At 48.1% G+C, this 288,358-nt stretch overlaps 1 protein-coding gene across 6 annotated transcripts; it reads right to left on the minus strand.

Annotated features, from left to right (window-relative positions):
• Positions 1 to 29,701: 29,701 nt before the first annotated feature.
• Positions 29,702 to 217,892, minus strand: lef1 (lymphoid enhancer-binding factor 1). 6 transcript variants are annotated; one of them, XM_072495387.1, is made up of 11 exons: positions 217,255 to 217,892; positions 216,984 to 217,050; positions 216,681 to 216,817; positions 139,700 to 139,832; positions 133,290 to 133,380; positions 125,255 to 125,368; positions 124,263 to 124,425; positions 121,454 to 121,561; positions 118,527 to 118,578; positions 70,563 to 70,713; positions 51,976 to 52,124 (listed from the first exon to the last, which is right to left on the minus strand). In XM_072495387.1, the coding sequence occupies exons 1-10, from the start codon at positions 217,462 to 217,464 to the stop codon at positions 70,565 to 70,567; spliced, it is 1,224 nt and encodes a 407-aa protein (XP_072351488.1). In that variant the 5' UTR covers positions 217,465 to 217,892; the 3' UTR covers positions 51,976 to 52,124; positions 70,563 to 70,564. The 6 variants fall into 6 exon arrangements, with proteins under 6 accessions (XP_072351490.1, XP_072351491.1, XP_072351486.1 ...); XM_072495388.1 differs by having other exon boundaries at positions 118,527 to 118,575; positions 217,255 to 217,891; XM_072495389.1 differs by lacking the exons at positions 51,976 to 52,124; positions 70,563 to 70,713 and adding an exon at positions 29,702 to 29,936 and having other exon boundaries at positions 217,255 to 217,891.
• Positions 217,893 to 288,358: the final 70,466 nt, after the last annotated feature.

Raw genomic sequence — 288,358 nt, forward strand, 5'->3', positions numbered from 1 at the left:
CCTTTTAAATGAAAGCTGCAACCCATTATTTTCAAACTTAAAGTGCTGTGAAATCTAAATCACTTCAGATCACGATGTTAGAGTTTCCGAGCACTGTTTTCGTCAGTTTTGAATGGATAATAGTGCTTTGCCAATGGGAAAAGTGCTCTAATGCATTGTAAGGTTACACAATTCTCACCAATGTAACAATCAACTTACCTTCTCAGGACAGAGCCCTATGATCAACTACTGCAGTAAAAGCTAATCTAACCTAGAATACACAATCTATTACAATCAACACTTACTGTCAAAATGCTCCCGACTCGGGGCGGCACAGTGGTTAGCACTGCTGCCTATGGCGCTGAGGACCCGGGTTCGAATCCCAGCCGTGGGTCACTGTCCATGTGCAGTTTGCACATTCTCCCCGTGTCTGGGTGGGTTTCAACCCCACAACCCAAGGATGTGCAGGTTAGGTGTATTGGCCACGCTAAAGTGCTCCTTAATTGGGAAAAAAAAATAATTGGGTACTCTAAATTTTTTTTAGAAAACGCTCCCGACTCCTTGGCAGGGTTCACCAAGGTTCCTGAATGCCCAAACAAGATAGGTTCTCAGAAGCTTTCCAAAACCCATTGAACCCATTGAGTGGCATGGTAGCACAGTGGTTAGCACAGTTGCTTCACAGCTCCAGGTTCGATTCCCGGCTTGGGTCACTGGCTGTGTGGAGTCCTCAAGTTTTCCTCATGTCTGCGTGGGTTTCCTTCGGGTGCTCTGGTTTCCTCCCACAGTCCAAAGATGCGCAGGTTAGGTGGATTGGCCATGCTAAATTACCCTTAGTGTCCAAAAAAGGTTAGGTGGGGTTACGGGGATCGGGTGGAAGAGTGGGCTTAGGTAGGGTGTTCTTTCCAAGGGCCGGTGCAGACTGGATGAGCCGAATGATCTCCCTCGGCACTGTAAATTCTATGATTCTATGAACCGTACAAAAATATCTGAGGACTGGAAAAGCAAATATCCCCAGCAACGGCCACAAGTTTACGGAACGTACATATGGGGCTGTAACCCAAACCTAACCCAAGCCTTTTCCCGCTTATGGAAAAATTCTGTGAGGCCGTTTTTACATGGGGGAAAACCAAAATTTTGGTGATTTGCAACCCCATTTCTGACTCCAAGGGGACATGAAAATCCTGCCCAAGGTGTTCAGGAAAGTGAGGAAAGGAAAGAGAGGAGGGGAATTGATAGTAAGGAGGATATTACTGTGCTGGAGAGAGAGGATATTTCAGAGGAGTAGAGGATAGAATCTATTTGGTTAGAGTTAAGAAACAATTCAGCGACCATTATACCATTCAGTGTATTCTGTAGACCACCAACTACTGGGAAAGATACAGAGAAACACATTTGCAAATAAATTACAGAGAGATACAAAAACCATGCAGTAGTTATAATGAGGGGCTTTGATTATCCTAATATAGGATGGGTAATAATAGTGTAAAAGGGAGAGTGGGGCAAGAGCTACTGAAGCATGTTCAGGAGAATTTTTTATGTGCACCACATGAAAATGCAGCAAGACCTGGACAATATCCAGGCTTGGGCTGACAGGTGGCAAGTTACATTCGCGCCACACAAGTGCCAGACAATGACCATCTCCAACAAGAGAGAATCAAACCATCACCCCCTTGACATCCATTGGCATTACCATCGCTGAATCCCCCACAATCAACATCCTGGGGGTCACCATTTATCAAAATCTGGGCTTGCCATATAAATACTGTAGCTACCAGATCAGGTTAGAATCCAGGAATCCTATAGCGAGTAATTCGCCTCCTGACTCCCCAAAGCCTGTTCACCATCTACAAGGCACAAGTCAGGAGTGTGATGGAATGCTCCTCACTTGCCTGGATGAGTGCAGCTCCAACAACACTCAAGATGTTCGACACTAGCCAGGACAAAGCAGCCCGCTTGATTGGCACCCCTTCCACAAACATTCACTCCCTCCACCACCGACGCACAGTGGCAGCCGTGTGTACCATCTAATAGGTGCACTGTCAAAACTTACCCTAGTTTCATGTCCACAGATTACAACTGGGATTACCGGATAATGGATTTGAAAATGCATTCCTGAACATTGTAAATCTGTGCCTGAAATAGATACCTTCTTGGGAAAAATGGTATGAGCCTCTTCCAGAAGGGACATGAGCATGTTATATTTATGGAAATTAACAAACCATGCCCATTATCTTCTGAGGAAGTGGCACCCAAGGTGTAACGGTGAAGCTACCTTTGTCGGAGGACTGGATCTCTGTGGCTTTTGCAGAACCCCAGGTATTTCTTCAATCCCTCCCAAGGTAGGGTGCGTTACAGTGGGGAGGTGAGATTGGGCGGAAATCACTGAGCCACGTTATTCTTCAGTAAGTTATGATCAGATTTGCTTTGTCCAATCGACGGTAAAATTAACTTCATGGGCTCGCAGGAAAATAATGAAAATGCCGTGCTGCCCCACTCGTGTGTGTCATCCTACTTCAGTTAACGACAGCAGCCCTCAACGTCGGTCCAATTCGGCCTCTCCCCGCAGTCTCCGGGTATTGGCAGCTTCTCACTGGCTGACTGCCTGTGCAACAGACTGTTTTCCAAAAACCAGACTTGCCTTCTGGTCACCATGCCTAACCCCTGCTTCACAGACAAATAAAAGATCAAAGATTTTCCAACACAATGGGTGAGGGATTGTTTTCCAATAACCCAGATAAATCGCTGGTTGCCTCGTCCTAACGGAGGACTACCTCTGACTGACAAATTCATCACCTTTCATCTGCCTTCTGATCTGCACCCTGGGGTGGGGGGTGGGATTGGAGAGGGGGGGGGGGCTCCCGAGACACAAATCCCTTTGAAGCTTAAACATAAAAGCGCAGTTTTTATAATTTAACATAACCAATAACTAGTTCCCTCCTATGGAAAAAGATTACTTGAAAAATCCAGAAAATAAACTGGTCAGTTCCCACCCCTGTCCAGCGAGTTATTTTTGCTGGATCTCTGTATTGGTAATGGAAGATTCAGAAGTTCAATTACAAGACAGAACACAGCAAAAAAATCAAACAGTCGTTGTGCTGTCCTGTTGTCATCCAACTGAAGGGAACCCACGATACAAATAATGTAAGGACAGACGAACATAAGAAATAGGAGCGCGAGTAGGCCCCATGGCACCTTGAGCCTCTTCTGCCAGCCAAATAGATTCTGGCTGATATAATTCTTGACTCCCTTGTGGTTTGGGGGCAAATTAAGGACTGGTCCAATTCTGCACCTCAAATGTAAAATCAAGTCTATTTAGTGGCATTTGCGTCCCTGTTAGTTATGTAGTTTAGCGAGATGGTGGTACTGTCATTGAACGTGTAATCTCAGAGGCCTCAGGCTAATGCCCTGGGGTCACAGGTTCAAATCCCACCACCACGGCAGCAGGTGGAAGTTACATTCAATTAATAATTGAAATCACTGATGTCCTTTAGGGAAGGAAATCTGCCGTCCCCACCTGGCCTGGCCTACATGTGACTCCAGACCCACAGCAATGTGGTTGACTCTAACTTCCCTGTGAAACGCCCAGGAAGCCACTCAGTTCAAGGTCAATTAGGACGGACGGCAAATATTGTCCCTGCCAGCGACACCCACACCCCATGAAAGAAAAATAAATCCCAATTTTAAACCCCTCCCCCCCCACCCCCTGGCCCGGTGTGCTATAGAGTGCGCAGGACTGTGGTGTTTAAAATATCGGGTGGAATTTTCTGCCGGAGGGTTTTTCCTTTCCTGCCGAAGTCCAGAGACTTTTGGATGGCTCGCCACATTTTCCAGCCACATCCCTCCGTGACGAGGCCATAAAATTCTGCCCGTAGGTAAAAAAAAGAAACTTCTTTGCCCAGGAAGTGTGAGAATGCAGATCTCACTGCCACATAGAATAGCAAGAGCATAGGTGCATTTAAGGGAAAGCCAGGGAAACACATGAGGAAGAAAGGAATAGGCGGATCGTTGATGGTGTTAGTTGAAGCAGGATGTGAGGATGCTCGAGTGGAGCATAAACTGAAGTGTAGGCCTGTTGAGCTGAATGTCCAGTTTCTGTGCAACTCACTGTGCCAGCACTGACCTTAAGCTGCATGCTATTTTAATAGCTGGTGCTGGCCTACCATTGAGGTTGTCATCTCAGACGGCTAATGGTGTCACTGAGATTCGGAACTTCAGATCTGATTATGCCATTTTAACTTTGTGGCATGGGCTCTGGTGCCAACCTCAGCAGGCAAACCCAACACCAAGGAGCAGCAGCCCCAGAAGAGGGTCAAAAAGGGAAGGACTAACCCTCCAGGTCTGATCAGCAAATCTAGGGTCAGAGCTTCACTCTCCTGGCTGTGATCAATCAGTCTCAACTTCTCGCTGATCCTTGGCTGCAACTCCTGCTGCCCTCGCCCGCCTCCCACCTGATGCCTAGCTATCTGAAGTCCCTGCCCTTTTTCTAATCCCCCAGGTACAAAGTACATGAAAATTGGCCCCATTTTTTAGTACACCGATCCTTGAAAATTACTGAAAAGAGAGACATGTTGCTGAAGCTTTTCATCGCGTACTCATCAGGACAAATGCAAGAACATAGAACATAGAACATTACAGCGCAGTACAGGCCCTTCGGCCCTCGATGTTGCGCCGACCTGTGAAACCACTCTATAGCCCATCTACACTATTCCCTTATCGTCCATATGTCTATCCAATGACCATTTGAATGCCCTTAGTGTTGGCGAGTCCACTACTGTTGCAGGCAGGGCATTCCACGCCCTTACTACTCTCTAAGTAAAGAACCTACCTCTGACATCTGTCCTATATCTATCTCCCCTCAATTTAAAGCTATGTCCCCTCATGCTAGACATCACCATCCGAGGAAAAAGGCTCTCACTGTCCACCCTATCCAATCCTCTGATCATCTTGTATGCCTCAATTAAGTCACCTCTCAACCTTCTTCTCTCTAACGAAAACAGCCTCAAGTCCCTCAGCCTTTCCTCATAAGATCTTCCCTCCATACCAGGCAACATTCTGGTAAATCTCCTCTGCACCCTTTCCAATGCTTCCACATCCTTCCGATAATGCGGCGACCAGAATTGCACGCAATACTCCAAATGCGGCCGCACCAGAGTTTTGTACAGCTGCAACATGACCTCATGGCTCCGAAACTCAATCCCTCTACCAATAACAGCTAACACACTGTACGCCTTCTTAACAACCCTCTCAACCTGGGTGGCAACTTTCAGGGATCTATGTACATGGACACCGAGATCTCTCTGCTCATCCACACTGCCAAGAATCTTACCATTAGCCCAGTACTCTGTCTTCCTGTTATTCCTTCCAAAATGAATCACCTCACACTTTTCTGCATTAAACTCCATTTGCCACCTCTCAGCCCAGCTCTGCAGCTTATCTATGTCCCTCTGTAACTTGTAACATCCTTCCGCACTGTCTACAACTCCACCGACTTTAGTGTAATCTGCAAATTTACTCACCCATCCTTCTACACCTCCTCCAGGTCATTTATAAAAATAACAAACAGCAGTGGCCCCAAAACAGATCCTTGTGGTACACCACTAGTAACTGGACTCTAGTCTGAACATTTCCCATCAACCACCACCCTTTGTCTTCTTCCAGCTAGCCAATTTCTGATCCAAACTGCTAAATCACCCTGAATCCCATGCCTCCGTATTTTCTGCAGTAGCCTACCGTGGGGAATCTTATCAAACGCTTTACTGAAATCCATATACACCACATCAACTGCTTTACCCTCATCCACCTGTTTGGTCACCTTCTCAAAGAACTTAATAAGGTTTGTGAGTCACGACCTACCCTTCACAAAACCGTGTTGACTATGTCTAATCAAATTATTCCTTTCCAGATGATTATACATCCTATCTCTTATAAACCTTTCCAAGATTTTGCCCACAACAGAAGTAAGGCTCACTGGTCTATAGTTACCGGGGTTGTCTCTACTCCCCTTTTTGAACAAGGGGACGACATTTGCTATCCTCCAGTCTTCTGGCACTATTCCTGGAGGCAAAGCTGACTTAAAGATCAAAGCCAAAGGCTCAGCAATCTCCTTCCAAATTTCAAACAACCACAACAATTTATACAACAAGAGAAAAAGGTGCTGATTGGTGGGAATGCCGACTCTGATTGGCTGAGGCATTGCCACGGAAATAGCAACGGGAAACAATAGGCTCCCCAAGCTCTCAGGAGCTCGTTTGAAATTTGTCATTCTGTACATTTGCCCTGATGCGTGCAAGATGAAAAGCTTCGGCAACAAATCTCTCTTTTTCAGCAATATTCATGTTCTGGGCGGCACAGTGGCGCAATGGCTAGCAGGGTAGGTGAATTGGCCACGCTAAATTGCCACTTAATTGGGGAGGAAAAAGAATTGGGTACTTTGAAAATTAAAAAATATATATAAAAGATTCAAGTTCTGCACTATCTTGTGACTGTCCACCTGTCCTTATAAAACTTACAGTGAGCGGTGCCATTGGAAATTAGGGATCAGTAGCTTCTATCGGTCAGTCAGCCAGTTATTGAAGTTCCACTTTCTGCTCTAACCTGTGCACATAGCACGCATTCCTCGTACGAGTTAAATGCGTCACCAACCTTTCCTGTGTCCAATTCAACCTAGTTATCTTTCTTTGTCAGAAGGCAGTTAACAACCTTTAGCCGTGCCTGGAAATAAACACTTCCAATGGTAGCGACTGCGAAGTAAAATCAAATGATTATTTGCGGCTGTTGGGAGTTTTGGCAGGAATCTGTGAGGTGAAAGACTAGATTGTGAGAATTTTTCCAAAGGTTAGCTTCGTGTTTGCTCCTCTGTCTCCCTTATGGAGAGGTGACTGGAGAATTTAAAGTAGCAGTGGTTTAGCGGTGATATGAGTATTCCTCATAAGTACAAGACTTGGGGAAAAAAACAAGTGCAGACTGCATTGGCAAACAGATAACAATCAAAATAAAGGTGCACTGATCTTCGCTTCCTCTGTGATCACCTGTCTTCTGATCCAATGCAGCGCGGCTAGAAACAGTTTTACAAAGGTGAAGACCCTGTGCTTCCTGCTCCCAGTTTAGAAATGTGCGGTTTTTCTGTGAATATAGCTTTCTGGCATCGGAGAGGAGGCTGTGCTCAGATTCATTAAATTGCTTGATATCTTTTGAAAAAATATTATTATTCTTTCATGGCATGTGGGGGTTATTGGCAAGGCATTTTTTGCCCATCCCTAGCTTCAAAAAAAAAGAATGAAAGGGGATTTTATTGAAACTTACAGGATACTGCGAGGCCTGGATAGAGTGGACGTGGAGAGGATGTTTCCACTAGCAGGAAAAACTAGAACCCGAGGCCACAGCCTCAGACTGAAGGGACAATCCTTTAAAACAGAGATGAGGAGCAATTTCTTCAGCCAGAGGTTGGTGAATCTGTGGAACTCTTTGCCGCAGAAGGCTGTGGAGGCCAAATCACTGAGTGCCTTTAAGACAAAGATTGATAGGTTCTTGATTAATATGGGGATCAGGGGTTATGGGGAGGAGGAAGGAGAATGGGGATGAGAAAAATATCAGCCATGATTGAATGGCGAAGAGGACTCGATGGGCTGAATGGCCTAATTCTGCTCCTACGTCTCATGGTCAACACATTGCCTTGGGCCTGGAGTTACATGTAGGCCAGACCACATAAGGATGGCAGATTTCTGTAAGCTAGTTTTCAATTAGAGATTTATCAATTGAATTTAAATTCCACCAGTTGCTGTGGTGGGATTTTCAACCCACGCCCCCAGAGATATTAGCCTGAGCCTCTGGATTGCAAGTCCAGTGACATAACCATTATACTGTCTTCTCCCTATTGGTTGGGCTCTTAACGCTGAGTCAGAAGATTGTGGGTTCAAGACCCACACAACACAAATATTGAACAAAATATTTAAATTGAGGACATGTCTGCCTCCATCGGTGGACGTCAAGGTCCCATGGGATTATTTCAAAGAAGAGTAGGAGAGTTATCTCTGCAATCCTGCCCAATTTTTATGGTGACTACACTCCCAAAAAAATACTTCACTAATTGCAAAGTGCTTTCCTGTGGTTATGAAACTTGCGCTAGAAATGGCAGGTTTTTGTTTTGATTGCCTGCTTCTTCTGGTTGATGTGTGTTTTACTTTCAATTCAGTCAATTAATAAGAGAAGACGGGGGGGGGGGCGGGCGGTGTTATCAAAATCTAGAATGGATCTCCAGGAGCTTGTGCATGTGTGATGCAGGAGTGATCGCTTGAAGCCAACAAGGGACAAAGTATACATTAATGATCCATTCTGGACCAGCTGACATCTTTTCTAGTGTGTTTGGAGGTTTGGAAGGAGAAAAGTCCATCGTGGGAGCTTAAATCTGTTCTTGCCCGAGACTTCCGGTTGCGGCGATGACCAGCTAAGCCGCACGTTTCGGCGGCTCCAGCTCGAACGGACCTTCGGGCTCTTTTAAGAGCCCCAACGGGGAATTTTTTCGGGACGAAACCCGGTGTGGGGTGAGACAACAGGGAGTCCCCCCCAACGAAAAAGAAAAATATCGGCGGCGGCGGCCAGATCGCGAAGAATCCTCGAGGACAGGGGCAGAAGAAAAAAGGAGCAAGATGGTGGCGGAGAGAGCCCAGGTGACATGGGGGCCGGACGAAGACAAATTTTTGAGACGGTGTGTGGAGCTGCTTAAGAAGGAGTTGCTGGCCCCGATGCTACAGGCAATTGAGGGGCTTAAGGAGGCACAACAGACCCAGGAGATGGAGCTCCGCATGGTGGAGCAGAAGGTGACGGACAACGAAGACGAGATCCTGGGCCTGGCTTCAAAACACAGACGCACGAGGCGCTCCACAAAAAGTGCATTGAAAGGATTGAAGTCCTAGAAAACAGATCACGGAGAAAGAACCTTCGGATCCTGGGTCTCCCCGAGGGAGTGGAAGGAGCGGACGGCGGGGCTTACGTGAGCACGATGCTACGCTCGTTAATGGGAGCCGAGGCCCCCTCGGGCCCCTTGGAAGTGGAAGGGGCTCATCGGGTCCCTGCGAGGAGACCAAAGGTGGGAGAACCACCTAGGGCGACGATCGTGCGATTTCATCGCTTCAATGACAGAGAGGTGGTTCTGAGATGGGCCAAAAAGGTACAAAGTAGTAGATGGGAGAATGCAGTGGTACGGGTGTACCAGGATTGGAGTGCGGAGGTGGCGAGAAGGAGGGCGATTTTTAATCGAGCCAAGGAGGTGCTACACAAGAAGAAGGTGAAGTTCGGGATGCTGCAGCCGGCGCGACTGTGGGTCACGCACCAGGAGAGGCATCACTACTTCGAAACGGCGGAAGAAGCATGGACCTTCATTAAAAACAAGAAACTGGATCAGAACTGAGGGACTGATGTTGGAGGGGAATTGACAATGCCGATGTATATAGAGATGTAAATTGGGGAGGGAGGGACACTAAGAAATGTGGGCGGTGGGGGGGAAGAAGAGACATAGGCGGGGGATGGGGAATGGGAGTGGGGCGGCAGAGGGAGCTGCGCCACAAGGGGCGGGACAACTATAGAGAACACGGGGCTTACTGTTCTTGTTCCTGCGCCAGAAGGATGATGGCGGGAAGATAGGCGCAAGGTAGATGGGAGTTCCCCACACGGGGGGGTCAAGGAGAGAGCGGGAGAAGCCGGGGTCAGTTGAAGTCAGCTGACTTTCGGAAGCAATATGGGGGGAGCAATCATGCTAGATGGGGATCTAGCGCGGGGGGGGGGGGGGATAACTGGGTTGCTGCTGCAGAAATCAAAGAGGAACTGGTAAAAGAAAGGGTGGTCGGGGCGGGAATGCGCCGCCTGGGGAACGGGTGGGTGCGCGGAACCGGGACGTGGGACTGGCCTAGAGAGGGTGATGGCTAGTCGACAGGGGAGGGGGGCAGGCAGCCCCCCAGTTCGGCTGATGACGTGGAACGTGAGAGGCCTAAATGGGCCGATTAGAAGGGCCCGAGTGTTCGCGCACTTGAAAGGACTGAGGGCAGACGTGGCCTTGCTTCAGGAGACGCACCTGAAGGTGGCGGACCAAGTTAGGTTAAGGAAAGGGTGGGTGGGACAGGTGTTCCACTCAGGGCTGGATGCAAAGAACAGAGGGGTGGCCATACTGGTGGGGAAACGGGTGTCATTCGAAGCAAGGAACATTGTAGCAGACAGCGGAGGCAGATATGTGATGGTGAGTGGCAGACTGGAGGGAATGGAGGTCGTGTTGGTTAACGTATATGCCCCGAATTGGGATGATGCGGGATTTATGAAGCGGATGCTGGGACGTATACCGGACCTGGAGGTAGGAAACCTGATAATGGGGGGGGACTTCAACACCGTGTTGGACCCAGGGTTAGATAGATCTAGATCTAGGACCGGAAGAAGGCCGGCAGCGGCCAAGGTGCTTAGGGGGTTTATGGACCAAATGGGGTGAGTGGATCCGTGGCGATTTGTTAGGCCGAAGGCCAAAGAGTTCTCCTTCTTCTCCCATATTCACAAGGTGTATTCCCGGATAGATTTCTTTGTTTTGGGAAGGTCACTGATCTCGAGGGTGGAAGGAACTGAGTACTCAGCCATAGCTGTTTCAGATCATGCCCCACACTGGGTGGACCTGGAACTAGGAGAGGAGAGGGAGCAGCGTTCACTCTGGCGACTGGATGTGGGATTACTGGCGGATGAGGGAGTCTGTGGAAGGGTGCGGGGATGTATCAAAAGATACCTGGAAGCCAATGACGACGGGGAGGTCCGAGTGGGAGTAGTATGGGAAGCACTAAAGGCGGTGGTCAGAGGAGAGCTGATCTCCATCAGGGCCCACAAGGGGAAAATAGAGGCCAAGGAAAGGGAAAGACTACTGGGGGAGATTTTGAGGATAGATAAAGAATACGCGGAGGCCCCCGAGGAAGGACTATACAGGGAGAGGCGACGACTCCAGACGGAGTTCGACCTGTTGACCACAAGGAGGGCGGAGGCACAGTGGAGGAAGGAACAGGGGATGAGATATGAATATGGGGAAAAGGCGAGTCGCCTGTTGGCCCATCAGCTGCGAAAGAGGACAGCGGCGAGGGAGATAGGGGGAATTAGGGATAAAAAGGGAGCTACGGTGCGGAGAGCAGGGAAAATAACGAGGTGTTTAAGACCTTTTACGAGAGACTTTATAGGTCCCAACCCCCGGAGGGAAAAGAGGAGATGCGGCAGTTTTTGGACCAATTGAGGTTCCCGAGGGTGGAGGAGCAGGAGGCGGAAGGCCTGGGGGCGCGATTGGGGTGGACGAGGTTACCAAGGGGCTGGGGAACATGCAGGCAGGGAAGGCCCCGGGACCAGATGGGTTCCCGGAGGAATTTTATAGAAAATATGTGGACTTGTTGGCCCCGCTGCTGGTAAGGACCTTTAACGAGGCCAGAGAAGGGGGGACCCTACCCCCGACAATGTCGGAGGCGACGATATCGCTAATCTTGAAGCGGGATAAAGATCCGCTGCAGTACGGGTCCTATAGGCCTATCGTACTGCTAAATGTGGACGCCAAGTTGCTAGCAAAGGTGCTGGCAACGAGGATAGAGGATTGTGTCCCGGGGGTGGTGCACGAAGACCAGACAGGGTTCGTAAAGGGGAGACAACTAAATGTCAACATGCGACGGCTATTAGGGGTGATAATGATGCCCCCAGTAGAGGGGGAGGCAGAGATAGTGGCGGCAATGGATGCAGAGAAGGCATTTGATAGGGTGGAGTAGGAGTATCTATGGGAGGTGCTGAGGAGGTTCGGCTTCGGGGACGGGTTTGTCAGCTGGGTTAAACTCCTCTATGGGGCCCCAACGGCAAGTGTGGTCACAGGTCGGCAAAGGTCGGAGTATTTTCGACTATACAGGGGAACAAGACAGGGATGCCCGTTGTCCCCATTACTGTTCGCGTTGGCAATTGAACACTGGCCATAGCGCTGAGAGACTCTAGAAAATGGAGAGGGGTGATTAGAGGGGGAGAGGAACACCGAGTGTCACTCTACGCGGATGACCTACTGCTGTATGTGACGGACCCAGTGGGGGGGATGACAGAGGTCATGCAGATATTGAGGGAGTTTGGAGATTTCTCGGGATATAGGCTTAACATGGGAAAGAGTGAGCTTTTTGTGATACACCCTGGGGACAGAGTAGAGGGATAGATGGCCTACCGCTAAGGAGAGTGGAAAGAAACTTCCGATACCTGGGGATTCAGATAGCCAGGAGCTGGGGAACCTTACACAGACTTAATCTGACACGACTGGTGGAACAAATGGAAGAGGATTTCAAAAGGTGGGACATGCAGCTGCTGTCACTGGCGGGCAGAGTGCAGGCAATTAAGATGATCCTCCCGAGGTTCCTATTTGTGTTCCAATGTCTCCCTATACTGATCACTAAGGCCTTTTTTTTAAAAATAGATAGGAGCATCACGAGCTTCGTGTGGGCAGGGAAGGTCCCGAGGGTAAGGAGGGGGTTCCTACAACGTAGTAGAGACAGAGGGGGACTGGCGTTGCCGAATTTGGGCGACTACTACTGGGCCGCCAATGTGGCGATGATTCGTAAATGGATGATAGAGGGAGAGGGAGCGGCGTGGAAAAGATTGGAGATGAAGTCCTGTAAGGGGACGAGTTTAAAAGCGCTGGTGACGGCGCCACTACCGCTCTCACCAAAAATATTTACCACAAACCCAGTGGTGGCGGCAACATTAAGTGTCTGGGGGCAATGGAGGCGACAGAGGGGTGTGCTGGGAGCCTCGGTGTGGTCCCCGATCAGGAACAACCATAGGTTTGCCCCAGGGAGGCTGGACGGAGGATTCCAGAGCTGGCACCGGGTAGGAATCAGGAGAGTGGGAGATTTATTTATAGACGGGACGTTTGCGAGTTTGGGAGCGTTTGAGGAAAAGTATAAGCTGCCCCGGGGAAATTTCTTTAGATATATGCAGGTGAGGGCGTTCACGAAACAACTGGTGAGGGAATTTCCGCTGCTCCCGACACAAGGGATCCAGGACAGGGTGCTTTCGGGGGGGTGGGTCGGGGAGGGCAAAGTGTCAGAGATATACCGGGAGATGAGAGAAGAGGTGGGCGAACTGAAGGGAAAATGGGAAGAAGAGCTCGGGGAGGAGATTGAGGAGGGTTTGTGGGCTGATGCCCTAAGCAGGGTAAATTCCTCTTCCTCGTGTGCCAGGCTTAGCCTGATCCAATTTAAGGTGCTGCATAGAGCACACATAGCGGGAGCAAGGTTGAGCAGGTTCTTCGAAGTGGAGGACAAGTGTGGGAGGTGCGGGGGAAGCCCGGCGAACCACACACATATGTTTTGGTTGTGTCCGGCACTGGAGGGGTATTGGAGGGGAGTGACGGGAGTGATCTCGAAGGTGGTGAAGGTCCGGGTCAAGCCAGGCTGGGGGTTAGCTTTATTTGGAGTTGCGGATGAACCGGGAGTGCAGGAGGCGAAAGAGGCCGATGTCGTGGCCTTTGCGTCCCTAGTAGCCCGGCGTAGGATTTTACTCATGTGGAAGGAAGCGAAACCCCCCGGACTGGAGGCCTGGATAAACGATATGGCGGGGTTCATAAAACTGGAGCAGATGAAGTTTGCGCTGAGAGGATCAGCTCAAGGGTTCACCAGGCGGTGGCAACCGTTCCTCGACTACCTAGCGGAACGTTAGAGGGAAGATAGATGACCAGCAGCAGCAACCCAGGGGGAGAGGGAGGGGGGGGGGGGGGGGGGGGGGGGGGAGGAGGGCGGGGGGGGGGGGAGGGAGGGCGGGGGGGGGTAAATTGTTTGGGTTTTTGGAGGGGGAGAGGGGGTGAGGGGGAGTATTACTTCGTGTTATTTGGTTAGTTTACCATGTTAGTTACACAATGTTATATTGCAGTTATCATGTTACTTGTATTTTTATTTCTTTGATTTGTAAGGGAACAAATTGTGTTTGAAAACTTTAATAAAATATATTTTTAAAAATTTTTAAAAATCTGTTCTTGCCCCAGTGACCATAGAGCTCGCCCATATACTGCAGGATAGTCAAACCAGTATTGTATTTCCAATTCCCATACTAGCCGTCCTGGTGCTGCAGGAGGACTGACACTGTCAACATCAAGCCATATTTTGTGCCAGGGGGCTCAATTATGAAAACTAAATTAAGATTAGTCAAACTTTAACTCAGCTTGTTCCACAATTCACATAGATCATGGCTAACCTGTATCAACTCTATTTAGACGCCTTAGCGACATTGGGCGGCACGGTTGCTCAGTGGTTAGTACTGTTGTTTCACAGCGCCAGGGTCCCGGGTTCGATTCCCGCTCGGGTCACTGTCTGTGCGGAGTCTGCACGTTCTCCCCATGTCTGCGTGGGTTTCCTCCGGGTGCTCCGGTTTCCTCCCACAAGTCCCGAAAGGCATGCTTGTTATGTGAATTGGACATTCTGAATTCTCCCTCTGTGTACCCGAACAGGTGCCGGAATGTGGCAACGAGGGGATTTTCACGGCAACTTCATTGCAGTGTTAATGTAAGCCTACTGGTGACAATAATAAAGATTATTATATTATATTATTGAGTCTTGGTACTGCCATTGCTGAGAGGGTGTTTCCCCTCATGAGAGAATCTTGAACGAGGGGGTGCAGTTTAGAAATGAGGAGTCTCCCATTTAAGACGGAGAGGAGGAGGTCTTTCTTCTCTCAGGAGTACAGTACGAAGTCTTACAACACCAGGTTAAAGTCCAACAGGTTTGTTTCGATGTCACTAGCTTTCGGAGCGCTGCTCCTTCCTCAGGTGAATGAAGAGATATGTTCCAGAAACAGATATATAGACAAATTCAAAGATGCCAAACAATGCTTGGAATGCGACCACTAGCAGGTGATTAAACGCTCCTACGCTGCAGGAAAGGATGTCCCGAAGCGTGGTACATTGGCGAGACCATGCAGACGCTGCGACAACGAATGAACGGACATCGCGCAACAATCACCAGGCAGGAATGTTCCCTTCCAGTCGGGGAACACTTCAGCAGTCAAGGGCATTCAGCCTCTGATCTCCGGGTAAGCGTTCTTCAAGGCGGCCTTCAGGACGTGCGACAACGCAGAATCGCCGAGCAGAAACTTATAACCAAGTTCCGCACACATGAGTGCGGCCTCAACCGGGACCTGGGATTCATGTCGCATTACATTCATCCCCCACCATCTGGCCTGTGAAATCCTACCAACTGTCCTGGCTTGACACAATTCACACCTCTTTAACCTGAGGTTACCCCATCTCTGGATCTGTAAAGATTTAATCACCTGCAGTGGAGGCTGGGACATTGAATATATTCAAGGCTGTGTTAGATCTAAAAGGGAGTCAAGAATTAGGGAGGGTAGGCAGGACGGTGGGCTTAAGGCCTCAATTAGATCAGCTATGGTCTTATTTAATGGCAGAATGGGCTGAGAGGGCCGAATGGCCTACTCCTGTCTCTTGATAATTTCAAATGGTACAGCAACCCACAGCCTTTTGGGAGCGAGAGAGAGTGTTACGTTTTCAGGATCCTTTATGTGAAAATGTGCTTCCTGATTGCGCTCCCAAATAGACTCGTTCTCATTTTGAGGTTGCGCCTCCTTAGATTAGATTAAGATTCATCAAAACACATTTCACTCATTACTATGCTGAGATCAAGACCTGGTTGCTAAAATGCAAGATAGGAATTGGCAAACTGAGTGGAGTTTCCGTGGTATAGTACATTCGGCCTTGACAACAGTGATCAGAACCTGAGAATGAATTTTTTAAATGTATCAATTAACTTACTTTTTTTTAAAAACCACCATCAATTCGACTCTTCCCCTCCTCTCACACCAGTTTTCTGAAGGCACTCATCATTCCCGAGTATCTCACACAAATGTCATCTCTACCCATGTGAGTGAAGACAACAGGTGTCTGCCTACTATTCCACCTTGGGGGTTATCAAAGTCAAGTCCCGAGGACATACCGGTCGGCACACACACAGGTGCCCCAGACAAAGACACACACATTAACTGAAGGCTTCAAGTGATTCATTTGACCCAAGGGCAGGTGGGCCTGAAATCCTACCCGAGCGGGAATCGAACCCGGGACCCTGGCGCTGTGCAACAACAGTGCTAACCACTGAGCAACCGTGCCGCCCAATGTCGCAAAGGCGTCTAAATAGAGTTGATACAGGTTAGCCATGATCTATGTGAATTGTGGAACAAGCTGAATTAAAGTTTGACTAATCTTAATCTGGTTTTCATAATTGAGCCCTCTGGCACAAAATATGGCTATAATGTTGACAGTGTCAGTCCTCCTGCAGCACCAGGACGGCTAGTATGGGAATTGGAAATACAATACTGGTTTGACTATCCTGCAGTGTATGGGCGAGCTCTATGGTCACTGGGTGCAAGAACAGATTTAAGCTCCCAGGGTGGATTTCTCTCCTTCCAAACCTCCAAACACACTAGAAAAGATGTCAGATGGTCCAGAATAGATCATTAATGTGTACTTCGTCCCTCCTACCTCCTCCTCTCCCATCTTAAATGGTAGACTTCTCATTTCTAAACTGCACCCCCCTGTTCAAGATTCCCTCATGAGGGGAAACATCCTCTCAGCAATGGCAGTACCAAGACTCAATAATATAATATAACAATCTTGATTATTGTCACCAGTAGGTTTATATTAACACTGCAATGAAGTTACTGTGAAAAAACCCTAGTTGCCACAATCCTACCATATTGTGGCTGGTAAGGTAGTAGACTGGCCACCCGCTTTATGTTAGGAACCCCTCCATGCCTTCAACTACACCGCAGGGAGGGAGAAGGGTAAAATTCAGCCTATGCACGCACTTACAAATGGACATAGACACATAGAAACAGAGACGTGAACGCACTCAAGTTCCAGGCAAGGTTAGTAGATAGCCATATGGAGTAACAACCAAGGTGGATTTACACCTGCCTAGGGTATCGTCACAGCAGACAGTTACAATATTCTCACTGTCCAGTGTACCATCAGCTAACACTGGAGCTTTGGGGCCACGTTTGGAATCAGAGTCTCCCTCTATCCTCCAGCGATCCCGAAATTTCCTGGGTGACGCTAGAAACTGATAAAAACCCATGGTCAATTGAGAAAATAAGCATCATGAAAATTTATCTCCAATTCCACAGTGCGTGGAACACTAATTCAGGACCATGTTTGTACTATCTGGCATTTGAAATGAATGAAATGAAATGAAAGTCGCTTATTGTCACAAATAGGCTTCAATGAAGTTACTATGAGAAGCCCCGAGTCGTCACATTCCGGCGCCTGTTCGGGGAGGCTGTTACGGGAATTGAACCGTGCTGCTGGCCTGCCTTGGTCTGCTTACAAAGCCAGCGATTTAACCCTGTGCTAAACAGTTAACAAGTTGATCTTCAACCCAGTCAGCAACTGCTCGTGCTCCCTACGTTAGAGGCACAATGGGAATGTAAGTTTTTGTTGTTAGGCAACAGAAATTGTTGGAGAGCATATTTTAAATGGCAAATGTGGAGAGAAGAATTTTATAAAAACAGATGCAATGCCGGGGCCATGAGAGGCTGATACAGGACAGTAGGCACCATTTGTCCCATCATGCCTGTGTTGTTTCTGTCAAAGAGCCACAATTAGTCCCATTTTGATCTCTGTGACCCAGTTATCATTTAGCCACTACAAAACTGTAAATGAACTTATTTTAGCATTCAATCGGATTGGAAAGCTCCAAAGATGTGTAGCTGCCCTCGGCTAGACGACTGAAGCCTCATCAAGGTTTTTTTAAAGAATTAGTTTGTTGATATGTTCCATCTTTCATTTCAACATGCATTTTGTAGAAACTGGTTGATCACTCATGGTGTTGCATGGGGTGATTACAGACCAAAGCCCTGAATTCTGCCACAATTCTCCACCACGATGACAATCCCAGAAACAGCTGTATTTTCTAAGTCCAGCCTCATTCGAAATTGACATTTACTATATTCGTGGAAACTGGATTGGAGTCGTGCTGGGGTTCACACGTGTGCAGTTTGCAGAGGCAGCCGGCCATTTAAATCACCAGCTCTCTCCCCTGACTGCCAACCATTGAACCTTGGCTGAGTGAATCCCGGAGTGCGTAGAGCAGACCAGGTAAGAGGAAGTCTGAGCTTGGTGGATTATTCGGATAGCCAGTATACCCCTTTGGAGAGGCAAGGTATCCTTTGGTCCTGCAACATATTTGAGAAAGGTAAGGCACCTTTTGGGCTTGTTAGAATTAAACGCGATTATGAACATTTTAACCACATATTCATTGAGATTGTCCAGCTGTCAAGGAACTGTTGTTGCTAATTTTGGTTGGCTCTTAATTCGTTGCTCGTTGTGTCTTTACTTAATTTGCTCTGTTTCTATAACCTTTGCTCTAGAGTCGCCAGATATCTTTATGATACCATCACGAGGTTCAAGTTCAAGTGCTGATCAATAACTCAATACACCAGTTAGTAAGTTTTAAATCAAAACACATTTATTATACACAATCAATCACTACTCATGCATAAACTCTACTTACTAGACTATCTCTATCACTAAAAGGCCTATACTTAGCTTTGGAACTGGCCCACCAGGTCAGGGAAACAAATGGCCTTTTGTTCGATTCTGAGTCTGCAGGATTCAAAGCTGGTATAGATTGGTAGCTAGGAGCGCCTATCTCGTAGTGTGCATTGACTGGAGACTTACTTGGTTGATGCGGCAGCTAGGCAGGTCACTGTCAAGGGTTGGTTCGAGCTGCTGAGTGACCCTGCCAAGAAGGACAAATTGAACTTGGGGACTCTACTTTATAGTCCCCAGGGGCTTTGCGCCGTTCGGGGCGGACCCCGTGTCTAGTTCCAAGTGATTGGACTACGTTCCGATCACTCGGATCGATTTCTCCAATACTGGAGCTGTTCCCTGATTGCTGGGCGGTCCCTAAGTGTCCATTGGCCTTTCTTTGTCTTGGCTCCTGCTGGTGCCGAGGAGTCTGGCTTGGCCTTATTTACCTTAAATGTTTCAATTGTTCCCGGGGATCACTCATTAATATGCAGATGGCTGTTGGTTTCAGTGCTGTCTGGGTTTCTGCAAGTTCTAACACACAGGAAACTTTGCACCTGTTAGTTTTTCCTGGCTTGACTGAATTTCCCTGCATTCTTTTCGGATCTGCATTTTAAGTCGGGAAGTCGCCAGCCCAGGTGGCTACACTCCCTCCTTGTGATCCCTAACGCGAAGCGTGAAGGATCACATAACTACATCGTCTTCACTTCCTGACCCAGCGAGCACTCTTCCATGGCCTCTACACTGACCATAACTATGTAAGAAATTTTTAACTGACAATTCTAAGTGGCGCTATGTTACAACAGGGACATGCATTACAACATAAAAAACGGAACCTCTAACTATCTTCCATAAACTACACTCACTTAAACATCCAATCATACTAACTTCCTAACAATACAAAAATAATAGCAGCATTCACATTTCCCTCTGGCTTGGCGGTCAAGCACAGAGTTGTACAATCTCTCAGTTGTCTTTATTCACAAAATGACGCCGAACAAATGTCCTTTATTGTAGATCAAGGGGTTCGGGGGCCTGGTGAAAACCGAAAATAGGGGATCTCATCCTATATACCGGGGTGCGAGAGTGGTAGGCTCTCCTTCGCCATTTTCTCATGCGGATAGTCTGCACGATGCTGCAGAATATCGCCAATACTAAAAGGGATTCAATTACGTATGAAAGGGAGTACCACGTTATAAACCTATCACACCATGATGGTGCGTTGTTACCCGTCACTGGTTTCTGGGTGCTATGGCGAAGTGAATCATTGACGGCCGGGGGGTTTGAGGTCAGGGGGTTCGCATTCGCACGTAACCGAATACAGATTACAATAACGAAAAACACGTATGACTCCTTCATTGTTCTCTTCTCTTCCTTTTCATCTCTTCTCTCTTCCTGGAGCTTCTGGAATTCTGTAAATCAAGCTTAGTTTCTGTTACTATCTTGTCTAATATCTTTGTACGTTAGCATGTCTGTCTTTTAGTGCCAATTGCCCTTTATAATTGGTCACCATGTGTGACTCCCTCATTTTTTTTTTCAAACCGAATATTTGGACAAGACATCTAAGAGAATACTGTTGTACTGCGAGTCGTCTCGCAGCCTGTGTGATTTACCATCCTAGTGTTTGAGGATGTAAATAGCATAGGGAAACAATCCTAAGGGTTGCTAAACCAAACAAAAGAATTTTGAACGTAATCGAGCCAGAATGGGGTGCGTATGGGCCGCGGCGGGTAAGATTTGGATGGAATCCCCGGGTAGGACGGTGATCAATGTGCTCTACCTGAGCATAGCTGACCAGAGCGGGGGGGTCCTCAGGCAGGGCGGAGACCAATGCCGTTTCTCCACTGCCTGAGCAACCGGCAAGAACGGGTAAGAATGTGGTCGTCGTGGGGGCTGCCTCTCGTGATTACCTTCGAATCAGGAGAGTAGTTATGATTGTTGTCTACTGACAGACTAGTTCCTCTGAACTGTTGTCTGGGACAAACTAGATCCTCTAACAAGTTTCTGTCAACAGATTAGTTCCTCTGAACTATTGTCTGGGACAAACTTGTACCTTTAACCATTTTCTGTCGACAGACTAGTAGCTCTGGACTATTTTCTGGGACAAACTTGTTCCATTCAAACAACACGTAACGTAAACACTAACGAACAAACATTAAACGGAAATGGTGCAGGTTCCATCAGAAAGGACACCGTTTCTCCCAAGCGGTTCCTTCAAAACATCATCTGGACACCTCAGTTATCAGTTGCGAACTGGGTCGCAAAGGGGTTCTCGTTTTGGGAGTCAGACTCAAAGTCATCACCTTCTCCCGGATGCCATACTCTGGAATGGATGAGGGTTGCTAAAGCTGCATGGTGTGACTTAGGGTCCATCTCGTCATTTCGGAAGAGCCTGTATGAATTGTCACGGTGCCAAATAGTGGTGTCTAATTCTGTGGGGACTGAGTCGGGGTCGTCATCGTAGGGCAGTGGTCTTTGGTGAGGTTTGTCAAGGAATGTGATCAGGAAGTGATCACTCGAATCGTGTTCAGATTCGCTGGGTGTGGGGATAGTAGGGAGGCTTGCTGTGGCTATTGCCTGTGTCACAGTCGCTGTCACTGCTGCTGCTGTCTGTGGGCGCTCCGGGGCGGAGTCTAGAGTGCGGGGGTGGAGTCGAGGTCGAGTCCGTGGATCGGGTGGGCGTGTTGGGGGCGGGTGGGGATACGTGGGCTGAGGGGGGGGCGTGGTCTGCTGCATCGAGCATGACGTGGTGTGTGTGGTTAGACTGCGAGCCATATGCCTTGAGCTGGTTAATATGGAACCACGCGGTCTTCCCGTTGGGGTACTTAATTTTATACACGGAGGGGCTTACTTTGTCCGCAACGGAGTATGGACCCGAATACTTGGGTGACAGGAACGTGCTGGCATTGTAAATGGAGAGCACGACCTGCTGTCCTACTTCAAACTCAGTCGCATGCACTGTCTTGTCGAAACAGGCCTTGCTCGGTTTCTTCCTGGTGCCTAATTTTACTGCGGCTGCTAGCTGAGCTGCATTTACATTCTGAACTAGTTGTTTCACTGCGTTCTCGTGTGTGAGGGCCGTCACTTCAGGGCTGGTCAAGTCAAGTCCTAATAAAAATTCTGTGCCTTTCATGGGGCGTCCGGTCATGAGAGTGTGTGGGGTGTACCCTATGGATGTCGAAACAGTGTTACGCAAAAACATCAGTGCAAAGGGGAGGGCTGAATCCCAAGTGGTGATGTTTTGTTGCACCATTTTCATGAGGATTGTTTTTAGGGTCCGATTCATTCGCTCCACGATACCACTTGACTGGTATGCGATGTGGAATTTTTGGGTAATGCCAAATATCGTGAGGACGTTCTTCATGACACGTCCCGTAAAATGGGAACCTTGGTCGGATTCAATGCTGCGGGGGAGTCCCCATCTCGTAAAGATGTGGTGGGTTCAAATCTTCGCTGTAGTCTTTTCCGTGTTTGTCCTAGGTGGGAATGCTTCTACCCATTTTGTAAATGTGTCTATGACAACTAACACATACTTGTGACCATTCCTGCTAGGGGGCAATAGTCCTATAAAATCAAACTGGAGGTTAGTCCAGGGGCCATTAACGGGGCGGGTGTGGCTAAACTGAGCTTTCTTTGCATATCTGTCTGGATTGTTTTGGGCACAGATAAGGCAATTTTCAACATAGTGCATGACGTCTTCCTTTAAATTCGGCCACCAACAGAGCTGCCTGAGGTGGGCTGTAGTGGGGTCAATTCCCTGATGCCCATGACTATCATGGAACAAACAAATGAGCTGATTCCTGTCTTCGTTCACCCATGCGGGGTTCTGGTGCGCTTTAACTGCTTGGATATCAGCCTCTGCCTGCTGTTCTTCGGGTTTCCTAATCGCGGGTTTGCTTTGGACAGATTGCTCCCAGGTGCGGGACAACCTTTTTAAAACCCACTTTTCATTGTGCGTTTCTTCTGAGGGGTCATAGTTAGTACAAGCTTTTTGTCCTGCCTCTGTGGCATGGGAGATAAGGGTGCGGGTCCATTTGGCCATGTTGTCTGGGGACAGATGGGCACGGGCTAACTCTCTGAAAACTGCTGTAAAATGAATCCACAGGCGTCCAGCAAACACTGTGGGGTGTTCTGTTTCCTTCTGCCTGCACTTATTCAGGCCTTCTACTGGGTCACCTCTGTTATAACCGATTGCGTCTAGGATCGCCGTGTGCATCTCTGCAAAGGTGCCTTCTCCTACATTCTGTGGGTCGGGAAGGGCTGCTACAACCGAAGGGTCTAAGCTTGAAACTGTAAGCTTCACTTGCTCACGCTCATCCAGGCCGTACATGGTCGCCTGCTGCTTCACTCTAGCAAAGAAGTGGTGGGGCTCTGAGGTGGGGAGGAACAGTGTGATCTTTTTGCACGCGTCCCGTAATTGGGTCACGGTTAAGGGCGTGGTGTAAAGGAATTCTGTGTCTCCTTCCGATGTGACTGTGCGGTGGGTGGTTACTGGATTCATGGGTGCCTGATCTATCTGCTCTGTGGGGGGTTGGGGTGCTTTTCTCCTTTGGGGCTTTCCTTGCGCACATGTTCCCTGTACATATCTCTGCGCGGTTTTGTTTAGTTCTTGCCAATCAAGGCCGTCTTCTTCGTCTAATTGGGATCCAAAGGTGCTTTGAAACCCATTTTGAACTGAAAGCAAAGACTGCAGTTCTGCAATCTGTTTCCTGCATTTTGCATGATCCACTGAGCTTTGTCTGTGCTCCGTAGTAGAAGCATGGAGTGCTCTTAATGCTGCTTTTAGATCGCTGCACTGCCTTTGCAATGCCTCTACCTGTTTCTCTGTCCCTTCTCTTACCAGGACTGCACGTTGCGTGTCCTGATAGGCCTTTTCATATTCGGTTTGGAACCTGCTCAGATGCGCTAGACAAGACTGGTGTGCCCACTTGGCATCATCCACCTCTCCGTCCTTTGCTGCCAACTTCCTTCTTAAATCTATATTCTCTCTCTCGATCTCACTAACATCGACCTTGCTCATTCGATGTCTCTCTTCTATCTCTTTACAGAGCATCCGAACGACCTCCTCTGTGCCTCGCAATTGTGCCAGACAGGACACGATTGCCATCGGCTTGCGAGCTTTCCCTAAGCTTTTCTTATGGATCTCTGACAGGTTCTCCCACCAACTATGTCCTATACCACCGGGACCTGTTTCCCCATTATCACAGAATTCACTCCAAAGGGGCCATCCTTTCCCTTTGAGATATTTTCTGATCTCTTCTTCCCAAACGGGTCACTGTCCTACTCTACTGCTGGTACCTGCGACCTCGAATTCCTGGGGGTTCATACGGCGTTCCATTGCCTTCATTGCCATTTTCCTATCGGAATGCTCTTTTAAAATTTGGAACGAGGGGTACTAAGGCGGTGCTGTAAACATGGGTACGACGTTCGCTACTTTCCGGAATACAAACTCCCGACAGTTTTTTGCAACAAAATCTATCAGTTTTACCTTATATCCCTATTAGTTACGCATGCATTAGCATGCTTCCGAATTATGAGGATTGATCAGAACTGCTTGAACACTTGTGGTTTTTCTGTTCCCAATTGGATTCTCAATTCAAATTTTGGGTTCTCCCGGAGTGGTTAGGCCACTTCTAAATCGGGTCCCGTCAGGATGTCGCCAGTAAATGTTACTAACTTTGGTTGGCTCTTAATTCGTTGCTCATTGTGTCTTTACTTAATTTGCTCTGTTTCTATAGCTTTGCTCTAGAGTCGCCAGGTATCTTTATGATACCATCACAAGGTTCAAGTTCAAGTGCTGATCAATAACTCAATACACCAGTTAGTAAGTTTCAAATCAAAACACATTTAATATACACAGTCAATCACTACTCATGCATAAACTCTACTTACTAGACTATCTCTATCACTAAAAGGCCTATACTTAGATTCGGAACTGGCCCACCAGGTCAGGGGAACAAATGGCCTTTCGTTCGATTCTGAGTCTGCAGGATTCAAAGCTGGTATAGACTGGTAGCTAGGAGCGCCTATGTCGTAGCGTGCGCTGACTGCCGCATCAACCAAGACTTACTTCCAAGTGTATCTGGTTCCAAGTGATTGGACTACGTTCCGATCACTCGGATCGATTTCTCCAATACTGGAGCTGTTCCCTGATCGCTGGGCAGTCCCTAAGTGTCCGTTGGCCTTCCTTTGTCTTGGCTCCTGCTGGTGCCGAGGAGTCTGGCTTGGCCTTATTTACCTTAAATGTTACAATTGTTCCCGGGGATCGCTCATTAATATGCAGATGGCTGTTGGTTTCAGTGCTGTCTGGGTTTCTGCAAGTTCTAACACACAGGAAACTTTGCACCTGCTAGTTTTTCCTGGCTTGACTGAATTTCCCTGCATTCTTTGTGGATCTCCATTTTAAGTCGGGAAGTGGCCAACCCAGGTGGCTACACTGTCCAGCTGTCATGCATCCGTCAGCTGTCCAGGAAATGTCATAGGTGTCCAGAAAGTATCTAATGAGACTAGATGCATTGACATGGAAATGTTGAAGGAAAAGGTTGGAGTGTAGGGGCATGGGTTGGCATGGATGGAACATAAGGTATGTGTGGGGATGAGGGCTGGGGGGCTGGTTTTGTTTCATCCTTATTTCTACTTATTTAAATTCAGTGCCAGAGCATGGAAGTAGGCCTTGTGCCCAGTCAGCCTCCACATTCGGCAGCCTCCACACTCGTTCCGGGTTTCCCCGCCTGAACTCCTATTACCGCCTACACCCCCAACGGAAAGTCCGAGCTGTGGCCGAACATTTTTTGAATGTCAGGCTTGCTGAGCAGGGGAAATCTCCTGACCCTGCGTACCCAATTGGGGCCCAGGTGAGGTTTTGCAGATGTAGGTCAGTTAAATAGTGGGAGATGTTTGGCTAAAAGGCAAACGCATTCTGTCACTTTTAAAAATAATACTTTAATTTTATATTAGTATTTAGAGATGAACAGAAAAACCTGTGGCGACTTGGGAACTAGAATTGGTTTTGAATAGAAGAGTTTTTCTGTCACAACGCCGAGGTCCCAGGTTCGCTCTCGGCTCTGGGTCACTGTCCGTGTGGAGTTGGCACATTCTCCCCGTGTTTGCGTGGGTTTCGCCCCCACAACCCAAAGATGTGCAGGGTAGGTGGATTGGCCACACTAAATTGCCCCTTAATTGAAAAAAATGAATTGGGTACTCCAAATTTAAAAAAACGTTTTTCTGCAATACAAAATGTGCAACCCGGAGATTTTAACACTGGCGCAGCAGCACCACCTAAAGTGAGAGGGCGTAATTGCAATGTGACATGTTTGCACGTTTACATTTAGGCAGTATAAATATGGATATAAAATTTAGAATGGAATAAAGTGACTCAAACTTCACAGAGATCTAAGATTTCTAATACACGAATGAATGATATGCATATGTCAACTCAATTGGTGCCAAAGTTTGGAATGTTGAGTTTTAACAAGTGAACATTAACATTGTGGGATTACCATCAGAAAATGGTTTGGCCTCTATGGGGAGTGTTTTGAATGAAGAGTAACCTAAAATTTATCAGCAAAGGCCTATTTCTGCCAGTTTATTAGCTCTACTGACATAGTAACCAAGACTGCAAGAGGCCTGTGTGGCGAAATTAGAACAGACCACCTTGTTCAAATGGGACATATAATGGAGAGGGATCTTACATCCTGTAATATCGATCTGATGAAGGGACTGAACTTACATTGTTAACACCTCAATATTCTCTCCACTGATGCTTGCCAGCCTGCTGAGCGATTCCAGAATTTTCTATTTTCAGCCCAGTCTTTCAGGCCACTTAACAGGAGGTGGGTGTCCCCAGTGAATACAGAAGGCTGGTACAGAAACTAAAGTGGAGCTCAGAGTAAATAATCTTGTGAAAACAAGTGTGGAAAGGGAGGTAAGCTGATCAGAATGTTTCAATTTAAGGCTGTAACGTGTTTCGCAAGCTGATCATAAGCCGGGCAGAGGCAGTGTCGTCATTGGCAACGGATGAATTAAGAGCTGTGGACATAACAGCAGGACAGATGCAGCAACGATAACGGCAGAAATTAGCAGCAATGCAGCAAGGAGGAAATGGAAGGTAACCGCAGTCCACCCTTTGCTCCAGGTAAAAACAAGGTTGTCTAGAATCCCAGGAACGTACAGGGAGAAGCAAAACAGTCCTAATGCCTGATGCATCACAATTAGACTGCCTCTATCCACCAGTCATGTCATCTTCTGGGAGACGCTGGAAAAAGATAAAAACCCATGGCCTATCAAGGAAAATAAACTTGAAAATTCCTCTCCAAACCCATCGTCTGTTGAACTCTAGTTCAGGAGACTACAGCGACCATATTTGTATTTTTTGGTATTTCATTTACCTTTAATAAATTGATCTTCAACCCAGCCCAGCCAACTGCTCAAGCTCCCTGCATCCCTCCATTGGAGGCACCGTGGGAGTGTAAGTTGTTGTTGTCAGGCAATGGAATTTGTGGCAGGGCATATTTGAAACAGCCAATGGGGCGAGACGAATTTATGAAACAGGTTGTGTCGGAGCACAAATGGCGCAGTGGCGGAGCCATGACGTTCCGACACGGCACGGCAGGTGGCCACTTCGTCCATCGTATCTGCATATCAAAGCAAAATACCGCGGATGCTGGAAGTCCGAAACAAAAACGGAAAAACTCAGCAAGCCTGGAAACAACTGTGGAGAGGGAAATAAAGTTGCTGGGCGAGATCTACCGGCTGCGTTGCACTCAAACGGTAGGCCAGCGTGGCCGGTAGATGGCAAGGTGCCCGGGTGGCACTGCCAAGCCGGCAGGAGCACTGCCACGGAAGCAGTGTGCCTGGGTGCCAGTGCCATGGGTCAGGGCCCGAGGGGGACATGCCCATGAAAGGAGGGTGGAGGGGGGGTATGGAAATGGAGGGTGGGGCTTGCAGGGCAGGTAAGAAGGGCCTTTAGGTTGGGGGGGGGGTGCGATGGATGGGAGTCCTGGAAGGGGGAGGCCTGTAAGGGGACTTGGGGGGCCTGAAGAGGGCGGGGCACAGGGACCCCATAGCAGTGTGTCCTCACTGGAGGGGAGGGGAGTAATGCCCATGTGTGTGTGTGGGGGGGAGGGGGGGGGTGACATTGGCAATGGGGTGGGGGTGGGGTTGGGGGGAACCACAAACCCACTTAGAGATTGGGGCACCTTTTCAAAATGGCGGCCTGATCGCTGAGTTCAGCTCCCCAGTGATGAAATGTGGACTAAACCAGTGCCAAACTCCCCAGGGCCCAAAAACGTAACTACAGGTGCGACCATCCCAAAAGGGAACACAGTTCCTGAGCGACTGTGTTTAGCCGCGTGTTTCCCGGCACTCGCAGTGCCAAGGAACACCTGGCTATTCAACACGATTCGCTTTGAATAAGAGACCTAAACAGGGAACGTGCGGCCAAGGCCGCACATAGCTCCGTGTTTTACAACAACTCGTCGGAAACTCCCCGTTGTAGCGAGACAGCGGGACGTCATTTTAAAATGGTGTCCCAGTCTCCAAGCACCAGAAAAAACATCCCCCACCTCCCCCAGCCCGAACGCAACATGGGAGGGTCCCCCGATCCCCCATGCACCCCACCAACACCCACACCAGGCAACCCGATCGTGAGCAAAGAAAAATAGCCAGCTTGGCAGTGCTAACCTAGCACCCAGGCAGTGCCCCTGTCAACTGGCAGTGCCAGGCTGGTACCCAGGTGGCACTGCCAGTGTGCCAGGCTGGCAGTGCCAGGATTCCCAGGTGGCCCCAGCAGTGCCAGAGTGGGATCTCACGGCTTTCACCGGCCACGCTGCGCCGCGGCGAGCTGCTTTCCTGGCGCAGCGTGGCCGGGAAATCGCGCCCTAAGTGTCGTTAGATAGCATTGGGGAACTCGCTGGCAGAGACGGCAGGAATCTCCCAGCAAAACCCGCCACAAATGACACTTAGAAACTTTCCTGTTCGATCGACCCAATGTTTCGAGCCCATACGACCTTTCCACAGAACTTGATTGTAGCAAAGGAAATTATGACCACACAGAGGGATGCAATCAATTTGTTCAGTCAGAAGTGGTGTTCAAATAATATTTAGCTTGTTCCACAAGTTTGAGGTTACTGAAAACGGCAAATTTACTGCACGGTTATCTTTCCACAAAAGAAAACACACAAAGTCGTGACATATTTGAATTTGGTACATTCTGTACATATGAAGTTTTGAACCATTGCAACATTATCTTATTTTCTTTTTTAAAAAGGGCTTGAACCTGTTATAAATTCAATGACATGGCACCAGCTACGTTGACAAAGAAAGTAACAGCGTTACAACATAAACAGACAGGTACATAACACAAAACCATTTCTTTTAAAAATAGACACTACAAGTGCTGAATTTTCTAAAACAACAGTGTGTGACGGCATAGCTTATGTAAGGTTCCACAATTCTGTATTTGAGAATGTATGTAGCAACAGGCCCCCCCCACCTGCTGATTTCTTTCTCATTGTGGGGGGGGGGTTATTTTCTATCGGGATTCTCCCACCATCGCTGTACCACCAACAAAAGAGCCGCCAAACCGTGCGAAGGTTCCCACGGTTTTTTTTTTGCTCATATTGCCGTGGACGAGAAGGAGACTCTCCATGGAAATGCCCCCTCGTGCATTGATCGAGCTCTGTAGGATACCATACAGAAGCTCAGAGATTGGTATAAATCTCACCACGAGGATCACGTCTTCCTTGAAGATTTTCTCTCGCAAAAACAAAAGGGCCTTTTTCTCAGAAACTTTCCTGATCTCTTAATAACCATCACTGAAAATATACACGGAGAGCTGAAAAAATAGTGAGATAATAAATGGGCTAAAAATTATTTCAGTGAGGAAAAAAGTGAAATCATTTACATTTTCCTTAAAGGGCCAAAGAGGTCATTTTCTGTGTCTGATACCTGCAGTATTTTCCAGTGATGTTTGCATCTTTTGCTGGTCGTGAAGAGTGCCTACTGAGTAGCAGTTAACTTGTACAGGATAGGTGGTAATCCAAAATGTGAAAGATAAATACAAATGGCACATTGGTTGGCGAAAGTGGATGGAATTCGGCCAGTAACTGGGTGCAGTGTAGATTTTGGGGGTGGGTGGTGGGGGGGGGGGGGGGGCGTTGTCCTGTTAAACAGCAAGTGTCCCTCTGCGCCAAAGCGGGTCCCAAAGAAATCACTGTGATATCGCAGTGTCCACACATCTGCCTGCGATGCAAGTCATGGCAGACTTGGATTCCGGTGATGGTGAGCGGACGGCAGGCACGTGCGGTGAGGTCAGCTTGTCAGCACGCCTCCATCTCCAGAAGTGGACCTGAGGCCGCTGCTTTTGCTTTGCACGTTGAGAATGTATTTTGTTTCCCTGAAAAAAAAATGGAAAGGTTATTATAAATATAAACAGTTGCTGGTGCAAAACCCTCAGCATAATAATCTATAATTTTTATTGTTGTCACAAGGAGGCTTACATTAACACTGCAAGGAAGTTATTGGGAAAGTCACCTAGCCGCCTGTTCGGGTTCACAGAGGGCGAATTCAGTGGGCGGGATTCTCCCAGCCCGGGGCCGGGCCGGAGAATCCCCGCAACCAGGCCACGCCGCCCTAACGCCGGCCGCGGAGAATCAACGCCATTGACGCCAGCGCGTTCTCGGCCCGGGATGGACCCAGCGGCCACTCTAAAAAGGCAGAGTCCCGCCGGTGCCATCCACACCTGGTCGCAGCCGGCAGGAACTCTGCGCACAGGGTCGGGGGGCGGCCTGTGGGAGGGGGGCGGCTCCGACCCCGGGGGGTGCCTCTTATGGGGCCTGGCCCGCGATCGGGGCCCACCGATCGGCGGGCTGGCCGCTCGCTCCCCGGGCCTATTTTCTTCCGCGCTGGCCCCTGAACTCCCGCGCCATGTTGCGTCGGGGCCAGCGCGTTGAGGGAGGCCACCGCGCATGCGCGGGTTGGCACCGGCGCCACTGCGCATGCGCGGATCCCGCGACGCACAGTTCGCGCAGGGATGGGAGGCTGGAGCGGCGTGAACCGCTCCAGCGCCGTGCTGGCCCCCTATAGGGGCCAGAATCGGTACTCCCAGCAACCCGTTCATGCTGTCGTGAAACGCGACGGCATTTCCGACGGCGTGGGCACTCTGCCGCTGAATGGGAGAATCCGACCCAGAATGTCCAATTCACCTAACAAGCACATCTTTCAGGACTTGCGGGGAGAAACCGGAGCGCCCGGTCGAAGCCCACGCAGACACGGGGAGAACCTGCAGACTCTGCACAGACAGTGGCCCATGCCGGGAATTGAACCTGGGACCCTGGAGCAACAGTGCTAACCACTGTGCGACCGTTTATAAATGGTACCGAGATAAATCACTTGCCAATGCAGCAAATTACTCATTCGGTAATGTGGTAGCTCTTGCCTGCAAGCCAGAAGGTTGTGTTCAAACTGCTGACAATAAGGTTGGACATGTCATTGAACTCGGCGCAGTACTGAAGGGGTGAAATCCATCAGATGAGATGTTAAACCTGCCATCTCAGGTAGGTGTAAATATATCCTACGGCACTATTTGTTGAGCAGGACTGTTCTGAAGTCCTGGCCGGCATTAATCCCTTAACTAGCCATTAAACTAGATACTTATTCCATTGTCGTTTGTGGGATTTTTCTGTATGCAAATTGGCTGCTGTGTCTCCTACTAGGGATGGGCAATAAATGCTGGCCTAACTAGCGACGCCCACATCCCAGAAATGAATTTAAAATCAAATACGTAAAAGCTATTTCAGTGGTTGTAAATTGCTTTGGGCCATCCGAAGGTTGTGGGTGGGGCTTTGTCAATCCAAATTCTTTTTTTCTCGATAATGTTTGTTCAAATAACGGTCAGGCGGGTGATTTGATTTGATCATAAATACAAGCCTTTTTTATTTTATGCAATCCAAAGATGCCATTGGGCAGCACGGTAGCACAAGTGGTTAGCACTGTGGCTTCACAGCTCCAGGATCCCAGGTTCGATTCCCCGCTGGGTCACTGTCTGTGCGGAGTCTGCACGTTCTCCCCGTGTCTGCGTGGGTTTGCTCCGGGTGCTCTGGTTTCCTCCCACAGTCCAAAGACGTGCAGGTTAGGTGGATTGGCCACGATAAATTGCCCTTAGTGTCCAAAAAAGGTTAGGAGGGGTTATTGGGTTACGGGGATAGGGTGGAAGTGAGGGCTTAAGTGGGTCGGTGCAGACTCGATGGGCCGAATGGCCTCCTTCTGCACTGTATGTTCTATGTGCCAACATAGCAGTTCAAGCAGGGAGTCGGGAGTTACACCCATATGTGGGATTGGGAAGTAATGAGGATGGATTCTCACGGAATGGGGCTGAATGGTATAGTTTTTCAGGAGCCTGAAGGTAGAAGCTAATTTCCTGAATATTGAAAAGAATCATTGACCAAGGGCTTCCCCTGCTGCAGTGGTCAGCCTGCGGTTCATGTAAGGAGAAGTCGAGTCCCAGGAGAGCTGAAAATGTGGACGTCCGGCACATTGTCCAATCAATTTAATCACGGTTGGTACTGTTGCCGAGTGATGCTGAGTCAGAGGCAGAACCTTACATGACCGATGGAGATCATTTGACTCTTCGTGTCTGTGTCACTTTAGAAGCGTTGTCCAAATTAATCCCACATCCCAACTTTCTCCCTGTGATGAATGGTTACTGTAACACTGTACCCTTGTCATCATGTAAGGTGATGTCCCCTTTAAGACCGGGCTTGGAACCCTGGGAACTCCGCCTCTGGCTCCGCCCATCTGTGAGCCGTATATAAGGGGTCGCCTTGTGGGCAGTGCAGCAGTTAGCACACGTCTCGGCTCTAGCCTAGTTCTTAGTCTATTAAAGCCTTCTTTACTGTTTACACTCTAAGCGTCGTTATTGAGGGTACCACACTCCCCATTACCTTGCAAATTAGTTCACTTCAGATACATGCCCGACTGTGATTTAGCAGTCCTTATTGAATATTGAGTGCAACACCCTTTCAGAGAATGGGTTCAAGATCTTAAACAATGTGTCTGCGTGTGATTATCCTAATTTCCTTATTGTTCTTTTACATTAGTTTCTTTTTTTTAAATGATATTTTATTACGGTATTTGAAAATTCCCCCCCCCCCCCCCCTTGGAATACTGCATCTGCTGACATTTTTAATTTTCCCCGAGAAAGTCGACGAAAGGCTGCTACCTCCGGGTGAACCCTAACATTGACCCTCTTAAGGCGAACTTTATTTTCTCGAGACTGAGAGACCCAGCCATGTCACTAACCCAGGTCTCTACACTCGGGGGCTTCGAGTCCCTCCACATTAATAAGATCCGTCTCCGGGCTACTAGGGAGGCAAAGGCCAGGACGTCGGCCTCTTTCGACCCCTGAACTCCCGGATCTTCCGACACTCCAAAGATCGCTACCTCCGGACTCGGCACCACCCGTGTTTTTAGCACCGTGGACAATACCTTAACAAAACCCTGCCAAAACCCTCTAAGCTTCGGGCATGCCCAAAACATGTGGACATGATTTGCTGGGCTTCCCGCGCACCTCGCGCACCTATCTTCCACCCTGAACTTTTACATTATTTTCAACCCACAACCTCTGGTTAGACTTTTTCATAGAATCCATCGAATCCCTACAGCGCAGGAGGAAGCCATTCGGCCCATTGAGTCTCAAAAGCAGTCTACCTAGGCCCACTCCTGCACACAATCTCCGTAACCCCATAACCTAACACTGCACATCTTTGGACACTAAGGGACAATTTAGCATGGCCAATCCACCTAGCCAGCACATCTCTGGACTGTGGGAGAAAACCAGAGCACCCGGAGGCACCCCACACAGGCACATGTGCTAACTCCACACGGTCACCCGAGGTCGGAATCAAACCCGGGTACCTGGTGCTGAGAGGCAGCAGTTCTATCCACTGTGCCACCAGAGGAAAGCATTTCTCCTGGCTTGCTAACTCAAAATTCCCCATAATTTTGTATATCAGTGCACCCATCCTGAGTATGTATTATCCAAAATAGGCAAGTTCCTCTCGCAATGTGACTAAGGTTTTGCTTTTGTCCCAGTACAATTATGATTGATTTACATGGGATAATGCTAATTTTATATCAATCTGGACTAATTATTTGCAGCTCTCTGCTGTGGACCTGCATCTTCTAAGGGAACTGGGCCAATGTGAGATCTAACAAACCCTGCTCTAGGTTCACTTTATTTAAATCCGACCCTTTCATCCCATTTGGATGAGCCTGTATTTAGAACCCAACTTCAAAGGTTATGGCACGATGCAAATTTAAGATGGGGGAAATTTTACTCTGGCATTTGATACAATAACTCCCTTGCACCACCCAGTCTCCAGATCCTCAACATTAAATGCTGCCAACCCTCAGCAGGTCAGGCACCAAGTATGCTGAAAGCAGAAGAGAGTGGGCTTGATTCGAACTCTCTTCAACCCTACTCGCTTAATAGAGTTAAAAAGTGGGCCAATGTTTCAAATGTTGACCCCCTATCAAAGCATTGCTTTGACGTCTCCCTGGATCATCGACCGTCTGTTCTCTCCACAGGTGTGGCCTCTCCGTCCATCCGCCTGAGCATTTTCAGAAGTGGCTGCTTTTGTTTGGGATTTGTAGCACCTGACACCTTCTTCCGCCCAGGTCAGATAAATCAAAGTCCCACAACTCGGCACTTATTCATTTACAGGTCATTGGTACTGGAGTTCAATGCTAGACAACGGGCTGCTGTGACGATATTATGAAGCAATCATTGTTAAATAACAGGACATTACAGGTTATACACACAGTTTACATTAGCTTCCTACAGGCTACCTTTTTTCGTGCAATGCATGGACCTCTGTCAATGTCTTGCTTGGACAAGTTTAACAATCAATTCCTCACTCAACATTTGTGTCAATAAACTCCTGAAATGGGAATCAGGGCGTATATTATTTTGCATTATGCATTTGCGGCAAATGTGTCTCTCTATCCATTAATCAACACTTTATTACTGTTAAATATTATTACAGCATAACACTAAAGATTACTGGCAACATATCAAACTCAACTTTTACATTTTTCTTCAAAGTGTTGTCTAAAGCAGACAGCAGCCCGCCCAGATGCCTCGCTGGGTTTCCCTGACGTACTTTTGAACACTAGAGAAAGAAAATGGAAGGTCCCATGATGTCATGCTGGTTGAGCGGGGTCTGAATGTGCCTGGGGGCAGTGCCAAGGTACTGCCGTGTATGATCCCCACCCCAGGGAGTTGGACTTACCTGTGCGCCCTCGGTGATTTTCTCGTCCACCAAAAAACGGGGCAGAAAATCTTGCGCTTGGCTCGCAAGGTTGTGGGTTCACGTCTTAACTCAGGACATGACCGTGGGGTTAAGATTGGCACTCCTAATGCTGCACTGATTACGGAGGCTGTCTGCCGCATGAGGTGTTACTGAGGCCTTCGCTGTCCTTTAATTTTGATATAACAGGTCGGCACCACTTTGAAGAAGAGCAGGGGCATTCTCCTCGGAGTCCTCACCAATATTCACCCCTCAGTCAATATCACAAAAACAAAAGCAGGTTATTTGGTCATTATCATATGGCTGTTTGTGGGACCTTGCTTTGCTGCGTGCAAACTGATTGCTGCTATCCCCAACCAATGGAAATACTTCTCAGAGCATTATCCTTGGTCTCTGGGTTACTAGTCCAGTGAGCGGATCATTGAGCAGAATCTTACTTAGAAAAGACGGGAGATATTCCATATGCACTACTGCCTCCCCATGGACATAAAGTCTTGTGCCTCTGTAGGGAATCCTATGAAAATCTGAGGACTCCATACAACCATTGGATTTGCAAACAGGTTCTACAGAAGCCAAGCCGCATTCACAAAGCCATGTCCTTGGAAATTCCCATTTCTCTGAAAACTCGATTGCCTTTGAACCAGACAGTGACAACAATTTGAAAACATGTCCGGTGCATTGATGCTTCTCTGAGTTTTAATACCCAGTATTTCATTTAAAATTTCCCCCCCCCCCCCCCCCCCCCCCGCAAATTAATCACTATCTCCTAATCTTATCTCTTCTCACTTTGCGCTGACAGATGATCATCATCTCACCACGGCTTGTTCCTCACGACACGTCTCACCCTCATCCTACAGTCTTAGACCTGTCCCAGCACCTTGTTAAAGTCTTCTTGCTCATAGTTTCATTCCCGGCATTGGTTGTTCTCAACTTGTCACTGGGCGGTGATTCACTGATTTATTCTCAACCTCTATTGGTTGTCCCTTGCCTCAGGGTTGCCCTCCTTCCAGTTCCATTTCAATCGCTAATCTACATCAAGATAGAGGTCATTTGGTAATTTGCCTTTCTTAGATGGTATGTTCTCAGCCATCCCTGGCAAGACTGGCATTTATTGCCCGTTTCTAGTTGCCATAAGGCGATGATAGTGGGTTCACTGAGGCCTGATTGGAGAAAGCCAAGGGATGGGAGTGATTGGTTGGCCAGCTGGGACGAGATTTCATTCCCCCTTCGGTGAACCAGTTTGGGTTTCCCCGCAATCCAACAGCTTCTGTTACTTTTCCTGACAGAGCTTTTCATTTCTGAATCAGTTGCAAAGTACACGGTGTTCAGAATGGGTGGGTTTGGATGTTATCTGAATCGTTAGTTCAGGCTTTTGGTCGTCACTACAAAGTTTAAACGAATGACTCTGGACCGTCGCAGTCCAGCTTCTAGGGCCTTCAGCTCTTAACTTTACCAGTCACAGAGACCACACCATGGCACTTGATGGAAAGGGAAAAAATGTTGCACAGTTCCAATAGGGGGATCACCTCTGAGGCTGCAGCATATTGGAAGGCAAATTGCTCGAGTGGCTAGCTGCAGCTCCAATAAACCAGCATGACCAGGAATTTGCAGAAGGGATTCTCCTGTCTCCTCGATGGGATTGACACAAACAGAAGATGGCAACAGAGTTTGCATTTGAACAGCACCTTGAATGTGGGAAGGTGCCCCACGACACTTCACAGCAGTGTTATCGGGTAGTAAAAGTGAGGTAGACTGAATCACATTCCCCTCATATGCTGACCACACCTAACTTCCACTACCATCTGAGGGGTGGTCCGGTCCCCCAAGAGCTGCCAGGGTATCAGATGGACAGCATCTCTCCAGCCCCAGAGCAGGGGACACTACCGGCACTGCAGCCCGTGCTCCATGAAGAGCAGCAATGGAGGCCCAACTCAAAGGTTAGTGGAGGTGGCTTTGACAGAGCCAGTCAGACAGGCCTCAGCGAGGTGTGTGGAGCAGTGTGATCACGCGGCCAGGAGGTGAAAGAGGCAAGGGTGGCGATAATCTTCAAGGGGTGGGGCGCTCCTGTTGGTCACAAGGTGCCTCAACAAGAGGGCCCCTCCTTTCGGAGCCCATAGCCAGGCCACCAGGGTTTACCTGGCAGCCCCACTAAGTGCCATGGACATTTCCACCTGTGTGGAGACACTAGTGACGGCAGGAGACCATTAAGTGGTCACTGATGGGCCAATTGAAACCCTTTTGTAGCCAAAGGGTGGGTAAGCCATCTGACACCTACCCGACACTTGTAAAATACCAGCAGCAGTGGTAGATGATGGACACAGTGCCCTCCTTCCCCCCACCTGATTTTATACCCCCTCCCCATCTGCTCAATGGGTGGGGCGTAAAAGTCCTGTTATTGTGTTCAATTCTGGTGTCCCAATTTAAAATGAATACAATGGCCAAGTGACCTTTATAGGCAAAGGTGTGAGTCAGGACTCTTGCCCCACTCCCGTGCACTGAGGGAGTGCAGCACTGTCTTAGGGATGTGATGTTAAACCAAGGCCCCATTTACCTTCTGAGGCGGATACAAGAGATCCCATTGCACCATTTCAAAAAGGAGCAGGGGGTTCTCCACAGTGCCTTGACCAATATTTAAACCTCAAATAGCATTGCAAGAACAAATTATGTGTTCATTATCACACTGCTGTTTATGGCATCTTGCTGTGTGCAAATTAGTTGCCACGTTTTCTACATTACAACAGTGACTACACTTCAAAAAAGTACTTCATTGATTGTGAAACACTTTGACGCAACAGGGGCAGGGTTCTCCGTCAGCCGATGCCGAAATCAGGAAAGGCAATTGGGCGGAGAATCGGTTTTGACGCCGAAATCGTGGCAGACGCCGGGTTCAAGCCAAATTGCAATTCGCCGGTGCCTCGACAACTGCGTCAATGCATTCCACTCCGCACGTACAGTAAACGACATTGGCATACAATAGCGGGCTTGGCCCATTAATCTCTGGGGTCTCCGCGATCCGCTGCCTCCAGCAGGGGTAACTCCCGATGGCGTGGTTCTCTTGTGCTTTCAAAAACAGGCGCGATGGCTGATGAGGGGAAGAGAGGGGGTACGGAAAGTGTTCAACATTGCCATGGTGTACTGACAGTTGTGCCGCTGGCCGGTGGGGGGGCTTCTGCCAGGGCTGCGGGGAGTAGCAGGGGGTGGCCAGGAGGTGGGTTGTGGGGTTGGCGTGCATTGGGCACAGAACCCCAATACAGCAGCCTGCCGGCAGCCATGCGGCTGCGCACGCCGCTGCCTGCCCACTGTGAACTTAGCGCCACAGGTCGTATGGGTAACCCCCAGGCCACCACCCTAGGTTCCCTCTAGCCCCCGCTGACCCATCAACGGGATGGTGCACTCCTGCGCAATCAGTGCCATCTTGTTGGCTGAAATGCGTGTGCATGGGGAGTGGAGTGTGAATCCGCAACTGCAGCTGACTAGTCTCTCGGGTGCCAACCCCGACCCAGGTGAATCCGACACCGTTTACCATTGAAATCGATCGTGCACCACGTGGCGCCCCTCAACAGTCAATGAATTGATGCAGGTGCGGCGCCTGTTTTGCTGCCGTAGAACTTCACGAATCCTGCCCCGGCGTCGATACTTAGTCTCAGGAATGGAGTCTTTCTGTTAGATAATAGGACAATAACTGGGATGGAAGGACTGAGCAATGAACGGAACTTTGGGATAAGTTCTCTCGAGGCGAGGGAGAGAAGGGGTGTTCTGCTTAAAATACCAAAGGGAGCTGATGGGGTCGATAGGGATTGACCTTAGTTCAGGGGGATCCTGGAGAAGTGTATAGAATTTCAGCTAAACCAGTTCAAAATGAGGACAGAAAAAAAACCGACGCCACACAAACGATTGGCAGATGAAGGCCATAGATGCAAAGTCAAGCCTTGGCTCAGTGGCAGCACTTGAGTGTCTAGACCACATAAGCTAAACTGATACTTCAGTGTTGCATTGTTGGAGGATGTCCTCCTTCTGAACCGTTAAGCAGCGGGCTTTCTCAGGTGGATGGGAAGAATCCTATGGGATTATCTGAATAAGTCTCCCCGTTTAATGGTCAACGTTTATCCCTCAAGACAAAACACAGAAGCCAGATTAATTGGTCATTTGTTTCGCTGTTGTTTGTGGGAGCTTGCTATGCACAACGCGGCTGCTGCGTTTACGTCTGAAAGAGTGGCTACAGTTCAAAAGTAATTAATTCGCTGTGAAACAATTTGGGATGTTCTGAGGATGCAATAAAACACTTTCTGAATCCGAGCTCTCTCAATCTTTTTAAGGGATTTTGATGGTGCCAGAAGAATGGATTAAGCAGCAGCACCTTGGGCTGTCCTGCTCTTCAGTTAGATCATGGCTAATCAGTCCCTCAACTCAATCTGCCCACCTTTGCTTTATACCCCATGATGTCCTGACCCAACAACAAGCCATCGGATTCAGGCCTGAAAATCTCGATTCACCCAGCGTCCACAGCCTTTTGGGAAATCAGGAGCGAGTTCCTGATTTCAACCTTGCTTTACGTGGAAAAAATGCATCAATTTTTAAATGGCCCAGCTCTAAATTTCAGATTATGTATTCTTCATTCTGGATGGTCTTACTGCGTTTACCCTATCAAAGCCCTTTGCCATTTTAGGGACCTCAATCGGATTGCTCTTTGACTTTCTGAGCTCAAAGGTACAGAGGGCAAATCTTTGCAGCCTGTAATCAGAATTCAAACCTTTAATCCCCTGTATTATTCTGAAGAATTCGTGTACCAAAGTGGCTCCTGAGGTGCGGTGCCCAAAACTGCGTACGGTATGCTAACTAGGGTCTTATCAGGGTACGAGACAAGTGAAGCATTCTCACTGTGGAATTCCAATCCCCTGGATAGAGCGGCCAATGTTCCCTTAGCCTTGTCCATACTTTGTGTACCCGTACACTAGCGTTTTGTGATATGTTTCCATGCAGACCCAGAATTATGTCAGGACAGAAAGGGGCCATTCAGCCCGTCCTGTCTGTGCTAGCTCTCTGGGGCAATTCCCACCTGCCTTCTCTCCGTAACCCTGCACGTTCTTTCTTTTCAGGTAATAATCCAATTCTTCCTTGAATGCCTCGACTGAACCTGTTTCCACCACACTCACAGGCCGCGCATTCCAGATCTTAAAACACTCGGTGCATGAAAAATCATTTTCCCCATAGCCCCATTGCTTCTTTGGCCGATTACCTTAAGTCTTAGCCCTCTCGTTCTCGATTGTCCCACGAGTGGGAACAGTTTCTCCCGATCCACTCTGTCTGGACCCCTCATGATCTTGAATGCCTCGATCAAACCTTGTTTTCTCCAAGAAAAACACCCCCAACTTCTCCAATCTATCTACATAACTCCTCGCTGGAACTATTCCCATTCCTTTTTTGCTTTTGTTTTTTGACCTTCACAATTCCTGCTCTCGCACCATTTCCGACTTGTCTTTCTCTGATTTAAAGTGGATGGCCTCAGACTTTCCATCGGTTTCACCCGCCCACCTGACAATCGACTCTGGTCAAGTGCCCGAAGATCGACGAATGGGATCACGGCATTTGGCGACTGTGACACTTGTGGGAGATTGGATGGTCGCCGTTCTCAGTTGACGACTAGCGATGCAGTCACAGAGCCAAATGTGTTGCAAGAGCCCTGATTGGCTGTGTTTTCTTTTAGCCATTCTGCTCGTCGGGTAGTCCAATTCTCTGACGCTTACCTGTGAAAGAGTGCCGATAATCAACTGGGAACCAAGCCATAAATAAATGAAGCTGAAAAGACAGGGGGCTGGATTCTCCATTCTGGAGAATGTTGCCGGTGTAGAATTGCGGGAACTGCACATTCCCGCTAGGAACGCTGGCCAGGAGCGATTCATGTCATACAAATGGGCAAGCGTGCAGACCAAGTGCAGCCCGCCCCATTCCCGACCCTGCTAGCATCTAATTCGCGGGCGTCAGGAGTCGAGTTCAGAGCCTGACAAGCGGGAGCAGCTTTTAAGCGCTCCACTCAGCAAAGACTGTCATTTCAGCCAAGAAGATGGCTGCTAAAAGACCAGCTCCAAGGTTCCTGATGTCAGAGATAGACCGAATGCTGGACACTGTTGAGGAGAGGAGTGACACCCTCTTCCCCAGGGTGGGGCGGATACTCAAGCCCGCCGTTTTGAACAAGGCCTGGGTGGAGGTGGCAGAGCTGGTCTGTGCTGCCATCCTCATCAGGAGGACCGGCATGGAACTGCCATAAGAAGATGAACGACCTCCTTCGAGCAGCTTGGGTGAGTAACCACGCCTGTGACCCTGGCATCATTCCCGTCCTTCACTCCTCACATCTGCCTCCAATCCCCTAGAGGCCAACAATACCCCACCTGCCTGCCTCTCCCTTACATCCCACCCTCCACAAACCGCCAACACCTGTATTGTCCTCTTTGGCCAGGAGCCCTGCAGACACATGTCACCAGATACAAACCCTCCATGAAACTCATGTCCCAGCGTCTCACGATGTCCTTTCTGTGTCCTCAAGGATAAAGTGGCCATTATATGGCAGGAGTGCCAGAGGACAGTGTTATATTACTCTTTAGTAATATGTTGTTACTTTTTGCTTTATCTATCCAGAATGGTCTGATGATGTGATTCTCAAGAAACCACCAATCTTCAACGTAAAACAATATGGGTTTAATAAATAACGCATTGATTAATACTCTCTACAAAACTAAAACTAGTAATCAAGTAATTCAGAATAAAGTATCAACTATTTCAAACTGCACGTGCTAACTATACTGTGCTCTATCTCTCTAACACTCCGCTGTCTAGTCACTCCTGGTTCGAAGAGACCCAAGATCCTTTGAGTTCTCATAGTTATACAGGAATCTAGTGTTGCCATCTAGTGGTTGTGATACACTAAGGTGCAGTCATTAACTCTTTGGATGTCTCTATATATACATATCACTACAGACAGGAGGAGCCATCCTAGGCGTCTGGGTCCAAGATCCCCTGAGGAAAGGATCCTGCAACTCATGGGGAGGCCAAGGAGAGGGCAATGGCTGCAACGGAGTTCAGCATGTGTCAAAAAAGTGAGTCCAAATGCAACGCAGATGTCCCTATAGCAAGTGAGTCACCCCTCTCCCACAGACCAGTCCTTCCCAAGATCTTCCCCCATGTCTTTTGTCTTGCGGGATCCATCCAGACCCTCAGAACATCCCGGAGCACCATCCGGAGAAGACCGATGACTAGGCACTGCTTTCATTTTCACCATCCACTATTGCAGCGACTATCACCTCAGTGGGCAGTGTTAGTGGTCAGACGCCCGGCTCACCCTCTGGTGTGCACCACATCAGGTGGAAGCAGAGAGCCCAAATTTGCAGGAGGGAGTGTCAGCAACCTTCCAGTCCTTTCAAGTCCAGCTGGAGGAACCCAGCCACCTTCAGGCACAGGAGATGGTGCCAATGATGCGTAGTACCCACACTGAAAGGGACGTGTCCATAGTGGGCCTGGGAGGAGATGTCAGAACCATGTGTCAGGAAGTTCAGGGCTTGGGGCACACTGTGCAGTTCTCGGCTGAGGCGCAGGATGGGGGAGCCCAGTCACAGACAGGCATTTCCCAGGCCCACGTGTACATTGCTGCGATGCTCCAGAGCTTGGCCCAGTCACAAAGGGCCATGGGTCAGGGCATCGAGAGCTGACTGACAGTCACAGAGGGACATGACCGAGGCAGTGAGTGACATGGCTCACCTCGCTGAGGGATGTCACCCATTTCTCAGTGCGCCAATGAGGGCATTGAGACCATGGTTCAGATGACGGTGGGCCTCCAGGACTGGCAGCGCCAGATCATGGTGGCACCTCCGGAGCTCACTCCGGCCTCCTCTCTATCCCATGGAGTAGCCCGGGGGCCAGCGAACTCCCTGAGGGAGGAGGGAGTGATGAGGCCTGTGCCAGCGCCTCCTGCAGGGGAAGTGCTGGAACACCTCAGCCCCTCCGAATCCCCCCCACCTAACACTGGTGCACCTCATGGTCAACGGGCAGAACAGACTGGCATGTTGTCACCTGTGACACCCGAAAGCCGGCCGGGCCCATCCAGGCCCAGGCTCCCCAGAGGATACCCGCCAAGGGCATCACAGGGCAGAGGGTAAGACAAGCAGCAGGTTGCCGTCACTTCTGATGTGCTGTCTGGGGTAACACCCAGAAGAAGTGTAGGCCACGAAAGAGTAGAAGGATAGATGACACTTAAGTTGGCACGGGTGTCGTATGGAGTAGATAGTAAGAGGGAAGGACGCACATAGTGTAAATACTCACCATTAAACTCTTTTGCAACACCAGTTCGATCTGCCTCTAACCTTTGTCTCACGGGTGTGAAGGATGGGCGAGGGGGACGAGGTAGGGCGCCCATGACACATGAACGTCCTACATGGTTACACCCTCACCGAGAAATGGCATAGCATGGGGGCAGCGGTGTGAACACACCTTGTATGACAGCATCCCCAGTGAGTGAGCCCTTGCCGTTCTCCAGCTCCAGTAAAGCCCCCGCCCCCATCTTTGCGCCCTTGAGAAGTAATCACCATCAGACCTGCAAGGATCACTCGGGCGGAGAGGGGTTTGTTATCTTATAGACAGCAGTCAGACTTTATCAATGAGGAGCAGCAGACATTTCACAGCAAGTTATCATCATCCTCCTTCCAGTGGATAAGACCCACTGAGACTGCCAACCCAGGGCCAACACCCTGTGGTGATGCTGGTATGATCCTCGGAGGGGTGAGGTGTTGCTGTGGGAGTGGAAAAGCGTGGAAGGACTGAGGGAGAGAGAAGGGATGGATAGACTAAGGGACAGGGAAGGGGTAGAAGGACTAAGCACGAAGGAATGGGTGGATGGGCTAAGCGGGAGGGAAGGGATGGAATGTACTAAGTGAGAGGGACGTGTTAACGGTCTCCGGGGAAGGTGGATTTTGTGTGTGGTGGTGGTGGGGGCTGGGGGAGGGGGGGGGGGGGCGGGGGGGGGGGGGCGGTTTGAAGTAGGGGGAGGGAAGAGAGGTTGGACAGAGCGGTGGAGCTGACACTGGCCAGGCCTCCTAGTTGGTAACACCGGGAGGTGATGAGGTTGCCTCATGCGCGGCAGCCCTGAATCACACGTTGGGTGCCCTGCCGTGCCAGCTCAGGCTCCACATCCAGGTGTTCCTGGAAACCATCCTCATTCTCCTCATTGATGAGGCCTGCCGCACTTCCTTCCTCTTGCAGTCTGTCGCCCCTCTGCTGCTGAAGCACGCAGCAGATAACCACGATGCTCGAGACCCTCTGGGGACTATGGGCGGGGTTCTCCAAAAATGAGACTATGTCCCGACGCCGGCGCAAAAACGGCGGAGTTTTACTCCTGAAATTCCTGGAAAAAAGTTAAACAAATTCTTCGCCCTGCAGGGGGCTAGCAGAGTCCCGGAGTGAATCTGGCAGCTTTTGCTGCAGATACGGGTCCCCGCACTTCAGGGTCAGAGGCTGCGCAAGCGCACGGCGGCGACCTCCAGCGGCCGCGCCGTGCTCCATGGCGGGCTCGGACCGCGGAGCCAGACCAAAGAAAGAGACCCCCCCGATCGGCCACGCGCCCGAGCCTCAGCCCCAGCACATTAAACCCCCGGCCGCCTATAAGGCCCCCCTGGTTTCCGATCCACCCACGCCCGACCAGGGCGGCCACGGACTGAGACCGCTGCCGCCAAGCGAGCATCCCGACCGGCAATAGATGGTTAGTTCCACGCCGCCGGGAACTCGGCCGATTGGGCACGGAGGATTGATGAGCGGGCCTCTGACAATGGGCAGCATATTCCACGGTGACCAGAGAATCGCCAGACTGGGCCCGATTATGGTGTCAAACTGGATTCTCTGGATTTCTCTCCGCCGCCGGCTGCGATTACGGCGGAGGGCTGCCTCAGCCCCCTCCCTATATTGGAGAGTCCCACTAGAGCGGTCCAGGCATCGGAAGTGCATCTTGAGCATGCCGATGCACCGCTTGGTGACATTCCGGGTTGCTGTGCGAGCGTGATTATAACGTTCTCCACTTCCGTCTGGGGTCTCTGCACAGGGGTCATTAGCCATGACCTCAGCGGGTAACATTTGTCACTCACTAACCAACCCCTCGAGGGAGCGCCTCGAAGGTGCCGGGAACCGATGTGAAGCAGGATGAATGCAGCCTGCACGCTGCCTGCATATCGGGAGCAGGAGTCTCCCTGGTGAGGAATCAGTGGTGGCACATGTGGTGTCCGGCGGCTCCTCGAAGGGCAGGCTACGGTATTCATGTGGCCCTCTGTGGTGCCTTGCCTCCTTCGCCCCTCTGCCTCAGCCTGTTGGATGGCCGGCTGGCGAGCCTCACCAGCTGGCGACTGCTCTTCTCGGGCAGGCTCCTCTTGCGCAGGGTCCTCCCTGAGCTGGCGCTCCCACCACCATGCATCTGCGATGGCAGCAGCGGCCAGGTAGATAGCGAATATAGCTAGCTGCAGTCCAAAATCCGTGTCCCCGCGGGACAGAGAATATCAGCAAGAGGAGGATACCTTGACCATCCAGTGCAACCAGGTCACATGGTCACCCTGAGTGGTCCTGCCTCACCACCCTCAACATGTCCCCCACCCACCCCTCCCCCCGGCCTTTTCGAGATGATATAGTTCGCACTGCAGCCCTCTCCCCATCAGTGACTGGCACCGGGCCTGGGATGTGAGGAGCCTCTGTCCTCACCACCCTGCCAGTGGGGGGACCACCGGCATACTGCAACCAATGTTAGCGATGGGTTCTGTTTCACCCAGTGTTGACTACTGTGGGTCTCCCCACTGGGTGTGCCTTCTGCTATCCCGCCATGAGGATGCCAACTGGTTGTGTGATGGGTGATGTTCATACTCTGCAGCTATTCGTCTCCATGCTTAGAGCCTGGTGTGTGGGCAGGCCCTGCATATGGGGGTGAGCAAGGGATGTGCGCATTTACTGGGACCTTAGCTGTTATGTATAATAATCTTTATTGTCTCAAGTAGGCTTACATTAACACTGCAATGAAGTTACTGTGAAAAGCCCCTAGTCGCCTCACTCCGGCACCTGTTCGGGCACACTGAGGGAGAATTCAGAATGTCTAATTCACCTAATAAGCACGTCTTTCGGGACTTGTGAGAGGAAACCGGAGCGCCCGGAGGAAACTCACGCAGACACGGGGGAGAACGTGCAGACTCCACACAGACAGTGACCCGAGCCGGGAATTGAACCTGGGACCCTGGCGCTGTGAAGCGACAGTGCTAGCCACTGTGCTACCGTGCTGCCCCTGGAGCCTGGGTTTAACACACGGGTTGTGACAGGGAGCTGGTCAGGTTTCCTGGCTGGGTGGGATCAGGGGCGTGGTGGACAGGCAGGGTTTAGAGACGTCCCATGACCCCCAGGAGTAGGTTGCTGATAGTGTCACTGGTCAGGCTTTTACTCTGAGAGGGGCTGTGAGCCACGGAGGGTTCCAGCAGCAATGTGTCCTTCGGGGTGAGCTCTGCTAATCCCCTGCTTCCTCTGTGTTGGGCTATGCTTCGAGGAGTGCATTGAGGAGTGCCAGCATCTGATGGGCCAGAGATTATGCAAGGCCACGCCCATCCCCTTGATGATACAACTGAGGTAGGAGGGTTCCCAGAGGGGCGGGCTGGGTGGGGATCCACATGACCTCAGAGCATTTGCAGGATACTGTCAGCACTCAGCAGCCAGGAGCCTGTAAGTTGCAGCTGGGGGGTGGGTTTGAATTATTGTATGCAGCAACGTGGGTCTCAGCCACAACTCACACCAATTCACACCCGGCTGAAAGAACAGGAGCATCGTGGAGGGGGAGAAGTGGGGGTGAGGACCGGAACATGAGAATGGGATTGGTGCCCGGCGCCAATCCCGTTTTTTGGCTGATGCTCTATTCTCCACCAGATTGGGAAACCGCCACTAGCGTCGGGCAATGGAGTTTGCATCCCAGGGTTTGTCATTCCCGTAATGCGCATTTAGTCAGCCAACTTTTCAACTGGAGCCTGACTGCGTGCTTGTAGCACCATCGAACGTGCACCATCGAAAGTCTGAACAAGTCTGCTCGATAAATTGTAGCACCATCGATCACACACGAGGCGAGATGTAAAAAAACTTCAATCGAGGCTTTATTGAGCAGACTTGTTCAGACTTGTTCCCCAGCATCTCAGTCACAGAATGCAGCTGCGGGGAGTAACCCGGGTTCTTATACCCCGCCTATCTGGGTGGAGCCCAGTAGGCGGCAGATCCAATCGGGACCCAGCATCTGTCCTCCAATAGCTCCTCGGCATTCATGGTGTACCGTATTACCCCTAATACATACCACCACGGTGCTCTTTAAGAATAACTCTTTAAGAAGGGCTGTAGGGATAAGCCTGGGAACTACTGAAGCTAACCTTACTTCTGTAGTGGATAAATTGTTAGAAGGTATTCTGAGGGACAGGATCTACAGGCATTTAGACAGGCGAGGGCTAATTAGGGAGAGTCAGCATGGCTTTGTAAGGGGAAAGTCATGTCTCACCAATTTGATTGAGGTTTTTGAAGGGGTAACCAAGAAGATAGATGAGGGCCGGCAGTCAACGTTGTCCACATGGACTTTAGCAAGGTCTTTAACAAGGTACTGCATGGTAGGTTGTTGCAAAAGGTTAAATCTCACGGAATCCAGGGTGAGGTAGCGAATCGGATACAAAATTGGCTTGGCAACCAAAGCCAAAGGGTGGGTGTGGAGGGTGTTTTTTCAAACTGGAGGCCTGTGACCAGCGGTGTGCCTCAGGGATCGGTGCTGGGTCCAATGTTATTTGTTATATATATTAATGATTTGGATGAGAATGTAGGAGGCATGATTAGTAAGTTTCCAGATGACACCAAGATTGGTGGCATAGTGGATAGTGAAGAAGGAATGCAACAGGACCTTGACCAATTGGGCCAGTGGAGCGATGAATGGCAGATGCAGTTTAATTTGGATAAATGTGAGGTGATGCATTTTGGTGGATCAAATCAGGGCAGGGCCTACTCAGGTAATGGTAGGGAGTTGGGGAAAGTTACAGAACAAAGAGTTCTAGGAATACAGATTCATAGCTCCTTAAAGGTGGAGTCACAGGTGGACAGGGTGGGTGAAGAAGACATTCAGCATGCTAGGTTTTATACGGAGGGCAGCACAGTGGCTAGCACTGTTGCCTCACAGTGCTGAGGACCCGGGTTCCATCCCAGCCCCGGGTCACGGTCCGTGTGGAGTTTGCAAATTCTCCCAGTGTCTGCGTGGGTCTTACCCCCACAACCCAAAGGTGTGCAGGGTAGTTGGATTGGCCATGCTAAATTGCCCTTTCATTGGAAAAATAAAAATAATTGGGTACACTAAATATTGAATACAGGAGTTGGGACGTCTTGTTGAAGTTGTACAAGACATTAGTAAGACCACACATGGAATACTGTGTTCAGTTCTGGTCACCCTATTATAGGAAGGATATTGTTAAACTAGAAAGAGTGCAGAAGAGATTTACGAGGATGCTACCGGGACTTGATGGTCTGAGTTATAAGGAGAGGCTGGATAGGCTGGGACTTTTTTCCCTGGAGGGTAGGAGGCTTAGGGGTGATCTTATAGATGTCTATAAAATAATGAGGAGCATAGATAAGGTCGATAGTCAACATCTTTTCCCATAGGTAGAGGAGTCTAGAACTAGAGGGCATAGATTTAAGATGAGAGGAGAGAGATACAAAAGAGACCAGAGGGGAAATTTCTTCATGCAGAGGGTGGTGAGCATCTGGAACGGGCTGCCAGAGGCAGTGGTAGAGGCGGGTACAATTTTTTCCTTTAAGAAACAGTCGGACAGTTACATGGGCAGGGTGGGTATAGAGGGATATGGGCCAAATGCGGGCAAGAGGGACTAGCTTAGTGATAGAAACTGGGCGGCATGGACAAGCTGGGCCGAAGGGCCTGTTTCCATGCTTTAAACATCTATGACACTATGACTCTAACCCATGCTTAAATAAGAAGTTTTAAAACAATAGGGAGAGAAAGCAAGATGTTAAGGTGAATCACAGAGTTTTGAAGCAAGTGCCACTACATTCACGTGTAGAAGAAAGTCGAGGCTCCTGTAATTGTAAGGAGCAATTATTTGTTTGATATGTTGTATTTTATTCCTTAAACAACGTGGACAATTCAGCATGTTACTGTGCTCAACTAACCACCACCAGATTCTCTGCAAGACATCCTGATGAAGACATTTCCTCAATTTGGGCTGGTTGTTGATGGTGGAAGAGTTCACAGACTGAAGAAGAATTTCAAATGTGCATCAAAAAATAATCTACGAGGATGTTCCAACAAATCGTTTATTTTTTTCTTACATAATTTTATTAAATCTTTTGCCAGAAAGCGTACGACTGGATTGTCTTCAAGCAGCAGAAATCCTTTTTCACAAAAAAGCAGCCTCGCTATCGCCAGTGACTGCCATAGAAGCGACAACGATCCCCTGGACGTGTGGGAGCTCTGTTGAAATGCAGCTCCGATGCTGCACCATGCGCTATTGAGTGTGCACAGCTCACAAATTCATAGGGCACTCATGTAGTACTAAAAGCAGGCGGCTGGTGACGGAGCGATTGCACACGCATCCTTGGCTTCGCACCATCTTGTATTGGAGTTCCAACTGGAAGAGAAACCTGGAGAAACCCCCGCCCCCCGACCCTCACACACACACACACAGACAGCGTAAGCTCCCACGGGTGGGCAAAAGCAGCGAGCTTGCAGATGGAATGCGCTGCTGGACAAGTAGGTGAAGCTCTGCTTTCCGATTTCCAAAACCGAGAAGGGACTGGTTTAGCACAGGGCTAAATAGCTGACTTTTAAAGCGGGCCAGCAGCGCGGGTTCAATTCCCGTACCGACCTCCCCGAACAGGCGCCGGAATGTGGCGACTAGGAGCTTTTCACAGTAACTTCATTTGAAGCTTACTTGTGACAATAAGCGATTTTCATTCCATTGGAGGCGAAATTGGCGGGAACAGCTTTAATTTATCGCGGCCCCTTTTTGCATCCCTTCCGATTCCAGAGACGCGCCGTGGGTTACTCATCCCAGCAAGCCTTTCCTGTCAGCTTCACATGAAAACACTTGGCTTCCTGCAGAGGAACAGGCCTTTAGGCTCCCAGCCAGGAGGTTCACTGCAGGAAGGCTATACACACGGCGATGCAAAGCTGCTTCCCATTAGCAGCGAAGAATGCACTTCCTCACCAGAGGAAATGAGGTGCATTTCTGTTGTAATTTCCGCATCTTCTGCACCCAACAGCAACTGTCCTTCAGTGTCAGCAGCTTAATACCGTTCATCCGAGTCCTGAACCCGGGTCTATGCTTCTTAAGCAGGACCCTGACTTCGAGGAGGTTCAAAGTGCAGTTGAGATAATTGCCGTTGCTTCTGGCCAGTTGGGTCACGTGAAAGGGATTTTGTTCGCCTCTTAATCATTCTTAGGACCTGGACCTCGCTGGCAATGCCAGCATTCATTGTCCATCCCGAGTTGCTGGGGGGCCACTTCAGAGCGCAGTCAACCACGTTGGGTGTGGGACAGGAGTCACATATGGGTCAGAGTTGGTAAGGATGGCAGAAAAGTCCTCCCTCTCGGGCATTAGCGATTGGGCTTTAATGACGATCTGAGCTTCCGCCGCTCCCTGTTGCTGGTAGCAGCCTATTATTTTCCTGATACTTTAAAAACATGAACTCATGTTGCCATAGTGGGGTTTCAAACTCTCAGCCTCTGGGATTAAATCGAGGCCTCTCAATGGCTAACCAAGTAACATAACCACTCCACTCCCTTATGTCACAATAGAAGATTTACAGAGCCTCCATGTAAACAATGGATAAATAAACCACGCTGAAAGCTAAAAAAAAAAACAGCTTTTGACTTTATTTTTAAAATTCCAAATCTGCTTTAAAAGGAATAAGTATAATGATACAGCTCACAAGAAAGCTTATTCAAAGATCCCTGCTGTGCCTGCAACGTGAAAGATATTCTTCGCCACAAATCTGTCCCATCAGTTCAATCGAAACACTCATTAATGAAAAGACACCGTTTAATATTTTGTTCCAGTTATTTTTTTTTTCTCTTTTAAATAAAGCAATCCTGCGGCAGCTTTGAAGACGGGAGCCTCGGGTGTCCCAGAGGGGCAGGGCCTGGGCCACCAGCTCTCGTTGATGGGGTTAAAAACTGCGCGAGTTCAGTGGGGCCAATGCACGGATCGGTCCGCCTTCTGGGAGGGTGGGGAGGAGGGAGGGGGGAGTGCAGAAACACTGGCAGGATTGAATCAACCTCCTCTGAAGCACATGTCCCACTCGCCATTAACAAAGTGCCGCTCATGGTGGCATCAGGTGCTGTTGGAGGTGGACAAAGAAGTGCAATAGTGGTAATAAGTGAGTGAGAACCAGACACTGGCTGCGGGGTGGGGTATGGGAGCGGTCAAGCTGGGGATTTGTACAAATTTCCTTTTCGCCAAACAAGGTCATTGGAACCTATACAACACATTTATCTTGGTATCCTCCAATCCCATTTCAGGCATCATTTCTTCCAAGTGCTTAATGCAATGACTATGCATGTGTACCATAGCAGGGAGTTGAGAACCCGTGGAGAATGTGCTTCCAGATTAAAAAGTATTCACAAAAAAAAAGTAGAAAGACCCGACTCTCCTCAAATCCTCACTACAGCACACGTGCAAAAATGACTCCTCGGGCGAAGAAAGGGACCCCGCTCTCTTCGCGCGCGTGTACATGAAGGCCGCTGGCTTCGCTTCAGGCTGGGAACAGGGTGCGGGCGCAAAGCGCAACCTACATGGCAAGAACCTCCTCGGTAAGAGTTGGAAAGAAAAGGGATAGTCAGGAGCCAATTGGGGTTGTCCAGCGACAGTGATCAAATTACAACAATGGTCTTGACAGCATTCCAGTCGCTCAAGTCTGTTGAGTGCCGAAGTCCCAACCGCAAGATCCCCAAGTTCCGAATCCTGGAGCTTCCCGCCACTCAGAACAGTCTGCCTCAGTCAGGTGAGTGTTTTTTTTTTAAATTTTGTGTGTTTTCCAGGTGGCCTGCTAGATGGAGCACCACTTAGAAGTGAGACGTTCCATCTCCGGAGGAGGGAAGAAACTGACATCGTCCGGCTCACCCCACTTGACTTGGGCTTTCTGCTGACTGATGATGGAACAGCGTTGCTGACAGTCTCGGAGAAGTCTGTGGCCTAACCCATCCTGCTCCCCTGGCTGGAGCAGGAGGAGTTTTGGTGAGTGGCCTGTGAGAAGGAAATAAACAAGTGAATATTCGGGGAGGAAAGAGTCAATCCAAGAAAGAAAATACAAACTTTAAGCACTTCTTTTCTTACACCGTAGAAGGAAAAAAATACCCCCCCCCCTCCACTCCCCCGGAAAACTCCTGAAATTATTGTCAAATGCAGAGGGGGGGGGGGGCGATTTCGCCTCGCCACCTCCGCGTTTCCATCGCCCCAGTCTTCTTGCTCCTTTGGATTTTGCTCTCAGTCCGCCTCCTCCTCGATCATTGTCGAGGGCTGAGGAAAGGGGCTGGGATTCTCCGTTTCAGCGGCTAAGTGCCGGCTCGAACGGAGAATTCGCCGCGGGAGGTATACGATGACACAATCGGCGTCGACCCCTCGCTAATTCGGGGACCGGTGAGGGGCTCGCAGTGGCACCAAGTGAAACTCTGGGCTCCCGCGCCGAAAACAGCCGGAGAATGGGCGGGTCCCTGGCCGCACATGCGCATGGCTGACGACCTGCAGCCGTCGCACGGCGCACAACGCGGTTATGGCAGTTCCGAGGGGGCGAAACATGGCTGATCGGCGACAGACTGTCGCTGGCCCCGATTTGGGCGTCGGAGTCGATTCTACACCCGATTGCCGATTACGATAGTGGCGTTGGGCAACTGACTATCCTGCCCAATGTTTCTCAGGTATCTTAGCAGGTGCGCTTGGATTGTGGGTTCGGGGGGGCTGGCTATCCCTCCACTGGAGGCATCATACACTAGTCCAACTCTTCCCGCGCTTTAACAGCTGCGCGCAAGTGCTTCCTATCAGGAGTCACTGGGGAACGTTGTGGAGCAATAACATAGGAGCACGAGAAATTAGGAGCAGGAGTGGCCTACATGTCCAGTCGTGCCTGCTCCGCCATTCAATACGACCATTCCTGTTCACTCTCCATGTCCCTTGATTCCCCAAGAGATCAAAACTCTTTCTATCTCAGTCTTAAAATCGATCCCATGATGAAGCAGTCACAACCCTCTGAGGTGGAGAATTCCAAAGATCCGCAACCTTCAGAGAAAATAGATCTAATTGACTCATTTGCTCAGCTTTGCAACATAAGACCCCAGGGACCAATCTGGTGAACTCTGGCTGATTTTAACTGCCACTGGAGATTCGATTCCAATTCTCCTCCCGTGCCTAGTGGTCACTCAGGCAGACTTTCCGCTGTTTCCATAGCTATCAATTCCCGGGATAGGTCGCTAGTCTGTCGCCAGGGGCTTATCGCTCGAGGGGGCGTCACTCCATATCAAGCGTGGCTGACCAGAAGTCTCTCCCGCTCTTCCCGCCAGCCATTAGCGTGTTGGAAGGATTCACACAGGTTGGCCATGTAATGAACTCACCTTCCTTGGTCATCAGGTCCTGGGGTGGGACCCGAACCCAGAGCATGTGGCTCAGAGGCAGGAACTCTGCCCCACTGCGTCACAACACGTCCCCTATTCTCAATCATTTGGAGGATTCCGCACCCCGCCACAAAACTGGTTCAAACAACTCAGTCTAGCCAAGGACCAAATATTGGACAGTTGTGCTCTCCCTGGGCAGTACGTCGCAGACGCAATTTTATGGCAGAGGGGAGAAATTGACAATACCGAGTAATGCAGCAAGCGGCACGGCGGCACAGTGGTTAGCACTGCTGCCTCGCAACGCCAGGGACTCGGGTTCAATTCCGACCTTGGGTGACTGTCTGTGTGACGTTTGTACACTCTTCCAGTGTCTACGTGGGTTGCCTCCGGGTGCTCCGGTTTCCTCCCGCAGTCCAAAGATGTGCTTGTTAGGGTGGATGGGTTAAGCTAAACTGCCCCTTAGTGTTCAAAGATATGCAGGTTAGAGGGGTGTTATGGGGATAGGGTGGAGGAGTGGGCTTAGGTAGGGTGCTCTTTTAGGGGGTCAGTGCAGACTCGATGGGCCGAATGGCCTCCTTCTGCACTGTAGGGATTCCATGATTCCAGACCTTATTAATTTCACAATAATTGCACAGCGGTGAAAATAAAACAATTTTAGAGAGAAACCAACTGATCGCGAGTGGGGGAGGTCTTGTGGCACACCGGGCAGTGCCCTGCCTCGGAACCTGAAGCTCCGGGCTCAAGAACCCCTTAAGGCCCCTGCCACACATTGCTCCATTTGTGTGGCTGTGCTCTCTGGATCACCTGTTGCACATTAGCCTTGGCCAAGGGGTTTGGGAAAGTTCGAGGTTCAAATTCTGCCCATCGCTGATTTCGTTTATTTTTGGAGCTGTTGTAATTGGCCTTCACATCCCCGGGCTAGGAAATAACCAAGGTCCCTTGCAGTACGGAGGGGTGCGCTGCACTGTCAGAGATGCCCTCTTTTGGATGTGATGCTAATCTGAGGTCATGGCTTTCCTCTCATCTGGCAATAAAGGCTCCCATGGTGCTGTGCGAAGGACAGCAGTTGTCCCGACCAATACACAGCGGCGGACTGAGCGGCCAAACCGAGGTCCTGCCTGTCTTCTCAACTGCCTGCAAGAAACTCCCAATGACATTACTTGAAGTGGAAAAGCAAATTCTCCCAGTTTCCTGCTCAACCAATACCCAAAACAGATCATTTACCTTTGACAAAGAGTCATCCAGACCCGAAACATTAGCTCCATTTTCTCTCTCCACAGATGCAGTCAGACCTGCTGAGATTGTCCAGTATTTTCTGTTTTTGTTTTAGATTCCAGCATCCGCAGTGATTTGGATCTTATCTGGGGTCATTTGTCTCATTACTGTTTGTGGGAGCTTGCTGTGCACAAATTGACTGCATCAGGACAGTGACTATATTTCAGAAGTACTTTATTTGGCTTTGGAATGTCCTAAGGATGTGGAAGATGCTATATAAATGCAAGACTTTGTGGATGCTCCGCCGTTGCCTGAGATAAACAGATGTTTGGTCCCTTGTGGAACCGTAGGATATGGGGAACGGGCAAGAAAGTGGAGTTGGAAGCCCAAGATCAAACTGAATAGCGGAGCAGGCTCGATGGGCCGTCCAATCTACCCCTGCTCCGATCTCCAGCGTTCTTTCCTTTTTTGTGTTCTTTCTAACCACCGATTCCAGTCGGGCAGCGCTTCCTCATGCATTTGCATGTGACTGTCCGATGAGCAGTGGTTTAAGATTGTCTTGCCTAGACTAACAGTACCCCCACCACTCACCCTTAGAACTCACATATAAATGGGACAGACGGACAATGGAAACTAATCACCAAAAGTAGCGACAAAGTTTAACAAGCCCTTCAACAAAAAGGCAACGCAAGCAGGAGGGTCCATTTCTCCAGGGGACTGAATTGAAAAGCAGTGAAGTGATGTTAAACTTGTTCAGAATCTCGGTTAGACCGCACTTGCAATACTGGACACAGCTTTGGTCCCCATCCGATGACAAGAGTTGAGCGGCGATTAATTATCAGAAAGGACAAATAAGCTTTTGTTTCTTTACTCGAGAAATGGGAAAGCAGGGATGTGACCCGATAAGAGATCTTTAAAAATGGTGAAGCGGTTCATGAGGGTGGACATAGTAATGTTCCCACTTGATGGGGATTCAAAAACTAGGCGACAAAATATTAAGATTGTCACGAATAAATCTCATAGGGAATTCAGGAGAAATATTTTTACAGAGACAATGGTGGGAATGTGGAACTCGGCACCGGGAGGTGTAGTTGAGACGAGTTGGATGGATACATTTAAAGGGAAGTTGATAAATACATGAGGGAGAAAGGAATGCAAGGTTTGACTGATCAGGTTCGATCAAATAGGGTGGGAGGATGCTTATATGGAGCATAAATACTGGCATAGACCAGATGAGTCGAATGGCCTGTTTCTGTGCAGTAGACTCAAAGTAGCTTGAGATAACAAATCAAGGATGGTCACTTGGGTGAGATTTCAAAGAAGATTTGCTGATCATGAACTCATATCCCAAGGAAGGATCAACACCATTGGAAAGGAGGACACCACAAAACATGGCAGCTAATGGCCGCCAATAAATATAAGCTTGCTCGCCAGTCCCATCGGTCTCTCAAGTCTCCTCCGCTGTTCCACTAATTTCTCAGCTTGTGTGAGCTGCGAGCAGCAACAGGATTCTACAATTTTGGGATGCTTAAAAACAATGCCCCACCAAAGGTGGCTTTCCTCAGCCAGCCCCGGCCACAAAGTCTTCCAGACAGAAGGAACTCTCCAGCCCAATACTGCTCCGGAAATTAACGACGAGGAACTTCCAATCGCAGAAAGTAGAAGTATGCCTGAGTAAAGTAATGTCACAGAAACAATGCGGGGCCTGACTATTTTCTCACAATGGGGATCCTTGAGCAACTAATTCAATAGAGGAACCTGTCAAGCCCCTGTTGGAAATAACATATTCATTTCTAAAATCAGTGCCGGGAATTATATTTGTGATCATGCTTTCATTCCCACGCTACTGGCTGGTCATCCCTGAGTCCAGATCAATTGCTGCGTTCCATTTGACTTGGAACTCGATTGTGGCCATGATGGAAGATTCAGGTTTTATTACTGTATTATTGCTGTGTGCCAGGAGACCTTATTCTGTAAACTCCATGTAAATTATCCAGGTTGATCGCCAATGCGGTACTGAGGAACAGCTGGCTGCCGATGGTGCTGCCTTTCAGATGAGTGTTAAAGCAAAGCCTCTTCCTCCCTCTCATGTGATTGCAAAAGATCCCGGGCTGGATTCTCCATAGCCTGACGCCGAAATCGTGATCGGCGATCGGGCGGAGAATGGATTCCGACGTCGGAATCAGGGCCGGCGCCGGTTTGACGTCGGTCCGCCATGCTCTGCCCCCCCCAAACCGGTGATGCGCACCATTTCAACGCATCTGGCACGTCACCGGCAGGCCCACCCGCGATGCTCCGCCCCCGATAGGCCGAGTTCCCGGATGACGCGGGCCACGTGTGGTCCCCAGCGTGCGGGAACCCGGCGTGCCGGCTGCGGACAGTGTCCAGTGCTGCCACACTCGGCTGGCATCCATGCCGCAGGCTGGCGGGCTTCTGCGAGGGCTGGGGGGCCTGGTAAGGGGTGGACGGTGCAGCCGCGGTTGGCGGGTTAGGGTTCGAGCATGTCGGGAAAGTCTGCTAGCGTCAACACTTGACCTCACAAACAAAGAATCCAGCCCCCCATCTATTTGAAGAGGTGTATGGGAGTTATCCCTTGTGCTCTGGCCATCGTTTATCCCACAACCAACAACACTGAGATCAGAGCATCTCATCATTCATGCATTTGCTGTTTATGGGAGCTTGCTGTGCACAAATCGACTTCCAACATTACCTACATTACTACAGACGTAATCCATTGGCGGTAAAGCAGTTGAAGACATGATAGTTGCTGTATAAAAATGTCAGATCTTTCTTGTTGCTTAGAGTGTCCATAATGATGGCCACGGAGATCTCCAACCTCCTGCTGACCCAACAAGGGTGGGAAGGAACTGTGACGATGAGGAAGGTGGGCCAATAGAGACGGAGAATTAACTTTTCAGTCTGAATGGAGCTGTGCTGCTTTGGCGAGTCAAGTCGGGCTGGTGAGGGATGCGTTTTCACTATCAATAGATATGGTATAACATTTTCTGCTTGATATTTTGTTGATTGACAGGCCCAGGAGACCTGTCATCATTTGAGTCTCTAATCAAACCAGCAATCAGTCAGAGACACGAGAAAGGAACTACAGCAGGAATCCCCAAGATTGCCATTGATCACGATCAAGAGAATCTCCAGCTGAAGAAGGTTATGTCTACAGCTGCTGAGCATTACTGACTTCTCCCAGTTTGGTCTGACCCCAGATGTATGCCCTGAGCTTCTGCATGAAATTGTTTTCCATTGCATCTATACCAATGACCAGTCATCCATTTCAAGGACTGAAACTGAAAATGCAAATGGATACTTTTCTTTTTAAACAGTGGACTCAGGGAGTAAGAGTGAGGCCAAAGAGCTTCACAACCCATTATAGTCTTATGAAGTACACCAATTATGAGCAGATACATAGGCAAGGTCCCACAAATAATTGGCAATTGAAATAAATGACCTATTTTTAGTTAAGAGAAGAATATGTAGTTGGTCACCGGGAGAATTTCTTCTTCTTTTTAGATCTTTTGCAATCCAGTTGAACCATCCGACTGTTTTAACACCTTATCCAAAAGTGCAGCACTTCCAACCATGCAGCACTCCTCAGGAGGGCAGTCAATCCCCAACCTAGGTTAACTGCTCACATCCTGAATCCACAGCCTTCTTACTCAGATCAGAGCACTGGGCTCCACACACACGCACAAATACACACACACACATACACGCACAAATACACACACACACACAAATACACACACACACAAATACACACACACGCACAAATACACACACACACAAATACACGCACAAATACACACACACACACAAATACACACACACAAATACACACACACGCACAAATACACACGCACACAAATACAGACACACACACAAGTACACACACACAAATACACACACACAAATACACATGCACAAAATACACACACACACAAATACAGACACACACACGCACAAATACACACACACAAGTACACACACACACAAATACACACATACGCACAAATACACACACGCGCACAAATACACATGCACAAATACACACAAACGCACAAATAGACACGCACACAAATACAGACACACACACAAATACACACACACACACAAATACACACGCATGCAAATACAGACACACACACAAGTACACACACACGCACAAATACACACAAACGCACAAATACACACGCACACAAATACAGACACACACACAAATACACACACGCACAAATACACACGCACACAAATACAGATACACACACAAGTACACACACACACAAATACACACACACACAAATACACACGCACACAAACACACACACACAAATACACACACACACACAAATACACACACAAATACACACACAAATACACACACACAAATACACACACGCACAAATACACACACACAAATAAACACATGCACAAATACACACAAACGCACAAATACACACATGCACCAATACACACACACGCACAAATACACACACATGCACAAATACACAAACACACATGCACAAATACACCCGCACACAAATACAGACACACACACACAAATACACACACATGCACAAATACACACGCACACAAATACAGACACACACACAAGTACACACACGCGCACAAATACACACATGCACAAATACACACAAACGCACAAATACACACGCACACAAATACAGACACACACACAAATACACACACAAATACACACACACGCACAAATACACACGCACACAAATACAGACACACACACAAGTACACACACACAAATACACACACACAAATACACACGCACACAAACACACACACACAAATACACACACACACAAATACACACACACACAAATACACACACAAATCCACACACACAAATACACACACGCACAAATACACACAAACGCACAAATACACACATGCACCAATACACACACACGCACAAATACACACACATGCACAAATACACAAACACACATGCACAAATACACACGCACACAAATACAGACACACACACAAATACACACGCACACAAATACAGACACACACAAGTGCACACACACACACAAATACACACACGCACAAATACACATGCACACAAATACACACACACACAAATACAGACACACACACGCACAAATACACACACACAAGTACACACACACACGCACAAATACACACATGCACAAACACACACGCACACACACACAAATACATGCACAAATACACACACACAAATACACACACGCACAAATACACACACGCACAAATACACACACGCGCACAAATACACACACGCACAAATACACACAAACGCACAAATACACACATGCACAAATACACACACACGCACAAACACTCACACATGCACGCACAAATACACACAGACAGATACACACAGACAGATACACACATGCACAAATGAAAATGAAATGAAAATCGCTTATTGTCACAAGTAGGCTTCATATGAAGTTACTGTGAAAAGCCCCTAGTCGCCACATTCCGGCGCCTGTTCGGGGAGGCTGCCAAGGGAATTGAACCGTGCTGCTGGCCTGCCTTGGTCTGCTTTCAAAGCCAGCAATTTAGCCCTGTGCTAAACAGCCTCGCACAAGCACAAATACACACGCACAAATTCACACTCACACGTTCACAAATACACACACTCACGCACAAATACACAAACAATCACAAATACACAAACAGGCACAAATACGCACCCGCACAAATACGCACGTGCACAAATACACATGCACACAAATACACAGACACACACAAAAGCACACACACGCACAAATACACAGACACAAATACACATGCAAACAAGTACACACGCACAATACACACACAAATACACATGCACAAATACACACACATGCACAAATACACACACGCACAAATACACAAGCACACATAAACGCACAAATACACAAGCACATACAACCACAAATACACACACACGCGCACAAACACACACACATGCGTGCACAAATACACAGACCGATACACACATGCACATATACACACACAAGCACAAATACACACACACACGCACAAATTCACACACACATTCACAAATACACACACTCATGCACAGATACACAAACACACACAAATACATAAACAGGCACAAATGCACACACGCACAAATACACATGCACACATATACACACACAAATCACACACACACTCAATAGCACACACATGCACAAATACACATACACACAAATACACACACACAAATACTTGTACACACGCTCACAAACATAAAGTACACACCCACAAAAAGACACACAAACATACGTGCACATACACCAATGCACAAATATACACATGCACAAGCACGCAAGAACACAAACACACAAGCACACAAACATGCAGACCAGACACAAGCACATTCACACACACAACCACGCACACACACACATACACTACATTGCCCAGTGTATATTTCAGAAAATTCTCCAAATGTGGCTACAAAATTAATTCAATTACATTTACACCATTTCTGCTCAGGAAATGATTCTGTCTCCTATCAATCATGATGTTTATATATCAATATCATACACAACATCTATAATTTAGTCTCTATATAGATTTATATCTATGAAATACCATTTTGTTTTAATAATATGATTCAATAATACTTATCACTTGGCCTAAAGCACTTTGAAATTCATGATTTAGATATTTACAATGCAAATGATGACACCTTCTGCAGATTATAAATAAGCATTAAAACAGCTGATATATTTTGGAAATATTTTCTTTGTTTAGAAACAGGACAGTTTGCACAGGGCGAAATGGGTATGAATGGATTATTTTATTTAAGGGTTTCCCAGTAACAGAAAATTGTGTGGCATCAACTGCTTCTCAAATATAGCTCATCATACCTAGCCTCAAGCTTCAGTTACAGACAACCTGCGTTGCTCAACTTTGTATCGACTGGTTATTTTTGCACAAGTGGGCAGCACGGTAGCATTGTGGTTAGCACAATTGCTTCACAGCTCCAGGGTCCCAGGTTCGATTCCCGGTTTGGGTCACTGTCTGTACGGAGTCTGCACGTTCTCCCCGTGTCTGTGTGGGTTTCCTCCGGGTGCTCCGGTTTCCCCTCACAGTCCAAAGATGAGCGGGTTAGGTGGATTGGCCGTGGTAAATTGCCCTTAGTGTCCAAAAAATGTTAAGTGGGGGTACTGGGTTCTGGGGATAGGGTAGATACGTGGGCTTCAGTAGGGTGCTCTTTGTAAGGGCCGGTGCAGACTCGATGGGCCAACTGGCCTCCTTCTGCGCTGTAAATTCTATGATTTTATGATAACAGAGGCAATAAACGCAGCTAAGATTATACATTTTATTGTGGTGCAATAACTGATCTTTAACTTTCTACTGAAGTCTACAGGCTTTTGCATGGCTCACCCGCCCTGTGGCCAGGGAACCTACTGTGGGGGTGGGGTTAACTTTGGCGGGACTGCAAAATCCGTGGTGGGAAAGGCCGGAAAATCCCACCCAAAATGTATATTTGGATAGACAGACTGCACTCATAACAACACAGAGCTGTTTCTCAGCACATACACCCACGTGGCATGTGAACTGTCTAAAATCTGAAACTCCCTCCCTAAATTCCTCTCTCTCTGTTGTGTGTATGTGCATATATATAGAATTGACAGTGCAAAAAGGCCCATTGAGTCTGCACCGGCCCTTGGAAAGAGCACCCTACTTAAGCCCATGCCACCGCCCAATCCCTGTAACCCAGTAACCCCACCTAATCTTTTGAACACTAAGGGGCAATTTAGCGTGGCCAATCCACATCGTTGAACTGTGAGAGGAAACCGAAGCACCCGGAGGAAACCCACGCAGACACGGGGAGAACATATAGACATATTTCTCCTCCTTTAAGTTGCACCTTAAAACCTACCTCTTTGACACAGTTTTTGGTCTCATGTCCTCAAAGCAAGTAACATTTGTGCCACACAGGTGCCAGACAATAACCATCTCCAATAATGGAGAATCTAACCATTGCCCCGGGACATTCAATGGCATAACCGAATCCCCCCCCCCCCGCTATCAACATCCTGGAGGTTACCGTTGACCAGAAACTGAACTGGACTAGCCATATTAATACTGTGGTGCCAAGAGAAGGTCAGAGGTTAGGAACCCCGCGGCGAGTAACCCACCTCCTGACTCCTCAACGCCTGTTCATCATCTACACGACACAAGTCAGGAGTGTAATGGAATACTCCCACTTGCCTGGATGAGCGCAGCTCCAACAACACTCAAGAAGCTCAACACCATCCAGGACAAAGCAGCCCGCTTGATTGGCACTCCATCTACAAGCATTCACTCCCTCCACCACCGACGCAGTGGTAGCAGTGTGTACCATCTACAAGGTGCACTGTCGGAAGTCACCGAGGCTCCTTAGGCAGCACGTCCAAACTTAAGGCCACTATCATTTAGAGCGACAAGGCAGCAGATACATGGGAATAAAAATAAAGTTGGAATTTTATCCCTCGCTAAGTGAAAGGGGGTGGTTAGAGGAGGGTCTAAAATTCAGCACCATGGCAACAGTGAGACCTCATTCTTATCTGAAAGTCCATGGATGTCTCCTCTTCAGGATGGCCTGCAGTTCCAGCAATGACCACCGGTGGCACTCTGACAAGAGAACTGCAAGTCATTTGGTTGACTGGCAGATATCAGAGATGGCACTTCCTCTCCGAAGGGGCAGACATCCCACCTTAAGCCAACTAAAGGCCCGCCAGCCGCTTAATGGCTGGAAGATGAGTCAGCCAAGGACAGGAGGGCTCACTCCGAACTTTGATACTAGGGGCACGAGGCCACTGACCCATATACCACTGCACCCCCCCCCCCCCCCCCCCCCCTCACCATGTTAAATATCTCTTTCTGTGTTTCAGGGTACCATTTTGTTTGATAATGTTCCTATGAAGCAGCTTGCTTCATGAAAGGTGTTACATGAATGCAAGCTGTTATTGTTGCCCGTGCTGTCCTCAGGCCAACCCTCAATGCTTCTGTCGCTAAGTGGAACTCTTGTATACGAACATATGCTGCAGCCACCATTTAGACCTCTCCAGTGGAAAGGTCAGTGTATCAATAGGGCACTGCCCATCGGACAATCACATATTTGTCAGCAAAACCTATTTCCAATCTAGAGTATGGTCTAGATTCTAATCAGTTGGGGATTTTGTATGAACCAAACTTTTATTAGACATCATTAGACCATATGGAACGGTGGATTATTGAGTCTCTGAATGAAGCAGTCCACTCGCATTGTTTCTGTGCCCAGTTTGCTATTTTAACCAAGGTTGATCCACCCGTTACAAGGATTCATTTACAGCGTCCTGCTAATTACTGCCCTACCCTCACAGACACTTACATGGGCTCAGCAAGGCCATCACTGATAAACAACAGCCAACTCTTTGGCATGAGTAACATCTTTTCACCATGGTACTAAGTGGAAATTAGGCCAGAGGTTGGTTGGGATGCACCAGCAATTCAATACAGGAAGAAGTATTACAACACCAGGTTAAAGTCCAACAGGTTTGTTTCCAACACTAGCTTTTGGAGCACTGCTCCTTCCGCAGGTGAATGAAGAGGTATGTTCCAGAAACATATATATAGACAAAGTCAAAGATGCAAGACAATGCTTAGAATGCGAGCATTTGCAGGTAATTAAGTCTTTACAGATCCAGAGATAGGGGTAACCTCAGGTTAAAGAGGTGTGAATTGTCTCAAACCAGGACAGTTGGTAGCCCCAACCTGGGATTACCAAGGTTACCAACATACAAGGAAGACTTAATTACCTGCAAATGCTCATATTCTAAGCATTGTCTTGCATCTTTGAATTTGTCTATATATATGTCTCTGGAACCCACCTCTTCATTCACCTGAGGAAGGAGCAGTGCTCCGAAAGCTAGTGATTTGAAACAAATCTGTTGGACTTTAACCTGGTGTTGTAAGACTTCTTACTGTGCTCACCCCAGTCCAACACCAGCAATTCAAGGCATGGGACTCTATTCAGTAGAATTGCCCTTCTGTCCCCCTCCCAGACATCAATGGCTTTGTATTTACGGCACATTTTCCTATGTACCTGTGACTTTTACGCAATCATGCACTGGGGGCAAATTGCTCTCTTGAATAGAAGGCGGTAAGCTAGAAGGAATACATGAGAGGAAATTAGAGTGAAGATTGAAGAGGGTGATGCCACACTGGAACGAGTTGATAAGTTTGTCTCTTTAGGAAAAATGATAACAGTAGATGGTAGGTCCGACGACAAAGTCAGCAGAAGGATGAAGATGGCCAGAAGTAATTTTGTGAATCTGAAGGATGTGTTAACAACAAGATAACTCAAGCTTGTAACAAGGGAAAATCTCATGCGATGCTATATTCTATCCACTTTCCTGTATGTTGCAGAAACCTGGTCAATTTTAAGGACCTGTGGAAGAAAATAGAGGCCTTTGGAATCTGAATGCTGAGATGTGCACTTAAAATTCCACATACTGAGTATAAGTCAAATTGAGAGGTGCTTGAAATTACCAGAGCAAAAAGAACTCTATCCAGAAAAAAAGTCAACATTTCAGCCATTTGATCAGAGCTGAAAAGCTGCAGAGATTTCGACCATAAGGAAGAGTGGAGGTCAGCAGAAGGAGGGGTCTACCTAGGGGTGGTTGGATGATGGACGTCACAGAGAGGTTGCAGACCCGCTACAGTGGATGTGAGGATGGCGTGAGGCACATGAGCGTGGCGTACCGCGGCAGAGGACCTCCTGGCGGGAGTCACTACAAAGAGTAGCAGAAGGTGGTTCCGAAACAGTTGCGGGAGGGGATGAGTGTGTTTTTGACGTGGCAGGGGATGGGAGGCTGATGGAGTATTGAATGAGTTGGGGTAAGCCTGGTGTGCGGGGCGGGGGTAGATTGGTGGTGGGTACAGAGCAGACCAGAGCACTGTCTCATGATGGTGCCAATAAAAATGACTGGAAAATGAACAATGATAATGATCATTAATAATTCAGTATTTGTAATAGCATACATACCTGGAAGTTTTAAAAGGAGCTAGTCCGTTGCAGGATATAAAATAGCGGCAAACGCACTAAATGAATCATTGATTAAAAATATTTCTCCGGGATGTGCATCCTGGCGAGAATCCTTCTCCCAAAAATAAATCTAATTCGTACAACACCTGCACACCTATGACGTTCCCCACCAGCCCCCCTTCCACAGCATGAATAGATATGTTTGTTCTGCCTACAGCTCAAGTGACAAGAAACTCACTGCAATTTTAGTTTAATTATCTGTTTTCACATGTAATAGAACATAGACTCGATGGGCCGGGAGGCCTCCTTCTGCACTGTAAATTCTATGAAAAACATAGAAGCTTATATTCACTCCAGCTGTCCTTTGATTTGGGGAGGGGGCCTGTGCCAATATTTGTTAAGTCGTTGGTCAGCCTACTCAATTGTTGGTGTTCGATAAAGTGCCGCGTACAAGGTTACTGCACGCGGTTTTGGGGGTGATATATCAGCACAAATAGAGAGTTGACTGACAGACAGATATTGGGATCAATGAGCCATTGGCCAATGGGCCAATCAGCTTTGCAAACTGTTACTAGTGGGAGTCGCACAGGGATCAAGTGCTGCGGCCTCGTGATGTCAGGTGGCGACATGTAGGAGGAAGTCGCACGTTGGGTGGCTCCTGCTCGAGGCTTGATTTTTTTTTTTTAGAATTTAACCCCCCCCCCCCCGTCCCAGGGGCAATTTTTCATGAAATAAGTGCAGGAAGACATAAGGAAGGAGGATGTCCAAGAACCAAAAGAAAGCCGCCGTGAAGAAGGGGGTGAGTGAAGGTTCGCCGTCGAGCAAGAGGGTCGGCTCGGCAACTGGAAAGATGGAGGAGGCTGGGTCGCTTGGTGGGGCCTCACTGTTCACGGCAGAAATTGAGTTTTCTGACTCTCAAGGAGGTGAAATTTCAGCTGAAGGAGATGAAGGACGGGTTTCACAATTATTAGGGACTGTTTATTACGCTCTTTCGAGAATTGGTTGCCATTGAACATTAGGGGGGGAAGGAGGGGTTGGTGGTATTGTTGTCCTTGGTCACACTGTTTACGGATTGTGTTTCTTTTTACCTGGAATGTACGGGTGGATGTTTAGGTCTGTATATTGAGCGGGGTGCGGTTTGTGTGTGGGGGATTGTTATTGTTTTTGTTTTTGTTTGTTTTTTCTTTGTTTGTTTATTGAAGAAAATGTTGTAAAAGAGGAGAATAAAAAAGATTTTTTTTTAAAAGTGCTGGGGCCTCAACTATTTATGACCTGCAGCAATGAGTTGGATGAAGGCACCGACTGTTTTGTAGCCATGGTTGCTGGTGACACAAAGCTAGGTAGGAGGGCAAGTTGTGAGGTGGATACAAAGTCTGCAAAGGGATATAGTTATGGTTAAGTGAATAGGCAAAACATTTTTCAGATAAGAGTATAATGTGAGAAAATGTGAGGGTATCCACTTTGGCAAAGGAGTATAGAAAAACAGAATATTAGTTAAATGAAGAGAGACTGCAGAGTGGGTGCCTTTGGGTACAAATCTCTGCTGCTGGGATTCTATCCCTCGTATCCACTGGAGTTTAGAAGAATGGAATTTGTAAGAGGCGACCAGATTGTAACATACAAGATTCTCATGAATCTTGACGGGTGGATGTGGAAAGGATGTTTCCACTTGTTGGAAAATCTAGAACGAGGGGACACTGTTTAAAAATGAGGGATCGCCCATTTCTGTTTCTGATCAATGGTAACACCCAGGATGTTGATTGTGGGGGATTCAGAGATGGTAATGCCAATGGATGTCAAGGGACGATGGTTAGATCCTTTCTTGTAAGAGATGGTCATTGCCTGACACTTGTGTGGCACGAATGTAACTTGCTACTTGTCAGCCCAAGCCTGGATACTGTCCAGGTCTTGCTGCATTTAAACATGGACTGCTAAAAATATGGTCAGGTAGGTAGGTCCGAAGAATGGGCAGGTGGTTTCGAGATTTACAGAGGAAATTCCGAAGCTTAGGGCACGGACAGCTGAAGGCAGGGCCATCAATGGTGGAGAAAAGGGGAGAACGGTGAGAATGCAGAACAAGCCGGAGTTCATCGAACATTGAGTTCATGGAAAATTATAGGGCTGGAAGAGGACAGAGAGATAGGGAGGGGCAAAACCATGAAAGGTTTTTAACAAAAGAGCAGGACTGTTAGATACAAAATATTGGTGAGGCAGCGTATTACATAAACTGGGATTTCCAGTCCCTCGAGTGTTAATGGACTCCCTGCCGGTCATCCGTATTCTCTGCCCTTTTCCTCCCAGAAAATCTCGGCCATAATGTTTTCAACTCAGAAACAGGCCCATCAGCCCAATTAATCTATGCTGCTCTTTATGCTACAGGTGAGCCTCCTCCCACCTTATTTCATCTCCCCCTACCAACATATTCGGCTCTCCATCAAATTGTTACCATCCTGTTCGAGACCATTCGCATTTAAAGAGAGATTCTAAGAGTTTGCTTTAACCAATAGAACTACATCACAAGGTTTCAGTTTATTTTTAAACAAAACACAAACGTTACTGCAGATAAAATAATTAAATGAAACAAGCGCTATTAACATAAGAATGGCTTATAACAATGCATGATATGCACACAGGTACAATTCTTTCACCCCCCCCCCACCCCCACCCCAAGGACCTTCTTACAAGACGCATAAATCTTAAAAGTTATTTATTAATGTAGGGACCACCCATAAGTATCCCACAGTCCCCTGGAGAATTTCCCATCAGCTTCAGCTATCCTCAAAGATAAAACTTTAATTTAGCCATACTTGACTGCAGAGGCCTCAGTCCCTTATTTTGCTTACTTTTAAATATTTCCAAGCTAACTCTGCTGATTGCTTTCTTTGCCCCAAGACTGTGAGGACCATTGCAGATTCTTCCACTCGTTTCAAACTAACAATCTTCCAGCTTCTGTTCCCTCACAAAATTAAAACAGAGATTAAACTTCACCCGAATTCCACACGGTCAGTGATGGAGCTGTTTTTTTACTTTGCTCATAGTGCAAACCAATCTAAATGCCATTTACTTTGGCTATCTTCTCTCAGTGAGTAGCAAACCACATGAGGTCCAAACCGCACCTAACACTCTCAGCAAACACACAGGTCAATTGGAACCAGACAGCCTTCCTGAGCTTCATCCATCTCCATGGTGATGTAGCCTGCTCTGGGCTGCCCTCAAACCGACCTTTAGATTAATTATCCCTCATTTACAATTTCTTCTTTGATCTGATAAAGTAAATGGGTTTTACAATCTTTAAGGTTCACTCAATGTTTTTAAATTAATTTTGCTCCACCTCTCAAAACAGAACATCTCTTTTGACTATCCTTGTCCACACAGGTATGACAATGAGCCCTCCTGTTGTTTTATGATCTTACCTTTCTAGCAGTTAACCTCTTAAGCCAACATAACCCCAATCTTTTAAGTGTAATAGAGCATGGTTTACCGCCAAAAACAGAGTCCCATTTTGGCCAAGTACAGTGGGGTGTTTCGCAGCGCTGCAACTTCACTACCAAACGAGACTTTGCTTTTTTGGCCTCGGTAAGGCCGCACTTACCTCATCTCCTGCACTGACAAGCTATCTCATCAGTGCAGGAAGAGATTGGTGCATCATTTTTAAATGCCACCCTGATCTCTCCCCCCCCTGACTCCCCACCGCAGCCTCCGGACCCCCCCAGCGGCCCAACTTACCTCTTAGGGGGCCGTCAAGCCCTCCCTCACCCCACTTCTTAAGGGCAGGGCAATCTGGGCCTGATCCCTGGCATGGGCAACCTTGCACCTGGGCATCTTGGCACTGCCACCCAGGCACATTGGCACTGCCAGCTTGGCACTGCCCCTTCCAGACTGGCAGTGCCACCCAGGCACCACAGCCAGGGTGGTGGGTGGTACCGCCAGGGTGCCCAGGTTGCAGCGGGAATGCCCGGGTACCGCCCTGCCCAGAGCCCGACCACCCGGGCATCTCCAATGGCCTGAGAGACCTCCCCAGGCACCGTTTGTGTGGACCAGTGCTAAATGGCGGCATGGCGAGGTCTCCCATGCGAGGCCATTCGTTCACGGACCTCGGGAGAATCGGGCGGCGATATATTTAAATGAGCCTAATGGTCTCGCCCAGCGAGGGTCACCGTTTGATTGCGCCCATAGACTCTAAACTTGCGCTGTTACATTTATCCCATTTTCTAAAGATAAATTTTAATTCCTATACCCTCAAAGCCAAACTCTAAAACTAAAAGGTATATTCTAAAACACATGAACCATGACCTAGATACTTGTAACAATGTACTTATCTCATTTTCTTTTAATGGCATCTATAGATGCAGGAAGGATGTTCCCAATGGTGGGGGTGTCCAGAACCAGGGGCCACAGTCTGAGGATACGGAGTAGACCATTTAGGACAGAGATGAAGAGAAATTTCTTCACCCAGAGAGTGGTCGGCCTGTGGAATTCGCTGCCGCAGAAAGCAGTTGAGGCCAAAACATTGTATGCTTTCAAGAAGCAGTTAGATGTAACACTTGGGGGCGAAGGGGATCAAAGGATATGGGGGGGACAATGGAATTAGACTACTGAGTTGGATGATCAGCCATGACCATAATGATTGGCAGAGCAGGTTCAAAGGGCCGAATGGCCTCCTGCTGCTCCTATTTTCTATGTTTCTAGATTTCTATACTTCTTGACTCAACAGATCAGCTTTATCTTAACGATGTAGTAATGCTAATGACATATTAATTGTTGTTTCTCCTGAAGAACCTGATACTGTGGATAAGCCATGAGATCACTTACCATCACAGTGAGTTTTTGTGTGTGCCGAACTGAACAAAGTTGATGGTGTCAGAAACTGTGTGTAGCTCACCCAGGTAAAAGGGCATTACCCTATTGTCCAAAAACCATTCTTCTTCATAGTTATTCACAGGAAGATTCTTTGAATCACTTCCTGTGGTAGACAAAAAGTTCTTTTGCAACTATTTCTTTCATTTTCTGTGAAGTAGTTTATAAATCCGTGTGCAATCGGTCATATATACCAGTGACAATATATTAAAATTGAATAAAAGCCCGACACTTGTGCCTTTTTGCAGATAGGGTGGCCATTTCCAAGACAGGAACCCTTCCTGAAGAACAGACCTGAGGAGCACACACCCTTCAGAACAGACCTGGAGTCCCACTGTACAATATTTTGCTGCCACCTTCAACAAGAAACTCCTTTTCAGTTGGATGGGGAAATAGAATTGACACAATTAACCACATTAACAGGTTGGCAGAGGGCTCGTCTTTCAATGGAGCAGCCAGGCTCCGAAGGTACTTTTGCGCAAGTCGTACAGATTCTGGATCCAAGCAAATCCATTTTACTGGCTGTTGCTATCGTAGCACAGGGTGTGGGGGAGCTGTCACAGTAACAACTGAGATCTGCTCCCTGCCCTGGTTGGAACTCACCATCCCACAGTGACATGATGCAGATCAAAGCTGGGGGAAAGGGGAGGTGCAAGACTGCACTAAGCTTCGTTATGTGGGACACGACCATGCTGCTCGGTAAGTTAAATCAAGGTCAACGTCGCTCGGCATTCTCATGAATCAAAGGTTCAATGTGTTAGATACAATGCGCCAGCTTCATTCTAACTTCAGTAACAAGAAAGTCTTGACCTGGCAATTGGTTATACCTCGTTTTCAGGCAGATTACCAGTGACGCACAGGCCCCACAACATGGAAGTAACACAATAGTCAATGGGTTGGATTTTAGCAGTCCCTTGATGGCGGGAACGGCATCAAGGGTGGTGGTTGGGTGGGGGGGGGGGGGTAGTCGAATAACGAGAAGCCATATTACTGCCGGTGAATATTTATTATTCGCATAAATAAAGTCCCAAGGTCCATTTTACAATGTCATGAACACTTTTGTGAAGGCAGAACGAATGCACACTATGGGGGAAGGTCACCGACCTTGTGGCAAGCTGCCGGGGGGGGGGGGGGGGGGGGGTGCCTTGGAGTTGCAGAATCCATGTACGAAAGAGAGGGCTGCAGGTGGGGAAGGAAGCCCTATCAATCCCCTGGGGTGAATTTGTTCTGCCATCAGCCTGTTACACCTCTCCTTAGCCGTTCATGCATTGCAATTGTTTCTACCAAGGTAAGGAGCCCAGAAGATCCGCTCTGCCTCAGCAGAGCCCCTCCTCCCTCTCAGTGCAGGGCTGTCAACATTAAAGCCCCGACGCTGTCAGTCCCCTGATTGTGCCAACCATAAGGACGATTAGGAGGCCACCTATGGGAAAATCACTGAGCCAGTGCCATTGCCAGCGGGCACAGTTAGAACAACACCAGGTTAAAGTCCAACCTGGCATTGTAAGACTTCTTACTATGCCCACCCCAGTGCAACGCCCGCATCTCCATATCATTGCCAGTGGGTGCCGTCTTGGGACCAGCTTTCCACCTCGATATTTGGGTGCTAGATCTGCAGTAAAATTCAGCTAAATGCCTCAAAAAAAATGGGAAACACATTGGAACGTGCTACAAGCCATCGACTTAAAGATGAACCAGTAGATTAACCAAATGTTGAAATTCTAAATGATCTATTCGAGGGGTTTGGTTGGCTGAAGCAGGATCATAGGCCATAAGCATGTGATCCAATACAATACTCGGGTGTTCATCTCATTAGTTTTTCACAGAATGGGGCAGCACGGCGGCGCAGTGGGTTAGCACTGCTGCCTCACAGCGCCAAGGTCCCAGGTTCAATCCCGGCTCTGGGTCACTGTCCGCGTGGAGTTTGCACATTCTCCCCGTGTTTGCGTGGGTTTCGCCCCCGCAACCCAAAGATGTGCAGGGTAGGTGGACTGGCCACGCTAAATTGCCCCTTAATTGGAAAAAATGAATTGGGTACTCTAAAAACAATTTTTTCTTTTTAAAAGAAGTTTTACACAGAATGACCAAGTCTGTCCCTGTTTTACACATTTGATGTGTCACACAGGGCTTCACAGCAACAACAAACTTCTCTCTTCAAATCAGTTCTGACAGTGGGGGAAAGAAATAAAGGTTACTCTGCCTGGAGATGAAACTCTGAAATGGTTCCTACAAATAACTGCTCTGGTCCACTGACTTGTGAACAGTTCGCAAGCTTCAAGCCAACACCACAAACATAAAATGAACTGAGTGTAGTGCCTGAGCTACTTCAGAGAAGACGGCAACAAAGCAGCTGATCCAATCTTAAAACAAAAAAATGCTAACATTACAGCAACAGTTGGAGTCATTCACCCAGGGAACAATGAACCCTTGATTTTAGTCTGGGAGCAGACAAGGATACGGAGCAACAATTACACGCATGTAGATTTCGACAGAGGTCTGCACACAAATACCAGGAAAGGATACTCCAATTCTAAGGATCCTACAGCATCCACATCTCATAGATGTCAAAAGAATTCCCACCCTGCAATCTCCCAAAAATGACAATCAAACTCTTAATTACCCAGCAAAACAAATGATTCCATTCCCGTAAAGGCAAAGTCGCCATAGTCCCAGATGACCATGGGTTGCTTTTCCCTTTTGAGGGGGAGAGCTGACTGGTGGTGATTTAACCTGAGGGTCATCACACCTCAGGCAAGGGGCAAGGTTCGTGAATATCAAAGTTACCCTAAAATGACCGTCACCCAAAGATGGCTCTTCAGTTGGAAGAAAGAACGAACTTGCATTTATATAGTGTCTTTCAGGAACCTAGGCTATCTCAACATGTATTGCAGCCAATAAAGCACTTCTGAAGTGTAGCTGTAATATAGAAAACACGGAAGCCAATTTGCACACAGCAAACTCCCACAAACAGGAATGCAATAATGACCTGATACGCTGTTCTTTCTGATCCTGTGTGAGGGCTAATTATTGGCCACAAAAGAGGGAAGAACCCCCCCTGCTCTACTTCAAAATAGCACCATGATTTTTAAAAATATCTACCCAAGAGTTATCACCTCTCACAGTGTAGTCCCTTTGTACAACAGAGATTTTGTACTCAGCTCTTGGGAGTGGGATTTGAATCCATGATGTCCGGAATTAGAAAAGTGCTCGCGACTGACCATGGGCCACATTGGATGCAAGTATTGAGGCCTAGGTCAGGCATGCATTGACCGCAGAATTGGCACACATGTGGAACAAAAAAATGAGGTTTGAGAAGATTTCATCTGACCATGTGTGAAAAGCATTCTTTTCAGTTTGATGAAGTGTTTCTGTGGGTGACTGTCGACTCCTTCCCTGTTCTGTGATGTGTGCACTTGAAAGCCTTAGGCTTGTGTAAAGGCCTTGTTGTTACAACAAAGGATGGTTTACTGAACAGTGAGTGCCTCACCTGTAAAAAAAAGTTCTCCAAAGTTCCATGTCATAGCCCCATGATCTTTTGGAGAGAGGAAAGCTATGGGGTTACCTGAAGCGAGGTCTTTAAAAAATATGATGACATTTAACTGGTGGACATCGGGGTGGACATCGAGGCCGGGGTTCTCTGTTGCAAGTCCACCCAGCTACCGCTGCTAGAGACGACGGACAGTCCCGTTCAGAGAGAATATTTTAACTTGTGAAAAGAGTCAAAAACTAGGAGCTACCAATACCAGAGGGCTACCAATAAATCAAAACAGTAATTCAGTAGGAATGTCTTTAACCAGGCGGCACGGTGGCACAGTGGCTAGCACTGGGACTACGACGCTAAGGACCCAAGTTCGAATCCCGGCCCTGGGTCACTGTCCATGTGGAATTTGCACATTCTCACCGTGTCTGCGTGGGTTTCACCCGCACAACCCAAAGATGCACTGGTTAGATGGATTGGCCACGCTAAAAAAAATTATTGGGTACTCTAAATTTATTTTTAAAAAGTAATGTCTTTAACCAGAGGGTGGTGACAATGTGGAGCTCGTTACCTCATGGAGTGGTCGAGGTGATTAGCAAAGTTGTACTTAAGGGGAAGCTAGTTAAGTACATAAGGTTGAAAGGAATAGAAGGATTTGTTAACAGGAGGTGGGAAAGGTGGGAAAAGTTCCGTGCAAAGCACATATCCACTACGCTGAATGGCCGATTGCTGTACCGAGCAATTGTATGCATATCACAATGTCTTGTCAAAACGTTTAAAGGATTAAAAAAACAAAATTGAAAAATAAGTAGAAAGCTTTATGGAAGTCAAGCTGCCTATTCCAGACTCCTGTAGACAAGTGATAGAATGAATCACAGAATTGTAATGGCACAGAAGGAGGCCATTTGGCACATCCTATCTCCACAATACTCCAGCTGAAGTCTAACGACTGTCTTTTATAAATTCAGCATAACCTCTTTGATCTTCTATGCTATGCCCATATTAATGAAGCCCAGGGGCGAGATTCTCCAACCCCCCGCCGGGTCGGAGAATCGCCGGGGGCTGGCGTGAATCCCGCCCCCACCGGTTGCCGAATTCTCCGCCCTCCCCCCGCGATTCTCCGGCCCGGATGAGCCAAGGTCACGCTGCTAGAATGCCTGTCCCGCCAGCGTGGATTAAACCACCTCTCTTACCGGCGGGACAAGGCGGCGCGGGCGGGCTCCCGGGTCCTGGGGGGGGTGGGGGGCGCGGTGCGATTTGGCCCCGAGGGGTGCCCCCACGGTGGCCTGGCCCGCAATCGGGACCCACCGATCCGCGGACGGGCCTGTGCCGTGGGGGCACTCTTTTCCTTCTGCCTTCGCCATGGTCTCCACCATGGCGGAGGCAGAAGAGACTCCCTCCACAGCGCATGCGTGGGGATGCCGTGAGCGGCCGCTATCGCTCCCGCGCTTGCGCCGCCCGGCAATGTCATTTCCGCACCAGCTGGCGGGGCACTTCTGCCAGCTGGCGGGGCGGAAATCAGTCCGGCGCGGGCCTAGCCCCTCAAGGTTAGGACTCGGCCGGTCAAGGGGCGGAGGATTCCACATCTTTGGGGCGGCGCGATGCCGGACTGATTTGCGCCGTTTTTGGCGCCTGTCGGCGGACATCGCGCCGATACCGGGGAATTTCACCCCAGAATACTATATGCTTTATTAAAAGCTCTGTCCACCTCTCCAGTCGCCTTCAATGATCTATTGCCAGATCCCTCTGCTCCTGCATCCCCTTATTTAACCCCTTATTTTACACCGTCTCTCCGTGTTCTTCCTATCAAACTGCATCGCTTCAGACGTCTCCACATCAAACTTCATCTGCCACCTATCAGCCATTCCCCCAACATGTCGGTGTCCTTTTGTAGTTTTATACTGTCGAATGCATTTCCGTACTCCCATTCCCAACCAATTGCCTTCCTGCCTCGTGGGTTGGGATCCAACTTCATGTGTTTCTTCGACTAGACACTGTGTGGCAGCAGGATATTTGACTGTGACAACCATCACAGTCCACATCTGTCTTCACTTTTAACATCCACACACCAAGGGCCAATCATTTCCCCCTTCTAAACTCAGGCCATTGGTATTTTAAAGCATAGAGAGTGTACAACATAGATTCACTGTGATGATAACAGATGTGGAACCTCTGATTCTGGATAGCAGAACTATTTCCACCACAGCACGAAAAAATGATCGCACTCCTGAATAGAGAAAGAATGCATTTGTATTCCGTCTTTCGTAACTTTAGGACTTCCCAAAGCTCATTATGGCCAAGAAAGTGCTTTTGAAATGTAGGCAATTACATTAAACAGCCATAAACTGAAATGAGGTAAATGATCGGACAATCTGCTTTGCTCTGTTGAGGGATAGACATTGGCCTGTTCCATCCACCTGAGGGGCCAGATAGTGCCATGTTAACATCTAATTTCAAAAGACAGAACAGCACTCCCTCAATATTGCCCGGGCGCCAGTCTAGACTATGCACTTAAAACCCTGGAGTGGAACTTAAACCCATAACCTCCCATTTAGAGGAAATAGGTCCACCAATGAGATTGCCAGTAGTTCAGCCACTGACCACTGTGACCGAGAGATCACACATGGAATGCTGGGTTCAGTTCTGCTCACCCTATTATAGGAAGGATATTGTTAAACTAGAAAGAGTGCAGAAGAGATTTACGAGGATGCTACCAGGACTTCATGGTCTGAGTTATAAAGAGAGGCTGGATAGGCTGGGCCATTTTTCCTGGCGCGTAGGAGACTTAGGGGTGATCTTGCAGAGATCTATAAGATAATGAGGAGCATAGATAAGGTAGATAGTCAACATCTTTTCCCAAAGGTAGAGAGGTCGCGAACTAGAGGGCATAAGTTTAAGGAGAGAGGGGAGAAATACAAAAGAGACCAGAGGGGAGACTTTTTCACACAGAGGGTGGTGAGTATCTGGAACGAGCTGCCAGAGGCAGTGGTAGAGGTGGGTACATTTATTTCCTTTAAAAAAACAGTTACAGTTACATGGGCAGGGTGGGTATAGAGGGATATGGGCCAAACGCGGGCAAGAGGGATTAGCTTAGTGATAGAAACTGGGCGGCATGGACAAGCTGGGCTGAAGGGCCTGTTTCCATGCTGTAAACATCTATGGCTCTATGTTGGTCTTCCCACATCTATCAAGGCTATGTAAGGAAAAGAATTGCATGCTGCAGAATAAATGTGAATTTATTCAGGAAACCAATGCCAATCTTCACCAAATAATTCCACGTGACACAGGAGCACAGAAATCAAAGGCACAAATAATGAGGTAACCAGGAACACACAGGGTCAATGTTTGCACTGAACTATTTACCTGAAGGTAGGCTTCAGCAGTCCCCTCCCCTGCTCACAGCAGGGGGACATGCTCCGTTCACATGAGGGACGGGCAGCACGGTAGCATTGTGGTTAGCACAATTGCTTCACAGCTCCAGGGTCCCAGGTTCGATTCCGGCTTGGGTCACTGTCTGTGCGGAGTCTGCATATCGTCCCCGTGCGTGCGTGGGTTTCCTCCGGGTGCTCCGGTTTCCTCCCACAGTCCAAAGATGTGCAGGTTAGGTGGATTGGCCATGATAAATTGCTCTTAGTGTCCAAAATTGCCCTTAGTGTTGGGTGGAGTTACTGGGTTATGGGGATAGGGTGTGGAAGTGTTGACCTTGGGTAGGGTGCTCTTTCCAAGAGCCGGTGCAGACTCGATGGGCCGAATGGCCTCCTTCTGCACTGTAAATTCTATGATAATCTATGAGACACCACCCTGACTAATGAGGTGCACAACACCCTGGTTTTCTTATCAGTTTTGTCTCCATAAATGAGCTGTCACCAGCACCGCTGTGAGCAAGACAGCCTGCATCCGTACCAGATAAGCACCAATGGAAAACAAATGTTCTGGATTGGGTTGGACGACGGGCTTTCTTCCCTCCAATTCGAATTTCTTTCTCATTTACCTCTCCTCCCACTCCTGTCATGTGACGGCTGACAAATAATTTCATGCCGGGTGGTCTCAGAAGCATTGGCGAACATTAAGGTGGTGTGGGGTGTGAGGGGAGGGGTAATAATATTCATACAGTGACAGGATGAGAATTCAATCTCAATGCCTTGCCACTCTTCACATTGAAGTGGGCAAAGGTAGTGCAGCTGTAAGGGTTCCTGAATAGGGGAAGTATTTGACTACGAGGAAGGTCTGAAGCACTGAGGCCGAACCAAAGCAGATGAAAGGAAGAGATAGGACTTGCACAAGGGCGGCACAGTGGCACAGTAGTTAGCACTGCTGCCTCACAGAGCCAGGGACCCGAGTTCGATTCCGGCCTTGTGTGGAGTTTTCACGTTCTCACCATGTCCGCGTAGGTTTCCTTCGGGTGTTCCGGTTCCCTCGCACAGTCCAAAGACGTACAGATTAGGTGGATCGGTCCACCTCAATGCCCGAGGTTACAGGAATAGGGCGGGAGAGTGGGCCTATGTGGAGTGCTCTTTCAGAGGGTCGGTGCAGACTCGATGGGCTGAATGGCCTCATTATGCACTGTAGGGGTTCTATGACCTTGTGGCTTTTATGACCAGGAGCCTTTACGTAGGTTATGTAGAGGGGCAGACGTGGGTTTAAGGAAGGGTGGGCCTGAAGGAAGTGGGGGTTCGAATTAAAGGAGATTGCCCTGTGATTGGCAAAGGGGAGACTCCGAAGTGCAACCTCCCCCTTCCATCCTGCCCTTTAACCTTTGGAAGTTAGAAATCATGTTGTCTGTGTTAAATCAATTATTAGGGTCAATAGGCTTGACAACAAGCCTAATTGTCCCTTAATTATTCCTTTTAATATGGTGGGCGGACTGCAAATTTTGGAGCCCATCCTCCCTGTGTATTATGGGGGAGAGCTCGAGGGTGGGCAGGAAACGTAGAATCCCTCCAGTGCAGAAGGTACCTAGGCCCACTCCCCTGCCCTAGCCCCGTAGCCCCACCAAACCTGCACATCCATGGACACTAAGGGGCAATTTTTATCATGGACACTAAGGGGCAATTTTTATCATGGCCAATCCACCTAACCTGGACATCTTTTGGCTGTGGGGGGCACCAGAGCACCCGGAGGAAACCCACGCAGAAACGGGGAGAAAGTGCAAACTCCACACAGACAGTCACCGGAATTGAACCCGGGTCCCTGGCTTTGTGAGGCAGCAGTGCTAACCACAGTGACCCCGTGCCACGCCTTCTAGTCGCAAAAAAAAGGTGGTGGGATGGGCCTCCATTCCATTCTACATACACCCGCCCCTTCCCCCATGGGAAACGCACCATAAAATTCAACCTATAGGATCTTTAAACATCATCTACGGGGCAGACGGGACCTGGGTTTAATGCTTCAATTGAAACACGGGGCCCCTAATGATGCAGGGCTCTCTCTGCGCTGTGTTGTAGAGCCAGCCTAGATTACGCGCCTCCCGGTTGGGACTCGAACCCACAACCTTCTGACAGTAGTTGGAATTCTTAAAGAAAGGGGCATGTGCTCCAAAGAGGCTGCTTCAAAATTTGAAGACTTGTATTTGCCTAGCGCTTTTTACAACCAGTCGATGCCTCAGAGTGTTTCACAGCCAATTAAGTATTTTTTTCCTTTGAAGTGTTGCAAAGTAGGAATCACAGCAACCAGTCTGTAAATGCTGCACAAACAGCAACGTGATGGCCACACAATCAGTTTTTTGGTGATGTTGATTGACTGGCCCGGGCATCAGTAACAGCTCAGCTGCTCTTCCTCGGGTAACACTGCTGAGGCACCTTTCACATCCTCTCAGACAGGCAGGTGGGGCCCGGACTGAACACCTGATCCGAAAGGCAGGGCTTCGGACAGAGCTGTGCTCTCTCAGTGCCACGCTGAAGTGTCCACGGCCGGGCGCACACATGGAACCTTCAAAGGCGAGCAGCGTATCCACTGTGCCCCCAAAACGGTTGCCGAATGCCAAACTTTAAAATGAATTCTGAATAGTAAACGACCATTCGTGAATGCTTGGCAATATGGATTTATATCAGACGTCCATAGGACATAGTGGCAGAAGTAGGCCATTCAGCCCATCGCATCTCTCTGCCATTCAATGAGATGCTGGATTTTGGTTTCTTCCTTATTTTGGGGGGTGTTTCATTTCTTTTTTTTTTAAATTCAGAGTACCCAATTATTTTTTCCAATTAAGGGGCAATTTAACGTGGCCAATCCATCTAACTTGCACATCTTTGGGTTGTGGGGGTGAAACCCACGCAGACACGGGGAGAACATGCAAACTCCACACGGACAGTGACCCAGAGCCGGGAATCAAACCCGGGTCCTCAGCGCCGTAGGCAGCAATGGGGGGGGGTTTCATTCTGACAGTGCATAGGAAAGATTGCACAGGAAAATGTTGGCAGACAAACATTAAAAGGCTGATAATGTTCTGAAAGCCTTGAGAATTTGTAACGAGAGCAAGTCAGAATACAGAGACAGATGCAGAGAGTGGGCGGGCATTAAGCAGGGTATGGAGGGCACAGGGGCAGTGGTAAGACTGTGACAGCTGTGGAGAGAGGACAGGATCAGGAGCTTTGCATGCAACCCGCAGGCCTGTGTGGAAAAAGAAACTCTGCTAATGAGTGCCCACATCTGAGGCTCTGCTGGAGGTATCCCCACAGCTGAACTCTGGCCAACTGAAGGCTGGCCCGAGAAAGGGGTAATCCAACAGTGAAGCCAGCGGAATCTGAATCACAATTACAGCTCTCTCAGCTGTGGTTCGGCTTCAAACGAAAGTGCGACAAGCAAAAGATTCCAGCAGACTGGGGGATTCTAGTCCTAATCCACAACTGCTGCAGCTGTCCCTTCCTAAAGGCTGTCAGAGAATCATCACCTTATCCCACAACAAGTAAACAATTAAAGATTATGATTATTAAACACACTCGCTTTGCAGCAGGCGCATTTTCTCAAGCAACGGAAAAGTGCATCTTCTCCGCTTGGTTCCTTTAGTTTGCGCTGCCGGCAGTGAGAAAGCAAAAATACGGAAACTAAGCAATTTAATAATAATAATAATCATTATTAGTGTCACAAGTAGGCTTACATTAACACTGCAATGAAGCTATTGTGAAAAGCCCATATTCACCACACTCCGGCGCCTGTTCAGGTACACGGAGGGAGTATTCAGAATGTCCAATTCACCTAACAAAAAGCACGTCTTTCGGGACTTGTGGGAGGAAGCCGGAGCGCCCGGAAGAAACCCACGCAGACACGGGAGGATGTGCAGACTCCGCACAGACATTGACCCAAGCCGGAAATTGAACCCGGGTCCCTGGCGCTGTGAAGCAACAGTGCTAAGCACTGCGCCACCGTGCCGCCCGATTTAACAAATACTGAAGATTCAAATGTCTCTGGTGTCCACTTGGATTTTAAAAAGTAGTGGCTCTTCACCCTCTCCTACCGGTGATGAGTTATCCCCGGTGTCCCGGCCCACGAGTGCTTTGGGAATCTCAGCCTAGCAGCTGTTGGACAGGTGAGGGAACAGACAGTGTCAGCAGGCAGCTCCCCTGTGGGAGAGGTGGGGGCCATGCCTTAGCCTGTCTGAGCCGGACGCCCACAAGTGCAGCCACTTTCCAACAGACCAGACACCAGGCAGCAATCAGCGGTGTGGTGGTGGCGGAGGTGCTGAAGGTCCCAGACTGCCAACCCAGCTAATTTCAACCATTACTCTCCCCCCGACTGGGGCGGAGAGGGAAAGCGAAAAGAACAGAAACGTCTGCCAGCAACTTGCACAAACATCATTTAATTCGAGAGCTGCAGCATTTAAACCACACACCTCCCCATCAACCCCGCCCCAGCAGCAAGAGGAGAACACGTTAGTGGAGAGGTGCGTAACTGGCCCCCGAAATTCTGAGCTTAAGCGAGAGGCTGTGTCAGGTCACACTATCATCCTTCAGATCAGTGGGTGTGCAAACACCAAGCTTCCTGTTTGCTTGAAACGAGCCTACCTGACACCCGTCTGTTTACATGTGCAGGCGCTCGGAGGTAGCAGCGCCGGCTGACAGGCACAGACGATTGAGGTCTGCTTACATAAAAAGCCTTTCTGCTCGCTGGTTCAGTTTGTCGGCTCATCAAAATCTGGCGACAATCTGAAGATCACTTTGGTTTGCCCACAAGCATGTTCAGAAAAGAGAAGAAAAAAAACAGTGGGAGCAAATGATCTGCCTGACAGAGATACCATAAAGGTCAAAATGTTGTTTCTCGTGAAATCTTTCCGATGCACTTGCAACTGGCATCGTAAAATAGCTACGACACTGAAAGAGGCCAGTCAGTCAGCCTGTCACCGTCATGCCAGCTCTCTCTACAAGAGCACTTCAGCTAGTCCCACTTGCCGGCCTTTTCTCTTGTTTTGACCCGCATGGGTCTTACGGGGTAGGGGTGATGCCGTGGATCTTGCAGAATACGAGCTCCCCCGATAAGGGGGCGGGGAGGGGGCCTTAACAATACTTGGCTTTATAATAGAGTCGGCCAGTAAGGCACCAACTAGAGGAGAACCCAGCCGGGAACTACTGGAGCTGTGCATAAGTTATTTTAAATAAAGTAAAGTTTTTGTTTCGACCTACTCGGTGCGGACTCTTCATTGTCCTTACACCTCCGAAGCCCAGCACCTTCTTTTCCCCTCTTCAAGTCACCATCCAGTTCCCCTCTGAAAGCCGTGTTCGATTCTGGCCCCACCACACTCTCAGGCAGTGCGTTCAAGAACCTAACCACTCGCTGTGTAAAATGGGTTCCTCCTCATGCCGCTTTTAGTTATTTTGCTAGTCACTTTTTGAAATGAGGTTGGTCTCCTCCCACAGGTTTTGCACACCTAGCTGAAGACCAGTTGCCCGCACCACAGGGGCAGCCGCGGCTCAAGAAGGCAGCTCACCTCCGGCTTCTCAAGGGCAATTGGGGCTGGGCAATAAATGCTGGGCCCAGCCTGCGTTGCCCACATCCTGTGGAAGAATTTTTTTTTAAAGGTTGAATTAGATTTAGTGTGTGTGTGTGTGTGTGGGGTGGGGGGGGGGGGGGTTTGATTGGAATATGAATAAACTCAGGGGCAGAATGGGACAGTTGCAAATTCACTTCCCCACATCCCGCTCTTTCCAGTGAGGTCAAAGCGCAGGATGCAAAACAGGCTGTGGGTTCACTGTCGCAGTGCCACCAGCCAAATTACACCCCCAAAACGGTCTCATCTCAGTATTAATTTCAGACATCGATATCCCTGATGGAAACCGTTCAAGAGGGCAGCCTGAAGTGATTGTGCCGCAACACCATTGAAAATAGGAAAAGTGGCGAAGTCGGGAAGAATACTGAACCTACAAGGAAGGCAACTTGTGCTATTATCTAGAGCTGGTTTGCCTTGCTTGTGGAAACCGCTGACCAACTTGAATTTATATCTTCTTTTCAACCTGGGAATTAAAGTCCAGATTCCCGTGCCAATTCTGATCATTCTCTGCTCGTTTGAAAGCTGGGGAATAGAACGGAATGTTTCCCGGCAGCAGGAATCAGGTTCGAGATTCCAGGACAGGTCTCTGCGATCTAAGGCGGGAGGCATATTCACACGAAGGAACAAAAAAGGTATAAACGCAGGGAATAAAATTGATCTGAGGTTGTGGAGCATTACTGGGAAAGGCTCAAGGGAGAATGGCATGATTCCTGAGGAAGGAGCTGTGCTCCGAAAGCTAGTGATTCGAAATAAACCTGTTGGACTTTAACCTGGTGTTGTGAGGCTTCTTGCTATGATTAAAAAAGGACATGAAATAAAACTGAAGTGCTGAAAATATATGGAAAGAATGCATAGGAAAATGACACTCTACAAAAACTCATGGATAACATGCGGGGAAGGAAGAATTAAAATACAGGATAGATAATAGAGGGAAGAAAAGATAAAGAAAGCGCAATAATCACAGTAAACACCTTTCTTCCAAAATGTTATAATGAGGAAACGGATACATGAAAGTAAATCCCAAAATATAACCGCTGTGACACCCAAACCGCAGCTCCCAGCCAGTCCATGAATGGACATCAGTCAACAGGAACAAGCATCGCCCACATCGGCTATTTTCCACAGATGTACAGCTACAAAAGCCACCTCTCCACGATCGTTTCGCTATGCACTTTGATTCCTGATGTTAATGGGGCAACAACTTCAATCGATAGCACAATGTGCATTTGTTCAGGAATTTTCAAAGATGAACAGTGTGCCTTTGAAGGGTGAAGTGCTCAGTGGGGGAAAAGGGACTGGATTCTTTCTCTGCTTTCAGAACAAGAAATCCTTCATTCTGAGCTGCATTTGAATTGCTCTATGATCCAACTGTGGCTATCAGCAAACTATCCTACTTTAAACAATGCACCTTCTTCCAACAAGAGCCATTTTCAATCTGAATTGTCACCCATAAGACCTTAAGACATAGGAGCAGAATTAGGCCACTCGGCCCATCAAGTCTTCTCCATCATTTAATCATAGCTGATATTTTTCCCACCTCCATTCTCTTGCCGTCTCCCTATAACCCCTGATTCCCCTTATTAATCAAGAACTTATCTATCTCTGTCTTAAAGACACTCAGTGATTTGGCCTCCACAGCCTTCTGCGGCAAAGAGTTCCACAGATTCACCACCCTCTGGCTGTTTTAAAGGATCCTCCTCATCTCTCCTCATTTTGAAGGATCGTCCGTTTATTCTAAGATTGTGTACTCAGGTCCTAGCTTCTCCTAGCAGTGGAAACATCCTCTCCACGTCCACTCTATCCAGGCCTCACAGTATCCTGTAAGTTTCAATAAGATCCTCTCTCATCCTTCTAAACTCCAACGAGTACAGATGCTGAGTCCTCAACCATTCCTCATTTGACAAGCTCTTCATTCCAGCGATCATTCTTGTGAACCTCCTCAGGACCCTTTCCAAGGCCAGCCAGTTTCTGTTGAAGAAACTTCATCCATTGTGCTACAGGCAGGAGATTGCAAGTCTTTCAATCCCTTTACAGACAGGCTAGAAGATGCAGGAGACATTAACAAAGATGCTGACGGTCCAGCTTCAGAAGTACATCCCTGGTCTTGTATTCTAGCCCACTTGACATGAATGTTAACATTGCATTTACCTTCCTAACTGCCGACTGAACCTGCACATTAACCTTAAAAGGATCATGAACAAGGGTTCCCAAGCCCCTTTGTGCTTCTGATTTCCTAAGCATTTCCCCTTTTAGAAAATAGTCTATGCCCCCATTTCTCCTTCCAAAGTGCATAACCTCACACTTTTCCACATTGTATTCCATCTGCCACTTCATTGCCCACTCTCCTGGCCTGTCCAAGTCCTTCTGCAGCCCCCTTGCTTCCTCAATACTACCTGCCCCATAACAGATCTTTATATCATCTGTAAACGTAGCAACAGTGCCTTCAGTTCCTTCTTCCAGATCATTAATGTATATTGTGAAAAGTTGTGGTCCCAGCACAGACCCATGAGGCACACCACTAGTCACCGGCTGCCATCTTCAAAAAGACCCCTTTATCCCCACTCTCTGCCTTCTGTCAGTCAGCCAATCCTCTATCCATGCCAGGATCTTACCCCTAACAACATGGGCACTTAACTTATTTTACAGTCTCCTATGCGGCATCTTGACAAAGGCCTTCTGGAAATCTAAATATATCACCCCACTGTACCCACCCAATTTCTCTGCACCATTCTCTGCCCTGGACGTTTTATTGTGAAGCCCTCCTTGGTCAAATAGTCCATCTGGACTCAACACCCAGACTCACAGCTGGGCAAGATGGGTTAAAGTCTATCTTGATCCAGCTGCCGGAGTATTCAAAGAGCAAGGACAGGGTTGAGTCGGAAATATCAATTGGTTTCTCTATAATTTTACATACTCCCTGTCTGAGCACAAGTCAGCATTAGAGATTAATGTTAATTTTTTATGGCAGTGAAATTTCATACAACAGAATGTAAAAAAGGGCCATTATTCTCAGACTGAGACCTGTTTTTACGAGCTATTTTATTTTTCTCCCACCTCGCCTGCGAATCTTTTCCCAAATGTGAACAAATGACCCTCTCATGCATAAGTTACAACGTTGTGATTGTCTGATCCGGTACAATGTTGTAACTCCTGCAAATAGTGCAGTCTGGATCTCACCTTGTGGGGGATGGGGCTCGTGTGGGTGAAGCAGCTGAGATGATTTTTTTTTTACACAGTTGCTTTCCTCGCTATTGCTTTGCGCTCGCTAACCACCCATTTACACGGGTACACGCTTGCAAAGTGCTTGTGGTTAGGAAATGGCACTTACTGTGAGGAAAAGAAAGTTGGTGAAAATAGGGTACCAAGAGCCCTCTTGATGGCGCGGTGGGGAATGGAGCTGCTCACTGTAGCGCAAAGCGCTCTCCGCCTCAGTCCCGGCTTTCGATCAAATTACTCCAGTGCTCCTGACCGAGGGAGGACAGGAATTCATGAACTCGCCCTCCCAGCCGCCATTCTATAGGGGAAAGTCTGCCAAAGTGGACACGAGCAGGATCAGGCTTGGCTGGCATCCCTTCTATTGTAGCCCATTTACATTACAAGCCAAAGAAAAGACAGTCTTATGCCTTGGCATAATTTTACAGCATGGTTCGAAGTCATTTTCCAGGAGAAGGGTCCATCCTGTACCGTACACACTCCAGGGATGAGTGGTGTAATGATATGCATATTGACTGCGATGTAAAGAGTTAACAAGTTAATGCTCATGCTTCTTACCACTAGAGGGAACCACAGAACAGTCATATATATATATCATGTGACTTCGGGGTTTCTGGGAGTCATGAGTTAGGAGAGGGCAGGATAAGATCATAGAATCATAGAATTTACAGTGCAGAAGGAGGCCATTCAGTCCATCGATTCTGCACCGGCCCTTGGAAAGAGCACGCCATTTAAGCCCACATTTTCAACCTATCCCCATAACGCAACCTAACCTTTTTGGTCACTAAGGGCAATTTATCATGGCCAATCCACCTAACCTGCACATCTTTGGAATGTGGGAGGAAACCGGAGCCCCCGGAGGATACCCACGCAGACATGGGGAAAACGTGCAGACTCCTCACACACAGGGACCCAAGTCGGGAATCGAACCTGGGACCCTGGAGCTATGAAGCAACTGTGCTAACCACTGAACCACCATACTGCCCATAGTGATCAAGATAGTGAGGCATGAGAGAGAGAGAGAGCGGTTGTACTTGAGAAAGTCTGCTAGTTAGAGGTAGCATAGGTTAATAGAGAAACCTTCTACTTTAGGAATGTGATCGAATCTTCGGTAGTAGCGTAATAAATTAAGAGTCTTGTTTGTTAACAAAGCTTTGAAATTAAATGAAATGAAAATCGCTTATTGTCACAAGTAGGCTTCAAATGAAGTTACTGTGAAAAGCCCCTAGTCGCCACATTCTGGCGCCTGTTCGGGGAGGCTGTCACGGGAATTGAACCGTGCTGCTGGCCTGCCTTGGTCTGCTTTCAAAGCCAGCGATTTATTCAACACTACGCATGCGAGCCATCGAGGTAAAACAGAATAGAGAACGCAACAAGTGATACCTGATTTCAAGAAAGGAAATTATTGGCAGTTCTCCACTGATGAGGAATGTTTAGTAATCTGCTGACATTCCTGGCAGTAAAAGCTCTTTCGCTGCACACCAAAGACATGAATCATTCTAAACCTTCCTTGTCTTGTCAAATAGGGTACAGAGTAATGTCCAAATGATTCTCTTTTATTGTAAATTGTGTCACACCAGCATCCATGTTTGATGTGCTCAGACCCCACCATCTCTTAGGCAGTACCCATCAGTGATGTCCTTCTCCATCCCTACACCCCTCTGAGATCTCTACATCCCACCCCCCCCCCCAACTCTAGTCTCTACTTTTTCAATTCTCTGTCCGAAGGCAGATCCGAGCCACAACAACACAAACTCCAATACTGGTGAGGCAAAGAGGCAGGTCCCAAATCCGTGCCAGCCAGAGTGAGGAATCAATCCCAGTGCTGTCGGCACCAATCTGATCCACACCAGCTGGCCGACCAACTGGGCTCCCAAGGAGTCCAAGTTGCTGTCGTAACACACAGTTCGACATGCATGTTGCGGTGCTGGAGCAACAGAGAGTGCTGGTCGGGGCTCCAATTTCTTTCCATCTCATGGCTGACCAGGAATCTCTCCCACTCTTAATCAACAATAAATGAACAAATAATAACAGCATGTAAAAAGAATAGAGCAATAATTATGGGTGCCTTTAATCTTCATGTTGATTGGGTTAATCGAGTTGGATGGGGTAGCTACGACAACAGATTCATAAGAGTGCATTCGGGATAGTTCCCTGGAGCAAAATGCCATGGAGCCAACCAGGAACAGGCTTTCTTGGATCTGGTAATGGGTAATGAGGTAGGTTTAATAAGTGACTTCAGAATAAAAGATCTCCTAGGAAGTAGTGATCATAACATGAGAGAATTTAATATCCAGATTGAGAGAGAAAAACCCGGGTCAGAAACAACCGTATTTAACTTAAATAAAGGGAGTTATAATGAAATGAAGATAGAGTTAGCCAAAGTGGACTGGGCGGATAGATTAGCAGGAAAGACAGTAAACAAGAAGTGGCAGATATTTAAGGAGGTAATTCATGACTCTCAGCAAAAATATCTCCCAGTAAGGAAGAAAGATTCTAAGAGAGGGATACATTAACCATGGCTAACTAAGGAAGTTAAGGAGAGTACTAAGTTGAAAGAAAAAGCATATGAGGAGGCAAAAGTCAGTGATAGCTCCAAAGACTGGGATAAATTCAGAATCCAGCAAAGGAGGACTAAAAAGATATTAAAGAGAGAGAAAATAAACTACAAGGACAAACTAGTGAGGAATATAAAAACTGACAATAAGAGCTTTTTTAAATATATAAAAAGTGAGAGAGGTCAAAGTGAACAAAGGCCCCTTAGAAAATGAATCCGTGGAGATAGTTATGGGAATCAAGGTGATGGCAGAGGAGTTAAACAGATATCTTGCATCAGACTTTATAGTGGAAGATACTTCGAACATCCCATTAATACTAAAGAATATGGGGGAGGAATTAAATACCGTCACCATCACTAGAGAAGTAGTATTAGACAAACTAATGGGGCTAAAGGCAGATAAGTCCCCTGGCCCTGATGGCTTGCATCCTAGGATCCTAAAAGAAGTACCTACAGTGATAGTGGATGCATTGGTTATAATGTTCAGAAAATCCTTGGATTCTGGAGAAATACCGGAGGATTGGAAAACTGTCAATATGACACCCCTATTCAAAAAGGGAAGGAGACAAAAATCAGGTAACTATAGGGCGATTAGTCTAACATCTATTGTTGGAGAAATGTTGGAATCAATTATTGTGGAAGTAATAGAAGCACATTTGGAAAATCATAATCTAATCAAGCAGAGTCAGCATGGTTTCATGAAAGGGAAATTGTGTCTCACGAATTTATTAGAGTTTTTCGAGGAAGTTTCAACCAGAATGAATAGAGGGAACCAGAATGAATAGAGGGGAACAAGTAGATGTGTTGTATTTGGATTTCCAGAAGGTGTTAGACAAGGTACCTCAAAAGAGGTTTTAAGTCATAAGATAAGAGCCCATGGTGTTGGAGGCAGTGTATTGGCATGGATAGAGAATTGGCTAATGGGCAGGAAACAGCGAGTGGGGATATGGGGTTCTTTTTCAGGTTGGCGACTTGTAACCAGTGGAGTGCCACAGCAACTATTTACAAATTATATGAATGACTTGAAGGGAGGAAGCGAACGTCCTGCAGCCAAATTTGCAGACGACACAAAAATACGTGGAAAGGCAAATTGCGAGAGAGATGCAAACAGTTTTCAAATAGATATTGGGCGCAATCGTCTGGCCAAATTGTGACCCAATGGGAGCACGGCCGGTAGATCCCAGGTGAAGCCTCATGTGGACTTCACGACAGCCACTGATGCCTTGCAGGATCTATCCAAATCCCACGAGGCGTCGGGATCAGGAACCCACCCACAATGGGCGGGGCTAAGGCCCCCTTCCAGAATTGGGCCTGAAACCTACTTCAGGCCTACTTACCTGGTATCTAATGGCCTTCCGGGATCTACCAGCCTCCCAGGGAGGCTGTAGCTGGGCACCGTTTAGCACTGGTCCACACAAACGTGGAGCAGGTGGAACGGCACCCGGGAGTCCATCAGGCCATCAGAAACCTCTGGTGGTCAGGCATAGGGCAGGGTGGCCCCCGGCCCTCCCCCTGGAATGCAGGCACCTTGCACTGCCAGGCTGGCACCTTGGCACTACCACCCTGGCACCATGTAACAAGGTGGCACTGCCAAGGGTCAGGGCCTGAAAGGGGCCATGCCCATGAAAGGAGGGTGGTGAGGAGTATAAAGGGTGGTGGTGGTGCAGGGAAGGTAAGAAGGGACCTCTGGGAGGTTAGGAGGGGGGGAGTCGGGTGGGAGCTCCTGGAACGGGGTGCTGTAAGGGATTGTGGGGGGGGGTCCTGAAGAGGGGGCCCCCAGAAACCCCGTAGCGGGATGTCCTCACTTGGGGGGGATGTGAGGTAATGCCAATATGTGTAGGGGGTGACATTGCTCATGGGTGGGGGGCTACAAGCTCACTTTGAGATCGGGGCATCTTTTCATAATGGCAGCCTAATCTCAGAATTCAGCTCCCCAGTGATGAAAAAAATTCTAAGGGCGTGATCAAACTGCTGCCACACTGCTTGCCCACCACTGAACACCATGTCATATTTTTGTAGGGATATAAAGTTACCAATCACAGACAGGAGGAGGGGGGGGGGGGGGGGGGGGGTGGTGCGAGGTTTGTGAAAACACATTGTGGGTTCATTTAATTAAGCTAGGCACATGGGAACATTTGTACAAAAGTAAAAAGCTTGAAGGCATCAGAGCTGTGCCTGTGGTCTGCTCACAGGCAAAAGTGAAACTGAGACTGGATCAAAATGATACAGTTCCCTTCCAGCGCTGGTAGGCTGGTATCCTGTAAAGGCACAAACCAACATTAGCGGTCTTACTGTCAGATTCTCTTGCAAAGCCCGAAGCATTAGAATTCCCTCCCTGAAACTCTCCACCTCCCTTAATCCTTTCCTTAAACCCTACCTTACCGAGTGAACGTTTAATCACGCCCTAATATCTCCCTTTTTGGCCCAGTGTCAATTTTCTGTCTGATTCCATTTCTGAGCAACACCAATGATGTTGTTGTTGTGAGCCCCTCCTAACATTAGGACACAATTAGCAGGGCTCTTCCAGGAGCAGCAAGCATAACGATAGTGGAGTGATTAGTAATCTGGATTTAATGGCATTTCAAAATTAAAACGTTAATTATTTCATCTAAATGTTAATTTAGAGGTAAAAGATCAAACTTTTAAAAATTCAAATCATGTATGCAGAGCAAATCAAACTATCATTTTGAATGGAAATTTATAAAGGTCTGGATTTTTAAAAGCAAGAATATCGGCAGATGCTGAAGTTCATAGTTTCACCTTGATTGAAGTTAGAAGCAACCAAGTTCAGCAGGCATGACAGTACATGTTAACAACTTGGGGAAAATATGCCGTTAAAACTTCTTGTAGCACAGTGTCAAACATTGTTTTGTGTACAAAACACTAAAGAACAGGAGAGTCAGGTTAAAGAAAAACTCAGTAGTGACAATAAACCCTTTCTTGCTTCATGCTGCTCTGTACGCCCAACCAATGCAGGCACAGTGGGCACATACAATGACATTTTGAAAAGCTGCTGCTTTCACAAAAAGACTTGAAACACGCGCTTGCAGCTTCTCAGAGCACCCGAGCAAACAAACAGACACGTTGAGGGCTGTGTTATCTATTCAGAGCTGCCTGCATTCTGCGAATGCAGAGGTTCACTGGCCGTTAAGATCAGTGTATACCTTCCTAGAAGTGCACCTCAGCCGCGCAGCTACCACAGCGGGTAACGTCTAACTGGCCCTGGGGTGACGGAGGCTGTGGTCGTTGGACTGTGAGTTAAGACGACTTTATCAGCTGCCTAATCTAACTGTAAACACACAAATACGCTGCTGTGAGGCTACAGCAGGCTTCTGGGTTCTTGTCGTAGCTACCCATTGTTACAATGGCAAAATAATCCTGTTGTCTTCTCCAACCCATTGCCCAGAGGGCACTGCCCCAACCCACCTCTCTAACCCGGTGTGTCATTGACACGTAATGAGCAGCAGGAGCAAGGGTTTCGACTGAGCCAACTTTACAAATCGCAAATGCGAAATTTATGCATGGCAGCAAAACAAGTACATCCTCTGGCATTTTGCACACTTTTCAGACATGTATCGAAATAAAAACTGAGCATTGTTACCACCAGTTTATTTTTTTTTTAAACTAAAATACCAGATGCTTTGTTTGAGGGGCCAAATTGCACACTCAGGAAATGAGAGGAGAAAAATAAACAGGGGAATCCAAAGCGGGTGCCAAGTAGGAGGAGATAGCCACATTACTAAACTCTGTGTTCCAGTCTGCATGGGGCATGAATAAAGAAACAAAGATATCCACCCGTGGTAATACAGGGAGGCGAGTTGCTTACTGCTACAGGGAGTTAATTCCACTAATCCTAAATCCACCGCAGCTACTGGGATCTGCATACATTTGCCACAGTAGGAGGAGTGCAGCGTGCCAGCAATTAGACATGTCAGAAGAGCAGTCATGTTTTGAGAAAACAGCATTTAACTGACACCTACATGCTCAGTTTAAAATCTGAACAAAACAAAATAAAAACACCACAATGGCTTCAAATTCGATTGCGGGGCTGATTCAAACCCCCCCCCCCCCCCCCCCCCCCCCTCGCCCAAATCCCTGCTCTGGTCTGGGCGGAAGAAATTTAAAAAAGGCCTTGTTTTTAAAATTGTGAAAAGGCACATCAGAGCGGCGCAAATCAAATCAAATGAAACGGGGCGGGGTTGAACCAAAGGAAAGAGCTGTTTGGAGGGACTGTCCAAACAGCATGGTTATAGAGATGGGCTTTGTGAGGAAGGAAGGGTTGGGGAGGGGGGAGGTGGTGGGTGAAGCACAATGGTTCATGAGACTATGTGGATGGCCAACAATGGTCTCATAAGTGGTGCAAAAAGGCAATATATCACCACAATGCATTCATTATAACGCATTTTACAGTGAGAGAGTAAACCAAGACCATGGCTGCCCTCACGAGGGGTGGGGGAGGGGCATAAAGCTCTCGTGGAACTATTCCAAGGAAAGCAAGGGGCGGTTCTTCTAGTTTCCTGCCCAATATTTGTCCTGCATACAACTGGACAGAAACAGATTATCTGATCGTTATCTCAATGCAGATTGTGGGAACTTGCTGTGTGCAAATGGGCTGCTTTTGACAGGGGTATTGCTTTAAAAGTACTTCATCGGGGGGGGGGGGGGGGGCAGCACGGTGGTGCAGTAGTTAGCACTGCTGCCTCACGGCGCCAAGGTCCCAGGTTCGATCCAGGCTCTGGATCACTGTCTGTGTGGAGTTCGCACATTCTCCCCGTGTTTGCGTGGGTTTCACCCCCACAACCCAAAGATGCGCAGGGCAGGTGGATTGGCCACGCTAAATTGCCCCTTAATTGGACAAAATGAATTGGGCACTCTAAATTTATTTTTAAAAAGTACTTCATCAGCGCCTTGGATGACATGAGAGGCACCATAGATATGCAACCTATTCTTTTGTTTATAAAATATGACGCTTAATGCAAAGAAAAGCTGAAAAACTCATCTAGCATCACAGTCCTAAAGCCTGATCTTAGATAGAACCTTTAACATGGTGAAAGGTCCCAAGATGTGACCCAGTCGGTCATCAGAGCTCAGACGTATCAGTGGAACCAAACACTGTCAGAGAGGTAGGTTTCAAGGAGGTTTTATTTCAGGTGGATAGAACATAGAAAGTTTCATAGAGTGTTATTATTGTGCATCTTCTTATTTAAATCCTTTGCTGATGTCATCAGTAAGCTGTAACATCATTAATTGTTGTTGTCACCTGTGTATATTTGTATTTAGCTGTCGTTAGTTCTGATCCTATTCTGTTACTGTTATTTCAATGTTTAGCTAGATGCTTTCATTTTTGAGTCCATACTGTATTTTAAACTTCATTATTTTATATATATTAAAGAAGATTAACTTTATTTATTAATTTTACTAACAACCCATTTCGACTACCTTATTGTGGTCAAGTGTCCACATCTTTTTGGCGACGAGAATTTAAAAAATCTAGGGACATAGGTGTCGCAGGCTGTGCCAGCATTTATTGCCCATCCCTAATTGCCCTTGAAGGGCAGTTAAGAGTCAACCCATTGCTGTGGGTCTGGAGTCACTTATAGGCTAGACCAGATAAGGATGGCAGATTTCCTTCCCTAAAGGGCATTAGTGAACCAGATGGGTTTTTATGACACTCAACAATGGTTTCATTACTAGACTTTTAATTCCAGGTATTTTATTGGATTCAAATTTCACCATGGCGGGATTTGAACCTTGGTTCCCAGAGCATTACTCTGGGTCTCTGGTTTACTAGTCCAGTGACAATACCATTACGCCATCGCCTTCCCGTGGAAAAGAACGAAAACTGGACTGAATATAGATAAAGATTGGAATATTCTTTCTTGGAAAATAGTAAGAAGTCTTACAACACCAGGTTAAAGTCCAACAACTTTGTTTCAAATCACTGGCTTTCGGAGCGCAGCTCCTTCCTCAGGTCGCTGTGCTCCGAAAGCTAGTGATTTGAAACAAACCTGGTGGACTTTAACCTGGTGCTGTAAGACTTCTTACTGTGCTCACCCCAGTCCAACATCTCCACATCTTGGAAAATAGGATGGCAGATGATGCTAGAAAGCACCCAGTTCTACTGAGTGTGGGCGAAGACTTACAAGCTAGTGAGAAATCTAACTATATCATGGAAACCGGGGGAGGGGAGTACATTTCATTTGCGGATTTAGTAACACTTGTTCAGAATCACCATAATCCTATACCCTCAGTAATTGTACAACATTTCAAATTTCATAGTCATTTTCAGAAGAGGGGACAGTCTGTCGTGAACTTTGGTGCTGAATTGCGCCAGCTCTCTGAACATTGTGAGTTTGGGGCAGTTTTGGAAGACATGCTCTGGGACAGATTAGTTTGTGGTATTAACGAGGTTAGCATTCAGCGGCTTTTGCTAGGAGAAGCCACACTTATTGGGCACTACGGTTTAACTGTAGTGTGGATCCTCCGGCTACTCCGCGCTTTTTCAAACTGAAGACAGTGCCCTACGCCATGAAAGGCAAAGTGGAGAAGGTGTTGAAGCGGCTGCAAAGACTAGGAATCATTAAGCCCATTCAGTTTTCACGTTGGGTAGCTCCAATTGTTCCTGTTCTTAAAAGCGATGGTACTGTACCTATATGTGGGGATTACAAACTTACCATTAATTAGTTTTCCAAGTTGGGTGTGTACCCGTTGCCAAAGGTACAAGATCTCTTTTCAACCCTTGTAGGAGGCAAGTCATTTCCAAAACTGGACATGAGCCAGACCTATCAACAAGTCCCGCTCGAGAAAGATTCAAAGCCATCTACATGCATGAAGGGTTGTTCCACCTCACGTGCACAACTTTGGACCGTGGGAGGAAACCAGAGCATCCGGAGGACACCCACGCAGACCCGGGGAGAATGTACAAACGTCACACAGACAGTCACCCGAGGTCGGAATTGAACCCGGGTCTCTGGCGCTGTGAAGCAGCAGCACTAACCACTGTGCCACAATGCCACCTCCGAAAACCATTGGAGCAAGTGCATTTTTCACACACAGAGTGTGGTGCATCTGAGCCAAAAAATCACTGTGGAAGGGAGAAACCAAAGAATTCAAATGGAAGTGGGAGTCTGCACAGGAGAAGGTTTTCAAAGATGTGAAAGTGCTGCTGCAATCAACAAATCTGCAAAGGTCATTTAATCCAAACAGAGATCTTTTTCCGCTGTGTGATGCTTCACCCTGTGGTGTGGAAGTGGTACCTCCTCATGTGATGGGAGGACGGGTCCAAAAAACCAATTGGTTTTACATCTAGTACGCCGACAAAGGCAGAAAAAGGGTATTCACAGTTGGACAAAGAAGGTCTAGCTGTCGTTTTTGCAGTAAAAAGATTCCATTAATATGGTCGTTCGCTCATGATATGCACTGACTAAAAGCCATTGATGAGATTTTTCAGTGAGTCGAAATGTATTCCTCTCATGGCCTCAGTAAGAATACAGCACTGGACACTTATATTGTCAGTGTATCAGTACAGCATTGTGTACACAGCAGGGAAGGACATTGTCAGTGTATCAGTACAGCATTGTGTACAGAGCAGGGAAGCACATTGTCAGTGTATCAGTACAGCATTGTGTACACAGCAGGGAAGCACATTGTCAGTGTATCAGTACAGCATCGTGTACAGAGCAGGGAAGCACATTGTCAGTGTATCAGTACAGCATTGTGTACAGAGCAGGGAAGCACATTGTCAGTGTATCAGTACAGCATTGTGTACAGAGCAGGGAAGCACATTGTCAGTGTATCAGTACAGCATTGTGTACAGAGCAGGGAAGCACATTGTCAGTGTATCAGTACAACATCGTGTACAGAGCAGGGGAGCACATTGTCAGTGTATCAGTACAGCATCGTGTACAGAGCAGGGAAGCACATTGTCAGTGTATCAGTACAGCATTGTGTCCAGGGCAGGGAAGCACATTGTCAGTGTATCAGTACAGCATCGTGTACAGATCAGGGAAGCACACTGTCAGTGTTCAGTACAGCATTGTGTCCAGGGCAGGGAGGGACAGTGTCAGTGTATCAGTACAGCATCGTGTACAGAGCAGGGAAGCACATTGTCAGTGTATCAGTACAGCATTGTGTACAGAGCAGGGAAGCACATTGTCAGTGTATCAGTACAGCATCGTGTACAGAGCAGGGAGGGACAGTGTCAGTGTATCAGTACAGCATTGTGTACAGATCAGGGAAGCACACTGTCAATGTTCAGTACCGCATCGTGTACAGAGCAGGGAAGCACATTGTCAGTGTATCAGTACAGCATCGTGTACAGAGCAGGGAAGCACATTGTCAGTGTATCAGTACAGCATTGTGTCCAGGGCAGGGAAGCACATTGTCAGTGTATCAGTACAGCATTGTGTACAGATCAGGGAAGCACACTGTCAGTGTATCAGTACAGCATTGTGTCCAGGGCAGGGAAGCACATTGTCAGTGTATCAGTACAGCATTGTGTCCAGGGCAGGGAAGCACATTGTCAGTGTATCAGTACAGCATCGTGTACAGAGCAGGGAAGCACATTGTCAGTGTATCAGTACAGCATTGTGTCCAGGGCAGGGAAGCACATTGTCAGTGTATCAGTACAGCATCGTGTACAGATCAGGGAAGCACATTGTCAGTGTATCAGTACAGCATCGTGTACAGAGCAGGGAAGCACATTGTCAGTGTATCAGTACAGCATTGTGTCCAGGGCAGGGAAGCACACTGTCAGTGTTCAGTACAGCATCGTGTACAGATCAGGGAAGCACATTGTCAGTGTATCAGTACAGCATTGTGTACAGATCAGGGAAGCACATTGTCAGTGTATCAGTACAGCATTGTGTACAGATCAGGGAAGCACATTGTCAGTGTATCAGTACAGCATCGTGTACAGATCAGGGAAGCACACTGTCAGTGTTCAGTACAGCATCGTGTACAGAGCAGGGAAGCACATTGTCAGTGTATCAGTACAGCATTGTGTCCAGGGCAGGGAGGGACAGTGTCAGTGTATCAGTACAGCATCGTGTACAGAGCAGGGAAGCACACTGTCAATGTTCAGTACAGCATCGTGTACAGAGCAGGGAGGGACAGTGTCAGTGTATCAGTACAGCATCGTGTACAGATCAGGGAAGCACATTGTCAGTGTATCAGTACAGCATCGTGTACAGAGCAGGGAAGCACACCGTCAATGTTCAGTACAGCATCGTGTACAGAGCAGGGAAGCACACTGTCAATGTTCAGTACAGCATCGTGTACAGAGCAGGGAGGGACAGTGTCAGTGTATCAGTACAGCATCGTGTACAGAGCAGGGGAGCACATTGTCAGTGTATCAGTACAGCATTGTGTACAGAGCAGGGAAGCACATTGTCAGTGTGTCAGTACAGCATCGTGTACAGAGCAGGGAGGGACAGTGTCAGTGTATCAATACAGCATCGTGTACAGAGCAGGGGAGCACACTGTCAGTGAGTGGTGAATGTATAATTACTGATAATTCACCAGTGCACTGTGTTATGTTATTAATCCTGTGGGCTCTACCTATGGGCCATGGTGTGGCTTCACCCACAGGGGATATGTTGGGGCATGTACGGGCTCCGCCCATGGCTCCACCCCCTTTACAGGACGTACAAGAGCTGCTGACCTGCGGGGCCGCCTTCAGTGTTGTACCGGTCACAGGCAGGCTCAGTTCTAAGCTGATTAAAACCACGGTTTACTTCTCCACGTGTCTTCGAATGAATTGCTGGTCGCATCAATTTAATCAGCTTAAAATACTACTATGGAATCAGCCCTCAAACCTGACAGACTGGAACTCGATCCACAGGCCACGGAGGCGAAATAAATGTTTTCACATTGGGTTCGATGCCTCAAGGCCTATCTCGCCACGTCGTCTATGGCATCCGTCACTGACGAACAGAAGCTGAGTGGGGCTTCGGTGTTCCAAAGACCAATGGACTGAATGGTGGACCAGTACGGGCTGCGGGCCACTTTTCCGTACTTGGACAATGTCACCATCTGCGGCCATGATCAGCAGGACCACGACGCCAACCTCCACCGATTTCTCCAAACCGCCCAAAAACTCAACCTCACCTACAACAAGGAGAAATGCGTTTTCCGCACAACCAGGCTAGCCATCCTCGGCTACGTCGTGGAAAACGGGGTCCGAGGGCCTGACTCTGACCGTATGCGCTCCCTCCTAAAACTCCTTCTCCCTCACTGTCCCAAGGCCCTGAAGAGGTGCCTTGGATTTTTCTCCTATTACGCCTAGTGGGTCCCCCAGTATGCGGACAAAGCCTGCCCACTATTTAAGGCCACCCTCTTTCCACTGGCAGCCGAGGCCCGCCAGGCCTTCAACTGCATCAAGGCGGACATCGCCAAAGCCGCGATGCGCACGGTGGACGAGTCCGTCCCCTTCCAGGTGGAGAGTGACGCCTCAGAGGTCGCTCTCGCCGCCACCTTCAACCAAACAGGCAGACCGGTAGCGTTTTTTTCACGCACCCTCACCACCTTCAAAATTCGACACTCCTCGGTCGAAAAAGAAGCCCAAGCCATCGTGGAAGCCGTGCGGCACTGGAGGCACTACCTCGTTGGTAGGAGGTTTACCCTCGTCACCGACCAACGATCGGTTGCCTTCATGTTTGACAATACGCAGCGGGGCAAGATCAAGAATGATAAGATCTTGAGGTGGAGAATCGAACTCTCCACCTATAATTACGATATTGTGTATCGTCCTGGGAAACTCAACGAGCCCCCAGATGCCCTGTCCCGTGGCACATGCGCCAATGTGCAAGATGACCGACTACGGGCTATCCACAATGACCTCTGCCACCCGGGGGGCACCCGGCTCGCCCATTACATCAAGGCCCGCAACCTGCCCTACTCCACCGAGGAGGTCAGAGCTATAACCAGAGACTGCCAAATCTGTGCGGAGTGTAAACCGCACTTCTATCGACCGGATAAGGCCCACCTGGTAAAGGCATCCCGGCCCTTTGAACGCCTCAGTATCGATTTCAAAGGGCCCCTCCCCTCCAATAACCGCAACACGTACCTTAGCACAGGGCTAAATCGCTGGCTTTGAAAGCAGACCAATGCAGGCCAGCAGCACGGTTCGATTCCCGTAACAGCCTCCCCGAACAGGTGCCGGAATGTGGCGACTAGGGGCTTTTCACAGTAACTTCATTTGAAGCCTACTTGTGACAATAAGCGATTTTCATTTCATTTCATTTCATAGATGAGTTCTCCCGCTTCCCGTTTGCCATCCCCTGCCCTGATATGACCACCCCCACTGTCATTAAAGCCCTGCATAATGTCTTCACCCTGTTTGGTTTCCCCAGTTATGTCCACAGCGACAGGGGCTCGTCATTCATGAGCGACGAACTGCGTCAGTACCTGCTCAGTAAGGGCATCACCTCGAGCAGGACTACCAGTTATAACCCCAGGGGAAACGGGCAGGTGGAGAGGGAGAACGCGACGGTCTGGAAGACCGACCTACTGAACCTGCTGTCCAGGAATCTCCCAGTTTCTCACTGGCAGGAGGTCCTCCCCGATGCGCTCCACTCTATTAGGTCCCTCCTTTGCACGTCACAAACCAGACTCCTCATGACCGTTTGTTTGTTTTCCCTAGGGGAGCTACCTCAGGGGCCTCGCTTCATCCCTGGCTGATGACACCGGGTCCAGTCCTCCTCTGAAAACCTGTTCGGAGCCATAAGACCGACCCCCTGGTAGAGAGGGTCCAGCTCCTGCACTCCAACCCACACTATGCGTATGTCGAACGTATGGCTGGCAAGATACCGTCTCCCTCCGGGACCTGGCGCCCGCAGGCTCCAACACCACTCCCACTACTGCATCCCCCACACTATGTCCCATCCAACCTCCCATGTTCAGCACCCCCACCCCTATATGGTTCCCGCGCTCCCTCCCACCCGCCGCACCGGTCCACAGCAATGAAGCTCCGGAAGAGCCGCTCCCAGAGTCCATGCCTGTGTCTGCTCCGGACCCACTTCCACAGCCACCCGAAGCAGCTGCAACACCAGTGCTTCGGCGGTCGCAACGTACGATCCGGGCACCGGACCAACTGGATCTATGAGCCCGTCACCCCCGCCAGACTTCATTTTTAAACAGGGGGTGAATGTGGTGAATGTATAATTACTGATAATTCACCAGTGCACTGTATTATGTTATTAACCCAGTGGGCTCTACCTATGGGCCATTGTGCGGCTTCGCCCACAGGGGATATGTTGGGGCATGTACGGGCTCCGCCCCTTTACAGGAAGGCAGCTGACCTGCGGGGCTGCCTTCAGCGTTGTACCGGTCACAGGCAGGCTCAGTTCTAAGCTGATTAAAACCACAGTTTACTTCTCCACATGTCTTCGAGTGAATTGATGGTCGCATCACAGTGTATCAGTACAGCATCGTGTGCAGGACAGGGAAGGACATTGTCAGTATATCCGTACAACATTGTGCCCAGGGCAGGGAGGGACAGTGTCAGTGTATCAGTACAGCATCGCGTACAGAGCAGGGAAGGACATTGTCAGTGTATCAGTACAACATTGCGTCCAGGGCAGGGAGGGACAGTGTCAGTGTATCAGTACAGCATCATGTACAGAGCAGGGAAGGACATTGTCAGTGTATCAGTACAGCATTGTGTCCAGGGCAGGGAGGGACAGTATCAGTGTATCAGTACAGCATCGTGTACAGAGCAGGGAAGCACATTGTCAGTGTATCAGTACAGCATCGTGTACAGGGCAGGGAGGGACAGTGTCAGTGTATCAGTACAGCATCGTGTACAGAGCAGGGAAGGACAGTGTCAGTGTATCAGTACAACATTGTGTCCAGGCAGGGAGGGACAGTGTCAGTGTATCAATACAGCATCGTGTACAGAGCAGGGAAGGACATTGTCAGTGTATCCGTACAGCATCGTGTACAGAGCAGGGAAGGACATTGTCAGTGTATCAGTACAGCATCGTGTACAGAGCAGGGAAGGACATTGTCAGTGTATCAACACAGCATCGTGTACAGGGCAGGGAGGGACAGTGTCAGTGTATCAGTACAACATCTTGTACAGAGCAGGGAAGGACATTGTCAGTGTATCAGTACAGCATCGTGTACAGAGCAGGGAAGGAGAGTGTCAGTGTATTTGTACAGGATTCAAAGATGTGCAGGTTAGGTGGGGTTACGGAGATGGGGGGAGGGAACACTATGATTCTCTGATGATTCTAGGAATTAGGTTGTTGATTCTCAAGTTAAGGGAGGGCAGCAGAAGCCTCCTTTTTTCTAGTGGACGGTTTGGTTTTTGTCTGCTGACTGCACAGAGGAGATGCAAATCGGTTTACGGTGAAATTCACACCCATTTCACTTTTTATGAATTGAAATGGGTGTGAATCGTACCAGTTTGGCAGTGTGACTGTCTCCATCCTAACTCTATAGGCCTTGGTCGCACTGCTGAATTTGTAGGGCTCTTTTTTTTTTAGATATCCTGTGTGAACATCTAAAACAGGTGCTAGACACCTTAAAGTTGTTAGAGAAAATCTTAGATGTGGGGGAAATCCATCGGTGATCAGGTTTTGTGGAGCTTGCCATGGCTGCGGACAAACGTGCAGTATTTTTTTTCTTTATTTCAGCGTGTAGCTAGGAGGAGCATGGAGATCACTACTGTCCACTGTTATTGGCCCTCCGATTGTCTTCCCTACTCGCCATCCTCCCTTCTACTCCCCTCTGTCAGGACTTACCTCACTGAGCTGTTGTTCAGCGAGGCAGGTGGTCCAAAATTCATTCCAGGGAAGGGTCCTGTGGCACCACGACAGGCGGAAGGCTTAGATGAGGCCTAAGGCCCATTTCGAGCCGGTCTCGGGCCTCTCAGATTCAAGCTGCTGGGACAGAGCACCATGTCTCGGCCCAAAACCACACCCAGACTAACTTCTGATCCATAAGGCCTGCGCCAGGTCTGAAAATAAGTCTCCCGCTGTCCTTCAAAGGACCATTTTATTTATCCAGAAACCAAGCTCCTGCCTCGTGATTTGCTCATCAAAGAAATTGCATGTACCTCACCAGCAGAGGGACTGACTGATGGGTTTTCGCTATGTCCACCTCTTCTCCTGTTCTCCCCAGTGATGTGTCTTGAATATTTGTGCAGGGAACAGCAAGTTTTCCAGTGGGAGTTTTCCTGTAATAGGGTGCAGGTTTTGCGCACTTGGCGGGGGGTTTGGAGGGGGGGGGGGGGGGTGTGTGGTGGGGGTTGCGGTGCAGAAGGGAGGAAAATATCTATTTTTGGTATAGGCACTGCCTTGCTCTAACCAAATGGCTTTGATGTGTAGTGTTGATCAGAGAACAACGAGTCTTGCAAACTAACAAAGCTATTTATTTAACACTACAATTGGATTCAACATTTATTCCTAAGAACTAACAGTTGACTAAACACACATTAAACTATACTAATCTAACATCTAACTCATTAACTACTCTCTTGCTCTCTCACTATCTTCAGTACTCCTAGCTAGCTCCTGCTCCTACTACCTACTCCAACTTTCTGATCCACAAGGCTCAGTGTCATCCCTTATATACCTCCAGGATTGCTCCCGCCAGTGACTGTCTGTATACACATTTCATTAACCCTTAAATTACCTTCATGTACGATAATACCGCATCTATCTTTTTTCTAAAGAAAAATGATTACACTTTAAGATATTTTTCTTATGTCCTTATAGCATGCAGTATAATCAGACATGCAGTGTCAATGAATACATAACCCCTTTACAATAAATGGAGATAGTTAATGACAAATACAGCATAATCATTGTCTTGTCATTGCAAGTGTTTGAATAGCGGCTAACAATGTTTTGTTTTAAACTGTTCAAACTTTTTTACAGTCCATAACCTTGAGTAAGCACTCAGCCGTCACTGCGGTAATGGTCACATCACCAACAAAGCATCAGTCCCATCAGTCAAATGTTCGAATGGTTGAACCATGTTCGTCGTCTGAGTTGGTTTCTTTTTGTTGTTGTGGTGTCGCTTTTGTGAGTCTTGTGCCTTCCAAACATGCTTGCTGTCTGGTTGAACAGCAAGAATCATCACTTCCCGACCATTGAAAAGTTGTTGTTTCTTAAACAATGTCCTCTTCTTCCTGACATTGGTGACATTATTCTGGAACTTGGCCTTGTCAGCACATGCATGTGTCTGTTCTACTTTGAATGGTAGTTGTTTTGCACACACTGTGCTGCAGTTCCTGGTCTTGTTGTCAAGCATATCCGCACGTACCAACACTTTCCTGCCATGCAAGTACCATGTGTCATCGAATTGTCCATCGGTATCACAGTCGTATCTCTTGAGTATTTTCTGTGGTACCCGAACCATTTTTGTCGCACTCAGGATCAGTTCCTTGATGCCCTATCAATTCAATTCAAATTCAACTTGACTACCATCCGTCTCCTCAGAATGCTCTGATGTACCATCACGCTCTGTAACATCAGTTCCTGTCGGATGTTCAAGTGTATGCTCGGACTCTTGGTGTTACTCGTCTGGAACCAACTTGTCCAAGAAGTCTTCATCTCCTTGTTGGCTGTTCTTCATTGCTGTGCTCTCCAGTGACCTGGTTCATTGTAGCACTACTATCATTAGCCTTTGTACACTCCTGTACAACTCGAATGCTACGAGCGGTCGTCACTTCACTAGTTGCAAATAACGTGCCTCAACCTTCCTGGTCCTCTTCATGTTGCTCATCATCCGATCCCTCATCGGTGTCTCTGCTGTAACCTACAGCAGTTAGACTTTCCCAGTCTTCTTCTGCCGGCTCTTCAAACAAATATGCTAGATTTTCCCAGTCTTCTCCTTGATCCGTCTTCGTATCTGTTGCATATACTCTCCGGACCAGATCCAACGCTGTACGAACTTGCACACCTACTACCGATATCTGCTCATCGTTGACCACCTCAAAGTTTAGGGTCATTTCAATGTCTCTGTGCCTCACCAACAGCCGACATGTACCTTCCGTGACGACCATGTTCCCATTGCGGTCCACCAGTCGACACCTAGGCTTCCCTATGGTGGGTGTCTGATTTGCTTGCAGTAATGACTTCCGCAGAATCATATTCGCTTCGGCACCTGTATCAATGCTAAATGAAGTTGCTATGCCATTCACATTGAGCTTTACAGTCCACCACTGACTGATCTTTTGTTGGAGAGGCGTAATGGATTCCTCACCCGAATCCCTTGGAGCAACCTCGGTGACTGCCGCTATCAGGAAAGTGTCCTCTTCTCCTAACTGCTCGTGTTCGCTCTCTTTGGTTGAGTTTTCCAACTCTTTATCTTCTTTCTGGACACGTCTTATCTTCCAGCAGTCAGTGTGAGACTTCCTGAATCTGTGTCCTGGTGGAAGACGGCACTGTGCTGCAAAGTGATCTAACCTGTTGCAGTTCCTGCATTGTCTGCCCAGCGGTGGACATTTCTTCCGCATGTGGGCGGTTCCACAACGTGTGCACGTATTGACCCTCGTGATGTCATCGTCAAAATGGCGTTCTGCCGGTGTGCGCAGTGTGCCAATCTGCGCCACAACCTCAATGGCGTCAGCCACGTTTCCAGTCTTCGCGCCCTTTTCAGTCGCTACAAACTCGGCATATTCGGTTGAAGCCTGCTCACTAGCCTTGCACATATTAATCGCTTCTTGCAATGGCAGCGATGGTTTTCTAGGCATTTTCTCAAGCAGACGCTCATTTTGTATTCCAAGCACTACTGATCTCGAATCATGGAATCCGATGTGGAGGTAAAATTACGTGATCGCTCTATCAATTTTAATGCCGTGATGAACGCATCAAACGACTCCCCAGTATATTGCAGCCATTCCCTGAATATATACTATTCATACGTTTTGTCCACTTGCGTTTTGCAGCGTGCATCAAATTTTTGCAACAATATACTGTACTTCATTTTGTCCTCATCCGCATCGAATTCAAACGAGTTAAACAGCTCTCAAGCTTGAGTTCCAGCCAGATTTAAGAGAAGCGCTATTTTTCTAGAATCTGAAGCATTTTCGAGCGCTGAGGCAGAAGGAAAAACTTCAAACTGCTGTTTGAAGAACGCCTAGTGTTTACACAATTTACCAACTGTCTAGAGATTGTCCGGTATCTGCAGACTCTCCATCGCGTTTCACGGATGTTCTGTTAGATGTAGAGGCTGAATTGCTTTGTTCAATCTCTTGTTTCTTGTTTACGGTGTCTTCGCTAATCTACCTATTCTAGTTTTTAGGGATAATCTCCTGGTGCCATGTGTTGTTCTCTGCCTTGCTCTAACCAGACGGCTTTGATGTGTAGTGTTGATCAGAGAACAACGAGTCGTGTAAACTAACAAAACTATTTATTTAACACTACAATTCAACACTTATCCCGAAGAACTAACAGTTGATTAAACACACATTAAACTATACTCATCTGACATCTAACTCATTAACTACTCTCTTGCTCTCTCACTATCTTCGGTCCTCTTAGCCAACTCCTACTCCTACCACCTGCTCCAACCTTCTGACCCACAAGGCTCAGCGTCATCCCTTATATATCTCTAGGATTGCTCCCTCTAATGCCTGTCTGAATACATTCCATTAACCCTTACATTACCTTCATGTATGATAATACCAGAGGCACCATCAACGGAGACATGCCCTTGGGACAAGCTATCGTAAGAATGATGTCAATGAGCATCCATTTACATCAACATTTCAAAAGATGCAAATTGCATGAAATAAGGTGAAAATACATAGGGCGCGAAATATCAGCCTCGTCACGCCTAACTCGCGACGCGTCAAGGCCGATGTATTTTACGACACGCGTTATGCCTGGCAACGCCAGGGTGCCCATGTGGCACTGCCATCTTTCCCATGCCGGGGATTGGGCTCGGCCCTTATGAGGTGGGATGCGGGGGGCTCACCGATTGGTAAGTTGGGTCATTGGGGACCAAAGGCAGGGGTTGAGAGATTGGGGAGCCATGATCTCTTCCTGCACTGGCGGGCTTAGCTTGTTAATGCTGGAAATGGGTTCAAGTGCAACCTTGGCGGGTGTTCCTCTCCGAGGCCCAAATAAAGAAGCAGAGTCCATTTAATAGCTCGGCGGTGCAAGCGTCAGGAAAACACCTGGCTAAACCGGCCCAAAACAGGACTCTTTTTCCATTAAATCGTGCCCTTAGTTTCAACACACTTCACCATTGGAACTAGGGAACAAGAAATTAGGGTTGGGGGAAGGGATCTGGCAGCGTAGTTCCCAGAGGATTTTCCAGCCCTTTTAAGAAAAATTAATTGGGGGCAGATAGCAAACCCAGGCTTCTGGTCATTGACTGCTCCCCCTGAGCCCAAAGACAAAATAGGACCCAAAATGGGATCGATTATCGCCACACAGCAAGGCCCAAGAATTCACCTTTGACTTCACCTAAATATTTGTGGTGGGTCATTGGTGCCAGTCAGGTATTAGTAAAACGGTATTAGTAAAAGATCATCTCCAAAGAGTTTAGCATATAATCATAGATTATCATAGAATTTACAGTGCAGAAGGAGGCCATTCGGCCCATCGAGTCTGCACTGGCTCTTGGAAAGAGCACCCTACCCAAGGCCCACACCTCCACCCTATCCCCATAACCCAGTAACCCTACCCAACACTAAGGGCAATTTTAGACACTAAGGGCAATTTATCACGGCCAATCCACCTAGGAAACCGGAGCACCCGGAGGAAACCCACGCAGACACGGGGAGAACATTCAGACTCCGCACAGACAGTGACCCAAGCCGGAATCGAACCTGGGACCCTGGTGTTGTGCAGCAACAGTGCTAACCACTGTGCTACCATGACGCCACGTGATTTGTTCGCGACATCTTGATCTGCCCAATGGTTGTATAAGGGTGACTGATCTTCAACATCTGTGAAATGATTTTGCATTGCTTGCCCTAATAATGGGATTCTGTTGCAAGATCTTTTAATGACTCTCACACAGCAACAACACGTTGCATTTGTATGGCGCCTTTAACATAGTATACATCCCAAGGTGCTTCACAGGAGTATTGTCAAAGAGAATGTGGCACCGACTTCCGGTTGCGGCAATGCCTATGTAGGTCGCACGTTCGGCAGCTCCCGCCAAGAACGGACTTTTGGGCTCTCTAGAGGAGCCCCAACTGTTCGATGGCTTCCAGTGTGGGAAGGTGACAGCACAGTCACCCCGGCAGTATATGGATTGGACCAGGAGTGGAGCGGTGAAAAAAGTGATCTTGGAGCAGCGAAAAGTGAGAGGGAGGAAAAACAAGATGGCGGCGGGTGGAGACCAAGCAGCTTGAGCACAGTGGTCACAGGAGCAGCAGGGGTTTCTTAGACGCTGCTTTGAGGAGCTGAAATGACCGAAATGCTGGCGCCAATGAAGGCGGCGATTGAGAAGCTAGTGGAGACCCAGAAGGCCCAAGGGGCGGCGATTCGAGAGGTGCGGCAAAAAGCCTCGGAGAACGAGGGCGAGTTCTTGGGCCTGGCGGTGAAGGTGGAGGCACACGAGGCGCTATACAAGAGGTGGGCGGAAAAATTTGAGGAGCCGGAAAATAGGTCGAGGAGGAAGAATCTTCGGATTCTGGGTCTCCCTGAGGGAGTGGAGGGGCCCGATGTCGGGGCATATGTGAGCACGATGCTCAATTCGCTGATGGGCGCGGGAGCCTTCCCGAGGCCTCTGGAGCTAGATGGGGCTCACCGGGTCCTAGCAAGGAGACCCAAGGCCACCGAGCCGCCAAGGGCTGTAGTGGTGAGGTTCCACCGCCTTATGGACAGAGAGTGTGTCTTGAGATGGGCCAAGAAAGAGCGGAGCAGTAGGTGGGAGAATACGGAGATCCGAATCTATCAGGACTGGAGTGCAGAGGTGGCTAAGAGCTCGGGCCAAGGCGGTGCTCCATCGAAAGGGGGTGAAGTTCGGTATGCTGCAGCCAGCGCGACTGTGGGTCACGTTCCAGGATCGGCACCACTACTTCGAAACGCCTGATGAGGCATGGAGCTTCATACGGACTGAAAAGTTGGACTCAGATTGAGGGTTTGTCGTGGGGGGATGTTTGCTGTGTTTGGGGAATGTTCTTTTTGTTTGGGTGCTGGGTGGGGATGGGTGAAGGGACTTGATGGGGAGACTGTGGGAGAGTGTGTGTGTCAGCGCTGTAGGGGCAGATCCCCACGAGGGAAGAGGGGGAGTGGAGGCCCGGGGAGGGGAATTGGGGTAAGGCCGCAAAAGGAGCTGCGCCAGAGGGGGCGGGGCAGGATCAGGAAAGCGTGGGCCTCCCAATCCGGCTGATAACTTGGAATGAGAGGGGTCTGAACGGCCGGTCAAGAGGGCCCGGGTGTTCGCGCACTTAAAGGGACTGAAGGCAGACGTGGTTATGCTTCAGGAGACGCATTTGAAGGTGGCAGATCAGATCAGGCTGAGAAAGGGATGGGTAGGACAGGTATTCCATTCGGGACTGGATGCGAAGTGCATGCTGGGTCAGATTCCGGACCTGGAGGTAGGAAGCTTGATAATGGGGGGGGGATTTCAACTCGGTGCTGGACCCAGCATTGGATCGCTCCAGGTCCAGGACGGGTAAGAGGCCGGCTGCGGCCAAGGTGCTTAGGGGATTTATGGACCAGATGGGAGGGGTGGACCCATGGAGGTTTGTCAGGCCCCAGGCCAGGGAATTTTCATTCTTTTCCCACGTACATAGAGCCTACTCCCGGATAGATTTTTTTGTTCTGAGCAGGGCGCTAATCCCGAAAGTGGAGGGAACGGGGTACTCGGCCATAGCCATCTCAGACCACGCCCCGCACTGGGTGGAACTGGAGTTGGGGGAGGAGAGGGACCAGCGCCCACTGTGGCGCCTCGATGTGGGACTGTTGGAGGAGCAGGAGGTGGCTGGTTTAGGGGCGCCAATAGGGTTGGAGGAGCTGGTTAAAGGCTTGGGGAGCATGCAGGCGGGGAAGGCCCCGGGGCCGGACAGGTTCCCGGTTGAGTTCTACAGGAAGTACGTAGACCTGTTAGCCCCGTTGCTAGTGAGGACTTTCAATAAGTCTAGGGAGGGGGGGTTCTTGCCCCCGACATTGTCCGGGGCGCTGATCTCTCTGATCCTGAAGCGGGACAAGGACCCACTGCAGTGTGGGTCGTATAGACCGATTTCGCTCCTTAATGTGGATGCTAAGTTGCTGGCAAAAGTGCTGGCTGCGAGAATTGAGGACTGTGTCCAGGGGGTGATTCATGAGGACCAGACGGGGTTCGTAAAGGGCAGGCAGCTAAATACTAACGTGCGGAGGCTCCTCAACGTGATTATGATGCCCTCGGTGGAGGGAGAAGCGGAGATAGTGGCAGCTATGGACTCGGAGAAGGCCTTCGACCGGGTGGAGTGGGAGTATCTTTGGGAAGTGTTGCGGGGAGGGGTTTATCAGCTGGGTCAGATTGCTATATAGAGCCCCGGTGGCAAGCGTGGCTACGAATCGGCGGAGGTCGGAGTACTTTCGGCTGTACCGAGGGACGAGGCAGTGGTGCCCCCTGTCCCTCTTGCACTGGCAATTGAGCCGTTGGCCATGGCACTAAGGGAGACCAGGAAATGGAGGGGACTGGTCCATGGGGGAGAGGAACATCGGGTGTCACTATATGCGGACGACCTGTTGCTGTATGTGGCAGACCCAGTGGAGGGGATGGCGGCGGTCATGCGGATCCTAAGCGAGTTTGGGGACTTCTCGGGGTATAAGTTGAATGTAGGGAAAAGTGAGCTCTTTGTGGTGCATCCAGGGGACCAGAGAAGGGGGATAGATGACCTGCCGCTAAATAGGGCGGAAAGGAGCTTTCGGTACCTAGGGATCCAGATGGCTGGGAGTTGGGGGGCCCTGCACAAACTCAATTTGGCGCAGTTGGTGGAGCAGATATCATAGATCATAGAATTTACAGTGCGGAAGGAGGCCATTCAGCCCATCGAGTCTGCACCGGCTCTTGGAAAGAGCACCCCACCCAAGGTCAACACCTCCACCCTATCCCCATAACCCAGTAACCCCACCCAACACTATGGGCAATTTTGGACACTAAGGGCAATTTATCATGGCCAATCCACCTAACCTGCACATCTTTGGACTGTGGGAGGAAACCGGAGCACCCGGAGGAAACCCACGCACACACGGGGAGGATGTGCAGACTCCGCACAGTGACCCAAGCCGGAATCGAACCTGGGACCCTGGAGCTGTGAAGCAATTGTGCTATCCACAATGCTACCGTGCTGCCCCAATGATGGAGGAGGATTTTAAAAGATGGGATGTGCTGCCACTCTCGCTAGCGGGCAGTGTGCAGTCGGTTAAAATGATGGTCCTCCCAAGGTTTCTCTTTGTGTTCCAGTGCCTTCCCATTATGATTCCCAAGGCCTTTTTCAAACGGGTAAGCAGGAGCATCATGGGTTTCGTGTGGGCAAATAAGATCCCGAGAGTAAAAAGGGTGTTTCTGGAGCGGGGTAGGGACAGGGGGGGGCTGGTTCTGCCGAATTTGGGCAGCCAATGTGGCGATGATCTGTAAGTGGGTAATGGAGGGAGTAGGGGCGGCGTGGAAGAGGTTGGAGATGGCGTCCTGTGTGGGCACGAGCCTGAGGGCGCTGGTGACGGCACCGCTACCGCTCTCGCCGACAAGGTACACCACGAGTCAAGTGGTGGCGGCAACACTGAAGATCTGGGGGCAGTGGGGGCGACACAGTGGCAAGGTGGGAGCCTCGGTTGGGTCCCCGATTCGGGAGAATCATCGGTTCGTCCCGGGAAGGATGGATGGGGGATTTAGGAGCTGGCATCGGGCTGGGATTAGAAGAATGGGGGACCTGTTCATAGATGGGACATTTGCGAGCCTGGGGGCGCTGGATTAGAAGTTTGGGTTACCCCCGGGAAATGCTTTCAGCTATATGCAAGTGAGGGCGTTTGTGGGGCGGCAAGTGAGGGAATTCCCACTGCTCCCGGCACAGGGGACCCAGGAAAGGGTGATTTTGGGTGTATGGGTTGGAGAGGGCAGGGTCTCGGCGATCTACCAGGAGCTGAAAGAAGAGGAGGAGGCCGCGGGAGAGGAGTTAAAGGGCAAGTGGGAGGAGGAGCTTGGGGGGGAGATAGATGAGGGTCTGTGGGCTGATGCCTTGAGTAGGGTTAATTCTTCCTCCTCTTGCACCAGGCTCAGCTTAATACAATTCAAGGTTGTTCATAGAGCGCATATGACAGGGGCGAGGATGAGTAGGTTCTTTGGAGTGGAGGACAGGTGTGGGAGGTGCTCGGGGAGTCCGGCAAATCACGTCCACATGTTCTGGTCATGCCCGGCACTGGAGGGGTTTTGGAGGGGTCTTGCGAGGACTATGTCCAAGGTGGTGAAAGTCCAGGTCAAGCCGAGTTGGGGGTTGGCACTATTTGGGGTAACAGACGAGCCGGGAGCGCAGGAGGCGAAAGAGGCCGGTGTCCTGGCCTTTGCGTCCCTGGTAGCCCGGCGGAGGATCTTGCTACTGTGGAAGGACGCGAAGCCCCCCAGTGTGGAAGCCTGGATAAATGACATGGCAGAGTTCATTCAGCTGGAGAGGATAAAGTTTGCCTTACGAGGGTCTGCGCAGGGGTTCTTCAGGCGGTGGCAACCGTTCCTAGACTATCTCGTGGAGCGTTAGGAGGAGGTCAGCAGCAACCCTAGGGTGGGGGGGTTCTGTTGGGGGGGGGAATGGGGGGGGGGGCGGGGGGGGGCTTCCCTACGAGTACCTTTAAATGTCATATGGGGGGGCTATTGTACATGGGGAAACACAATGTAAATGTTTTGTACAATGTACAATGTTTAATTGTTGTGTTTGCGTTTCTTTTATCTTCTGATCTTCTGTTATTGTGGGGGGGGGGTTTGTCAAGAATGTTGTTGGAAAACTTGAATAAACATATTAAAAAAAAAAAAGAGAATGTGACACCCAACTACCGAAACAGAAACCGGGACAGGCGAGCAAAAGTTTGGTCCAAGAGGTCGGTTTCAAGGAGCAACTTACAAAGTGGAAGGCGAGGTCGAGAAACGGAGAAATCCAGGGAGGGAATTGCAGCACGAGGTGGGTGAAAGCACGATCGCCAGTGGCGGAGCAACGGTAATTGGTGATCACCAGAATTGAAGAAGCACAGATAACTGAGAAGGTTGTAGGGCTGGAGGAGCTGACAGAGCTGGGAAGGGTTATTGACAGATATTCCTTCAAGCCGAGTCAAATTAAGGCAGTGTTTGTTCACGAGATATTTGCCTCAAGGGACCTGAGCACTGTGTGTTTGAGTCAATATTGCTGTCATGACCACGGTGGTGGAAATGCTGATGTCCGGATCCGCAAAGAGGAATTTGCCAAAATGAAAAGGTCCTTGTCTGATCTCCAAGCGTGCGACATGACGAGTCACTTCCTCCCAGGCCACTCTGGTCACAGTAAGGATTTGGACAATCATTCTAGTCCTTAACACATTTGCCACTAACCCTCAGGACCTCTTCAATAAAGGCCATTAGCCCCCTGCTCCCAAAGAGAGCTCCCAATCTGCTTCTCTTCCTGGTGGTCTTTCATGTTAAGATTTTGTGCAATGATAACTCCCTTTATCACAGGATTGCATCCACACTGTAATGGACATAATTAGTATCCAGAGGCAGCAATAATCGCTTCCCCTTCTTGCCATTGCTAGCACAAATTAAGCCCAATAGCTATTATTTTATGCTCTTTTTAAAAATTGCTTTACAATTGACTTTCTTGTAACGTTGCCAAAAAAGGTCTTATGTTCAAAATTGTTCAACTAAATGGGATTATCCTGCATAAATATATTAGTAAATAAAGTACCACAGAGTAATATTATTTTGTTTATAATACAGAGACATTAAAGAGGCAAAGCTAATGAATTGGAACTCTTTGATGGCGTTTGCAATTTTTAAAAATACATGATGATTCTTCAAAACATGACTCAGTGCATCGACAATTAATTTTTTTACAGACTGTAATTCCATCTAGTCATGGGAAATGGGTGCAAAAGATAATGGGGCCTATTTTATTCGGACCACCGTTCTTTTCTAAGGGGGTTGGTTAACAAGGGGCTGAAATCTTTTTTTAAAATAGAAAGTTATGCCTGCTTATTGCTGGAGATCCCTCCAGATCTGCCATTTGGTCAGGCAGGAAAAATTGGGGTGGCGTGGTTGGCTGGAGATGAGATGTTTTTTCATACGGCGAGTTGTTGTGATCTGGAAGGCGCTGCCTGAAAAGGCGGCGGGAGAAGGTCCATAAGGAGCTTTCAGAGGGGAATTGGATGAATACTTGAAAAAGTGAAATTGACTGGGCTACGGAGAATGGACAAGGGCAGTGGAAAGATTTGGACAGCACTTTAAACGAGCTAGTACAGGCAGGGTGGACTGAATAGCCTCCTTCTGTGGTGTACAACTTAACGATCGGGGCATTCTCAGGTAGTGATCTCACTTTGAGGCAGAGATGATGCTCTGAACTAGGGCTCACTGGGCACCACACTTTTAGTGATCTTTGAGATCTAAGGTAAGACCATAAGACCATAAGACATAGGAGCAGAATTAGGCAACTTGGCCCATCAAGTCTGCTCCATCATTTAATCACGGCTGATATTTTCTCATGCCCATTCTCCTGCCTTCTTCCCATAACTCCTGATCCCCTTATTAATCAAGAACCTATCTATCTCTGTCTTAAAGACACTCAGTGATTTGGCCTCCACAGCCTTCAGTGGCAAAGAGTTCCACAGATTCATCACCCTCTGGCTGAAAAAATTCCTCCTCATCTCTATTTTAAAGGATCGGCCCTTTAGTCTGAGATTGTGTCCTCTGGTTCTAGTTTTTCCTACAAGTGGAAACATCCTCTCCATGTCCACTCTATCCAGGCCTCGCAGTATCCTGTAAATTTCAATAAGATCCCCCCTCACCCTTCTAAACTCCAACGGGTACAGACCCAGAGTCCTCAACCGTCCCTCATATGACAAGTTATTCATTCCAGGGATCATTCTTGTGAACGTCCTCTGGACCCTTTCCAAGGCCAGCACATCCTTCCTTAGATATGGGACCCAAAACTGCTCACAATCCTCCAAATAGGGTCTGACCAGAGCCTTATACAGCTTCAGAAGTACATCCCTGGTCTTGTATTCTAGCCCTCTCGACATGAATGCTAACCAACCTTCAGGTGTTTCACACGCACAGTTCAAAATTCCAACCCTGGCAAGGAGCAGGAGAATCTACCAGGATACAGCTGACCTTCCTTGCTGGAACACTCTCCATCAGAGAGGCAGCACAAGCAGAGGCAGACCCTGCTTTCAGCCAGTGGCTACCCGCCCTTGGCTTTCAACAGTGGTAAAGTTAGGAGTGCGAGGGAATCCTGGCTGATTTCTCACCAGTGCCCACTCTGCCACCCGCAGCCGCTGCCCTCCACACTTTCCTTCGGCCAGGTGCACCGAAGCTGCTCACCTCCTGACCCCCCCCCCAAAACCTGTCCACCATCTACAAGGCACAAGTCAGGAGTGTAGTGGAATATTCTCTCTCCACTTGCCTGGATGAGTGCAGCTCCAACACTCAAGGACCTCGACACCATGCAGGACAAAGTAGCCCGCTTGATTGCTCCTCCTTCCACAAACATTCAAACCCTCCACCACCGATGCACAGTGGCAGCCGTGTGCACCATCTACAAGATGCACTGCAGTAACTCACCAAGGTTCCTTAGATAGCACCTCCCAAACCCACGACCACTACCCTCAAGAAGGACAAGAGGTGCAGATACCTGGAAAGCCCACCACCTGGAGGTTCCCCTCCCAATCACTCACCACCCCGACTGGGAAATATATCGCCGTTCCTTCACTGTCGCTGGGGCAAAATCCTGGAACTCTCTCCCTAACAGCAGAGTGGGTGTACCTACACCTGAAGGACTGCAGCGGTTCAAGAAGGCAGCTCACCACCACCTTCTGAAGGGCAACTAGGGATGGGCAATAAATGCTGGCCTGACCAGCGACACCCACATCCCGTAAATTAATTTTTTTTTAAATGTGTGCCCGAACTCAGATGTGGGAACTCAGCGCATGGACAACAACTTAGTTGTGATCGGGAGAAATAGAAGGTGTAGGAGGCAATTCAGTCCATCAAGCCTCCTTTGCCATCGAGTAAGATCATGACTGATTGGACTGTCCCTCTTAACCCTTGACTCCCTTGTCAATCGAAACTCTGCCTAACTCAGCCTCAAGTATATTCAACGGCTCACCCTCCACTGCTTACTGGAATCGTGAATCCCAAAGTTAAACCACCTTCAGAGAAAAAGCCACCTCATCTGTTTTATTTTTGGTCTACGCCCCCTGGTTCTAGATGCCACCCAAGAAGGGGAAACATTCTCCCAGCATCCACCTTGCCAAGGCCCCTCAGAATCGTATGTTTCAATAACTAGTCCCACTTCTCCCAACATTTCCGCATAGTCTGAAAATCGAAAACCCCGACTGAACTGCTCCGTTATATTCTCCGGCAGCACATTCCAGATCCCAAGCCCTCACTGCACGAAAAAAAGGTTTCCCCCGTGACATCATTGGCTCTTTTGCCAACCACTGTGGTGATACACCACCGTACCTCCCTACCATTGTACATAGTATATAATAGTTGTGCGTAACGTGGCCCTGTAATACTGTGTATTGTACTGTAACTCTGCAGAGGTTCGGTCACTGGTAGGTAACCCGACCTGGCCACGGAGAGCTCCGCCTTAGCCACTCCCCCGGGAGTCAGTATAAGAACCTCTTCTGGGACAGGCCCCATTCTGTCTGGGGTCGTCTGTGTCGGGTAAGCCTCCCTTGTAGTATATTAAAGCCTGAGTTAAAGTCTCACATGTCTTTGTGGTTCTTGACGCTTAGCGCATCAACCACCTTAAATTGGTATCCGCTGGTTCTCAACCTTTCCACCAATGGGACCAGCTTCTCTCCAGTTACTCTACTCTTTTCTAACCCATGCCTGTCAATCAAATCACTCCAGCAGAGAGGTTTTTGTTAACTCACTGTCAGTTTTAATCTGTTACTTTGCTGCCCTTCAAGAGCATGTCCATCTACGCCATCAAAATGTGACTCGCACACTGCAGGATTAAGGCCCTTGCAGCAGCCATAAATGGGGTCTATTCAAACTCAACACCAAGTTTAAGTGACCCTGCTGAGTTCAGGTTTCCCTTCCTTGTGCGCCTCATAACTTCCACCAGCACCGCTCCATCCTTCACCCGCCTGTCCCCTTTCAGCGAAGTATTGGATCTGTTGTAAATGGTGGGCGTGATTTCCACACCCAGGTCCCGCCCACCATTTATAAAGCTCGGCGACAGAATCTTCCCGACATTGCACAAATCTAGCTCACTGATTCCAGGCGCCATAACAAAGGTTCCGTTGCCAGATTTAGAAAGTGCAAAATCAAAAGACTAAATGTGGCAAGAATGCAATGACAACATAGATGATTCATTATGTTCTTCCGCTTAAATCAATACAAACTTTCAGAGCGTTACTGTAAAAGTTTCAGGCTATCATGTCACCAAGTACCATCAACTTAACACAACAGTGGGATGCAAGCAAATCTAAAACCCAGTACCTCTTCACTGACCCAGGCTAGCTCTCTTGAAGCCAGTGGATGGCACTCACGAGATATGGACAGGACATGGACGGTGTGACCAAATTCTAATTGTGGCCATGGTTCCCTCACCATTAAGCACATCACATCAATCTTCCCACTAATAAAAGTGACAGGAGGCGCCTCACCACTCCACTCTGCATCCCAGGAGACCATTGAATGGATAGTCAAACTAGACACCCCACCATAGGTTTTTCCATCACACAAAAATAGCAGTAGCAGTGTTTATCAATCAGAGCCTACCAATTATGAATGCTACAACATGAACTACACGTGTGCCGCATTTTCAAAATTGCTCTTTCGTCCCATCTGATTAGGCTGGGTAAGTGCAAAGGAGGAGGAGAAGGAAAGGAAGATTGAACAGTTACTTCAGATAATGGCACGGTGGCACAGTGGTTAGCACTGCTGCCTCACAGTACCAGGGTTTGATTGCAGCCTTGAGTGACTGTTTGTGTGGAGTTTGCACTTTCTCCCCGTGTCTGCGTGGATTTCCTCCGGGTGCTCCGGTTTCCTCCCACAGGAGGTGTGGAGGTTAGGTGGATTGGCCATGATCAAAGCACGGTGTAACAGGGTAGGGGGGAGTGGGCATAGGTAGGGTGGTCTTTCGGAGGGTCAGTGCATACCGGATGGGCCAAATGGCATCCTTCTGAACTTTAGGGATTTTATGGAAAATCCCTTCCCTCCGTGATTGGACGAACTTTACACTATAACAGGTATAAAGTAAAGTTGTCATAGTCCCAGATGCTTTCCCCTTTGAGGGAGAGAGCTGACTGGTGGTGGTTTAGCCTGAGGATCACCACATCTCAGGCGAAGGGCATGGTTGAGAAGGAGGGGCCTTCATGAATAACCTCAGCCGGTATGGGAATTGAACCTACACTGTTGGCATCGCTCTGCATCACAGGCCAGCTGTCCAGGCAATTGAGCTAAACCAACCCCCAATCAGGTATAGTCAAAAACAATTAAACCCATCAGCCTCTCAGGGAAGGACAATCTTTACACTGGATTCATACGAAAATAGAAGGATTTGTTTAAAACGAGTTAGATGTCTCGCAATAATATTGTTTTAATTCTTACCTGAGGTGGTTTCCTGCATCTTTTCACGTTTCCTCTTCTTCTTCTTTCCCTTCAACATTTGAAACAAATTCAAGATATTTTATAGATCAGATATTTATACTGGTTGAACAATACTTGCAAACACACACACAGGAAACACTGGAGCTGAAACTGGTCTCGACAGGTAGTACAAAAGAGCCAACTGCACCGACTTATACCCAGTCTATTGTTTACTTTCTCAATTCATCTTCTCCACCTTGTCGAATGCCACTTTCATCAATATTGTCAGCAGGTGTTTCGAATCATGTGGGCATACAAGATATACAATACATAATGGCAGAAATCTTAAATCTCCTCATCTGGCAGAAGCTGGGTGTGCGGGGGCAGGGAAAACAAATGAAAAGAAAGAACTGCCTTTATGTAGCACTTTCAGGAGCAGGGCGGGGTGGTACCTGGACACCTTGGCATTGCCAGCCTGGCACCTTGGCACTGCAAGCCTGGCGCCTCCACCCTGCCACTGTCAAGGTACAAGTCTGGCACTGTCAAGGTGACCAGGTGCCAGGTTGGCACTGCCAGGGGCTGGACCCAGGGTGGGGGAGAGGGGAAGGATGTGGGGGGTGGCGGGGGCCTTGCCAGGTAAAAGGGGGTTGAGCCAGCAAGAAACCCAGTGGCTTAATTAACAAAATTTGGCCATGAAAACTGTCTGGACTTCTGGAGGGACCCGTCGCCTGTTTTGGCTGCAGGGGTTAATATTTCCATCACTGCTTCCATCCTTGATGGCTCTCATTGAAAAAACAAGGCCAAAAAAAGAAAGACTCACGAGGAAACTGGATAAAAGCACGTGAAAGTTCACCAACACGAGCAGAAACTGCACACGCAATTTTAGTCTGAAAACAGGTGGAGGAGTATCACTGAGAAACTGAAACATGCAAAGCAAAGCCAGCCTCAGTATAACATTGGCCCTCACGTGCCGAGTGTGCTTTGTAACAAAACTCGTATTACAGTGAGGGCACTGTAACAAATGACATGAAGACATCAGGAGCCAAGGCCCAATAGCTTTCGAACAGAGGGTCTATTCACAGCTTCACAATGAGGCAGGAGATGTGTGACTCAATCTGGGCAAAGGATAAAGAATGCCCTTGCAACTCTACCTGTCTAAAATACTAACCTCCCCTTTTGTATGCTTCTGCCTGAAATTTGAGACATGAATGCATTTTTAAGTGGCTCTGGTCCTCCCATTAGGACATAATCAAATATCTTTATTTGAATTCATTTTAGATGCTGCTTTATGTACTGGATTCAATTATGTGCAACATGATTTTATGACATCTTCCTGAGTGCTACAGAGGTCCAAATACATCTTTTGAAAAACAGGAAAGATGTGGAGCAACTTAACCTGGATAGAAAACGCACAGGGCTTCAGATTCCATTGATCTCAGTCTGAATTGGGGATCTGGTCTACTCATACTCCCAATTCGTATGTATGTCTGAATTGAAGAGCAGTGAGGGAAGGTGTCACATCGGTCGGGGGTGTGGGTCGGGGGTATGTTGGGTTGGTTGGGAGGGGGAGAAGGGGGGTATCAGGCCGAATCCAGGGGATTATGGGGTTGGGGAGTGTGTTTTTCGGGTCGGGGGGAAGGGGTGGTGGGGGACTTGGGAGTCAGGCCCGCAGATTAGGGTGGGTCACATGTGACTGGGGACGTGGGTATTTCCAATGGAGAGGGGTGGAGGGGAGGTTGGGAATACCTCAGGGAGGTACTTAGTCAGGGGGTTGAGGGACTGGAGTGCGGGCTGTGTCCAATGCGAGTGGGCGGCATGGTAGCACAGTGGTTAGCACTGTTGCTTCACAGCTCAAGGGTTCCAGGTTCGATTCAGGCTTGGGTCACTGTCTGTGCGGAGTCTGCACGTTCTCCCCATGTCTGCGTGCATTTCCTCTGGGAGCTACGGTTTCCTCCCTGTGGTGAATGTATTCACCTGAATATGAGCTGTCTATATAGTACTGTGGCCTATGGCCAGGAAATGGTAATACGATCTACTTCCAGGTATTGTACTAGAACCCCGGTGGGCTCCGCCTCTAGCTCCGCCCCCCCCGGGGCGATATATAGCCCTGCCACCTGTGGGCAGCACTCATTTGTACAGCAGGCACTGGCAGACAAGTTCCTGGATAATAAAGCCTTACGTTCACTCGTTCTCATAGTCTCACAGTGAATTGATGGTATATCACTCCCACAGTCCAAAGATGTGAATGTTAGGTGGATTGGCCATGCTAAATTGCCCTAGGTGGGGTTACTGGGATATGGGCGGAGGTGTGGGCTTAAGTAGGGTGCTCTTTCTAAGGGCCGGTGGGGTCTCGATGGGCCTTATGGCCTCCTTTTGCACCGTTGATTCTATGATTCTATGAGGCTCAGTCTGGGTATTTAAAGTAGCTACGCTGAAGTTAGAAGAGGATTTATTTCTTCTAACTTGCTAATTATTGTTGTAAAATTGGCAGAACCACCTGAAGTTAACAATTTAAATTGTTTTGTCAGATGATTCCCAGTGCAGATCTATTATCCCAGGGGAAGTTAGCCCTTGTTTACAATTGCCATGTAAACCCTTACATGGGAAATACTGAGAGGGATCGCCCACACATCTTTGGGGGAATCCAAGGCTGGGGAGCCAGGAAGTTATAGAACTGTGCGTTATGTAGGGCTCACATTTACAGCCTAATGATGTCACCCATTGGCTTGAGCCTAATGTGTTTGAACAGGAAAGTGTTCCTTACTAAAGGCAGAGGTGACGTTCATAACAATATCGCATTTCCCTGGGAGGATGAAGATATTGCAAGTTGAAAATGCCGGCTACTTTGCTAATGTACGAGCCATAAGCTCCCTCTTAAAAACGAAGAAGAGTGAGCCAAAAGCAAACAAGATTGCTGAGGAGTCCAGATAGAAACACAAGAAACTTACATAGTTATCCCGCGCAGACCAGCCTGGGTAAAGCTGCATGTGAAGTTGCCGCTCCTTACGAGCCAGTTCATAGTACTTTGCTTGCTCTTCACGAGTCAAAGCATGCCACTGTAACAAGAAGAGATGGGTGGAACCTCAATAAAATTGTTTGTTAACAAAAAAAGAAGAGATGGGCGGAAATTACTCAAACATTCAGCTGGCAAATTGAACCCAGAGTTATTGGTGAGAAACAGGCGTTCACATTTATTGCCAAAAATCATGATGTTGGCGATTGCAGGGAATCATTCCAATCGCAGACTGACAATGCATCACGTTACATCTTGTTCACACACAAGGGGCTCATTTTAATTGTGGACAATATCCTCCCCGTTACAGGGGGTGAAACATTTGTACTCTCTGACTGAGCTGCCCGGTCTCAGACGCATCTGGCAGCATTCATTCTGGCTTGGCATCACCAGACTAGAGGATGTACCCACACCCTAGACACTTTCAAATCAGCACCTCAGATTCCTGCTCATGCTTACACTGATGGACAAATCGCACACTCACGCTGATCTTTCACAGCATTCATGATGTGACATTAGCATTGAATCAGAGATTATTCTACTGAGAAACTGCTGTGTTAGAAGCCAGGCTTCGCCAAACACTTTTCTTAAATATCGAAGTATTGGAAATGGGGAGCAAAGTTTAACGGTCAATTAAAAATCATTCAATCAGGTAATCTAATTGGTGTGGGAAGGTGGTGCATACCAAAGATGGAATAGTTGGAGATTGTCTGACAAAATCCTATGGCATTTCATCCACCCAGAATAAACTCCATACAGTGTAGAAGGAGGCCGGTCAGCCCATCAAGTCTGCACCCTACCTAGGCCCAATCCTTCACCCTATCCCCGTAACCCTAACTTACACATCTTTGGACTGTGGGAGGAAACTGGGGCACCCGGAGGAAACCCACGCAGACACAGGGAGAATGTGCAAACTCCACACAGACTGTCACCCAAGGTCAGAATCAAACCCGGGTCCCGAGTGCTGCAAGGCAGCAGTGCTATCCATTGTGCCACTGCAACTGGGAACTCTTCACGTCACTGGGAATCCCTATGGCTTGCACTGGTAATTCCTCGTACAACAATTCCTTTGATTCATCCTCAATTCTCTCTGCCTCCCCCTACTCCTTATTTACCCTTCTGTAATAAAAAAGGTTGCTGCTCATATACACTTCAGATTCTGCCTGCAGTAGAAGCTTGTCAGATCTAAAAGGGGGGTCGTCAATGGCACTTTTTTCTTCGTTACGTATCAAGTGACAGAACAAAGGAGCATAGCCAGAGGCAATGGTAACTGAAGGGGCAGATATCTCTTAAAACTGACACTAGTGACTTTCACAAGGAATGAAAGGCAGGGATTATATGTGCAGGAATGCCAGCGGGCTAGCACAGGACCTTTCTGTGACCCAACGCTGACTCCATTTGGTTTACTTTTACATCACCAGCGTTGAGCTGCCTTCTCTAACAGTGTAGCAAACACAGTCAGTACTCACTTTAATATGCCCAGCATTGATATAGTTTTAGTAAGAGAGACAGAGCGTGATGAGCTGGTATTGTCGACCTATCGGGAATTCTCCTGGAGTCCCCAGGGATTAAAGTTCAATCTCTCCGACACTGTTGTGAGCTACTCGGAAAAAACATTCCCACCCCAAGATCACTGAAAAGGTTGTGTATTTTACTTTCCATTTTATTTGAGCATTTGATTATAAAGATTAAAACATTGGCGATGCGGGCCAGTGGGATGCGAGGGGACAGGTTCAGTGGCCATGGGACAAGACGTCCAGGAATATGACCAACCGAGTTGGTAACCCAGGAGTGAGAGTTTATTTCAAATTGATCTTCAGCGGCAGTGGCAGAACGATTTCAATGTTGAAAAATTACTAAAAGGGAAAAAAGCCCTGCTGAAGTGAAGTACATCAGGATATGAATCCATTCCGGGGAAGCTGTGAACACCTGATTCCTTACGTGTATACTGGGACCAGGCCTCTCTGTTCTGTCGGCTTCACAACCCTTGCAGGAAGCCTATCCCACAGAGAAGGGCTACAGGTCAAAGGTGAAGACTGGAATGGCCATATCTATGTGCAGCACTCTCAACCCTGCTCACTCAACAGCCAGTGCCACGTGGCCATTGGTCTAATCATAGAAACGTTACAGCACAGAAGGAGGCCATTCGGCCAATCTTGTTCATGCCAGTCCGAGGATATCCAGGCACCCTTTACCGCACCTGGTCCATTGCCCTGTAGCTTAGAGAACATAAGGTGCAGATCCAAGTACCTTTTCAAAGAGTTTAGGGTCGCTGCCTCCTCCAACAACTCGGGCAGCGAAATCCAGACTCCCACTAGCCTCTCCGTAAAAACATTTTTGCTCATGTCCCCTCTACAGCGTCTGCCACTTATTTTGAATCTACGTCCCCTGGTTCTAGAATTCCCCACCAAGGGAAACAATTTTATCCTGCCCACTCTATCTCTTCCGCTCATAATTTTGCGCATCTCAATTAAGTCACCGCCTCAGCCTTCTTTGTTCCAGGGAAAATAACCCCGACCTCTCCAATCTCTCCTCGTAGCCACACTTTTCTAGCCCTGGCAACATTCCTGTAAACCTCCTCTGCACTCTTTCCAGAGCAATAACGTCCTTCCTGCAATGTGGCGACCAGAACTGCACACAGAATCCCAGTTGTGGCCTCGCCAGTGTTTTTAATACCTCCCAACTGCGTGTCAAAAAAGTCAGAAACGCCACACGCGATTTATTTGTCTTTATTGGCTACTCACCCTCCGGCCGAGGATTTGGTTAATGGCTGCGCTCTCTTTCAATGTGCACTCTGCCACGACGTTCGCCCTCATCTCCTTCATGTATAACATAAAGGCATTGAGCGGCTTCTTTATGTGAGGTTTTTTGGCCTCTTGCTCTTTCCTCATTTCATGGTGAGGTTTTCTGCCGGCAGAAAAGAAAGGAAGATGCATTTCACCAATTTAAAATCAGACCCGCTGATGGAAGAATTGCTAAAACACAGAATCACTTTGCCCCCCTCTGTCCCTTCCCCTCCCCCCCACCCCGAGAAAGGAAAATACCCAACCTGCATAGCTTCCTGACTGAACACAGGAACAGGAAGTGACCATTCAACCCGTCGAGTTTTATTCAGCATTCAATTAGATCACGGGCCGGATTCTCCGGCCTCCTGGCCCTGTGCTTCTCGGCGGCGCCTTTCGCTGGGGACGGAATTCTCTGTGCCCGCCCCTGGGAAAGGCAATTCCCATTGAAGCCACCCCGCGCTGCCGGGAAACCTGCAGTGGGGTTGTGCAGCCAGCGGGACCAGAGAATCCCGCTCCCAGCGAACGTCCGGAGCATCCCGGTCCTCGACAGGTGCGTTATTATAAATCCATTTATCAGCCTTGACTCTGTAACGCCTGCCTAACAGCAATTTATCAATCAGGGTGTTGAAATTTGAAATGGTGGATGTCACCAGTGGCGCAGTGGTTAGCACTGCTGCACCACGGCACCGAGGACCCAGGTTCGATCCCGGCTCTGGGTCACTGTCCGTGTGGAGTTTGCACATTCTCCCCGTGTTTGCGTGGATCTCATCCCCACAACCCAAAGATATGCAGGGGAGGTGGATAGGCCACACTATATTGCCCCTTAATTGGAAATAAATAACCGGGTACTCTAAATTTATATTTACAAAAAGAAACTTCAAATGACGGTGTCCTTCCCGCCTCCCAAGAAAAAAAGTAATTGTCAGCAAATCTCCAAATTGTCAACCTACATGTCCATGTGCTCAATCTCATGAATGGGTTCCTGCTTAATGTGGTGGTTCACAATAGCTGGGTGAGGAATTCCAGTGGTTTGAGGGTTACCAGGAATCATAGGATGGGAAAACCTGAATTGAAGGCAGATAAGAAGTAATTAGATTAAATTAAATTGAACACAGCGCTGAACCCTCAAAATTCACAACTGCACGAGGGTCTTTTGGGGTACAGAGCATTATTCAACATTCACCAGGCAACAGAAAGCAGCATCAACAAAGGTTGGATGGAGCAACAATCACACAAGTGGTGTTTGAAATGCAGACATATGTGTCAAGCCCACTTTCAAGCAATATCACCGAATGCTATGCAGAATATTGAATCAAGACAATTAAATATTCATGTTTTTTAAAAATCATGTGGCTACCTTAAATTGGGCAATATTTGAAAATGAAAAGAATCGCAGGCCTCAAAATGGCTCAGTCCCTATCCAGTTAAACGTCAAACCAGGCTTCGATGTACATCTCTGCATAAGTGCATTCCCTTGTGACAATAATCCAAGTTCCTTCCCTGGTCTCTGGAACTTGAATGCTGCTCTTTATCTGCACAGCCGCCTTCTACTTCCAACTGGACTTGCAACGGGACCACGGCTGGTGCATTCTGGGCTGGCTCCAATGGCCACAACTGGGACCCAGGAAGAAATGGGTCCCAGCGGGTCGTTGGAATCAAAGAGCGCGCCTGCTTCCATGTTTCAAACCTGCGGCTGAAGGTGCATTATTAATGTTGAAGCCTCAACAAAGGACGAACCACTGCACTGCGGAACACTGCAAACAAACCCGGATGAAGCTATGTGCTCTGAGCTTTACAGGGGTAGGGATAATGTTAAATGGATGGGGTGAGCTCAAATTTCATTTGCTGCCACAGCTGTAGACAGAAACCTGAAACAGCCGTGCTTTATTGGAAAGTCCAGCTGGGCCAATTTGCCAGAGGACAACCCCATGGGATCATACATGAAAGGCAAACAATTATCGTCCAGTTTAAACTATAGTTAATGCGCCTCACACCTCGCCAATCGTAAATAAGGGGCAGGTGGAGAAAACAGCAACAGATCCCCATCGAACAGTCTGCTGTGTAACAGAGCAGCTTTGTCAGTTCACTCGTCCTCCACCTGCACCCCTGTTACAAAGCGCCTGTGTCCAGCCGGCCCCAGCTTCATCCAGAAGCAGTGACTATTTGCAACAGAAGGCAATCACTGACCATCAAATTGCATGAAAATACAGCTAGCTCAAGGTGAAATGACACAAACACAACCCACAGGAGAGGCCCCAGGCAGCGCTTGGTTAGAAACTTTTACATTATTGGTGGGATTTCCTCTCTGCAAAATTTCATCTTTTTTTATCACTCGGGTGACCAGGCTAAAAACAAAAGTTCTGTTTTTCCAATCGTGACTTTAGCTTTGAGCGGTGGGTTAAGCAACACAAGGAAAGAATGAGAGGAAAGAAAGTGGTGACTCCTGCCCCCTTTATTTGCCAAGATTGAAAAATTTGAAGGGTATCGCTGAAAAGGGAGACATGTTGCTGAAGCTTTTCATTTTGCACTCATCAGGACAAATGCAAGAATGCTAAATTTCAAATGATCGCCATAATCTAGATCACATGCAACGGCTTTCAAATGGGAAAAGTGCCCGGTCTATCGTGAATTACCATGGAAAGGCAAAGTATCTCCAAAATTTGGACAACGGGTAACGCACGTTGTTTCACACTGCTATGTAGTGGTGTCACGAGTGGCATTTTCCACTAATAGAATGCTGCCATCAGTCCAAAAACACTTTCTGGCTACCATACAATTTAGCAACATTGTGTATGAATTTCAGTGTTGGTGTGCTGTCAGGCAGTACCTCCCAGTGATTGGCTGATCAAATCAAATAACACGTTCCTCCAGTTGTTCATAATAGGTGGATTAGAGATGGAAGTCAACCAGCCCATGCATGCAAAACAAAAAACAAAACGTCTACTGTTGGACGTATTTCTGCAGTTGGGCAACTGATTGTTCTTGCTGAACAATCCTGAGTGCGCTAACAGCCAATTTTAAACAATCAGTAAAGCTTGTAATGCTACAAGTCATATAGATTCATAAACAGGGATCCATTTTCTGCAAACTGAAGAAACATGGGCGTCATTCTCCGCCGGCGGGAGTCTCCGTTTTGCCGGCGCCCGGGGGTTTCCCGACGGCGTGGGGCTGCCCCACAATGGGAAACCCCATTGACCGGCCGGTGTTACGGAGACTCCCGCCGGCCGGTCGGAGCAGAAAAGCGGCGGGGCGGGTCGGAGAATTTCGCCCCATGTTCTAGTCATGTGCCATTTTAGAATCACCCGGAAGCATGATTCCCCATTCCTTTCTCCATGGCAATGGTTCAGCCACAGTCGACTTGCCGACCAATCAGCGCCCTTTCCTCTTGTAGTATGAATTCTTGTGTTTGTTTGAAATTTGGCATTCTTGTGTTTGTCCTGGTGAGGGTAGGATGAAACATTTCGGCATCATGTCCCTCTTTAATTGAAATGTATAAGATCTTGAGGGGTATTGACAGGGTGGATGTGGAAAGGATGTTTCCTCTTGTGGGAGAATCTAGAACTAGGGGTCACTGTTTAAAAATAAGCGGTTGCCCATTTAAGACAGAAATGAGGAGAATTTTTCTTTCTCAGAGAGTCTTTGGAACTCTCTTCCATATGGCTCACTTAAATTACCGGACGCCAGATTCACCCAGCGCCTGGGGCTCACCACCTGCGCTTGGGAAATCTCGCCAGGGTGCAGCCAGGTTTAGTCCACAAACATGGACCAGGCGTAACGGCACCTGGGGGGCCTCTCAGGCCATTGAACATTGCCGGGTGGTCGGGGACAGGGCTGGGTGGCACCCTGGCACACTCCCTGGTACCTTGACACTGCCAACATGGCACCCTGGCAATGCCACCCTGGCACGACCAAGGTGCCAGGTTGGCACTTCCAGGGGTCAGGCCTGGGAGAGGAGGCTTTGCCAGGAAGAGGAGGATTCCAGGGCGCCTCCCCAAGGTTAGGGGGGGTGAGGGCGGGGGGTGGCTGTCTGTGGGAGTTTGCCCATTCTTCCGGTGTTTGAGTGAGTTTCTTCCGGATGCTCTGGTTTCCTCCCATAGTCCAAAGATGTGCCGATTGGGTGGGTTAGGTTAGGTGGGGTTACAAGGATAGCGGGCGGGGCAATGGGTCAAGGTAGGGCACTCCTGGTCGGGTCGGTGACGACCCGAAGGGTCAAATAGCCTCCTTCTGCACTGTAGGAATTCTGAGGAATCTATGGAGTATTGCCAGGTAAAAAGTGTGAATGGTTGGGACGGGGTTATGTGGCCAGATGAGAAGTCACCCCCTCAGTTATGGTGGGAGGGCAAATGTCTGGCGAATACACATGCAGACAACACACTGACTGCATGTTACGTGGATAATGACATGTTGCCGAACTGGGTGGTGATGCACTGAACCTGTTGCGTGGTTCTCGCACAACTACGGTCTTCCTTCAATACCTGACCCAGAAATTATCATTTCAATTTGAATAATTTGGTCTAAATGGTTCTTTTTGACCAACTTGAGAGAGGGCGGGATAGTTTAAAACATTTTTTCTTTTGCTGCCCGCTATTTTCTGTCAAAATTCACACGCTCAAGTCCCGGATGTTTATAATAACACAGTTATCTTTTAAAATAACTTCAAAGTATAATGATGGCATTGTGTTTAATTATTGTGTTAAATTCTGCTACATTGCTTGTGCAACTTGTCCCGATAGAAAAACATGAATGATGCTCAGTGGGAAAAGTTGTTTTGTGCAATTAAATGCTAAACTACACATCAGCCCTTTGTTGTTGTTGTTTTGTAGTTAAAATGGATTAAACTGTAATAATTGTGGTTTCAATCAGATAAAAATTCTAATTAATTTTTAAGTTTACTGCTCACAGCAATTTAAATATCTAAACAATGGAATGACTGGTTATTCGATGTTTCCTATCCAGTCTTTGAAGAGCATTCGTTTAACACAATGTTATCTCAATTATTTTGAATTACCCTGTCTCAACAGGGCAAACTCAAGACGGTTGTCGCAACCGCACCGTGCCCTCCCCAAACACACTCGCAGCTGGTTCCCTATCAGTGATCCTCTGACTATCAGTCTCGCTCCCGGTAAGGGGTGGGACCAGGCTGCAGGACTAAGGTCAGGACATTGGCATGTGAGGAAGCTCCAGATTGGTCGCTACTTACTGCCCTTCATGTACGGCACGTTGAAGCAACAACTCGCTGCCACCTTCTTAAACTCTTGCTCGCCAATCAACTTCTAGGGCTATAATTTTCCCATGGAGCAATCATGGATTCGTAATGACTAAAATAGCAAAAGCCTTTCAAAGCATTGTCAAGACCATATACAGTCGGGGCCCAGTATTGCAGCAGCCAAGCTATGTTATTAAGTTCTGCTCTCACCTCGCCTCGATTTCTATAGTTGCTCCTTCATTTTACCTCTCTCCCATTTCGTGTTGATGTTTACATGGAAAATAGAAGCAGGAGGAGGCCATTCGGCCCTTCGAGCCTACTTCGCCATTCATTATGATCATGGCTGATCATCAAGTTCAATACCCTGATCCCGCCTTCCCCCTATATCCCTTGATCTCTTTAGCTCCAAGAGCTATACCTAATTCCTTCTTGAATTCACACAACATTTTGGCCTCAACTACTTTCTATGATAGTGAATTTCACAGATTCACCTGTCTCTGGGTGAAGAGATTTCTCCCCATCTCAGTCCTAAATTGTTTACCCCTTATCCTCAAACTATACCCCCTAGTTCTGAACTCCCTCACCATCGGGAACATTCTTTCTGAATCTACCCTGTCTAATCCTGTTAGAATTTTCCAAGTTTCCATGAGGACTTCTGTTAGGTTGGAAGTCGGCAGCGCCACCCATGGCCTTGGAATGGCTGGCCAATCTAGCCGGGTTCCTGAGACTGGAGAAAATAAAATTCCCAATAAGGGGGACCGAGGAAAGAATCCACAACCCGTGGAAAAAGGTTCACAAGCCTCTTCACTGACGTGTTCACAACCAGTAGCGGGGGTGGGGGGTGGGGGTGAGGTGAGGGTGAAAGAGGTGGGTACAGCTCGGGAAATTTGGGTAGAAAGGAGGAGGGGGTGTTGGGAACGCCAGCTGGGTGAAAGGGAGCTTGCAAATGGCAGAGAAGGAATGAAGAAGAGGGTCAGGGGGGAACAGGAACCGCCCCCCAGCAAAACAAAGACAGTCCGTAAGCGAGGTGACGGATCCCGGTAATGAATGTAAATATGTGGGCAATGCTGGGGATTAACACTTGCCTCTAAGCGCTAAGAGTCCCAATAAGAACCCTTCACAAAATTGTTTAATACACACAAACACTAATGTAAATAATGTAGGATAGAACTGGGACCCCTGTCACAGACACGGTGACAGCTTAGGACCATGTGTTGTCATTGCTATTGTGTTGATCTTTACTAATTATGTTCCTGTCTTTTCTTTTCCTTTTATGTAATGTTCTGTTTTTTAAATGCAAAATGGCAATAAAAATATATTTTTTTAAAAACAAGTTTCTATGTGATCCCCTCTGACTCTTCTAAACTCCAACGACTATAATCCTAACCAATTTAACCTCGCCTCATATGACAGTCCCGCCATCCCAGGAATCAGTCTGGTAAACCTTCGCTGCACTCCCTCCACAGCAAGAACATCCTTCCTCGGATAAGGACACCAAAACTGCCCACAATGCTCCAGGTGTGGCCTCACCAATGCCCTACACAATTGTAGTAAAACATTCCTATTCCTGTACTCAAATCCTCTCGCTATGAAGGCAAATACCATTTGCCTTCTTTACTGCCTGCTGTACCTGCACGCTTACTTTCAATGACTGGTGTATGAGGACACCAAGGTATAAATCTCTCAATTTACACCCTTCCAAATAATAATCTGCCTTCCTGTTTTTGCTACCAAAGCAGATAACCACCATTTTTCCACATTATACTGCATCCGCCATGCATTTGCCCACGCACTCAGCCTGTCCAAATCCCGCTGAAGCAACTCTGCATCCTCCTCACAGCTCACCCTCCCACCCAACTTTGTATCATCTGCAAATTTGGACATAATACATTTGGGGCACGATCTTCCAGCCACGCTGTGCCAGAAAAGCATCTCGCCGCGGTGTAGCGTGGCCGGTGAAAGCCGGGAGACCCTGATCCCAGGATCCACCCGGCTCACATAGCCTTGCAAGACATTGCAAGGAGAATCCCGCCCTTTTTGGCAAATCATCATATTAGAGCGAGGCAGTAAGCCTTACTCTAATGTGCAGATTTCCAAGGTACCTGAGACTTTGGGATTCAATCCCTCAGCGTCGGAAACTTTGGGCGAATGGGGACCAGATGGAATGGTACTCATGGGGATCTCAAAGGGGATCGGAGGCCCCCAGCTGTATGCTTTTTGGGCAGGGTGGTGACCTGGCAGTGCTGGTGCCACCTGGGTACCCTGGCTGTGCCAGCATGACATCTTGGCAGTACCAGCCTGGCACCTGACTGCACCACCTGTGTGCCATCCTGGCACTGCCAAGGTGTCCAGGTGACACTGCCAGCTGCCACTGCCATTGTGCCAGATTGGTGGTGCCAAGCTGGCATTTTTTGTGTGCATGCGCGATTGGGCTGGGGTTGCCCACTGTGGATGAGGGGGCCCTCCCATGTTGCGTTCTGGCTGGAGGGAGGTCGGGGATTTTATTTGTAAACCTCGGAGATTGGGATGCCATTTCCGCTGCAATGGGGAGTTCTGGCGAGTGGAGCTCTCCTTTGAACAAAACGGGGGTTTGTGCGGCCTCGGCCGCGCGTTCCCCGTTCAGGCCCCTTATTCAACATGAGTAGCATTGAATAACCACGTGTTTCACAGCACTGCGAGTGCCGGGAAACACGTGGCAAAATGCACTCGCGAGGGACTTTATTCCCTTCTGGGAAGATCGCGCCCGATGTTTCCTCTTGTGGGAGAGTCTAGAACTAGAGCTCACTGTTTAAAAATAAGGGGTCACCATTTAAGACAGAGATGAGGAGATGTTGTTTTCTCTCAGAAGGCGGCGGGACTCAGGAGCTCTCTTCCTCAAAAGGCAGTGGAAGCAGAGTCTTTGAATGTTTTTAACACTGAGCTAGACAGATTCTGCATGAACAAGGGGGTGGAAGATTACCGGGGGTCGGCAGGAATGTGGTGCTTGGGATACAACCAGGTCAGTCATGATCTAATTTTGAATGGTGGAGCAGGGGGTTCGAGGGACCGAGTGGCCTCCTCCTCTCCCAATTGGTATATCTGTATGCATCAGGTCTGGTGTAAGGTGCTTGCTTTAATCTTCAGTTTCCTCCCACTGTCCAAAGATGTGCAGGCTGGGTGGATTGGCCATGTTAAATTGCCCTTAGTGTCCAAAAGGATTAGATGGGTTTACTGGGTTACAGGGATTGGGTGGAGGTCTGGGCTTAAGTAGGGTGCTCTTTCCAAAGGCCGGTGCAGACATGATGGGCCGAATGGCCCCCTTTTGCACTATAAATTCTATGAACTTCAGGTAGCATGTAGCTGCACAATTAAATGATCAAAAATGGATGCCAGAGAGTGGTTTACAAAGCATGATCATGTGGGGCCAGAGAACAACCTAGAATTGACAGAGAACCACATGTTATATCAGACAGATAGAGGACCAATCCTGGGATTACGTCTAGGTCGCAAGATAAGACCAGGCACCGGGGAGCCCTGGCACATCTGTTGGAATATTGACATCCCTGGTCCTTGCGGCACCACTCGGGATGCACTCTGACGCCAGCTTGAACGTTTACTTCGCGCTAAATCACAGAGCCGATGACTCGCGACAATATGTTTTTCCTCCCTCAATTAAACATGAAAAGTCTCACAACAGTTCCGAAGCAGTGTCAATTTCAAAGTCTTGAAACAGCTTAAAAAGCATGAGGGGTCCCCCCAACCAACTTGCTGAAGGTGTTCAAAGGAAAGCAAGGGCTTACCAGTTGAGAGGAGGCGTGAGCTGTCCAACAGCGCCTGGAGACAGAGGATAGAAGGAGGTGATGTCAGGACCAGGCGGGTGTCTGTGCATGCCTGTAGGGAGGAGAGCAGAGGTCCAGGTGAGAAGCAGAACACAAGCATATTAAATTTCCACAACTCAACTAAGCAAGAATATATAGGATGTGCATCAGACAAGAAATAATTAGAAATTACCCTCAACTTTTCTTTTAAAAGTGCAGTCTCAATGGCATTGAATATAATCATTATTTACGCAAGGCAAACTACATTGCTTGTGTTTCAACTTAATTAGGAGAGATTAAGTCATAATTTACCTCAGAAATTAAATCTGGTTAATGTTTTTCTTAATGCCTTATTTGGGAAACAGAGATATTGAATTAATAATAAAGCTGTTCCTTTGATGTGTCACCTGAAGATGAAACTGAAAGAAAGTGGAAGAATTTGCAACGATAAATTCATTTACTACCCCCCGTTTGACAATAATCTCCCTGTAGAATCAATATCACTTTGTTTTTCTGGGATAATTATTTTTCTCTCAGTGCTGAATCTGGCTGCTGTCTTTTGGTTCCTGCTGTTGAATCATTCCCCCCCCCACCCCACTCCCCCAATGCAAAGCAAGGTTGAAATGCCTTGACCATTATAGGAAAACCCATGAAAAATAGTTGAAGATCTTTCAAATTACATCTTCTCTAGATCTCTGAATCGTCCCAGCAGGTCTGGATTGGTGTTTTACTTATAACTGTCTCACTTGAAATAAAGATCTGCAAAGTTACTAAAATGCAGAGAGTAACATTAGAAGAAGCCCCACCCCCCACACACACACACAACATGTGGCCTTTTATGTAGCAAATCGTTTTGAGGTGCATCCTGGACAGAAGGTGACAGTGAATCAAAGAAGGACAATCGGGACTGGTGACCTAGAGATTTTCCTCGTGTTAAAGTGGTTGGCAAACTTCAAAGTTTGCTATAAATGTCTTTAAGATGACCTATTGTACCATTCTGAATGGGGTTCTGCTCCCTCACCTCACCCCAACCAAGACAAAGACCGTCACCAACTTCCCCGAAAAGGTGGCTCCAAACGGGCCCTTCATAAAGCAGCAGTCTTCTCGCTACTCCCAATAATTAGTGTGGGTCAACACAGTGCAGAATTGTCCTCTTAGACATCCAGCACTTTAAGCTTCAGGGCTTAATCAGTGCCTAAGTTCAAATGGCAAGTAGTAACTTCTAACTTGCCTTTTGCTTCGGAGCGCGGGACCTTACATGGGGGCATTTCTTGGCAGAGATGCTCATTTTTGTGAAAAATCAATTATGGGGAACAGCAGCTTTCCACACGGTTCAGGAAAGGATGAGCTTTTCTGACAAGACGCCTTTTAAAAGTCATAGAATGGAACATGCTCATCAGTAACTTATCAGCAGCGTAGATTTATCAGAATGATACCTGGACTCCAAGGGTTAAATTATGAGGCGGGATTGCACAAATTAGGGTTCTATTCGCTGAAATTTAGATGGTGACGAACTCCATGACAACACTTCTGCACCCACTGGTGATATCTCAATTTCAACCGCAGCGCATCAGAAACCTTCCATTGATTTGATCAATGGTGTCAAGATAATTATGGGTAACAAATGGTAGATTGGGAGAAACTATAGCCGGAATTCTCCGGCTACTGGGATTCCCTTTTCCCACTGGCAGCGAGCAGGTTTCCCAGCGGCATGGGGTGGCTTCAATTGGAAATCCCATTGAGAACCCGTCGCCAGTGACTGCCGCGCGGCCAAGAAACACATGGCTTGGGTACCGGAGAATCCCGCCCTTCTCCTCCGAGACTGGGAATCTCGTACTGGGGCAGAGTTAAAACATTAGAGCCAGGCCTTTCAGGAGTGAAATTAGGAGGTGGCACGGTGGCGCAGTGGTTAGCACTGCTGCTTCACAGCGCCGAGGTCCCAGGTTCGATCCCTTTTCCGGGTCACTGTCCGTGTGGAGTTTGCACATTCTCCTCAAGTCTGGGGTTTCAACCCCACAACCCAAAAATGTGTAGGTTAGGTGGATTGGCCAGGCTAAATTGCCCCTTAATTGGGGAAAAAACTATTGGGTACTCTAAATTTACAATAAAAGAAAAAAAAGGAGTGAAATTAGGAAACATCTCTCCACACAAAAGGATGATGGAAGTTTGGAACCTCTTCTGTTAAATGCTGGATTAATTGTCCATTTAAGATCGATAAGCTTTTGTTGACCAAAGATGTTAAAAGATATGTTGCAAAGGTGGGAATATGGATGGAGTCAGGTGGCAGGTCACCCAGGCTCTCATTGAACAGAGAGGAGTATAACAGGCTTGAGGGGTATAACAGGCCTCCTCCTGTTCCTCTGAGCCTGGAGAAATTTCAGGAGTTAAGGATGAAATGAAAACGGCTCTCCTCTGGATCAGCAGAACCCAAACTCGATGATAATAGGCTTCCGCATACATTCAGCGTTCTGCTTGTTAGATGTGATTCGTTAACCTTCGCCAATGCGTAAGGCAGCTCATTTGTAAAAGAAAATCAGAGTGCGTCATTCGGGGTTTAAAGTTTTGGCAGAGTGAAGTGTGCTCGATGGGAAAAGAAAACACGGATTCTCTTTTGCCAGCGTTTGTGTCAGCTCCCATACTTCCTATTCCCTCGGAGAAACTGGAATTAAAATGTTTCGCAGTTTAGGCTTCAAACAGATTTTTTTTTAAATCGCAGGAGGCAACTGACGTCGAAATTTAAGTGATTCAATTTAATCTTCTGTTAACTATTAATGTACCCCTCCCCTACCATATCCCCCCCCCCCCACACACACACACACACAAACACACTCCCAGGTCTCGAACCAAAGGGAACAATTTAAACTTCTCAGGATCGCAGGACGTGTATTGTTTTCATCTCTCTGTGCTCAGGGTTCCCAGATGTACAGAAAGAAATACACTGTGGCTACAAAACATTACAGGGCCGGTTGTCAGCTATCTCTCTCAAGACACAGCCTCTGCAACTTTACAGGATCAGCAGTTAATTAAGAATCATTTTCAGCCCCTTAATGCTAACACTTGATATGATTCATTTGCCTCACGATTGTCACTCCAGCTCATACTAAGCTCTTTATCAAGTTGATTCCTTGGGGCTTCAAGGTCAAATAGTTTTGCATGTGTAGCATTTAACATCCAAAGTGACGCCGGGAGAACTCGAACGGCTGACAACCCCGCAAACATGAAGCCCTCCAGCTTTCAGAAGTGCCTGGCAGGATTAAAACAGGGTTTTTAATCCCCAAATAGACCTTTGCTTTCTGTGGTCTACCTGAAAACATCCCCTCGGGATGTCTCTGCCATCTCTGGAAAACGGAGTGCTTATTTTTCCACATTAGATTTCCCCCCTCGCCGTAAAGCAGATGCGCGCGCTCCCTGTCGGGGCTGGAACCAAATGCTAATTGGGATGCGAGGCTTCACTGGCACAGCTCGGATTGTGCACTCCTCGCCGTTCACAGAGTCAAATAACCCGAGCAGCTTTTTTAACCTTGATATAAATAACCCAATGCTGGACAGCCTACAGGAACAAATAGGTTAGTCGAGGAGGAGCAGGGTTGCAAGCTGGTCAATGGCCAGCTGGGGAAAGCAAGCACAGAACGAATCGAGATTAAGGGTGACATGGTGACGTCACTCAACGTAATTGCCCGTCAGCAGTCTGTGCAGTTCCAAGGCTGTTTTCTTTGTATCCTGTCACTATTGAGCGAAGTAACAGCGCCTTTGTTTCTTGCGACCATATACTGGTCTAACAAACCAGTGCATTACTGACCGAGTGCTGTTTTGTTGGAGGTGCCGTCCATCAGATGAGACATTAAATAAATCAAGGCCCTCTGTCAGGCAGGCGTTATCCCGTGAACTAGTTTGAAGGGGAGCAGGGGACGTATTTTCTGGCCAACATCTATCCCTCAACCGACATCCCTAAAACATCTGGTCATTGTCACACATCCAATTAATATTCTGGGGCCTGGCAAATTCCCACTTTCCCTGAAATTGGCCACAGCTGTTTTTTTGTTGTCCGTGTGTAAATTCGTCAGAGAAATGTGTGAGGTTGCATCTCCCGAAGTGCAGCCTGTGGCCTTGCTGTTTGTAAACTCGGCCGAATCATCCTAAGGAGCCTCTGTTGATCCTCAAGCACATGTCAACCTCAAAACCTGTAAGCAGCAGAAATCGGTGGTTTCCGACCAGACAGAAAGCACTTTTTTTTTTACATCAACCACAAATCAACCTTTACCCCTTCTCTGGGTTTTGAGCTTGAGATGAGAAAGGAATGGCAATGAGTGGAAAAGAGGAGGGATGTGAGAGGCAGCATAGAGCAGGGTATGGGAAGAAGAGGTGACAAAGCGTAGCTTTCTCCCACAACCCCATATATTCCAATTTCCTTACGAATAGAGGACTATTTACGATCATCATCATCAGACCAGTCCAAAGGTCACTGACTTCTTATCCATCAATAGCCCCATCTACCAAAAATGTATATCATTCTTCGCTTCTACTTTGGGCAGCCTAGTCCACAAGTTTGGTGTCAGATCTTGTCCCCACTCTCCCAGTTAAAGATACTGACTCATGCGGTTTCCCAGTTGCCCAACAACACCTCAATCAATCTCCAATCTCTGTGTGTGCCCACACACAGATACACACACAAAGACACACACATACAAAGACACACACAGACACACAGAGACACACAGACACGAACACATGCAAAGACACAAACACACACAAAGATACGTGCACAAAGACAAACACACAGTACACACACACACAGACAAACAGACACAGACACACAGAGTGACGCAATACATACAACAGACACACACGGACACACACTCACACCTGGACACTGACAAACACACACACACTCACAGAGGCACACACAGAGGCACACACATACAGACACATGCTGATGGTGCAGATACACACACTGACAACAGTGTATCAGCCCGTACCAGCCTCCCTGAATAGGCGCCGGAATGTGGCGACTAGGGGCTTTTCACAGTAACTTCATTTGAAGCCTACTTGTGACAATAAGCAATTTTCATTTCATTTCATTTTCAACACAGACACACACAGACATGGACACACACAGGGAGACAGATACACACAGACTCACAGACACACACACACACATGGAATGATGCACACACATGGACACACAGACACTCAAATACAAACACATGGACACTCAAACACAGACACACACAGGCAAATACACACACAGATATATACACACACAGGCAGATACACACAGACTCAATTTATACTCTGAGACTCACCGACATGCAAAGACAATCACCCATACACATACTCACAGACTTATACACATACACTCACAAACACACAGACACTCACAGACACACACAGAGACAATACATACACACACCTGAACACAATACATACACTCACACATAAACACACACATCTGTCACACTGACTAATACACACTGACACACAAAGGTATATGCACTCACACACACTCTCAAGCACACAGCGCACAAACATAGCACATACGCTGACTTATGCACACATATTCCATATTCTCACTCGGGCACAAGCACAGATGATCTCTGAAAAAAAGGGCAAACCTCTTTATTTAGTCTCTGTGCAACATTTAAACATTCGTTTGATTCTCGTTCTCTGACAGTAGCTCTGTCTCTCTGTTTGCTCAGCTGCAGACTGCACAATGGGCCAGAGAAGAGGGCTGTACCGTTCGCATCGTATTATTGAGTGGAAACAACGTACCGCACTGAGGAAATAACTATATTAGGATACGCTGGCTTCAGACAGTCTGTTTCTTTAGCTGTGTTGATGGCCCATAATGGATTGTGGTGACTCTTTTTGTGACTGCCTCTCACTTGATGACCAGAACAAACCAGAGTGTTACTTTGTGAGATAGTGTGCAAGTGGGGAGAGTGTGCCAGCAGTCCATGCCTCATCTCCCTGCATTCTATCACCAACCAGCTTTATAACCATTGCAAAAAGTCAGGATCTACCCCACTTCTCAAAAAGGAGCAAACAGTTCATGAGGTGTACACTGCTAATGTGGTATTGGAAACAGAAGGGCCGAATGGGCTCCTCACAGCAATAGCAAATGGTATGATTGCTGCCTTTCCTTCATTTTTCCATTCAGCGCCACTAGTCTCTGGCGAGCTCCTCAAGATTGTTACGACACTTTACCAACTATGTTACTCTCTCAAATTCATCCACAGTAAATGGACAGGTTCGTAAATTTGGTGAGCCATGAATTAACGCGGTGCACCGGAAAAACGCTTGTGTGTTACCTAATGATCGTACAGTTAGATGACTCAACTATCAATTTCCCCCACGCTTAGGCTCATTAAGACTGGGTACAAAAGATTCCTCACCTCGTTTGGAGTTCATGTCTGTGGGGATTTGTGTAGGGTGGGATCCAGGCGCAAAGTGCTCATCGCTGTAGGTGATGAGGGGCGTGAGGGGGTGGACCGCATGGCAGGGCTGTACGACGGGCACCTTGTTCGACTAGAAGAGATAACAGAAGAATCATTTTTTTTTGCTGTCAGAGCCTTTAATGCTGACTGACTGAGAATGACGCACCTTAGTTTGTACACACAGTGGACCATAAGAACATACAAAATAGGAGCAGAACGAGGCCCTGCGGCTGGTCTGCTTGTATTCCGTGAGACGTTGCAGGGAACAAGGAGCAGAAGGGGTGTGTTTTTCCCAAGTGAGGGGGGTAACCATTTCCCGAAGAGAAAAACAATAAAACACACACGCGGGAGTCTGTTTTACATCCCATTGAGATCAAAGCAATGGAGAATCGGCCAATTCTCTCCCCCATTTTGTGTCCCCCCCCCCCCCCCCCACCCCTCTTGGAACTCTGACCAAAGGTTTATCCAGCATCAACCCCAATGGCTGCCCTGTTTCAGGAGGATAGCCTGGCTAAATGTCTCCTCGATGTTCTGGCCTGATGGTTGGGCGGCTTCCCAGCCTCTGCCTCACTGCCAGGTAGGGGGAAATTTTAGCTAAAAGTTTAGGTTGGAAAAGTTGACGTTGAAGAAAAAGGAGATTGAGGGGAGAGTTGAAAAGAGGCGATTACGGCAGGTTTGGATAAATTAACCAAGGAAAAACTGTTCCTATCAGCTGATAGAACAAAGACCACGGGCCACAGATTTAAGGTTTAGGGCGAGAATTGCTTTTTTGTTTGCACAGTGGGTGGCTTGGATCTCTGCCCACCAGGGTGGCAAAAAGAAAGTAGGGTGGACATTTGAATGAAATAAACCAGCAGGGCCATGGGGATCGAGCTCAAGTATGGGACTGACTGAGTTGCTTCGTTCAGGGCCAACATAGACTTCATGGGCCAAATGGCCTCCTTTTGTGCCATAAATGACTTTTTGATGCCGGCAATGGCATAGCCCGGAGATCAGCAAGCTCAGGGATTGGGTGTGCGAACCATGTTAAGGCAGCCCCCTTGTTACTGTATTTCACATTATCTTTGCAAGGTGGGGCAGCACGGTGGCACAGTGGTTAGCATTGCTGCCTACGGCGCTGAGGACCCCGGTTCGAATCCCGGCCCTGGGTCACTGTCCGTGTGGAGTTTGCACATTCTCCCCGTGTCTGTGTGGGTTCCGCCCCCACAACCCAAAAGATGTGCAGGATAGGTGGATTGGCCACGCTAAATTGCCCCTTAATTGGGAAAAAGAAAAAATTGGGTACTCTAAATTGATATAAAAATTAAATTTAAAAAAAATCTTTGCAAGGCGACTTATTCAAAGGCAGCACACTACTGGAACAAAAAGTGTTAGGGGGGTGGCCAACAGCTTTCTGGTAACTTTGATTCTGGGGGATGGTATAACACAGCGGTAGCTGTTCAACACACACCTCCCTATTCTCACTGCCCAAATCAAAATTAGCCCCACCTGCCCCTTGACCCCGACATGTTCAAGTGTTAAAAGTCCTTTCAAAGTGGAGCAGGAGCAGGAAGCTGAAACAATAACATCGCAAACACAAGCAGCTGTGAGTAAATCTGATCTAATGTGTAGTAAATTGAATTGAATCCTCATATCACAGTATTTAAATGCAGCAGACATTTTTCTTATTGTAACAAAATTCAATAATTGAGACATACATTTCAGATTTACCTTCCGCGCGTATTCAATACAATTTTCATTATATTAAACAATTAAACACCTTTAGTCCTGATTTCCCCCAGCCTAATCATACATACGAGAAATATTTAGCAACAAAAGACCTTTTATTTCCAGTTTACTCCAAGCCATCTCCAGGCTGGCACATTTGTACCACAGATGGGGCCAAGTCAATTTCTAAAATACTTTAAAAAGGTCAAAGTGAAAAAAGTGCTACAAGACTCAGGCGCCAAGTGCCATACACCTGCCTGAGAGCTGTCACGATTTATTTTCGGAATGCTGCACAATATTAACACATCTATCTGAAAAAAATCCAAATGTATCGTCAATTCCAGATTCCTGAAGAGCCTCAGCAACTAACGGGAGCCAATTGCGGGAGAGCTTCTTTTGCAAGTTTGCATACACACTGCACATTATTCATTTCCGTTTGAAATGAGTCACTTTTGTGTGATCGTGGGATGTGGGTGAACCTGGCAAGGCTGGCAATCCTTTCCCATCCCTTACTGCTCCGGGAATGTGGTCGGGTCTTCCTCCTTTGTCTTTATGGTGGGATGATGGTGCTGCCACTGTTTGTAATCGATACAGAAGAAAGAACTTGCATTTATATAGTGCCTTAGGATATCCCAATGTGCTCGCCAGTCAATTAACTAGTTTTGAAGTAGCGGTCATCATTGAACCATCCTCCCTACAGTGCAGAAGGAGGCCATTCGGCCCGCCGAGTCTGCCCTGACCCTCCGAAAGAGCACTCTAACTAGGTTCCCACTTATCCCAACCCCCACCCAGCCCGCACATCTCCGGACACCAAAGGGCAATTTATCATGGCCAATCCACCTAACCTGCCTATCTTTTTTAAAAAATATTTTTATTCGACAAATGTTCGACATTTTCACGATACAAAAACAACTCCAAACATGTCCAAACAAACAAACCCCCCCTACCCCACCCCGAAACCCACCCTCAACAGTCAATGGTAGCCAACTCGCAAAAGTGCACAATGAACAAATCCTCACAATTGTTGAACCCCCTCCTTCACACCCCTCAGCTTAATGTTCACCTTTTCCAGGGTCAAAACCCCAGCAGGTCCCCCCCCCCCCCCCCCCCCCCCGCAACGCCAAGGCACAGGGTGGAGAAGCTGACATCCAGCCCAACAAGACCCGCCTACGAGCAATCAGCGGTCCCCGCACCTGCCTGCAGCTCGGGCCGGTCCGACACCCCGAATACGGCTTCTAGGGAACCGAGCTTCACATCCACTTGTAAGACCCCCCGAGTTGTGCTAAACACCGTCCTCCAATCCTCTCCAGCTTCGGGCAGGACCAAAACATTTGGACATGGTTCACGGGGCCCCTCCCACATCGTAACATGCACACCTTTGCGGGAGGAAACCGCAACACCCGGAGGAAACCCACGCAGCCACGGGGAGAAATTACAAACCTCACACAGACAGTCACCCGAGGCCGGAATTGTACCTGAGTCCCAGGCGCTGTGAGGCAGCAGTGCTAACCACTGTGCCACCATGCCGCCTCAAGGCAACCAAGAAATCACACAGTAAGATCACACAAGTAGGAATGTGACTCTTTTCAGCGTTACTGGTTGAGGGAAGAATAGTGGCATGGCAACCGAGGGGCTCTGGCTTCTCCCAAACTTTTGGGGGAGGCCCTTACTGTTGGTTATACCTACCATCAACCTTTTCCTGCCAGAGCTGCCAACAAAACTCACCTCAAAATGTTTTACTCTTCCTCCGCAATGCACAAGAGCAAACCAGTTCATTGTAAACACAGTCAGTTGCTCATAAGTCTGCACGTGTAAACTAACGCCATCTGTGCTAATTAATCACAGAAGAATAGTAATGGGGTGAGGATGGGAAACAATGCTGGAGTCAAACAAGAAGCCTTTTGCTGCAGTGATGGGTGGATTGAAGGTTTCCATTGAATGATGAAGCTAGGTGGTCCAAAATGGCTCCCACAGTCTTGTGGATTCTGGCCTTGCTCACCTAAACTGTTGGGAGTGGTAGCTCAGGGGGTAGAACTCTCACTTCTGATGTCCGAGGTTGTCGGTTTAGATCCCCCTCCACAGCCGTGAGTACAAACCCCCAGCAGTACCGAGGGAGTGCTACACAGTTCCAGATGCTGTATGAGGCCTTGTCTGCTCACTCTCAGGTGGACATATAGACTCCCATGCACCATTTCAAGGAAGAGCAAGAGAGCTCTCCTGATAGTGTGGTTGATACGTCCTTCAACAAGCACTCCAAATCAGATTAAACAGCCCATTTTCTCACTTGTACTTTGTGGGTACTTGCTCAGCGTGGATTGTCCGGACACAGAACAACAGTGACTACAATTCACTACCGTTTCATTGGCCGGAGCGAACTGTGCGGCATCCTGAGGTTGTGAAAGGTGCTATACAAATGCGAGCTGTTATTGTTTTATGAAGTTGCAACATCACTTTCATCACAACTACAGGAATTATGTTACACTTTATATTGATTAAAATTTAAAATGGCAATAAGATTGAAAACTCTGTTGTACATACCTGGAAATACACAGAGATACATTTGAAAGCCAATTCTTTATAGGCAGAGAATGTGTGTCTAACAGATGGCTCTACTGGGCCCTATTATGCCAAACCAAAGACACTGGATAAGAAAGCATTTAATGCTTGACTGTGGTGGCAATGCTTGACTAAATTTCTCAAGAGATAAAATAACATTAAATACTATTGTAATGGCACTGTACTAATTAAAACGGCCAGGCCTCGCCAGGAAGTGATGCCATGATATTAAGCACAGGCAGCCAAGGCCGCAGTCTCATGAGAGGAAGTGGGTTTTAGTCCCCGTGGAGTTTTTTTTTATTGTAAATCCTGTGGGTTAGGAAACTTCAAACAGACCCGGCCTGCCTACATTAGCAAAACCTACAATTGTTGCTCAGTAATGGCTCCCACCAGGAGGTTAGCATCTTAAATAAGGAGCCAGATGAGAATGTACTCCAGGTGTTAAGTTATCTGAGCCACTTCACTTGTCTATCGACATTGTCAGTGTTTACCAGTGCACAATGGTGGCCATTTTGGGTAGCACGGTAGCATAGTTCACAGCTCCAGGGTCGTAGATTCGATTCCCGGCTTGGGTCACTGACTGTGTGGAGTCTGCACGTTCTCCCCGTGTCTGCGTGGGTTTCCTCCGGGGGCTCCGGTTTCCTCCCACAGTCCAAGGATGTGCAGGTTAGGTGGATTGACCATGCTTAATTGCCCTTAGTGTCCAAAATTGCCCTTAGTGTTGGGTGGGGTTACTGGGTTATGGGGATAGGGTGGAGGTGTGTGGTTGGGTAGGGTGCTCTTTCCAAGAGTCGGTGCAGACTCGATGGGCCGAATGGCCTCCTTCTGCACTGTAAATTCTATGAAACCGAAGTTACCCTTGGTTGTCTGACATGAAAGGCAAATCCCGTTCTTTTATTGGTTGAGTGGTTTGGGGGCGAGGATATTCACTGGCACCGGATGCACAACAGTCGGGGGGGGGGGGGGGGGGGAAATCTCGCTGCCCTATTCCTGCTCACCATTTGCTGATGCCAACTCAGCAAGGGCTGGATGGTTGGCCCGTCCAAATGGGTCAGGGTGCTGGACCCTAACAACACGCAAAACAGGATGCCATGATGCACATGGTGCCACCCAATGCTATTTTAAGATCGTACAGGGCGAGTGTGCACTTCACAGTCTCTGCAAAGGATAACCAGGGAATCCAGCCAAAGAAGAACAAGAGTTTGTTTACTTCTGGGGCAGGGGTCATCTTCCAAGCTCCTCAAAATCAACCTGGGCCAAAGCGCCAAAGAGTTTTTTTGTGAGGGCCACGAAGAATCCAGCGCGAGTTTCAAGGATACAAAGAAATAACATTTATTTACAATAACATACATATATGGTAAGCAGGCAGGTTATAACAAGTTTGTTTTTCCTCAGCCTGCTATCCCTCCAGATTTATCTTTCACTCTGTCGATGAGATTAGATCGGGCACACATCTTCCACTGGCAGTAGACAACTTTGAACATTAAATGATAAGTGTTCTGAGTGTGTTTAATGATTTTAGTGAAAAATATTTCTTGCATTATTGTAATATGATGTATTATTAAGCCAGGTTAGAAATCCGGGGTGGTGGATGGAACTGTCATAACGCCACGAGGACCCACTGGGAGCTTCCCATGGGATTTGGGGAGCTTCCCAGATGGGGGCGGAGGCCACCCGCCTGGGGCTCGTTACGTGCTGATATAAAAGCTGGCCCAAACCAAGGCTGAGACAGACTAGTCCTCCCAGCAGCATGGATAGGATGGGTATCACTCATGGATACGATGGGTATAGAGGGATACGGCACAAGGAGGTGCTGAGGGTTTTGGCAAAGGTTGGTATCATGACCGGTACAGGCTTGGAGGGCCGAAGGGCCTGTTCCTGTGCTGTATTGTTCTTTGTTCTAATTGTACTGGGGACGAGATGCTCCTTAACGCAGAACTGTGTACATAGTTAAAATAAATTCATGTTTAAATTTCTCCTGCTTCCTCAAGTTACTAAAGGAACCAATTGGAAAAATTGTTACAATTGTTCGAAATTTGGCATTCTTGCATTTGTCCTGAGGAGTGCGAGGTGGAAAGCTTCAGCAACATGTCTCTCTTTTCAGCAATATTCAATTGGGAAAAGTAAATTGTCTAATCAAATTTCAGCTCTTGAATTGGATCAGTTTCTCTGGAGTTTCTCCTGATCAGCGAATCAGCATGAAGTGCCTTACTTGAGCCAATCAGAAAAGCGTGACACTTGATTCTCTCTGCTTCCGACCGGTTTAATATGCCAGCCTACATTTTGAATGTGTGGTGCGGTGTAAGCAAGTCTTTTTAATTGTACAGATAGCGAGCTGAAATGAGACGTCTTGGGGCTATATGAAGCCTGGCTATTTCACATGTAAATCCTAAACTTGGAGAGTTTTCCTCCAGGTCACTGGGGTGACATTATAAAAATTAGCTAATTGCAGCCTCTGTTTGCTGTACACAATGCAATGTGCGTGTATCTTGGAGTTACAGTGGGCAAAGAAGTGGAATCCTTAACACAAAGGTGAACAGAAGCAACCTGCTGCAATGAAGCTATATGCAAATAGCGGGATATAGAGTAATCATGCATGTGATTGAACTGTATCGACTTTAATAGAAACACTTGGTGCAGGCACGGTGAAGGACATCAGAAATACGATGCCAGGTACAGAGGTTCTTCTCTCTCACTGATTGATTTACTCAAATTGTATCTTAAGGGAAATTCAACCTGCCCAATGCTTTCATTTAGATCGTCCCTTTGAAATCGTGTTTGAGAACTATACAAAAATCGCATAACACCAAGAGGTGTTTTACTTAATGTTGGGATTATTGAGAGAATTATTATTGAAGGCTGCATCTTATACCCAAGGTCACTGACACGGTAGAGAATATTGATGTACAAAGCATCATGAAAGGTGCTCAACCCCCAACAGAACCTCCTTCCAAATTGTAACTGGCCATTGGCAGGTCCGATGTAGCCCTATTTACTCAAATGGATGGGATTTGCTTTGAGTACTCTCACGCTTGCGTGCACGCACACACGCGCGTGCGCACTCGCACAAACACTAGGGCGAGCAATTCTGTTATTCCAGGCCACGTGACCTCTTGACCTCTCGGATCCAAGTGGCCCCACTCTGCCTTCCCTTCACTTGGGTCACCCGGCATGTCCGTCCACAGGGTGCGTCGCCTTCCCAAACCAATCGGAAAGGAATACAAAGGGCGAAACTGTGTTTGCAGAGCCTCTTCCGCGTTCTCAGGATGTCGCAAAGGGCTTCCCGCCGGCTGGAATCACTTTTGAAGTGTTTTCACTGGAGCACTGCAAGAAATGCAGCTGAATATTTGGGTACAGCAAACTGCGCAAAACATTGTGATAATGGCCAGATATTCTGTTTTTAGATTGTCAGGGCAACAGGTGGACTTGCCCCACTGTTCAGCAACACAGTGCCAGGCGTTCAAATCCATATGAACAGGCAGAAAGGGCATTGGTTCAACATCTTCTGACCTCTGATTGTACACTCCCTCACTACAGCACACTGTCAGTCTGGATCATATGGATGGGGTCCTAGGAACCGACAGTATATTTTCCGCTTCTTATGTTGCATTGTTTCTGCCACACGAGGGGAGCAGGGCTCCCGCATCTCTGCCAGGCCTGTTCCGCAGCCAATTTGTAGAAGATAATCGACAATGCTATGGCCGTGGACTGCAGCAGTCCACAGCAGCCCTGTGTAGCCTGCTAACTTCGCATCCGGGCATGGAACTGGTATTGCAGGTCAGCCATCCGTTTGTAAAAAGTACAGCTGAGTGCAACTCGCAGTTAGGAATTCCATATGAAACCAAAGGCAGAATGACTGGAACAAAAAGATTGAAAGGCTGATGTTTACGTAACACCTTTGATGGCCACAGGACACCCCAATGCCCTTATCGCACAACAAAGTACTTTTGAAATGTTGTAATGGAGGGATCACAGCAACCAACATGGGCACAGCCAGGTCCCACACACAGCAGTTAAATAAGTGGCCGAGGCATCTGTTTTTGCTATGGGTTGATGGATAAATGTTAGCAGGAGCAACTCTCCCCGTTCTTTCCACCCACCTCAGAGAGCAGTTGGTGGAGGGGTGGGCTGGGAGGGAGTGGGCTGGGAGGGGGTGTGCTGGGTCACCTGCACTTGAGAGAGGAAAAAACAAAAAGGAGAAATGAGTCAGGAAATGCACCGAGGCGTTCCGAGTCTGGGCCAAAGTTCTGAGACCACACCTGGAGTATTGCACACAGTTTTGGTCCCCGGTATTTGAGGAAAGGTGTAGTGGCATTGGAGGCAGTTCAGAGGAGGTTCACTATGATTTGTTATGTTTTAGGTGTAACATAAGCGACTACTTTGTGGTGCACTTGACAAAGGAAGGTTCAGACGTGGAGATAACTTCAACACGTATATTAAACTATGTACACTTCTATTACTCGGGTTCGACACTACTGCCAATCCTACTATAGCTACCCAGACTGACTAACCAGTTGCTGCAATCCACGTGGTGGGTGTAATATTGAATCAACCCTGTGTCTGTACTCACTGACTGTCTCCACTGGAAAGAGGCAGATCATGTGTGTGGTGTCCTTTATATATGGGTTGGTGTAATGCCCCCCTGTGGTCATGTCACCTCCTTGTGTATCGTGAACGTCTATTGGTCGCGTCCTATCTACTTGATCTATTGGTTGAGTGTGTGTGTATGATGTCACATTGCTCCCTCTCGTGTCTAGCTAGCCTACATGCATTTACATTGATGCACATCACCACACCCTAGATTGATTGCAGAGATTAGGGTTCTGTTGTATGAAGAGAGATTGAGCAGTTTAGGCCTATACTCTCTCGAGTTTTGAAGAATGAGGGGAGTTCAAATTGAGGTACATAAGGTGATATGGAATGCTTTCCTTCATTGGCAGTGGTATAGAATAAAAATGTAAGTATATAATGTTAGAATTGTACAAAACAACTGGAGTCTTGTGTGCAGTTCTGGTCACCACATTACAGGAAGGACTATATTTATTTGGAAAGAGTGCAGAGGAGGTTTATAAGAATGTTGCCAGGGTAAGAAAAGTGTAGCTATGAGGAGAGATTGGATAGGTTGGGGTTATTTTCCTTGGAACAAAGAAGTCGGAGTACAAAAGAGATGTACAAAATTATGAGGGGGAGGATATAGGGTGGACAGGATAAAATTGTTTCCCTTGGTGGAGAATTCTCGAACCAGGGGACATGGATTCAAGATAAGTGGCAGAAGGTGATGAGGGAACGTGAGGGAAAAACCTTTTTACACAGAGGGTAGTGAGAGTCTGAAATTTGCTGCCCGAGTTGGTGGTGGAGGCAGGGACCCTAAACTCTTTTGAAAGGTGACCTGGATCTGCACCTTAAGTGCTCCCAAGCTACAGGACTGCAGGAAGGCGGGATTAGAAAGGGCACCTGGGCCTCCTTCTGTGCTGTAACTTTTCTATGATTTTATGATAAAAGGTATGGATCAAGTAGACGTGGAGCGGATGCTACCAATTGGGGGGGCATTCGAGAACATTCGAGAACGAGAGGTCATAGTCTCAAGATAAGCGTAGCAAATTTAAAACAGAGATGAGGAGAGCCTCCCAAAGGGTCATGAATGTGTGGAATTCGCCATCCCAGAGTGCGGTGGATGCTGGGTCAGTGAGTGAATTTGAGGAGGGGTGAGACAGAGTTTTAATTGGTAATGGGTTGAAGGGTCACGGAGAACGGGCAGGACGGTGGATGTGAGGCCTTGATGAGGTCAGCCATGATTGTATTGAACGGTGGAGCAGGCTCGAGAGGCTAACTTGCCGGCTCCTGCTCCTGGTTCTGATGTTCTAAGAAAGAACTATTCTGTCTAATTCCACCCTCCAGCTCTATAGCCCTGTCGGTAACAACACCTTAAGCACAAATCTGGAATTCTTGATTAATAAGGGGATTTCTTGATTAATAAGGGGATCAGGGGTTACGGGGAGAAGGCAGGAGAATGGGAATGAGGAACTTATCAGCCATGATCGAATAGTGGAGCAGGTTCGATGGGCCAAATGGCCTAAACCTGCTCCTATATCTTATGGTCTTTGGTCAGAGGAGTGCAGTGCAATCCCAGGCAGAAAAAAAGTGTCAAGTTAGTGGATCACCGAAGGTCGATAATAATAATAATAATCTTTATTAGTGTCACTAGTAGGCATACATTAACACTGCAATGAAGGTACTGTGAAAAAAGTAAGCGCTGTGGCGACCTGCGCAGTCCTGGCTGTGAGGCTAAAAATGGCGAGCCCACAGGGAGCACGGTAGCACAGTGGATAGCACTGTGGCTTCACAGCGCCAGGGTCCCAGGTTCGATTCCCCGCTGGGTCACTGCTTGTGCGGCGTCTGCACGTTCTCTCCGTGTCTGCGTGGGTTTCCTCCGGGTGCTCCGGTTTCCTCCCACAGTCCAAAGACGTGCAGGTTAGGTGGATTGGCCACGATAAATTGCCCCTTAGTGACCAAAAAAAGTTAAATGGGGTTATTGGGTTACGGGGATAAGGTGGCAGTGAGGGCTTAAGTGGGTCGGTGCAGACTCGATGGGCCGAATGGCCTTCTTCTGCACTGTATGTTCTATGTTCAAGAGCGAAAAAGAACCTAAATTGCACCCAGACCTAAAAACAACGATAACGCTGCTGTCTGTCGCACCGCACTGGGCTCGAGAAATCGGTATCTAAATCCCACAAGAAACTGACTCACAAATCTACCATCAGAGATATTCCATCAGCGTCTTAAATACCAACAGCTATTCCACCCCTACCTCCCTCTTACTGCAAGTACAAATGCTTCGATATGAAAAGCAAATTGATAGCTTGCACCCTATTAGTGTCTATCTGACCCCCTTTCCTCCCTCCAGTCACACAGACTGGAAGCCGAACCGATGGATTTGCTGAATTAAACTATTCCCCGATCTTCTCTTAATTTTACGGTTTTCAACTCAGATTTGCCTTCATGTGGGAAGGAGATAAGAAGCTGCAGGATTTTAATTTAAGCTCCGGCCTTTTCTTCTCTCCTGCAGCACGGAAACAGAGAGAAGCAGCAGTGTGTGAGTGAAAGCCAGCAAGCCGGCAGAATCAGGCCAACTCCACATCCGTAATATCGGGTTTCTTCATTTCTCCTCCACATTAAAGAAGGCGCGTTTTCTGAAAATTCTGCCCATCTAAAAGGACTGTTGACCATTCCCCCCTCCGAAAATAAAACCGCGCCACGCATCTCACCAATTCAACTCTATTGTTTTTTTCATTCATTCGTCCAACGTGGACATTGTTCGCTCGGCCAGCAATGATTGTTGCCCATCCCGAAACCGCCCTTGAGAAACCGCTGCCTTTCTGAGTCACTGTAGTGAGCGTGATTAAGGTACACCCACTGTGCCGTTTTGGAGGGAGTTCCCAGATTTTGACCACACGACAGTGGAGGTACAGCGATAAATACCCAAATCAGGATGGTGAGTGACCTGGAGGGGAACTTCCAGGTTCTCATATGCATGCTTCCCTTGACCTTCTAGGTGGCAGAGGGCCACGGGTTTCTAAGGTGTTGTCGAAGGGGCCTTGGTGAGTTGCTGCACAGCATCCTGTAGACGGCACGGCACACGCGGCTGTCACTGTGCGTCAGTGGTGGAGGGAGTGAATGTTCAATGTGGTGGATGGAGTGCTAATCATTCAAGCGGGATGCTTTGTCCTGGATGGTGTTAAACCTCTTGAGTGTTGCTGGAGCGGCACTCTATCCAGGCAAGTGGAGAGTATTCCATCACACTCCGGACTTCCGCCTGGCAGATGGTGGTCAGGCTTTGGGAAGTCAGAAGGTGAGCTACTCGCCACCGAGTTCCCAGTCTTTGACCTGCTCTTGTGGCCACAGTGTTTATACAGCTGGTCCAGTCCAGTTTCTGGTCAATGATAACCCCCAGGCTGCTGATGGTCACTGTTTCACCGATGGCATTGTAATTACAGCAACATGGCCGACTCTTAACTGCCCTCTGAAATGGCTGAGCAAGCTTCTCAATTCAGGGGCAAATAGGAATGGGAAACAAATGCTCGTTTCTCCAGTGACACCCACCCATGAACGAATAAAGAAAATAATTCCCCAGCTGCTTTGATGGGATTTGAACCTGTGTCTGCCTTTAAGTCCCGGCCTCTGAAATACTTGGTCCAGCAACATTACCACTGCACAACTAGTAGAGGTGGAAATTACATTATAATTACTTTGACATTTGAAAACCCCCAGCAGTTCTGGTTCTCTGACCTGCCGTGGATTAGCCGTGCATATTTCACCATTTCAGTTCAGATTGTGTTCGGAGATCTTCAGCTGTCAGCCAGCATTATTGTCTTGGAATTCCAATAACATAGACAGCCCTGATAGTGTGCATGTTATGCTCAGTCCAGACTCTGCTCTGCCAAGGCTGACACACAGCAGATTGACTAACCCCTCAGATCAAGGCCTTTCTTGACAGTGATCAGGAATTACTTGGACAAGTTCATTACTTTCCCTGGGTGAAATATAACCTCCAGGTCTTTAAAATACACCAGATACACTCAAGGAATGTTGTACATCATTACAGCCAGCAATTTTACAAAAGGGTAAAGCTCTGAAGTAATTTCTTTCTTGCCCAATTTCTATAGTTCATAAATTACTTGAAGTTGTCAGTAACTGTTCCAACCGAAGACGTTACCTTTTCTCCACCTAATCAGCTTCAAACAGAAGAGGGCCATTCTCTCCTTCTCGTCTAGTTAATGAATAAAGCAGCTCGGAGACATACGTGTACCATTCTAAACTCAGACATTCTCACCGAGGGGAGATCTTTAAGAGCGGGACAGTCACAACTCTGAAGTGCTGGGGAAAGGCTTTCCACACCAACCCCCCTCCCCCGACCTTGTCCTGTACCCCACCGCCATTCCTCAGACTGATGTCACCGTTGCGAGGTCCCGCAGCTTCACACCCATTTGATTCAACCCTTTAACGCGTGAGTCAGGACCCAAATGAGGTGCTTAGCTCTAACTGGGTGAGTTTTCCACTATTTGTGTGGAGCCAAGAGGAGCCGGAGTTGCTCCTGGGAGATTGATGAAAATAACGTGGGCCTCTGTTATGTGCGCTGCTCCGGATCGATCAGGCCTTCATTTCCCAGCCCCGTGCAAGCAAGGATCATTCTACAATGTGGACAAAGTGTGGTGATACACCACTGTACTTCCCTACCATTGTACATAGTATATAATAGTTGTGTGTAACGTGGCCCTGTAATACTGTGTATTGTACTGTAGCTCTGCAGAGGTTCGGTCACTGGTAGGTACCCGACCTGGCCACGGAGAGCTCCGCCTTAACCACTCCCCCGGGAGTTACGTATAAGAACCCTCTTCTGGGACCGGCCCCATTCTGTCTGGGGTTGTCTGTGTCGGGTAAGCCTCCCATGTAGTATATTAAAGCCTTAGTTAAAGTCTCACATGTCTTTGTGGTTCTTGACGCTTAGTGCATCACATAGACAGTACTGCTGATTGAGTGTATGTCCTTGAGTTTAGCTAGTCGAGAGTTGATCTAATTGAGGTGTTTTAAATGGTAAATGGTTTCAATACGGTAGATACAGAGAAGCCTTTTCTTTTCTCTGGGGGGACCAGAACAAGATGGCATATTCTTCAATTGGTGCACGGCCATTTTGGAGCGAAATTATCATCATCATTATCAGTCATTACTCCTGTGGCTGTCCTCCACCGTGACGCAGGGGCCTGAGCCCTGATGTCGTTTAATGAGCCACCCACATCCGCTCTTCATCAACTTGTTGGGTATGGCAGCTGGGTCAAGCTTTGCAGGCTGTGGGTGGCAATGGTTATTTCAAAGATCAGCTCATCCACCTTTCAATGGCGTCTCCTCCATCATGGGTCCTCACGCTCTTCCCCACACGAGGCACTCAGCCACCCAAAGCCGTTGAGTGGGTTACTTTACCTTAAGCCCTTGGTCTTGAGCAGTCACAGGGATGGGACCATCTTCTGTTGACCAGATAACTGGTTTCGACACCTGACCCAAATCCAATTTGAACCCAGTCTCATTGACGGAAATCTGGCAGCACCGGGTCAAAGGTTGTTTTGACAAGTCGGCCCACTGAAGTCAATGGAAAGTGAAATTAGTTGTGGCTTCGCGCCCAATTCCGTCAGCTCCCAGCCTTGCAGGTTAAGTTAAAATCACCCTCCAGTTCTCTGACTACTTCTGGGTTAAGCCAATATGTCGTCAATTGCCTCTGGCACCTTTCCCAGGAGATGTATGTATTCACCTTTTAAAACCAGTTCCCTGAATCTATTATGTATGTGTGATTTTGGATATAATCAAATCGTCTTGATGCAACAGTTGCACCATAGAGTCACAATACTTTGCAATACTGTGCATGGAACACATGAGGCAGCTGAAAGTTTAGAACAAATAAGCACAAGGAGGGTTGCTGTACTTGTACTGGGCTGGTAACTGAGGAGAGACTGAAAGCATCAGCACTTTGAGGTTGTTAGATGATAAAAGACTACTGCCAATCTCGCTTGCTTTCTAAGAACTTGGTGGTTGCACAATCGACTGATAATGCAGAGTTGCTCATTGATCATGGCATAACAGGGGCAGATTTGGGATTTTATTCCTTCCTGCATTCTAATCCAGGACAAAGCAGCATGTCTGATTGGCATCCCCTCCACCACCGATGCACAGTGACAGCAGTGTGCACCACCCAAAAGATGCATTGCAGCAACTCACCAAGGCTCCTTCAACAGCACCTTCCAAACAAATGACCTCCCCCACCTAGAAGGACAAGGGCAGCAGACACATGGGAACACCCCCATCGGGACGTTCCCCTCCATCCTGACTTGGAAATATATCACTGCTCCTTCACTGGCGCTGGGTCAAATTCCTGGGGCTCCCTCCCTAACAGCACTGTGGGTGTACTTACACCAAATGGGCCTCAACGCTTCAAGAAGGCAGCTCGCCGCCATCTTCTCAAGGGCAATTAGGGACGGGCAACAAATGCCCCGCCCTGTGAATAAATACATTTTTTTTTAAAAGCAGGATGACAGATCTTTCACAGACCTCTATAGCTCAGTGCTCCAGCCACAAGCAAGTGACAATAATTAACTTCCAGTGGCAGACACCCTTCACAACAATCATTTGCACAAGAAAAATGGGCACCGGTTCTAACAGCTTTTATTGCGGAGGGGGCTCCTGGAGGGATTGAGCGCGGCGTCTTAATGTAATCTGCTACGCGTGGGGAAGGTTTCCTACAGCCCGTGATATGTTCCATTTGTTTTTGTTTTGACATGGAATTTGGTTGACGGCATTAATTTTGTTTGCCGTGTACGCTTTGCTCTAAATCCTCGCTGATGAATATTCAACTGGAGCTGTTGAAAATCGTTCAATACGCAGTTGGCAGTAACTCCGGCTGTTTACTCACTGTGAGGACAAAAAGCAGATTACGGCAACTCAACTCCTAAAAATAAAAGCCACGGTGGCCATTTTGGAAAAAGAAAACATGTCAAGTTTTCAGCATCTCCAACTAAACCCTCGTTTGACGAATATACATTTCCTGGCGTTTTTGTCGTTCAAGCCGATTGTAAAGACAATTTTACATGTAGCTTTTTTAATTAAAAAAAGTCCCCTTGGCCAGATTGCGTTCCTTTATAATATCAGCTGGTGAAAGAAATGTGCCTGTAGGCTTTGGGGGTACAAAGGAGATTCAGTGCCTGACAGGAACAAAACTGGAATCCTCCCCCACTGCGGTGGGAGCCAGGTAGCGATATACTCAATTTGAATCAGTGCCGGAAGGTTCCAATTGCCATTGACAGCGAGCGGCTTTGGGGAGTTAAGCACCTGAAAAGAAAACACCACACGCCTGCTTACAAAGTATCACGGAGATCTTCGCCCATGATTCCTGCTCTACCCACTGCTTCTTTCTTGGCTTCTAGTGCTCCGTATTTCTAATCCATGTCTTCCAATAACTTGTCCCCACCAAATCAAACGCACCATTCACTGGAGCACTGAGCAATTAGCTCCCACTGGTTGCTGCTTTGCACAAACGTGTGTGGTGGGCAACCGAGATCGGGGAGCCATACTCTGTGAAGCAATGGAATGGATGCCTTCCAGGAGCGAGAGAGGAAAGGGTAGAGTGAGGGAATGGCAGAGGGAGTGCAAGAGTGAGAGATAGAAGGAGTAGCAGTGAGAGAGGGGGAGAGCGATGATGAGAAAGGGAGAAGGAGAGAGTAGGGAGACGGGGAATGGAAGGGAGAACGAAAGATGAAGGGGGAGAGAAGGGAAGGGAATGGTGTAAAAGTGGGAGTGAGTGGGGAAAGAGGAGGGGAGAGCGATGAGGTGAAGTGGATGGGTGAAGTGAGGGTGAGCGGGAGAATGAGGGAGAGGAGACAGGTTTGACAGTGAGGGGGGTGGGGAGCGAGAGCGAGAGGGAAAAGGTGAGGGAGGAATGGGGAGAGGAGACAAGCTGTTGGTTAGCAAGCACTTTACCCTTTTACTTTAGTTTGCACTGGCCATTGCATTTTTTGAAATATAATTTTCATTCTGAATGAGGTTTAAGTGAAATAAAACACAAAGACATTGAACAGAAGTTGGGGAGCACAATCTAGCAAAAAAAAGTCATGTGTGTGTATCAGAAAATGTGGATGGGAGAGTGACAGAATTGACTCCAATTATGAAGGGGGGGAAATGTAAGAAAACAACAGAGGCTTAACTCACGGGAATCAAAGTGAGGGAGGGAGGGAAATCTTACCAAGTTGGATATAATAGTAGATAGAATGATGATACGGAGAGACCCTGAATTACCTCAAGGTAAGGCGTTAACTAGGATCAGAGAACAGAAAGTTTAATTAGTGAAAAGTACCATTGACTAGGAATATTGAGGTTGTTTAGGTTTTCGGGAAATGGTTTCGGTGGAAATAACTTCTGTTTCAAACTATTGGCCAGAGTCAAATTGAGCTCAATAGCTTCATGAAAAGGAAAGCTTCTGAGTTTGTGTGACATTTTGAAATGGGAGACAGCAAGTCAGAGCCCGTTAGGACATTGCCCCCCCATTCTTCTTTCTATCCGACAGAAAGTTAGAAAGCGGGAGGTGTAAATCAGGCTGCCACCTCACAAAGTCAAGACCCACTTTCCGAGTTTATGCATTTATAGAGAGCCTAGTAAGACCTCAGCGCATCTGAAAGCGCTTCACCGAAACAATGAGGTACTTCTGAGCCAGCGTTGCTGTAACATCACCGTCAACAATTCATGCGACAGGTTAGGTTAAACCCCAATCATTATGTGTTCTTTACCCTGTTCAATATGACCAGTGTGAGCCAGGGCTCAGTCGGTGCCACTCTTGCCTCTGAAGAGATTGTGGGTTCAAGGGTCACCACAGGACTCGAGTGGAAAAATCAACACTGTGCTCCAGTGCAGCGGTGAGGGGGTGCTGCACTTCCAGCAGCGCTATCTTTCAGATGAGACGTGAAAGCCCTTTATGCCCACCCAGGTGAATGTGAAAGACCCCCGTGGCACTTAGAGAGGAGCAGGGGAGTTATCCCTGTTCTCCCTGGCAGGTAGTCAATCCTCCATCAAGATCACAAAAACAGATTATCTGGGGTGAGATTCTCCGACCCCCCGCCGGGTCGGAGAATTGCCGGGGGCTGGCGTGAATCCCCACCCCCGCCGGTTGCCGAAGTCTCCGGCACCGGAGATTCGGCGGGGGCGGGAATCGCGCCGGTTGGCGGCCCCCCCGCGCGATTCTCCGGCCCGGATGGGCCGAAGTCCCGCCGCTAAAATGCCTGTCCCGCCGGCGTAGATTAAACCACCTACCTTACCGGCGGGACAAGGCGGCGCGGGCGGGCTCCGGGGTCCCTGGGGGGGGCACAGGCGATCTGGCCCCGGGGGGTGCCCCCACGGTGGCCTGGCCCGCGATTGGGGCCCACCAATCCACGGGCGGGCCTGTGCCATGGGGGCACTCTTTCCCTTCCGCCTCCGCCACGGTCTCCACCATGGCGGAGGCAGAAGAGACTCCCTCCACTGCGCATGCGCGGGAATGCCGTCAGCGGCCGCTGACGCTCCTGCGCATGCGCCACCCGGAGATGTCATTTCCACGCCAGCTGGCGGGGCACCAAAGTCCTTTTCTGCCAGCTGGCGGGGCGGAAATTCGTCCGCCGCCGACCTAGCCCCTTAAGGTTGGGGCTCGGCCCCCAAAGATGTGGAGCATTCCACACCTTTGGGGCGGCGCGATGCCCGACTGAATTGCGCCGTTTTGGGCGCAAGTCGGCGGACATCGCGCCGTTTCCGGAGAATTTCGCCCCTGATCTTTATCACTTGTGGGAATCTGTTGTGCACACAATGGCTGCTAGCTACAGAGAATACACTTGGTCAAGAAAGTGCAATATAAATGGAAGTTTGACAACAGGAAACGCAGGTGATCCTTACCTGGGCAAACTGAATATAATCCAGGTCACCTGAAACTGGGAGAAAAGCTTGAAATGGAAGCAACACCACAAATCATTAACAAAAGACTACAGAGTGAGTTTCATCAACATGGTGAAGAACAAACTGGTTCATCCCTTAGATAGCCATTTACTCCCACTCTAAAGTTCTTCACCGGCTGCAATGAAAAAGGTGCAGCAAGCAGCTGGTGAGGCGAATTGAAAGTTGGCCTTCATTGCAAGGTGTCTTGCTGCAATTGTACAGAACCTTGGTGGGACCACACCTGGGGTATTGTGTACAGTTTTGGTCTCCGTATCTAAGAAAGGATATACTGGCCATAGAGTCAGGGCAACCGAGATTCACCAGTGCTATCGACTGTGCTACCATGCTGCCCCACAGTAGCACAGTGAATTCTCACTCTGTGTACCCAAACAGGCGCCAGAGTGTGGTGACTAAGGGATTTTCGCAGTACGTTCATAACAAAGATTATTATTATTATTACTCAGTAGAGAAGATGCGTGGAGAGATCAGTTCAGTCCGTAAGAGGGTCAATCAGGAGTCTGGTAACATCGGGGAAGAAGCTCTTTTTGTATCTGTTTGTGCGTGTTCTCAGACTTTTGTATCTCCTGCCCAATGGAAGAGGTTGGACGAGAGAATAACGTGGGAGGGAGGTGTCTTTGATTATACTGCCCGCTTTCCCAAGGCAGCGGGAGATGTAGACAAAGTCAATGGATGGGAGGCAGGTTTGTGTGATGGACTAGGCTGTGTCATGATTCTCTGTAGTTTCTTACGGTCTTGGGCCGAGCAGTTGCCATACCAGACTGTGATGCAGGCGCATAGGATGCTTTCTATAGTGCATCTGTTAAAATTTGTAAGAATCAATGTGCACATGCCGAATTTCCTTAGTTTTCTGAGAAAGTATAGGCGCTGTTTTGCTTTCTTGGTCGTAGCGTCGACGTGGGTGGACCAGGACAGATTGTTGGTGATGTGCACACCGAGGAATTTGAAGCTGTCAACCATCTCCACCTCGGCCCCATTGATGTAGACAGAGATGTGTACGACACTTTGCTTCCTGAAGTCAATGACTAACTCCTTAGTTTTGCTGATATTGAGACAGAGATTGTTGTCGTTACACTGCTCAACTAGGTTCTCTATCTCCCTCCTGTATTCTGACTCATCATTGTTGGAGATCCGACCCACTACGGTCATGTCACCAGCAAGCTTTTAGATGGAGTTTGAGCCAGATTTTGCGACACAATCCTGAGTGTATAGGGAGTATAGTAGGGGGCTATGTACAAAGTCTTGTGGGGTCCCGGTATTGAGGCCTATGGTGGAGGAGGTGTTGTTGCTTATCCTTATTGATTCTGGTCTATGGGTCAGGAAATCAAGGATCCAGTTGCAGAAGGAGGAGCCAAGTCATGGGTTTTGGAGCTTTGATATGGGATTATGGTATTGAAGGTGGAGCTGTCGTCAATGAATAGGAGTCCGATGTAGGAGTATTTGTTGTTGCGATGCTCCAGGGATGAGTGTAGGGCCAGGCAGATGGTGTCTGCTGTGGACCAGTTGTGGAGGTATGCGAATTGCAGTGGATCGAGGCATTCTGGGAGTATGGGGTTGGTGCGTCTCATAACCAACTTCTCGAAGCGCTTCACAATGATAGATGTCAAGGCCACCGGACGGTAGTCATTGAGGCACATTGCCTGGTTCTTCTTTGGCACTTGTATGATGGTGGTCTTCTTGAAGCAGGTGGGAACCTCGGAATGGAGTAGGGAGAGGTTGAAGGTGTCCGGGAACACATCTGCCAGCTGGTTGCGCAGGATCTGAGTGCACGACCAGGGACTCCGTGTGGATTTGTTGCCTTTCGAGGGTTCACTTTCAAGAAGGCCGATCTGACTTCAGAAGCTGTGACGGTAGGTTTGGGTGTGTCCGAGGCTGCTGGGCACTTGGCAGTGGTTTGATGGTTTCCAGCTTGAAATGAGCATCGAATGCTTTGAATTCATTGGGGAGGGGTGCACTGCTGCTGGAGATTCTGCTCGGCTTTGCTTTGTAACCCGTTATGTTGTTTAAGCCTTGCCACAACCGAGGAGAGTTTGTGTCGTTAATCTGTGACTCTAGCTGAGGCTGGTATTGTCTCTTGGCATCCCGGATGGCTTTGCGGAGGGCATCCCTGGATTTCATGTCTAGGTCTGGGTCGCCTGTCTTAAACGCCCCAGACCTAGCCTTTAGTAGGGAGTGAATTTCCCGATTAAACCGTGGTTTCCGGTTGGGGAACGTATATACTACCTTCTTTGGCACATAATCTTCCACACATTTGCTGATGAAGTCTGTGACGGTGGTGGCATACTCGTTTAGGTTGGCCACTGAGCTCACTGAGTTCACTGACTCCAAGCAGTCGCATAGTACCTCTTCTGTTCCTCGGACCAGCATTTGCATGACTTTCTTAACCGGATTCTCCCGCTTAAATTTCAGCTTGTATGCCAGGAGAAGGAGCACTTTCATATGGTCCAATTTTACGAAGTGCGGTCGAGGGATGGATTAGTAGGCTCTCTTGATTGTTGTGTAGCAGTGGTCAAGGATGTTGACGCCCCTGGTGGGACAGGAGGTGTGTTGGTGGAAATTTGATGTGTTGATGGAATTTTGGCAGTACACTCTTGAGGTTCGTCTGATTGATGTCCCCATCCATGGTAAACAAGGCCTCTGGGTATTCTGGTCACTGGTATTTATAGCGTTGTAAATTCATCAAGCGCCTTCTTCGTTGTGCCTGGGGTAGGCCGCCGTGATAATGGCAGAAGTGAACTCATGTGGAAGGTAATTTGTGCGGCATTTCACAGTCAGGTATTCCAGGTCCGGGGAGCAGTAGGTCACCAGGGTCACCATGTCTGAGCACCAGGAGGAGTTGATGAGGAAGCAAGAACATCCACCCATCGCCTTACCCGATGATGCTGTGCGGTCCGCCCGATGAACTGAGAAGCTGTCAGATAGTCTGGCACAGTCCGGTGAGGAGGGGGTGAGCCATGTCTCAGTGAAAGCTCGTCCAGCTTGTTTTTCATCGCTTGGACATTTGCCAGGAGTATGATAGGGAGAGGAGACTTGAAGCCATGTTGCTTTAGTTTCACCCGCAAACTGCCGCGTTTCCCTCGCTTCCTCGGTCGGTGGCTGCAGCTGGATGGTCCCGGGATCCGATGGGAGGAGTGAGGAAGATCTTCAGTCAGAAAGTGGTGAATCTTTGGAATTCTCTACCCCAGAGGCTATGGAAGGTCGGTCAGCGATCATGTTCAAAACAGAAATTGATAGGATTTCTGGATATTAATGAAATCAAGAGATATGGAGTTGGCAGGAATATAATGGCATGAAAGTAGATGACCAGGCATGATCTGTCTGAATGGTGGAACAGACTCGATGGGCTGAAAGGCCCATTCCTGGTCCTATGTCTCTCAGTGAAAGGCACGATATAAATGCAAATCTGTCTTCCTTCTATCTCCTTAGTTTGCTCAGTGTTGCATTTTGTACAACACCTGTGAAGTGCCTGGAGATATTTTATTACATTAATGATGTTATATCAGTACAAGATTGTGTAGCAAAAGCTGAGAATGAGAATGGCACTGATGACCATGGTGGTTAATGCAATTCTTCGCTAATGTTACCAACAGTGAGAAAGCCGTCTTGAATGAATAGCCCCAGGGCAGGGAGGGAAATAAGAATAAAACAAAGGGTCAGAACAAAGACCAAGATATTGGGAACATGGACACAATGGGAGGGATTCTCCGATTTGGTGACTATGTCCCCACGCTGACATGGGAATGTTGAAAACTGGCACAAAACAGCCACTGATTCCCCATTTTGCTGGGGGCTAGCAGAGAGATAGTGTAGAGCACCCGGCTCTAGCTGCCAATACGGCCTGGAGAATTGCCGGGTCCTTGGCCCCGGATGTGCACGTGCTTCATGCACGGATGCCGCTACGGACCCGGCCCGTGAAATAGTCCCTCCATTCGGTCGGCTCACACGCCCCGGACCGCCCCACCAGTGCCCCCAGCGCCGAATAATGTCCCCCCCTACCCGCGGATAGGCCCTCCCCCGACTATGGCAGCACTGGACTGAGTTTGCAGTCGCCACGCTGCATTCCTGACGGGTGAGACCATGAGAGACCCACGCCGTCGGGAACTCGGCCAGTCGGAGGCGTAGCATCGGGGGACGGGCTTCAGGCAATGCCCTGTGGCCGTGGATACGCGACACGCCGTACTCTCCGAGTATGCCGCTTTTGGAGGGGGCGGAAGCGGCGCCGCCCCCCGATTCTGTCGGGAATTTGGATTTTCCGACCCGTCGCCGAACGCGATTTTGCCGTCGGCGACTGGAGAATCAAGCCCAATATATTTAGAATATTATCAAGCAGAGTTTAACCGGTAGTACTCTTGTCTCTTGAGTCAGGGGTCAGAAGATTGTGGGTTCAAGTCCAACTCGAGGGACTTGAGCATAAAACCCGAGGCGGCCACTCCAGTGCATCACTGAGGGAGTGCTGCATTGTTGAAGGTGCTCTCATTCACATGAGGTATTAAACACAGACCCTGTATGCTCTCACAAGTGGATATAAGAGATCCCATGGCTCTATTCTATCTTGAAGACGAGCAGGGAGCTACCCCTAGTGCCCTGGCCAATACTTATCTCTCAATCAACATTGCAACAAAGAAAAGAGATTTATGGCTGTTATCACTTTGCTGTTAGTGGGACCTTGCTGTGTACGAATTAGCAGCTGCATTTCCCACAGCATTGACTATATTTTGAAAGTACTTGTTTGGCTGTAACAGGCTTTGGGACATCCTGAGGTTGTCAGCAGTGCTATATAAATGCAAGCTCTTCTCTGGACAAGACATTTCTAAAAATGTGGACAGCATTGGCCTGGGTAACATTTATTGCCCGTCCATAGGCACCTTTAAAAAATGGCAACAGGTGGCTTTAGAGAAGGATTGTTCCAAGTATGTATGAACGTACGGATAAGGAGCAGGAGATGGCCACTCAGCCCCTCAAGCCTGCTCCGCCATTCAATAAGATAATGGCTGATCTAATTTTAGCCTCAGCTTCAAATTCCTGCTTACCCTCCATAACCTTTCATCCCCTTGCTTATCATGAATCTATCTGCCTCTGCGTTAAAGATATGAAAAGAATCTGTCTCAACTACCTTTTGAGGAAAATAATTCTAAAGCCTCACAACCCTCTAAGAGAAAACATTTCTCCTCATCTCTATCTTTAATGGGCGACCCCTTATTTTTAAACAGTGGCCCCTGTTCTAGATTCTCCCACAAGAGGAAACTTCCTCTCCACATTCACCCTGTCAATACCCCCCAGGATCTTAAAGGTTTCGATCATGTTACCTCTTATTCTTCTCAACTCCAGTGGATACAAGCCTAGCCTGTCCAGTCATTCCTCATAAGGCACTCCACCCATTCCAGGTATTAGTCCAGTAAACCTTCACTGAACTGCTTCCAACACATTTATATCTTTCCTTACATAAGACCAATACGATATGCAGTACTCTACATGTGGTCTAGCCAATGCCCTGCATAGCTGATGCACAACCTCTCTACTTTTGTAATCAATCCCCCTTCCAATAAACAAGAACCTATTAGCTTTCCTAATTACTTGCTGTATCTGTGTACTAACCTTTTGCAATTCATGCTCTAGGACCTCCAGATCCCTCTGCATTTCAGAGCTCACCATTTAGATAATATGCTTCATTTTTATTGTCCTGCCAAAATGGACAACCTTACATTTTCCAATATTGTACTGCATTTGCCAGATCTTTGCTCACTCACATAACATATCTGTATTATTTCGTAGCCTCATGTCCTCTTCACAACTTACTTTCCTACGTAACTTTGTGGCATCAGCAAATTTAACAATCATATCTTCAATCCCTTCATCCAAATCCTTTATATAAATTGTAAAGAATTGAGGACCCAGCACTGATCCCTGTGGCACATCACTCGGTACATCCGGCCAACCAGAAAATTACCCATTTATTCTGTTTCTCGTCGACTAGCCAATCTTCTACCCATGTCAGTATGTCGCTCCCCACACCGTGAGCTTTTATTTTCTGCAATAACTTTTGATGTGGCACCTTATCAAATGCCTTCTGGAAATTTAAGTACAGTACATCCACCAGTTCCCCTTTATCCACAGCACACGTTACTTCTTTAAAGAACACCAATAAACATGATGTCTCTTTCACAAAACCATGTTGACTCAGCCTGATTATCTTGCATTTATCCAAGCGCCCTGTTGTAACACCGTTAATAATGGCTTCTAGAGATTGGACCCTGCATATGGGATGGCCCTCAAACAGGAAAGAGGGATAGTTATTCAGCTTTGACAAAGGGTCATCTGGAATCGAAACATTAGCTCTTTTCGCTCCTTACAGATGCTGCCAGACCTGCTGAGATTTTCCAGCATTTTTCTCTTTCGGTTTCAGATTCCAGCATCCGCAGTAATTTGCTTTTATTGATGGTTATTCTTTGGCTTTCTTCAAACCCCCAAAACTGAAACTGGCGCATTGGGAAGAATGTATCACAAGAACAAGAGATTCTGTAGTGTTATATGTTTTGTTTGTTCTCCAGCAGGATAATTAACATGATAGATCTGTCAGCATCTGTAGAGAGAGAGGGAGAGACAGAGTTAATGTTTGAAGTCCAATATTCAAGCACCAAGTTCCAAGTGCTGGATTCAAAACGTTAACTCTGTTTCTCCCTCTCCGCAGATGCTGCCAGATCTGCTGAGTACTTCCAGCATTTTCTGTTTTTATTTCAGATTTCCAGCACCCGCAGTATTTTGCTTTTATTTTATTGATTTAACTCTATATAGCCGCTGTATGTACAGGAACTGGGGGATAGCAGAACAAATGTTGTGATTAACGCCATGCATTAGCTTTTCCCAGAGGAACTTCAAAACACAAAGGGTGACAAACCCTCCCCCACCCCCACCCCAGATATTTCAGAGCTTCTTTCCCACAGACTGGCAGTGGATAACGCTTCATAATTAGATGTCAAATTAAACAACACAAGCCAGCCGCAATGATTAGCAGAATGTTGTTGTGTACACCAATAGTGCGCTGATCTCCTGCGATATCACAAGCAATTATCACCCTGCACTAAGTGGGAAAGAGGAAAAAGAATTTTAATAATTACTTCTCACATTAGTAATTTATATGCAATGAGGCCTATGCTAGCCCTGGGGAACAAAGAACACCATTACACTGCATGTATGAAAGAGAGAGGGAGTGAGTGTGTGTATGAGAGAGAGAGAGAGAGAAGAGAGAGAGAGAGAGAAAATATGCAATCACATCAGTAAAACCGATCCACTCTACCTAATTCGCACAGGACAAGGGAACAAGTCACTCACGAGTGATGCGCTGTATTGCAAGATTCACTTTATATATAGTCGTTATCAGAATCTCCACAACCATTTAAAAGGAAAATCCATCCTCTTTCTCCACTGCATCAAAAGATATCATAGAATAGAATAGCAACCCTACAGTGCAGAAGGAGACCATTCGGCCCATTGAGTCTGCACTGACCCTCCAAAAGAGCATCCTACCTCGGCCCACTCCCTTGCCCTATGCCCGTAACCACACTTAACCTGCCCATCTTTGGACAGTAGGAGGAAACCGCAGCATCCGGAGGAAATCAACGCAGACACTGGGAGAACGTGCAAACTCCACACAGACAGTCACCCAAGGCTGGAATTGAACCTGGGTCACTGGTGCCTTGGGGCAGCAGTGATAACCACTGTGTCACCGTCTTGACAATATATGTCTGAAGTGGAAAAAAAACTTGGCTGTGATTAATGGCAAAACCTAGCAGGTTAAAAGGCAACCTATTTTAATCGTGTCTCCGCTCGCAGTTTAATAAAATGCAGCTGGCAACACGGTGTATCCCCATAGATAGATCCCCGACTGTATCACATTCCAAAACCCATCGCTGTACACAGACGCATCTGCTATTCCGCTATGTTTCACACATGCCAAGGGTTTTCTTTCTCCCATCACGTTAAAAACATCAATTAACAAAGAAAAACAAGCAGGAAATAACAGAGGCCAAACTCCCAGAATTAATTCGGTGGCAATAGTTTTGTGCCTTGTTGAAAAGCCACTCTTAAAACCAGAAGGCACAGCTCTATTAACCTAAACTCAATAAAAGCAATCAGCCCTTGTGCCAAGACAATGGTCAATCAGCAGGCAAAGATGTTCATAATAAATGTAATTATAATGGCACTCCACAAGCTGATTTTATTAAGAGCACAGTGTATAATATTCCAATATTTTAACTCTCTGCAAAACTTTTGCAGTGAGAGTTTTTTCCCCGCAAAAAATAGAATCTCCTTGGGGCAAGCATGGGTGCAGTTTCCTTGCCATTCACTCTGGTGGAATCACCCCGGCCCCATCGACAGCACCCTCCCGCTGCAGGTTTCCCAGCGGCGATGGGTGCATTCAACGGGAAACCCTATTAACAACGTCGGGGCCAGAAGATCCCACCACCGGCTAATGATGGGCCGCCTCCCGCTGCCGCGAAACATGCGACGGCGATGCTCGGTAAATCCTGCCCCATTTCTCACAATTTTAATGTATCAAGCATTTCAGGCTCTTTTTACTAATTCAATATTTTGTTCATGATTATTAAAGTACCAACAAGATGTCATAGATGGTCAGAGGTTAGCACAGCTGGTTCACGGCACTGAGGACCCGGGTTCAATCCTGGCCCGGGTCACTGTCCGTGTGGAGTTAGCACATTCTCCCCTTGTCTGCATGGGTTTTGCCCCCGTAACACAAACATGTGCAGGGCAGGTGGATTGGCCACGCTAAATTGCCCCTTAATTAGAAAAATAGAATTGGGTACTCTAAGGTTATTTTTTAAAACAGATGTCATAGACTGTCAGAAATCCACTCCGGAAAAGGACCAGAATCCATCATCTGACTAGCCTTTCCTTGCCTCGGCTCATTGTTGTTCGGGGATCTTGCTGTGTGCAAACTGACTGACACGTTTCCAGCAGTGCGACAGTGAGCAGAATTCCAAAGAACCTTTGGCTTTGACGAAGGGTCATCTGGACTCGAAACGTTCACTCTTTTCTCTCCCTACAGTTGCTGCCAGACCTGCTGAGATTTTCCAGCGTTTTCTCTTTGGTTTCAGATTCCAGCATCCGCAGTAATTTGCTTTTCTCCAAATAACCTCATTGGTTTGTCAAAAGCTTTGAGCTGGGCTGAGGTATCAAAGAGCGAGTGGGTCTGCACTCCTGTTGTGTCTGCTCCATATCCCTCGATGTCCTCGCCCAACAAAAATCCATCAATCTTAGTCCTGAACATTTCAATTGCCCCCGGTGTCCACAGCCTTTCGAGGGAACAAGTTCCACGGTTCCACTGCCCTTTGTGCCAAGATTGAAACCCGAATTGCCTAACTCTAATGAAGGTTTTTTTTAAATCCCCTGTGCACCACAAAAGGAATCAAGTTTCCCCATGCATCCAACCTAGCAAATACCTTTTTAATATTTCAAACCACTCAATTAGGTCGACCCTTAGTCCTCAAATATTCCAAGGGATACAAATAATGTTTTTATTCAAAATTTGCTGAGAGTTACAGGAAGTAACTGTCAAGGCAGATAAATCAGGGTAAGGCTGAAGTTTAAATAGGCCTGTGCCATCAGTACTGAATAATGAGAAGCTGAATATTCATGTATGTTTACACAATGGTTCAAGACTGTTAAATTATACATATGTTGCCATGTACTGGAAGGCAAATTAGAATCAAAACGCATCTATTTGAGAATAAGTTCTGCTGAAAACACCTTCCTGGCGAAAGGTTGTTTGGTAGTTTTCCAGCAGTTTTAATCGAAGTTAACTCAATGACCAACAACGAAAACAGCAAGCACCAAAACGCACTGGGTGTGTACACCTCCATCAAAGTATCCGATTGGCTTTAAATAAAAACATCCGCCGACAGAGATCACAAGGTTCTCCGCGCGTAAAGTCACAGCTTCATTTGTAACGTTTGCTGACAAATTCAGCGCCCCATTCTCACATGGCAATTAATCCAAATAAAAAATGCCTTTTATCAGCGGCCCCTGTCTCTTGGCCTTTAGGCCTTGAAATTGCAGGCAACCCAATTAGCTGAGGAGAGAAGTCCCCACCCACCCAGTGAGGAAGGGCCTGCATCCTGGGTAATGAGACGGGTTGCACGATTGCATGTATATTAAATTTCAGGAGGAAAATTAATGGGGAGTTAATACCGTAAAGCGTGCCCCAAAGTAAAAGCCGTATCAAAAATCTGCACATAGTAAACCCCCCACCCCCGGAGATCATATTAAACCAAGATAAAACAGGTTTTGTGGGACGTTTACATAAAAATTGCATTTAATAATAATAACAATTAACTGATTAATCTCGGGAAAGATCCACGCAGTGAAGATTAAATTTATCTGGGTTATAGACACCCTTTTACCAAATCCTAAAACAGTAACAGAACTGGATACTTAAAATGCCAAACAATATCACGTTGAAAATCCAACTCTATCGCACCTTTTTATTTGCCTACTTTACAATACCAGACATATTACCCCTTTCCAAATCCCACCAAATTGATTCCCTGGCAGACTTCCTGCTGCATCCGGTGCGTTTCGGATACGGTGATGCTCCAAAACCTGTCTCCTGATGAAACAGTCCCACTGTAGAGGAACCTGCATTTCTCTAGCGCCTTTTAACCTTGCGGCGCATCCCCAGGCACCTCACAGGACTGCCACCGTGCACAAATTTGACTTTGAGGCAAAGCCAAGGCAGGTGATCAGATGCTTGGCCAAAGGGGTGGGCTTCAAGCAGTCTGGCAAGGGGGCATGGGGGGCATGGAATACCACCCAGTCGTCCGGGAAACCACCAACACGGCCTGGGAGTCCAATAACCCAGCATGGGAAACCAGCCCAAGCACAACACCCCACTTCCAAAGGCTATTTCCCCCTCGTGCCATGAGCGGCACAATGATGGCTATAAATAGCCACCCACAGGCAACACTACAACAGGTGACCCCCAATTTGCGGAAGGTCCGGGGCCAGGAAATTCAAAGGCGCCTCTTGGTCCCGACTGCTACCGGCACCTTTGCTTTTAAAATATAATTTTATTAAGGAAACAGACGTAGGAAAGATTGCACAAAAACATCCCTTGTGCAGTCGCAGCCATCTCAACAGAAATGCACATAACTATGCCATGTAGCAGGTATTATACATATCATATATGAGGCAGTGTGTTGGAGAGTGCATTAAGCTGCTTAGCAGAATATAAATAGCTACTTCAACCCAGCCTCACTGAAATGGAAGGCTACAATTGCATTTCACCACAGTTCGAAGGTTGGGACCCCTCCTGAATGGTGCAAACCGCCCCCCCCGTACCCCGCACCCCTGTACCCCACACTCCCATACCACTCCCCCCCAAAACTCTCCTCCCCAGTACCACACCCCGTCCCCTGTATCGCGCTGTCATGCTATTGGAAGTAGTCAGGGGTTAGAATGCTCATGAGGAAGACACAATGTGGGGGGGGGGGGGGGGGGGGAAGTTGAGAAAATGAGGACAGCATTGTACTTTTGTTCTAGATCGTGTTCTTTTTTCATAGAATTTACAGTGCAGAAGGAGGCCATTCGGCCCATCGAGTCTGCACCGGCTCTTGGAAAGAGCACCCCACCCAAGGTCAACACCTCCACCCTATCCCCATAACCCAGTAACCCCACCCAACACTAACGGCAATTTTGGACACCAGGGTCCCAGGTTCGATTCCCGGCTTGGGTCACTGTCTGTGCGGAGTCTGCACATCCTCCCCGTGTGTGCATGGGTTTCCTCCGGGAGCTCCAGTTTCCTCCCACAGTCCAAAGATGTGCAGGTTATGTGGATTGGCCATGCCAAATTACCTTTAGTGTCCAAAAAGGTTAGGTGGGATTACTGGGTTACGGGGATTGGGTGCTCTTTCCAAGGGCCGGTGCTGACTCAATGGGCCGAATGGCCTCCTTCTGCACTGTAAATTCTATGACTCTATGATTAAAATGTATCTGTGCCATATAAATACAAATTTATCATGGCCAATCCACCTGACCTGCACATCTTTGGACTGTGGGAGGAAACCGGAGCACCCGGAGGAAACCCGCGCACACACGGGGAGGATGTGCAGACTCCGCACCGACAGTGACGCAAGCCGGAATCGAACCTGGGACCCTGGAGCTGTGAAGCCATTGTGCTAACCACTGTGCTACCGCGCTGCCCTCGGTGTTCGGTCAGTCCAGGTCAAAATCAAGTTTAAATACCCAAGCAGGTGGTGACGTATTCTTCGGAATTGCCTTGCTCTGGACAATTAGCACCAGCAGGAAATAAGGCCTCGTGCACTTAAAAAAAAATGCCTGTCCTCTTTGCATGCGGACGGTGAACCCAGGTAACGGAGCTCTCTCAGACAATCACGCTTTTTATTTTCTAAAGTCTGTCTTTGGATGAGTCAGTGGCCATAAGGAAGCAGTGAAACAGACCATTGTGAACGTGTCTGGCCCACTGCCTCCAACAGGCAGAGCGGCAGCATTCAGCCATGATGGCCCCCTTTTCGACAACATGACCGTCTGTACTGAACGATGAGCATGCAATGACGCACGTTACAAACGGTGATAAATCCTGCAGAGTCAGGCGTCCTCGTGCTGAGTACTGGTTTCCAAGATCCTCAGAAAAAAATGCTTATTAGCAGTTGTGATTACCCTCTGAAAAGGAGTTGCAGGTTGAAGCAGTGAGTCAGAATGACCGCAATGGCAGTCCTAGATCCTTGACAAGCAAGGGGGTGAGAGGTTTTCGGGAGGGTGGAGTTGAAGTTGCAAACAGATCTGCCACAATCTTACTGAATTGTGGAACAGTCTCAAGTGGCCTACTCCTGCTCCTAATTTGTATGTTTGTATCTAGTGGGTGGGAGTCCCAGGAATGCACCCCCACCCCCGGGTGCCATTTTCTGTAGCTTGGCGGGACTTGAAGATCTTGCCGGTGGGAAGGCCTGGGAAATCCCGCCCTACGTCTGTGATTAATCATTCTTCAACCCTCACTGATTAAGCATGCTGGAATATGAATGTTTATGCCTGGCCCCCACCCCAGCAACCTCAGTCACTTCAATCTTTTTCCGGCACGGTAACGCAGTGGTCATCACTGTTGCTTCACAGCGCCAGGGTCCCAGGTTTGATTCCCGGCTTGGGTCACTATCTGTGCGGAGTCCGCATGGGTTTCCTCCAGGAGCTCCAATTTCCTCCCACAGTCCAAAGATGTGCAGGTTAGGTGGATTGGCCATGCCAAATTACCACTAGTGTCCAAAAAGGTTAGGTGGGGTTACTGGGCTACGGGGATTGGGTGCTCTGACTCAATGGGCCGAATGGCCTCCTTCTGTACTGTAAATTCTATGACACTATGATTAAAATTTATCTGCGCCATATAAATACAAAAGTTGCACTTCCATGACCTGACCAATATCAGCATTTGTTTAAAAAAAAGAATTTTCACAGCAAGTGGAGGAAAAGATACATTATCCTGCATTTCAAACACAGGAGTGGAAACTGCAAAGTCTCAGGTTCAGGGAGACCTGTACGGCAGCTGAGGCCGGCTGTCCTGTGGTTCCGTTCCGGACTGGGCAGGCCGTGCCAGACTGGGCAGGCTCGCTGTCGTATGGAATGATTTGGAATTTCTAAAATGTAGGAGAGACACCAACACCCGTGCACCACAAAGCAGAAGTCAGCTTTCGCTACTTCCATAATACGCTGCTCCTAAAAAGACAGATGCGCTCCCAGGCGCTGCATATCGGGTCTGGGTGCGTCAAGAGTTGAAAAGGTAGCACTTGAGTTAAAGGTGCACTTTTCCGAAGAGATCGTGTTGGTTCACTGGCGATTAATTGCTTTTGAAGTGTAGTCCCGACCGTTAGCACATGAGACAAAGGCAGCCAAACTGCACACAGCAAGATCCCACAAACAGCAATGTGAAATTATTAATCTGCTTTTGGTGATGTTGCCCAGGGCACCAAGAAAACCACTCTTGCTTTTCTTCAGATATTGCCAATGGATCTTGTCACTCACTTGAGTGCGGCACTCTGTCAGTACTGCACTAGGCCGTCGGCCTGGATGGCATGTTCAGGTTCCTGGATTGGGGCTTGAATTCACAGAGGGGCGATTCTCCGAGCCCTGCGCCGGGCCGGAGAATCGCCGCAGCCGCGACACGACGCCCCGCCGCCGGCGCGCGGTTCTCCGAGGTGCGGAGAATCGGCACCATTTGCGCCGGCGCGTTTGGCGTGGTGCCAGCCGCGGGCCGCTGGAATCGCTAGTTCAGCCCTGGTCGCTGCCGGCGGGAACTCTGCGCAAACGGTCAGGGGGCGGCCTGTGGGGGGGGGGGGGCTCCTTCACCGGGTGGGGGGGCTCCGATGGGGTCTGGCCCGCGATCGGGGCCCACCGATCGGCGGGCCGGCCTCTCCACCCCCCGGGCCTACTTTCTGGTGCGGCCGCCCCCGGAACACCGGCGCTATGTTGAGTCCATTTGGCGCCGCGAAAGGAGGCTGGAGCGGCGTGAACCGTTCCAGCACCGTGCTCGCCCCCTATGGGGGCCAGAATTGGTCCTACCCGGGCCCGATTCACGCCGTCGTGAAATGTGACGCCGTTCACCATGGCGCGAACACTTGGGCTCCGTATTGGAGAATCGCCCCCACAATCTCCCGAATCAGAGAAAACAGGGCCAATCTGAAATTCCGAGTCTACAATATGGGGAATAAAAAAATGATGGCAAGAAGTACCACACTTTACACTCTGCGCTTTTCCTCTGCCCAGCCCATTGTGTTCATTATCCAGCCAGGCCTAACCTATGCTAAATTAGCTGGTTCCAGTAAAGGCCAAGACTGGGACACTACAGTTAGCACCACTACCCTCAGGCTAGGGAAAGGGGAAGAATAAATACAGCCTGGCTTTCTGCTTCTGATCAGTGTCCCACATGGATTACTGATCCCCATGGGAGCCCGTGAGGGGCAGCACTCAGGGGAGCAACACGGTAGCAGAGTGGTTAGCACTGTGGCTTCACAGCGCCAGGGTCCCAGGTTGGATTCCTGGCTGGGGTCACTGTCTGTGCGGAGTCTGCACGTTCTCCCCCTGTCTGCGTGGGTTTCCTCCGGGTGCTCCGGTTTCCTCCCACAAGTACCGAAAGACCTGCTGTTAGGTAATTTGGACATTCTAAATTCTCCCTCTCTGTACCCGAACAGGCGCCGGAGTGTGGCGACTAGGGGATTTTCACAGTAACTTCATTGCAGTGTTAATGTAAGCCTACTTGTGACAATAAAGCTTATTATTATTAATTGGTGGAAAAGGTGCAGAAGTTGGGAAACATTAGAGGCCCAAATTTGTAACCCCCCACCCCCACCTTGCAGATAACAATGGTGCCCGTTTGGAACAGAAGCCAATTTAATGCTCGCCAACTTCCACAGTTCATTGAATTCAGGGTGCATATTAAGCATTGGACTGGAACCTTTCATGGAAACAATGAACACGTTTTTGCATTGCGGCTTATCTATCCAAATGCCTTCTTTGCAGTGATGCCGAGTTTGTTGAATTTTAGAGCTCGTTCAGTCAGAACCACCACGGATTCTTCACACGGGTGTTGGCATTTATTGAGAAAAACGCGGCCTGAATCCCGAGGTGGAGTTCCTGATCCGACACTGCGGGGGGGGGGAGTGGAGCGAGGATCCACTTCAGAGCTCAGGCCTGGCCACCCAATTTGCGATACACCAGCCCCTCATCAACGCAAAGGTCATCTGCTCCCACCTGCACTAAACTTAGAGAGTGCAATATCCCACACCAAACTCTGCATAAACGCTCACTTACTCTGAATACATTTGTTTACCCCCATACTTAGGTGCAGAATTAATCCCCTTACCGCCCCTCCCCCACCTTTAAAATCACCGACAAATTGTAATTAGGATGCATTTTCACTTGGAGATCGGAGCCAGGATTCTCCAATCCCAATGTGCCCCTCCCCCCCCACCGCCTCCCCCCCCCCCCCCCCCCCCCACACGCCCCCCACCCCCAACCCCCACCCCCACCCGCTGCGAACAGAAGGGAGAATTTGACACTCAGCCAAAATTCCCATTCATTGCAACAGATCCGGGAATTCACGGAGGAATGAACGGATGGAGAATCCCAGCCCGGGTGATCTCTGTGAGGCCCAGTATGTCAGTGCCTTCAGGTACAACACATCACTTCTTTGGTGGATTTCACCCCAGGCTCCAGAAAAATGACTCAGGGCGCAATCTTCCTCTTGAATGTGGGCACCATGACACTACCAGGTTGGCACCTTGGCATTGCCACCCTGACACTGTCACAGTGCCTGGGTGGCACTGCAAAGCTGGCAGGAGCACTGCCAGGAAGCCAGCATGGCACCATCAAGGGTCAGGGCCTCAGGGGGGGCCATGTCCATGAAAGGTGGGTGGAGGGGGTTATGAAGGGTGGGGGTTTGAATGGTGGGTATGAAGGGGTCTCCAGAAGGTTGGGGGGCTGAAGGGTGGGGGTCTTGGAAGGGAGGCCCAAAAGGAGGCATGGGAAGACCCGAAAAGGGGGACCTTCAGCAACCCATAGCGGGAGTATGGGGTAATGTCCATGTGTGTGGGGAAGTGACATTATCCATGGGTGGGGGGAATGGTGGACCCACAAGCCCACTTAGAGATCGGGGCACCCATTCAAAATGGTCAGTTTGGTCAGTGGGTTCAGCTTCCCAGTAGTGAAAATAATTCTCCATCTGGGCTTGACCAGGGAGAAACTCCCCATGGCGCGATCAAACCAAATGGGAACTATGTCCCAAAGCGAATGCCTTTAGCCGAGTGTTTCCCGGAGCTCGCAACGCCGAGAAACACGTTACTGTCTAATGTGGCTCCGATTAAATACGGGCCCTCAGGAGCTCCACGAAGTGGGATAGCTCCCAACGCCTTGGTAACCTCAAGGAACTGCATACCAGACTGAGACTAGCTGTCTCGCTCTAATATGCAGATTTGCAAAAAGGTAACCCTGCCACAATGGGCGAGCTTCACATCGTGACATTTCGTGAGATCGGGTTACATCTCACAAGGCGTAGCGAGCCAGGTAGATCCTGGGAGTGGGGTCTCCCGTCATTTACCGGCCGCGTTGCGGCACGGTGCTGCTTATCGTGGTAGACCGCGCCCTAAGTGTGGGTGACTACAGGGCAGGATCTGACCCAAAACGCCAGCAAGAAACACCGCCCACCATCCCGCCCAAAATGATGCTTAGAAATGTTTCCATTAAGTCGCGGCCATACGTTTTTGGATCCTGTCACAATGATGTTGCATTTCAGAACTCCGATCAGAACCGAAAGTCACGCCACGGTTATTTTGAAGGAATTGCTTAGATTTATGGATACGCAGAGCAGAATGACTGATAACCAAATCTCCCTCACCAATGATACCATCTGGTGTACTGATAATGCACAGTGGGATATTTTGCTTTCATGGTTTAATGTTGACCGGCTGTTCACGCCGGTGGGATTTTCTGGTCCCAACAGCGGCACGAGGGTTTCCCGGCGACGAGGGGGTGCAGTCAACAGGAAATTCTATTGACCACGGCAGTCACAGTGTCAGGGACTCCGGTTCAATTCCGACCTTGGGTGACTGTCTGTGTGGAGTTTGCACATTCTCCCCGTGGCTACTCGGGTTTCCTACGGGTGCTCCGGCTTCCTCCCACTGTCCACAGATGTGCTGGTTAGGTGGATTGGCCATGCTAAATTGCCCCTTAATACCCAAAGATTAGGTGGGGTCATGGGGATAGAGTGGAGGATTGGGCCTAGGTTGGGTGCTCTTCCAGAGGGACAGTGCAGACCCGATCGGCTGAATGGCCTCCTTCTGCACTGTAGGGATTCTATCTTAAATTGTTCTCTCACCAAAGGTTTTCCTTGAGAAATATCAGTGCTGGGGTCAACAGGCTAATTTTATGACATACCACCAACACTGACTGCACTTCCAAGAATATTTTAATTGACTGTAAAGAGCTCTGGGACGCAAAGAGATTGTGGAAAATCCTACATTAAATCAAAGTTCTTTCTTTTATGTTTGGGTTAAATATCCGAAAGCTTAATCCCGAAGGAAAAGTTAACATCTTCAGAAGTGTCGGCATTGGCAAGTTACAGCTATGAAACCTGGTGCTGGCCAATGTTCAGATTCAACCTGCACAGTGGGGGGGGGGGGGGGGGGGGGGGATTGGGCATGCAGTGGAGGGGGAGGGGGGGGGTCCTTTGTACTGTTCTCAGAAGTGGACCAAGATTCACAGGGGTGCGATGCAGAGAAGAAAACTCTTGATGCACCTCGGCTCCTTCCAGCAACCTACTTCGCGGTAAGCTTTTATTTCAAATGTTTTGTTTCTTCCAAATGTCTTTTCCTGCTTCAACCTGAGCGCACACAGAGTTTCCTGATTACAAAGGCTTGTTTGCTTTCTAATCTGATGGAACTTCGCTGGCTCACAGCTGATTTCGCCTGGTTACTTGAGCCAAATTCAAGAAAAACAAATCCACAAACCAGAAGCCTTCACACCCATGCGCTCATGCACACAAACACATGCACATGCGTGTGCAGGCACACGTCCCGTCCCCCCCATACACCTTCAGCCAAAGAGACGCGTGCACTCGCACCCAGACAAGCACGCTTCACCATCCAAACACACCACCCCAAAAGCTCCTGCCCAGGTTACGGGTAACACTTACACAGACGAGTGCACCGCACCAGCCAAACACATCTACCTCTCACTTAAACACAAGCATATATAACCCCGACCATGCGTATCCCATACCTAAATACAGCAATGTGCAGGCGCACATAATAATATATTTATGTAATAATATGCATGCATGCACACACATGATGCCCCATCAGCCAAACACACTCACATACACATTTCCATAGATCCACAGAATGCTTGCAGCACAGAAGGAGGCCATTCGGCCCATCGAGTCTGCACCGGCTCTCCAAAAGAACACCCTACCTGGGACCCCCCCCCGTCCTATCACTGTAACTCTGTGCATTGGACATGGCCGCCAATCCACCCAACCTGCACACCTTTGGACCGTGGGAGGAAACCGGAGGTCCCGGCTCCCTTCACTGTAATTCACCAGTTTGGTTGCCTAACTCGTAACACAGCGAGGGAAGAGTAATATCGAGTGTACGAGACGTCCTATTGTGCCTGCGGCAATATAGCAAGTACGCCCCTCAGTGGAATTTATCACTCCCCGTTATAGCACAGCTGCTTTGAATAAAATATTATCAGAAGGATTTTTTGCCAACTGGACAAATGGGACTAAAACATACTCATGGGGGAAATTTACATGCTCAGAGTCACTAAATCTGACGGCTTTCACTAAACAAAGAAAGTGAGTAAGGAGCAAAGTACAAGAGCATGAACTTGCTCCAGGTAGATTTCTGGATCCTAACAAGCTGTTCCTGACGAGCAATATTTGTACAGGTTTCTTGGCCTGTCTGACATTCTTTAGTCATCTATTCATCAGCTCCGAGCTTCTTTGAAGTCTACCAGGTGATCTAATAATGGGGAGGAAACAGGAACACACAGCGACAATTTGGCAGTGGTTCACTATTTGATCGGCATTCCCTGCCCTGCAAACACGTACAGTCAAACTTCCTTTGTCGGTTTCCTCTGTGAATTTCTGGACCATTTCTATTCTCCCCAAATAGAGAGGTTTAAAAATATTTCTTAAACAATCTTCTTCTTTGATTGGAAACTTTAAGAAATGCGACTGTCAGCGACAGGATAATGCTCTATTCCCCTATGAATAAATATCTTCAATAAGATGGACCAAAAAAGCAATAACTGCAAAGTAACATACACAAGTACTCTGAAATGTGGCTCCCGCTGTGTTTAACATCACGCACTCTATTGCTGTGAAGGTTTAAGGAAATAATATGTCAAGAATTAAGAGGACAAGATTTAACTGAATACTCCTGGCCTAACTGTATCATGGCTCACCATGTATATAAACAAGACAAGGAATCTGTGTTTATAGATTGTACAAGTGACTTTGTTAATTCGGATTGTATTGATCTAAGTGACGTTGTTTATTTGGACCGTGTTGTATAAGCAGCGTTGTTGATTTGGACCATATTGTGTAAGAGACGTCGTTGATTCGGACTGTACTCTACAAGTGACGTTGTTGATTTGGACCATCTTGTACAAGTGAAGTTGTTGATTCGGACAGTATTGTACAAATGGCAATGTTGATTTGGAATGTATTGTACAAGTGACATTGTTGATTCGGACTGTATTGTACGAGTGACGATGTTGATTTGGACTGGATTGTAGGAGTGATTTTGTTGATTTAGACTGTATTGTACAAGTGACGTTGTTGATTCGGACTATATTGTACAAGTGGTGTTGTTGATTCGGACTGTATTGTACGAGTGACGTCGTTGATTTGGAGTGCACTGTACAAGTGACATTGTTGATTCGGACTGTATTGTACAAGTGATGTTGTTGATTCGGACTGTATTGTACAACGACACCTTTGATTTGGGCTGTATTGTATGAATTACGTTGTTGATTCGGACAGTATTGTACGAATGAAGTTGTTGATTCGGACTGCACTGTACAAGTGACGTTGCTGATTCAGACTATTGTACAACGACACTTTTGATTTGGACTGTAGTGTATGAATTACGTTGTTGATTTGGACTGTATTGTAAGAATGACGTTGTTGATTCGGACTGTATTGTACAAGTGATGTTGTTGATTCGGACCGTATTGTACAATGATGCTGTTGATTCAGACTGCATTGTATAAGAGACGTTGTTGATTCGGACTGTATTGTATGAGTGATGTTGTTGATTCGAACTGTATTGTACGAGTGATGTTGATGCTTCGGACTGTATTGTACAAGTGATGCTGTGGATTCAGACTGCATTATATAAGGGACTTTGTTGATTCGGACTGTAGTGTACGAGTGATGTTGTTGATTCAGACTGTATTGTATAAGTGATGCTGTGGATTCAGACTGCATTATGTTAGAGACATTGTTGATTCGGACTGTATTGTACAAGTGACGTTGTTGATTCAGACTGTATTGTACAAGTGACGTTGTTGATTCGGACTGTATTGTACAAGTGATGTTGATTTGGACTGTATTGTACAAGTGATGTTGATTCGGACTGTATTGTACAAGTGATGTTGATTCGGACTGTATTGTTCAAGTGACGTTGTTGATTCAGAATGTATTGTACAAGTGAAGTTGTTGATTCGGACTGTATTGTACAAGTGATGTTGTTGTTTCAGACTGTATTGTACAAGTGACGTTGTTGATTCAGACTGTATTGTACAAGTGACGTTGTTGATTCAGACGGTATTGTATTAGTGATGTTGTTGATTCAGACTGTATTGTACAAGTGACGTTGTTGATTTGGACTGTATTGCACAAGTGATGTTGGTTTGGACTGTATTGTACAAGTGATGTGGATTCGGACTGTATTGTACAAGTGATGTTGATTCGGACTGTATTGTTCAAGTGACGTTGTTGATTCAGACTGTATTGTACAAGTGAAGTTGTTGATTCGGACTGTATTGTACAAGTGATGTTGTTGTTTCAGGCTGTATTGTACAAGTGACGTCGTTGATTCGGACTGTATTGTACAAGTGACGTTGTTGATTCAGACTGTATTGTACAAGTGACGTTGTTGATTCAGACTGTATTGTACAAGTGATGTTGTTGTTTCAGACTGTATTGTACAAGTGACGTTGTTGATTCGGACTGTACTGTACAAGTGATGTTGTTGATTCAGATTGTATTGTACAAGTGACGTTGTTGATTCGGACTGTATTGCACAAGTTACGTTGTTGATTCGGACTGTATTGTACAAGTGACGTTGTTGATTCGGACTGTATTGCACAAGTGACGTTGTTGATTCGGACTGTATTGCACAAGTGACGTTGTTGATTCGGACTGTATTGTACAAGTGACATTGTTGATTCGGACTGTATTGCACAAGTGACGTTGTTGATTCGGACTGTATTGTACAAGTGATGTTGTTGATTCGGACCGTATTGTACAATGATGCTGTTGATTCAGACTGCATTGTATAAGAGACGTTGTTGATTCGGACTGTATTGTACAAGTGATGTTGTTGTTTCGGACTGTATTGTACAAGTGACGTTGTTGATTCAGACTGTATTGTACAAGTGACGTTTTTGATTCAGACTGTATTGTACAAGTGACGTTGTTTCGGACTGTATTGTACAAGTGACGTTGTTGATTCAGACTGTATTGTACAAGTGACGTTGTTGTTTCAGACTGTATTGTACAAGTGACGTTGTTGATTCGGACTGTATTGTACAAGTGACGTTGTTGATTCAGACTGTATTGTACAAGTGACGTTGTTGATTCGGACTGTATTGTACAAATGATGTTGATTTGGACTATATTGTACAAGTGATGTTGATTCGGACTGTATTGTACAAGTGATGTTGATTCGGACGGTATTGTACAAGTGACGTTGTTGTTTCAGACTGTATTGTACAAGTGACGTTGTTGATTCGGACTGTATTGTACAAATGTTGTTGTTTCAGACTGTATTGTACAAGTGACGTTGTTGATTCAGACTGTATTGTACAAGTGACGTTGTTGATTCAGACTGTATTGTACAAGTGACGTTGTTGATTCAGACTGTATTGTACAAGTGACGTTGTTGATTCGGACTGTATTGTACAAGTAACGTTGTTGATTCGGACTGTATTGTACAAGTGATGTTGTTTCAGACTGTATTGTACAAGTGACGTTGTTGATTCGGACTGTATTGTACAAGTGACGTTGTTGTTTCAGACTGTATTGTACAAGTGACGTTGTTGATTCGGACTGTATTGCATAAGTGATGTTGTTGATTCGGACTGTATTGTACAAGTGACATTGTTGATTCGGACTGTATTGTAGAAGGGACGTTGTTGATTCAGACTGTATTGTACAAGTGACGTTGTTGATTCGGACTGTATTGTACAAGTGACGTTGTTGATTCGGACTGTATTATACAAGTGATGTTGTTTCAGACTGTATTGTACAAGTGACGTTGTTGATTCGGACTGTATTGTACAAGTGACGTTGATTCGGACTGTATTGTAGAAGGGCGTTGTTGATTCGGACTGTATTGTACAAGTGACGTTGTTGATTCGGACTGTATTGTACAAGTGACGTTGTTGATTCGGACTGTATTGTACAAGTGACGTTGTTGATTCGGACTGTATTGTACAAGTGACGTTGATTCGGACTGTATTGTACAAGTGACGTTGTTGATTCGGACTGTATTGTACAAGTGACGTTGTTGATTCGGACTGTATTGTACAAGTGACGTTGTTGATTCGGACTGTATTGTACAAGTGACGTTGTTGATTCGGACTGTATTGTGCAAGTGACGTTGATTCGGACTGAATTGGACAAGCGACGTTGTTGATTCGGACTGTATTGTAGAAGGGAAATACGTTATTAGGGTCGTGATGCAGTTGTGAATCTGACTGTGTGCAGACCCCTGGAAAAAGCAAATGCAAAAGCAAAACAGGGAAAGTTGTCAACCATATGCTTCTCTCATAAAATCCTATTTGTTGATGTTGTTTTACAGCCATTTCATCTTCGCACTTGCCCTCTGCATTCCCTTGGCTTTTTTTCGTCCATCAGCTTCACCATTCTTGTACTTTCTCTTTGATCTTCAGATAACTGCACCCGGGGACTGGAGTGGATTGATTTTTTTGTTTTGACTCATTGTTTGAAGATCAGCACTCAAAGTGACTCGCTGTCTCTGATGTCTAACCTTAAACAGCATAAAAGACTTACCTGATTCTACAGACCATCAGCCGGGAGACTCTATAGCCTTTTAGCTGTCATTCTGTACTGTTTCTGCTGAAGGTACATTTTGCAGATAAAAGAAAAATGTATTCTTCCTTAGTGTTCTGAGTAAAATGCAGGATGCAGACAGCATTAGAAGGGTTATTATGTTCCATACCTTACAAAGAGACTTAATCATATCCCTTTATTTTTCCATTATTAACCCTCTCGTATTTGAATGGTTTGTAATCAGGCTCCATACCAGGAAGAATACCTTTTTTCCCATGGTATAAAAAACATTACATTTCAGTTGATTCAAATAACCTAGTTGAGTTACAAAGCCCTGGATTATCAGCAATGCAGATTTCATTACCTGGACCCCAAACGCTGGAAAACCCCAGGAGAAAGAGGATTTTGGCGACATATGATGACAATGTCTGAATAATTTACGGGCCACAGTGCACTGTGTTACACAGCTATTCCAGTAAATGAGGGATCAACATTTTAAATAGGAATTCTACTGCCCCAACTGAACATAAGCAAACGCACAAGGCACAATGTTCCAACGTTCTCCTGGCTCTCCTCTCATTTCCCAACCTCGGCTCATCCAAACGTCTGCTGCCTCCGGCCAAATTTGCATGAATCCTACGCACCCGTCCTCACTGACCAACATCAGCTACCAGTCTGGCAACAGCTTAATTTTACAATCCTAAATCCCCCCGCGGCTTTGCCCCCTCAGCCCAAATTCTACATACTCCACCCAGCCCGACAATGTCCGCACTCCTCCTATTCTGGCCTTTTGTGCATCCTCCCTTTCCTCTGCTCCTCCATTGGAGGCCTCGGCCCAAGGCTCTGACATTCCCACTCAATAACCTCTCTGTGCCTCACAACCTCTCTCTCTCCTCCTTAAAGACAGCCTTTACAACCCACATCTTCCACCCGGTTTTTGGGTCGCTTGTCGTAACAGCTCCTTATGCTGCTTGTGTCAAACTTCATTTGATGTCACTCCAGTGAAGCACCTTGGGATAGATTGCCACATTATAGCTGCTACTTTCCAAGTTGCTGGGCGTGATTCTGCCTGGCGAGTCCGGCTCGCTGCCTCTGCCAGCGAGGACGGAGAATTTGGCGCTCAGCCAGATCTCCATTCACTAAAGCCGGAACGGGGAAATCCCGCCGGCGCAAAGGAATGGGGAATCAAAGTCGCCATTTCTCCAATATCCTCCATGCTGCTCTTCAATGCTCTTTCCCTGCATGTGGGTCCAGGCGATATGTACATTAGTCGACCCAAGGTGGAGGGGATGATTAAGAACAAAAGAACTAGGAGCAGGAGTAGGCCACCTGGCCCCTCGAGCCTGCTCCGCCATTCAATGAGATCATGGCTGATCTTTTGTGGACTCAGCTCCACTTTCCGGCCCGAACACCATAACCCTTAATCCCTTTATTCTTCAAAAAACTATCTATCTTTATCTTAAAAACATTTAATGAAGGAGCCTCTACTGCTTCACTGGGCAAGGAATTCCATAGATTCACAACCCTTTGGGTGAAAAAGTTCCTCCTAAACTCAGTCCTAAATCTACTTCCCCTTATTTTGAGGCTATGCTCCCTAGTTCTGCTTTCACCCGCCAGTGGAAACAACCTGCCCGCATCTATCCTATCTATTCCCTTCATAATTTTATATGTTTCTATAACATCCCCCCCGCATCCTTCTAAATTCCAACGAGTACAGTCCCAGTCTACTCAACCTTTCCTCGTAATCCAACCCCTTCAGCTTTGGGATTAACCGAGTGAATCTCCTCTGCACACCCTCCAGCGCCAGTACGTCCTTTCTCAGGTAAGGAGACCAAAACTGAACACAATACTCCAGGTGTGACCTCATTAACACCTTATACAATTGCAGCATAACCTCCCTAGTCTTAAACTCCATCCCTCTAGCAATGAAGGACAAAATTCCATTTGCCTTCTTAATCACCTGTTGCACATGTAAACCAACTTTTTGCGACTCATATCCAAGCTCTGCCTCGTCCCACCGAACCTCAACGTGACTTCTTCCAAAAGGGGCCAAGCGTTGGTAATCTGGAGTGGGCGTGGTATCCAGATACTCTCCAGTCCCCACTCGCTCCCCCAGGTTCAGCACTCTAACAGCCTCCCTGCCTATAATCATCTCCTTCAACATAGAGCAGCTACCTAGCCTACAAAGGCAGAGGTTGGAAGCTTGAAACAAAAACAGAAAATGCTTGGCAGGTTGGGCTGCAATCTAGTCTAGCCTTGGTATGGAGCCGAGGGAGTGAGGTTTTAAGTTTATCTCGTTCTTTAAATGCATGCCATTTTCCCGATCGGGTTTGAATCAAGGCCTAGTCTGCCCCCTCAAGTGGATTTGAAAGATCCCATGACACTGTTTGAGGGAACGTTGGAGAATTCTCCCTGGTACACTAGCCAATATTTATCCTTCAGCCAACACGTAAAGCAGAAGATCTGGTGCGTATAAATTATTTGCTGTGTTTCCGACATTACAACAGTAAATGTACTTTGCAGCAACCTGATGTCATGACAGGCCCTACACGTCTTTCCTTTTCCCCTGAAGTGGGGTTCAGTCAGTAAAGGTACCACGATGTTTGGTGCTCAGCAGCCGATACCACAGCAGGCCCAGGGTTTCACCTACTGCTTGTGTGGAATCTTGTGCGGAATCCACTCGTCCGAGGGAGCGCTGACCAGCATTAGCGAGGTGTAAAATAATCAAACTGGAATTCCCACATTCGGACACCAAAGGAGGAAAAGATCTGAGTCAAGCTGTGATGGTCCCCACGGTCAAATAACCTGCAAACTCTCTCAGTCAAGACTTGTACAGAACGACTGAGCTGGGGATGGCCCCTTTAAGATGCGGACCCTCAGGAGTAGACGAAGCTGAAAATGTACAACAAAAGGCGGTCGCCGTTCCATTGATAATGGCGTATAATCAGCCTGCAATCTGCTGTTCAGTATGGTAATGTTAGACTCCACTGACACTGAACATTGGATTTAGCCATTTGATTACTTGAAGAGAAGACCACAAAGCACTGCTTACAGTGAGAGACAAACTGGCTTAATCCTTTGTTCCCCCTAGCTGTGCCCTCAATTCTATCATCTGTACAAATTGGAGATCAACAAGGACAAAAAATACACGCATGTACATACACATGCGTGTTGAAACACACACACATGCGCATAAATACATACACATGCACATATACACACGCACATGCACCCATCATACATACACACATCTACACATACACGCAAGTGTATACATGATGCTAGATTTTTTTGTTTACTTTTTCTCCCCCATCTTTCATCTCGAGATACTATTTTGGGAAAACCAGTCAGAGCAATTTAACAAACTGAGGGATAAATGAAAAGGGCTGCCCCTCAAAGGGGAACTGCAACAAACAAAAAACGAATCTCAAAGGAAACTTACAACATCAAAACAAAATGTGATGAATGGGGTCAATAAATACACCCCGGTCTCCACTGTGTCCATTGGGCATGGACGACCCCGATCCCACTGGCAGACACCGCGTGCTTCCTCCCCAAGGACACCCGGCCATGAACATAGCCTCGCCAAGAGAGTTAGACAGTCCAGCCAGACAGCCCCCTGTGATCACCCGCTGTCTGGACTGCTTCGTGGCCAGCAGGGCCAATTATCCCGATCGTGAAAAATGACCCTGATCAGTTTCCAAATTGCTTCCAGGAATTGAGACCTGCTGATCAATAGAGAGGCGAAGCATTGTCCACCCACGCATCAGGTTAGACCTGGATTTGATATGAGAGAAATGTCACCACTGGACTGAGTTCAGGCCGGAACTACTCCGCTCTGCGTGCCCCTTTGCACAGCACGAGGCTGAGAATTAATTTCACACAATGGGGTTTTCCATTTACATTTTAATTTCACATCACAAATGGACCCTTCGGCTAGTCTGCGCTCTCGAGAACATTCGCTCATCAGCAGGGGATCTGTTAAAAGGGGGAACTCGAGAGCATTTCCTGCTGGATCGACAGGTCCCATCAGATCACTGGAGTGACCCAGCTGGTTCAAATAGGGTTACACGTGCAGGCATAAAACCTGATTGTGACCACATTTTCTGCTCAGCTGGGCGGCGTGGCCAGTATTTGTCATCATCGCCCCCCACCTCCCGCCACATCATTCACATATCTATTATTCCCATCGAGACATCACATGTGTCAGCAGGATTCTAGTGCTCGCCAGTTCCATCTTCACACGGTTGCTCAGGTAACAAGCCCCCTCCCTAATCTCTGCCTTATTTCCATGCTGGTTGAATTACTTGTAATTGTGCTGTTTTTGTGTGTGTGTGCGCACTGATTGAATTCAGGATGAATAGCAGCCTCTCGATGAGACACAAGGCCAGGCGACGCATCACGACCTGGAGGCTGCTCTCGAGTAAGATCAAAGCCAAGTCTGGGAGCAGTTGTGTTCCCTGGGATCACTGCGAGCTTTTAAACTCAGCCTTATTCCCAATGTCACATCAGATTACAGCTTTACTGTGCTTTCGGTGATGTCAGTGTAGGCTGAGACCTCACCGATACCTGATTTTCACAGTAACTTCACTGCAGTGTTAATGTAAGCCTACTTGTGACAATAATTTATATTTAAAAAAAAATTTAGAGTACCCAATTCATTTTTTCCAATTAAGGGGCAATTTAGCGTGGCCAATCTACCTACCCTGCACATCTTTGAGTTGTGGGGGCGAAACCCACGCAAACACGGGGAGAATGTGCAAACTCCACACGGACAGTAACCCAGAGCCGGGATCGGACCTGGGACCTCGGCGCCATGAGGCAGCAGTGCTAACCACTACGCCACCGTGCTGCCCATACTTGTGACAATAATAAAGATTATTATTATTGCAACAAGAAAGCCATAAGCTAATTTCTCAACACATTCCCCCACCAAGCATCACCAACCCCCCCCCCCCCCCCCCCCCCCCCCCCCCGCCACAACCCCCCCCCACTGCCCAACTTTACTCCTTCACCACCACTTCCAAACCTTCAAAACAAACACATTCACAAAGTGTCACTTCAAAGCGCCGCTGGAAACAAATTGTTAGCCCCTCTCATTTTACGGTTGGGGTGGGCTAGTTTGGTTGGCGGTGGGTCGTGTGGGGGGGGGGGGGGGGGGGGTGTTGGTGAAGGGAGGGGGGTGAGAGTGCGGGAGATTATTTTTGGTCACAAAGGGGTAATTGCTGACTGACTGCGATGCTCAGGAGGAGAAGGGCGGCTGAAGATAAAACCATTCATTAAAATGACCCCCTTTTTCTGAACACAAACAAAGTCCGCTTTTGTGAACCGAGCCAAATAAGTCACATATGCTGCAACAGTCAAGCTTTCTTCAGAAAAAAAAACAGTAGAAACCACAACTATTTCTTTTGAGTTTAGCTCCAGTTGTAAACCACTGACATTTTTACTTCTTCTATGAGGAAGATTTGGAAAACTGCAAGCAGATACACGCTCAAAGTGAATGCAGACAAACCAGAGATCCTTCAAAATTGAAACCATGTAATGGAACAAAATGCACGCACATATAGGCTGCCAGTACATATATACAGGCGCACATACACAGACACACATCTATACACAGCGCACATGCAGAGACACACAGAGAGACACACATACACAGACACTCAGAGACACACAGACAGACACACATACACAGACACAGAGACACACATACACAGACACACATAGACATACAGACGGGCACACATACACAGACACGCAGAGACACACAGACAGACACACATACACAGACACACAGGCACACATATACAGGCACGTGCAGACACAGACGCACACAGACATGAGCGCACACAGACACAGATGCACATAGGCACATACAGACACAGGCACAGACAGGCACACATATACAGGCATACAGTCACATATATATAGACACACACAGTCACATATATAGACACATATATACGAATGCAGTCTTATAAAGTCAACACATAGAAAGCAACACAGACACATATATAGACACACGGGTGGCAGGGTGGCGCAGTGGTTAGCACTGCTGCCTCACGGCACCGAGGATCCGGCTTCAATCCCGGCCACGGGTCACTGTCGGAGTTTGCACATTCTCCCCGTGTCTGCGTGAGTTTCGCCCCCACAGCCCAAAGATGTGCAGGCTAGGTGGATTGGCCACGCTAAACTGCCCCTTAATTTGAAAACCAAATAATTGTGTCACCTAAAAAAAATGTTTTTATATATATATAGACACGCATATATAGGCACAGTCACATATATACAGACACACATATATATACACCGACAAACATATCGACACACACATAAACTTGGTACTGAGAAATCTCAGGAGCAGCTATTACTTCCAAAACAAAAAGAATTGTGTCCAAGCATTATTGCATGGGACATCTCCAATTTATTTCGATTGGACAGCGAACAAAAGAGAGATTTTGTAGAGTTCACAGCTGTGAAATCTGTGCGGTGATTTCCAATTTATTTTTAATACAACAGAAAAGACTCATTCTGCCCATTCAAGGGTTACGTTTCTAAAAATCTCTCCACCTTTACCTCGTAGTTTCAAATTTGGGCCTCATCGAAAACAGGAAATGTTACCAATATTATTATTCACTGTTGACCCTTTCTACAGTTTGTTTCATCAACTGAACCTGCCGCCTTCAAGACCTGGCGCCTGAGACAGACGTTCTATTTCCGATAGGTCAAGAACCACGATGCTGCTGCTAGGGGAACGAAATCCGTTTGTTTAACATGCGAGAGCATTGTTATTCAGGATGTCAGACAGACAACACTGGTGAACGCAGGAGGTTCCATTCTGAGTAAATAGAATAAGTCAATCATTTGCTCCACTACCCCAGGAGTGAATCAAGGACTCGATTCAGAGCTGCTGGTTAGTCCCACTGTGGCCACAGGTAATCCCCAGAAAACCACTATATTGTGTCTTTTAATACTCCAATCAGAAACTTGTGTCTGAATATGCATACAGTCACTTCAGCGTAAAAAAGGCCAGACTAGCTTTGACTCAAGTCCTTTTGCTGGATTGTGAACTATTCTTTCATGGGGTTTTTATTTATTATAATATAATATATAATAATCTTTATTGTCACAAATAGGCTTACATTAACACTGCAATGAAGTTACTGTGGCAAGCCCCTAGTCGCCACATTCCGACGTCTGTTCGGGTACACAGAGGGAGAATTAAGAATGTCCAATTCACCTAACAAGCACGTCTTTCGGGACTTGTGGAAGGAAACCGGAGCACCCGGAGGAAACCCACGCAGACACGGGGAGAACGTGCAGACTCCGCACAGACAGTGGCCCAAGACGGGAATCGAACCTGGGACCCTAGAGCTGTGAAGCAACTGTGCTAACCACTGTGCTACCGTGGTGTAAGGGATATGGATGTTGCATTTGCAATGTTGGGGGGCAGCTCTGCCATGACCTCAACTGGATGGTAGATCCAGTATGAGGGGTGAACTATTCCATCCATTGTTCACAGTATTGTCCCTCACCATGGCGCCCGTTAAGATTTAACAGATGAAAAATCAGCGAGGGGGGACGACGACGACAGAATTCTCAATATGCAGCTTGGCTAGATTAATCAAGGTTGTTGGTGGTTTTGTTGTCTGAAGCTCCAATCATGGAGAAATGCAATCATTGAAGAATGCAGGCCTGAATCACTGATAGGCGGTCCCCAGACAAAGCTGAAGTGTCAAGTGCCTGAATTCATACAGACGTCTCTTAATGCCGCTTAATTCTTGCACGGGTGGTATTAAGCCAACTCACCCAGAGGAAAACAGACACAAGCAGAGCAGCTGCCAGGTTTACACTCAGCCCAATGCTACCTTCCACTGTCAAGGAAAGCAAACTCGGGCGCGGAATAATTAGTCGATTAGACCCCGACAATTTCCGACCAGCTAAATGATGTCCACATTGCCCCGTTTAAGGATCACAGAATACTGGCCGGCTAAGCTTTAGCTGATTAGTTGTACACGTGTATTTACCGTGCCAAATGTCTCTCGGAATTTCTCTCATCTGTTCATAACTCCCACTTCAAAATAATTTGACCATCATACGTGTATTTTGTGTGATTACCCTAGGAATGGTTGTGGAGGTCACGGAGAAAAGGTGGTTGACAGCTTCAAATTCCTAGGTCTGCACATCACCAACAATCTGCCCTGGTCCACCGAACGGCGACACTACGACCAAGAAAGCACAACAACGCCTATACTTTCTCGGGAAACAAAGGAAATTCGGCATGTCCACACTGACTCACACCAATTTTTATTATTATTTTAATTTTACAGATGCACCATAGAAAGCATCCCATCTGGCTGTATCACAGCCTGGTATGGCAACTGCTCGGCCCAAGACCGGAATAAACTACAGAGAGTCATGAACACAGCCCAGTCCACCACACAAATCCACCTCCCATCCATTGACTCTATCTACACCTCCCGCTGCCTGGGGAAAGCGGGCAGCATAATCAAAGACCCCCTCCCACCCGGCTTATTCACCCGTCCAACTTCTTCCATTGGGCAGAAGATACAAAAGTCTGAGAACACACACGAACAGATTCAACAACAGCTTCCCCGCTGTTAACAGACTCCTAAACGACCCTCTTATGGACTGAACCGATCTCTTCACACATCTTCTCTACTGAGTAGTACTACACTCCTGTATGCTTCACTCGATGTCTATGTATTTACATTGTGTATTTATGTATGTCCTGTGGTTTTTTTTCCATGTATGGAGCGATCTGTCTGGACTGTACGCAGAATAATACTTTTCACTATACTTTGGTATACGTGACAATAAACAAATCCAATCCAATCCAAGGTTCTTGATGCAGTGGTTTCCATTTCTCTACACATCCACCAACTTTATCGATCTCAGTCTGAACCCATAACTGAACAAGCTTTAGAATTGGGTCCAATCTCACTTCCTACCTGGGCTCAGAACGTCAGAACGCAGGAAAATGAATAAAGCTCCAAATACCTTCTGCTCATTCCCCTTCTCGCCTAGCCGGCAACAAGCACGTTTCTGCTATAACTTGCAGTTTGTGTTTTAAGTCTGATTTAACATGAATAAATGCTAGATTCCATTAAAAAGGCTACAGATTTCTGTAACAGCCAGCAAGTAACATGTGATTAAAGAGCATGAGTACGTGCCTCGAAATTGGTACATGGACGGTAAGGTATCATTTACTTTTTCACTTTTAAATGTATACTCACAAGTTCAACCTAAACAGGAAGCTATCAAGCGAAAGTGTGAAATGAGCCAACTGCTCATTTCTGCTCCGCTGACAGCAATGGAGGCAAGTGCCAGTCATCTGAGGCAACCAACAGATTCTTCTTGCAATGCTGTTGCATCGATTAGAACAATTTCCTGTCAAAGTGGAGCAGCATATTAGCACTTGGGAATGGCTCTAGGTTTGCAGTCGGTCCTTTAAGTTTGCATCAACAGCTTTCTCGCGAACCTACAGAACTCCGCGGTTTCCAAATCAAAATTCATCCAGGTTGCTCGAGTTCAAGCAGATGGTTGGAGCTACTGCAACAGTAAATCACCAGGAACGACAGCTTGCATTTAGATAGCGCCTCCAATGTAGAATAAACAACGTTCAAAAAGCAATTTGAAGAAATACTTGGGAATTCTCAAGGAACATACATTCCATTGAGAAATAAAGGGCAGAATTTCACCATAATTAAAGACTCAATTGGCAGCCATCTTGAAGGGAGGAGAAGGGGGAGCTCTGAAGTCAGGGTCCCGACCCTCGCAGTAACATTCCAAGCCAAGAACACCAAGGGGTGGCCCATTTAAGACAGAAGTGAAGAGGAATTTCTTCTCTCAGAGGGTAGCGAATCTGTGGAATTCTTCACCCCAGAGAGCTGCAGAAGCTGGGTCATTAAGTATGTTCAAGGCTGGGACAGACAGATTTTTAAATCAGTAAGGGAATCAAGGGTTGTGGGGGCAAGGCAAGGAAGTGGAGTTGAGGATAATCATATCAGTTTAATCATGATCACATTGAATGACGGGGCAGACCAAATGGGCCAAATCATAGAATCATAGAATTTACAGTGCAGAAGGAGGCCATTCGGCCCATCGAGTCTGCACCAGCTCTTGGAAAGAGCACCCTACCCAAGCCCACACCACCCTATCCCCATTACCCAGTAACCCCATCCCCATAACCCAGTAACCCCACCCAACACTAAGGGCAATTTTGGACACTAAGGGCAATTTAGCATGGCCAATCCACCTAACCTGCACATCTTTGGACTGTGGGAGGAAACCGGAGCACCCGGAGGAAACCCACACACACACGGGGAGAACGTGCAGACTCCACACAGACAGTGACCCAAGCGGGAATCGAACCTGGGATCCTGGAGCTGTAAAGCAATTGTGCTAACCACTATGCTACCGTGCTGCACAACCTACGCCTTCTGCTCCTACGTCTTGTGGGAAAGTGAACCACCTGTGACTGATTAGCATAAGTTTAAACAAAGAGGTTCATAATTTTGTCGAGAAGAGTGGTACGCCTGAGAATTGGGAGGGTTTTAGAAACCAGCAAAAGATGACCAAATAATAGATAAAGAGGGAGCAATTAGAATATGAGAATATACTAGCCACACATAGTCAGACAGATTGTAAGATCATTAGTAGGTATAGTAAAAATGTGACTAGCGATTGTGAGTAAAAAAAATAGGTCCAGGTCCTTGTGCTAAGGCAGGGCAATTTGTTCAAGATTTCGCCTTTAAACTAAACAAAGTTAAACTTACCATTCAAAAATAGGCAAGAAAGAAAATAAGCTGCACTGGAATGCTTAACTGATACAACAAGCGAGCAGTTTACAATTTGGTTCATTAACTTTCACACAAGGTCCCAGTATTTGGAGCATAAGACATAGGAGCAGAATTAGGCCACTCGGCCCATCGAGTCTGCTCCGCCATTCAATCATGGCTGGAGCTTTGGGAGCAGGAGTGGGTTCCTTGGCCCCTCCAGGCCTACTCTGCCATTCAACTAGATCCAGGCTGATCTTCTATCACAACACCATTTTCCCGCACTGACCCCATACCCTTGAAATCTCTGATGCCCAGAAATCTATCGGGCTTTGGACATGCTCGACTACTGAGCCACCACAGCCCTCTGGGGTAGAGAATTCCGAAGATTCACCCACCCTCCGAGTGAAGAAACTCCTCCTCATCCCAGTCCTAAATGGCCGGCTCCTTATTCTGAGAATGTGTCCCCTGGTTCTAGACACCCCAGCTTCAGCCAGGGGGAAACCTCCTTCCTGCATTAACCCTTCAGAGCCCTGTACGGATTGTGAATGCTTCAATGAGATAAAACAGGGTCCTTAGTCACTATTACTGAGATGAAGCTTCCAATTCCAGATTTCTATTAATTAATGGCCGGATTTGAAACCATATCCCCACACCGTTAGCCGGGGTACCTGAGTGACATTTCCACTACGCCCTCCACCTCCCCAGCAAGCTCTTCTGTCAGGAGTCGAGATCACCTCTCTCTCCCCGCATCCACAACGAGACAATCAGGCACTTATGATACTCTCTGGGATTACTGCTTCAGGCCTACGTTTTACTAGCTTCAGATCACATCACATGGAGTGTTGCCTGAGATCAGTGAATAACACTTGACTTTGGCTTGAGGCATGTGTCTGTACGTCGGGGAATATTTAATTTGCAAGCAGGGCATGGACAATCTTAGCCGTGACAAGTTAATTACTTCCTACTATCTGTCTCAGAGGTAACAATGCTCTTTTGCACTACATCTCTCTCCATATTTTCTCTTCATTGGGAGTATTATTTTTCACTTTAAATGTTTTAGCTATTTAGCTACCCAACCCTCTCCCCCAGAGACGAATGTGGAACAGAACTATGCACTGGCATCTCCATGGGGGACAAGCAACCAGGAGCAACTGCGGAAGAACTCAGTCCACTTTAGGATCGACGCCCCCGTCTCTCCACCCCACATGATCTGGCGGAGGTTAAGTTACCAACAACAACAGCTTGTATTTACAGAGCACCTTTAACATCATAAAACATCCCAAGATGCTTCACAGCAGCACTGCAAAACAAAATAAAGTCACACATTAGGGCAGAGGACCAAAAACCTGGTCAAAAAGATTGGTTTGAAGGAGTGTCCCAAAGGAGGAAATTGAGGTAACAAGATTGAGAGGTTTAGGGAGGGAATTCCAGAGCTTGGGACCTAAGGAGCTGAAGGCACAACCACCAAAGGCGGAGCGATTAAAACTGGGGATGCTCAAGAGGCAAGATTAGATTAATTCAGAGATATCTTGGAGCAGGGCTGGAGGGGGGTCTGAGGTCTTGTCGGCACAGGTTAGGAGGCCCTGGCCAGTGATTGATGAGGGGGTGGGTTCAAGAGGTCAGGGTGGAAGGTTAAAGGGGGAGAAGGGGAATGATCTTTGGGGGAGGGACGAGGTGTTGCCACCGATGGGTCCAGGGATCCCACCAAGTCCACCTTACGAATGGACCAACAGTTAATTGGCTGAAGTATCTTGAGAGGAGAGGCTATGTTGTGACTCCAGTGACAGGTTGGTTCCCTGAGAACCAAACAAAACAGGCGAAAGCAGCTTATGGTCTGAACTCTGATAAAACCACAAAGAAATATTCCTTTTCCACATCATTGTCGTTCAATTGAAAAGCAATTGGCCACAGACCAACAAAATGATGGCATCTTAATATATCTTCCCCACCCATCCTCTGAACTTTCTGGAGAAGTGAGAACAAAAGAGATTTTGCGACATTAAACAAAAAACTGAAACATGTGCGAGCAGCAGTGAAGGACAGTTAGCTGTTAAAGTCCCTCCGCCTCCTTATTCATGACCGCCTGTGCATCTAGCAGCGATCTCTTGTATCTCAGACAATTACGTGAATGGAAGGTGGGTTCTTCTAATCTTCTGTGGGCCCACTCGCAAGACTGTATAACGGCGAGGCAAATTCTACCAAACAGACTTGACGATTAGCAGCCTTCAATAGATGGGATCCGAGCTGGGCTGTGCAACTTCGGTATGACCTGGAACTCCACCCCACCCCCAGAAGAGCTCAGCATGGCTGTAAGGGAGAGTAATTCACCTTTGCGGCAGATTTGTGTTGGAGCAAAGGTACCATGGAGACCTTCAAAGGGTTTTTATATCAACGGGCGATGGTGTAAAATAGGTGATGTCGAATCAGATGCCAGTCAACCCCCGAGTGAAGTAGGTGTTGGGAAAATACCAGCGTGGGGCCCAGTGGGCAGCCAATCCTATATCGTTCATTTTAAACTCTCGCCCAAAAGTTACGGTAACCCCCAAGATTTCATCTTTCTTTTTTTTTCATTCTCAGGAACTGATATTACCCACTCATTGTTACCCCTCAAACAACTGGATAGTTTGCAGAGGGCTGGGGTGGGATTCTCCGACGACAGGATCCCCCGTTTTGCCGGCAGCGCTCTCACGGCTGCAGATTTCCCAATGGGGTAGGGGTGCCCACAAAGGGAAACCCCATTGACCGCCTGCCAGAACAGAGGATCCCGCTGCCGGCGGGGGCGCGTGCACCAGAAAACGGGTGCAGCGGGACGGAGAATCCCGCCCCATATTGTTCACGGAGCAATTCCTTTACTTTCATGTAAAAAATTCAAAATTCTTGCATTGGACACAAAGTGGCCTTAAAAAATCATTAATTCTGTGGTTGCTTGTCATGTTTTGACACTGCTCTGTTGTAACGAAGAATATATGCAAAATGCTCAAACTGCCCTGACCCACAACAGGAGGGTATAAAGAACAATACAGCACAGGAACAGGCCCTTCGGCCCTCCAAGCCTGTACCGGTCATGACACCAACCTTTGCCAAACCTCAGCATTTCCTTGTGCCGTATCCCTCTATACACATCCTATCCATGTGTTTGTCACCTTTTGAACACCGGTAATGTATCTGCTTCCACAACCTCCCCTGACAACGCGTTCCAGCCACTCACCACCCTCTGCGTAAAAAACATGCCTCGCACATCACCTCTAAACTTTGCCCCACGGACCTTAAACCTATGCCCCCTGGTGACTGACCCCTCCACCCTGGGAAAGAGTGCCTGCCCATCCACTCTATCCATGCCCCTCATAATCTTGTAGACCTCTATCAGGTCACCCCTCAATCTCCATCTTTCTAATGAAAACAGTCTGAATCTATTCAGCCTCTCCACATAGCTAACACCCTCCAGATCAGGCAACATCCTGGTAAACCTCCTCTGCACCCTCTCCAAAGCATCCACATCCTTCTGGTTGTGTGGCGACCAGAATTGTGCGCAATATTCCAAGTGCGGCCTTACCAAGGTTCTATACAACTGTAGCATGACTTGCCAGTTTTTATACTCGATGCCCCGTCCCGGGGCTGGTTTAGCACAGGGCTAAATCGCTGGCTTTGAATGCAGACCAAGGCAGGCCAGCAGCACGGTTCAATTCCCGTACCAGCCTCCCCGAACAGTCGCCAGAATGTGGCAACTAGGGGCTTTTCACAGTAACTTCATTTGAAGCCTACTTGTGACAATAAGCGATTTTCATTTCATTTCAATGAAGAGAAACATTCCGTATGCTTTCTTGACTACATTGTCCACTTGTATTGCCACCTTCAAAGATCTGTGGACCTGCCCAGATCTCTCTGACTTCTATATTCCTCGGAGTTTTACCATTTTCGGTGTATTTCCCCTCTATGTTAGACCTGCCAAAATGCATTACCTCACATTTGTCCGGATGAAACTCTATGTCCTTTTGTTAAAAAAGGATACTTGGACAGAATCTAACCTTCTCCCTTGATACTCAGCAACATTACCAATGCTGAATCCCCCACCATCAACATCCTGAGATTTACCACCAACCAGAAAATGAACTGGACTGCCCATATAAATACTGTGGCTTCAAGAGCAGGTCAGAGGCTGGAATCCTGCGGAGAGTAACTCACCTCCTGAACCCTGTCCACCATCTTTTAAGGCTCAAGTCAGGGGTTGTGCTCAATACTCTCCGCTGGCCGCTGGCCGGGGCAAGTGCGTTCAAATAGCTTGACACCATCCAGGACAATGCAGCCCCTTTGATTGGCACCCCACCCACCACCGCCACACTCACTCCCTCCACCACTATGATATACAGGATACACGTGCACAATTCACCATGGCCTGAATTTCACACTACCTCCTGCCAGCAGGGTTTTAGATGCGGCGGGTTCCCAATTGAGGCCCTGGGCACTTAAGGACTGTTTCCCACAAAGCCTCGTTTTTTCGGCTGGCAGGAGGTTTTCTCTGGCATGGGGGAAGCCTGAAAGTGAAAGTGAAGGGGGGGGGGGGGTGCTCAATTAGAAGTCTTCTTCTAACTGAGGGCCCCTCCCCTTACGTTCCAGTGGCCACAAGACCTCCCTTCCCACACCGGCCTTTCCCCCCACCACCCCTATCACCCACTTTCCATGCACCCCAAGCCTTTCCTACCTTCACCGCCCGGATATGTTGAAGTACTTCCTCCCATGCCCACTGCAGCTCTTGTCACTGGAGGGACGAGAGAGAGCTGCTGGCCAAGGTGGGACCTCCTCCTGAGTGAGTGGCCGCCTGCACCCAATTGTCGCTCCTTCGAGCGTGAAATGGCTGCAAGGGCAGGCAGAATCGACGGGGATGCATTTCCCCGCCAACTCCTTGGATGGCAGAATGGGGAACCCCATCGTCCAAAATATTCATGCCCAAGGCTCCTTCAACAGCACCATCAAAATCTGCGACCCCTTCCACCCCGAAGGACAAGGGCAGCAGGCACATGGGAACACCACAATCTGCACGTTCCCCTCCAAATTACACACCATCCTATCGCTATTCCTTCACTGTCACTGGATCAAAATCCTCAACTCGCTCCCGAATAACATTTTGGGTACCCCTCCATGACATGGAGGTCAGGGCGGTCGGGCAGGGACAATAAATGTCGGCCTTCCCAGCAATCCTCACATCATGTGATTAAAGAAAAAAATTACAGTTAACCTACTTCCTCGAAAACAGCTTCAAAAATGCATACCGGATCATTCTCCCCGTGTCTGCGTGGGTCTCGCCCCCACGACCCAAAGATGTGCAGGCTAAGTCGATTGGCCATGCAGACCTGCCCCTTAATTGGAAAAAATAAATTGGGTACTCTAAATTTATTTTTTTTAAATTAAAAAAGGTCCCACCTCTTGAAACAGGATTTTGGTCACTCCTCTTAACGGCCCCAATATTTACTGGGGTGGAATTTCCAAACTGGGCCGGTTGATTGTGGTGGCGGGAGGTGAGGGGGTGGAGTTGGAGCAGAAGAGTTCTGGTCCGCGGACATTCCCGAGTTTTGCCTTACTTTAAAAAAAAAATCCTTCCCCTTAACAATCCTGGCAGCCTGATTGGCAGGCGTTCACAAAGCAGAGGCTTCATACATATAAGCATTCAAATTAGGCGCAGGAATAGGACATTTGGGCCTTCGAGCCTGGTCCACCATTCAATAAGATCTTGGCTCACCTGATCGTGGCCTCAACTCCGCATTCCCACTCAGGCCCGATGACCTTTGACTCCCTTGTTAGTCAAGAGTCTATCTGCATCCTACCTAAAATTATTCAATGACCCCGCCGCCTCCACTGCTCCCTGGGGAAGAGAGTTCCAAAGATTCACAACCCTGGGAGGGAAAAAGATTCTCCTCATCTCCGTCTTAAATGGAGCAGATAAGGATGCACTGCTCGGGTAGAAGTGCGAAGGAGAGTGGAGCTTGGTGATCGCTGAAGGGGTAAGGGTCTGATCACTGGAAGTGGGGGGGGCGGGGGGGGGTGGTGGAATTACCTGACCCAGAGAGGGATGCAGGTTAATTTGGAGACTCGGGAGGACCCATCCTGGTTCCCCCTGGCCCACAAGCATTGTGAGATCAACTCTTCCATGCAACAATCCTCGCCTCCCTTTAGGTGACAGGTTTCCCAAGGCTTGAGAGGCTTGGCCACTCGAGGGTTAAGTTTAAAATGGAAATAAAATCTGAAGTACACAGCCTCATTAAAACATTAAAATGGCTGATATGCACCCAGGGAGCCCCCATGTTGCCATCCCGGTTACAACTGGGAGTGGGCAGGTTGGAAGAGGGTTCAGGTCAGGTTTGAAACTTTTAACCCCCCCACTCCGTCCTGACCCACTAGTTTCTGGGAGTTAAATTTTTCCTCCTTTGGCTTGGGTTCTCCCCCTACACCCCTGTGAAGCCTCTTTGCTCACTGTGCCTATGTCAGAGTGCCAAGTGCTCCCATGACCCAGGGTCAGAGTTGGATCTCGATTCGTAGCTGGCCCTACTTAAAAGCTTTTTTAAAGATGGGCTCAGTTTCACTGGAGCTGCTCAGGATATTAATCATAAAGAAAAACAAGAGAAATAACACAGCTTAAACAATAACATTGGACAGCAGGATGTGAACAGTGTGGTACCCGAGCACGGGCTTAACCTCACTGGAAAGGCAGCTGCAGTTTGCACCACATATACACACTCACACAAGAGCAAAGCGAAAGGTTAGGCTGATATGAATAGCTTCCCCAGGTGTTATTGTGGTTAACTTTATTTTCAGTGTTAGCTGAGCTACCTGAACACTCTTATCTTTTCTCATCACAAATACCACTTGTACACCCCCCCCCCCCCCCCCCCCCCCCGCCCACCCCCTCCGCCTCCCCCTCCGCCTCCCCCTCCCCGCCAACTCATCCGCTAAGATGTCCGCTCAGGTACATTGGCCTAGCTTCTGGAGCGTGAGGCAGACACAGCACACGGTCTTGCCAACAGGCTGGCTACACACAGCAAGCGGTAAACAACACAAGGCACTTCATGTGATTTGGGGCAGCATTTTTAAGAGGGTAACTTTCTTTCTTTCCAGTCCTCGCCCCGTAACCCTGCACATTCCCCTTTTACAGATCATAACAGTCCAATTTCCTCGATTGAACCTGCCTCCACCACACTACGGCCACAGCAGGGCTGATTCAGCTCAGTGGGCTAGATAGCTGGTTTGTAATGCAGAACATGATCAGCAGCGCGGGTTCAATTCCCATACCATCTTACCCGAACAGACGCCGGAATGTGGCGACCAGGTGCTTTTCACAGTAACTTCATACTTGTGACAATAAAAGATTATCAGTATTATTATTAGTCTCAGGCAGCACCTTCCAGATCCTAACCACTCGCTGCGTGAATACCTTTCTCCTCATGTCTCCATTGATCCTTTTGCCAATTACCTTAAATCTGTGGCCCATCTTTCTTCATCCTTTCATCTGTGGGAAGAGCTCCCCCGCAACCCCCCCCCCCCCCCCATTCCCTCATGATTTTGAATATCTCCATCAAATCTCCTCTCAAAATCAAGTGTGGTGTAAAAACAGACTTCAAACCCATTTCTGTCAGATGGGTCCGGTTAAAATCCGGCCTATGGTATTCAATGTTTCCTTGAATGTTTGTGTTGTGTGGTCACGACATGGTTCCTTTAAGATTGCTGCGTGACCACACATCTTAAGGGGACCATTGCACTACCCGTTTGCTACATGTCCAGCACTGCTTGGAAGGACGTGGATGGTATTTTGCTTACTTAAAAGGCTTTGTCCTATCATTCACAAACCCGCTCTAGCAGGGGGCCGCCTTGATAGAGCTTGCCCAACTTCCTCCCCCCCTCCCCGCACCTCCCACCCGCCCCACCCCCCTTGCTTCAGCTGCTCGCTCTCCCCCACACATTTAGCGCAAGACAATTTTACCAGAAGTAAAGGAAAACAAGACAGAAACAAAAAGGCACAGCTCTCACCAGCTCTCCCACTCCTTCCTGTGTGAGATGTCAAGCAGCTTCCCGGCACTTGTCTGTACAAAAGCTTCCTCAGTGATTGAAAAACAAACCCATGCAACCAGCTGCAGTTTTAATTCACCTCTAGACTGGAATGGATCGGAGTCTTTGCCCTACGAGGAGAGATGGAGGAGACTCGGCCTGTATTTCCGAGAGTTCAGAAGAATGAGAGGTGATCTCATTGAAGGCTATAAAATTCCTCCAAGGCTCGACACAGGAAGGATATTTCCTCTTGTTGGTGGGTGGGGGTGGTGTTTGGGGTGGGGCGGGGAGGTCTAGGACCAGGGGCATAGCCTCAGAATAAGGGGCAGGACTGAGATGAGGAGGAATATCTTCACTGAGGGTGGTGAATCTGAGGAATTCTCTACCACAGGGGGCTGTGGGAGCTCAGTCATTGAGTTTGTCCCTGAGGGAGATTGCCGCGTTTCTCGATATTAAAGACATCAAGGATATTGGGGAAAGTGGTGTTGAGTAGAAGATCAATCACGATCTGCTTCAATGGCAGAGCAGGTTCAAGGGGCTGAATGGCCTGCTCCTATTTCCTCTTTACCCTAATGCACTACCTGGCCGGTGTCCGCATTCTACTCTTCATAAATGTGGTCAACCAATGCTCCGCAGCCTGGCGTCTCATTCGCCCATCATCACGGTGCTCGGTGACCCATATTGGCTCCTGGTTAAGCAATGCCTTCACTTTATCGTTCTCAAACTTGCTTTCAAGTCCCACCATGGCCTCAGCCCTCCGACATCTGCAATCACCTCCAGCCGTGCAGCCCTCCCTGGATATCGGTGCTCCTCCAATTTGGGGCCTTTGGTGCATCCCCGATTTTCTTCAATCCCGCCCATTTTTGTCCGTGCCTTCAGGCTGCCTGGCCCCACAGGTTCTGGAATTCTCTCCCAGCACCTCTCCAACCTTGCTTTCCGCCTTAAAACCTGTGCCTTCAGCCCAGTCATTTGTCACCTGCTGTATCAGCTCCTGATGTGGCTTTCATTGTCAGATGTTGCTTCATAAAACTGAAGTGAAGCAATTTGCGCCGTTTTACGATGTTGAAGGCGCTATATAAATAGAAGTGTATTTTTTTCTTGTTTCTTGCCTCAGTAATTGCTCGAGGCATCTGAGGAAGTGGGTGATGCTGTCAGTGGTGGACGGGATGATTTCATGCCAGAAGTCCCACTTTCAATTCAAGCCCTGACATTTGAAGTGTCCAGAAACCACACCTGACAGGGATGTTGAAGGCAGCGAGATTCGCTACAATTATAATGGGAGGCAGGGAGTTGAAAAGCTCTCTTTCTAAATCTGTTGTCGTTGGTACTTTTTTCCTCCACGACCGTCTCCCGATGACGTTGATGCCTTGCCGGTAAGGAGGGCAATTGGGGAGGGGGGGAGCATTGCACTTTCTCCTCGTCAGCCTTGGCGTGGAGTGGCAACAGGCTGCAAGGTACCAGGTGCATCACAGCCGGGGAATGACTCTATCATCCATCAGCTCGGCATGACTTTTAACTTCAACAGGAGCGTAAAATAAAAAGGTGGTGGGCAATCCAGTCTTCCCTTTGTTGGGAAGGGTGCATGATGGGCAGTCCATCCAATGTTGGCTATGTGCACGCTCACTAACAGTGACTCTTCTGCCCAATATGGTTGCTGAATAATGATCATGGCTGGGAATCTAAGTTGCAGGGTCCAATTGTGGTGCCCCCCCTCCCCCCCCACCTCAAACACTTTAACTCCAGTTATTACACTTGGAAAGGATCATCTATTGGGGTGCAGTCATTTTCCTCAATGACTATAGAAATAGAAATGAATCAATGATAGGACAGATCACACATAGTGTAGCAGAGTGATTGAGGCCCGGTATATGTGGGCGTCACTGGTTAGGCCAGCATTTATTGCCCATCCATAGTTGCCCTTCAGATGGTGGGGGTGAGTTGCCCTCTTGAACCGCTGCAGCCCTTCAGGCGTAGGTTCACCCACTGTGCTGTTAGGGAGGGAGTTCCAGGATGTTGTCCCAGCGACGGTGAAGGAACGGCGATGTAGTTCCAAGTCAGGATATGAGTGACTTGGAGGGGAACCTCCAGGTGGTGGGGTTCCCAGTGTCTGCTGCTCTTGTCCTTCTAGATGGTAGTGGTTGTGGGTTTGGAAGGTACTATCTAAGGAACCTTGATGAGTTAATGCAGTGCATCTTGTAGATGGTACACACGGCTGCCACTGTTCATCGGTAGTGGAGAGTTTGAATGTTTGTGGAAGGGGGAGCAATCAAGCGGGGCTGCTTTGTCCTGGATGGTGTCGAGCTTCGCGAGTGTTGTTGGAGCTGCACTCATCCAGGCAAGTGGAGAGTATTCCATTGCACTCCTGACTTGTGCCTTGTAGATGGTGGACAGGCTTTGGGAGGTCAGGAGGTGAGTTACTCACCGTAGGATTCCTTGTCTTTGACCTGCCCTGGTAACCACAGTATTAATGCGGCTAGTTCATTTCAGTTTCTGATCAATGGTAATCCCCGGGATGTTGATTGTGGGGGATTCAGCGATGGTAATGCAACTGAATGTCAAGGGCCTCTGCACATGCCCCCTCTCACCTTACATCATCTCTCCGTATCAGCATACCCTCCTCTTACCTTTTGCCACCCCTTAAATGTACTTATACCATTCACCTCAACTACCCTGAGATTGAACATTTTACAGTCTAACCCCACTGCAGGTAAAGCATTTAAGGCTGAATTCCTTGTTGGATTTATCAGTTCAGATGATATTTAGATGAGGCATCATCAGTTGTACAATGACTCCATAGATCAGCGGCACAGTTGCAAAGTGGTGGCGGCACGGTAGCACAGTGGTTAGCACTGTTGCTTCACAGCTCCAGGGTACCAGGTTCGATTCCCGGCTTGGGTCGCAGCCGGTGTGGAGTTTGCACTTTCTCCCCGTGTCTGCGTGGGTTTCCTGCGGGTGCTCCGGTTTCCTCCCACAGTCCAAAGACGTGCAGGTTAGCTGGATTGGCAAGGCTAAATTGCCCTTAGTGTCCAAAAAGGTTGGGTGGGTTTACTGGGTTACGGGGATAGGGTGGAGGGTGCTCTTTCCAAGGGCCGGTGCAGAATCGATGGGCAGAATGGCCTCCTTCAGCACTGTAGATTCTATGATCTATGACCAGTGTCACCTGGGATATGGTCCTCAAAGCAAGCTAGCGATAAGACATATTGTACTTTAGTTCATTCTGAACTAACACCGGGACTCACTTTCTGCAAAGAAATCTGGATTATGGTCTTGTTCTGCTGTCTCCTAAATCAACAAGCAATTGAAAGACTTGCAGCAAAAGAACAAGGGTTCTATCCACCTCTCCATTGCCCCAACCCCCTCCCACCCCCACATCAGAGGTTTCAGGTCTTCTGACATCCTCAGTCGAAAGAGCCTGGTACAGCGAGCAAACGTAGTTCGTTGATGATTTTTTTTTAAGAGCATATCTCACAATTAAGAGAGTGCCAGCCATTCAAGACCTAATAAGTACAGTGTCAAGAGTTTGTCAAAATTATCATGAGCCCCATTCTTCCCCCATCTTTCCTCTCTCTTTCGAGGTCTTGTTGTGGGGTTTGAGGCCTGATTGCCCACTTCTGCCAGCCTTTGGCCTGTAAGGCCTGCCTGGTCTCACTGGGGCCTCAAACATTCAGATGCTCACTCCCTGCTGGCACAATTGGCTTTCTAACAGATCGGCAGGGGTGCCAGCCCGTTCCAAGTGGGTTCAACCCCCAGTCCAGAGGCTTAAGCGGGGTGGGGAGGTGGGGGTGGAGGAGGAGAGTTGTGGAGCACGTGTCAGGTGAGATGTTGAACTGAGGCCATGTCTGCCCTCTCAGTCGGGCCTAAATAATCCGGTGACACTATTCAAAGAAGAGCAGTAAAGATTTCCCCACATCCCGGCATACTTATCCCTCCCATTGACATCATTGAAACAGATTATCTGAGCGGGTATTTTAATTGCTGTTCATCAGACACAGAGGATATATTTCAGTTTTCCACTGGAGAACAGGAGTTGGGAAACAAAGCAAAGGGCCTGCCAATCCCAGTTACCAAACTCTGCCCACACACATTACTATTCATCTGGGTTTCATTTGGGGAAGAAGGCTTTGCTTATAAAATCAGGCAACAACATCACTTTTTCCAGTGTTGTGGATCGCAAAAATCGATGGAAGGAGGAAGAACAATGGATGGCACAAAGACTTCCAGGATCGAAAATAAAATCGCAACATAATTGAAGGTCGAAGCTTACAGGGGGGGGGGGGTTTAAATTGTGAGGTATCATGTGATGTGGACAAGACATCAGTAGCAGATTCCGTGAGCCCATGCCCAGTTCTACAGCTCAACACCCAGGTAAGACAGAAAGTGTGAGGACGGCTGAGGAGCTAGCTACCTATGAGGAAGGCCTGACTCTAACCAGAAGCAGGCCGACCTGATGTGAAGAGCAAATAATAAAAATGGGCCGTGCCAGAATGGAGACCAGCCACCCCACCCCACGCCAGAAATGGTCATTTTAGTCTTGGCTCAGAGGCTCCTGCATCAGGTCACTTTGAACAATCCAGCCTGTCGTCTCAGCAACGGCAAACTAGAACAGCACGTGTCCTTCTGTCACAGCCAGCAAAGCCTGGCTATCCTAACGCCTCATCACATGGATCAGTGTCAAACGTTGACCGATTACACTCCCGGAAAGCACCTTGGGATGTTTTGCCACATTAAATGGTGCTATACAAATGCAAGACGTCATTGTTATAGTTAACGGCTCAACTTGCAGCTGTTGTAATGACCAATTCACTGATACTCCAAGCCAAAGAATACACCGAGTCTTGACCTGGCTATCTCCACATACAAAAACAGAATCCAATGAATATGACTGGCCCGATACAGCTAAACTGGAACAAATGCCTTCTTTTAAAATATTGCAACTAATTGATTCAGTCAATGGCAAGATGTGTAAACAACTTGTGCCGCCCATGTTTATTGGAAAGTAATGTTCTGTAAATGCATTGGAGGCTGGTTCAGTTGCAACTTTCAAACGGAGATTGGGCAAATAATAGAAGGGAAATAATTGCAGGACTGTGAGGAAAGGAACTAATTGGGTAGTTCTTTCAAAGAGCCGGTTTAGTCATGATGGGCTGAATGGCCTCCTCCTGTGCTGTATCTTTCTAAGACTCTATGTTCCTATGTCAACTATAAGTCTCAAGACAGTCTTTAGTAAGTAACTTGGACCTGTTACTGACTAGGTGAAGCAAGCATTCACGAAACACGAAGCTAATAAGCACTTGGATATGTCAATACAGTCGACATGACTTGTACAACTGTGAAGTTCATCAGGTTATGATGTTTTGGGCTGTGTTTGTAATTTAGGGTAAAATGAAGGGGGTCCTTCAGCCTGATTGGACAGGCATGTGTGTTTTGATTGTTTGAGGTTAATTAGAGGGGGCATGACTTGTTTTACTGGGGGAGGAAATGCAGCAGTTGCAGACAATGGCAAAGGCTGATGTGGTGCTGATGGACCAACAGCGAGTCACTGAAGTCCCGTAAAAGTGTTGAGAGTATCAGCTTCTAAATAGTTGTGCTTTAAACTGTGCATTTAGTTCCAAGATGAAAGAGAGTTGGGGATGTAGATGATAGCTAATCAGAATCTCTACCTGGATACAAGGCCCACGTGATTCGTGTTGCCACGGTGATGGGCTTTTTTAGATGAGAAGGGTACAGAGGATGCCATTGCGATATCGGATTACAGGCTTTCCTAAAAATATCACTGAATATGACAGGTTAGTCTGCCAGGGCCATAGATCATAGAATCATAGAATTTACAGTGCAGAAGGAGGCCATTTGGCCCATCGAGTCTGCACCGGCTCTTGGAAAGAGCACCCTACCCAAGGTCAACACCTCCACCCCATCCCCATAACCCAGCAACCCCACCCAACACTAAGGGCAATTTTGGACACTAAGGGCAATTTATCATGGCCAATCCACCTAACCTGCACATCTTTGGACTGTGGGAGGAAACCGGAGCACCCGGAGGAAACCCACGCACACACGGGGAGGATGTGCAGACTCCGCACAGGCAGTGACCCAAGCTGGAATCGAACCTGGGACCCTGGAGCTGTGAAGCAATTGTGCTATCCACAAGGCTACCGTGCTGCCAGCTAGATGCTGAAGGTGTCTATGGTTTACCCAACGGAATGTAATTTATTTTTTTCTCCATTCTCTTTTGAAAGTTACCATTGAATCTCTTTTCCCTCAGACTAACCGGCTGTCCATTCCAAATCCGAAACAAACATCTTTTTCCTCATGCCACTTCTGGTTCTGTTGCCAATCAACCGAAAACTGGTTGTCGATCTTTCAACATTTTGCCATCACAGAATTGTCATGGGGCAGAAGGAAGTCATTTGGCCCATCATATCTGCACCAGTTCTCCCAATGAGTATTAGGGCCATCTCATACCCTCGTGAATACCTCCACCACAATTCCAGGTAGCGCATTCCAGACCGTAACCACTCGTGTGAAAAAAAAATTCTTACGCCGCATTTGATTCATTTGCAAAATCGCTTTAAATCTGTGTCCTCTTGTTCTTGATCCTTTTCCAAGCGGGAACAATTTCTCCCTATCTGCCCTGTCCAGCCCCCTCATGATTTTGAACATCACCCCCCCCCCCCCCCCTCTCAGCCTCCTTCTCTCCAAGGAGAGCAGACCCACTCCAAACTATTCTCATTCCTGAAACCATCCTTGTAAACTTCTTCTCATAGAATCAATAGTGCAGGAGGAGGCCATTCAGCCCATCCAGTCTGCACCGGCCCTTGGAAAGAGCACCCTACTAAAGACTACGCCGCCACCCCATCCCCGTAATCCTGTAACCCCACCTAACTTTTTTGGACATTAAGGGCAATTTAGCGTGGCCAATCCACCTAACGTGCCCATCTTAGGACTGTCGGAGTAAAACCGGAGCACCCGGAGGAAACCCATGCAGATGTGGGAGAATGTGCAGACACCACACAGATCGTGACCCAAGCCGTGAATCGACCCTGGGATCCTGGAGCTGTGAAGCAACAGTGTTAACCACTGTGCTACCGTGCCGCCCATTTCTGCACCCTCTCCAATGCGTTTACATCCTTCCTGTAGTGTGGTGCCCAGAATATTATACAATACTCCAGAGGAGGTCTAACTAGTGTCTTGTATAAGTTCAGCATAACCTCCATGATCTTGTTCTCTGTATCCCAGTTAATAAAGCTCAGAATCCAATATGCCTTATTAACTGCTCTCTCCACCTGGAATGTGAGGAAAAAGGCTGGGAAATGGGACTAACTGGGTTACTCTTCAAAAAGGTTGATGCAGACTTAAAGTAGCTGAATAACCGCCTTCTGTCCTGTGAATCCTATGATCACGGTGTGTGGGATCTTGCTATGCTGTGTTTCCCTGAGCTACAACTGTGACTGTACCGCAACATGACTTACTTGGTTGTGAAGTGCCTTGGGACAGCTTGAGGTCAGGAAAGGAGTTACGCAAATGCAAAACCTTTCTTCTCTTTATACAAAAAAAAGCAACCTATTACCCTGACATAAATAATTGTGCATATAAACAACGCTCTTTATTCCAAATGTTCAACGAATTGATGCCCACCGCCCCTTTAGTTCAATTAACAGGTCAACAGCACGTCCCTTCACTTGATCAAGAGAGAAAGCTGTCTATTCTGATTCAGAACACCCCTCGTTGCCAGAAAAGATACCCATGCTGAGAACAATAAAATCTGACATACAAACTTCAATGTGTGGATGATAAGGAATAAAACAGATGGCGGGTGATGTGTTTCTGGAAGTGATAATCTTGGGGGAGTGCACAAAACTCTGGAACCTTGCTCTCGAACCTTACAACCTCACCTCACCTCTTTACAACACTCTTCAGTGTAATGTTCTACACCAGATTCACGGTCAGCGTAATGCAAATAAACTCCTTAATACGAAAGCCAGCCCTGTAACATCTACCAACCAAATTGTAAAGGAGACACGAACTATTCCTACTCCATGTATGGACTGCACACAAATGCACAGGCTATATTTACTTCCCCTCACCTCTATTCGAATAAATGATGCTACTCATCAAGAAGATTAAACAAGTATAGACACAGTATTTTACTGTTTTTAATATTTGCTCTCTGGCTGTAATGATCTGAAGGATACAAACATCTCAATGGACACCAAGAAAGTCGTACTGGAAAATAAGAGAGTTAATGCTTCCCATTATAGTTCTGCAGGATCCCTCTTCATTAGTGGTTACTCTGCTAAATTTTCTTCTTTGAAGCTTTGGTCTGTCATTACAGTAACTCTTTGAAGCCCCGGCTGTCGTTAATTCTAACAGTGGGGGAGCAAGGTCGCGCCCACAGGGGTGTCAGGTCAGGACCAATACTGCCAGCACCTTCACGCAAGGCGAGTCAACATGAGAAGTTGGCCAGCTTACCAAGTTTGTTTCAGTATGGTATTTTATGGAATAATACAATAATATGTTTCATGTAACGAGAAAGGTGTAGAGGCAAACAGCACCCCACATTTATGGGTGAACATGGTGGAATGTTTAGCGCGTTTTACTCAATAATGTCTTGCCAAACAAGGAAAAATCGATGCCAAATGTATACCACTGATTTCCATTGTCCACAGTCAACACAAAGAAGTTTTCATTTTTAAAATGCAGAAAGTAACATTGTCTACATGTAGCAGTGTGTTATATCCAAGGGTAACCACTGTGATTTACAACCATAGCAGACAAACACACTGAACACTTTGCGATACAATGGCGCGTGATTGTAAGGGGATTAAAGACATAAGCCTAGAAATTGCATTGTGCAATATTTGCGTTCTGAACATTTAATGCGAAAATGACTTTGTTCCCTATTTTAGCAGAGGGGTTAGTCTGCTGGGAAAATAAATGGATTATTAATTTGAAAGTAATTCAGTTCTAATCGTAGTAGTAGGCGCGTTTGGGCACTTCAATTTCACAGTGCAACTTCTAAACTCTTTCTTCATAAGTGTGTTTTTTAAAACTCAAACTGTGCATCTTTCACCAAGCATCTTGCCTTTGCGCCCGATAGATTTTCGCCACTACCTGCGATTACTTTGTTGAGTAATCGAACAGAAATGTGTTGATTTGCACTTTCGAGACTGCAAGCCCCAATGTCTAAACGGAGCAAATATTCCAGCACTAGGAACATTATTACAGTCTGTCTGATTTTACATTCGTGCTGCAGAATTATTTTTATGCATCTGGATTTTTCTAAACTTAAGAGAAGATTGATGCGAAATAACCCGCTGCATCTTTTCCTTTGATCTTAAAGCATAAATATTTAACTTGGGAACAGACATGTTATTCTTTAACCCTTTCACTGGTCAGACGCTGTTATCAAGATCAAGTTTTTTGAAAATTATTATTTACTTGCATTAATTCGGTAACTTCGCCTGTTGTGTATGGTGCTTATCCGTCAAGAACACATGGAAAAATTGCTTGGTGCAGCAGTGCGAGGGTTTCGGAAAAGAAAAACTCTCCCGGCAGTAGAGAAAATCTATTAGGCTCAAAGGTAAGGTACATGAAGAAAGCAAAGCAGGGATATATATAGACTAATTCAATGCTACCTTTCCCCTCGATTCTCTCACCGCCAAAACACAGCTTCTCCCCAGTCCAGGTGAAATCGCTCATTGAAACTTTGGAAATGCATTTCATAATAATAATCTTTATTATTGTCACAAGTAGGCTTACATTAACACTGCAATGAAGTTACTGTGAAAATTCCCTAGTCGCCGCACTCCGGCGCCCGTTGGGGTACACAGAGGGAGAATTCAGAATGTCCAATTCGCCAACGGGCATGTTTTTCGGGACTTGTGGGAGGAAACCCATTATTGCTCAGCTATAATTCCATAGGAACTAATCATTATCCACGCCTTTCTTCATAGTTCTGGCTAGTGGTTGCCCAGCAATTCAACTGCATGAGGCATACCCACCAAACCTCAGCGAGTCAGGTGCGTATTCCATTCAAAAGTTGGTGAGGTGTGTGGGGGGGTGGAATCACTGGCCCATTAGCTCTATTGAGAACCCTGGCAATCTTCCCCCCTACTTAGTCTCTTAGTGCTCTGCCCATCAGCTGGTGCAACATACTTCCATCAAATACACCCGGAGGTACAGAACAGTGTCTATCTTTTACACTGTTTTGCGATTCCAGACAATCTGCCTAGACCAACAAGAAAGATCATTTCTCAGATAAAACTGTCGCAATCTCTCACGGCAAATTTAAAGAATGATAGTCAACCCACCCAACCAACAGGCAGTATGAAATGGATTTATCACATTTCGCAACAGAGGCAGCACGTCACACGTACAAAAGTCAAGCTCTTACTGTACTCTCCCTAAGAGTCATCTCTCACTTCACCAATGTGGGAACAGGGCTGATTTGAGCATGTGTTCACATAGACATAGCAAGAGAAAATTCAACTGTACTTTCCATTATCTGATTAAAAAGTGAGCTTCGTGGTGAGAAAGTCCGCCTCTGTTAACAGTTGCAATGTTCGAAGATTTAACAGACAGTTTACCATAGAGGCTGTGGTGAGGTAAATCTGCCCTCTGATGGCAATATTATGATCACGAGCAACGAGAAAACAGCTGCCGCGTATAGTGCAACAGAACTCAACACAAGAAGATGACTTTAAAGCAACCATTTAAAGTTTAAACAGTCAGCATTCAGCTATGGTTGAAATAGAGGAGCTCTAACCAGTAACAGCAGTGCACACTATAGAGCTGAAAACAGCAGAACACTGACATTTAACAATACCATACATTTATACAGCAGTCCCTAACAACACAAAACACTCTTAACACATTTCACAAACATTGACACCAAGCCAAGAAAAGGAGACACTAGGGGCAGAAAACCAAAACCTTGGTCAGGGAGGTAGGTTTTAGCCTGGGCCAGAGAAGAGGAGGAAGAAATAGAGGTGAAGATATTTAGGGAACGCTTAAGGCCTAGATGGTTGATAGCACAGCTGCCAATGGTGGGAATAATTAAACGGTATGGTGGGAAATACACCGGAGGTCGGAGCTGGAAAAACACAGTTTTCAGAGGGTTGGTAGTGCAGACGATGGTTACCGAGATTGCATGGGTGCGAGGCCGAGGAGAGCGCTGAATTCAAGGGCAAGAGTTTTACAATTGGTGCATTGCTGGACTGGAAGTAAATGTAGGTGAGCGAGGGGTGCTGGAAGAATTAGATTTGGTGCAAGGTGGGAGGGATCTTCAACATATGGGTACGGTAATCATAAGCCGCTGGCTAAAGTAACCATTTGCAGGTTTTTGTTCTTGTGAATACTGTAGTGCTGAATTAGTAAAACACATGGGGCCGCTGAATATTCACTCATTCACAAGATCCTTTGAACAAACTACATGAAATTGCGACATGTTTTTACCTTGAAGTATAAATGCTACCGCAGACCACAGAGAGGTCACTGGGCATGCAAAACATGAGCGAATATTTATTTTTGACTGCATCTGCTGCTCACTATTTTGCACCTACACAGCCTTGTAAAAAGAAATCCAGTCCAAGTGTTAAGAGACTGTTTATAAGGCGGGTGCAGCCATCAACACCATTAATAAAGGTCATGCACATCTTTGCTTCCCACATTGATCGTCCAGACTATATGTTCGGTAATAATTGCATATATCTATTCCAAACCCCAAGAAGCACACAGCACCATTTTCTTCCTCTCCAATATCATCAGCACAATTTTCCACTTGAGCTGAATAATCAAATGGTGATATGGTATTTTTTTGCAGCGTCGATGTCAGAGCAAAAATAAAGCAAATGCATCAACATCACATCGTTACAGGCCGTAGAAACTGCCAACTTCAAGATGACCATATTTAAACCCAGTTTTGTACTGCCCGTCAAAATAAACTTGCTTTACGTCTGTCTCAGTTTGGTACCAAATTTGTAAGTGCTGTGAGTGTGGGACAAGTTGCACTGAGGAAAGAAATGGTGTAAATTTGCTCACTGCTGGGTCAGACTAGCACCTCACTGCCTGGCCTACTGACTATTTCCAGCATTTCCTGTTTATGGTTCATTTTCCAGCATTGCCAGTATTTTGCCGTTTGCATGAGCACCTCATGCACACCTAATACAAACCAAAACTCAATGTGTGAAATGCATTTGAACCTCTGATTAGCTTATCGCCCCTGCCCTTTCCCTTGCACCTCCAACCTCAATGCTATTCAGCTCATTCATCTCGGCTGTAACTTGAAACCATCCAAGGCATGCCCTGCTTCAAAGACACAGTAGCATGTAAATACCAGGTCAGAGTGAATTCTACTATGTTAACAGCGTGTTATGGCAAATCATCAGAACTGAACTGTGGCGCCACCCATGCAACAATCGCATGATGCCCCCAATAACACTACTACAAACGCTTCCGCGCACACTCCCAACAGCAACGCACACATGCATGGCGGCACAGTGGTTAGCACTGCTGCCTCACAGCACCAGGGACCGTGGGTGACTGTGGAGTTTGCATGTTCTTCCAGTGTCTGTGTGGGTTTCCTCCGGTGCTCCAGTTTCCTCCCGCAGTCCAAAAATGTGAAGGTTAGGTGGGATTACGGGGGTATGGCAGGGGACTGGGCCGAGGTAGGGTCCTCTTTTGGGTGGCCGGTGCAGAGCTGATGGGCACAGTGGCCTCCTTCTGCACTGTAGGAGTTCTAAGGTTCCAATAAACATTTGGGTGGAAAAGTTACCAAGATTAGCAGGTAGATTTGAAGCTCTGCTTCTCCCCTTCACCAGGGGATGAGCTAGTGAGAGAATCAGACAACGTGTCAAATACTAATGCTAGAACTCCATAGAAAACGATGCTCAATGATCCCAAATGGAGATGGACTCCAGCTTGGTCAACAGAACTTGGATTATGGCTTTACAAGGGTTTCAAGGAGCACACAAGTCAAATGATGCAAGAGAAATACTGCACTGCACTTTCACCTTTGAGCATTACTACTACAGGATGCTGCAATACTGCGCATGGCTGATGTTACAGTTTGGGCAGCAGGTGTCGTTGCTTTCACCTTGGTGTTGCCTGAAGACAAACAGCAGTTACACTTGCCATGAATTAGGAACTCCTGCAGATTGAGAGCAATGGGAAATACGCATGGGTCACATTGTTGCCAGTCTGACTTGTGAGAGCGCTGTAGCACATGCGTCCAGGTCAATCAATACGACTTTACTCAAGTAACTTAATTACGTTCCATAGTATAACATAGAGTTTGCAACACAGAAACAGGCCATTGAGCCCAACACATCTACTAATGTTTCTGCTCTGCATGAGCAACCCCCCCACCACTCGACTACATTCCATCTATCAATGTATCTTTCTATTCTCTTCTCCCTCATTTGCTAATCTAGCTTTGCCTTAAATGCTATTTGCCTTGACTGTATCACATGAAGTTTCACCACTCCAAGTAAAGATGTTTTCCTGAGTTTATTGGTGAACATTATATAGTTTTATGCCCTCTAGTTCTGGACTACTTGTTAAGTGGAAACAATTTCTCTTAAATCTACTTCGGAATTTTAAAGACCTCCAGTAATCTGGAGGTCTTCCCGTACCAGCCTCCCCGAACAGGCGCCGGAATGTGGCGATTAGAGACTTTTCACAGTAACTTCATTGAAGCCTACTTGTGACAATAAGCGATTTTCATTTTCATTACATTTCATTTTCAATCCACCTCTCGTCCCTCTGCGCTTTGAAGAAAAGAACCCCTGCTTGTGGAGTCTTTCCTGATAGGTATAACCATTTGGTATGCCCCCCCCCCCCGCAAATCATAGACATGCTGTTATCCCACAGTGTATTTTTAAAATATAATTTGGGTGCACCCAACTTTTTTTTTCCCAATTAAGGGACAATCTAGCGTGGTCAATCCATCTAACCTACACATCTTTGGGTCGTGGGAGTGAGACCCACACATACACGGGGAGAATGTGCAAACTCCACACAGACAGTGACCCAGGGCCAGGATCGAACCTGCAACCTCAGCGCCGTAGATCCCACAGTTTAAAGTGCACTTAGTGAGACAGACCACAGGACAATGTGAGAAGCTGACCAATCTGGATGACACCAGCTGACATTATCACTGCAACTAGCTGGTCCACAACAGACTGCCAACCAGTGGAGGGCTGACAAAGCACTCTGGGCAGAGTCAGAGAATCCTTTGGAAAATACACTCCGAAATAGGAAGGCATCCAAGTTTTGAAGAAGGATAGAACGAATGGGATGTTAAAATCCAAGGATGGTTAAGTCACCACCGTAACAAGTCCTGAAACCCTAACCTGCATGCAAGCAGATTTCTCCTCAACTTTGGCACACACCACAGGCAAAAGAACACGTTTGTTAAGGTTTGACATTGTAGCATTGCTGCATCCTCAGCCAGAGTTTAACCCACATTGGCTCTGGGATTGAACCATGTAGTCAATTTGCTCTGGGAGAAACCCTGTGGCTTCTTGGTCAGTATTTCAACGTGGGCGACCAACTTCAAAGAGCTGATTGGAGTGGCACCAGATCTTCAGTCATCCAACACAACTGTGTAAGTGAAGTCAAAACATTCTATCATGAGGGTTACTCTTCTTTGCAACATCCGTTCATCACATGGCAAAAATCTTAAATCCACAACCCCCGCCTGACAAAATTGCAGACTTTTTTCTCTCACATGTTGCTTTTAAGGATAAGGATTCCTTCTGACACACACATGGGGGTGGGAGGGAGAGACTGTGCTCTGACAATCAGCATGCATGGTCCCACTGTCTAACTGACAAACACCAGAGTCTTAATGCTCCTAAATCAACAGGCTTCCCCTCCACTGCATCTCGCCCCAGTCCCCAGCCTTGGGGGAGGATGGTGAGGAGGCAGGGACTGCAAACACCCATCCCCATTCTGCACCTTCTCGGTGAACACTGTCTTCAGTAGCAGCCTGTTATGCTCATCTTCTGGCCTATTTAAACTTAGCGGTTAAAACTGCTTTGTGTGTGTTAGGCCATTTCCCTGCTGCTCTCTGGGCTTAAAGCAACAACAAAAAAATCTCTTATCTGCCAGAGAGACAGCGGTGCTGCTTCTAGACAAAACAATCCGAAATGTGAAACAGGTCAAGCAATATAAAAAAAAGTCAGCTTCTCATCTGCATTACAGATAAAGTCATTAGTAAATAATGTTGACAAAACACACACACACAACAGTCTTGACTGCGTGCTAACTGGATTTCTTTTTAAAGTGGAACTTAACGACAACGTAACAGGGATCTTAACTGAGAGAGAGAATCAGAGGCTGTGAAGTGTTTGTTTTAATGTCCAGAGGGACATCAGGGGAGTGAGTGATAGCTGGTGACAGTCTTGACTCGCCACCTGAGCTAAACTTGGTTGGGGGGACGACGAAGATGCTGTTTACTAACATCTCCCTTGTAAATAGTCACTTGCAAACTAGTCTTGATGCGACTCACCGTTCTGGGGACAGGAGGAGAGAGGGAGCCGTTGTTCAGGTAAGGGTCGCTGTTGAGGTTGGGGACCATGATGTATCCCGGTTGATAAGTGCAGTAGGCTGGGTTCTTGTACATCGCTGCATCATGTCTTTTACCTCCTGAAGTGTTTTTTTTAAATAAGAGGGGGGGGGGGGAGGGTAGTGTGAAAGGGGGGTTAGTGGGAAAGCGGGGGGGGGGGGGAGAAATCACAGCAGAAATTACACATTAATAAAGATAACACAAAGTTGACTGGGAAGAAGCGAATGCTTTAAGCAGTTTGCTCACCTTCCTCGGTGCTGACTCTCACTTTGTCCCGAAAGGATTCCTCGCTAACTTGTGTTCGTCTGCCCACCTAGAAAGTCAGCAACAAGTTTGCTTTTAAAAGAGAGGCAGGGTAAAATAAAAGGTTGGGGGTGGTGAGGGAGCTTATTACCAGGGTAGCAGTGGGGATGGACGATGTGTCCGCGGTTTGTTCTGTGTGTGTTACTATCTCCTGTTTTTGTTGGTTACAAAGGTCCCCCCCCCCCCCCCCCCCTTTCTCTCTCTCTGTCGTTACCTCGGGTTCGGCCGAGTTGCTGTTGCTCTCGCTGCCCGGGTTAATCTCAGACTCGTTGACCAGCGATGACTTGAGGTCGGCCAGATCCCGCTCCTCGGTGGCGCTGATCTCCGCCAGGATTTTGTCCTCTTGCTCCCCTTCGTCCTTGAACGAGATCATCTCGTCGTTCGCCCCAAGCTCCGGGTCGCCACCGCCGTTCAACTGCGGCATCCTCACTGTTTTTTATTGTTGTTGGAACTTTTTTGCACAAAATGCAAGAGGGTTTTTCTTGTTATAACACCCCCCCCACAAACAAAAAAAATATGGGGGTGGGGGGGGGGGGCGGGTAAGAGATCTGGAATCTTTAGAAGCGGGAGAGAAAAAAAAACCGACTTCACAAAAAATAAGCCAGTCCTTCAGAAATCTTTTTTTGGCAAAAAAAATAAAAATAATCCTCAAGTTGCTGGAGGAGAGATTGCTAAATCTCCCCCCTGTCTCTCTCTCTCCTCTTCTCTGTCTGACCCTCTCGCCTACTTTCTGTTTTCTCTCGCTGTCTTGGGAGTGAAGCTAGTTAAAAAGCAAAGACTATGTTGGTTGGTTGTATTTTGTAGACGGCGGAGACTAATGCTTGCGAGAGAGAGAGAGAAATAGCAGAGGAGGGAGGCGAGGAGAGATCAAAGCTGTGCCGCCGGAGTGATTGACAGTTCTGATTGACTGGGGGGGGGGGGAGTGGGGGAGCTCTGCAATTGTCCTTCAAGAACTGTAATGAGATGCAGAACAGCCTCTGCAGGCGAAGACCTCAGAGATTTTACAACACACAGCCAGAATTTCCTCCCCCCCCCCCCCCAAATCAATGCCCAGGATCACCAGCACTATTTTAAACCCCACTTTTGCGCCTTATTTGTGTTTAATGCTCACTGGATCACACACACCGTGGTGGGGTTTAACCTCAGGATTTTAGAATGTTTAAAAAACCCTCCTGAAAAAAAGAAAGTACTCCAAGGATTTTTAAACCGGCGTTTCCATTAGCGAGAAGGAAGCTACGTTAACCACTTTCCCATTTTAAAGCTGCATTTTTATAAGTGTGCAAAATGCCTGGATCAAACGTCCCACATCAACTTGGCACCTTAGATCAAAGGCATTCGGTTACATCCATCCCTTACACAATACAGGACTACTACAGGTACGATTGGGTATGCTGGGCAGCTCCTTTCCCAAAACGTTCCTTTTAAAAAAAAACACACACACAGGAAAATAATATTATGTTAAAACCGGGGGAATTCTTCAAAGGAAAGTCAAACAGTCCCAACCACAATAGTGCAGCCCTTTTCTCTGTTTATTATCTGAACTCACATTTGTGTGTGTGTGTGTGTGTGAAAACCACAGCAGAATCCCGGACCCCGTGTAAATAAATATGCACTTGAAAATCTTAAGTCAACTTCTGCCCTAGACAAAGAAACCTTCAACCGTACACGGGAAGTCCACATTGGCCAGGATGTCCTGAATATGTCATGCTTAATAGTAAGGAAATGCCATCTCTCTCTTTTTTGCGGGTTGTTTTTAATCTTATTTACCAGTCAGGTGGTGTCCAGTTCCCCCAGACATCTCTCGTTATGTATATATTTTTTTCTCTAACACTCAACCATTATACCCACTTGAATATGGGTGGCCTGTTCACTTAAGATGCGCTTTATTTGTATGGGCATGGGATACCTGAGAGAATGAAGGACAAATGAGCTGCTCTTTCAAAGGTCTGCCACATCCACGATAGGCCGAATTGTCTCATCCCCCCCCCCCCACCCCCACCCCCACCCCATTAGATTCCACAATTCATGAATTTGTAATATTTTCGACAGCTGTTGTTCTCGCGGAAATAAGATTTTCTTTTTCTAAAAGCAATCTTAATACCAAATAACTGTTCTCCTCTTGCAGTGTGATCGATTTGAGGGTTTGCCCAGTTTGGACTGCGTGCCTTTGAACCCTTTCCAATATGGTTTGGCGCTCTATTAAGAAAGAAAAGGGGGGCAGAAGGAAGGAGGAGGGGGTTTGATTTATGCCAAGCTCATTAAGCTCAGGAAGCTTCGACTCCAACGCAACACTGGAGCAGGGACCTGTTGCACCGCCAGTGGGACTGAGACACACAGCGAGAGAGAGAGAGAGAGTGTGTTTGTGATGGAGTGGAGGGAGGGGGGGGGGGGGGGGGTAAGGTCCCTCTGATCTGACCGACCGTCCCTCAAACTCAAAACACAGAGACTCGCAACATCAACAACAACTGACTTCAGCCAAGAGAAAGACGGCGAAAGACATTGCATTGATTTGAAGAGGGGAGGGGATCACACCTAACTCAACTAACTTGTGTGTTCTGGGCTGATCCCATCTACAAAGCGTGAAGGACAATTAAAACATAAATATTGCACCAATCCCTGCTCTTACCGATACGGTCTAGGTATGAAAATAAGGTAAAAGCCAGGATCGAGTCGAACAAAAACGGAGTGAGAGTGGTGGGGGGGGGGGGGGGGAGTGAGAGGGAGAGAGAATTGTATTTAAAGATTGTGGGACAAGACCCTTTGATCTGACCGACACAGGCTAGACGTGGCTCTGAGGAACCTTGAACATCAGGACAAGCCCCCAGCAAGTGAGGGGGGGGGGGGGTGCCAGCACTTTTTGTGTGTGTGTTTTTAAACATCTTTAAATTCGGTGTGGGAAACATCATCCCTGAGACCCCTCTCCTTCCCTTTCATCCTGCCGACAGGATAAATCTGGATAAACAATTTGAGTGGGTGGGGGGGGGGGGGGGGGAGAGGGTGAGGAGTGAGTGAAAGGGAGAGAGGAGGAGGGGAGGCAAAAAATACTTTTTTTGCAGGAGGCTTTTCTTTGAGGGGATTTTAAAAGTTTTGCAGAGGGAGGCAGGAGGTGGGGCGGGGGTGCAATCTGTTTTAATATTGCTCCAGAAATTCCTCTTTTTCTCTCTCCCTCTTGTTATTGTTGCTGCATAAATTCCTGCTCTGGGCTGCACATTGCGTGAGAAGCAGGTTAAAGAGAGGGGGGGGGGGGCTGATCTTGGAAAGCAGGAGGAGGAGCCGGCTCTGTCCCTTTGACTCTTTCGGCGGCCGCTTTCTTCTCCCTCCCCTCCTACATTTGGGAAAATGCCCAACCAACAAAAAAAACGCAGATATTTCCACGTGTGCCAGCTGAGGCTACAACGGTTCACTTCCGGGTAAGGGGAACGAGAGAAGGACGGAAAATAAAACACACAGAAAGATCAAAGGGGTTTGAGATCTGGATACAATGTGACGGAATCAAGGCTGGACGGAATCCAACTACCCCCCACCCCCCACCCCAGCCAGAGATAAAACTGTGCAATTCATAAATTTAAACTCAGCTGTGATCATGACTTGGAGTCAGTTCGGATTCAATGAAGAATGTTCCAACTGAAATGTTTGGGGTTTTTTCTTTCAACACCGAGAACCCCTTTAAACTGACACATTACCCCCCCCCCCAACACGTTTTCCCTGTTATTATTGGCCTACCTCAACACTTTGTCCTTGTGTGTGTTTGCACATTTGCCTTAACATCAGAGCGATGATACCAAGCGAGACTCTTAATGTGTATGTCAGTGTGACATGATTCCACCCAAGGAGATTCAGCCCCCAGTTTTGTTTCCCTTTTCCCCGGAGATCCCATAAGGCCTTATCTCTCTGACAAGAAAAAGGGAGAGGCGTCTTGGAAAGAAAAGCTCATAGGAACAGGAGTCGGCCCATCGGCCCCTCAAGCCTGCCTCGCCATTCAATGAGATCATGGCTGATGTACGGCCTAACTGCACAGACCTGCCTTTAGAATATAGAACATACAGTGCAGAAGGCGGCCATTCGGTCTATTGAGTCTGCACCGACCCACTTAAGCCCTCACTTCCACCCTACCCCCGCAACCCATTAACCCCGCTTAAACCTTTTTGGACACAAAGGGCAATTTAGCATGGCCAATCCACCTAAACTGCATGTCTTTGGACTGTGGGAGGAAACCGGAGCACCCGGAGGAAATCCACGCAGACACGGGAGAGAACGTGCAGACTCCGCACAGACAGTGACCCAAGCCAGGAATCGAACCTGGGACCCTGGAGCTGTGAAGCCACAGTGCTAACCACTGTGCTACCGTGCTGCCCATGTCCCTTAATGCCTTCGCTTAACAAAATACTTATCGATCTCAGATTTTAAATTAACAGCTGATGGAGCATCAATTGCAGTTTTTTGGAAGAGTGTTCAAACCTCCACCATGTGGGGTCAAGGCTAGCTCCAGAGGTCAGTCTTAACCAAGGCGGACACACCAGTCAATGCGGGGACGCTGGGCTGCTTGCACTCTCTGAGGTGCTGCCTCTCAGATGCTGAGTCTTCCCTCTCTGACCACTCTCAAAGATCCCATGACATTATTTCATTATTTTAATAATAATAATCTTTATCGTCACAAGTGGGCAGCACGGTAGCACAGTGTTTAGCACGGTTGCTTCACAGCTCCAGGGTCCCAGGTTTGATTCCCGGCTTGGGTCACTGTCTGCGGAGTCTGCACGTTCTCCCCCGTGTCAGCGTGGGTTTCCTCCGGGTGCTCCAGTTTCCTCCCATAGTCCAAAGATGTGTGGGTTAGGTGGATTGGCCATGCTAAATTGCCATTAGTGTTCAAAAAGGTTAGGTGGGGTTACTGGGTTATGGGGATAGGGTGAAGTGTGGGGCTTAAGTGGGGTGTTTTTTCCAGGGGTCGGTGCAGACTCGATGGCCGAATGGCCCTCCTTCTGCACTGTAAATTCTATATTAAGTAGGCTTACATTAACACTGCAATGAGGTTACTGTGAAAATCCCCTAGTCGCCACACTCCGGCGCCCGTTCGGATTCACAGAGGGAGAATTCAGAATGTCCAATTCACCTAACAAGCACGTCTTCGGGACTTGTGGGAGGAAACCGGAGCACCCGGAGGAAACCCACGCAGACACGGGGAGAACGTGCAGACGCCACACAGACAGCGACCCAAGCCGGGAATCGTACTGGGACTCTGGCGCTGTGAAGCAACAGTGCTAACCACTGTGCTACCGTGCCGGAGAAAAGCGGGAGAGTTCCCCAGTTTCCCTGGGCGATATTTATCCCCCCGCCCCAGGGTAACGTGTTCGCTCCGACCATCTCCAGCTGCTTCATGTGGCCTTCCCTCCGCGCGAAGGTGAACAGTGGGGTTGTCGTGCTGGTGATTCTGGTCCTATTCCCGTGGCTCTGGTAGTGAAGCAAACTGTTGCAGTCTGCAGCAACCAGCCTTCAGCTGGCAAAATGCCAATAGCATTAATACAAGGACTAGGAGCTGGAGTAGAACACACGGCCCATCGAACCTGCTCCGCCATTCAATACAATCGTGGCTGATCTTGGGATTCAACTCCACTTTCATGTCCCCCTTCCCCCCCCCCCCCCCCTCCCCCCCCACTACCACCACTCCCTCCATTCCCTTAATTCCCTGAGAGATCAAAACTCTGTCCATCCCAGCCTTGAGTATATTCAACAAAGGAGCTTCCACGACCCTCTGCGATAGAGAATTCCAAAGATTCGCCATCCTTTGAGTGAGGTGATTTCTCCCCATCTCAGCCCACTCTCTTATGCTGAGACTGCACCCCCTCCCCTCACCCCCACCCACGTGTTAGATTCACCTACCAGCAGAAACAACCTCTCGGTGACCATCCTATCAAAGCCCTTTGGAATCTTGTATGTTTCAATGAGATCCGCTCTCAGTCTCCTAAACCCCAGAGAAAATAGAAGCAATTTGCAAAGCCCAACACCAATCAGGTCACTGATCAAAAGTAAGGGGTCGCTCACTTAAGGCGGAGATGAGGAAAAAAAATCTTCGATCAGAGAGGGTTGTGAGTGCCTGGATTGCTCTTCCTCAAAAGGCAGTGGAAGCTGAGTCTTTGAATACTTTTAAGGCAGAACTGGATAGAGTCTTGATTATCATGGAGGTGGAAGGTTATCGGGGTAGGCGGGAATGTGGGGTTGAGGTTACAATCAGGTCACCCACCATCTACTTGAGTTTTCGAAGGGCCAAGAGGCCTCCTTCTCACCTAATATGTATGTTCGTATGCCTCATAGGACTCCCTTCCCTCTCATTTCAGGGACCTATTTATATGAGACATAGAACATAGAACATACAGTGCAGAAGGAGGCCATTTGGCCCATCGAATCTGCACCGACCCACTTAAGCCCTCTCTTCCACCCTATTCCCCGTATCCCAATAACCGCTCCAAACCTTTTTGGATACTAAGGGCAATTTATCATGGCTAATCCACTTAACCTGCACGTCCCTGAACTATGGGAGGAAACCAGAGCACCCGGAGGAAACCAGTGAACCTTCATTGTACTGCCCCCAACATAAGCATATCTTTTCTGAAATGTGGTGACCAAAGCTGCCCACAATACTCTGGCTATGGTCTCACCAAAACCCTGTACAACTGTACTCCAATACCCTTGCAATAAAGGCCAACATACCATTTGCCTATCTAATTGCTTGCTGTACCTGCATGCTAACCTACTGTGTTCCTTGTATGCACACACCCAAATCTCTCTGAACATCAACATTTACAAGTTTGTTACCTTTCAAAAGATATTCAGCTTTTCCATTCATTCGATCGAAGAGAGTAACCCGACATTATACTCCATCTGCATCTTGTTGCCCACTCACTTGGCCTGTCTATATCTCCGTGCCCTGCCCACAGCCTACCTGTCCACCTAGTTTTGTGCCATCAGCAAACTTAGATTCATTATTCTTTGTCTCTACATTTAAGCCACTGAATTGTATTGCTATTGTAAAGAGCTGAGGTCCGAGCATTGGCCCTTATGGTACCTGACTATTTCACTACCTGCCAAGTTGAAAATGCCGCATTTCCACACACTCTCTGTTTCCTGCCTGTTAGCCAATCCTCTGCTCATGCTGATACATTATCTCCAACTCCATGCTCACTTAACTTGCCTATTAACATTTTGTCACATAACAATCATAGCATCATAGAATTTACAGTGCAGAAGGAGGCCATTGGGTCCATCAAGTCTGCACTGGCCCTTGGAGTCCACGCCTGCACCCTATCCCCGTAACCCAGTACTCCCGCCTAATCATTTGGGTGCTAAGGGGCAATTTATCATCCACTTAACCTGTACATCTTTGGACTGTGGGAGGAAACTGGAGCACCCGGAGGAAACCCATGCAGACAAGGGGAGGAAATGCAAACTCCATACAGTCACTCAAACCTGGAATTGAACCCGGGTCCCTGGAGCGGTGAGGCAGCAGTGCTAACCACTGTACCACCGTGCTGCTCGTAATACCACGTAAGTGATGAGTACTGACCCACCTTTATCTTTTTAAAAAATCTAAAGTGCCCAATTCTTTTTTTCCCCCAATTAAGGTGCAATTTAGTGTGGCCAACCCACTTGCCCTGCACATCCTTGGGTTGTGGGGGTGAGATCCACGCAGGCACTGGGAAAATGTGCAAACTCCACACGGACAGTGACCCGGGGCCGGGATCGATCTCTGGTCCTCGACGCCGTGGGCAGCAGTGCTAACCATTGAGCCACCCTGATGCCCTCTATCTATCTTTATCAAGGGGATGCCTAGCCTCCTCCCCTTGATCGTCATTGCACAAACATTGCCCAGATCCCCATCTTTGATATTCTCTAGGTCATCATTGATCAGATGCTGAAATGGACCAGTTCTATCTACACTGATTATAATACTAGGACAGAGTTTGGGTGCTTTGCCACTCGTGGATTACATCACAGCCTCTCAAAGTTCCTCCACCATCTACAAGGCTCAAGTGAAGAGTGTCATGGAATACTCATCACTCACCTCAGTTGGATGTCACATGTCAGGATGGAGCAGTCCTCGAGACAGGTACCTCTACAACTGAACTCAAAGTAACCTCAGTTCACCGCTGTTGGACTGTGGTTGCATTGTGTTTCACCTACATAAGGCACTGCAGTAACTCAACAATGTATCTTTGACAACAGCTCCCACCTCTGCAATCTGTACCGCCAAGACGGGCAACAGCAGTAATGTTGGAGGAACACTATCAACTCACGTTCCTTCCTCGTCACATGCCACCCTTACTTGGTTATTCCTTCGTCATCAGGATCAAAATTCCCCAATGCATTGCAGGTGTACTGTTGCCACAGGGGCTGCAGTAGTTTAAGGGGAAGGGCCACCACCATCTTCTCTGGACGACCAGGGGTGGACAATAAATACAACGTTGCCAATAATGCCTGTATCCCGAGATCACATTTGAAAAAAAGACATCCTCAATTATTTCATTTGCCAAGGCTGTCATTGTTGATAGCGAGCACTATCTTTTACAAGTTAGCACAGGGGTTTCCTGGAAATGTGCCAATACTTGTCCCACAGACAAAATGATTTGAAAATCATTGGTGGAGAGTATTTGATACTTACCGGTGTAACCCAATCTCTTACAGTTGGCATGAGTGCACATCCACATTGTTGAGCTGAAGACTGTCAACATTCCTCCTAGTCTATTGAGCACACGTATCAATATGCAATATTGAAATTTCATTTCATAAAGACTCACTAATGACGTAAAGACCACTATTGTGACTTCTCAACCCTGGACTACATTTCCTAATGAGAATTGAGATAACTGATATCTAATGATAATATAACTATGTGCTGTATTATTATTCAGAATAAATGATTAAGTTATAGAGTCATACAGTCATAGACCTTTACATCATGGAAAGAGGCCCTTCGGCCCAGCTGGTCCATGCCGCCCAGTTTCTATCACTAAGCTAGTCCCACTTGCCTGCATTTGGACAATATCTCTCTATGCCCACCCTGCCCATGTAACTGTCTAACTGTTTTTTAAAGGGCAAAATTGTACCTGCCTCTACCACTGCCTCTGGCAGCCCGTTCCAGATGCTCACCACCCTCTGTGTGAAGAAATTTCCCCTCTGGTCTCTTTTGTATCTCTCTCCTCTCACCTTAAACCTCTGCCCTCTAGTTCTAGACTCCCCTACCTTTGGGAAAAGATGCTGACTATCTACCTTATCGATGCTCCTCATTATTTTATAGACCTTTATAAGATCACCCCTAAGCCTCCAACGCTCCAGGGAAAAAAGTCCCAGCCTATCCAGCCTCTCCTTATAACTCAGACCATCAAGTCCTTTGCACTCTTTCTAGTTTAATAGTATCCTTCCTATAATAGGGTGACCAGAAGTGAACACAGTATTCCATGTGTGGTCTTACCAATGTCTTGTCCAACTTCAACAAGACGTCCCAACTTCTGTATTCAATATTCCGACCAATAAAACCTAGCATGCTGAATGCCTTCTTCACCACCCTGTCCACCTGTGACTCCACCTTTAAGGAGCTATGAACCTGTATTCCTAGATCTCTTTGTTCTGTAACTTTCCCCAACTCCCTACCATTAACTGAGTATGTCCTGCCCTGATTTGATTTACCAAAATGCATCACCTCACATTTATCCAAATTAAACTCCATCTGCCATTCATCGACCCACTGGCCCAATTGATCAAGATCCTGTTGCAATCTTATTTAACCTTCTTCAGTATCCACTATGCCACCAATCTTGGTGTCATCTGCAAACTTATTAACCATGCCTCCTACATTCTCATCCAAATCATTTAGTTATGCACAATTATTCTCACACTTTTTCTTTTTCCCTCATGCCCTTCCCAGTTTGATTTTGTTTCACACAAAAGCAAAAGCAAAAACATTGCAGGTGCTGGAAATCTAAAATAAGAATCGAAAATGCGGAAAACACTTAGCAGGTCAGGCAGCGTGTGTGGAGAGAGAAACACGTTAAAGTTTCAGATCGGTGCCACCACATAAGAAGTGGCAGATTGTGGTATGAAAATCTAGGCTGATGTTCCAGTGCTGCATTGTTGGTGGTGTTGCAATTTGATGAAGTGATGAATAAGCGCCCTCTCACCTGTGTGTAAAACATCCCACGACAGTATTTTGAAGAAGAGTTGGGGAATTCTGCATATTTATCTCTCAACAACTGAAACAAAATACAATTTGTTTGGTTATTCTCACCTTGCTTGTTGCAAATTGGTTGCCATTTTTTCTACATTACAAAGACGACCACACTTCAAAAGGATTCAGTTGGCTATAAAGTGCTTTGGGAAGTCCGAGGTTATGAAAGAGATTGTATAAATTGTATAAATGTGAGTCTTTTTGTTCATTATGACAAAAGGAGGTGAGTAGCAGAGTAGGAGGAAAATCTGGACAAGAGAAGCATCCCATGGCCCACAAATGTGAAGAAAGAAGGAGGGGTAAACCCCATGGTGTAGCCCACTCTGCAGCTTTTGTCTCATGATATCTTTAAGCAAACCCTCACAGGTCTGTGTGCTGATAGGCATTTTACTTCCACATTTCTCTGACACAATACCATGCTATTTACACAGCCTTTACAATGTATTCATTGATGGAACCGTGTGTTGCCGTGAGTCGTTATATTTGTGATTTCTCCTCTCACTCAATCGCTTGAGTTCTGGAAGCCTCGACTCAGTCGAACACCAAAGCTCAGGATTCCCATTGATAATGTGAGTGTATGCTTAACATCATTGCATGATGTCTTTCTCTCTGTTTATTTTCAACAAGTTAATGTTTATGCTCATGTGGAAGACAAGGGATTGTCACACTAAAGTGCTGAACATGCATGCTAACATTGGTTCAAGTCGACCATCGCATCTCGAGGCAGCGAAAGAATAGATAAATGGAAATATTGGGCCCGATTCTCCGGCCTCTTTACTCTCGCTCAAGCGAAATGAGGCCGGTGAATAGCGGGAGAGGCCAAAGACAAGAACTAGGCAGGCGGCAAGTGGTCACGCTGGTGCTGATTAGTGCTCCTTTTGAAATACATGAACCTGGCGGATGGGCTTCTGTGGGGAGGCAAGGAGGTGAGAAGCCATCTTTGCTCACAGGCAAAGAGCCTGGGGGTGGTGGGCTTGCCACCCCAGTGCTCGGTGGGGGTGAGCGACCCTCGGCTGAGGATGGGACGCCAAAGGAACGTGAGGGCATTGGGGTGGCAACCGTCGGGCAACAGCTTGCAGCACCACCCTTGGATCGTGTGCACCCATTCCGGGGGCAACCCTTGTCCCTGCCCGCCTGCCCCAACGACCACCCATAACCCCCACCGATTGCTGAGCCCCCTGGCAGTGCAGCTGAAGGCTATCGCTGATAGGGAATTGGCAATCGTGGTTAAGTGAAAAATTCACACATGCCAAGTGGAATCCCGTGGGTGGGCGACCTTGTAACATGCGGGAGTCATTGCCTAGCATCCCTATCACACCTTGATGACTGGACACTGTGCTTGAACACTGCGGGAGGCAATACCACACACGCAGCAGCCAACGTCCGAACACCCAGGGAATGGGACACAGCCGGAGGGTGGGTGAATACCACAGGGAGGGGGAGATGCCTAGACAGATGGGCAAAAGGTCCGAAGGTCAGCCACATTGCGGAAGAAAGTGACAGAGGCATCATAATGGTTGTATAAAAAGGTTTTTAATGCAGTTGACAATACCCCACTCCCGATGGCGCGCCCCCCCCCACCCCACCAACTCCCAGCCACCCTCCCCACCCTCTCCCCCGGTGCCCACAAGTGATCGTCAACGTGCCTCACCCTCCTAACTCTACCACTAGCTCTAGGTGTTGCTCCAGGATGCACATCAGAGGTGGAGGCAGTCAGCTGCTTACCCCATCCCGTGGCCTTCGATGCCCTTGGCGGGTGATCTCTTGGGGCTCTGGGGCCAGAGGGCTCCGGCTCACTATTCGGTGGCAGATACACAGCCATGCCACCCTGTCCCGTGTGCTGACCCCAAGAAGCAGCCTCATCAGAGGGATGGAACTCAGGGGAGCTGGTGACCACTGTCACCACTCCATGGGATGGGTCCGGGTTGGCACTCAATGCCCCCCCCTCCCGGTCAGTGCCCATAAGGCCCTGGCATTCACCTTGGGACGGAGGGGCATCTAGTTCGAGGCCAGGATGCTCCTGCACCATCTGGCTCTGCCGGTCCTGGCGGTTCCCTATGGTCCCCACCATCATGTTGATGCCCTCAGCGATGCTCCTCAGTGACTGGGACATGCTCTGCAGCGCCACGGCAATGCCCACCTGCGACTGGGACAAGCTCTTAAGCACCTCGGCCATTCCCAGCTGAGAGTGGGACATGCCCTGCAGAACCTCATGGCCTGGTACTGGGTGACGTACCCCAGTTAGTCGGACATTTTGCCGAGGCCCTCAGCCATGGCTGTCACTGACTGCGACGCCTAGGACACCATCACTTGTGCCGACATCGTGCACCGAGCTCTCCACTGTGGTCGTCACCCTCGCAGTGTTGGCCTTGGTGCCACACATTGCCGGAGACATCTCCTGCGCCCATAGCCTCTGGGACTCCTCCAATCGGCTATGGATCTGCTGGAGTGACACCTTCCCCTGAATGTCACGACTGTATCCCACCATCTCGATCAGCTCCGAGTACCTCTGTACCACAGGCTCAGCATCAGGCTGGGACCCAGCTGGGTCCTTGAATCCAGCAGCCCTCCGACTGCTGTCTCGCCTGGGGGTTCCTGCCTCCACCTGATTCACACCATCAGTGGTGAGGTGCTCACCAGATTGTGCCCCTGAAGCCTAGCCACTAACATGTCCCACCGGGGTGTGTGTATCCGCGCTGGTGGAGGGTGGGGTGACAGCTGTGCCACAACTATAACGGTGGCATCCTCGGAGCTCTCCTCCGAGGTGGTCTCCTCGGAGTCAGGAGAGGGGACCGCCCGGGATGGGCCGGCGCCATTGGCTGGAGAATGGACATGTGGTCAGTGGGAGGGATGGGTCAGTCAGCAAGGCAATCATGACTCACGTTTGATAGGTTCCCCGGGTGGGGCCGGTGGTTCCTTACCTCTGGGACGTCCGCCAGCCTCCGCGTGGGTGATCGATTTGTCCTCGGCCACCCCGGTCACCTCCAGGTCACGCTTCTTGAAGGAGGTGAGGATTCTTAAGTCCAACATCCCTCCGCCAGTCTGGGCTCTCTCCCGACGATTAGGGGAGAGATTTTCCTGAGGAGACATTGTTAGCCACACGCGTGGTTCACAGTGGTGGGGAAATGAAGGGAGGGTTGGGGAGAGGTTGAAGGGGGAGGGAATGGAGGAAGAGTTGGGGCTTGCATGGGGAGTTTGCAGTGGATGCTCCCTTGGGGGGGGGGGGGGGGGGGAGCATTGGTGTCTACTCATTCATACTGCCCGGTGTAGATTCGTTGAACTTTTTTCGGCACTGGAGGCCAGTCCCCTTGGTCACACACCCCAAGCTCACAGCTGCCGCCACCTCATCCCAGGTGGCACTGGCTGCCTTGTGGCTGACTCTCCAGGACCTCAGGGGAACAGGACATCCCTCCTGGCCTCCACGGCCTCCCCAGGTCAGCATCCTAGAATCTCAGGGCTGGCCCCCTCGGTGACATTGCTGCCAGCTGGCTGGGGTTGGCTGGGCAAGCGCAGCTTAGGTGCTGCTCGACCTTGCTAGCGGGGGGCTGGCGAGCGCGGTGCCGGCGAGTCAGCTGGCGAGCCTTCATGTGCGGCGAGAAGCCCGTGAGGCCTCGTTAAGTGGACCAATTGACGGTGAATTGTGTTGCCGGCCTCAATGGGCCGAGCGCCGGGAAGCTCGGGCCAATTCTCGCTCGCTACCACAGTGAGAAACCTTCATGGAGAATTGCGCCGATTGATACGCCTGATGATGGATTTCAGGCATGCTATTCGGGTAGAGTAGAGGGAGCATCACCCTACACTTGACATCAGGGTCACCTGATCGACAAAAGTGCAAATTATTCCACCGCCAAGAAATGCCACCCTTTGGGCCGCAATCTTCCAGAAAATGACTAGGTGTCATTTCACCCACACTTGGTCATTTGTCTGGACCTTGGGGAGTTCCCCCCCGGTCGAGCCTACACTTGGAAAATCGCTCAGCAATGGGGAACTGAACGCGACATCGAGACTGGCTCCTCACTGCCAGGCTGCCCAGGTGCCAGAGGCAGTGCCAGGGTACTGCCCTGTCCCCGACCACCCACCTGGTCTCTAATCGGTGACCAGGTGGGGCCTCGCTGCTGTGGCCCATGACACCCGCGCGCCAAGAGAATGTGGCCTCAACTAGGCCTTGCATATTTGGGCCGATCATCTGGATGAAGCCCGGCGAGGGTGTGATCTAGATTGTGCCGGGTGCCGTGGGTCGGGTGACTCGTGCGAGAATTTGCGAAGCCCAACTTGGGCCTCTCCCACGATGCTCCCAGCATGCCCAAATCGGCGCTGGGCGCAGCGTTGGGGGGAAATCGCACCCTTTATCTTATTTCACCCAAAGTGCAAACATGAAGGAAAGCATTTCAAAATGATCTGAGGCATTGGAATTTTAAAAAATATTTATTTTTAAATATGTGACTTCATATTAAATTTAAGATGCCGTGCAGTTGAATGTGGGTTCTGTTGGTGCTATTGGTGCTGTGGATGTGCCATCTTGCTGTCTTCTCTGCACGCTCTGCGGTACTTCATGGAGGCCTGCCTGCCTCCACCCCTTGCCTCAGGCCTGTGGAGTGGTGCCTCGCTAACTACTGTATTTATAAATACTTGTCTCTCTCTCCCTCTCTCTCTCTTTTTAATGGAGAGATAGATGCCTTTGGTCCTTTGTGGTCTATGGCTAATTAATTACTCACTCCCTCACAGGTAGGATTAACTCCCAACATGTCAAGTTCAACTTAAAGACAACTTCACTGGTCGTGGGCCTATCAAAATGTGTGATTCTGGTTGCTCCTCAGCTTTTCTGCAATTCAAACATTAGCAGTGGACACCAGGCCAGGGAGTATGGGCCAGCATTGAAATAAGGCCACAGCCAATTTAAAAATGAAGAAGCAGGTTTTCTTAAATCTTAGAATTTGGGTAATATCATAAAAGCCCTAGTTAGCTTAAGGGGGTTAAGAATCAGCTACAAGGTGCCAGAATGGAGTCATATTTAAAAGTAAAATAAATCACCTGCGTTTAAATAGCTTGTCTCATAACCTCAGGCAGCACCAAAGCACTTTCCCACCAATGCAGCACTTTCTGAAGAGCCGTCACTGTTCTAATGTTGGGAAGCACACAACCGAGATCAACTGCTTTCAATTGGTGTTGGCTGAGGGCTAAATATTGGTCAAAACACCCGGGGGAACTAATACAAAATACTGCAGAGGCTGGAAATCTGAAATAAAAGCTGAAAATGCTGGAATTACTCAACAGCCTCTTGGGAGAGAATTAAAGTTTCAGGTCAACAACCTTTCATCAAAACTATTCACTTGATGCGCAATCAATTACTCTCAAGACGAAGTGATTCATAACTGAAGGCTTTAATCTGCTAGAACTCTTTCCCAGCAGCTTCGATACAGAAAGTGAAGGCTGCTGGGACGGCACCGGTTCGTATACTCCGCCTCTCAGGGCGGAGCTATGTACATCAGCCAATGGTAGACTCCTGGGTCTAACCAATGGTCATCCACCTCTCAGGTACCGCAATACCTGGTACTACCACATTCACCCCCTTTTAAAAAAGAGCCCGGCGGGGTGATGGCCAGCGTTAATAGTCGCCTTTCGCATGGTATGACCAGGTATGGAGGTACCGTGATGTCGAGGGAAATAACAAAGTGTGCACAGTGCAGCAATCAGTCGATCGGGTGGCCTGGTCGTCCTTCTGGAGCGTCTGGGCTTCGGCGGTGATTCTGATGGTGGTCCCGGCGGTTGCGACTCCGGGAGCATGATGTTGTCCTCCCAGGCAGCTTCGTCACTCCTAGGCGGCGCTGTTGGGGCAAAAGGTGGACGGGGGGGAAGGCGCCTGTAGGGGGCGTTGGTGTGTGTTCGGGCCTAGGCAGGAGCAGCGGGAGTACTGACCCTCCAGTTAGGTGCTGTGGGGAGGGTGGGGGTAATGGTGCGGGTGCGTGTGGGGTTCCGATGGGCGCCAGATCCCGAAGGGAGACCATGTCTTGGCGGCCGTCAGGGAACGCTACGTAGGTGTACTGGGGGTTGGCGTGCAGCAGGTGGACCCTCTCGACCAACGGGTCCAACTTGTGCGCCCTCACATGTTTCCGAAGCAGGATGGGTCCGGGTGTCGCTCGCCAGGTTGGGAGCGAGGCCCCGGAGGAGGACTTCCTGGGGAAAACAAGGAGACGTTCGTGAGGTGTCTATTCGTGCTTGTACAGAGCAGTGACCGGATGGAGTGGAGAGCCACCGGGAGGACTTCCTGCCAGCGGGAGACTGGGAGATTCCTGGACCGTAGGGCCAGCAGGACGGTCTTCCAGACCGTTCCGTTCTCCCTCTCTACCTGCCCGTTTCCCCAGGAGTTGTAACTTGTCGTCCTGCTCGAGGTGGTGCCCTTGCTGAGCAGGAATTGATGCAGTTCGTCGCTCATGAAGGAGGAACCCCTATCACTGTGAATGTATGCGGGGAAACCGAACAGTGTAAAGATACCCTGGAGGGCCATGATGACGGTGGTTGTGGTCATGTCTGGGCAGGGGATGGCGAATGGGAACCGGGAGTACTCGTCAATCACGTTCAGGAAGTACGTGTTGCGGTCGGTGGAGGGGAGGAGGCCTTTGAAATCCATGCTGAGGCTTTCAAAGGGACGGGAAGCCTTTATCAGGTGCGCCCTCTCTGGCCGGTAGAAGTGTGGTTTGCATTCCGCGCAGATTTGGCAGTCCCTGGTGACTGTCCTGACCTCCTCGGTGGAGTAGGGCAGGTTGCGGGTCTTGACAAAATGAAAAAAACGAGTGACCCCCGGGTGGCAGAGGTGCTCGTGGAGGGATCGGAGGCGGTCCACTTGTGCGGTGGCACAAGTTCCGTGGGACAGGGCATCAGGAGGCTCGTTCAGCTTCCCCGGACGGTACAAGATCTCGTAATTGTAGGTGGAGAGTTCTATCCTCCACCGCAAGATCTTGTTGTTCTTAATCTTGCCCCGCTGTGCATTATCGAACATGAAGGCAACCGACCGTTGGTCCGTGAGGAGAGTGAATCTACTGCCGGCCAGGTAATGCCTCCAGTGTCGCACAGCTTCCACTACGGCCTGGGCCTCCTTTTCGACCGAAGAGTAGCGAATTTTGGAAGCATGGAGAGTACGGGAGAAGAAAGCCACGGGCCTGCCCGCTTGGTTGAGGGTGGCCGCCAGAGCGACGTCGGACGCATCGCTCTCGACCTGGAAGGGGAGGGACTCATCGATAGCGGCATCGTGGCTTTTGCAATGTCTGCTTTGATGCGGCTGAAGGCCTGGCGGGCCTCCGTCGACAGGGGGAAGGTTGTGGACTGGATCAGGGGTCGGGCTTTGTCTGCGTAGTTGGGGACCCACTGTGCATAATAGCTGAAGAACCCGAGGCAGCGCTTTAGGGCCTTGGGGCAGTGAGGGAGGGGGAACTCCATGAGAGGGCGCATGCGCTCAGGGTCGGGGCCTATGACTCCCCTTCGCACTACGTAGCCTAGAATGGCTAGACGGTCGGTGCTAAACACGCATTTATCCTTATTGTATGTCAGGTTAAGGATTTTCGCGGTCTGGAGAAATTTGTGGAGGTTGGTGTTGTGGTCCTGCTGGTCATGCCGCAGATGGTGACGTTATCCAGATACGGGAACGTTGCGCGTAAGCCGTACCGGTCAACCATTCGGTCCATCTCTCGCTGGAAGACCGAGACCCCGTTCGTGACACCGAAGGGAATCCTTAAAAAGGTATAGAGCCGCCCGTCTGCTTCGAAGGCAGTGTACCGGCGGTCACCATTACGGAGGGGTAGCTGGTGGTAGGCAGACCTGAGATCCACCATCGAGAAAACCTTGTATTAATGCGATCCTGTTCACCAGGTCGGCTATACGGGGGAGAGGGTACGCATCCAGCTGCGTAAACCTGTTGATGGTCTGGCTGTAGTCAATGACCACCCTGTTTCTCCCCGGTCTTTACCACCACTACTTGAGCTCTTCAGGGACTGTTGCTCGCTTCGATGACCCCTTCCCTCAGCAGCCTCTGGACCTCCGACCTGATAAAGGTCCGGTCCTGGGCACTGTACCGTCTGCTCCTGGTGGCGACGGGTTTGCAATCTGGGGTGAGGTTCGCAAACAGGGAAGGCGGGTCGACCTTAAGGGCCGCGAGGCCGCAGACAGTAAGGGGGGTATAGGGACGCCGAATTTAAAAGTCAGGCTTTGCAGATGGCACTGGAAATCCAGCCCAAGGAGGGTGGCTGCGCAGAGGTGCGGCAGGACGTACAGGCGGAAATTGTGGAATTCCCGGCCTTGGACAGTGATGTTCGCTAGGCAGAACCGCTTTATCTCCACCGAGTGTGACCCGGAGGCCAGGGAGATCCTTTGATTTACGGGATGGGTGACAAGAGAACAGCGCCTTACCGTGTCAGGGTGAACAAAGCTTTCCCTGCTCCCAGAGTCAATCAGGCACAACGTCTCGTGGCCGTTGATGGAGATCGTCGTTGTAGCTTTCTCAGGCGTCCGGGGCCGACTCTGGTCCAGAGTCACCGAGGCCAGCTGAAGTAATGGAGAGTTCTGGTCGGGCAGCATGTAGTCAGCTGTGCTGGGGGCCTGGGGCCCCATCCAAGATGGCGTCATCCATGGGTCGCACATGGTGGCCGGAGATGAAGAAGATGGCGGCGGCGAGGGACAAAATGGCTGCGCCCACCCATCCAGCGTGGTGTCCGGGGGGGCAAAATGGCCACGCCCGTGGGTCGCACATGGCTTTAGGGTAGGGGGGTGGCGGTGAGCCCTGGGCGGTCGGGGCCTGAAAGGGGGGTTGCCGATAGTCGCTAGAGATCGCGGCCACGGCGCGGACCTGGCAGACCCCCACATAGTGGCCCTTCTTGCCGCACCCTTTGCAGGTGGCGGTGTGGGCCGGGCAGCGCGGGCGGGGATGATTCGCCTGCCCGCAGAAGAAACAGCGGTGTCCGGTGGCGTTAGCGGGCCGTCTCGCTGTGCAGGCTTGCGGGGTCAGGGGGAAGATCTGAGGGGCTCCCGCTACGGGGTGCCACGCAGCCCAGGGGACCGCCGCGTGATCGGGAGCAAAGGACAGCGCGTTTTTATAGGCAACGTCCATGGACCCTGCTAGGGCCCGTGCCTCTGCAAGTCCCAGTTTGTCCATTTCTAGGAGCCTTCGGCGGATATCGGGGGAGGTCATACCTGCCATGAAAGCATCCCTAATCAAAAGTTCCGTGTGCTCCTTCCCCGAAACTGGCGGGTAGCCACAGTTTCGGCCCAGCACCAGCAGCGCCCGGTAGAAGTCTTCCAACGTTTCCTCGGGGCTTTGCCTCCTAGTCACCAGCAGGTGACGAGCGTAGACCTGGTTCACAGGGCGGATATAATGTCCTTCTAGCAGCTCGATCGCGGCAGCATAATTCGCCGCCTCCTCGATAAGAGGGTAGATCCCAGGGCTGACCCGTGAGCGTAGGAGATGCATCTTTTGTCCTTCCGTGGGGGTGTCGGCGGCCGTGTCGAGGTAGCCCTTAAAGCACGCCAGCCAATGTTTGAAAATAGCAGCAGAATTGTCTGCGTGGGGGCTGAGCTGAAGGCACTCCGGTTTGATACGGAGATCCATCCTTTCAACTGAAGTTGTAGCAGATTAAATTGATGCGCAATCAATTACTCTCAAGACGAAGTGATTCATAACTGAAGGCTTTAATCTGCTAGAACTCTTCCCCAGCAGCTTCGATACAGAAAGTGAAGGCTGCTGGGACGGCACCGGCTCTTATACTCCGCCTCTCAGGGCGGAGCTATGTACATCAGCCAATGGTAGACTCCTGGGTCTAACCAATGGTCATCCACCTCTCAGGTACCGCAATACCTGGTACTACCACATCACTTCATCCCGTTTTGAAAACAAAAAGTGTTATTGGCCTGAAATGTTAAGGTTGCTTCTCTCCCCGCAGCTGCTGGCTGTGCTGATGAGTATTTCCTGCATTTTCTGCTTTGGGGGATACCAGAGACAATCCCCTTGCTTCAAATAGCACCATGGCATCTCCTGCATACTGGTTGAATGTTTGATCTGCAGAATTGCGCCTGCACTATTGCATTGAAGTGTCGTCATGCTCAGATCGCCAGAGTGGGTCCAGGCCACACAACTTTCTGATACGTAGATCAGAATGCTCCCGCCGACCCTGTTCAGGCTCGGCCTGACCTGAAGGGCATTGGTGAAACGGCCTGGTTTTTGACCGCAGTCTGGTGGCTCTCATGGTGATTTCGTGTCTGGTACCAGCCTACAGGTTACCAGACTTACTGGACTCTGTGGGGTGCTCCGGTTTCCTCCCACAAGTCCCGAAAGACGTGCTTGTTAGGTGAATTGGACATTCTGAATTCTCTTTGTTTTGTTAGGGTTTGGGCCAAATTTGGTATCATGACCAGTACAGGTTTGGAGGGCCGACGGGCCTATTCCTGTGCTGTATTGTTCTTTGTTCTTTGTACCCGAACAGGCGTCGGAATGTGGCGACCAGGAGATTTTCACAGTAACTTCATTGCAGTGTTAATGTAAGCCTACTTGTGACAATTATAAAGATTATTATTATTTGAACTCATCATTTGAACCCCAGCATAACCCTCAGTCTGAGGTATTTCTCCTCAAATGTAGAAACTAATCATAGAAAATTGGAGCAGGCATAGACCATTCGGCCCCTCAAGCCTGCTCCACTATTCAATATGATCACGGCTGATGCTCTATGTCAACACCATCCTCCCGCTTCCCTCATACCCCTTGACACCTTTAGAATCTAAAAATCTATTTCCTTTTAAAAATATATTCAGTGACTTGTCCTCCGCAGCCTCCTGTGGTAGAGAACTCCACAGGTTGACCACCTTCCGAGTGAAGGAGGTTCCCCTCCTCCCAGGCCGATATGGTCTACCCTGTACCGACAGCTTGTGGTGAACGTATGCTTTACAATTCACCACTGTACTGTGTTGTATTATGTTGATGCCCTTGTGGGCGGAGCCTGTGGCTCCGCCCCCTCGGGGGTGGTATATAAACCTGTAAGCCTGTAGGCGGCACTCAGTACAGGGCAGTCGCAGTCAGGCACAGATCTCGCGTATTAAAACCACTGTTCACCTCTACTCATCGTCTCGTGTGAATTGATGGTCGCACCACAGCTGTTAATCCTTGTTCTGCTGCAGGCATAATTCTCAGCCATTTCAACCAGGAACCATTCTTAAAATTAAATGACAGCAGGTTATTATGTCTCACCTGTGGCGTGGCAGCAACACTCCTGCCTCTGAGTCAGAGGCCCCTGGCTTCATGACCCACTCCACACATTGAAACACAAAATCAAGGCAGATGCCTCACTGCAGTATTGGGGAAGAGTTGCGATAATCGAGCTGCTGTGCGTTGGATGCGAAAGTCAATCTGTCTGCCATCTCAGATGGTCAGAAAGTATTGCAGCGCATGCTATGAAGTAGGGCTGGGAAGTTCAGTCTGGCGTCCTGTCCAATATACATCCCAGAATCAGCAATACTGAAGGAAAGAGTGTATTGTCTGGTCATTATCTCATTGCTGTGTGTGTGGGAGATCGCTGTGGGTAAACTTGCTGCTGCATTTCTTACATCAGAGTGGTGACTACACTTGAGACAGTAGTGAATTGACTAACAAGCGCTTGAGGATATATTGAGATTGTGGAGGGCGCTGTACAAATGAAAGCCTTTCACTTTTATTTTGCTCCTAGTTTTCCCGCAGACAAATGGACGAAAAGTAGCTACCGTCTGCACTGCAGACCCAATGAGAAATCTGATACCTTGCGGGGGGAGGCTCAGTAAATCCAATGGTGAAAAAAAGACGGAATCATTATTACCCAGTCCCTCCACGGGTGTCGAGGATTGTCAGCACGGATTTAGAAAGAAGCTGGAAGTGTTTAAGTTTGGAGAGGGGGCAGTGCAACATTGTGTGACTACTTGGGCAGGAACTTGCAGTTGCAAGCAACACAGCTACAGTTTTGATTGACCAATCAAGCGGAACATGTTGTTCATACCTGTCAGAGAAACATAAGTTCCTATTGACCACTCCCATAAATTAAAAAGGCTGTTTCTTTTCTTCCTTGGGTGCAAATCTTGCACAAAAAAATCACAGCAGCCTTTCAGAATTTTTGAAAAAAGTATTTTTATTCCAAATTTTCAATGTTTTTACAATTTACAACAGCAACAAAACCCACCCAACACATTAAACCCCCCCCATCCACCATACCTCCCCCGCTCCTCCCTCAGCAATCAATGGTAACCAATTCTCCAAAATGCAAAATGAACAAAGCCCAATTTTTGTAGAACCCATCACTGCCCCCCCGGCCCCCGGAGCAAATTCAATCTTTTCCAGGGCTAAAAACTCCAGCAGGTCCCCCCGCCACACCGAGGCACAGGGTGGAGAAGCTGACCTCCACCCCAACAAGACCCACCTATGAACGTTCAGCGAGGCGAAGACTGAAACATCTGCCCCCGCCTGCAGCTCAGGCCGGTCTGACGCCCCGAATATGGCTTCCCGGGGTCCGAACTCCACATCCACATGTAAGACCCGTGAGATGGTGCTGAACACCATCCTCCAAAACCTTTCTAGCTTCAGGCAGGCCCAAAACATATGCACATGGTTCACGGGGCCCCTCCCACATCATTCACAGACATCCTCCACCCCCTCAAATAGCCGGCTCATCCTTGTCTTTGTGAGGTGCATCCTGTACACCACCTTCAGCTGTATCGGCCCCAGCCTTGCACATAAAATCTAGACATTCACCCTCCGCAGCACCACAATCCCTCCTCCAGCGCCCCTCCCAGATCAGCCTCCCAATTCGCCTTAACCCCCTCCAGGGACACCTTATCCTCCTCCAAAATCCTCCCATAAATCGGCAAGACAGCCCCCCTCACCAACTCCTCTCTCCAACCCCTCCCCTGCTGACAGCACCCCCTTCAGCAATGAGTAGGCAGGTGCTATCGGGGAGCTCAGGAAAACCTTCCTCGCAAAGCCCCGCATCTGCAAGTACCGGAAACTCTACCCCCGCGCTAACCCAAACTTCTTGCTCAGCTCCTCCAAGCTTGTAAAGCACCCTCCCAGAAACAGACCATCTCCCTAATCCCCTTTTCCTCCCATTCCCGGAACCTCACATCCATCCTGCCCGGCTCAAACCCGTGATTTTCCCTGGTCGGCTTCCCCCCCACACACCCGACCCTGCTCCCAACCTAAAATGCTGCCTCCAAATCTTCAGCATGGCACCACCACCGGACTAACCGAATACTTCCCCGGAGCCAACGGGAACGGCGCCATTGCCAGCGCCCGCAACCCCGACCCCCTGCATGACCCTGCCTCCATCCTCACCCACCTTCCTATTCCATCCCTGAACCTTCTCTGCATTCGTCACCCAATAATAGTACATCAGATTCGGGAGGCCCAACCCCTGCGACTGCCGTCCGCTTTGCAGCACCACCTTCCTCATCCCGGCCACCTTCCCCGCCCAGACAAACAAGGAGATCAGCCTATCCACCCCCTTGAAAATACTCCGTAAGTGAGACGGGGCCAGCCTTTCAGTTGCTACAGTCCCAATTAATGAAAGAAAAGATGACTTGCCTTTGCATAAGAACCATTGGGCCTTTGGCATTGCCCTCAACATGGCATGGAGTAGACCATAAGACCAGAAGATATAGGAGGTCCCCAGCATCACAGATGTCAGCCAATTCAATTCACCCCACATGATTTCAAAAAACGGCTGAAAGCACTGGATAGTGCAAAGTCTGTGGGCCCTGGCAATATTCTGGCGTTGCTACTGAAGACTTGTGCTCCAGAACTTGCCGCACCCCTAGCCAAGCTGTTCCAGTACAGCTACAACACTGGCATCTACCCAGCAATGTAGAAAATTGCCCAGGTGTGTCCTGTACACAAGAAATAGGACAAATCCAACCCAGCCAATTACTGTCAAAGAACAAACAAAGAACAAAGAAATGTACAGCACAGGAACAGACCCTTCGGCCCTCCAAGCCCGTGCCGACCATGCTGCCCGACTAAACTACAATCTTCTACACTTCCTGGGTCCGTATCCCTCTATTCCCATCCTATTCATATATTTGTCAAGATGCCCCATCCGTTTACAGATGCCCTGTCCTATCCGTTTACTCTCCATCATCAACAAAGTAATGGAAGGAGTCATTGACAGTGCTAGCAAGCGGCACTTACTCAGCAATAATCTGCTCAAGGACGCTAAGTTTGGGTTTTACCAGGGTCACTTAGCTCCTGACCTCATTACAGCCTTGGTTCAAACATGGATAAAAGCGCTGAATGCCAGAGGTGAGGTGAGAGTGATTGCCCTTGATATCAAGGCAGCATTTGACCGAGTATGGCATCAAGGAGCCTTAGCTAAACTGGAAGCAACGGGAATCAAGGAAAAACTCTCCGCTGGTTGGAGTCATACCTGGCACAAGGGAAGGTGGTTGTGGTGGTTGGAGGTGTAGTCAATCACCGTTTGTCTGTAACCAATCACGGTTTGTCGATGTACCATTTGTCAATGTACTCTGCCGATTATTCTTTTTTTCGTCTACTATGTCCGTACTGTGTACGTGCCCTTGGCTGCAGAAAAATACTTTTCACTGTACTTCGGTGCATGTGACAATAAATCAAATCGAGTCAATCATCTCAACTCCAGGACATTACTGCAGGAGTTCCTCTGCCCAACCATCTTCAGCTGCTTCATCAATGGCCTCCCTTCTATCATAAGGTCAGAAGTCTTGGAACTTTCTCCCTAACAGCACTGTGGGTGTACCTACTCCTCGGGGATGGCAGCGGTTCAATTACGCAGCTCACCACCATCTTCTGAAGAGCATCTAGGGATGAGTAATAAATGCTGAACGTGCCAGGCGATGTCCACATCCCATAAATGAAAACAAATCAGGCCATTCGGCACAGCGAGTCTGCTCCGCGATTCGATCATGGCTGCTATGTATCCCATCCCCATTCTCCTGCCTTCTCCTCTTAACCTCTGATCCCCTTATTCATCAAGAACCTATCTATCTCTGTCTTAAAGACATCCACTGACTTGGCCTCCACAGCCTTCTGCAGCAATGAGTTCCACAGATTCACCAGCCTCTGGCTGAAGAATTAACCTTGAATTTTGTGCTTAGCTCCGGAGTGAGACTTGCAAATCCCAGAACTTTCCAACTCAGAGGGAAGAGTGCGTCCAATGGAGCCACAGCTGACAAAATGCAAAGCAGCAAAGACACATCCATTATTACGAAGCTATTTATGCCCCTTCATTTTTGAAAGTATGGGTTTTTCAACTTTCAACTGACTTGGGCATTTTGCAATTTGAACTGAAACAACAAACTGCTTAAAAGATGCAAGGCCACACTTCAAGGTGGAGGTGAGATACTGACAAATCACCCACAGGGGACTTGTGCAGAGAGGGACAATTCCTATAATGCAGACATCCATCAAACTCTTAATTGCCCCAGGAAGAGATATTAAAAATGCAAAGTCCTGGACATTGAAACAGTGGCGGCCACAGACAGACAGACCCAAAACATCTTGAAGATACACAATGGGTGAAGTATTTCAAAGCAAGTCTACCCAGCCACTTGAGTGAGATTGCAAGTGGCGCAGGTGGTGTCAAAAAAACTCTTCAGTCAAGGAAACAAGCTGAAGGCTGCTCCTCCTCTCTCTCTTCTTGAATAAGTGTGTTGGCCAGTTCAAGAAGTTAACTCCACTACAAACCTGCCAGCGAACCGAGACCTCATAATAATTGCAACATCTTCTACAGCTGACCACATCCAAGAAACCAGTTAACCTAAATTGCCTGCAACATTTAAAATCTATGCCTCAAAGGGAATCAAAGAACACGTAACTATATATTATTTAACCTTTTTTAATTCTCAACGTCGCATTTTTATTGTTTTTGTCGGTTCGGCGGTGAATAAATTTGCTCCTTCTTTGACTGAATAAAACCTTGCTTGATTGGCTCCTTATTGCTCACAGCTCAAACAGCTAAATACATTCTGATTTGGAAAAGGGATATCCCCGTAAATAGAAACTTAAACTTTTGCTGTGACAAACCGGGGAGGTTGAATCGAGGGAAGCCCAGTTCACTCCTTCTAACCTGGTCGTAACATCATATAAAAGGAAATAGCTTGCATTTTTAGTGACTCCCACAACCTTGTAATGTCTGAAATTCCTTTCCAGCCAATCAATTATTTTTCATGTGTGGTTGCTGTTGTAGGGAAACATAGCAGCCAATTTGCGTACAGTATGATCCCCGAAACTGAACATGACAATGTCTAGATCATTTGTTTTAGTACTACAGTGCTATGATTCTTCATCATCCATGAGAGAGAGTAGGTCGGACTCAGCTTATTATCTCCTCCAAAAGATGCGGCCTTCACCATTTTCGCAGCATTGTGAAGTACCAACCTGGACTGTCAGCTGAAGTCTCTGGAGATGGAGTTTGAAGCCACAATCTTCGGACTTCATGAGAGTTCTTTCAGGGGCAGCATGGTGGCACAGTGGTTAGCATTGCTGCCTACGGCGCTGAGGACCTGGGTTTGAATCCCGGCCCTGGGTCACTGTCCGTGTGGAGTTTGTACGTTCTCCCCATGTCTGCGTGGGTTTCACCCCCACAACCCCAAAGATGTGCAGGATAGGTGGATTGGCCACGCTAAATTGCCCCTTAATTGGAAAAAATAATTGGGTACTCTAAATTTTTTTTTTAAATGAGAGTTCTTTCAGAAAGCCATGACTTTGCTTTATTCTTTGGGATGTGGGTGTCACTGGCAGGGCCAACATTTGTCGCCCATTCCTAATTGCCTTTGAACTGAATGGCTTGCTCTGAAGTTCAAAGGGCAGTTAAAAGTCAACCACGTTGCTGTGGGTCTGGAGTCACATATAGGTCAGACCAGGTAAGGGTGGCAGATTTCTTTCCCTAAAGGATATTAGTGAGCAGGATGGGTTTTACATGGCAATCAACAATGGTTTCATGGCAACCATTTCTCAGAGACTAGCAGCTTTCAATTCCAGAATTTTTCATCGGATTTAACTTCCACCAGCTGCTGCCGGATTCACACGCCACGTGTGAATCCGAGAGCATTAGTCTGGACCTCTGGATTACTAGTTCAGACATTAACACTACACCACCATCTCCCCATCAATGGCTGTATTGTTGCCTCTCACATCATCATTAAATCCAAAATAAGGTCACAGTCAATTCATTATTTAAGTGTAATCTCTGTAGGAGAAAGCATGGGGGGGTTGGACTAGCTTTTCCCAAGAATTAGCACTCATCCAAGAAAGTGGAGAGTATTCCATCACTCTCCTGACGTGGGCCTTAGTAGATGGTGATTAGGCTTTGGGGAGTCAGGCGATGACTCACTCGCCACAGAATTCCCAGCCTCTGACTTGCTCTTGTAGCCACAGTATTGATATAGTCTGGCCCAGTTCGGCTTCTGGTGAATGGGAGCATGTTGATACCGGGTGATTCAGTGCTGATAATGATATTGACTGTCAAGAGGAGATGGTTCGATCCTCTCTCATTGAAAATGGTCAGAGCCTGTCATTTGTATGGCACGAATGTCACTTGACATTTAGTTCAAGCCTGAACATTGACCGTGAGCGTGGGCATGGAGAGCTTCAGTGTCAGCGTTTTGTGGATGATACTGTGCTATTATTCATGAACTTCAGAACAGGGCATGGATAGACTGGATGGGCAGGCACTCTTTCCCAGGGTGGAGGGGTCAGTCACCAGGGGGCATAGGTTTAAGGTCCGTGGGGCAAAGTTTAGAGGAGATGTGCGAGGCAGGTATTTTTGCACAGAGGGTGGTGAGTGCCTGGAACGTGTTGCCAGGGGAGGTTGTGGAAGCAGATACATTAACGGCGTTCAAAAGGCATCACAACAAACACGTGGACAGGATGGGTATAGAGGGATACGGCACAAGGAAGAGCTGAGGGTTTTGGTCAAGGTTGGTATCATGACCGGTACAGGTTTGGAGGGTCGAAGAACCTGTTCCTGTGCTGTATTGTTCTTTGTTCTTTGTTATGATGGAAGGAAGGTCATTGATAAAGCAGCTGAAGATGTTTGGGCCGAGGGCACTACCCTGAGGAACCCCCCGTAGTAACATCCTCAGCATCAGGATGATTTGCCTACAACAAACACAGCCATCTTCCTTTGTACTCCATACGACTTGAACCGATGGAAAGTTTGCTCTGAGATTTCCACTGACTTCAAATTTGCTGTGTTCCTTGATGCCACATTCAGCCAATTGCTGCCTTGACGTCAAAGGGCAGTCACTCTCCCTCATCGCTGGAATTCAGCTCATTTATCCACGTTTCCATCAAGGCTGTAATGAGGTCAGGAGCTGAGTGACCCTGGTGGAACCCATGATTCTATAAGTTAGGTCTATCATTGAATTGTTGATTTTTAAGCACTCATGGAACACATAAAATGTATGTTCTGGGTGTCAGTTGACATTTCCCAGTATTAAAGGGGAAATAGAATTTCACAAAATTTTTCTGCGGCTATTTTGTTTGTACCAAAAGAAAAACAGTGAATCAATTGGTACTGATGCGAGACACAGGGTTGGATTTAATGCATATATAGGGGTCTTGCACTAGGGCTGGAGAGTTAGTGGGTGGCTTACATCGCCTCTATTAGGGAAGGCCCACTGAATAAAGTGTCACTCAGGTACTGAACATTGGGACGCCTTCCCCAGGATCAAGGACCCTAGGAGGTGGAAATCCCACCCAGTCAGAGCTGCCAGCCAATCAGTGGTGGACAGTTCTATAGAATAGCAGCGCCACTGAAGATGTGGTGGCAACTGGTGGTGTTGCGAGTTTCTTTTTCTCTGTCTTTTTCTATGGCTCTGTTCTAATTAGGGCAATCAGTGAGTTTGCCCTCCTTTCTTTTGATATCTATGTTCTAATGCTCTGAGTCGCCAGGTATCAAATGATACCACCACAAGGTTCAACCAGCTATCGATCAAAGAGCCTTGTTAGTTCAAGGGTACTTTATTTACACACAATTAGTCATGCAACATAAATACTGCTAGTTAACTACACCTATCGACTAAGACAACCTGTACTTAACTTCAGGCACCCGGCTTAGTTCAGAGGAACAGTGGCCGTTGTTCGATTCTGGATCTATTAAGTCTGGAGAAGTAACTGCTGCTCAGCTAGGCTCATCCGTCTGGTAGCGGGTGTTGAACTTGGACTTGCTTCTGGTGGTGCTGCGATTGGAGATGGCCGTGGCCGGGGCACCAGGTCCAAGAAAGGATGAACATATGGCGAACCCTTCTTCTTATACTTGGGTTTTTTCGTGCTCTTTTGGGCGGTCCTTCAGTTTGGGCCCACTAATTGGGTGATCCCTGATCACTCTGTTCGATTCCTAACCAATAAGTGGGCGGGGATCTGGATGGTTGGGCGTGTCCCAAGCGGTCACTGACCCCGTTGTTTACGCTTCCCTTGAACAGGGAGTGGCGCCGAAATGTCCGGGACTGTACTGGTTGCTCGAGTGCCAGTCCTTTGTTTTGGGGAAGATGGGCCATCAAAATGCTAATTGGCCGGAGTTTCGATACCGTCTGGACTTCTTGTTTGCAAATATGTATTTCAGGCTCTGAGCCTGCCTGAGTCTTGCCTTGTCCATTTTACCCACTAGACTTTGCGAGTTTCTCTGTCCCTAGTTGTAAGTGGCCATCCCAGATGGCTACAGTGGTACTACAATCACCCAATGCCTAAACCCTCGCTGGGTCTCAGGCCATAGGGCAGCTATAGCAGAAGGAGGGTTGTGGTTGGTAATCACGTGGAGGGGGGGGGGGGGGGGCGGCAAGGGCAAGGTGATGGCTCTCAGCAGGATCCCATTTCCTGATGCCAGGTCCCTTGATCAGGCAAAGTGTCTTTAAATGAGCGAACACCGCCCCCCCCCCCCCCCCCCCACCCCCCCACACTCACTTACAACCACCCAGAAGCCTGCAAGCAATCCCAACATGGTTTGCTAGTTGTGCTGTCCACTTGTCGAGCTATCTGACTGCCTCTGGGTGAACACCAGCAGCATTATTCACACATTTAAGGGTCTCAATTGGAAACGGGGTTGGGAGGGTGGCCATGAGCCTTCTCACAGTGGGCCTAATCATGCTTCCCCCCCCTCCCACCCAATTAAATTCCCTCTTGCTACATGGGGGAGGGCATTAAATTTTGCCTGTTAAGAATTGTAGAAATAAGATTAAGAAGTGAAATTGGGGTGTAAGAAAACAAAAAGGGGAATTGATAAGACAGATGTCTGAAAGGGGTTTTGATAAGCGAATTAGCACAACGGCGAGAAAAGCAAGTGTTTATCTATGTGACCAGGGGAAAACAATGGGATGTAGAAGAGATAAGTTGAAAATGGGGAGATAATAAAATTGGCATTTTATGCTAAAAGCCGGGTCCACAGGGTGGGTAACATCAAAGGAACAGATGGATATATCCATAGCATAATAACTGGAGAAAGGGGAACATAGCAGATACCATCACAGCCACACCTAGCCGCAGAAAACAGTCTCACCTGGAAATACGTTATTGCTAAAAGAACAGCCGGTTAAAATCCAAAACTTGAACCGAGAAGATAATGCCTTCGCTGAATTTGAAGATGGCTTTCCTAAATGTGGACAAATAATCTGCGCATGGTAACTATCTGCTGAATTTAGCACATAGAATTATATAATACTGAATGTTATTTGGGAACTGATGCACGATCAATTACACAAAGATGAGAGTAGGATGTAATCGAGGCTTTATTACACTGAGATGTGTGGCCTCCTGACGAAATGGTTGCTGTACTGGGAGCACACATATTTATACTCCGCCTACTGGGCGGAGCCAGCAGGCAGGGATCTACCCCGTACCTGTAGTACAGGGGTCTTACCGTAAAACACCTATATCAACATCCTATATATACAATATATACATCAGTGGTGACTACCACAGGAACAAAGGGTGTCTCAGAGTTCAGGAAATTTCATGTAATACTGTGTGTGTGTTGCCATCAGTGTAGTTAAGTGCAGTGTCACAGTGTATTGTAGTCCTTCTTGTCAAGTGCTTTTCTTTTAAGTTCATAAATAATATTTATTAAGTGAACACAAAATGACTGGGTTATTCCTCCCTGGTTCTCACAGTATACCAAATGGAAAATCTACACCACTAAGAACTGGTGTTCCAAGCTACAATTCTGGATTTTGGGATACCCTCGCATTTAACATCAGCGCGGTTCTGAACATACCCAATGGGTTTACTGTTGCCTGGTCTTAATACAAGTGACGTGTGTTAAGTTAATGTCTGATCTTTCACTCACTGATGTGAAGGGAACAATCCGCCAGATCCTTCTCTGTTTCTGTTGACATTCAGTTAGCTTCAGTGTCGTTTGCACTTATTTGTAAAATTATAGTTTTCATTTTCCTTCTGCAACCACAGTGCATGAAATGGCAGAATTCCTGTAGTTTAACTACTGGTCTTTGTTTTTTCTCTTGCCAAAGAGTTTCAGATCTACAAAAGCTCTTCTGGAATCTGATTTCCTATTAGGAAACAAAATATGAGAAGTTGAAGTGTATCCCGCTGCAGATATGTTCGCACTTTGTCATTAGCATGTTGACTTTGACAGTGTTCTCGGGCAGTAGAACAATCACAATAGCAAGATCTTTGCTAGTGAGAATCCCCCACTAAATTGTGCTAAGATCAGGCATTAGGCATTCCGTTCTCGACTGTTGGGGGCGATTCTCCGAGCCCCGTGCCGGGCCGGAGAATCGGCGCAACCGCGCCCCGACGCCGGCGCGCGATTCTCCGAGGTGCGGAGAATCGGTGCCATTTGCGCCGGCGCGGTTGGCGCGGCGCCAGCCGTGGGCCGCTGGAATCGGCAGGGCTGCCGATTCTCCGGCCCGGATGGGCCGAGCGGCCGCGCGGATACGACAGAGTCCCGCCGGCGCCGTTCACCCCTGGTCGCTGCCGGCGGGAACTCTGCACAAACGGTCGGGGAGCAGCCTGTGAGGGGAGGGGGGGGGGGTGGAGAGGAGGGGGGGTGGGGTCTCTGTCCCTGGGGAGGGCCTCCGATGGGGTCTGGCCCGCGCGCGATGAGGGCCCACCGATCGGCGGGCCGGCCTCTCCCCCCTCCCCCTCCGGGCCTACGTTCCTGCGCGGCCGCCCCCTGAACACCGACGCCATGTTGAGTCAGGGCCGGCGCGCTGAAGAAGACCCCCGCGCATGCGCGGGTTGGCGCGGTGCCCATTTGGCGCCGGGAGGTGAGGCTGGAGCGGTGTGAACCGCTCCAGCGCTGTGCTGCCCCCTGTGGGTCGTCTCCGTGCCTGTGTCACGCCGTCGTGAATCGTGACGGGGGTTCACGATGGCGCGAACACTTAGGAGAATCGCCCCCGTTGTACCATTGAAAGCATATTGTGTTTTCTCAGTACAATGCAGAGTTTCGCTTGGGGTTGATATAACTTTAGACACCAGCATTGTCCCTTTAGCTGTCTGGTAGCACCAGTAACAGAACTTGGCTATACGCTCTTAGCATTGTTTTCAAAGTTTGATACCACCTCTGAAATATCCCTGTGACTCTGGATGATACATCAATCATTTATACAATCTTATTTCCAGGGCAACACGGTAGCATTGTGGATAGCACAATTGCTTCACAGCTCCAGGGTCCCAGGTTCGATTCCGGCTTGGGTCACTGTCTGTGCGGAGTTTGCACATCCTCCCCGTGTGTGCGTGGGTTTCCTCCGGGTGCTCCGGTTTCCTCCCACAGTCCAAAGATGTGCAGGTTAGGTGGATTGGCCATGATAAATTGCCCTTAGTGTTCAAAATTGCCCTTAGTGTTGGGTGGGGTTACTAGGTTAGGGGATAGGGTGGAGGTGTTGACCTTGGGTAGGGTGCTCTTTCCAAGAGCCGGTGCAGTCTCGATGGGCCGAATGGCCTCCTTCTGCACTGTAAATTCTATGTTAATCTATACACAACCTCTTTAAATAATCCGGATATGAAATTTGACCCTTGATTCAATTTTATCTCTTTCGGTAAGACGTATCTAGTAAAGAACTTGGTTCTACCACTCTCTTAGCTGCAATGTTCCTCAACAGTATGGCTTCAGGAAATCCAGTTGCTATATCTATATAAGTATTGATTTCCACTTCTCATTTCAAAAGTTGTCCAACACTGTCGACTCGAACTCTTGTTCTTCGAAAGCTGGAATAGGAATCAATAGTGCTTGCCTTATTGCAGCTAGTGGTTTCCCTATTATTTGACATGTGTGATAAGTTCAATATAATTAGCGACATCTTTATGTAGTCCCAGCCAGTAAAACTGTTTCTGTATCTTTGCTTGTGTTTTCTTTATTCCTAGATGCCTTCCAAATGGAATTTCTTGAGCTATCCTTAGAAATTCTCTCCTGTACTAAAATATAATACAATCTGACGTATTTTTGATTTGCACTAATATGAGTGGGATGCCATTTTTATCTTTTACACAATAACATTCAGGAACACACTTCCAATTCCAAATAAGCCGTTTAATAAATTTGTTTTAATTTGGAATTGCCTTGCTGTAATTCTATCAACTGCATTGAGCTAAATGCACCTGTTTCTTTCCCTTTGTCTCTTTCCTCTGTGTTCAGCTTCCTAAAAATAGTGTCAGATAACTTTCTTTCGCTTTTCTCATCCTGTGCTCTTAACTCCTCCTTCACTTGTCTCATCTTATGTGCCCGTGATCTCATTATCAATCAGGAAACACTCCAGGATGATCCATTACAATTTTTCAGTAGCTTGATTTTCTACCGGCTGTTCAATCACAGTAGTCATCACTACTATCTGTCATCTAGTCGCATAATTCCCAAGAATGAATTGAATCCTTAAAAAAGGAAATGTTTCTACCATTCCTACAATGACTGGAGGGCAGCATGGTAGCATAGTGGTTAGCACAGTTGCTTCACAGCTCCAGGGCCCCAGGTTCGATTCCCGGCTTGGGTCACTGTCTGTGCGGCATCTGCACGTCCTTCCCACGTGTGCGTGGGTTTCCTCCGGGTGCTCCGGTTTCCTCCCACAGTCCAAAGATGTGCAAGTTAGGTGGATTGGCCATGATAAATTGCCCCTAGTATCCAAAAAGGTTAGGTGGGGTTACTGGGTTATGTGGATAGGGTGGAGGTAGGGTGCTCTTTCCAAGGGCCGGTGCTGACTCAAAGGGCCGAATGGCCTCCTTCTGCACTGTAAATTCTATGAACAAATTCTATGACTTCCCCCGTCTTCGAGTTGCTCCGTAAGTTTACTTTCACCAAAGCAATGTTTTTGTCTCTCCGTGAATACTGCTAACCAGAACCTTTTCCGTTAATATCCCTTCTGAACAACAACGTTAGGGATTGATGTGCTCCTGTACCTCTTGACATTTTAATAGCCCGTAACTTCCTGTTCGCAGTGGGAAGCCAAGGCCCGCCGATTTTAAAAGAGAAATGTGCGCACTTACCTGTGCTCTAATGATACGCCCAACCTTCCTTTCTCTGTGGCAGCCTGGGACCTCCAGCACCCCCATCTGCACAGTTCCAGCTCGGCGCAGGAGGAGTACAGCCTGCCCCCTTATGATGCGGCCAGCTTGGGAACGCCCATTGAGCGCAGGCAGTTTAAACAGTAGATTTAGATGGAAAATAACAGGTAACTTTGTTTTTTAAAATAAATTTAGAGTACCCAATTCATTTTTTCCAATTAAGGGGCAATTTAGCATGTTCAATCCACCTACCCTGCACATCTTTGGGTTGTGGGGGCGAAACCCATGCAAACACGGGGAGAATGTGCAAACTCCACGCGGACAGTGACCCAGATCGAATCTGGGACCTCGGCGCTGTGAGGCAGCAGTGCTAACCACTGACAGGTAACTTTGTTAACAAGTGTTTTAAAGATATGTAGACTTTTTAAAAACTGTTTTTTTCCACTTTCTTTTAAACAGGCATTACTATTGTTGTTAATTATTTGAAAGTCATTTTTAATTTTATTTTTTATGATTCTAGGTTATTTATAAGTAAACATAGGTAGTGGGGAAGATCTCGGAAACGTACCAGGTGATGCAGGAGGAGGAGGAGGCCTCGGTGGTGGAGTTGAAAGGTAAGTGGGAGGAAGAGTTGGGAGAGTAGATCGAAGAGGGGACTTGGGCAGATGCCCTAGGGAGGGTGAATTCTTCCTCTTCGTGCGCGAGGCTCAACCTCGTACAGTTTAAGGTGCTGCCCAGGGCACACATGACCGGGACAAGGATGAGCCGGTTCTTTGGGGGTGAGGACAGGTGTGTGAGGTGCTCAGGGAGCCCAGCAAATCACATCCATATGCTCTGGGCATGCCCAGCGCTGGAGGAATTTTGGAAGGGCGTAGCGAGGACTGTGTCGAGGGTGGTAGGATCCAGGGTCAAGCCGGGCTGGGGACTCGCAATATTTGGGGTGGCAGAGGAGCCGGGAGTGCAGGAGGCGAAAGAGGCCGGAATTCTGGCCTTTGCGTCCCTGGTAGCCCGGCGGAGGATTCTCCTTCAGTGGAAAGATGCGAGGCCCCCAAGCGTGGAATCCTGGATCAGCGATATGGCAGGGTTCATTAAATTGGAGAGGGTGAAATTCACCTTGAGAGCGTCGGTACAAGGGTTCTTTAGGCGGTGGCAACCGTTCTTAGACTTTCTGGCAGAACGATAGACATTGGTCAATGGCAGTAGCAGCTCGGGGGGGGGGGGGGTTTACTTTATTTTTGTTTATGTTATTTACACTGGAGGTTCTAAGGGGGTGCATACACCTGTTGTGTTAAGTCGGGATGTTAATGTTAATTTATTATTTAGGTACAGGGGGGGATGGGTTTGGGGGGTTGCTTTTTTAGATTGTGTTTTGTACTTAACCCTGTTGGGTTCTTTTTTCTTTCTCATTTTGTTATTGATATTTTCTGAAAACCTTTAATAAAAATTATTTTTTTTTAAAAATGAACATAGGTTTGGTTATTTGTTTTAAATCTATGAAACTATTTAAATCTGCACTATATTGTTATATAATTTTACGTGTGGCATGCTTAAAAATGTTTGTATGTTTTAATTTAGATTATGGTCATAATATTTTAAAAGCGACCCAGGCCATTTTGCTGTCATTGTCCTTGTAACATCTGATTTTTTTTTTGATTAGTGTTTATAGAATCACTGCAGTGCAGAAGAAAGCCATTCGGCCCATCAGGTCTGCACTGACACTCCAAAAGAGCACCCTATCCAGACCCACACCCCTGCCCTATTCACCTAACCTGCACATCTTTGGACTGTGGGAGTAAATCAAAGCATCTGGACGAAATGGCAGCAGCACAGAGGCACTGTGATTAGCGGGGTGACTGTCTGTGTGGACTTTGTACATTTTCCCCATGTCTGCATGTGTTTCCACTGGGTGCTCTGGTTTCCTCCCACAGTCCAAAGATGTGCAGATTAGGTGCATTGGCCATGCTAAGCTGCCCCTTGATGTCCAGGGATAAATTGGTTATCTGGGGATAGGTCGGAGGAGTGGACCCATGTAAGGTACTCTTTCAGAGGGCCAGTACAGACTTGATGGGCTGAATGGCCTCATATTGCACTGTTGGAATTCTATAGTTCGATTCCATGGTTCTAGGAAACCCATGCAGGCATGGGGAAAATGTGCAAACACCACACAGTCACCCAAAGTCTGAATTGAACATGGGTCCCCGGTGTTGTGAGGCAACAGTGCGAACCAGTGTGGTACCGTGTTGCCCGTGTTAAATATGTTTCTGGCTTGTTTACTTCAATTATCGTATTCATTTATAATTATCTCAATTAAATGTTTTATTCTGATATTCCAGTAAGACATTTGTAGAAACTTGTAAAGTTTAATGTAACACATTTATTAACTAAAATAATTTTATAAATGAGAACTTTGAAACCTGTTAACATTTAACTTAATGTTAAATTTATCAGCTGAACAATGACATAAAACTATCTCAACTTTGACAAATTTCTTGCAATAAAATATATTTTCTCACTTAACCACAATCTATTTGTCTATTTGTAAAGGGGAGGGAGGGAAGGGGAGGATGGGGAAGGAGGGAAGAGGGAAGGGGAGGGTTTTGACGATTGTTAATTGACAAGCTCAGCATCCGATAGCGGCAGGTGCAGAATGGCAATGTCCTGGACACATCTCCACTGACATCATTTCGGAATGTCATTTGGCAGTGCACTTGTAGTGGTGGGTGATTGAGTCGCTTCAATACCAGTCAGACAGATAGTTCACATTAGCTTACAGGGGGCTTGCATATAACAACTAAGGCATTAAACTTTGTTAAACCATTTGAAGCAATCACTGAGGCTTCTCAGGATGAATATCACATCAGGAAGACTTGTAAACAACTCAGCTTAAAATACATTGCAAAATCAATCAATCAACCAAAATGGCAAAAGGGTGCGAGGGGAGGGGGAATAAAACAGGCACCCGAGGCACGTCGGCAGCGAAGACTCCAGGCTAGAGGCAATCGAGACATCCGAGATGGAAGGAAGGAAAAAGCTGCCGGCGAGACTCACCTTCGTGACGACGGACCAGAGGGACTCAAGAATCGGACCCACAGTTCCATCAAGCCACCTTTGCGGGTAGTATCACCAAATCTTAGGTGTTTCTAGTATTATATATTTTGCGTTATTTATGGGTTAATGCTGTGTTTAATAAAGATTTTAGAATTCATTCTTGTGTTGGCCCTTTGTTCTCCTTGTTATTAAAAATCACCTCGGCAAAACCTTTGAGTAAGTAAACTGGTCGAGAGTATCTGAATTGGGCAGATACAAGTTCTTAGCACTGCAGGTAATAAATCTTTGAATTCTTCCAGCAGAATTACTTCTCAAAGAGCCCCAAAGTTTTCTTCTAATTTTTATGCTCTCAGCCACCTATCAACATACTTTGTTTAGCCTTTTCAAATTCTATATAAGTCTGTCCAGACTGTTTTCTCACATTTCAAAACTTTTGACTGGCAGTACTGATTCTTAAGCACTCAATATAACTTTCTTCACTGTATCATACTCCCCAGACCTTTCCTCTGACAAGGACACACATAGATGTCATAGCCTTACCTACAGGTTTAGTCCATCAGGGCAGCATCCAAATATTTTGCGACCATTTAATTTGCCTTGCTATTTTCTGAAATGGATTTTAAAATGCCTCCACATTCTTTTTGTCATATTCTGGAAGCGTCTGTACAAATCTAAACATTTCCCCACTAGGTTCATGTCCAGAACTACTTCCTTCTTCTACCTGCTCTAGTGTCTCCGCTTTAACCTCCGGCATTTTAAATTGAAATGCTCTCCTTTTTCTCCTTTTCCTTTTCTGCCATTGCTAACTTCTCCATTTCCACTTCGCTCTGAAAAGGTCTCTCTTTATCTCTTTCTCCATTTGTTTGCTTTTCCCGCATCTCTAGTACAAGTTTTAAAATTTCTATTCCTTTTTGTAATTGAATTTGAGCCAATTCAACTGCCTCACTTTTCGGGGAACTTGCTCTATCTGACACATCATGTATATTTAAATGTTTCGCTATGCTTTCAATAATCTCAGTTTTCCTTACCCCTGCAAGTAATCCCAATTCCAGTTGATTTGCCAATTCAATTAACTAACGTTTGGTTACTTTCTGAAAACCAGACAGAGTTACATTTTCCATCTTTAGGGAAGCATTAGCCACGGCAAGAGCCATGTTGCAGTCGCCTTATTTTAACTCACACCCCTCCTCACTTGGTTCTACACTTTCCTCACTCTCATTACTTTCAAAAGTCACAGATTCTCATACACCCAAGGAATTATGTTTTCCAAATCCCGCCAAAGTGCGCCCAATTTTGTTTAGAACCATGCTGATGTTAAATGCGAGGGTATCCCAGAATTAAGTGTTGCTTAGTTCTTCGTAGTGCATATTTTCTACTTGGGTATGTTGGCCTTAGCTGATGAATGCAGACCAAATTGAATACTCATTGCCAGTCGAATTAATACAAAGTTTATTACAGCTACGTTTCCATTTAAACAGTTACATAAGTTTCAAGACTCGCCACTTGAATCAAATATATACTACCCGATTAGTGGGAACTTGGCCAGGATCACTCTGAAGGGTGCATGCTGGTGAGCCTACAAACTCAGGTCTGATGTCGCCTAGCGAATGTGGTTCCCGGGGTTATCGCTGGTGAATCTCGTTGGTGTTTTATAAGGTTTCGGATCTTAGTTCATATTCCATTCATTTAAACATCCCGGTAATGCACACAGGCCTTATTCGTCAGTGAGGAGAGAGAAGGCCTTGTACCCGATATTTAATACCAAAGGTGTTATCAGTGAAATGTCCAGCTGCAAGTCGCCATTCTGTCTGTTCCCACAAAATTCATTTCGCAGAGAGCTGCAGTTTTCTCACTCAGTCCGTTGGTATCTTTACCATCATCCTCCACGGCCCAGTGTCAGCCATTGTCCTCTTTTACCATCATGCCTTTTGGCTCAATGTTGGCAATTGTCCTACTCAGCAGAATACTGTGACAAAAATTTGTGTACCAGTGAGGAATAGTCCAGTTGTTTTGTGATCAATTAATCAAGAACATTTATTAACTTCTTTTTTTAAATTTAGAGTACCCAATTCATTTTTTTCCAATTCAGGGGCAATTTAGCGTGGTCAATCCACCTACCCTGCATATCTTTGGGTTGTGGGGGCGAAGCCCACGCAAACATGGGGAGAATGGGCAAACTCCATATGGACAGTGACCCAGAGCCGGGATCGAACATGGGACTCAGCGCCGTGAGGCAGCTGTGCTAACCACTGCGCCAATGTGCTGCTCTTAAGAATATTTATTAACTTAAAAGAAAAACACACAGACAGGGACTATACGATACTATGATAGTACATTTAAGTCCTGAAAGACGTGCTTTTTTGGTGAATTGAACATTTCTGAATTTTCTCTCTGTGTACCCGAAAAGCTGCCTGAGTGTGGCGACTAGGGGATTTTCACAGTAGCTTCATTGCAGTGTTAATGTAAGCCTACTTGTGACACTGAGGTACAAGGCTCTCTCTCTGAGAACTATCCTTTTCAATTTCCCTTTTTATTTTATTAAATACCAGCTTCATTTTTTAAATCTTCCCCAATTCTTAACACCTTCCACCTTTTTCAAATGAAACATCATAATTTGAAAGACAATTTCATTTTTCAACCATTTATTATCAGTTTATCTTATCTAACATTACAAAGATTTAAAACCATGCATTAATATAAAATATAAGTATTTCCAGTTCACAATAGTCGCTTTTACACCTGTGGCAGTGCAACAGCAATGATGGTTTCACGCAGCCACATGGATGATTTCAAACTAAACGGTTGTAGTAAAAAACTCCATCTAAGTAACTTGGTGTTCCAATTTCAAAACCTCTCCAGAGCTTTTAGGGGTTTATGATCTGCATATATGATTGTTTCTGCTAATTACAGGCAACGTACATCTCAAAACGTTATAATGACAATATCAAAACAATCAGCTTGTTACAAAGGTTTTGTGCCATAAAACCTGAAAACTCTGCAAATACACCATAGGATGGATTCCTGCACCCCGACGCCGGAGGGGTGGAGAACCCATTTTCCTGCAAGGATATGGGACTGACACCAGTTTCCCGATTCTGCGGGTCCTGAAAAGCGGCGTACTCGGGACCTGCCTGGGGCCATTGCCAGAGGCTTGCTCGGCCATTCGCTGCCCTCGACCGGCCGAAGTCCCGACGGCGTGGACCTAATGTGGTCCAGCCAGTCGGAATACTCGCATGGCGGCTGTGGGCTTAGCCCACGGCTGCCCTGGTCAAGGGCGGGCCGATCGGAGGGCAAGGGGTGCCTTACAGGCGGCCGGGAAATGTTAGTGCGGTCGTTGAGGGTCGGGTGCATGGGCGATCGGGGGGTTTATTTTTTGTGTCCAGCTCTTCGGTCCAAGTCCGTCATGGAGCACAGCGCGGCAGCTGGGGGCCGCAGCCATGCGCATGTGCGGCTTCCGACCCAGAAGTGCAGGGCCCATATCTGCAGCAAAAGCTGCTAGATCTTCGTCTAGTCCCTGCTAGCCCCATGCATGGCTAGGAATTTGTGATCCTTTTGGTGTGAAACTCCACCGTTTTGACGCGGGCATGGGGACATCGTCTCAATAATGGCGAATCCAGCACAATGAGTCTGTCAACATGTGAAAGGGTAGAGAAATTGAAATGAAAATGAAATGAAAATCACTTATTGTCACAAGTAGGCTTCAAATGAAGTTACTGCGAAAAGCCCCTAGTCGCCACATTCCGGTGACTAGGGGCCTAACAATTCACCTAACAAGCACGTCTTTCAGGACTTGTGGGAGGAAACCAGTGCACCCAGAGGAAACCCACGCAGACACGGGGAGAACGTGCAGACTCCGCACAGACAGTGACCCAAGCCGGGAAGTGAACTCGGGTCCCTGGCGCTGTGAAGCAACAGTGTTAACCACTGGGCTACCGTGCCACCCACAGCAAACTGGTCAAGGTTAGTCGGGAAACATTTACCCACCTTTCATTCTACAGCATCCTGTAATTCCATTCCATCCCCCACAACACTAGGTCTAGGTTAATGCAAGATAAATTTAGGACTAATAATAAGAAAGTCTACTTTGCACTGACCGAATAGACTTCCAAAAATGGCACCGGAGGCAAAAAATCCTGGGATTTGTTAATGAAGCAATTAGGTATTAGATACCTGCAAAGTAAAGGACGTGAGGGAACTGTGGGATTGGGCTGGGAGACCTTCTTCAGCCATAACCATCTTCATTAATTACCAGCACTATTTCAACAAAGCAGAAAATGTGCAGTACAATCTGAATAAAAAACCATGTCAAGCATCGAAGATTAATTGCAACAACATTGAATGAATTAATTTGTACTTTATGAAACATGTTATTTATAACTCATTTTCTTTCCTGAATTATAGGGCGATTCTTGTCGGGATTTCTTCCCAATTCAAGTGGTTCAGTAATGATGCTTTAGGCCAACTAAGATCAGAATGTGACGGCATCACCATCGCTGTCACTGTATTCTGGTCTCTTTCCCAGACTGGTCGGAGACTATTTTCTTTCTCTTTTTGACTCAGCCCCCAGTGAGGTTTTGGCAAAGCGAGTGAGAGCTCAGCTGGGCTGAGTTTAGAAGAAAAGGAACGAACGCCCAGCAGTCCCACCAGTGCCAAAAGAACCAAAGCGACATGAGGAACAATTTTTTTAACGCAGTGAGTGGTTGAGATCAGGAATGCACGCGGGCAGCACGGTGGCGCAGTGGGTTAGCCCCGTTGCCTCACGGCGCCAAGGTCCCAGGTTCGATCCCGGCTCTGGGACACTGTCCGTGTGGAGTTTGCACATTCTTCCCGTGCTTGCGTGGGTTTCGCCCCCACAACCCAAAGATGTGCCAGGTAGGTGGATTGGCCACGCTAAATTGCCCCCTAATTGGAAAAAATGAATCGGGTACTCTAAATTTATTTTTTTTAAACATTTTTTAAAAAGAGATCAGGAATGCACAGCCTGAGCATTTGACGGAGGCAGATTCAATCCGGGCTTTAAGAAGGGTCTTGGGTAATTATCTGAAAGGGGAAAAAAGAATTTGCAAGGCTACAGTCGGGCAAAAGGGCAAGGGGGCAGTGGGACTAGCTGAGTTGCTCTTGCAGGGAGCTGGCATGGACACAATGGGCGAAATGGCGCCCTTCAGGGCTGTAACCGTTCGATGATTCTAAGACTGGATGGTTTGATGTAAGCCAAAAAGACGAACAGAATGTTTGCCCTTATCTCAGAGAGGATGGCGAAACAAAAAGGGAGGAAGCTATACTTTGGTTGTACAGAACTTTGCTCCAACCCCATTTGTTCACTTCTGCAACTCATATAATCTACAGTGCAGAAGGAGGCCATTTGGCCCATCAGGTCTATACTGGCCCTTGGAAAGCGCACCCTACTTTTTTTTTTAATGTAGAGTATCCAATTCATATTTCCAATTAAGGGGCAATTTAGCATGGCCAATCTACCTAATCTGCTCATCTTTGGGTTGTGGGGGCGAAACCCACGCAAACACGGGGAAAATGTGCAAACTCCACATGGCCAGTGACGCAGAGCTGGGATCAGACCTGGGACGTCGGCGCCGTGAAGCATCAGGGCTAACCCACTGCGCCACCGTGCTGCCCTAGCGCAGCCTACTTAAGCCCACGCCTCCACCCTATCCCCATAACCCAGGAACCCCGCCTTTGGGTAGCACGGTAGCACACGTGGCTAGCACTGTGGCTTCATAGCACCAGGGTCCCAGGTTCGATTCCCCACTGGGACACTGTCTGTGTGGAGTGTGCACGTTCTCCCTGTGTCTGTGTGGGTTTCCTCCAGGTGCTCCGGTTTCCTCCCACAGTCCAAAGATGTGCAGGTTAGGTGGATTGGCCATGCTAAATTGCCTTTAGTGTCCAAAAAGGTTAGGAGGGGTTATTGGGTTATGGAGATAGGGTGGAAGTGAGGGCTTAAGTGGGTTGGTGCAGACTCGATGGGCCGAATGGCCTCCTTCTGCACTGTATGTTCTATGTAACCTTTTTTTTTGGACACCAAGTGGCAAGTTAGCATGGCAAATCCACCTAACCTGCACATCTTTGGACTGTGGGAGGAAACCGGAGCACCCGGAGGAAACCCACGCACACACGGGGAGAACGTGCAAACTCCACACAGTCACCCGAGGCTGGAATTGAACCCGGGTCCCTGGAGCTGTGAGGGAGCCGTGCTAACCACTGTACCACCGTGCCGCCCTTTATCATGAAGGTATATTGGCCCTGAAGGGAGTGCAGCAAAATTCTCCAGATTGGGACAAAGACTCAAAGGGTTAATTGCAAGACCTGGTTGATTAAGCTTGTCTTGCATTGCCTTGCGTTTGGAAAGGCGAGGGACAATCGACCCAAAGTGTCTGCATCAACCCTATTTGCAATCATCGGGGAATCTCGAATAAACCTTAAAATCGGGGCTCTGGTTATTTTTGAATGAGATCTGAAAGCACGCAGCAGCAGTGAAAATCTGGGACACTCTTCACCAAGAACCTGTGGATGCTATGGGGTCAATTGAAACTTTCAAGACAGTGGTTGGTAGAATTTTGTTGGGAAAAAGTAAGAAGGAGAAAAGATGGAAACATGGAGTTGTCGTGCTGACCTGCCATGATCTAGCTGAACGATGGGGCAGGCTCAAGGCGTTGAATGGCCCGTCGCTATAAAATAAAGGCAGGGTATATGCTGAACCCTTCCTCAGGCAATTAGCTCAGCTGCCCCCGCCAGGAGAAATTCTGCTGAGATCTGCCTCCTGCATGCAGCTGCATGGTGGCTATGTTATTGGCCTGTTACGCAGAGGCCTGGACTAAAAATCCAGTAATGCGCGTTCAAACCCCACCAGGAATCATCGGATGTTTACAGCACAGAAAGAGTCCATTGGGCCCATCACGTCTGCGTTGGGGAAAGTTAAATTCAGCTAATTCAATAAAGTAACAGTGACAATGAAACCATTAGATTTTTGCAGGAATCCATCTGGTTCACTCATGCTCTTCAGGGAAGGAAATCTGCCGCCCTTATCTGGTCTGGCCGTCATGTGACTCTAGATCCACAGCAATCTGGTTGACTCTTAATTACCCTCTGAAATGGCCCAGAAAACCAATCAGTTGTCAACACCGCCTTCTCAAGGGCAGTTATAGAATGGACAATAATTACTTGCCAGTGACGCCCAGATTCCAGAAAGAATGAATTTAAAGAAAAGTGATCTTCAAACCTTTTAAGACGCATTTGTGCTTTTTCTGCTTTAAAATAAAAAGCTCATTCCTTCCTTTCCCCTGGCTTTCTCCTGAAGATGCTGACTCATGTTCCCACATATATCACTGTGTCTTCTCCCTTTGTGAGCCCATTGTTTCTCCACAGATCATTTGAGGGTATGGGAGGTGGAAGGGCAATTCCGAGCCTCATCTCACGCAGAGTTCAAGCGCGCAGTAGGAGAGTTCACCGGACAATCAGGATTATAAACCTCGCTGTCCTACAGCTCCCTGCTTGGAGATGCCAAATCTAATGGGCTGGATTCTCCGGTCCCTCAGCCTTGCTGTCGGGATACTCTCTTCCCGCTGCTTGTCAATGGGATTTCCCATTGAAGCCACCCCACGCCGCCGGGAAACCTGCGGTTGGGGGTGCGTTGCCGGCGGGAACAGAGAATCCCAACGGCTGGAGAATTCCGACCAATGTTTCTACTACAACCCATCCTGAGATTGCCCAACTCAACATGGGCCAAGAACGAAGACCGGTGCTCTCCTGATTTAGTAGCACTCCATGTGGCAAACCTGTTCGCTGAACTTTTGGGGACGTCCTCAAAATGCAGATTCTATTTAACCCCATTGGATGGTGGGCAAAATGACTATTCCTTAACTATACTTCACACATTCATAGAATTTCATAGAATCCCTGCAGTGCAGAAGGAGGCCATTCGACCCATCAGGTCTGCACCGACCCTCTGAAAGAGCACTCCACCCAGACCCACTCCTCTGCCCTAGCGCCATAACCCCACCTAACGTTTTGGACACTTTGGGGGGTAATTTAGCATGGCCAGTCCACTTAACCTGCACAACTTTGGACTGTGGGAGGAAAACGGAGCACCCAGAGGAAACCCACGCACAGACGGGGAGGAACTGCAAATGCCACACTGACAGTCATCCAAGGCTGGAATTGACCCCGGGGTCCCTGGAGATGTGAGGCAGCAGTGCTAACCACTGTACCACCTCATTCGAGTTATTTCATAATTTTCATTCTCAACTGACCGTTGTCAGATGGAAGGAAGGGATGAGAGACATTCACCGTGAACATGTCCGTCCTGGAAGAAACAGACACCATACAGATTGTCTTTTAGGGCAAGGATGAGCTTCAAAGTCTTTGAAACATCCTCAATCCCCATCAGGTCTCACCAATTGAGATTTGCAGCCAAATGAGGGGAGTAAAGGCTTTGAGAGAAAGATACGCCAAAGCTGCGAGCAAGGGTGACCACGAGGTCAATGAAATTCAAATGGGAAGTCCTTGTGTCATCTCAATACATGGGTAGGACCAGTATAGGACTGTTTTTATTCAGAGAATTGCATTTGCAAGCTCTCCATTGCCTACAAGTATCAAACATCAGGGCCTGGAACTACCTCCCTGAGCAGAACACAGGCATTAGACCAGAAAATGCACCCAAAATTGCCAATATTAAATTATGTCCAAGTCTCCACACAATCTCATTTAAAGATTATAAGGGTCCTTCCTGCTTATTCCCTTATTTCCCTTTCCTTTTATTATTGCCGTTACTGTCTTTGATCCATTGATGATTAATGGACATGTAACTTTAAGGCACGCAGTGGGATTCAGAAGTTACAGGAGAGAACACTGTTGCTAGTCTCTGCTGGTGTAAACAGGAGCTCCAGACGTGTCGACTCCAGACTTGTCGGCACCAAAGAGAGAGATGGGGTGGGACTCGGTTTGATTGATTTGCTGGTGGCCAATGAATTGGCCCAAAAGGCCGCATCGTGCCCGGTAACAGGTGGTGATTGAATCCTATCCCAGTGGGAGGATTTTCAGAATCGCAAGGAGTTTTAGTTTTGATCCCGGCGGCACGGAGATAAAAACCTGCTATCCCTCAACAGAAAGCCTGCGAATGCCGTATTACTGAAACTACAGGGACCTGGATGAATCCACCTACAGAAGAACCAATACAGGCTGAAAACCAAGCCCAGGACTTTCTTTCTCTCTCCAAGAAGGCTGTGACTTCTGTATTTCTGAAGGTGCAGATAACCTGAATGAATGAATCTACAGAGGCGACCAGTACAGGCTGCAAACCTGAGACTTTAACCTGCAAGCTTGCTGTGAAGGATAGTCTGCTCGAAACCACCATCTGAAACATAGACTTTTTTTTCTTATGATTTTCTTTATCCCTTTCTTCCCCTCTGTATTTGTCTGTCTTATGTGTGTGTTTAGAGAGTGGGGCAAGTTAAAGTGGGAATTATGACTTAATTAATAGTTAACCAGTTGTACTTGCTGCATCTTTCATTCTAGTTCTTGTTATAAATAAAGAGTAATTGTGTTTACATTTGCAAACCTGGTGACTGTAATTATTGGGCAGCCAGAGGTCAAAGGCTTTGGGTATTTTTCTCAGAATTGTTGGTTAATCCACTTGCGTTTTGACTCCGGGTCAAGTGCGGCTGGAATTGAACCGTGCACTAGCCCAGGGAGCCGTGACAATATGCTCATGTTTAAGTTTGGTGATCAGTGGAACATAGAAAAAGTAACTGAAGCCCATGAAACGCACTGAACTCACACCATGGGGCCCAGCTCTAACCCATTCACTTGCACGGGATTAAAGTTGGGCTCCATTTATCTCTTCTTCAAATAGGAAAATGTAAGTTTAACCATCATTCACACACACCAGACACAATAAGTCCAGAAAGCTGCAGTCAGAGAAGATTCTCAGTTTTTACTATGGGTGGGACGTTCTGGCCCCGCCCACCACCAGTGTCATATGATCCCACCGAAAGTCAATGGACCTTTGGCTGGGCGGCGGAATCTCCTCCAGAAGATCCCGGCCTACGGCTTGTCTTTTTGCCATACCAAACGCTCAAAGACACTGACGCCACAGAGCAGACCTCTGAAAAATTACATTTGAAAAACGATTTGCATTTTTATAGCGCCCTTGACAATCTCACAGCATCCCAAAGCACTTTACAGCCAATGAGGCACAACGGAGTGTTGGCACTGTTATGATGTGGGAAGCACGGCAGGAATTCCGTGCACAGTAATCTTCCAGGGGCAGCAATACGATAATGACTAGAAAGCGAATATTAAAGTTGTTTTCATGGTATGTGGGTACCGCCAACAAGGCCAGCAGTTGTTGCCTATCTCTAATTGCCCTTGAACTTAATGGTTTGCCACCCCATTTCATAGGGCAGTTAAGAGTCAACCACATTGCTGTGGGACTGGAGTCATGCAGGCCTGTCAAGAATGGTAGAATCATAGAATCCTGACAGTGTAGAAGGAGGCCAATTGGCCAATCGATCTGCACCGACGCCCCCCCCCCGAATGAGCCGCCCATTTACACTCCTCCGTCCATCCCGCCCTATCCCTGTAACCCCATAACCTAACCTGCACATCTTTGGACACTAAGGAGCAATTTAACACGGTCAATCCGCCTAGCCTGCACGTCTTTGGACTGGGGGAGGAAACCGGAGCACCCGGAGGAAACCCACGCAGACGGAGGGCAACCATACAAACTCGTCACAGACTGTGACCCAAGGCCAGAATTGAACCCGGAATTGAACCCTGTCGCTGTGAGGTATCAGTGCTAATCACTGTGCCAACATGCTGCCCACTTTATTTTTGTTGAAAGAAATCTATATTTTAATATTAGAACAGATAAAAATATGTTCAGCATAAGTAATGATACACGTATTGGATCATTTTAAACTAATGTAAATATAAAATGTTGCCTTTCAACTTGGGACAGGACAAATGTTGTGGCAATTATTCCAGTTGCCCTCGAGATGGCTATGACAGAAGCACAGATTACAAGGATGTCAGATTTCCTTCCCTAGGTATTTGCTCAGCCAACTACTGAGATGTACATGTGAATCCTTTTGGAAAAAACTTAGTATGTTACCGATTCAGTGGCAGCCACAATTTATTGTGATCTCGGGGTTGAAGAATCATGAAGTTTAAACAAATTAGTTTAATGTCCTGAGTAAACTTTCAGTTTGTGAGATCCTATTCTCATTTTGAACTTCCTTTGCTTCAGGTCCACTGTGTTCACAATGTTTGTCGTAGGGGGCGGCACGGTGGCCCAGTGGTTAGCACTGCCACCTACGGCGCTGAGGACCCGGGTTCGATCCCAGCCCCGGGTCATTGTCCGCGTGGAGTTTGCACATTCTCCCCGTGTCTGCGTGAGTTTCACCCCCACAACCCAAAGATGTGCAGGCTAGGTGGATTGGCCCCGCTAAATTGCTCCTTAATTGGAAAAAGAAATTGGGCACTCTAAATTTAAAAAAAGAAAACCACAATCTTCGTCTTATTCCCTCATGTTTACACCTCAGAATGTGGGCAGGTGAATGAGTCAGGGCGACAGAACAGCTGTGTGTCTGCGGAGAGGTTCTAAACAGTAAGCGCCGTGATAAGAGGATTCAGTGCTCTTACTTGATAATTATAAGCCACATATAAATCACCACACAGGGGCAGCACGGTAGCCTTGTGGATAGCACAATTGCTTCACAGCTCCAGGGTCCCAGGTTCGATTCCGGCTTGGGTCACTGTCTGTGTGGAGTCTGCACATCCTCCCCGTGTGTGCGTGGGTTTCCTCCTGGTGCTCCGGTTTCCTCCCACAGTCCAAAGATGTGCGGGTTAGGTGGATTGGCCATGATAAATTGCCCTTAGTGTCCAAAATTGCCCTTAGTGTTGGGTGGGGTTACTGGGTTATGGGGATAGGGCGGAGGTGTTGACCTTGGGTAGGGTGTTCTTTCCAAGAGCTGGTGCAGACTCGATGGGCCGAATGGCCTCCTTCTGCACTGTAAATTCTATGAACATGATTGGCACAATCGCACAAGGATTTCTTTGGGGTGAGGAAGGTTGTCATTTACATTCAGAGTGACTTCCTGATCTCAGCTGTACTGTGATGGGGAAGAACTGAGATTAGACCACTCCTCTAGTGTGAGGTGGGGTGGGTGGGTGGGTGGGGGGATTGTTACAATGGGCAAGTCTCTTCCATTGCCTAGTGCCTGATTCCAGAGTAACATTGACAGGGACCCGAGAACAAGCTTTTTGCCCACCTTCTCCAACAGAGATGGTCAATTAAGTGAGAAGATGGCATGGGGGAAGACTGAAAGGCATATGCCACTGTTGAGGGGAAAAGGTTTGCAGACTCAAAGTGATAAATGACAGGTTGTTGGCAGATTAAAAGGAGGTTGTTTCCCCAACATTGTGATTTTCCGCCGATACTGTGCGAACAGATTTGTGTCATAACCTGCCCCCTTCATGCATTAGGCCAATTGCTTAGTGTCTATGACAAACCCACAACCCATATTATCACCACCGTGAAAGAGGATTGACCAAAACAAAAGAACAGCATGGCACCTTATGTCTTTTATATGCAACTTGCTTTGTTATCACAGGATTGTGTACTGCCAAAAATGTTGCTAGAAGGCTAAGATGCTGGCTGTGTGCCACATGCAAACAAAGAACAAAGAACAAAGAAATGTACAGCACAGGAACAGGCCCTTCGGCCCTCCAAGCCCGTGCCGACCATACTGCCCGACTAAACTACAATCTTCTACACTTCCTGGGTCCGTATCCTTCTATTCCCATCCTATTCATATATTTGTCAAGATGCCCCTTAAATGTCCCTATCGTCCCTGCTTCCACTACCTCCTCCGGTAGTGAGTTCCAGGCACCCACTACCCTCTGCGTAAAAAACTTGCCTCGTACATCTACTCTAAACTTTGCCCCTCTCACCTTAAACCTATGCCCCCTAGTAATTGACCCCTCTACCCTGGGGAAAAGCCTCTGACTATCCACTCTGTCTATGCCCCTCATAATTTTGTATACCTCTATCAGGTCGCCCCTCAACCTCCTTCGTTCCAGTGAGAACAAGCCGAGTTTATTCAATCGCTCCTCATAGCTTATGCCCTCCATACCAGGCAACATTCTGGTAAATCTCTTCTGCACCCTCTCTAAAGCCTCCACATCCTTCTGGTAGTGTGGCGACCAGAATTGAACACTATACTCCAAGTGTGGCCTAACTAAGGTTCTATACAGCTGCAACATGACTTGCCAATTCTTATACTCAATGCCCCGGCCAATGAAGGCAAGCATGCCGTATGCCTTCTTGACTACCTTCTCCACCTGTGTTGCCCCTTTCAATGACCTGTGGACCTGTACTCCTAGATCTCTTTGACTTTCAATACTCTTGAGGGTTCTACCATTCACTGTATATTCCCTACCTGCATTAGCCCTTCCAAAATGCATTACCTCACATTTGTCCGGATTAAACTCCATCTGCCATCTCTCCGCCCAAGTCTCCAGACAATCTAAATCCTGCTGTATCCTCAGACAGTCCTCATCGCTATCCGCAATTCCACCAACCTTTGTGTCGTCTGCAAACTTACTAATCAGACCAGTTACATTTTCCTCCAAATCATTTATATATACTACAAAGAGCAAAGGTCCCAGCACTGATCCCTGTGGAACACCACTGGTCACAGCCCTCCAATGAGAAAAGCATCCCTCCATTGCTACCCTCTGCCTTCTATGGCCTAGCCAGTTCTGTATCCACCTTGCCAGTTCACCCCTGATCCCGTGTGACTTCACCTTTTGTACTAGTCTACCATGAGGGACCTTGTCAAAGGCCTTACTGAAGTCCATATAGACAACATCTACTGCCCTACCTGCATCAATCATCTTAGTGACCTCCTCGAAAAACTCTATCAAGTTAGTGAGACACGACCTTCCCTTCACAAAACCGTGCTGCCTCTCACTAATACGTCCATTTGCTTCCAAATGGGAGTAGATCCTGTCTCGAAGAATTCTCTCCAGTAATTTCCCTACCACTGAAGTAAGGCTCACCGGCCTGTAGTTCCCGGGATTATCCTTGCTACCCTTCTTAAACAGAGGAACAACATTGGCTATTCTCCAGTCCTCCGGGACATCCCCTGAAGACAGCGAGGATCCAAAGATTTCTGTCAAGGCCTCAGCAATTTCCTCTCCAGCCTCCTTCAGTATTCTGGGGTAGATCCCATCCGGCCCTGGGGACTTATCTACCTTAATATTTTTTAAGACACCCAACACCTCGTCTTTTTGGATCACAATGTGACCCAGGCTATCTACACCCCCTTCTCCAGACTCAACATCTACCAATTCCTTCTCTTTGGTGAATACTGATGCAAAGTATTCATTTAGTACCTCGCCCATTTCCTCTGGCTCCACACATAGATTCCCTTGCCTATCCTTCAGTGGGCCAACCCTTTCCCTGGCTACCCTCTTGCTTTTTATGTACGTGTAAAAAGCCTTGGGATTTTCCTTAACCCTATTTGCCAATGACTTTTCATGACCCCTTCTAGCCCTCCTGACTCCTTGCTTAAGTTCCTTCCTACTTTCCTTATATGCCACACAGGCTTCGTCTGTTCCCAGCCTTTTAGCCCTGACAAATGCCTCCTTTTTCTTTTTGACGAGGCCTACAATATCACTCGTCATCCAAGGTTCCCGAAAATTGCCGTGTTTATCTTTCTTCCTCACAGGAACATGCCTGTCCTGTATTCCTTTCAACTGACACTTGAAAGCCTCCCACATGTCAGATGTTGATTTGCCCTCAAACATCCGCCCCCAATCTATGTTCTTCAGTTCCCGCCTAATATTGTTATAATTAGCCTTCCCCCAATTTAGCACATTCATCCTCGGACCACTCTTATCCTTGTCCACCAGTACTTTAAAACTTACTGAATTGTGGTCACTGTTACCGAAATGCTCCCCTACTGAAACATCGACCACCTGGCCGGGCTCATTCCCCAATACCAGGTCCAGTACCGCCCCTTCCCTAGTTGGACTGTTTACATATTGTTTTAAGAAGCCCTCCTGGATGCTCCTTACAAACTCCGCCCCGTCTAAGCCCCTGGCACTAAGTGAGTCCCAGTCAATATTGGGGAAGTTGAAGTCTCCCATCACCACAACCCTGTTGTTTTTACTCTTTTCCAAAATCTGTCTACCTATCTGCTCCTCCATCTCCCGCTGGCTGTTGGGAGGCCTGTAGTATACCCCCAACATTGTGACTGCACCCTTCTTATTCCTGATTTCTACCCATATAGCCTCACTGCCCTCGGAGGTGTCCTCTCGCAGTATAGCTGTGATATTCTCCCGAACAAGTAGCGCAACTCCGCCTCCCCTTTTACATCCCCCTCTATCCCGCCTGAAACATCTAAATCCTGGAACGTTTAGCTGCCAATCCTGCCCTTCCCTCAACCAGGTCTCTGTAATGGCAACAACATCATAGTTCCAAGTAGTAATCCAAGCTCTAAGTTCATCTGCCTTACCCGTAATGCTCCTTGCATTAAAACATATGCACTTCAGGCCACCAGACCCGCTGTGTTCAGCAACTTCTCCCCGTCTGCTCTGCCTCAGAGCCACACTGTCCCTATTCCCTAGTTCTCCCTCAATGCTCTCACCTTCTGACCTATTGCTCCCGTGCCCACCCCCCTGCCATACTAGTTTAAACCCTCCCGTGTGACACTAGCAAACCTCGTGTCACACGGGAGGGTTTAACATAGGGTATAGGGTAACTGTGTCAGCAACAATGCAGGATGTAAATGTTCACAATTCATAGCATGATCTAGTGTTATATTGTCAAGATATTGCGCAATCTGGGGCTTGCATGTCCAAAAGTAACTGGAAGATGTCTTATTATGCGTCATCTTGCACCCAAGGCCAGGCCCTAACTGTTGGATGGATATTGATTACAGAACAATGTCTCTTAAAGAAGCCTTTGTAGTTTTCAGTATGTTAACATTGTGTCTGAATTAACTACTTGTAACTATATACATATATACAGGAAAGGAGCTATCTCCATGTCCAAGTCTTCATGCATCTCTGCTCACCATCTCACTGACCCGAGGTCTGGGTCATGTGCCTTTTTACATCACCGTGTGGGTGGTACTGTACTTAGTCCTGCATTAACCCTCTACATGCCAGACCCTTACACTGCACTAATTAAAGTCTTGCACTTGCGATTCCTGAGCCACTTGCTGAGAAAAAATGAGGAGGTGATTCCATTTGCCTTCCATGCAGTTTCTGCATTCAGAATACCTTCTCCTTGGTGGGCTACAGACAAGGTTCAGGAGCTCCATGTGTTCTTTCTGCTAAGGGGTTGGAGGAATACCCCTGCTTATTACTCCAAGTAGCCCCTCAGCAGGCCAATATTCAGAGAATGCATTCCAGTCTCCACTTGCTGGAGCTGCCTGGAGCGTGACCCAACTCAGAGCTAAGAATACCTTTCCTAAACCTTCCTCCGTTTTAACCCGAGTGCTTCTCTGCATGTCAACCCAGTATTTAGAGATTTGTACTCCATTCAGCAGGTCTGTCCAGAATGGGGTTCAGATCCAACTCAGTGATGGGAATTACTTAAAAACTACTGAAATAGATTCTGAACAGGAGGAATATTTTGAAAAGAAAGTCATGGTGGAGCCCATCCAAGTTGTCGTTCCTTCAAATGCCGCTCTGTGTGGGAGAGCTGGATTGCGCCGTCAACTCTGTTGTCTCATCTACAGCTGAACCCCCATCACTGAGATTCAAACCCATGTCGAGGCAAGTTTCAGATGTGCGAGAGAAGTTTTTTACACAGCGGGTGGTGGGTGCCTGGAACCCGCTGCCGGAGGAGGTGGTGGATGCAGGGACGATAGTGACGTTTAAGGGACATCTTGACAAATACATGAATAGGATGGGAATAGAGGGATACGGACCCCGGAAGTGTAGAAGATTTTAGTTTAGACGGGCAGCATGGTCGGCACAGGCTTGGAGGGCCGAAGGGCCTGTTCCTGTGCTATACTTGTCTTTGTTCTTTTGTCCCCAGAGCACTGACCTGGGCCTTTGGATTACTGGTTCAGTGACATTACCACTATGTCACCATCTCCAGATGTCCCCGATGCTGCTTTCCCCTTTGAGGGGAAGAGCTGACTGGTAGTGATTTAACCTGAGAATTACCACACCTCAGATGAGAGGCAAGGTTGAGAAGGTACGGGAATTGAACCCGCACTGCTGGTCTTGCTCTGCATCGCAAACCAGCCTGTCTAGCCAAGTGAGCTAAACCAGCTGCAGTAGATATCTAATTGACTGTATGCAACCCGGATGTCATTGACTAGATAAAAACAATGATGTGAGCTTCCATTCCCACTGACCATGCATCATGGTTCTCTTGACATATATATTTCAGGGCTTTTTCATGTTATGGAACCAAAATGTTGGGAATACATGGCATCGGAGAAGTGAAAAGACAAATTCACGTTTCAGGTAAAACCAACCCTTCATCAGAACTGAAAACTGAAATATAAGTATTTTAGCAGGGTTGGGATAAAAGGGAAAAGAGAAACAAAAGACATTCAATTATAGACAGGAAGTAAACTGATTGAATGACACACAAGCTGCTTAATAGAAAAGCAAGGAGTTGCAAATATAAAAAAAGCATCCTTTTATGTTTCTGTTCAAGTCTTTGAAGAGTGGTACTTAAAAGGGGAACTGTCACCTTTGTGCACTGCTTTTTTTCGATTCAGCTTGCAATACGAGAGCATTCCTGTCGCATTAGAAGCCGAATTCTAAATAGTTGCACAAATATTTTGAACGCTCATCAGCACCAGCTGATTGGAGAAGTTGTGATGTATGAGGTCAAGGTCAGCCCAGACATTAATAGAAAGAAGAAAGATTTGCACTTGCATTTGTATAGCACCTTTCATGGCTCCAGGATGTCCAAAAGTGTTTGACTGCCAATGGAGTACCTTTTAATAACTGCGTTCACGGCACTTATGTTTTTATTGCCCAAAGTATTTGAGAAGGTGAGCGGCCTTCTTGAACCGCTGCAGTCCATATGATGTAGGTACACCCACAGTGCTGTGACGGCGGGGGTTCCGGGATTTTGGCCCAGTGACAGTGAAGGAATAGAGTTTCAAATTTGTAGACAGGCGTGTTCCCATGCATCTGCTGCCCTTGTCCTTCTAGATGGTGGGGGTCATGGATTTGGAGGATGATGACAAATGAAAGTGAATCACTGTAATTTTAGAAACACTACAACAAATTTGTGCACAGCAAACTCCCTTAAAAAGCAATGAGGTGACGACCAGATAATCTGTTTTTAGAGGGATGTTGCTTATGGGTAAATGTTGGAAAACTCTGAGGCGCCATACAAACGCAAGTTCTTTCTATTCTCTCTTTGTCTTCCAACAATTTTCCAATGCTTAATTCCTTGAAGGACCAATGCGAATTTTTCTTCAGTGTGATTATATGTGTATATTATTTGAGTTTCTGTATAAAGTCTGTGTCTGTGCACGTCCAGGATTAATCAAAGGAGAGGTTGCTGGAGTTAGATTGTCTGTGGAGGCTAAGGGATGAAAGGCTAGAGGTGTTACCTTTTTGCATTTTGTTTTGAGGCCTTCTGGTGGGTTTTAACTCGGAAGTAAACAGAGTAAATTTGAAATTTGCATTTGGGGATAAGTGTTGAAATTGATGTGCAGCTATTGCATTTCAAAGAAGTTTCAAACGTTACAAAGAACATTTGCATTGTCCAGGAGATTTGTGAGTAAACAGGAGCGGGCTATCTAAATCGTTTTTGACCCAAAAATTGCGCTGAAAGATTTTGATATTTGGGATTTTGAGTTTTCAAAGGGATATTTGAAGACAGTAAAGAATTAAGATGAAAGGGTGAAATGGGTAGTTGTAGGGCTTCAGCTGTAGGGAGTTGCTGTAGAGGAGGTTCCACTAAAATCATAGATTATCATAGAATCAGTGCAGAAGGAGGCCATTCGGCCCATCGAGTCTGCACCAGCTCTTGGAAAGAGCACCCTACCCAAGATCAACACCTCCACCCTATCCCCATAACCCAGTAACCCCACCCAACACTAAGGGCAATTTTGGACACTAAGGGCAATTTATCATGGCCAATCCACCTAACCTGCACATCTTTGGGCTGTGGGAGGAAACCGGAGCACCCGGAGGAAACCCATGCACACACGGGGAGGTTGTGCAGACTCCGCACAGGCAGTGACCCAAGCCGGAATCGAACCTGGGACCCTGGAGCTGTGAAGCAATTGTGCTATCCACAATGCTACCGTGCTGCTCTCCTGTATGTTTGGAGTGTGCTGGAAAAGTGGTGAAAGTCTTGCAATTGAAGAAAAGCAGCCAGGAGAATATTTGTCCTGCAACGCGGTACGTTGTGGGATTTTCCGGGCCCTCCACGGCATGTTTTCCAGTGACGGAGGCGACTCATCATTGGCCACTGGCGGGATCTTCCAGTCCTGCCAACATCTTCCAAACTTTGCATGGTTCATCCATCCCATCACCTGGGGACCCGTCGTGAGGGAACGCCTTTGGCAGGACCAGACAATCCCGCTCTTGCTTTGACTCCCACCTTGGAAAACTACATCAGCGTGGATTTATTCTGAGAAATTGAGGGCTGTACCTCTCTTTAAACTGGAAGCAATTTCTCAGTTTGGCTGATATTTCCTGGATTTTACGGTTACAAATCCGCCAGGGGAGTGGTCAAGAAGACAGTTTTATTGTGTACGTTTGATAAGGCATATTGGGGGTAATTTTGGAAGTTTCTTTCTATCTGTATATTTTTTATCTTCTGCGCTCAAGTTTTATCTGTTTTAATAAACATTTCAATTCAGGAAATTTTAAAATCATTGGCATCCTGTGCTTTTGGGTTCAGTAGTTTTCCCTCGAGCAGAACAAAAAAGATTACAATCAGATGAGATAGATTTCAATGTGTGATTTGGCCTTAACATCAGCTGTGGTTGTAATATCCAGATTCGCAGAAGTTGGAAAATGGAACCTTTGGTAAATACATATGGATTTGCATAAACATACCGGCACTAAATGTCTGCGGTGTCACACAAAGCACAAATCATGTCAAGTGCAGTCTTCAGGTAAGTAACCAGGCCAGTGTGTATTGATATACTGACCAGGGTGGCATGGTAGCACAGTGATTAGCACTGCTGCTTCACAGCTCTGCTTGGGCCACTATCTATGCAGAGTTTGCACGTTCTCCCCATGTCTGCTTGGAATATCTTCGGGTGCTCCGGGTTCCTCCCACAGTCCAAGGATGTGCAGGTGAGGTAGTTTGACCATGATAAATTGCCCTTCGTTCCACCAGGTTGGGTGGGGTTACGGAGTTATGGAGATAGGGTGGAGGTGTAGACTCGATGGGCCGAATGGCCCCTTTCTGCACTGTAAATTCTATAATTTTTCACACTCTTGAACGAATGTTCACTATTGAACTTCTCTCATATTTCTATTTATGGTGATCATTCCGGATCAGAGGGTATGAAATGCATCCCGAGGTTCCCATTTTAAAGGAAACCCTCCAATTAATGGTCCATTAAGCTCCTCAAGGACCTTGTTAATGAGCTCAGGACTGCCAGGAAGAGATTTTCAAATTGAAAATCGAACCAGTACAGTCTGCCACACAGCTGTCTGGTTCAGTGTGGGGAGCAGCGGGCATCGTTGTGGGAGGACAGGAAAATTTGGAGGGTAGCCAAAGATCCTTCCCATCGAATCATAATAGCACAGAAGGAGGCCATTCAGCCTCTCCATTCCATGCCAGTTCTTTGTAGAGGAATTCAGTCAGTCCCATTCCAATGTTTTATCTCCATAGCCTTGCATGTTTATGTCACTCCAGTGCACCTGTAATTTCCTTTTGCAATCATTGATCATCTCTGCTTCCACAATCCTCTTGGCCAGTGACTCCAGGCCATCACTGCTCACTTTGTAACTCATATTCTCCCTGCATCTCTTGTCCAGAACCTTACATTTGTGTCAATTTTAGACCTAAACATGATCAGCTAGTGGGGACAGCTTTTCTATGTTGACCTTATCGAAATCTGTCACTATCCTGTACCCTCTCTACCAAATCTCCCCTCAACCTCCTTTCCTTCAAGGAGAACAGCCACATTTCTCCAAACTAACCTTAGGGCTAAAATCTCCTCATCGCTGGAACCACCCTGGTTAATCTCCACACCACCCTCCCCAGGACCCTCACATCCTTCCTAAAGTGTGGTTACCAAAATGGGGCAGAATATTCTTGTTGTGACCTGACTGGAGCTTTACAAAGGTTCAGCTTAATTTTCCTGTTAAGTACTCAACACCTCTACTTTAAAGCCCAAGATCTGGGTATGGCAGCACGCTAGCACAGTGGATAGCACTGTGGCTTCAGAGCGCCAGGGTCCCAGGTTCGATTCCCCACTGGGTCACTGTGCGGAGTTTGCACATTCTCCCCGGGTCTGCGTGGGTTTCCTCCGGGTGCTCCGGTTTCCTCTCACAGTCCAAAGACATGCAGGTTAGGTGGATTGGCCGTGATAAATTGCCCCTTAGTGACCAAAAAAGGTTAGGAGGGGTTATTGGGTTACGGGGATAGGGTGGAAGTGAGGGCTTAAGTGGGTCGGTGCAGACTCGATGGGCCGAATGGCCTCCTTCTGCACTGTATGTTCTATGTTCAATCTCATATTTCTAACTACTCTTTCTTTTTTTTATTCAAAATTTTTGGCCAACCATAACAGTACATAGTGTATCCTTTACACAGTAATATAACAATATAAATAACAATGGCCAGTTTTTTAAACAAGAAATAAATAATATATAAACATCAAAATTAAAAAACAAAACTAAATGGCAACTGCCTTATCCCAAATAAATACTCTCCAAAAATACAATTCAGCAGTCCAGTATACAATTACCTATAACAACAACCTATACATATTATACTTATACACTAACATCCCTGAGAGTCCTTCTGGTTCCTCCCCCCCCCCCCCCCTCCCCCCCCCCCCCCCCCGGGTTGCTGCTGCTGTCTTCTTCTTTTCCATTCCCTCTATCTTTCTGTGAGGTATTCGACGAACGGTTGCCACCGCCTGGTGAACCCTTGAGCCGATCCCCTTAGGACGAACTTAATCCGTTCCAGCTTTATAAACCCTGCCATGTCATTTATCCAGGTCTCCACACCCGGGGGCTTGGCTTCCTTCCACATCAACAGTATCCTGCGCCGGGCTACTAGGGACGCAAAGGCCAAAACATCAGCCTCTTACGCCTCCTGCACTCCTGGCTCTTCTGCAACCCCGAATATAGCCAACCCCCAGCTTGGTTCGACCTGGACCCCCACCACCTTCGAAAGCACCTTTGTCACCCCCACCCAAAACCCCTGTAGTGCCGGACATGACCAGAACATGTGGGTGTGATTCGCTGGGCTTCTCGAGCATCTCGCACACCTATCCTCTACTCCAAAAAATTTACTGAGCCGTGCTCCAGTCATATGCGCCCTGTGTAACACCTTAAATTGTATCAGGCTTAGCCTGGCACACGAGGACGATGAGTTTACCCTACTTAGGGCATCAGCCCACAGCCCCTCCTCAATCTCCTCCCCCAGCTCTTCTTCCCATTTCCCTTTCAGCTCATCTACCATAATCTCCCCCTCGTCCCTCATTTCCCTATATATGTCTGATACCTTACCGTCCCCCACCCATGTCTTTGAGATCACTCTGTCCTGCACCTCCTGCGTCGGGAGCTGCGGGAATTCCCTCACCTGTTGCCTCGCAAAAGCCCTCAGTTGCACATACCGGAATGCATTCCCTTGGGGCAACCCATATTTTTCGGTCAGCGCTCCCAGACTTGCAAACGTCCCATCTACAAACAGATCTCTCAATTGTGTTACTCCTGCTCTTTGCCATGTTCCAAATCCCCCATCCATTCTCCCCGGAGCAAACCTATGGTTATTTCTTATCGGGGACCACACCGAGGCTCCCGTCTTTCCCCTATGCCGTCTCCACTGTCCCCAAATTTTCAGAGTAGCCACCACCACCGGGCTTGTGGTGTATTTCTTCGGTGAGAACGGCAACGGCGCCGTCGCCATAGCTTGTAGGCTAGTCCCCCTGCAGGACGCCCTCTCCAATCTCTTCCACGCCGCTCCCTCCTCTTCTCCCATCCACTTACATACCATTGAGATATTGGCGGCCCAGTAGTACTCACTGAGGCTCGGTAGTGCCAGCCCCCCCCCCCTATCCCTACTACGCTGCAAAAATCCTCTTCTCAATCCTTTTGAAAAAAGCCTTCGTGATCACCACCGGGAGGCACTGAAACACAAAGAGGAATCTCGGGAGGACCACCATTTTAACCGCCTGCACCCTCCCTGCCAGTGACAAGGATACCATGTCCCATCTCTTGAAGTCCTCCTCCATCTGTTCCACCAACCGCGATAAATTTAACCTATGCAATGTACCCCAATTCTTGGCTATCTGGATCCCCAAGTAGCGAAAGTCCCTTGTTACCTTCCTCAGCGGTAAGTCCTTTATTTCTCTGCTCTGCTCCCATGGATGCACCACAAACAACTCACTTTTCCCCATGTTCAGTTTATATCCTGAAAATTCTCCAAACTCCCCAAGTATCCGCATTATCTCTGGCATCCCCTCCACTTCCTGGAACCCCTCAATGCTATTGCCAGGGGCTCAATCGCCAGTGCAAACAATAATGGGGACAGAGGACATCCCTGCCTCGTCCCTCTATGGAGCCGAAAATACGCAGACCCCCGTCCATTCGTGACCACGCTCGCCATCGGGGCCCTATACAGCAGCTGTACCCATCTAATATACTCATCTCCAAAGCCAAATCTCCTCAACACCTCCCACAAATAATCCCACTCCACTCTATCAAATGCTTTCTCGGCATCCATCGCCACCACTATCTCCGCTTCCCCCTCTGGTGGGGGCATCATCATTACCCCTAGCAGCCTCCGTATATTCGTATTCAGCTGTCTCCCCTTCACAAACCCAGTTTGGTCCTCATGGACCACCCCCGGGACACAATCCTCTATCCTCATTGCCATTACCTTGGCCAGAATCTTAGCATCTACGTTCAGGAGGGAAATAGGCCTATAGGACCTGCATTGCAGCGGGTCTTTTTCCTTCTTTAGGAGAAGCGATATTGTTGCCTCTGACATAGTCGGGGGCAGCTGTCCCCTTTCCCTCGCCTCATTAAAGGTTCTCATCAGTAGCGGGGCGAGCAAGTCCACATATTTCCTGTAAAATTCAACTGGGAATCCATCCGGTCCCGGACCTTCCCCGCCTGCATGCTCCTAATTCCTTTCACTACTTCCTCTATTTCGATCTGTGCTCCCAGTCCCACCCTCTCCTGCTCCTCCACCTTAGGAAATTCCAGCTGGTCCAGAAAACACATCATTCTCTCCTTCCCATCCGGGGGCTGAGCTTCATATAATCTTTCATAGAATGCCTTGAACACTCCATTCACTCTCTCTGCTCCCCGCTCCATCTCTCCCTCCTCATCCCTCACTCCCCCTATTTCCCTCGCTGCTCCCCTTTTCCTCAATTGGTGGGCAAGCAACCTGCTCGCCTTCTCCCCATATTCGTACTGTACACCCTGTGCCTTCCTCCACTGTGCCTCTGCAGTACCCGTTGTCAGCAAATCAAATTCTACGTGTAGCCTTTGCCTTTCCCTGTACAGTCCCTCCTCCGGTGCCTCCGCATATTGCCTGTCCACCCTCAGAAGTTCTTGCAGCAACCGCTCCCGTTCCCTACTCTCCTGCTTTCCTTTATGTGCCCTGATTGATATCAGCTCCCCTCTAACCACTGCCTTCAGCGCCTCCCAGACCACTCCCACCTGGACCTCCCCATTATCATTGAGTTCCAAGTACTTTTCAATACACCCCCTCACCCTTAGACACACCCCCTCACCCGCCATTAGCCCCATGTCCATTCTCCAGGGTGGACGCCGTTCTTTTTCCTCCCCTATCTCCAAGTCCACCCAGTGTGCAGCGTGATCCGAAATAGCTATAGCCGTATACTCCGTCCCCCTCACCTTCGGGATCAACGCCCTTCCCAAAACAAAAAAGTCTATTCGCGAATAAACTTTGTGGACATAGGAGAAAAACGAAAACTCCTTACTCCTAGGTCTGCTAAATCTCCATGGGTCTACTCCTCCCATCTGCTCCATAAAGTCTTTAAGCACCTTGGCTGCTGCCGGCCTCCTTCCAGTCCTGGACCTCAATCTGTCCAGCCCTGGTTCCAGCACCGTGTTAAAATCTCCACCCATTACCAACTTCCCCACCTCTAGGTCCGGGATACGTCCTAACATGCGCCTCATAAAGTTGGCATCATCCCAGTTCGGGGCATATACGTTCACTAAGACCACCGCCTCCCCCTGTAATTTGCCACTCACCATCACGTATCTGCCCCCACTATCCGCCACTATGGTCTTTGCCTCAAACATTACCCGCTTCCCCACTAGTATAGCCACCCCCCTGTTTTTCGCATCTAGCCCCGAATGAAACACCTGCCCCACCCATCCTTTGCGTAGTCTAACCTGGGCTATCAGTTTCAAATGCGTCTCCTGTAACATAACCACATCTGCCTTAAGTTTCTTAAGGTGTGCGAGTACCCGTGCCCTCTTTATCGGCCCGTTCAGCCCTCTCACATTCCACGTGATCAGCTGGGTTGGGGGGCTCTTTACCCCCCCCCCCCTTTTCGATTAGCCATCCCCTTTTATCCAGCTCCTCACCCGGTTCCCACGCAGCTGTGTCCCCCCCAGGCGGTGCCCTCCCGCCCCGCCCACCCCACCCCATACCAGCTCCCCCTTCTCCCCAGCAGCAGCAACCCAGTAAATCCCCCCTCCCACCTCCCCCCGCTAGATCCCCCACTAGCATAGTTACACCCCCCATGTTGTTCCCAGAAGTCAGCAAACTCTGGCCGACCTCGGCTTCCCCCCGTGACCTCGGCTCGCACCGTGCGACGCCCCCTCCTTCCTGCTTCCCTATTCCCGCCATAATTATCATAGCGCGGGAACAAAGCCCGCGCTTCCCTTTTGGCCCCGCCCCCAATGGCCAACGCCCCCAGCTCCTCCACCTCCCTTCCTCCCTCCCCCACAACCTGTGGAAGAGAGAAAGTTACCGGGTCGCAGGATTAACAACATAAAAATCATCTCTCCCCCCTTTTTCCCCCCTCTTCGCCCCCCATATTCGCCCCACCACTTTGTCTCAAACGTTCTTTTTTAATAACCCCCTTATTCCAATTTCACTTCAACAATAAAAGTCCACGCCTCATCCGCCGTTTCAAAGTAGTGGTGCTTCCCTTGATATGTGACCCACAGTCTTGCCGGCTGCAGCATTCCAAATTTAATCTTCTTTTTATGAAGCACCGCCTTGGCCCGATTAAAGCTCGCCCTCCTTCTCGCCACCTCCGCACTCCAGTCTTGATATACGCGGATCACCGCATTCTCCCACCTACTGCTCCGAGTTTTCTTTGCCCATCTGAGGACCATCTCTCTGTCCTTAAAACGGAGGAATCTCACCACTATGGCTCTGGGAATTTCTCCTGCTCTCGGTCCTCGCGCCATCACTCGGTATGCTCCCTCCACCTCCAACGGACCCGTCGGGGCCTCCGCTCCCATTAACGAGTGCAGCATCGTGCTCACATATGCCCCGACGTCCGCCCCTTCTGCACCTTCAGGAAGACCAAGAATCCTTAAATTCTTCCTCCTCGCATTATTCTCCAGCACCTCCAGCCTTTCCACACATCGTTTATGGTGTGCCTCGTGCATCTCCGTCTTCACCACCAGGCCCTGTATATCGTCCTCGTTCTCGGCAGCCTTTGCCTTCACGACCCGAAGCTCCCGCTCCTGGGTCTTTTGCTCATCTTTTAGCCCTTCAATCGCCTGTAATATCGGGGCCAACAGCTCCTTCTTCATCTCCTTTTTAAGCTCTTCCACGCAGCGTTTCAAAAACTCGTGTTGTTCAGGGCCCCATATTAAACTGCCACCTTCCGACGCCATCTTGGTTTTTGCTTGCCTTCCTTGCCGCTGCTCTAAAGGATCCACCGCAATCCGGCCACTTTCCTCTCCTTTTTCCATCCGTATCCAGGGGGGATTCCCTTCTGGTTTACCGCACAGTGCTTTTAGCCGTTAAAATTGCCGTTGGGGCTCTTATTAAGAGCCCAAAAGTCCGTTCCACCGGGAGCTGCCGAAACGTGCGACTTAGCTGGTCATCGCCGCACCCGGAAGTCCTAACTACTCTTTCAATATGTCCTGTCACCTTCAAAGAATTTTTGAAAATCAATTATTGGGGTGTGAGTGTCGCTGACTAGGGCAGCATTTATTGCCATCCCTAGTTGCCCTTGAGAAGGTGGTGATGAGCTGCCTTCTTGAACCGCTGCAGTCCCTGTGGCATAGGCACACCCACAGTGCTGTTAGGGAAGGAATTCCAGAATTTTGACTAAGTGACAGTGAAGTAATGGCGATATATTTCCAAGTCAGGATGGTTAGTGACTTGGAAAGGAAACCCAGGTGGTGGCGTTCCCAGGTATCTGCTGCTCTTGTCCTTCTAGATTGTAGCGGTCAAGGGTTTGGCGGGTGCTCTCTAAGGAGCCTCAGCGAGATACTGCAGCGCATCTTGTAAATGGTACACACTGCTGCTATTGTGCGCTAGTGGTGAAGGGAGTGAATGTTTTCTTGTGAAAGGAGTGCCAATCAAGCGGCTGCTTTGTCCTGGATGGGATTGAGCTTCATGAGTGTTGTTGGAGCTGCACTCATCCAGGCAAGTGGAGAGTATTCCATCACACTCCTAACTTGTGCCTTGTAGATGCTGTTGAGGTTTTGGGATTCAGGAAGTGAGTTACACAAAGCAGGATTCCTAGTCTCTGGCCTGCTCTTATTAATGCCACAGTATTAATATGGCTTGTCCAGTTGCGTTCCTGGTCAATGCTAAACCCAGAATGTTGATTGTGGGGGATTCAGTAATGGTAGTGCCATGGAATGTCACGGGGCGATGGTTAGATCTCCTCTTGTTGGATAGTCATTGCCTGGCACTTGTGTGGTGAGAATGTCACTTCCCACTTGTCAGCCCAAGCCGGGATATTGTCCAGGTCTTGCTGCGTTTGGTCACTGGTTCATTATCTGAGGTGTCACGAATGGTGTTAAACATTGTATAATCATCAGCGACCATCCCCACTTCTGACCTTATGATGGGAGGTCATTGATGGAGCGGCTGAAGATGTTTTGGGCCTGGGACACTACTCTGAAGAACTCTTGCAGTGCTGTCCTGGAGCTGAGATGATTGACCTCCAACCACCACAACCTTCTTTCTTTCTAATAGGTCTGACTCCATCCAGCGGAGAGATTTCCCGTTGATTCCCATTGACTCCAGTTTTGCTTGGGCTTGATATAAATGAGCCCTCGGATTCTTGCACATTCGTCAGGACTGTGTGATTTAGTCTTTATTGCCTCTCCCTCTCCCTTAAGTTAAGAACATCACTGAAGGTTTGTCCAAATGTACGACTTTATGTTGTTCACACCGGCAAGGAAAAGGCATCACCCTCTCCATCTCTCCTCCCAAACTGTTTAGTCACCACTCACTATTCCCAGCAACTGGCACAGGGGGTGGGTGACACCTCTGGAACGTTGTTAACTGGTCTCTAAGTAGCTCAAGAGTCCCAGGACCGGCTTGTTTGCTTGGTTTTCAACCTGACCTGTGGACCTCTGACTGACCGCTTGCTCAGTGGGTCTCTCTTGACAGCAAGTCTCAGCTTCTGAACTTGCTTCCTTGAGATGTGTAGCTGTGAAACCCTGTCCTAATTCTTTGCGGCGACTCTTAAGGTGCAACTTAAGGAACAAAGTAACCAGTAACCACAAGAACTCCACAGGAATTGCTGTGGAAAAATTATGGTTGGCAACAACCCCAAGGAATTTCGGCAGCTTTTGAAAACCAGCCTTTGATTTGGAGCCATTAAGGCTCTTTTCACATCATGGTTCCATTAGTTATTTTGATATGAGGTCAGAAATTAGTTTGATCTTAAATACAAAGGAAGAACGTGCATTTATATAGCACCTTCCACATCTTCTGCACATCCTAAAGGGTGCCACAGCCAATGAATCGGTTTGGAAGTATAGTCACCGTTGTGATGTAGGCCAACCCAGCAGCCCATTTGTACACAGCAAGATCCCACAAACAGCAATAAGAGAATGACCAGATCATTTGAGTCTCTTCATAGAATCGTAGAATTTACAGTGCAGAAGGAGGCCATTCGGCCCATCGAGTCAGCACCGTCCCTTGGAAAGAGCACCCTTTACCCTCGTAACCCAGTAACCCCACCTAACACTAGGTTCACGCGTTCAAGCATCGGGGTGGGAAATCGCAACTTTCTGACTCCCAGGCAACAGCAGACTACCTGGGCGGGATTCTCCGACCCCCCGCCGGGTCAGAGAATCGCCGGGGGCTGGCGTGAATCCCTCCCCCCTCCGGTTGCTGAATTCTCCGGCACCGGATATTCGGCGGGGGTGGGAATCGCGCCGCGCCAGTTGGAGGGGTCCCCCCGACGATTCTCCGGCACGCGAATGGCCGAAGCCCGGCTGCTGGAATGCCTCTCCCGCCGGCGAGAACCAAACCACCTCTCTTACCGGCGGGACAAGGCGGCGCGGGCGGGCTCCGGGGAACTGGGGGGGGGGCCTGGCCCACGATCGGGGCCCACCGACCCGAGGGCGGGCCTGTGCTGTGAGGGCACTCTTTTCCTTCCGCCTTCGCCATGGTCTCCACTATGGCGGAGGCGGAAGAGACCCCCTCCACTGCGCATGCGCGGGGATGCCGTGAGCGGTCGCTGACGCTCCCACGCATGCGCCGCATGGCAAAGTCATTTCCGCGCCAGCTGGCGGGGCACCAAAGGCCTTTCCCGCCAGCTGGCGGGGGGGAAATCAGTCCCGTGCGGGCCTAGCACCTCAAGGTGAGGATTCGGCCCCTCAAGGTGCGGAGAATTCCACACCTTTGGGGCGGCGCGATGCTGGACTGGTTTGCGCCGTTTTTGGCGCAGCTCGGCGGACATCGTGCCGATTGCGGAGAATCCCGCCCCCTGTTTCTGATCACGTGCGCGATTCTCCGACCCCCCACCGGGTCGGAGAATCGCCAGGGGCCGGCATGAATCCCGCCCCCGCCGTGTCGCGAATTCTCCGCCACCGGAGATTCGGCGGGGGTGGGAATCGCGCCGCGCCGGTCGGCGGGAATCCCCCGGCGATCCTCCGGTCCCCGATGGGCCGAAGTCCCGCCACTGTCAACACACGCTAGCCGGCGTGGATTGAACCACCTTTGGGACGGCGGCACGGGCGGGCTCCGGGGTCCTGGGGGGGGCGCGGGGCGATCTGGCCCCGGGGGGTGCCCCCACGGTGGCCTGGCCCGCGATCGGGGCCCACTGATCCGAGGGCGGGCCTGTGCCATGGAGGCACTCTTTTCCTTCCGCCTTCACCATGGTCTCCACCATGGCGGAGGCGGAAGGGACCCCCTCCACTGCGCATGCGCGGGGATGTCGTGAGCGGCCGCTGACGCTCCCGCGCATGCGCCGCCCAGCAAAGTCATTTCCGCGCCAGCTGGCGGGGCACCAAAGGCCTTTCCCGCCAGCTGGCGGGGCGGAAATTAGTCCGGCACAGGCCCAGCCCCTCAAGGTGAGGACTCGGCCCCTCAAGATGCGAGACTTCCGCACCCTTGGGGCGGCACGATGCCGGACTGATTCGCACCGTTTTTGGCGCCGGTCGACGGACATCGCGCCGATATCGGAGAATCCCGCCCCACGTCTCTGTTTGTGGGATCTTGCAGTGCACAAATTGCCTGCTGTGTTTCCTACATTACAACGGCGAGCTCCCTGCAAGGCGTCCTTCAGTGAATGTGAAGTAACGCCTTGGGAAATCTTGAGACCAGGTCAACAACAACAACTTATATTTTATATATAACCCTTAAACATAACAGGAATGTCCCAAGGAGCTTTATGAATCAACATATGACATCACAAAACAGAGATCTTAGGTCAGATGACCAGATGCTTGGTCGAAGGGATAGACCTTAAGTGGCGTCTGAAAGGAGGAGAGCGAGGGAGAGGGGCGGAAAGGTGTACGGAAGAAAATCCAAGGCTTCGGGCCTAGGTAACCGAAGGTGAGACCGCCCGTGGCGGAACCGTCATAATCAAGGATGGCAGGCGCCTTGTGAATGAAGGACTTCATTCTTTTTTTATTTTACTGACACTCTACATTCCTGTTTCTCTGAATAGATTCTCATGGCATTATATGAATTTCTTTCTTTCTATCTATTTTATATTTAACGGCCCTTGAGGAAATCAATACGTTTTTTTTTAACCAAGAAGAGTAACTCGTTATGTCCCAAACTGTACTGATTCTGGATTGATTTTGGGAACGGTTCAGATGCTGGCTAGTAGGTTGAAAACAATGGGTATTTGTTCGAGAGGATATGTGGGGGGGGGGGGGCGCAAATAGTGAGTGGGTTGCCCCAGGGCTCTGTGCTGGGACCACTACTGTTTCCAATTTACATCAAAGACTTGGATTCAGAAACTCAGCACAAATTAGTCATGCTTGCAGAGGATGTGAAACCAGGAGGGGCACTGGAAATGAAGGAGGCAGCACAGAAATTATAGAACATGCCGGACAAAACATGTATGTAGGCAGAACAATGGCAGTGAAATATAACGTGGACCTAAGTGTAAAGGGCTGTGCCCACTGGATACTGTAGCATGATGTTTATGTTACTTGTCAAGTAACCTATAAGTTTGGGATGAGAATCTGAGTCCAAATCCCACCACGGCATTCTGTAGATTTCAATTTGATGGTTTTTAAAAAAACAGAGTCTGGAAACAGGCAGCTGTTAATAATAAAAGAAAAGAGATTGTGAAGCCGATTGATTCATCGTAGATAGGCCCAACTAGCTCGATGGCCTTTAGGGAAGGAAGTCCCTTGCTCTCGGTTCTCGATTAGTCTGGCCTGAATGTATGACTGCAGCCCCACCCCAATGTGGATGGATCTTTCCATGGAAAGGGACCAAATAACACGGGTTGAGCAGATTAGACGTATGCTGTGAATGTTGAAAAGGATCTAGGCCGTGGGTGGGATCATCTGGCCGCGCCAAAGTCGACGGTGTTTTGCTTTGCGTGGCTCACCTGCCCCGCTGTCAGGGAACCCTCCGTGGCCGGCGGGGTGGGGGGGGTTCAGTAGGACTGGAAGATCCCACTGGCAGATAGGACTGGAAAATCCCAGCCACAGGAGTCCAAATGCGCTCCATGAGGGCCGTTTTATCTCTGGGTGATGGGTGATATCGGATCTGCAGCTTGTTCACATTTGTTTTTAATTAACAAAATATATTTTTATTGGCATTTCCCATATTTATAAACAGTTGTATATATACACATCAGGGGCGGGATTCTCCGACCCCCCACCGGGTCAGAGAATCGCCGGGAGGCGGCGTGAATTCCGCCCCCGCCAGCTGCTGAATTCTCCGGCGCTGGGAATTTGGCGGAGACGGGAATCGCATCGCGCCGGTCGTCGGCTGCTGGCAGCGGCCCCCCCCGGCGATTCTCCAGCCCGCGATGGGCCGAGTGGCCGCCCGTTTTTGGCCGGTCCCGCCGGCGTAAATTACAACAGGTACCGGCGGGACCTGGCGGCGCGGCCGGCCTCCGGGTTCCTCGGGGGGGGGGCGCGGGGGGATCTGGCCCCGGGAGGTGCCCCCACGGTGGCCTGGCCCGCGATCGGGGTCCACCGATCCGCGAGCGGGCCTGTGCCGTGGGGGCACTCTATTCCTCCGCGTCGGCCGCTGTAACAGTCCGCGATGGCCAACACGGACTGTTACAGCGGCCGACGGCATATGCTGACGTTCCCGAGCAGGCGCCAACTCGCTCCAGCCGACGGAGCCCCTTCCGTGCCGGCTGGCACGGCGCAAACCACTCCTTCGCGTCAGAGTTGCCCGCCCCGCCGGTTCGCGGAGAATCCCACCCCAGATTTTTCTCGCCCGCGCTAATTTCCTTTGTTATACAGAGGGGTTTAGTTTGTCCTTCGTTTAACTGACCCTACGTGCATTTTGTTGCCCTCTGAATCAGTCTATAGTTCCTCCCCCTTCCCCGTTGTGCCCCCCTTCCTGCCGCCCCCCCCCCCCTTGGCTTCGACTGTGCTTTTCTTTTAATTTCTGAACAGAATAGATAAAAAAAGGGGTAGCCCCTCCCCCTCATCTCCCGTCGTTTCCCCACCTTCCTTCCGCCCCCCCACCCCCGGCACCGCTCACATTTGTCCTCCACCTCCGGGAAGAACCTGCTCATTCAGGTTCTGGTCAGGTGCGCTCTGTGCACCACTTTGAGCTGCATTAGGCTCAGCCTTGCGCAGGAGCAGGTGGAGTTCACCCTGCTCAGTGCTTCGCTCCAGAGTCCCCATCCTACCTCTGTCCCCAGTTCGTCTTCCCATTTTTGTCTGGTCCCGTCCAGTGGAGTCCGGGCTCTGTCCAGTAGCTGTCCGTATATTTTCCCACAGAGCCCCCCTTCTCTCTGCTTGTGCCTATCAGGTCCTCTAGTA

Source organism: Scyliorhinus torazame, chromosome 3 (genome assembly GCF_047496885.1).
Source record: "Scyliorhinus torazame isolate Kashiwa2021f chromosome 3, sScyTor2.1, whole genome shotgun sequence".
In the NCBI taxonomy this organism is placed as follows: domain Eukaryota; kingdom Metazoa; phylum Chordata; class Chondrichthyes; order Carcharhiniformes; family Scyliorhinidae; genus Scyliorhinus; species Scyliorhinus torazame.

Bases quoted from the DNA above. Each gene is read 5' to 3' on its own strand.
- lef1 (XM_072495385.1), bottom strand. From the start codon at position 217,464: ATGCCGCAGTTGAACGGCGGTGGCGACCCGGAGCTTGGGGCGAACGAC. The intron at 217,051-217,254 runs GTAACGACAGAG...CTGACTTTCTAG, and splicing joins GCAACTCGGCCGAACCCGAG to GTGGGCAGACGAACACAAGT. The intron at 139,833-216,680 runs GTGAGTCGCATC...TATCTCTTCTAG, and splicing joins CTCCTCCTGTCCCCAGAACG to TCGAACAAGGTGCCCGTCGT.